The sequence below is a fragment of the Sturnus vulgaris genome, chromosome 4, assembly GCF_052056855.1.
Source record: "Sturnus vulgaris isolate bStuVul1 chromosome 4, bStuVul1.hap1, whole genome shotgun sequence".
Classification (NCBI taxonomy): Eukaryota; Metazoa; Chordata; class Aves; order Passeriformes; family Sturnidae; genus Sturnus; species Sturnus vulgaris.
This window is the reverse complement of record NC_142246.1, coordinates 44,530,158-44,818,515: the sequence shown is the minus strand read 5'-3', so window position 1 is coordinate 44,818,515 and position 288,358 is coordinate 44,530,158. Positions and strand designations below refer to the sequence as shown.

The window sequence follows — 288,358 nt, the reverse complement described above, 5'->3', positions numbered from 1 at the left end:
AGAACAGCCCCTACCTTCTCCTCAGATCCCTGAGTCCCCTACAGCTCCACCCCATGCCCCAACACCTGGATGCCATGCACAGATCCTGGATCCCTTCCTCACTAGATGCTTGGGTTCCTCACAGACACACCCCCCCAGACATTCTGGTGCCCTATGCACCCCTCACCTGCAGCTGTGCGGGCGCCTCAGTTTCCCTTATGGCCTCAGGGTCTCCAGGATCCCTCTCACTCCTCTGCACCTCTTTTATACTGGGCCCAGTTGTGCCCAATGGGCAAGGATCCAGGAGGAGGGGCAGGATAAAGAGCAAGGTCCAGTGGATGTCTCGGGGGAGCCAGATGTCCAGGAGGCCCTGCTCACCCTCATGGCCCTCAAGGTCATTAGGTAGTCATTAACAAACCACATGACTGTCTACGTGCGTCCCCTTGGGTGGCCCCTGCCCACTCTGGCCTTGGCCACCTGTCCCATGAAAGGCAAGATACCTGGGTCCTTTTGGGTGGCAGGGCAAGATACATGGCTCCCTGGTGGGGGGCAGGATGTCACCATCACCTCTGGGGCAGCTGGCAGATGTTCCTACAACTCTTGGAAAGATGTGATACATCCATGGCCCTTCTGCAGTGCTAAAGGACTAAGCTAAGTGCTATGTGTTCCTTTTCCCTGTGTCCCCTTGCAGGCAAATTCATACTCCCAGGAAGTGCCAGGATGCACTCTTCTTCACTGCGATCTCCCATACTCCAGCTGCTCCATTGATGCAGAGACAAGCAGAGAGCCTGAGCCCATCAAATACTCCTTTCCCTTGGCCATTGTAATGGAGCCCCAAGGAAAGCATGTCCTCTCCAGAAGGAGAGGCATGCAGTGCCCAGGAGAAGTTGTCATGAGTGGGTGCAAGTGGTCTCCATCCTCCTCTTCTAAGACATCAGAGAGACTCTGATGGGAAGTGGCAAAGAGGGAATAAGGTCCTGGGCAGCACTTTTCCCAAAAGAGTTGTAACACTTCCAAGATTGGCCACAGTGAAGGTGTAGAGGGTCCTGTCCAGGGCTCTGGTGGCTTTTCTACAGCCTCTGAAGAAATCTTCCTCAAAAGTACACAGTCTCTACATTGGAGCAGCTCAGGCACCTGGCTGAAATCTCGCAGACATGGAAGGTCAGCATATTGCTGACTCTCAGTATCCTTATCCTGGGCAGGGATGGAGGATGGGGACTCTCATCACAACCCCTTGGACACACTCTGGTTTCCAGTGTCCTGGTGTGGGTGAAAAAGAGATGGCACCCACAGGAGGAGGAACAAGGCTATATGTTTGGCGATGGGCTGTCTCTAGCTGGCATGGTGCAGGCACCTGTGCTGGATCCCATCCTACCTGGCAGAGCCTCAGGCATATCCTTGCCACAGGCTTCTGTGAGGCTCATTGGTGAACCACAGCCTGTGGTCACCTCTTGTCCCAGGTGAGTCGCTGAGCACCGCTGTCTTGGGCACCGCTTCTTCATGTCCCATCCCTGCCCACGCAGGGGGGCTGAGCGGAGCCTCCTCCTGCCCTGTGTGGTGGGGAGAGGAGCGATTGGCCGGGGCACTTGGGGCAGCTCAGACCACCAGCTTCTGGTTGTAGCCTTGGCGACCCAAGGCCTGGGAAAGCTGCCAATTTTAGGAACTCTCTAAACACGGGGTCTAGTTTAGAAAGGAGACATTGTTTATTCAGCGCGGGATGCAGGTGCAGGTTTGACAAATCAAACACACCATGGGGTAACAAGTTACATCTTTTATACAGTAAAATTTACATGAGCCCGCCTCTCTAATGCATATTCCTCTTCTATCGATGCATATTTATTTGTATGACGTACTCTTACGAGATGCTTGAAATACAAAGTTCTTCATTAACCAACTTCCACTGTAGAAAACACCAGATGACATCAGTTACGCTTACAAAAGGTGACAAGATTCAGCCTGGGGACAGATAATTCAGCTTGAAGACATCAGAATGAGCAGGAGGTGGCGCCTGCCTTTTGCCCGGGCACAATCGGTGCAGCAAACCCGGGCTGTGGCTCTGCCCGTACCACAGCGGCCCCCGCACTGGCATCCCCATTTCCGGCAGGGCCCGAACGCAGAGATCGGCCGTCCCGGGCCGAGCGCTCCGCAAGGCTCCAGGCGGGGGCGCTCACGGGCACGGGCTGTGCCGAGGCTCTCCCTGTCCCCCCTGTGCCGTTGGTTCCGTCCCGCCGTGGTACGTCCCGGGCGGGCCACCCCAACTCCCGGCGCTGGAGGCGGCCCCGTTCTCGCAGGTCTCGCGCGAGCGCCGGTCTCGTATAATCTCGCGGGAGCGCTCGCGCCCCGTCCTTTCCGCGGCGCGGGCCGGACGATGGCGGTCGGGAAGAACAAGCGCCTCACCAAGGGCGGCAAGAAGGGCGCCAAGAAGAAAGTGTGAGGGCCGCCGGGGCACGGGCGGGTGGTGTCTGGGGTCGCCGGGCGGGGCGCCGCGGCGGCGGATGCCAGGGATGTGGGGCAGATGGTGGCGGCGGCCCGGCCGGAGCAGAGACGATGCTGTCATGGCGTCCGCGGGCGTGGGCCCGGCGGGACGGGAGAAGCGGCGGGTATTCGGAGAGGAAGGTCTTAATGCAGCCCGTTGTGGCCTGAGAAAGTCGGTCAAAAAAATCTTTTTCATTTGATTTAAGGGTCGACCCTTTCTCCAAGAAGGACTGGTACGATGTCAAAGCACCGGCTATGTTCAATATCCGAAACATCGGGAAGACGCTTGTCACCAGGACTCAAGGAACTAGTGAGTAGTTGGGGTCGGTGCAGTACAGGGCATTGTGTTTGCTCCATGTGCTAGCTCCAGGCGTTTAAAGAACTTGGATAAAATGCTGAAAAATGCGTTTTTCTTGTACTGTTGCGAATTTGAAAGCTAAAAGAGTGGTGGTTTTGTTTTGTTTTGATTTTTTTGCTTTTTGGTGGTTTTTGAGTCGACTGAGTTGTTTGAATAAATGAGCTTAGTTGCAGGGACGTTCATACACTGGGCCTTTGTACAAGAATGCTAGATCATGGAAGGAAGGGCCTGAAGTTTCTAAATAAGTTCTTCTGACAAGTTGGGAAAAGTTCAAGAAGTAAGCAGTAGTTCTGATTGTCCCAGAGGGAGATGTGGGACAGTGCCACAGGAGACCTTTGTCCTAATAGGATCATAACGATTAGCACATCAAGACACTGAAATATCTGATATTTAAAAGTTTTGGGTAAACATTAGACCTGGAATTGCTGACTTAATGTGAGCACTGATGTATCACTGGAGGGTAGATTCGGTTTTATATTATCTGGCACACCTTAGGAAGAGGAGCTCTCTGTTACTAATGCGGAGGTATCTGGATAGAGGTAATCCTATTTTTGGAAGCTTAGCCATGCAGAAAGGCTAAATTGCTTTATGATACTCTGCTGGTTATACTCAGGATGATGATTGTTACTTGAACTGCAGCATGTGAAACATATAAAATGAGGGTCACTGCCAAACGAAATGTGAACCAGCCAGTGTTGTTAAAATGGTTCTTTGTTGGAGGAGGAGCTATGAAATGATTGTACTGGGCTGTTCATTGCTGCTTCATCTCTGTTGAACACTTGTGGCTTTTTATGTTTAGTTTTTTCATTACTGTTTATAATTTCCAAATACTTTGTAACCCCTTCCTGCTTGAAACCAACCAAATTATTACATGTGGTAGAATCTGCTGTATGTTGCTGTTCATATCCCACGCCTGATACTATTTCCTTAAAATGATTCCTCCCAAAGGGAGGAATTTCCAACTTTGCTGTGGCTCTGTGATCACCATTAGAAAACATCAGAGAACAGGATTCCAGTGGGAATTCAGTATCTGATTTGAAGAATGTGCTTCTAATGTTAATCTGTTTTATCCTGTTCATCACACAGAAATTGCCTCTGATGGGCTGAAGGGCCGTGTATTTGAAGTGAGCCTGGCTGATCTGCAGAATGATGAGGTTGCCTTTCGCAAATTTAAACTGATCACTGAGGACGTTCAGGGCAAAAATTGTCTGACCAATTTCCATGGGATGGACCTCACGCGGGACAAAATGTGCTCCATGGTCAAAAAATGGCAGGTGTGTAAGAAACAAGGTCTGCATCACTGCTGGTGCCTTCAGGGACGGAGAGAAGCGCTTCTGCCTGGCAAAGCTATATTTGAAGCGCCATCAGCATCAGACTGTCGGGCGAGTGGGGCTGGGCAGTTTGTCTGCTGTGTGGGTTGTAAATGTTCAGTGCTTCCTCTTTCAGACAATGATTGAAGCTCATGTGGATGTCAAAACTACGGATGGGTATCTGCTGCGCCTCTTTTGCGTGGGCTTCACCAAGAAGCGCAATAACCAAATTCGCAAGACCTCTTATGCCCAGCACCAGCAAGTTCGGCAGATCCGCAAGAAAATGATGGAAATCATGACCCGGGAGGTGCAGACCAATGACCTGAAGGAAGTTGTCAACAAGCTGTAAGCTTTGGCAGTGTTCTTTCCCCTACAGTTTAAATCATTGTTTGGGGATTGGTTGTTGCTGAATGCCTGGGGAGTGCTGGTGCATCCCGAGCAGTTTGTCAGAGACCAGGCAAGGAGCCCCTCGTGTAGAAAAGCCAATTGCTCTTTTCTGCAAATGGCTTCTCTTAGTCTCTGCATCCTATCTGAACCTCAATCCATTATCATATTTGCATAAATGTAAAACCACTCTTCCAGAAAATTTGTGGTTCACATTTCTACAGACTAAAGTTGTAATTCTGACACACTGGGGCTCTGAGCTCGTCTGTTACGAGAGTTTTTCAAAGTGTGCTGATTGCTTCCAAAAGTTTGCAGATTTGCTCTCAAAATGAGCACACTTGCAATACGTCCCTTCTAACATTGAAAGGGAGGTGTCTTAGAATCTAAATGTACTTGAAGAAAATTGTCAGTGATGTTGTAAACTTTTGTAGAATATTTCGTATTAAGGATTTTTTTAAGCCTGTGTTGCTGCTGCAGAAGCAGGCAGTGTTTTTAGCATTATTGTGCTCTGTCATTTCTCAGGATCCCAGACAGCATTGGCAAGGACATCGAGAAGGCCTGTCAGTCCATTTACCCTCTGCACGATGTCTATGTCCGTAAGGTGAAGATGCTCAAGAAGCCCAAGTTTGAATGTAAGTCACTGCCGACATTTGAAGGAGGGTGTGGAAAGGAGTTACTTTCAATGTATTTGCTTTTGGATAATAATGTTACAGCAGCATCAATGAGCTTAAGTAGTTGTAGAAGGGAAAACTGTGTGTCCTTGTCTCCATGTGTGTCTTCCAGGATGGAAAGCCAAGCAGTGAGTATTCAGTTTGGAGCTTGAATTCTCGCCTGGAACCGCTGCTGAAGGTTTAAAAGCTTTGCTTTGGGAATGAATGATGACAAAATGTTTCGGTCCCAGATGATGTGGAATGATTCTATTTCCCTTTTTTCTGACATTCCCATGTAAGGCAGCAGCAGTAGTTCTTGAGTCCAGCTCCTTTTAGAAGAAGGTGTTGTTTGTAGTTTCATTACATAGCCTTATTTCACTGCTTGTTTCTGTCTTGACTGTCACTGCAGCAGCATCTCTGTGCATGAGCTGTCTGCAACGGACTTAGTCCTACCTATAGAAAGTGTTCTGGTGATTTCATTTGTGTATGATGAGTAATTTTTTAAACAGGTCCATCTCTCACTGTTTCTGTCACTTCTTTTTAGTGGGAAAGCTGATGGAGCTGCATGGTGAAGGTGGTGGTGCTGGAAAGCCCTCTGGGGATGAGGCAGGCACTAAGGTAGAGCGAGCTGATGGATATGAGCCGCCCGTGCAAGAGTCTGTGTGAAAGTAAAAATTGGTGGAAAATAAAAGGTTTTAATATACAGAACTAATGCCTGGTTGCCTGTATTGTTTCTGGACAATATTTGTACTGGATGTGTGGATGAGTTTTCAATAAGGTAAACCTACGGCCTTGGTTAAAAAAAAAAAAAGTACTCATGTACTTCTCCAATTGTGTTGTGGAGATGGGTGGAAGAAGGTGAGTTGTCCTTTTTGGGAATTCTCTATGTTGATTTTACCCAGTAATTTTAGTCCTCACCAAAAATCCCTCGTGTATGTGTGCAGAGACTGTGTTGGTGACAGGTGCCTCAAAAAGTACAGGGAAACCTATGTCAGAATTTGATATTACTAGGAAGTCGTCTTACATTTATCCAGATTACTTGCTTCAGAATAATGTACCTATATTTAAATTTCTTGGTAATTTAATACAACATCTCATGGGAGAGATGTGGTCTCTAGTGGTCAGAAGGTGTTAAAGGTGTAATAATGATGATGGAAGCAGTATTACTTTCAGCCAGTGCAGAAAATTCAGCATGTGCTCAAGTAGTGGAGTTGGGTGTTGGATTTTGACCTGTCAGAACTGAGGGATGACTGTAATCATGGAGAACCTATGGACCATTGGGGGAAAAATTATGTAAAAAAGCAATGTTGTGTGTTCTGAAAACAAAGCACTTAAATGTTTTGCTGAGTAATTTAAAGGCTGTTTTTCATTATCTAACAGCATTTTTGTTTCTTGTTCAACTTATGCTGGCTTAAAAATGGAAGTGTTTTTTCTGGCTAAAATGAGTTTTGTGTGCTATCAGTGTGTTTTGTTTAGAATAGAGCAGAAAACCTAAACTTAGTCCTATTAAATTGTTGGTAAGTTAGTGATGTAAAACCTAAGTGCAAAATGCAGTTACGCTGAGGGTGGTGGCTCTTGCAATTGGTTGTCACAGAGCTTAGGACAAGAAATAAAGGAAAAGAGTGAAAATGTTACTGCTCCAACAAAGCTACAGGGGGGAAAAAGAGAATGGGCCCTGCTACCCATGAAGGCTGTACCATTCCCTGTCAGGGATTTTCACTTTTTCCTAGTTGACAATTCTGGTTTGGAGCAAGTAGTAGGCAAAATGAGAAGAATGGTTTTGAACTTAATTCAGAATGCTGCAAATGATGTGATTTTGTCTTGTGATTCTAAGTTACAGTTTTAATATGTTCTGGTTTTTCCATTTGGTGTACTGGAAGGAAGAGTAGTGAGTTCTCAACACTCAGAACCTTGGAACAGGGGGAAGGAATTGCTTTGCACTTCCCATCTGTACTGCTGAGGCAGGTGTCACCTGCCTCCAGGAATCTCAGTCAGCCACATTTTTGAAGCTGTAGTTTTTGTTACATGCATATCTGAAGACTCTGTGTTGCCAGAAGATTAGTCCTAGAGGATCTGGGGAAAGAACAAGAACTTGGGGTGTTTTCAGGCTTTTAAATGTATTGTTTGCAACAGTGCATTGCCATGTAGGCGTTCTGGGTCAATGTAGGCTTTGTAATGTGATTTCAGGTGGGGGAAAATCAGGAAGGAAAATACTGTGCATCTTCTGTATTCCCTCAGCAAATACCAGCTGAAAAATCATGGAGTATGAAAGCAGCAAGCAGCAGAACACACCTGAATTACATGCAGGGTCAGCCCATGTCTTCCTCACAACGTTGTCACAGTGAGAACCACTGTGCATGATACCCTGTGTTGACAGCTGCTTGCTGCAGGTAGCAAAATGCTATATATAGGTTCTGTAGGTGGTGAGCGTGAGGCATACCCATGTTCCAAGGCTTGAATAACCTGTTAAAATCATCCAGATTCTCTGAGGGGTTTGGACTACTTGTCTAGGGCTGGGGTGTTACTTTTCAGCTGGGCTAAATACAAGCGGAATCACATCCCTAAAACTGTCAAGTGGAAAGCTCAGTATGACAATTAAAATGCCCTCATGACTTAATTATAAATATTTTATTGGTTAAATACATTCTTAATTTACAGAGGTACCATAACAAACTTGTTGGACTTAACAAAGGTTTATTTAGGACACTGCTCATTGTACACAGAACAAAGACTTTTTCCTGAAGATATTTCCAGAGGATGGGTCAAAAAAGGTATTTCGGTAAGTGAGGCTTTTATTCTAATGCATGGAGATCTAGCTGGATTTCAAGGTTACAGCTGAAATTTGCTACTACATTGCGCTTAAGATCTGCACTCCACCTCGTTCTTGGCTTTTTTGTACATCTTAGGAATTTTATGTTGCGATCTGTATGCAGTCTCGCGGTGGTGTTGAACATTGTCTTAGGAAAATCCTATCCTGTGAAAGCAAAGCATCTCCATCGCTTCAGCATTCACACAGACAGCGTTTCAGCTGCCTTCAGCCATGCGAACAGTCCTTAGATGGCAATCGGTGCTCTGAGTAAAAGGCCTTGCTGCTGCTACTGCCCTGCCCCACAGGGAGATTACATACAGCAAAGTGGTTTTGTCAATGAACAGGCACTGACTTTAAACATTCAGTGAAGTTACAAAAACAACTGGTCAACTCACAGTTAGAAAAATGGGAAGGAGGAAATTGAAAAAAAAAAATCAGATCTACTTTTGAGACTTGTATCAAAACCTTAGAAAACTGCCAGACAAACAGTAAGTAAACATCATACACTTCAGCCTTATCTACCACCATACTGGTGTGGTATGTCTTTGAAGGACCTGGCTATTCCATGGATTTCTCTAGGAGATGACTATTTTTTTGGAATAAACAAGAACCTTTAGAATCTCCTAACAGGAAAACGGGAGAATGGGAAGGATTGTCCTTGACTGTGGACTTCCATGTTATTCCACAGGAGTTCGGACAAGCTTACTGGGGCTGCTAAAACTCAGTAACAGCTGTACCCCTTGTTGTGTTTCCAGCCTTCTGGAACAGCACATAATTCAGCATTTTGTTTATCACGTTAATCCCTAATGGAAGTAGAAGTCCAATTCCTCAGCTCATTAAAACTTTGTGTGGTCTTCATCCCCTGGTTATGTGAACAGTATTGTGTGTGAACACAATAGAACATAAAGTGGGAGGGCTCGACTAATAGTGACTGCTGAGTGAATGGTCCCTCAGGCTTGTTTCATGTAAGCTCCAGTCTCCCACTGGGACTGGATGCCCATTCCTTGCTGGGGGGAGGTCTGCAGTTCTGGCTCTGCCTATTCCTGCCTGCTGTGATGGTGACCAGAGCACAGTGCACAAGAGGGCAGGGCGACACTCCCCAGCCTACTTAGGCCCCAGTTCAGGTGCACCCCAATCTCACAGCAGCAGGCAGTTGTTGCTGTGGTGCTCAGCTCATACCAGTGAAGTTGTCAAGCAGGGATATGACTAAGTCAAAACTATCTTAAGGTCCATCTCAATGATTCTGGTTTCCAGTCCGTCCACCTCCAACTGTTGGCCCTTCTGCAACCTGAACTGCCAAGCCCATGAAGAAAAGTCTCGTTGAAGGTATCTTGATACCCAGTGACCTGCAGCTCTCTGGAGTAGTGACTCATCAGCCTACTGGTTCCTTTTTGTGATACAGGGTGGAATACTGGCAGCAGTGAAAGAACCAACTGCAACATAATTTCTTCTATTCCAGTCTGATGGAATTAGCAGTTAATCAGGATTCTATTTAACTGTTTTGTTAGAAGCCAAGTGTTACAAAAAGGAATTGACTACTAGAAGTTCCTATAATGTGAAAGTACCTCAATCACGTCCATCTTGGTCAGTCAAGCTACACTGCTGCTTTTTATTAAGTGCCTTGATTAAAGCCACTTGGAGTAAGCTCTTGCCAGGTATGTTATCCTTAAGGCCCTGACAGATCATTTAAAGGGATGCGCAGTATATTTGGTAAGTGGTAATAAACTGGAAACTAATTCCACGTCTGCTGAAAACTAAACCTAATGCTGTATAATATACTTAAGGTTAGGAATAGTGTGGAAGTATTTTCCAGTGCTTGACAAATAAGATGCAGACTGAGTGAACACTGGAATAATGCAGCTACTCCATGGCTGCGATCTGAGAAAGCTCAATTAACACTGTCCCTAACTTCAGCTGGGGAAGAAGGGTATGATGGTGCTCAAAGAACAGTGGGCAGTAGGAAAAAACTAAACCTGTACTTGCAAAGTATTTTGAGGAAAGCAAGGACGGTCTAAGATGATTCATACCAATTTAAACAGAATTCATTAAGAGGTAAAATACATAAAAATTATACTTCTGTGATCTTGCTGTATGAGCAGCTTGGGCTAAGAATAGAAGGATACCAGTAAGAGGGGAAATAAAAGATATAAATCCTTGTGTAGTATTAGATTGGATACCTTTCTACTATGAAATACCAGTTATTTTTCTTACCCTCTAAGTCATAAAACAAGTGGATTCTACTGCTAATGTGGAACTCAAGCAGTAATGAAACCCGACTATCAAACTCCATCTACATACTGAGTGCTGTAATTATGTATTAAAACATTTTTTAAAGTTTAGATCTTAAGAAGTTCAAAGAAGGCCAAAGAAGCTTATGTTATGCATGTTATTTATTATGCATCTTTCTGCATGATAAATGTAATACCAGAGAGTAAACTTACTTGAATGCTATATAAGTTAAAATGGTGTTGCACTACAGTATGTCTCTAGTCCAAAATGGCCAAAAAGCCTGCTTGTTTTACTCTCTGAGCATTCATGAAACGTGATTATATACACTGTCATAAAAGACTCGAATTTTCTTATCTGACTTCAAGATGACTGTCTAGAAAAAGCAGTGCAAAACACTGAAAATCAATACGCGTTGATTTCTTTGCTGTGCCTCTAGGGTAGAAAACATTCTCTCCCACACGAAGGGAGTAGTACAAAGGCAACACTTCATGGTGTTTTTAAGATCTGAACAAAGCTCTTGGGAAATATCCCAGACTTTCCTACTATCTCTCCACTCATCCAGTCCTCATCTACATATTCCAGCTCTGTTATCATGTCACCTGCCTGTAAGAGAAGAAGTAATATGAGTCAGTACAGCTTACTGTGTAATGTACCTGAGCAATGTTAATGCATGCAGACCTGATCCTATTTAGAAGCAATTAGTATCAAAGAGAAGAGGAGTAAGATCTGGCCAGTCCCTTCTGTTGGTTACATCACTTGGAGATTGTCAAAACCAGCTGAAGCTTCTCTTAGGCTGAATACTTGTCTATGCTGAAAAATCACCACTTTTGGAGGGAGAGAAGAGCACTGCTGGATAACCTCTCACATTGCTTTGGCTCTCCAGGTATGTTAAGAGCTGGCTCATGAGTCCCCTGCTTTACTGTTTGTGTGTGTTTCTAGGGTTTGTTTTCTTAAAACACTGGATTTTTAAAAAATGTTTTAAATTTAGTCACAGTATTTTCTACCACTTGGAAACTTTCCCAAACAAAGGAAAAGCAATCTAAGAGCTCAGTATGACCATTTAAATTGCAGCTCCTGTGTTTGGTCTTGGTTCTTGTTCTCACTGTGTCCCATGCCCTACCCTTCTATTCTCCTTTTCTGCTTTAAAGAATCATCTATCCTTTCAGCATTACAAGCCGCTAATGCTGAAACTATTTTGCTAGTTTTAGAAGAGAAAATACTGTGAAAATAGAAGAGGAGAAGTTTTAGAAGAGAAAATAATGTGTGTTTTGGCTCCTGTGGAAGTCTACTGTTTCTCATGAATTTGAATATCAAGTACAGTTTCTTGGTCATGCTTAACATGCTCTGGGTATCCAGCATGTATTTAATTTTTCCCCTTGTTCCCATAGCAACTCTGTATTGTGTTGCCAGTTCAAGATTTTGCTGTACTAGATTTCCCTTAGAAGCCTGGCTGCTATAGTATTGTCACTCTCGTTATTACTTCCTACTTAGTTTTCTTTCTAGTCCAAAGAGAATCTCCTTTAACCATATCAACCAGTCAGGAACTGAATGTACTGCAAAATAAGGTTTATCTTGTCATGTTAACTAGATCAGAGTAGTCGAGAATTCTGCCAACTCCTGACCTCTTTTCAGTGTCAATGAAGATTTTTGCTGTTAGGAAACAGGAGTTATAAAGGAAAAAATGTTTTTTAGAGAGACCACTTATCAAATGTGTTAATATCCGTGCAAATTAGTATCTATGCGCTTCATTCTTCTTGTCTAAAGCCTGTTTTCACAGTGGATGAACCTTATTTTTTAGCACTCCTTAGAAGCATGAGACCTCTTGGAAATTGGTCTAAGAGAGGTACTTACTTTGAAGGAAAGCTCATCTTCATTTTCTCCATGAAAAGCATAAAGAGCTTTGGCTATTCCTTTCTTCCCTCCTCCAGGCTGTGACAGCTCTACCCTAGCTACAGGACATGGACAAGAGAAGTTACTTCCATTGGAGTGAAATAAATCTCTGTTTCTGGAGAAGTTTCCTGTCATTCTCATGTTTTCTCCCTGCTATTGTGCTACAGGCTATCCAAATGTTATTGCTACTGCTGTAGCAAATTTACTGTTCTGCTTCTAAGCAGGCTAAATTTAAAACTCTCTTAACTTGAACTTCCCAATGGGGATACATAATAAATGCCGAGTTTCCTTCTTTTTGCTCTCAAATGATTCAGGATCAATAATCCTGAGTTATTCCTTAAAGGTGGCTCAACGGCCCTGTTTTGCCTATGCCCAAACCACACTTGAAAACATTCCAGAGTCTGTGTCACGTCACAGATTACTTACTGACTAGAACATTATATTGCCATTATTAGAGAAGTTGGTTCAAAAGTTAAGTTTAGCTTTAGAATACTAAAGACTCTGGTGGTGTGTGACTTGTTGATGCAGCTGATGCCATTGTGTTCTCCCACAGCTGTCATGACTGGCACAACCCAATGAATAATGAATTGCCATCTAGTAGGAGCACTGTACCTGAGCAGGTCTGAACAAAAACTGCTGGGAAAATTCCTTCCCTTCCATTCAGTCTTCCTCTACACCACTCCAAATCTACTTGTTCCAGTATTTGGATGTAGTCTCCCTTTTTGAAGGATAAATCATCTTTGGTTTCTGCTGTAAAATCATGAAGCGCTTCACACCACTCTACTGCATGCCTGTTGTTCTATTCAAGTTAACAGAAGAGATGCATTAATTTTAGAAGTGTGAATGGAGCCCAAAAACTGATGGATGCCGCTGAAAGCAGCTGTATAGCACATGGGTGTTCTGACACCCTCCCAATACAATAGTGCTACTGCAGATGTAGACTAGAATGGCATTTCAGCAAGTACCACCCCAGAATTTCATCTAGGCTCAACCACATTCCTTTTTATCTCTGGTGGCAGGGGAAAGGATTAATAAATTCAAAATTAGATAACTGCAGCAATATTTAAAATAGAGCTAACAAGAACTTCCTTCAGCACAAAGGATAAAAATTTACCAATGTTAATTTGTCAGAAGCTCTGAATTCAATCAGCTTAAGCCAAGTGTCAGAACTGAGGCTGTGACAATGCAGCATTATGTTCTGTGAGAGTGGTGTCAGGTTCTGTAGTTACTCTCACATTATAATAGTCTCTGTAAATCTATACATAAGTTCTGGCCCTCGCCTGTATTTTATTACCTGAGAAAGGGAAGACGAAACCTCTACTTTATTCTTCAGTGCTGTTTCTGTACCTACGTAAGTAAAGCACAAGTTAAGAATATGAGCAGTGTCGCTTCAGAATGTTACTAATGACAGATTTTAGATATTTGAAGTCATTATTAAGAATAGCTTCTTAAGAAGTCCTACTATCAATTATGAGGGTTTTTTTTAAATCGGTCTTCCCTCTTTTTACCTCCTTTCTGCAATCATTGTCCTTTTGGAATTTTTCCTATATGCTGCCTATTTGCATTAAGTACAAAACCATGCTCTAAAAGATTTTTGCAAACATATTCATACCTGTTCCAGGCAGATCCTCAATTACTTCCACAAAGTTCAAGGGGAAAATTCCAGACGTGTCTCTGAGCTCTCCTTTGGCCCACTCTTCATTTACATATTCTTTCAGGATAATAGTTTCACCTTCTGAAAAACTGAGCTCATCTTTCTGATCGCCAATGTATTCAAATCGTGCTACACATCTTGGACCTCTGCACAAACAAAAGAGAAAATTACTTTATTATTGCCATCCACTTAATAATAAGACAGCGTTGTGTACAATATATGGATTGATATTTTAATTAAAATGATAAAAAAGTGCTCTGAAGATAGAACAGGTGGAAAATCGTGGGCCAGCCCTGGTTCTCATCTCTGCTTTCTGAGGAGGTTGAGTACAGAGTCTGGAGGAACCAGATGCAATTTCTGCATCTCAGTTGCTGGCTGTTACAGTATTTTGCAAAAGACCCTACTTCCCTTCCAAGAAACAATAAATCTCCTGGTTTCTGGGTCACCTGTCCAATTTACTATCTTTGCCTATATCCAAGCAAGTGTCCTGATACACCTTTGTTAAGAGTTTGATTGTTTTTTGAGCTAGCATCCAGTTTAGATGCAATGAAACATGGGTGGGGGATGAGTGTTGTATATTTATCCCAAATACATGGAGGTTTCATAGGAAGAAGTCAGGTTTTATCTACTTTAAAATACTTTATTCTGTAAAATCCATCCCTATAATCTTATAGGGCAAAAAGTTTACCTAGCAAAGAAAGAAATATCGATGCATCTGATAAATTTTATATGCTTTGGTACAGTCCTGAAAAAAAACTAATTATTTTTCCCCCAACTTAAATCGATTTCATTATTTAAGAACCTAAAAAATTAAATTTAAGAAATTAACCTAAAAAAATGTTTGGTTTATCAGAAATGCTGTGCTGGAAAAAAGCAGTAATAGGCTTTAATTCTTTCATAGCACCCAAACAAAGTAAGAAGCTTGATTCCCACCCCTGTCCCCCACTCAGTATCTTTGCAAGGATGTGTCCGCCAGGACAGAGCTAGAACTTTCTGTTTCTTTCTTAGCTGCAGAAGCAGCTTGTTAAAATAAAATTTTGTTCCTGACAAACCACACTTCATCTAAAGAACAAGTGAATGATCCCACTGACACTAGTTGCTCCCGCCTCTGCCTGAATTTGCTTTAATTCCTGAAATTAATGATTATGAAATCCAATAAATATCACTGAGAAATAACTACCATGAAAAATCGTTTCTTGCCCACAAATATTAGTACAAGTTGTTTGAAAATCAGAAATGAAAGTGCTGGCAATTGATTTGATTATGTGGGGGGAACTTTAGATTTATTCATACAGCTGCACACCTTAAGGACAGACAGACTTCTCTGCTTAAAGTACTTCTATATTCTGCCCTGTTGTATCTTGTTCTTTCACATGAGTAGGAGCCCTACCATGTTCCATCTTGTGAGGACACTGGATGAAAGCAGCAAGGCCAGGAGCAAAGAGTAGAGTGTACAATGCTGCTGAAATTAATTAGATTGGTTCACAGTTTCTGGAACCAGTTTTCATGAAAATATGGTCTTAGGCTTTTTTATCTAAAGATGAGTCTTAACAAAACATCATAAACATTCAGGTTTTTAAAACATATAATTTAATTTTTACAACACATTTAGGTGAACAAATTGTTAACCCTATTAACCTCAGTGCAGAGAGCCACCGCTTCAAAGTTAATATTTCTTTTTCATTCCTCGTAAACCAACATGAGAAAGCAAATAAAATTCATCTGACTCACTTGATACATTGTGATGAAGAGGGTATTTTTTTCTTGTCGGTTTCTTCTGGAACATCAATCTAATAAGACCATACAATAAATTATATCTTCCATTACAAGCTCTTAACTTGTGGCAACTAACGACAATAAACTTGAAACTGGTTAAAATAATCTGTTCTTCAGATGTGTGACACTGAAATTGGCATGCTCTTATATATGACCACATTAATGTAAATTTATGCATGTTTTCTCATTTTTTGATCTTACGCAAACAAGGAGCAATATTTAATGTTTTGTTTTATGAAGCTGGTTTATTGTTTCTACTTGTGGCATGACTGATTGATAGAATATGTGACTACATGCTACTACATGTTGAATTTAGATCCAAATTCTCAACTGGTAATTGTTCTCAATTATTTACTAGCACAGTGTACCACAATAGACAGAACTACTGTTTGCACTTACCCCTTCTGTGCTTTGGTAGCCAACTGCTCTCCAAACAAAAACACATCTCACAAATCTCACTTGAATCAGAGAAATACAACTTAAAAAAAATCAATACACAGATACATCAAACAGACAACATTCAAGTCCTTTATCACAGGAGGACTTCAATTGTATTTCTGGTGAGACATGAAGGATGATCTGTGAGATGTACAGGACTACAAGCTAAGAGGCCTTGATGAAGAGTTTTGGATTACAGCTCACTATTGTATAAGCCAGTTCCCATAAAATCAACAGGAATGTTTCATTAGATTGTGTGAAGCACTGGGGAAATCACAATGCCTCTTAGGACAAATATTCTCTGCATTGCTCTTGCTGAAGGAGCTGGTATCTGTGGTGCTCTGAAGGTTCTATGGGAAGTCATAACTATGTATTATTGTCAGATATCCAGATCCAAGCTACTACCCAGCTCAATATTGTAAAACAGATTGTAGTGTATTGTATGGAGACCTTGTTGCAAGATGCAATCTGACATGAATTAACAGGAGAATTCACTCAAGTATAATTAACCTAATGTAAAAAACCAAATTCTAAACCAAAAGATTTTTGCTCTCAAAGGGTAATAATCTTTTACAACTAAAATAGAAATGCATCTTCCCTAGGTTTTATGAAGTTGTATCTGTCTGTATCAATGCTGAATTTGACCCCAAATACTCACTCCACTGCTTTAAACTTAAAACCTCTTCTCCATTAGCTATCAATAGAAGCAAGAGCTTTTAAATGAAATTATTGATCTGTGTAGAGGCAGCCAATCAATTTGGCTAACAAATCTTTTTTGTGAAAGTGAATCAAGCATGATTCCATTACTACTAACTAGGAGTTTAGTTTTTATTCTTCATCACTTCTCAGATCTTAAAATTCTTCTCTGATACCACCATTACAAGCTAAACAGACACCCTACCCTCTCTGATGTCTGCTAAATCCTTGGTATTGCCCATGCAGCAGCAGGGGTCACTCTGCCAGCTGTGCTGGCCCAGGAAGTGTCACCACAGACACTTCCTGTCTTTAGTGCCAAGCCACGCACCTTCCCAGCATCCTGGTGTCACTCTGGCATTCCTCAATGTCCACGTGGCTGATGTGGACCGCCCAATGCCCTTTCCACTGTCACAAAATGGACAACTCGGGCTTCCAATAGGTTTGACACAGCATTTTACTTCAGGGAACCATACTGTATCCCTTTTAAATTAATTATCATTGGGCCCCAAAAGAGCATCTGTCTCTTGCCTTCCACTCACTGTCTAGTGTCACATTCAGGAACAGGATTGCTTTAAGCTGCTTATTTGCAACAACACTATCTCCTTGCACTGTGCCAGCAGAACCATTTGTGCGGCCACTTAGAAAACCACTTAAGCAAATTCATCTTGTTAGAAAAAATAATATTCTAGGGAAAAAAAAATACAACAACATATTTTTTTGGGCCAAATTGCTACTCTGACATAGTCCATTACATGGCTAAAATAGTGGTGATTCCAGCAAAGTTCAAGGAATGAGAAAATAACAGAAGATGGGGACCTGGGGGGAGGCATAAAAATCAACCATCTTTTACCAAGTGTTGTTTCTGACATGCAGCTGTCAAAAAATAATCTGCTTTGAGGACCCTGAGAAACTAAGCACGTTTCTGAATAGAATCTGGTAAGGGCAGTTATTTTCTCACTTGGCTTTAAATTAACAGCAAATTATTCCCCATAACACAAGCTGGTTGTGCCAAATTCGGTATCTTTCTAATACCACACAAACAAGCTGATGAGTCTTCTGTGCTGCCAGTAGGGATTATCAAAGACATTATCAAAGAGATTATCGAAACATATAATGGAGTAAAACACACAGGAACGTTAGTAAAATAGAACCAGAAAACAAACACAACAGGATCTTGGTAGCAATATATACAAAGCCTACATACAACCACTTTAACAAAGTTGGCAGGAAATATCCCTGTGCGATTCCCACATTTTCCTCTATACCATTCGGTATCTATTTTCTCCAAAAGACAAACAGTGTCTCCAGAATGAAGGCCCAAGTCATCAGCATGCTCTGTAAGACATCATTTCAGTTATCAGTACTTGTCACACTCATTGATTTGCTCTATGTAAAACCTTAATACAAATACCACAGACAAAACCAGAGTCAGTTTTTAAAAAGTCTTAATTTTACCTGATAAATCTCAGCTTTCACTGAAAGACTGATCCATCTACAGCTAAATCCACTGATTTGAACAACTCTGTGCAGACCTTGCAGACTGAGCTTCTACACAATTTTTAAGCTCTAATTTCTAAGAAAGTTTCCGTTTGAAAATCTTGGAGTAAAACATGCTTCCAGAATATTCACATTTACTTACCTGCGGGAAAATCATGCAGGACTACAGCATGAGGTGCACTTGTGTCAGAAACTTTTGGAGGGTGGTTTGAATCCTGACAACAACAAATAAATCCAAGTAGTTTATAAATCATGGAAGATACTAACAGATTCTCTGTTATGTACTCCTTATTTAATTTTCTGACTTTGGACATGGAGTTGTTCTGATATTGCTGGAGGAAATGGTTATTGGTCACACAACTATGGGTCTGAATTTGGTATGCCTTTTGCCAGTATAAACAAGAATACATTTCACCAAAATCTACTTTTAAGCCAGTGAAAGGAAGGGAAGGCATGCAACTTTTCCAAGTATAGAAAAATCACAGCTATCTCTGTGGGCCAGAAATCTGTAGCACTGATAGCAACACTCATTGCAAGGGCGATGGACAAATTTGGCACTGGTGCTTGGTACTATGTGTCACCAGTCACTCTTCCTTGCTCGAGGGAACACTCAACCCAACTCTCCCCCAGCACATTCAGCAGCGACAGCACATATGCCAACAAATATTCCAAGAGGAGCAAGGAAGCCACTATGCCTTTGCTTATATGAAGGTAACACTGAGGGGAGCTGACAGTTTTGTTGTGGCATCTTCATAAATGGAAATTATATTCAAAATGCTGAGCCACCTTATCTTAGGAACTTTTAGGCTGTACAGTGATGACAACAATGGTGTGCGAATTACATTCAAAGTAATTCACTGTGCACAAAAACAAGCCCACCAACCAAAAAAGCCCAACGTAGATAAAGATAAGACCAGAGTACTATGAGTTACAACAGACAACAACATACTGCATAGAAATCTATTTCAGCTATGTAGGCTTCTGGTAATAGTCAAAAGGATGCTCATTGCTATAATTTTCACTAGCTATTTAATATTAATAGGGTCATGCCCTAAAACCAAGTCAGGAACTGTAGAAGCAGAGAGAAGAAAATACTTTCAAGTCCATATGTCAAAGCCAATTCGCTGACGTACAGCACTTCACAAAGTACTCACTTATCTTTTGCTCAATTCTCAGATACTCAGCCAAGGTAGTGATTATTTTCCTGTAAGATGGAGGAACTTCACTGGTTTTCTCTCCCTTCTGGCACTGCAAGGAATTTCTCTTGCTCTGTTCTATAAGCTGAATGTCCCTGTGCTATGAGGCAAATCACCATTACTGGGTTTTGTTTTGGCAGTTGTTTTGTTTTGGTTACAGAAACACAAGGATTTAATAAATCACTATTATATTTCTCAGTGTAACCTCTGAAGACTAAAACATTTGATATTTTACTGCAACAGGAGTCTTGTTCATTGAATATTTAAGCCAGCAGAAAAAGGCACCTTACCTTACAGGACAGTTCTCCAGTGTTCCCAGAAAGACAACCTTCCTTGGCAACTCCATGAGGCACAGGTAGCTTGAAGAGAAACAGAGGCAAATGGGAAAGTGTTTTTCACTTCTAAGCACCTCAGATTTTCACTCCAAGTGATAATAGTCAGACGATGGAACTATTCAAACCACTTACTACAGGTAATTAGGAGTCCAGTGCAAGAGGACAGGTTCCTTTGGAAGGCCTTCAGAACAGACTGCTGGTGATATGAACTGCCACTCTGCGAAACTCAGGTGGTGTCACCCCCTCTAAAAGTGTCTTAGGCAACTAACTGGTATCACACGATAAAGTACAAGATATTCAGAAAGACACTCTGATGCAGAAACGTACATGGAGGGCACTAGAAAAACATCCTGGGAGGAAATTTTCATTGACAGTAAGACTTTGGGGCAGGGAATTACTACTGATCTTCCACAGGAAAAAATCTCATACACAAAACTCTAAATATAAACATGAAAGATCAAAAAGGTGGCAACAGAAGGTTTTCCACTTTATGCTGATGGAATGTTGACGCTGTTCATTCTATGGCTGCGTGACTCCTTTTTTTGAAAACAGCACTGGTTCAAGCAGCCACCAGCTCTATCACTGACCAGTTTCAAGTTTCTGGGGAAAGGCCCCCTTGTTTTTATTTGTGGTGTTGATCCATTTGTATTTAAAATTCTCTAGTAACACATACAATACCAAAACCATTTTTATAATGAAAAGAGATTGCATCAACAGGATGAAAATGTAAGATTAGCAATGTCACATGCCTCACTCTTTGCAAGCTTGATTAAGTAAGGTCAACTACTTTAAAAGTTCCAATGCTTCTCCAATTTCCCTAAGCATTTTGATATGTATGGGTAAACCAATAAACAAATGCAATTATTCAGCATCATTTTACTGAAAAATAATTCAGAACCAGGGACTGCAAAAAGAATGCCCAAACCCCAAGAGCTATGCAGAAAGGTATAATAGTATAATTACATATATACACAAAAATACACCGCATAGATCTATACTTTACATATATTTATTGCTTTCTCTAATATTGTCTTACAGGACTTATTACTATTTATCTACTAGCATTTTCTAGGGAAGATTATGCTTATAGATGCACTTTGAAAGCCACATAATACTAACCTACTTTAGTAGGTTTAACTACCATTTTCTCTACTATATTAACCAGTACTGTTTTATAAAAATAATGTACTCAGAATATCTCAACTCTCACCATGTATTTATTGTAGAGAGGATGACCCGGTTTAGGTCGAGGAGGTAATGCTGGATCTGGATTTTTAAAGACTGCACTTTTTGCTCTCTTGGGTCCCAACCTGAACTTGCTGTTTTTTTTATCAGCAGCAATGTCAGAACTAGATTGCGAAAGAACATCCTTCTGGGAGGAGGTCTTGGCTGCAGAGAATTTTGGTGGAGGTGGCCTTCCAGGAACACTTTTAGGTGGGGGAGGTCGACCAGGTATAATTTTTCCATCCACAGGCCTAAAAATTGTGCAAACCATCAGAGAAATATGCATATTAATAAGCCTGCCGCGTCATCCTATATACAAAGTGTGCAGTAAGGAAACAAGATTTATGATGACCTGGGCTGTACAGTGTGCAGTAGCTGAAGCTTTCCAGGAATACATGAACTCTTCAGATACTGACTGGGACCAGATTATCATGTCCTCTGACAGATTGTTTGACTATGTATTTCCAAGTCTGCTCACCAACAGTCTGCTAGCCTTCTGGGGAGCCCACTAAATAAGCAGGATTTGTTTCAGCAATCCACCTCTACAAAGAGCTTTCTTTGTAGCTCCTGCAGGATGAAGTTCTGCTATTGGAGAACTTTTGTGAAAGCTGGTCTTTAGGAATCAATCTAGTCCATTCCTTGGGATGTCACTTATCTGAAGTGACTCTGATGAAACTCATAACATATCACATCACTTTGCACATTGCCATCAATAGCAGAATTTACCATTTTTATGCAACAGATGTCTACCGCACAAAGAAAACACTGGTGAAAATACTCAAGTTCTATGGCAATGCTGGAGGTCCCACACTCTTATTAGCCGACCAGCAGTTCAGAAATCAAAATCAGAGACTAGGAAGTGACAGTAGTAATGTTTACTAGCCATTAATATTACTAGTAATACTCCAAAAATACAGTATCATTTGATTGTTATTGGGCTATCTTCAACCAGGTACTGCAAGTTTCTGCTACAACTGTTTATCTTTTCTCATATAATGTAATTCAGCATAATTATTTGCTCATGTTCAATTTGCATGGGTCTGCAAAAATTACCAACCCCAAGTGTGCATTGCTGGATCTTTGAAGTATCATTCTAACACATTTTGTGTCACCCATCACTTGAGAAGGTACTAGTGCTCTACTAATGCTCCTGAAAAGAGTTCTCTATTACTAATTGAGTATGAAACAATTTTTAAATTTCAAAAAAAAATTCCACTTCTCTTCATCATCCACCTCTCCCTTTTCTTGGCCTCATCTTAAACAAGGCATTTTTAATATTGAAAAAAGAGGATATTCCAAGTTAAACTGCTTTAAATCTGTAAACAGACCAACTTACATATTTTTAAGCAACTCAACTAAACAAGAAGATCCCAACAAGCAATTCAGTGAATTATTACAGCTTACTTAAAAAAAATCCATTTGAGCAGAAGAGTGAAAAGACAAAATATTTACTGCAGTACCAGAGACCTTCATAAGAATCAGGAATGTTATGCTAAACTGAATATGGGGAAGGAACAAGCCAGTAAGGAACAATAATGAGGTGTTTCCTTGTAGCACATCCACATTCTTTCCTGTTAATCAATACTTACTATTATCGGTAGGCTCATTTCAATAACAGAAAGATTCTCTTGTCCTAACACAACATAGCAAACTCTTGTGTTTAAACTCACAGATTTGGAATGCAAGCACTGAGATACCCACAGTGGGCTGGCTAGTCAATGCCAGATCTCCATCCACTGTGTCTCTGGCATTGATGGACATGAGTTAAAGGCTGGTCCAGCAACTTCTGCCCTTGCTAAAGACGTTCTTTCTTTTTGGTTCACAAGATTAAAAAACCCCAAGGTTATCAGTGATCCTGCACCTGCATTTTAGGTCTGAAGTATATAAACTAGTCAGTGCTTCTAGGAAACTGCTGGCACAGCATCTGCCCTTTTCAGCGTGGCATTATCTGACCTCCATTCCTTCACCATCCAAATCCCACCACAAGTGCAAGTGCTGTGGGTGAAAAGGTTCAAGATTCAGAAAGGAATGACTGTCAGCAGCCACTGTACATTAGCTGAAAGGTCAAACAGCTGCTCTCCTATAATCTTGCTCACACCATAATGTACAAACAAATATTAAAGAGCTTTCAGCTTAGTTCTGCCTATTTATTAGTGAGCTTAGTGCCCAGCCAAGACTGCTGAGCTATGACTGGAGTCAGTAGTGTCTAGATTGAGACTAACCATACAAATTAATTCAGGAACACCACTTCAAAGTGAATCTGAAGAACAATACTCACCTTGGGGGTAGTAGAGGTTCTAGCTGAGGCACTCCACACTGTTCTGAGTGACTCAACTCCTACAACCATTCAAAAGAAAAATGACATTTCTTTAAGCCTAAGAAAAATAAAAAACCTTGTTTAAATGATATAATTCTTATATTAAATTATATTCTATGGACATGAAAAACAAGAGTTTCTAGAGGTCTGAGACTAAAGTAGTAAGTATAATGGTATGATTCTGCAATTTTAAAGTGTTGTTGAACATGGAGGGAAATATGGACAGTAAATAACCTGATTTAATACCTGAAACACAGCTTAAATTATGCATTAAGTATGACCCAGCCCCTCCTTTCCTACTACATGTCAGTAAGGACTTAAGAGCTAATTTCAGGACAGTCATACAAATGTACAATTACAATGTCTACAAGAATTTGCATTATCAACTTTGATACATGGAAAGCAGAAAACATGACATTAATGCGACTCGCACAGGACAGCATCTCTTGTAAATAACATTAGCTCCCATTAAAGAAGGCATCTAAATATGTTTGCTAGAGATCTAACAGACAAGACCCAGTGAATCTTGCTTTGGCATCACTCTTCCCAGCTGCCTATGCTGGCTCTGCCTGCGATTACCACCATACAGCAGTCAGAGAGGAAGATATATGCCATGTCTGAAGGGCTTGGACCACAGTGATGGATTAACGAGTGACCATCCTTACTGCCTCCCGCTGTTCGTTTTCATCCCAGTGCCAGAAAGTTCTGCCAGCTTTGCAGAACAAGCTCAGTTGCTTCTGGAACAGCATCATAAATTAAAGTACTGAATCTGGGTTCAAAAGAACCCTTTCTGAACCAGTACTTCTAAATATGTCTGAACAGTCTTGTTTACTTAATTAGGTTCTTGAATCTAATAAACAATTTCTGTGATTTTTCCCACCTAGAAAACACACAGATATATTTTGTGACAAAATCTGACCCTTGACTGAGCCCCCAAATTAACATTCTGATTAAATGACCCTACTAGAAAGAAAACAATCTGCCATTTTCAGATGAGGATGTTATCCTCGCATCAAAAATTTTCCTCTTCTGTGTGAAAAGAAAGAAATCTATGCCAACTGCTGCTTATGGTCAACCATTTTTGCTATTGCTGCTTAATCACTCCCATTGACAAACAATGTACTTTTAGAACACAGTTCTTACCTTTCCAAAGATAGGATTTCAATGTTCCAGTGGATTCAATATAATCTTTCTTTTAAAAACTTATCACAATAACCTGGATGACATTGCAAAAGTTTTGGAGTTCCACTGCATAAAATGTCACTTAATGACTTGTTTCATAAATTATTTTTTTCAGAATTATCCAGAAAAAGTGAGACATCTCTGAATAGCCTTTTCAATTACAACGTTTTAGTACCCTTTATCTTAATAGCAGAGGTAGCTACAAAGGCATTTCTTGGCAGGGTCCATCTAGTAAGGGCTTTTAATTTGATTTTACTTTTTACTGCCTGTGGTTTTCACAAGATTCTCTGCCATTCTTGCCATCAGAAAACTCAGTATTTGGAAATTTTACTTTCATTTTCTAGTTTATTTTAATTCCCTTTTGAAACTTTGTGTCAAATGTAATTTAGCTACAATGTCTACCATGACTAGGTACATGCTCTGGAGAAAGGAGCAGAGCCTTAATTCCCAAAATAGGTGGCTCAACTCAGCAGAAACAACCAGAAGGAAAGAGCCGAAAAAAAAAAGCAAGCTTCATTCTTCTACAGCAAAGTTTCCTCTGCCTTCAAATTAGCACAGACACCAAGAGGAATTGTGTGCGTGAAGGTAAAAAAATACATTTCTAAAGCACTTTGACAACATTTTACCATGTAAATCCCATTGGACTTTGAGCCACTTTGCAATGTTTTTGACACTAAGTTGTAGAATAGCCTGATTCCAGATGATGAATATAGAAAATTGAAGATAGATATGATCAAAGTTTAGTAAAATCACCAGAGTGCTTTTCAAAACTGACAGCAGTCTAAATTACCTACTAAATTAGAGAACAGAATTAAAAGAAAAAAGCTTTACATTTCTGAGCAGTTGTTTTCATCTTCTGTTCCCTCAAATAACTTACTTTACAAATGCTTGAGGATCACAAGAGATCTTTTAACCAAAGCAGACAAAGCTGTAATACAGGAAAATAGTTCTAACTTACCCCTTTTTTCACTAGGTCACCACTGTTGAGTTTTCCCACTGTGATATTGGATGTGTTCCCAATAGGCTTTTCAGCAGGAAGTGGTGGAGGGCCATGTGGGATGACATTTAAAGCTGTAAAAAGTCCAAAAAATCCCAAATAAAAGTCTAATTAATACCTTCCTTACGTGGATCAACAATAGGTAAAGGAATCCAGCTTGGTTTGAGGCATTTTTTTGTGTGAATGCAACTTCCTTCCTCAAAGCCAGAGCAGCCAAAGTAAAGAACCACTTAAAGAAAAGTGAAGAGAAAAGGAACATGAGGAGAACATTGTAACTCTGAGGTTGAATTAAGTACTTCCCATCCTGCATAATGGTCTTCACTTTACTCTCAGGACACCATCAAGTCATTTCAGAGTTTCAGGGTTTCAGCTGCAAAATTTGGTGATATATTATTAGACAAGTAGAAGAGTTTCTACCCCTTGGAATGTCAGATTCATTACTGGATACCCGGAAATGCCATCATCACATTTCTACCTGCTACAAAATTCAGGATGACAGAAAACAGAGATGGAAGTTCCCAGGTGGTCTTAAAGACTAAAAGCAAAGTAAGTTTAGGACAAGGAAGAGGAAACACTACAGACCTCACTAGGGAAGAGTGATGATGTCATCACGCTCAATAAAGAATAGGAAACCCTTCTAAATATATGACATTTGCTTTCAACGTCTCTGCCATTGAAACCCGGGAAGCATTTGGACAGGTTCTGTCAGCATATTTACTGAACATTTTGTCTTTATATATTGGAACCATGTAATCTATTTTACGATCTGTTTGTATATCAAGAAAATTAATTTCATAGAAAGAACTATAGACACTTAAGCCCTTCTGACCTCCAGCTGAACTTGGAGTTACATAAGAATATGTGTAGACAGCCTGGACATTTATAGACGGATGACAAAAGAAAAAAAAAGAGGAGAGATGCTATCTAAAACAAAACCTTCAGTTCCTCAATTCATGAAAATTATTCCCAACAAAGAAACAACACAAAGGAAGGAGAAGTGTTGTTTATTTTCAACACCTTTGTTGCATTACTATTATGTAAAACACTGCTGTGATGTTTAAAAATGGATCATTTCAATGGATCAGTTGAATTTTTAGGAGAAGCTCATAGTGTTGGCAGTGACTAGGCATGAGGGAAAAAGGTTAGGAAGTTCATAACTTTTCTAAGGTACTGTGATGGATGAAAAGTGAAAACAATACCTGGCAGTAATTCCAAAAGAAATCTCTTATCATGTCTTACTGATATAAAAAGCATAAGACATTTATTTACCACTTCAAATCTTGCTATATACACAAATGGCCTAATTTCCTCTCCCTTACTCTTTTTACGGTCAGAATTAAAGGAACTAGAGGAACAATTACAAAAAAATAAGCCCCAACTAGAAGGCAGGTGTTACTTTCAGTGATTTCTAAGTGTAATAACCGAAGTGAAATTTTAATGCTTCCTTTCTAACCACATCTCGACAAAAATGCTAATCCTAATTGAAAATTTCACTGGAGTTCAAATTCTTAAGCAGTTCTCTCTCCTGTCGTCTGTAGTGCTGGGTAGGCTGTTTTTGGGGGGTTTTAAAAATTTGTCTTATTTTGTTTTGTTTATTGGGGGTTTTCTTTCCCATTTTTGCTGGTTTCTGACGAAATTTATTTCCTCCATAAACAAGATGGCAAAAGACTCTGCTGTACTGAGATCATGCGGCCCATTTACAATGTAAATCCTACTATATCCATTTATGCCTCGGCTCAGTTGTACTGTTCTCCTCTTTTAACATTTAACAGGTTACATTTCTGCAGCAGCTTCTATGTGACAAAAGGCTACTCTGCTTTCTCAGAATCTGCTTCTGTTCTTCCCTATCCCATTAATCTTCCAACCACCGACTCCCATAAGGCAGGCAGTCCTTCACAATCTCCTGTTGTTTGTAGCCAAGTACAAGACTGGCAGTCCTTTGTGGAAACTTCAATTATCACTAGAGAGCAGCAAGGGACCAGTCATCTACACGTTCAAAAGGGAATACATCCAGAAAAAAAAAAAAAAAGGAAAAGAAAAAAATGTCAGGTAGTTGGTTGGCTTTTTGTTTCATTTTTAATTGTAGTTCAAATTTTCTTTATAGAGAAGAATTATGTCATAGCCTCTGTACAGTACTTCATACACATATTTTTCTAATTGAAAAAACCTTTTCTTTTTAATCAGGTATTAACAGAAAGACTTTTCCTCACAGCTTTATTTTCAGTCTTCTTTGCATTTTTAATCAATTCCACCACAATTCTCACATATATGGGGAAAAGAAAATTTAGTAGTTTAACAGTGGGTTGGTGGTGGAGGGAGATTGGAAATAATGAGTGAAGCTCTTAGGAGAAATACCACCGGGACATATGGTTACTACAAGTTGACTATACACTTCTACTAAATGTGGCAAAACATGATTTTGAAACATGACTTTAAGACATCTATCTTTTGACATTTTTCCCTAAGCTCTGAGGATCAAAGATAAGGCCAAACAGAATTCTGCAAATAGCACACTCCAGCATACAAAGGCCAACACAAAGACCTTGTGGTGCTCTGATAAATTTCCACTCTGAGATACTGTCAGTGTCATTTGTAAAGCTGTAGAGAATTAGAGGTGGCAGGCTTTAGGAATACAGTAACTCTCAGAAAACTATAGTCAAGACCCTGACATTAAATTGAACACATAAGGTTTTTGCATCCCAGTTCTCACAATTCTTTTTTTATTCCCTCAAATTGTTACCTAAACATTCTTGCTTAAATGGCACTTTTTGATTTAAATTATGAAAACTATGGTAAACAACACAACCAAGCTGTATTTGAAGAAAAGTTTAACACACTAAAGTTTTTATTTTGACAAGGAAGCTAGGGAGCAGCACTAAATCTCAGCAAAGGTCACCACCAAAGTCAATTCAGCCAAAGGTTCAACTCTGTTTAGCAGACAAAACAAGCTTGCTTCTGCCACAAGGGTCTCTTCCAAGTCTTCCTTTCTACCCTTTAGATCTGCCTCTTACATACAGTTTCACCTCTGATATGCATCAGCTCCATTAGGTTTGAGAGACATCAAACTCAAGAGAGGGAGCCCAATGAGGCAGCAGTGAGAGTGGAAGATGATGCTCATCTACCTCCCTCCCCGGCTCCTCTGTCTTGTCAAACTGTATCATGGGATTCCTTTGGCAGCTGATATTAGCTACTAAACAGGAAATCAATTACTAAATGTTAAGTCCCAATTGAAGCAGTTTTCTAACACATTTCTCAGACATATGGGAGAAGAACTTACATTTCCCAGGTTTAGCTGGGATTCGGATCACAGTGGGTTTCCGAGCTAGAGCTGGTTGAGCCATCTGTTTCTTGGCAGGTTCATTTTTGGTAAGGAACTGAAATGGATCTAAAAGGAGGAAAAAAAACAACATCTTTAATACTTATTTGTGGAACAGAAATCTTACCAAATATTAAGGATTTATTAAGGATATTAATATTTCATACCCAATACAGTAACAAAAAAGATAGATCAGACTGATGCAACTAGCATACCAGCTTTTTGTAACAGATCTTCTTCGTACATCTGCTTTCATAGCTGACTTAACATAAACATGCTCCAGATACATTCTGGGATTATATGAGCCACTGAACAAGAGGAGCTGCATTGCTTGGTAATAGGGACCTGAAATCAGAATGGCTTTAGGGAAATGTTTACAAAGCACTTGATCTAATGCATGGACATAGCTGTGAACACATTCACTGAGAAGTTTTAATCAACACCATCTTGCCAAAGCTAAACAATCAGCCCTGCAGCAGATAAAGTACCTACTGAAACATACAAAACATTTAAATACTACTGATTACAAAATGTCCTTGCTGTAGAACAACTAATCCTTTTGGAGATTCTACATCATTTTGCAGGTCATAAACCTGGTGACATGGAGGGAACTGGTTCAGACCGAGGTCTGGGAGTTGTGCCTGATTCTGCCCCTGCCTATTATCACTCATTCCTCTACAAGCCTGCCCAAACATTCCACTGGTAAGACAGAAGCAATGTTTCCCATGTTTCATTACCTTAAACACTGGTCTCTTATTAAAAGGCATGGGAACATAGATGCATGTAGAAGGCAGCTGTAATACTAGTACAAAAATAAAGACCAAATTAATGTGTTCTGTCTCAAGTACACCTTCATATCAAAGAGCAATACTTCTCTCTTCTTAACAATTGTGATTTCCTTCTCTATCAAATTCTGCAGTAAAATGGCAATGCTTAATAGTATCACAAAAGTGTACAGCAGAAACTGGAGAAGGACTCTGGATGATAAATCTGACACAGATTCATAGCTATGACAACAGAGTCTGATCTCTTCTGCTAGCCTTTGCAGATGCATAGGTCAATGAGATGTCATTTGTGGAGTGTTAAAATCTAAGAGAGGAAGTAACAGGGCATACCTTTGAATTCCTCATGACTTTAATAAAAGCATATCCTTATCCAAAACTACTGCCACACTTCCGGACAAAGCCAGAAAACTCTCTACTTGTTAAAATTTTATCTTCAACACTTAGAAAAAACAGTTATGTCATATGAAGTCATGATTTCTTATGGACAATTTTGAACAGTACAATCCAATTCAAGCAAGACACTATATATCTGTGCCTGGCAATTCACTTAAGATTTAAGAAAGTCCAGAAATGCAGTACTTATTTGTGAACAACTTCATGCCCTCCCACATGCACACGACACGGTGGCCACAGCTCCCCCTTGCCGGTGCATATGCCATCAGCCCCCTCTGGCAGAGTCCCCAGCTCCTGCTGCTAGTGTGCAGCTGTCACAACAGCAGGGATAACACGCCACAGGGTCCATGCATGTTCACCCTGCTCAGATGTCCACCTCCCACTAGCCCCTTGCTTAAGGTTTTCTTCACAGGCAGATCCATCCTGTACGGGTGTGTTGTGTGGATTTGTGCCATGGCCTCTCTTAAAGCCAACCTGCCTATAGGTTCCCCAGAAACTCACCTGGTTACCTTCAGATCACATTTTAATCAGGAATCAAGCAAATAAATTCCTTCTGTCAGGCTGCTTATACAACAGCTGTGAGTGTACATTTCAGGTTCAAAGGATCATGGCAGGTCAACAATTTGTCTACTGCTTAAGGTATACAGGCTACAGTTAAAAATAAACTCTGTTACCACTTAGACAAAAGATGACTCCATCACATTGTGTACAAAGATTTCTAGTGCATCCAGAAATTAGGTACAGGCAACCCACAATGCTTTCGAATGTAAGGATGAAAAAACATTTGTTCAAGTTATGGATTAGCACGAGAGTAGAGGGTTAAGGTCGCTTCAAATGACAGCTGCATCACTTGTAAGAGTTTTCGTAGAGGATCTGAAAACAGACCACAAGTGGGGTGGACGCATTCTGGAAGTAGAGGCATTACAAGAAATCAAAATCCCAGCATTGGAGCAAACCTGCAACATTCTTTTATTCTTTTATACCTCCACCTGCTAGCTGCAATGCTAACACTTGAACTGCATTAAAAACCCTGAAGATTTATCAAACCTTAACCTTTGTGCTGTTGTTCAGAGTGACTTTAAGTGCAGCTGAAAAAATAATCCCTGAAACTGCATTTTGTTCTCTCTTAGTTATCTGGCAACTCTACATCAGATTTGAACAGTGACCCTGGTGAGGCAAGCAAGGCCTCAAAGCTGTATTTACCTATTGGGAAGCTGGAGACACAGGATGAGCAAAGGTGAGCAGGGCTAAGTCATGGGTTCCTTGACACAGCACGACCATAATGAACACTAACACACAGAGCACCTCTCAGGGTAAGGTTCTGCAGAGCTGAAGGAAGTTCTGCATGAAAAATGAGGAAACAATTTTCCAAAGCCTCCATCTTACGAAAATATAGACATTGAGAGACTAACTGGAAATGCACTAAATACCCCAAACAATCACAGTTCTGTAGTCTTGTAAATTTAAGGGAGACTTAAAATTGTAAAAGATTGCTGTTTGCTAGCTGTTAATCTCTGCTATGCATAGAAAAAGTTTTCTTGACCATTTAGCAGTTGGCAGAGACACACTGTCTCTTTATCAATATATCTGACAATTTTAAAGTCTGAGACAGGCAATTTCTAAGTCTGAGAAACCATTTGATAAATGTTAGTTTTCCATTCATTATCTTATGTTCAATTATACTGTTGTCACCTGATAAATAGTTTAAAACTCATTACCTTGTTTGTGTTATTCCATTCCCCAGTGCTGGGCTTCAAGCAGAAATTAGTTGAGAAAGTGACTGTGCTGCTTTTTGCAATGGAACTGACAACATATCAGAATTTTATGTTGTTTAACAACAATTAATTATCGTTTGAGCATAATTCATGGAGGTGTGATAACAGAATTGTTAATGTACTTATTTAAGGCTTCTCAGCTCAAGGAGATTAATCTGCAAGTAATTTTTCATAAGACATACCAACAGACTTCTACTGATTTTTTAAAACTTAAGTTTTACAACAGTGCTAAAAGTCTGTGGCTTCCTTAGTCTCATTTTTCTAGAGCTTCTGTTTCAAAGGGTTATGCAATAACATATATTACTGTGCTTGTTTGCAGGAAAGACAAATGCAAGTCATGTATTCAAATAAACCATACATTATCTCCTTTCTTTTAACAGTTTTGGAGAAACAACCTTTTACCTCCCACTGAAATACACTACCCTTGTTTAAAACAAAAAATGAGGTTACAGAAGAAGCAGTAGGTTTTGCCCATGCAAGAAGGACAGATGGGTATCTTCCTGAAATATTTGTTGGTAGTCTTTAAGTGAGAGGTAATAAGACGGTAATAGATACCTCAACAGCAATAAGAGGACAACAAATAACTAAGCGGAAAGCTAAAAGCCCAGATAGTACTATCTGTTGTGAAGATGCTCAGTCCTGCAAGACGTACTCAGTACACATGAGAACAATGAAGTACAAAGATGGGGGTGCTGATATTACAACACTTGTCACTACAGAATTATGCAACTCTGTCTACTTTCAAGGTTTAATTAAAAAACCTAAATCAGCTGTTAAAGGCAAAACTCCCACATTCCCTTCACACAGAACAGTACTGTTACCAGAGTCTTCCAGGAACAGAGAACAGGAATAGACCTCATCAACAAATGCTTTTATTAAAACCTGGTCTCACGAAAGCACTCTTGTGTTTATGGAAGCATAATCAACCCATACTTGGGGGAAGATTCTCAACAACAGGTCCCTCCTAGTAATACAGCTAGAGATTCAACAGAAACCTGACAGGTAACATCTCAAAGAATGGGATTCATGCTCAAGGAACACTGTGAATTGTCACAATCAAAAATCTGATGTTCACTCAGACATTTTAAATCTCAATCTACTTACAATGATAAAAGAGATGTATTAGACAGGTATGGTATCTAAATTCCAGCATCAGTGATTTTACCGATCTGCTTTCCACAGTATGTTTCATCAAGAAAATTAACAGTTCACTGCTTTTAAAAATGGATTTCTGACATAGAGAGAATAATGTGAACTACACCACCTTGCACAAATATGCAATTTGCAACTCCCTCTGCACTGAAGATTGTCATGATCTGGTCATGCCTGTAACTTCTAAGAGACTAGAAAATAAACAAACAAACAAACAAACAAACAAATAATTTAAAAGAGAGGGAGACAATGAGACACAGGTTTCTTCAGCATCTGACCTATGCATCACTTGAAAGTAAGTTCAGGTAACACTCAAGCTTCTTGGTATTCTCTTAATGCTAGGAGACTACACCATTCAAATAAAAGGAATGCAGTATCATTTGGGAGGAGACTTACTACTGCTTCAGACTTAAAACTGCAGGAGAGGCAAGCAAATCTGCTTTGCAGAAAGAGCCTAGTCATCAGTGCGACAAAAGTGCACAAAGAGTTATACAGAGTTTTGTAATCTCTATAAAGTATAGAAAAAATTTGCCAAGACATGTCACAGAAGATTTGACTTAAATGTACTTGTTGAAAATGCAAGCTGTCTTTAACTGAGAATGAAATCTCATCCATGTAGTGAGAAAGCTGGAGAGCAGATAAAATAAAATCTACTAGAATAGCAAAACTTCTTGGACTTTTGTAACACCTAATGGCAATAAAAGCATTCATGGGGTAGAAAACTACACACATACTACTTGTACATATACAGAGATATAGGTGGACCTTTTCTGAGCTTTCAGTGCTTCTCTCTCAAAATGTGGGAATGCCCACACTTTGCACCTGTGTGTATCTAAAAGCATAACCACCTGGTTCATTGTTCATCTGTACTAGTAAAGGTGATGGAAATTACACTGCCTTTGGCACAAAAATACTGCTCATACCAGCATGAGCCACTATGGGAGAATTTGGAGGCTACTCCTCCATCACCAATTTAGTTTGCTATTCGAAGTAAGACTAGGATAGTTAAGATTGCAAGAGACTTCAGGAGGTCGCTGACCAAATGTCCTGCCTAGAACAGGTCAGCTGTGAGGGCATGTTGCTAGAAATTGGTTGCGTAACGTGGTCTGACTCTAGATGCCAGAGGGTATTTGGATATACAATGAGTGGCCAAGAAAATATACGCAGCTATGATTTAAAAACCTTACTTGTTTCCTGAGCCTAGATATAAGGCCCTATCCTGTGTAAACTTTCAGGTCCTTGAAAGCTCCAACCCATATCCACTAAGCAAGCATTTGTGGTGGCTGAAGAGTTAATGGATGCTTGTTGTCACTTTTCCTGGAAACTGAAAACCTTGCAGTAGAACCAACAGGACACAGCACAGCCCCCAGTCTCCAATAGCAGGATGTTCTCATGTAAAACTGTTTTTACAGGGGTTTATGCCAAAGAGCAGATTAAAATGGATGAGACACCTCATTCTTTTCTGGGGCGATAATTTGTCAGTAAGTAAAAAAGGAGACAGGTATCTTGAAAATAACCACATTAAGAGTAATTTGAAACACAGCTGAACCTTGAGAAAACCTACAGAATTTTGATGATATGTCTGCACTAATCTACCAGTCAGAAGGTATTTCCATCTTTTTCTTTTTTCTTTTTTTCTTTTCAGTCCTGAGGAAGCAATTATAAAGAAGCAGCTGGACAACATTCCCACAGCAGATAAATCTGGAGTTACTCAAGCAGCAGTTTTTCTGAATTGTCTATAATGTCACGCAAATGCCACCACTCATGCCACAAGAAGCAACAATACATATAAATGGATAGCAGCATTGCTTTGGTTGGACTTTTTTCTCAGCAGAAACAGAAATGAACCTTTATACTACGATAAAGTAGTTAAACAGACAGACAGATATATAAGACAATTAAGAAATGCAGTAGTCTACCTGAACTTAATGAAGATACCAAAATGTGACCTGTCTTCTGCTGGTAAGGTAAGGCACTCTCTGAACTACTTTTCAAAGCATCTGGTTTAAACTGAATTCTGCTATGTCAGGCACCGAGCAATCAATGAATTATATGCTGTTTCAGAGAGAAGGAAGAAGAGAGAAGAAGAGCTCCCCATATGGGAAAAGGAATTGCAGCAATATCACCTCCAAGTTTTAGTTGAAATACGTGCTATAAATGCACCATTACCTTATCTTCTTTGTCCAAAACATATTCTCATAATATTTAGCAAGCAGGCACACTACATGCTTTGACATAGCAACTAATACAAGTTACAGGTAAAATCATGGGTCTTCTGAAGCTGTGAAATTTACACAGTTAAACTTGCATTAGGATTTAATTTCCAAGCCTTTGTAAAAATGGCTAAGCGAGAATTGAGCCCACCCGATAGATTATCAAAACTTTTAACCACTTGCACCAAGGAATTGCACAAGTCCCTATTATCAGCCATAAAAGAAATGCAAAAGTAACCCAGATCATCCAAAACATCACAAAATCATCAAAAGCATTAGAACCAAAAGGTGGAGAGACCCAAACAAATGCCTCCACAATATTTAAATTATGACTTAAATAGAAGTAGTTTCATTAGGATACAAATGGCTTTAAACATTAGTCTTTTAGTCCAAAATCACAGCACTTAAAACTCTCTTGGCTGATGACAGCAGTTCCACAGATTTGTCATTCCTGACTTCTCCTTCCTGGCACTACCCTTGGGCCAGCATCATGAGTTGGCTGCAAGATACTGTCACAATACACCTCTGAATTTTGCAGCTTCCAAAGCTCCCATAGACTTCAACTCTCTGAGTGGATGCTGAAAACTTTAAAAGAAATCTCAGTATCCAGAGTCTTTATTTGCACCAGAATGATTTCCCTCCATACAAGTTAGACAAGAATAAAATTATTCATGTTTGGATAAGGGTAAATTCACTCAGCTAACAGCTGTGCTGCTGGAGATGCTGTCAAACACTGACAAAACTCAAGGGATTGCTTGAGGTAAACTTTAATTATTCAGCTAGTTTTGGTAGTTGAACTACCAGTTAAACACTGACATTTAGACTGGTGAAACTAAACTGGTTTGTTGCCAACACTGTTGATCTTAGCACATATAGAGTATACAAATATCTTTCACTTACTGGGGAGGTGGTAGACTTCTGGTAGAGGAAGCTGATGTCTTACATCAATCAACTAAATCACTGTAGAGACTCTGAACTTTGTTTTGCCTGTTTCACCTTTTCATTCATATGCTCACTTCAACTTCTGCCTTCTGCACCCTTCTTATCATCCACTGAATACTTTCCCTTCCTCCTTTCACAGGAGGAGTCATCAGCAGCAGGGATTGATCCCTCCAGTTCTGTTTACTTTGGCCTAATGCACCAGACAAAATGAAGCTCTGGTAACACTGTATGTGATGTAACACTGCTCTCTGACAAACAAGATGTTGGTGCTTGGTTTCCAATGCCACTGCATAAAAGCCGCCTTCTTTTCCTAGGGCTGCCCTAACAAAAAGCAGAGCACTGTCATTTTGCTAAGTAATGACAGTGACAAATATGTTAAAAATGCAAAGGTCTGGTGACCTGAGAGCAAGATTAGAGCTTCTCTTCCTGCCTTCACAAAACATTTTACCATGGGTTCACCTTGCAAATCCTAAGCCATTCTTATGGGAACGTGAGAAATAGCTAGTGTTAGTGCCCTGTGTTGCCTCATTTTCAGAAAGCCAGTGTTGCTCTTGTAGACGCTCTGTCAAGACATTGCACAGTATTAGTTATCCAGGGTACAGGATATGATCTTGAGATCAAAAATGCCAGCAAAAATCTCGAATTAGTCCTAATTTTACAGTGTAATAAAGCGGTAATGCTGCCATACCTTTTTCTCTTTAGTAGGCAAGAAGTGATTGCAGTGCAGATGATATTTTATTGAATGAAGAAAATCACAGGCAGGTGACTTAGGAAGTCAGGAAACTATTATATAAACAATTCCTCTGTTAACCATGAGGATGGAAAGCATTTTCTTCTTAATTTAATGTAGAATAACACCTGAGGCACCAACCAGAAAGAGTAAGAATGACACTTATCACTTCATCATGAAAGCTGTTTTTCTCAGGTGATTTTCATTTGTGATCACTTGACCTCTGATTTAATGGAAGAATTAATGTTATATAATTTTCTAGTTTGGAGGCAAGTCTGTCTTTTAGTGTACATAGCTAAAACATTATTTTCCTTTTTATGCATTTTCAAAATGTAAATATTCTATTTTCTTGCCTAGTACTTAGAACAGGTACATTTTCCTTCTATTTGTTACATTTATTAATCAAAATAAAATGAGTGAAACTACAGAAGTTTTACCCTAAATGGCTTTTCTTCTAAAACCATCCACATGTACAGTGCCTATTCCAGGACTCCAGTCTCCAGACTACAATGATCATGCCTCTCTTCCCACCTAGACACCATCAGCCATCATCATCCTTGATGTAAGTACAAAACACCTCTCAGTCACCCTGTACTCCTGCTTCCTTCCAGTTTTAGCGACATTTTTGCAGTGTTCCTGGAATCTGTCAGCCCAAGAAAAAATAGATTTTTATCCATGTTGAAATAATCACCTCTCCTGCAAGATCTTTTGTTGCCTTATTTTCACTGCTTTCATAAGCTCCCCTGAGAACTGTATGTCTGTATGTTCCAATCTTAGCAATTTAAAACTTTAAGGGAACTTTCTACATCTACCTTGGAGCTTTCATGACAATATAGAGGAGGTAACAAATTGGAACTTCATCTGACAGTATAATTCACGAACTGTGAAGAAATTTCATTTGTTAACCATCATTAATATTGATTTACCATGACAACTACACAGCATCTACATTTCTCTTTTGTGAAAGTTAAGATGATAAATGATGTGTGGTGGGTCAATTCTGGCTGGATGTCACATGCCCCCCAAAGCTACTCTATCACTCCACTCCAATGAAAAGGGAGAGAAAATGTAACAAAATGCTCTTAGGTACAGATAAGAGCAGAGAGAGACCATTCACCAGCTACCATCGTGACCAAACAGACTTAATTTGGAGAAACATTACTTGACTTTATCAGCAATCAAATCAGAGAAGGATAATGAGAAATAAACCCAAATCTTAAAGACACCTACTCTCACCTCTCCCTTCTTTCCAGTCTCAACTTCACTTGCAATTTTCTCACCTCCTGTGGATATTGAGGTAGACAGGGAGCTGGCTTCACCTGCAGATGCAGAGCTTCAGCTTCAAACCCTGGAAGACACCTAGCTAAGAGGAAGGACATCCTTACGTTGTGGTGAGAGAATAGAGAGAAGAGTTGTCTTATGGGAACTAATATGTTAATCAGTTTATTACAAATAAGCTGTTGTTCTTGGTTTTGATATATGGTTGGCTGGCTGCCAGCTACATATATGGTTCTGTTCCTTATCCTCATTATTGATTAGATCTTGTACCCTCCAACTCAGTGCTTTCCAAGTTTCAAGGTCTTTGAAGGTTGCCCTTGTACCATGCGGTTTCTACGTTTGTTATTTTTACATTAAAAGTTTTTGGTTTTTGGCAATTCCATCATTCCCACCTCTCTATATCTTCTACCACAGACTCCCTGGCTGGCCTGGTCCTGTTATACAGGCCATCCGCAGCAGCCATAACTCCTGCCTAAAGCAGCACAGGGGGATGAAATCAAGGGCTGTGGTCAGTTTATCACATACTGTCTCTGCTGCTCCCTCCTCATCAGGGGAGGACTTCCCACACTCTTCCCCTATTTTAACATGGGGTCCCTCCCACTCTGTCACACATGGGGCAATGTTCTGGCAGCTTCTCAGAAAAGCCACTCCCGTAGACCTCTCAATACCAAAACCTGGCCATGCAAACCCAATAGACGAGGTTTAAAAAAAAATGTAAATCAGAGCTAGTTCCTTAAACAACCATTTTGTATGACACACCCTCTGCTTTAAACGGAATTATTCCTGGATTGTAGTGGTGCTGGTGAACTAAACCAGACATACTGAATATTAAGAGGGCAAAACCTATGCTATAAAATTTAATGACAGCCCAACACCTACCTATGTCTTAAACTACCTAAAACAGTGCTAAAAAAATTGACCCCAAGTGCCTAATAGTATCAAATAAGGCTTATGAAAGGAATGTAGTTCTAGTAATTGATCTGTCCATATGAAATAATTATTTTCATTTATTAAGAAATCTCTGAAGCTGTAGGTATGTTACCAGAATGCAGACACATGACAACACAGGAAGACAAGAGACAGAAAAGAAGAAGGTATTGGTGAGATGGACCAACCACCCCAGTATGTTGGATCATGAGTGTTACTATATACCACAAACACTGCTCCTTCAGATGACTAGGTTTTCACTACAGAACTTAAGGCACGCAAATAAATTAGTCACATTAGATGGTGAGAGATAAGTTGTCCCAAGTTCCCAGACAGAACTGTGACACATTCTGGAGGTGACATCTAGCATATAACATCAAGTCCTTTATCATTATTTTAGTAATCATGTAATATATCCAGTAGACAAGTTCTGAGATTTATCTAGTCTTGAAACCTCCCAAGTCTCAAAATCTATGTCATTTCATAGTGATCTTGACTTAACAGAAAACCCAAAGTTTCTTGCACACATATAAACCCCAACAAAACAGGCAGATGTAATTCACACAGGATACACCTACAAAGAATAACCATAGTGACAGTTTAAAAAAACTTTCTTCTTACCTGCTGCAGCTTCAGAACTGATGTCATCTTTAACTACAGAAGCTGGACTTAGCAGCAGAACATCCTCATCAAAACTGATCAGATCTCCTTCCACATCTAGTTTATTTTGTAAAGCAGGTGCCGAGGAGTTGGCTGCAGGGGACAATTCCCCCTGAGACATTAAAACATTTTCTTGGGCAGACAGAGAAGGCCGTGGAGGAGCAGCAACTGGTTTTAGTGAGGCCAAAGAAAGGACAGGATCTTCTGAGTAACATGACTTTTTAGGAACAAGAGGTCTTGGAGCAGGAACAGGAAATCTCTTCTGTCCATCGCTGCTTTCTGCAACTGATCTACTCTTTGTATCAAGAAAATCACTACTGCTACTTTTAAGAAGTCCAGGCTTTGGCTTCTTTGGCAGTTCAGGTTTGGTTACAACACTGCTCCCAACTATTTCAGGCTGAGGCTGCAGTTCCTTGGAAGGTGTTGATTTGCTTTCAGTCCATGCTTCCCACTCTTCTGAAATTCTGCCTACCCCTGGCTTTGGAACAATCATTGATTTCTTTGCAGTAACAGGTCTTGGGACAAATGAACGAGGGGCAATTTCTGGCTTTTTGGATGATCCTGAGATATCATTAGTGCCTTGGGATTCAAAAACTTTGATCCTTGAAACAATACTATTTTGACTCCTTTCTGTACTCATGCTGTCCATCACCAAGTGATTGTCTAGTAAGCTGTCTTCATCTAGAAGAGGTGACTGCTGAATTGGAGGTTGATGCTGTTTTGCAGTAGACTGGTTCACTTCTTCAACACTGTCTATCTTACTTTCAGTACTTTTGACCACTGGTCTGAGATTGATTCTTGATCTCGGCTTTGGCACAGGACACATCACAGCACTGGGATTTTCTTGGCATCTCTGACCTTCATGATTTTCCAAGACTATTAAAGAATTCTCATATTCTGCAGGAGAGTTACTCAGAAGAGATGCAGGAGGCCTAGGAGGTTTAAGAGGACTCTGCCCTGCTAAAAGAAAATAAAAGCTTTTACTTATCTATTTCAGAACATTTAATTTGTGTTATTTTTTGACAGACATCAGGATGGTAAAAATTATGGCTTTCATTGAGAACTCTACTGGTGCTTGTAAAAATACAGTTCTGTCCCTAAAAAGATGAATGGAAAAATATATGAACTTCAGGAAAAAGCTGAAGATTGCTGAAATGCATGGTATCTACAAGTTGAGTTCAAAACCTCCTGTTAACTTGCAGCATTGAGGGGCATGCAAACAAACTCCAGACCAAAGAAGAGTACAGTAGCTTCCCCAGCTTGGTTTGCACGCTTTTCAGTCTGAATGTATGAAGTGCTGCTGTTTTGATAAGGTATCTGAGCTCCTCTGGTCCCAAAGTTCTGATTGTCATTTTGGCTGAGTTGAAAAAAACTTTCAAGATTCAATGATACTCTGAATGCAATAGTAGTTTTTCAGAAGAAAGGATTTTTACAGAAATTTACAGTAGTAATAATTCACAGAAATTTAACTGTTATTAATATTAAATCCTGCACAGGCCAACAATAAAGTGCATCCTCAGGAGACAAGAGTAAGGTTTTCATCACGGAGAAATCCAAAACAGCCTCACCTTGACAGCTTGATCCCCAGTATGTAGGCACACTAGTTTTTACATTACTTCCTGGCAAATGGCTGATTAGTTCCTCTGGAAAGTCAGTCTGTGTTGCAGAAGTAGTGGTTTGTCTAGAAGCAGCAGCATTATTGTTATTTGTTGTATTGACTTGCACTCGACTGATTTCTTTTATCACCTGCTCATACGATGGCGGAAGCTACAAAACAGACAGATAAACATTAAGGTACATCCAGATATGATGCTTTCAAAAAAAATGGCATATGAATTAAAAAAATACTAAATTAACATATACAGAGGAAAAGAACACTGTCATAGTCTTCTATTCAATGTGATGATAGTCCGAGCAAGCAAAAACTTTTTCTCTCTAACCTAATAAGCTTTTTACCTTTGTAAATCAATCAATGCCTCATGTAAATTCACACTCACCTCAGCTGGAAAATGCTCATTTCTCCTCCACTGAGCATGAGATGAAACAGAGGGGAATCCTAATCCTTGAGGAGTGACAGGACTTGCACCTGGAAACCAGGAGGATGGCCGGAGGGGTTCAGCAGCAACTATTGTAATTTCAGGACGCCTGGAGATGGAGGCAAAGGGGAATAATTACCTAAAACATTTAGGTAGTAAAAATAGTTCTTTTAAGTATAACAGACCAAGGTTTTCTTGGAACAGGAAGTAAAATTAGCTCAGGTTTTGATTTAACTAAAGGTGTCTTTCCATGACTTCAAAGCAACTTACCTGACCTTTCTAACAGACACTTAGGCTTCCATTCAAAGCCTCTAATTAAATCTCTTAGCCAAAAAGTAGGTTTATTTGCTTCAATGAAATAATTTAAATGTTCAAAGTACTTAAACATAAGTGTAACTCAATTAGATGGCAGAAGTCTTAGTCTTCACGAGATAATGAGAACTAATCATGTGTTTGCCCTTAGCCAGCTACAATATGAAAACAGTAGGGTAGTTAAAACTGCTTCTGGGACAGATACCTAAAAACTGGTGTATCCTCAGACCCAAAGGGAAACCTTCCAGGGTGCTAAAGTGGGACAGAGCAAGGCCTTTGGAACAGGGGCTATTTGCTTCAATCACAGTACTACAGAGACTTCCGTGAGAGTGAAGGACCCACAGGTAGCATCCCTGTTTTATCACTGCACCAGCTCTTTCAGAGCATCAGCTGCAGGGATGGCCCATGCTCCCAGGTCATGGTCCTGCAGCACCACTGATCCATCCAGAATGCCACAAAACTTTCACTTTGAAAAGGGACTTCTGTGAGTAGATAAACCATCTGCTTACAGAAGCTGCTGTCTGCTGACAGAAAAAAAAAAGCTGCAGAAGGATAAATTCTAACAGCATTTAAAAAACAATTTAAAAAAAGAAGGGTACAGTTCCTTCACATCTAAAATAATGGCAGACTCAGCTCACCAGCCATCCAGGTTAGTGACCTCCTTTCTCAAAACCCTTTAAGAAACTGAAAAGAGGCTTGAAAGTGTGCTTATTTTCATTGTGAAGGGATCCCACACATTCACGTCAACAAAACAAGACAGTTCTGCAGAGGCTTGATGGTTAGTTGCTTTCCCTTTTTGAGGACACATACAAAAGTTAATGAGAGAATTCCTCAATCTCTTAACCTATCATGCTTAAAAATCGAAGTACTTCTGTTTTTTTCCAAGTCTACTCTAAACATACTAAGGGTACAGAGAAGGAAAAAAGCAACCTAGAGGAGAAAGGCATAAAAAGCAATACTATGACACAATCTATCAAGTTTTACAGTAACACCTGAGTGCAATATAAATAACAGCATCATACCTTCTATCCCTCTGTTGATCACTATGGCTAGAGGTCCGAGAAGCTATTTAAAGAAAAGAAACAAAGTTTTCAAGAGGTTAAAATATACTGTCACAGCAATGTGAGGATAATAGTATAGCCCTTTACCAATCCAGTATCAACGAAATGCAGAAAATAGAGCCTCTGATCCTAAATCCCAGATTTTAAGATGGGCCAAATTTAAAAAAAGAACTATTTGTATTAAATATGAGAAGTCTTTTAAAATATTCAAAGTGGAGTTTCATAGTAATTTTAAGTCTCTCTATGTCCAAGTTACCACCAAGAGAGATAGCCCTATCCTCTGTCTTCTTCATTCTCACACCTTCCTATATTCTGCATTGTGGGGACCCTAGAGTTGAAACTTCTTTTCCTTCCTTTAAAATGATACATGAATTAAACAAAAAGAAATGTTAAACACATCAGGCTTTTCTTTTTGATGGATAATTTCTGAGATGTGTTCTTTAATGTGTAATTTAATATCTCTGTTTGTTTTATAGAAGGGAAAGGTACTAAGGCATAGAATCTAAAAAGATATTTCACCTTCTTTCATGTAAAAAAAAATAAATTAAATGTTCCCAGCTAGATACTTGCTAAAGTTTAAATTACTCATGGATTAAGAGTCAGAAACAATTTTATTTTCTAACCATGTGTTTTAAGTTACATAAAATAAGCAAATCTTCATTTTTCTGGTTTTGCCATATTTACATTAAAATAATTTTTTTCACTGGCCATATTGCATTTTCATTTGGATTTCTTTAGAGAGAAAAACAAATTATCCAAGGGATACATTTTTTGTATAGCAAGTGCAATTTAAGGAAATGGTAGCATCTTATTGTGCAACATCACAGCACCATTAGCTGAAATCAGCAAAGCATACTTGATTGAAGTGTTGTGTCAGACATACCTCTTCGACAGGGCATTTTGGATGTGCACTATTCATGAGTGCTAGAGGAGAAAAAGAAGGGGTTACAGAAGACAAAGAGGAGGTGAAAGAGAACAAACCAAAGCTTCAGAGTGCCAGAGGCCATGATCAAATGGGTTAGTCATGCAAAGGTAGTGCATATGCCACTGTTTTAAGGGGATAACTGCAATGTCTATTCACAATATAGTGTCCTAAAAAATGAAAATAAAAATACATTTTATTTCTAGTCGCATGCCAATTTTAACAGTAGCTATTTAGAAGTTTTCCTTGCAATAAATTAACCATGAAGAATATAACTGAACATGGAAATGTCCACTGAACAGCTCAGCAAGGAAACACAATGGGAATGAGGAGAGTGAAATCAAATCTCTTTGAATGCTTTTTCTATTTTAAAACTCTGGTTTATTTGGGTCCCTTTTTTCCCTTCCCAAAATAATAAATTACACTGAAAACTCCACACAGGTGCAAAGAAGTTGGGATCCCATAATTTATACTCTCACCTACCACAGATGTATGGGCAGGCAGGTTGATGCCAGCAAGAGGCATACCTCAAATGATTTCACATCTAAATCAGTTCTGTAAAAATTGTTTGACTAAGTAAACAAACACCTCGCCTTCACTTTCTTCTTCAGAGATTTCAACAAAGCACTGATCTAACACACATGTTAGAGGAAAAAAACCCCAAACCGACTCAAACCAATCAAATCCAAGATTACTTTTGCAAAGATGATGGAAAAAAGTGTTCTTTTAGTAAATTTAGTCAATACAACTGCTTGGGTTATAGCCCAATTCCAATGATAAAGGCAGGAGAAATAAAAGCTAATTAAGGAGGAACGTAAAACTGAATTGATAAACCTGTCACCTTACTTCACTATTTCTTGATTTCTGGATAAATTCTGCAAGTCTTTCTTCCTGTGAAACTCTAAATGTGCTTCTATTTATCAGAGTTATTAAACAGGAAAAACCTTTTTCCTTTCTTACCATAGGCAAAAAAAAAAATCCAGTGAGGTATCCATATAACCCATTAAGCTCCAAAATTCAAGTAAACAAATAAACTCTCTTGAAAACAACACATTTAAAATATTTATATAAAAATAACTTCACTAGTTTATCTATTTATACATATATATATATAAACATGCCTTCTTAAAAGGACTAATGCCCAAGCCATCATGTATATTTTCACAATGTACTCATTTTTCTGGAAAAAGTCTCTCTCAGGCATTAATGAAATCAAGTTACTTCCATGTATATAAACTATTAATATACACATTTCTTTTTTAATGACACTGACAAAGGTCTTCCCTTCTTCTGTCAAAATCTCCTCTACTTTTGCTGTCACATTATTTTACAACCACACTTTTAGAACATATTTTGTTTTGGAAGCTCTTAAGAGGTTTTAAATCCACAGTAGAAATAGAGATGAAAGCTACTGCATCTTCTGCTCTCAGGTATTCCACAAATGCTACAGAAAAGAAAATACAAACTTTCTAAGTAATCCTTGTCCCCAGACTTCCACAGCTTTTATTCCTTCACTATTTCAAATAAATTAATTTAAGTTTAAAAGTGCATGAAAGAAGACATGAACTGTTAAATATTGTACACACCTGACTTAAAAAAACACAGGAAAAAAACCTACTGCCATTTTTCTGGCCTTACAGTCTTTCGATACTTTAAGTCCATTCTTCTTTCCTTTTGTGGATTGTCTTGAAAAAACATAGTATTAACTTTTCCCTCAGATTTCAAATTATGACAGTTTTAAGATTTAAAAAACCTCTCTTCCATCAGGGGAGTCAATGGAAATGTATTTCAGTGCTAGTTGATACACTGACAACTAAAAACAGTTGGTTGCTCAACTTCAACAATAAGAAATGCTCAGGGTGAGAACCACTAACATTTCCAGAAGATTATGCTTAGGCGTATTGAAGTAAAACAAGCAAAGTAGCTTCAGAAGGGGAAAGAGAAGAAAATCTCAGTGTATAAAAACCTCACTTTTTCATCTTATAAGTTTATTGGTCTTGGGGGAGGGGGTGGAAATCAAATTAACTCATACCATTGTCACTACTTATTTCTGTTAGTGTCAATGAGGCACTTTACTAGCTAGTCAATGAGGCATCTCATTACTCATACTGTAAATAGAGGGCAGATCAGTGTCTTATAGATTCCTCTTTTGTACATATTTCTTAAAAGAACTATTTTCCAATTGGCTTTTTCCAATTACTTTTAAATGTGTGGAGGCAAAGGGTATTCTATTTGTACTGCATACTTATGTTTCAAATTTTTTCCTCTACTGTCTCTTCTCAGGGTCCTACTTTTCAAGAGTACTTAATATGTAATTTGTATTTGAAATACATATAGATTATGGTGCAGGGGGTATTTTAAGCTATGAGATCAAAACACCACATAAGTTGTGTAAGTACAACCACCATTATACCACAAACCCACAAACTTCAATGCTACAGACAAGCTGGTGGCAACGGAAGTCTGACATGCAGATTTGAGCCTTTGTAAAAGAGCTGGATTAGAAATTACAGTCTTTCAGGCAACCTTTTAAGGCAATACAAAGACAACTAAAGTTATCAAGGATCTGCTCAGAGAAAAGGTTCTGTTGTGAGCACTGAGTGCTTCCACAATGTACACACTGCATTAACAATATTTGTGTGCTTCCATTAACAAACCTGTATGAAATACTGAACAGTTTTGTCAGAGTGTTTTAAAAGCAAGTTTAATTTTGCATTAAAGATTGGAAAGACAGCCTCAAATAGGCCAAGCCTCTCTACAACAAGGACTTGTGCTAATATTTAAAAACACACCTTCTTTCAATGCTTTCTAAAACCAGGCAGGACATTTCTTTCAAATCTATGAAATATAGAGACCATTAGATTAAGAAGTTATTTGTTTCACTATATAGATGCCTAGGAATAAAGGTTATTCATTACCTCGAGGAAAGCCTCAAGGGTAGGCAAACACTCCCTCTCTTACCTATAAAGTAATGCAGTTTGAAGAACAGAAAGAATGTTCCCACGAAAGAGGCCACACTTGCAGTCTTTGAAATATCAAAGGTGTTACATGACTGCAGAGATCCTTCTTCAGGAACACTAAAAAAAAATCAGATAATCCTCAAGCCAACACTAGAAAAAAAAGCCTTGATTTCACCCAACATCTGATTAGACTATTTCTGTATGGAAAGGTTGTGAATAAAAGATGTGGATGCATCTCTGTTTGATCCCAAACTGCTTCTTGGCACAAGGGGGAGGTCTTGCTCCTTTTCTGGTTCTGTTTCCAGGCACCTTAGGGAAATACTAGATTGTCTGACATTGCAGCAAGGTTGATTAATGCCTAAATGTAGCTAAAGAGATGGTCATGACCAATTCCTCCTCCAAACAGATTTCTGATTCTCCTTAAATGAACATTAGCACTCATGTGACCCCTCAGTGAGTTCACAGTGATAAGAAAAAACACTCTCTGTACAGTTTTTGTCTCGCTTTACCTCCCTGGACCTGCTCACCTTGGGCTCTGATCACCAGCAGCACAGGGGAAGGAACATGCCACCCCCAACAGCAATCTCTTTCCTGCCTCTGTTTCCTGGCTCCAGTGCTTCTTTGTGCAACTTCAGAGAGGGAACTGATAAAAAACAACCTGGGGGGTAACAGGGATTCCTCTTCCCACTCCCAGGGTAGTCCTCTATACCCTTTTCACAGCTAATCTAACTGTTAGACACCACAGAGGCTGGCATTGCTGCTGAGTAAAATTTTCATAACTACACCCTTAGAGCAAGTCTGTAGTTTTACTCAAATTTGACAATCATGATTTATGAAGGCACTTCACTCCTTCCTACACCTTTCCTTGGGCTGTATGTTCCTGCCTCTGCACCATTCTTTGCATTATGCCAGCCCAAATGTTTGTGCAGAAGAGAATAAGGTCATGGAATTGATATGATTGGGAAAAAGTGGAAGCCAAAAGAACCTAGGAAGCCCCCAAGCAAAACAAACAAAATGAAAAACAAACAAAACGCATAGCCAAAATGGCTGCAAAACTGCCAAATGGAAAGCCACAGCTTCAGAGTGCATATAAGCTGTTATGCACCCTTCATTTAGCCATGTATTTACTTAGGACAGAATGAGAATAGAACAAGCCCACAGGTTCTTCCAACATTTTAGAATAACAGACTTGCTTCTGTAGCCCTGCTTCCTAACAACATCCTGGTCTGGAAGAGTGGAGAAGCAAGTGAAAACACTGTTCCCCTGTCTCACTGCTGCAGCATTTGACTTGCCTCCTTCTACTTTCTTTGGCATTTTTGTCCATGTTTTTTGTGCTGGCATCAATGGAAATAGTTTCACTGATTTCAGTGGCAGTTGGGTAAGAGGGTGTGTCCAGGCCTGACACCATCATTAAAGACCCTGGGGTAACTTTATAAAGTTGAGATCACAAGATTACTTGTGAGTAGATCTCATGTTCACATGCTTGCTTCCTTCAAGTTACGTTGGGCTCACTTTTCTGAACCCTATGGAGCAGTCAAAGAACTGAAAATGATACTGTCTTTCTATCTGGAGTTGTGGTCAGGGGGCCAAAGAAAAATAAACCCTCTTTCTCTCTGGCCACAAGAAATGGAAAGACTTATCAAAGCATTGTCCAAAGGTGGCTAAGTTGAAACCTTGTACATATGTACCATGTTTCTTGAAAATTTGAGAGTAAGAGCCCAAAGAATCAGAAACTAAGAAAGACAGATTTCTATCTCTGTTTAGAAAATACACTTGTCCAGAAAATATCATACTTTTTCCAGATTAATGGCAAGGGGAGTTAGGAATTATTCAGTGTCCATTGTAATACAGGTCCATCCTAACAGCACTGGGTATTGGTGTACAAAAATCTATAGTTTCATACACAATGCCTTGCTATGTACATGGATATTATCTGTCTAGCTTATTATCCGAATAATTCACATGGTACTTACATTTCATCATAGTTATTCATACGTTATAAGTAAATAACATGAAAAACAGCTTCTTGACTGCATTTTTATGTGATTATGCCTCAAAACAAAGAATCCCTTGCTACTACATTTTCAAAAACATAGATATCAAATGCTTAATGATCTCTTAGAAGATTTCTCAGTTTGGTAAGGTACTGGGGCTTAGGTGGTCTGAATCAATTTCTGACTCTATCCACAGAAGGCCTTCCACAATCTGGTGCTCACTGTTTTCCAGTTTCCATCTGTAGCAGCAACAGCACAAATAAAGTGCTGTATTTTAACAATAGCATTGTGAAGACTTGCTCTGAGTAAAGCTTTTATGATGCCCTTTCACTACCTCCAATCTAATCCATACTAGTGAGTCCCCGACTAATAGGTCCAGGAGAAACAAATCCTTACTACATACACTAATTTATTTTTCCCCATAGCAGAATCTTGAGGGTTGTTTCATTAATATGAAATTAAAGTCATGAACAGAAAGGAAATAAAACTGAAAAAGGGAATAAAGTAACAGCATAAAATACTTTGAAAGATGTATCTGAAGAAACTCTCTGCCTGGAAACATCATGAGCAGGGAAAGGGGAAAAGGACTTAAATGCTGAAACCAGGGAAGAAGAATTGGACTTTCATTCAAGCTTTACAAACAACTTTTTATTTTCCAAAACAAGCCCAGAACATGAGTCAAATTCTGTCCCCAGTATAGTGAATAAGCAGTTGCTGCAGATTTCTACTAAAATAAAACAATCTTCTATTTTGTCAAATGAACTAAAAATTGGGCACATCTAACCCAAGCTCTTCAGAGACGGATCACATTTGTGCACAGATGCATTAGTGCATAAATAAGAGAATGTTAGGAACTGGAAAGAAGGAACAAAAAGATGGTCTAAAAAGAAAGAAAGAAATCACAGCCCCTCAGCTTACTGCTCACTTACTTACAGCTACTTTGTTTTCTTACACCAAGTTAAACAGTTATTAAAATAAAGATGTAGCAGTCTTAAAACATTATAGTTCTCAAAAAGTAAAAGTAAACTTACATCTCTTGATTGCTGCTCTTATGGATGACAAAGGTCCTTGGCTTATTGAAGAAAAAAAATATTAAAACATGGTTAATGTCTCAAAGAGAAAACAATTAAGTAACATCATGCAAAAATTCCCCATATATTGTAAAGGGTTTGCCAAGCCTGTTTTTTCCCCTATGTTGTTATCCTACAGGAATTTGTCCAAAACTCCTGGACTACACAACCATACCCAACCCCTTTTAATGAAAACCAGGTTACAGCTTGGGTTCAAGACTTTGCAAAGATAGAAAGCCAATTATTAAATCCTTTATTTCTCTCAATTCTGTCTTGAAGTTCACATTCGGTCTCATCTGGGTGTGCATATTCACAGATTATAAGCCTTTAATGACTTAACATTCTCATAAATAAATAAAACTTACCCAGTGAAGTAAAAACCTACAACTCTTTTGTGAAATATTTTTAACAATTACTTAACAATTTGTCTTCCCTTACAGTTGAGATAATATTTTTCAGTAATAACTTGGTGAGTGGGGTTAGGAAGACAACATGACCAAATATTTGCTGATACACAAGGACAGAGAAATGTTTCCTTTTGACAAACTGGTTTCCATAGTAAGACTAAGGCTTCTGATGCCTCTCCTCTGAATATCCTATTTAACAGATACAGCAGTCCCTACTATTTCTGCAAATAAAAATCAAATAAAATTTGGGATTATAATTTTCAGAAATGTTGCAATTTGAAGAACATGGTATTAATATCTTTTCTTCCACTTTGTACTAAGCTACAGAGGAATTAAAACAACACAAACCAACCAGTTCAGAAAAGAAGCGTTTTTCCTCTTTTTTCTCGTTTAAATGCAAGAGATGAACAATATTTATTGATGAGAAGCCTCTGGAAGTGCTGAATGGACTTTTTAAAGGCTGAAAATAAACAGACTTTATCTGGTTCAAATTAATCCAGTATCTAAACAACAAAACAAAGGTATACTAATCAAGCCTTTTCCAGAAACCTTCCAGCACCAGACTTCATCAGCAAGAACGTTAGTACAGGGAGTGCATTAGCACTTTAAGTCTGCTGTAGCTCTGCTGGCATGCAGCACACCAACTCTGTCAGGGCTCACTTTAGTTCCACATGTACGTGCTGGCTGCAATTACTCCAGTGCAATGAAGAGTGGGGGGAATTTGAAGGAGAGAAGAAAGAGACAGTCAAAAAGGATGTAGATAAAAAAGTCCTCCCTCTACAGTCATTCTAGAAACTAATTAAGACTAGAAATGAATGTTGCTCTGACAGAACTGTTTTCTGAAACAGTTTGGCTAGTCTTGGATAAACAATGCCTATTTGTCTGGTTTCAGAAACAGTTCAAATGTGGCTTGGACCCAATCCACACTGCTCACAAAGCTGCTTTAGAAAACATTTCTACCAGTCATATTTCACTGTGCATTTTTAGCAGAAAAGGGTTCTAATTTTCCTTCAAAGTGTCCCATCATAATACAGCTTATCTTTAAGAAACACTTTTAGTTGTGTTCCTCACAGAGGTACCCCAGACTCTTTTCTTAGTTCCTCGTATCTCAAGTCTCTTTCTTTTGGATGTTCATTTTCCAAACTTTATTATTTTGCTTTCATTTCTCTGAATAACTACAATCTTTAGGATTTTAATCGTATTTATTATCAGACAGGGAGAGAAAGAAGACCAAAGTCTGGTAACATGAATCTGAAATCTTCTGGAGCAGCAATAACTTTCTATATGAAGATATCAAGATTTAAGTTTTGTAGGCAGAAATTAGAAAATCTATGAAGCATGCACATTCAAGCATCAGTAAGAGCAAAAAGGAACAAGTTCTTTCCTCCAATGGCAAAAGCCCTTTGACCCATTGCAATTTGCCTCAGAATCTGATAAACACTTTCATATAAAAGCAAGTACTTTTGGCTGGAAATCATAGGAGTTGTCATGTAGACATAAGTTCAAGCTTTCCATATGGCATGAGGGCCAAAAAGATAATTAGAAAGCATTTTTAAAGTCAAAATGCAGAGAACAAAGAAGTAAAACCTTTCATGAAACCAACCTAGTGAAGTTGAAAAATGGATATATTAAGGGCAGCAAGGCAGCTCAAATATGCTACTATCTGTAATTTAGAACCCAGGATAATATGGTTCTATTAGAAAACTTATGAGCTCATAGGCAAAACCAGCAGTAAAAAGAAAATTTTTCTTTTCCACTTTTCCAACAGGTCACTCAGTAAGTTCAGAGGGGATCTGTAAATTGCTGTGCCAGCTATGCTGAAAGCATACTTCCAAGTTGGCAGCAATATGAAAAGGGTCCCATGGGTCACCATTTATGAAAGATAAAGAACCTGTAGCGGTGTGTTTCAAGTTGTTAAACACCTACTCACTCTTGCTGGTAGGCTCTGCTCTGAGTTTCAAGGACAGGTTTTCTAAATATAAGTACTTCGAGAAAATGATTCAAAAGCATATTTTGGATCTGTACATTAGGCAAATAAAATTGCCACAAGGTAGACCAGGCAAAGAGCTGTAAACTGTTCAGTGGAATAAGTACACTTACTGTGCATAAACCATGGTTTCTCCCTCATCACGTGCTCTGCTTCAACACTTCCTTGACTGAGTATTGTCTCTCTTCAAAGATAATTTCATTGCAGCTACCAGGTTTCTCAAAAGGCTGCTCCTGCACCGTTGACTCCTGACCCAACAGAGCAACTGTATGAGCATCACTCACCTTGGCAGTCCCCACAGTGCAGAGAAGGGCAAGTGCTGTTGAAGTGGACTAAAGCTCAAATCACATAGCCATCTCCAAGGGAGCGGGCAGGGACCTGTGTCCGCCCACAGCAGAACAGCTACCTAAACCAAGAGGTCTGGAGGTTCTGGGCTATCTTTTCATCAACCCGGTCCTTTAGCTGGTTCAGGAGCAGCAGAATCTCCAGCCCAGCGGAGGGCACCTCATGGGCACATTCCCACAAGCTGGCTGATAGTGAGGCAGCTTGGCTGTTGAGTGCAAACAGGCAGAGGATTGATGGATTTTACTTACCTCTGGAGATCACAGGCAGGACTGGCTTGTGACTGTCCCCTTCCTGCATGTGAGCCTGCCCACAGCCATCTAGGGAGGGCCTCCCTTGGCTATTTACAGTCTTCTGCTCTACAGGCTGTGATACTGCTTGGGATAAAAAAGACATCCCAAGCTACTAGCCTTCTCATCATCTCTTCATCATCTACTTCTACATCCTCCTATTGGCTCGCATGGGATTCTCAGCAGGAATTGAGCAGACCTTCATATTTCCTGCTCCTTTTATCAGAACTAGGACCTTTAGTTTATTTACCTAAACTGACATAACAATGAATATTCTACAGAAAAACTGATTGCACTTTTTTCATACACCACTCTAAACATACATAAAAACCTAAAGGGGGAAAAAAAGCCAACAAAAATATTGAAAAAGAATAATCAATCGTTCTAAAAATTTAATATTCTGAACCACTTATTCCAAGGTCTCAAAATTTATCCTTTAAGTCAAGTTATATGAAGCTTTTCATAAAGTATCAGTCTTTAGGTTCACATATCCTTGTAAAAGTTAAATGTATGTCTAATTGTGATGGTTATTGACGCTACTTTATACTCAAACACAGAGCAAAAATAATTAAAATGTTGCTATTTTTAAAGTCTTGTGACTTCTTGGAATGTGGGCCAAGAATTTAAAATAGCTCATGCTGAAATTACTGTAAGACAAAACATTAGTTTAATAAAAAGCATCGTATATTCCTCTCAGTTACTTTAGAAATAACGCCATCTTTTTAACAGCCAGTGTACTACAGTGCAACATTCTAAAAACCTTATTAGAAGACATTACTTCAAGCACAAAATGTTTTAAATGTCACCTAAATTATTTCACTGCAGATTGAATTACATAAAGATGGTAATAACTTTATAGCTAAATTAGGGGTGGAGTAAATGATCAGATTTACCACCTCTGCAGGTCAAAGTCAGACATACTAGTTCTACCATAAACCTCCTAAAGCTGAAACAGAAGACTCATAGCTATCCCAAATTCACTATGTTGGCGCAGTAGACAGAACTGTATTAATCCTGTGGAAGTCAATTTGTACTGAAAATGCAGCCACAGTTGTCAGCTGCCTCAATGCCTCCATTGCTGAGGAGCCCCAGTCCTCTACTGATAGTGTAAATAAGCTGACACAGCACATGGAGGCCAGGTGCACTTTCCCCATCAGCGTCAGAGAAGCAGACAGTGCAGAGCCAGTACTCCTGGCTCACCATTTCCACCAGCTCTCTTGTGTTGCTGCTGGCATGGTCACAAGTCTGCTGGATTAGCCACATGATTTTGTTTACAACAAGGAATTCCATCCCAAATATCCTGACTAGTTTTCAGCCAGACAGCCCAACTGCTCCAGCTGGCTGCAGAGCCACATGAGCATCAGGATGGCACCGGAGAAGTGATGAGAGTGGATGGAGAGGCCAGCAGCAGTCCTTGAGGTAAGCAGCTCAGCCTCCTCTGACAAAACAAACCTTAAGTCCATGACTGCCACTAATCTGACAGTAAATCACCAAATGCTGGCTATACCTCATGTCAGCTGTTCTCATCCTTCAGTATCAGCTTATCCATGCTTCAGAAAAGCACCAAAAAAACACACAGTTGACAGCAGCCTGTCCCCACAGTCTTCCTGTAAAATGAACACTTGCATGTTCTCTGCTAGATCATGGGGTAGAGTCCTGGCCCTGTGGGTACAGGAGGCTAAAAAAGATCTAGCCACCTAAGAAATCACATGCTCAATAGTATCTATAGATCATCTAGAAATTAAGACTTATCCCTGCACAACTTTACTTCTCCCTTGGGTTCAGCCCCAAAAGCAAGAAATCCTGAACCAGCAATTAAGTCCAGTGACAATTCAATCCTCATCAATATGCTGAGGCTGTCTGCTTCTGCCTCACTTAATGAATGCCACAACAGTGACTTACCACTGTCTGAACAAGTGAAGATGTAGTTAAGCAGTAGCTAAAATCCATCTGCTCTGCTAATTAAAATAGCTCATGTTGATCAGCATAGGGAAATCCTTTCAGGAATTTCCTCTAGCTGTTTCTTCAACCACTTATTCCATATTCATGTGCTTGTCACTGTCATACTTTGGGATTGTATTTTAGCAATCAAATCTTCAATTTTAAGGCAGACCACAGGCAGGAAGTCAAACCAAATCATGGCAGCAGATGATAACATTTCATACTTCAATTCTCACAGCAGTCTACAAGTCATGAGGTTACAAAATCTTCCACATTTAATAATGTCCAGCTTAGACCCTGTCTTGGTTTAATTTTGAGTTTCCCGGCCAACGCACCAAATTAATGTCTTGAGTTTGAGTTGCCAATTTGAATAAACTTATTTTTTTGTTGTTGTTGTTGTGAGACAGAACCAGGAGCAAAAGAGCAAGGCAGGCTTAAAACTTGAGAGAATATAAAAGAAAATTTATTAACTACACAAACAAAAAGAGAGGGAAAAAAATTTCAGAATAAGATTTTCTTAGATCACTCCTTCCCTCCCTCTCCCAATCTTCATAACAACAAAACAAACATATAACAAATACTTCGGTCAGTCCCCAATTTAGTCTTTCTCAGTTCACTCCTGGAGAGAGAAGCTTCTTCTTGTTGAAGATGTAGGGATTTTTCCCACAAGAAGGAAAAAAACAGTTCTCTTGTGGTTTTATCTTTCATGATTTGCATCCGCCCGGGAACCTGCAACCGTGACGCTCCTCCCAACTCTACAGCCGTCCCAAAGCTGTAGATGTGGGCCACGTCTGCTCCATGAGGTATTACTTTTAAGAATGAAATGTTCAACCGCAAAGATTCTCTCTGTCTCCTTTTTCTCTGCTCAGGCTTCATTTTCAGAAAACCAAAATCCCCTTCTTTTCTCAGGACAGAAATTCTCAACACAGGTGCTCTTTAGTCAAATCATCTATTAAATGGAACATTTCCATCCCCCCATGTCTCTTTCCATGGTTTATAGGAATATTCAGTACATCAGTTCATTCCTACAATTTCACAAAAAGATTTTCAGCCATTTCAGCATCTTCTCATTCTCCTTCCATCTTAAAACCTTAGCTCTTACATCACTGACTTCAGAAATCTTCTTATTCCCTTTCATATTCAAAGGAAAGGCTGGAGGCTTTGCAAATCTTATCTGAGCACTAAAGAGTTAAAGTTAACACAACTACAAGAGTTGGGCCAGGCTCAGGCCGTGCTGGGGAGGGCAGCTGAGGTGTTAATCAGCCTTTCTGGGGCTGGGCTGCAGCCCCACACTGCTCATGGCCACCCGGGCAGGCCCGGCCTGTCCAACAGCAGCAAGAGTCGACCTCCCCCCACGCCAGAGCCGCAGGCCCGTGGAGGAGGAAGCTGTGAAGGTCTTATCACACAACTTTTTCTCCCTCCGGCCATCGGGTCCCCCTCGTTGGCAAACGGGGCCCAAGCGGCCTCCCGAGCCTCCCCCCCCGCATGGGGCAGGGGGAAGCTCGGGTTGATGTTACCTGCTCAGCCGCCGGAAGACAAAAAAAAGCCAGTTCCGGATTACCTTCCTCAAAATGTGTGTTCACGGAGCGAACTAACTTTCTCTAATTGGCTGTTGCAGGTATCCCAACCCCCACAGAGGAAATTCCCTTAGGAAGAATCTCTTCTGAGTTTCTTCTTCCTAAGTCAACCTATCACAGACCCTGAGGCTGAAACACCTCTCAATTTTTTTGTGAATCTGAGTCACTTAGCTTGTGTGCACCCTGAACTAACTCTTTCCTGATCCCGAGCTACAGACATTCCAGATAGATTTCCTACAGCATTTTCTTTCAGTCAACAACCCAAGCTGAACTGCCCATAACCCCAAGATGACTGTATAAACACAGCCATTCCAGAAAGGCAAATCCTCAGAGCATGATTCACTTCACTCTCAGTCTTCATTGCATATTGACTGATTTCAGCTCCCAATAAAATGTATGCTACAGGAAGACTTTGGCCCTCCTGTAACAGCTAAAAAGGCTACCACGCTATGTCATCTATCACACCTACTGTTATGATAAGCCTGCTAGTATGTTTTGATTAGAATCAGTAAATAGCATTTATGATTAACGGCAATTTAATCTTGGTAGTAAATAATTCTAGGAGTAGGAAACATCTATAATTTTAGTAATAGCATAATAGCAATACAGCATTGTAAATGTAAATGAAAGTATCACTGAATTATAATAGCGATAGCGACAGGATATTTGGACCCAGCCAGCACTATGTTCCGACACGAAAATAACTGTAAAAAACAGAAGGGAAGAACCAGCACTTTCAAATAGAACAATTTAGCTGTGAAGTGCAGCTTCTGCTGATGGAAATACTTTACCATTAAAGTCTACAGAGTTTCTGCATTTGCACATGGGGAAAGATGACAGTGCCCTACTTTTACAGTTAAAGAGTACAAAACAAAGCCTATTTCTGAAGAATGATTTTTTGATTCAACTATTTGCAGTTGCAGTTCAGTCAGTAAATCAAAGCCTTCTCTAGCCACTGATGGGACATTCTGCTTGCTTCATACATCTCTGTACATCAAATATAACCTGGTGGCTAAATGAGCTCCAGAACCTCTATAATTGACATCACAGATGAATAAAACCTAGTTTAATCATGAAGGATGAGCAGGACAAAGGCATAAAGAAAACCAGTAAATCTAGGTCCACAGGATTCAAGGTGTCTTTACAGGGTTTTAACTGTTATAAAGTATGAATATTAGATTTTCTTCAAATAGTTTCTGTATTTCATAGAAGATAACAAGTATAGTGGTAAGACTATCTTTAAAGTATTGTAAAGGGAAAAAGTGGTAAGCCAATGTTCTCATCTGACTAGAAACACTAATAATAACTGTAACAAAATAGATAACAATACTTTTATAGCAGTGAATATCTTAAATCCTTACTAAATCACTTATCTGCAGATCAGTAAGGAGAAAACAATAAAGCATGGGTGGGGAAATTACCCAAAGAACTTAAAAGATGGGTATATTTCAGCTGGACATTTGAAAACAGAGAAGTTTCAGAATAGAAATACAAGAGCATTGCTCCAGAGAAGAACAAGCAAGAACAAAAGGGTGTTGACTGCAAGGACAAGAACTCAGCAGGACCGAGATGATGCATATTCTAGAGGAGACAGTGGAGAAAGCTCAGGTGCTTGCAAGTATACAGATGTCAAAGACATCATAGCAGTAATCAGACGAAGGCAACATGCTATAGGTGTTTCTTATTTTGCCTAGATATATTTGTTTCCTGTGTAAAAATCTGTAAAATATATGCCCATTTGTTTTAATTACTGTGCATCCTTTGAGAGGAAACTAGAGTAATAAGGAAGGAGCTCCTGGGGAATCTTGAGGCAACTGAGGCCTCTGACAGGTGAATTATTGAGTCTCACTTCCCAGGAACACTACTAAATAGGTTCTACACTCAGCAGTTGAAATAGTACCTAGTCAAAGATTAGCAGCACGATTCCAGCACTGTAATAAAAAAGACAGATATTTGGTATCTAAAATGTTAAGTTCAACCTAACCCACAGAACTGGGATTGCAAGAAGCATTCAGTACTGGTGTGACCTCAGTGCCAAAAAATCAGTTGAGCACCTTTGAGAATTTCAAAGTACAATTGAAAATGCTTAGTTCTTTGACAAGTCCCATGCCATTGGATTTCTGTGCTACTTTGGCCTAATTCAACTTCTTTATAGGCCAGCCAACAAACAAGCAGCATGAAATATGCTGGAGTTTAACCTTTAGCTCAGTGAGGAAACAAAGGGAATTTCCTCATTGTTTTAATTATAGATATCTGTTGAGAACAAAGGCATTTGTTGTGAAGGGACAGCCTACATGACAGAAATATTAATCCATAAGCACCAAACATAGTGAAGCTTTAACTGTGTACTTAAAAATGAGAAACAAAAAACCAAAACCCCTTCTACAACATAAATGTAAACTAACAGCCAAAAGATGTGGTTAATACTACAAGGTTATGCATATAAAGAAACATACCGGTTTCAAAAAGGCCATTTATACTTATAAAGAAATAATTTAAAAAGCACCAGAAACACTAATTTTCAACCCTCTTACATTAAAATCTCGCAAAAGTAAAACCATCTTCATGCATGATCACATCTTGTTGCAATGTACTGCTGACTCACCCAGTTACACCCTACAGTATGTGAGATCCATGAACTTGTAACATGGTCCTTACAGAATGCACAGGGCACAGAAATTGCCAAATAAAATCTCCTACCCACACTCTTCTGGACCTGTCTTTCCAGAAGGTAACCTGCATGCAGTTCAGTCAGAGAAATGGCATGCTTTCCTGAACACTTTTCCCTTGCCCTTCTTGAAATGCTTCATTTTCTTCTATGTCATAGATGTTGACAAAGCTTTTGGTTGCAATATACAGAAAATGATTCACCAGAAATTTGCATTACATAACAACAAACCATACATTCACATTCTGTAGGTATGCAACGTTTACCTCTGAGTTTAAACACGACCTTAAACTTCAGTCCTTTTTATACATTTACAGTGATCCAGCAACTCTAAGATTAAGGTCAACCACTCCAAAAAAATATGCATCAAAGATTATTTTTCAAGTCTTTTAATTCTGATTCTATAAGAATGTTGGTAAGGTATAGTGTATAGGTAAAGTTAACACCTTTGCTAGCCCAGGCTGGGGAAAAGCATTCAAGTTTACACATACTCAAATTATTTTCTAAGAGTGAAATAGAAGCATTGACCCACAGAGCCAAAGAAATTTTTAAAATCAGTCCAATGCCTACAAACCTGTATCTATCCCACTATAAAATCCTGATAGGCGGGAACAGCACTGAATTTGCTCTGAGAACAAAATACCTACCTCAACAAACAAGAGAAGGCCTTTAACCTCCAGGGACATTTCTTCAGAGAGTTCATCTTTGAGCAAGCCACCATGCAAACATACTACAAGACAAAAGGAACTTCCTCCACCCTCAGTCATATATCCTGGCTGTCTTACAACATCATGGACCTCAAATTATATGACAAGTCAGTAAATACTACAGTCTCTAATGGATGATTACAACTTGGAAGAAATAATCACTATCATTTTTTGCCACTCAACCAAATTTAGCTTCAGAAACAAACACCTTGTAGAACAGATTGAACCGGACCTTGTAAGAGCAACAGCTGTAAGAAATACCTCTCCAAAACATTTCACAGCCACAGGTATCAATAGCCTTCCCTCACCAATAGCTTTATCACATGCTCCTGCACACACTTTAATCAATGTGCCACATGTCATCAGACAAATTAGGCGGAGGAAATTAAAGAGAGACACAAAGTATCAGCTTACTCCAGCAACTGAAAAAAAAAAAGAGAAAAACAAGAGACCAGTGGGTTACCCTTCTCTTATAACAACCATTTCATCTCTAACCCTTAATCAATAATTTTTACAGGGACAGACATAGAAAATAAATATTACCTGTTTTCAATCTCCAGTACAACTTAAAGGCCCTCGATTCAGATAACATAAGCAGGTAATTTCTCTCATCTCCACTCTCAGTGATGCCCTTAATTCTAAAGGCAGTAAATTGTTACCATTCTTTTTCTTGTATCAGTCAACCTTCTTGCCTCTTGCTAAAATGCCTCTAGGCCTCCAAAAATAATAGTGACCTTTTCCTTAAGACTACCTAATTGATTTACATGATCTATTTAAAAGCAGAACAACACCACTTTAACTTTCTCAAGAAGCAGCCAAGCTATAGGGAATGACAGCTCAGTCTCTTACATTACAGAACGTAGAAAGCATTATAGAAAACCAGCAGACATCAAGCTCAAAAGAGCCAGACTTTTCAATGTGCAACGTGAGGTTAAGCTTTGGTACTGATTGCCACAACACACTGTGTGTATGCCACTAGAAGTGTGCATGAATTTTAATAAACCCTAACGAAAACCCACTGTTGGCTAATAAATACGAAGTATCACTTCTCTCAGACATCAATGCCAGCAGGGCAAGGGAGGTGATCCTGCCCCTCTGCTCAACTCTGGTGAAGCACATCTGGAGTGCTGTGTCCAGTTCTGGGCTCCTCAGTGCTAGAGAGACATGGAGCTCCTGGAGCAGGGCCAGAGGAAGACAATGAAGATAATGATAAGACTGGAACATTTCCCTTAAAATAACAGGCTGAGAGTTGGCCTGTCAAGCCTCAAGAAAACTGAGAGTGAACCTCATCAATGTCTCTGCCGAGAGGGTGACAAGAAGATGGAGCCAGGCTCTGCTCAGTGGTGCCAAGCAACAGGACAAGAGGAAAGAGACAGAAACTGATGCACAGAAAGTTCCACCTGAACACGTGAAAGAACATTTTTACTGTGCTGGTGACTGTGCCAAATTATCCAGAGAGGTTCTGGAGTCTCTCTCACTGGAAATACTCAAGAACAGTGTGGACACAATCCCTGCAATGTGCTCTGTCATGACCCTGCTTGAGCAGGGTTCTTCACGTGGTCCATAACAACCCCAGGCATTGATACAGGCTGAGGGATGAGTGGTTGGAAAACTGCCTGGTGGTAAAGGGCCTGGGGATGCTGGTTGATAGTGTCTGAACATGAGCCATCGTATGTAAAGGTAGCCTTCCAGGCCTGTATCAGAAACAGTGTGGTCAGCAGAAAAAGCACAGTGATTGTCCCTATGTACTCGGCACTAGTGAGGCCATACCTTGGATGCTGTGTTTAGTTTTGGGTCCCTCACTACAAGATGCTAGGAGTGTCCAGAGAAAGGCAACACAACTGGTGAAGGGTCTGGTGCACAAATCTTGTGACAAGCAGCTGAAGGAGTTGTGGGTGTTTACCCTGAAGAAAAAGAGGTTCGTGCAAGGCCTTATTGCTCTCTACAACCATACGAAAATAGCTTGTATCAAGGTGAGGGTCTGTCTCTTCTGCCAAATAACAAGAAAAAGGACAAGAAGAAATGGCTTCAAGTTGCACCAGAGAGCTGTGCTGTCATTTCACATCTGTCTTTGGTGGAAAAAAAAAATGCCGTTATTAACAGAAAGCATTTCTAGTCAGTTCACACTGTAAAAAGTTCATTTAACAGAACTCATTTCCTTGGCAACAGCCTTGGAAGGAAGAAAATAGATTGAATAGTAAAGCAAATAATCTTTTGTCCTATACACCAGTAAGGTGTGGTGAGAAAGCCTCTTCTGCAGCTGTCATTAAAGTATTTGTCCCATCATATTGTTCTCTTTCCTCCTAGTTGCCCAGCCTTCACCTGTCAGGATCACTACACGCTTTTTGCTGTTCATGGACGTATTATTTTAGAAGGGGCTGTGGAAAAAAGGCAGTAAAACAACACAATGGTTTTAAAAGCAGTTGTCCAAAGAAACTGTGCTTTTGGGAGGAGAAAGAAACTTCCTGATCTGGTCTAATCTCAAAACGATATCAGGATTGTTTGAACTAATACTATATTCATAGAATCATAAAATCATCAAGGTTGGAAGAGACCTTTTAGATTAAGTTCCACTGTCAAGCCAGCACTACCATTGTAACTCCTGAACCACTAAACTATTAAACTGTATCACACAGCACCAGATCCAGACCTTTCTTGACCACCTCCAGGGATGGTGACTCCACTACCTCCCTGAGCAACCTATTCCAGTGCCTGACTACCGTAACAGTGAATTTATTTTTTTTTAATAATATCTAATCTGAATCTCCCCTGTCTCAACTTAAGGCCATTTCCTCTAGTCCTCTCACTTCTACAACCTCTTTTCAGGTATCTATTACTAGATACCAGTGTGTGAAGGGATGGTGAAGCACAAGTCCAATGACGTGAAATAGAAGAATTATAATAGTAAAACCAAAGCTGTTTCTTTTTACTAAGCATTTATTCCAAGCAAAAGTATTGCTTAATAAAAATGTAATCTCATTGAGGTACTTTTTTTGCTTCTACCAGATATTATGCTATAGATCAAAAGAGAGATTTAACAAATTAATTACTGCTTGTGGTTAGAACACCCTGTGATGGGTTGACTTAAGAAACTCAGAGAGAAGATCTCTCTAAGGGAACTTCCTCTGTGGGGATTGGGATACTTTCAACAGCCAATTAGAAAAAGTTAGTTTGCTCCATGAACACACATTTTGAAAGAGGTAATCCGGAACTGAGTCTCTTTGTCTTTCCGGCGGCTGAGCAGGTAACATCAACCCGACTTTTCCCCCCCATGCGGGGGGAGAGGCTCGGGAGACCGCTTGGGCCCCGTTTGCAAACGAGGGGGACCCGATGGCCTGGAAGAGGAGAGGCTCTTTGACAAGACCTTCACGGCTTCCTCCTTCACGGGCCTGCGGCTCTGGGGTGGGGGACACCCGCTGCTGTCGGAAGGGCGGGCCTGCCCAGCCCCCCCACGCGGACTGGGGGAGGCAGCCGGGCCCTGTCTGGGGAGCACGGGTGGCCATGAGCAGTGTGGGGCTGCAGCCCAGCCCCAGAAAGGCTGATTGACACCTCAACCGCCCCCCCACAGCGCAGCCTGAGCCTGGCCCAACTTTTGTAGTTGTGTTAAACTTTAACACTTTAGTGCTCAGATAAGATTTGCAAAACTTCCAGCATTTCCTTGAATATGAAAGGGAAGAAGAAGATTTCTGAAGTCAGCTAAATTTTTTAAATGAAAGGAGAATGAGGAAATGCTGAGATGGCTGAAAATCTTTTTGTAAAAATTGTAAGGATGAACTGATGTACTGAATATTCCTATAAGCAATGAAAAAAGACATGGGGGGATGGAGATGTTCCATTTGATAGATGGTTTGACCAAAAAACACCTGTGTTGAGAATCTTTGCCCTGAGGAAAGAAAGGAATTTCGGTTTTCTGAGGATGAAGCCTGAACAGAGAGAAAGGAAATGAAGAGAACCTTTGCTGTAAAACATTTCATTCTTAAAAGTAATACCCCATGAAACAGACATGGCCCACATCTGCAGCTTCGGGAAGGCTGTGAAGTTGGGAGGAGTGCCACGATTGCAGGTTCCTGGGCGGATGCAAATCGTGAAAAATGAAACCACGAGAAGACTGTCTTCTTCTTTCTTGTGGAAAAATCCCTACAGCTTTCAAAAAAAAGAGACTCCTCTCTCCAGAAGTGAACTGAAAAAGACTAAATTAGAGACTGACCGAAGTATTTGTTATATGTTTGTTTTGTTGTTATGAAAGTTAGGAGGGGGAAGGAAGGAAGGGTCTGAAAAAAAGTCTTATTCTGAATTTAGGTTTTTTTTCCCTTCTCTTTTGTTTGTGTAGTTAATAAATTTCTTTTTTTATACTCTCTCAAGTTTTAAGCCTGCCTTGCTTTTTGCTCCTGGTTCCGTCTCACAACAGAAAAATGAGTGTATTTAAATTGGCAAATCAAACAAAGACATAATCACCCCAAGACACACCCTGATTAGATTTGGACTTTCTCTTTAATTAGAAGTCAACCTTTGCCTCAAGTCTCAGGAGATGGCAATGTCCACCATAGTCAGATGACAAGCCTCTTGTAACAATGCTCCCAAGATTAAGATGCAGCTATGCATATTCATAAAGACCATACTACTATGAATACTTTCCACATTTAGGGTTGCATGGTCTAACTTCAATACTCTGTAGCAGGGGACCCTCCTGTGACATGAGATCTGCTGGTGACCTGCCATGACTGTCACCTCCAAGGGAACAGGCAACATGACTTTTTGTATCACTGGATATTAGTTCTCTTCTTGAAGCTGAAGCAGCTGGAACAGGTGAAAACCAGCTCATCCTTGTCTATACTAGGGGCTAATACTCGCTCAGCTGAGCCTGTGGTTTGTCACAAATGGCCAAAACTAGGACAACCTCAGTATACAAACATGACTTAAATTCAACTGGTGATGTCTGCGCTGAGCAAAATACCACTTTTAAACAGAGAAATTTTGTAGCAAAATCAGAAATGCAATCTCTCACAAACAACAGAATCAGAGTCTAAAGTACAGCTGGGCAAACTGCACATTATACTGTACATTATACTAAAATACAGTTAAGAGGAAGAAATTATCAATGTGCCAGGCCTCACCAGCAATAATTTAGTCCCATGATGTCGTAAGAATGCAATTGTAACATGCTTTAGAAGAGTACTTGAATAATCATCTCAATGTTCAACCTGCCATATCAGATGCTGCTACTTAAGGTAACTGATTCCCTATACCAGAATAAAGAACAAAGATATCAAAGAAATAACTTACAATGAAATTACAAAATAGGTGAGCAGTACAGAAAAAGAGAAAAAAAGAAAGAATGAAATAGCAATCTCTTCTCTTTTGTGCACATTAGAGTAAGAGGCCATGAAAATGAATATAATATAACTGCAAACTGAGCTCTCCCACTCAAATTCCAGAAGCAAAGGAAAATGTAGATATTGAGTCTAGACAGAAATCTACATAAATCCTTAGGGAAATAAACAAAAGCTCCCACACTTAAAAAATATCCACATGAAATTCTTTCAGAGACAACCTAATAGTTACTATTTCTGCATTTTAAGTTTACCATCTGCTGAGTCTGTCACCTGAGCCCTGACACATATTCTGTAGGTTCCCTTAGCAGCTCCTCCTCCTTTTCTGTTTTCTTTGAGAATATTACAAATACCTTTGGAAAGAATTCTCTCCCAGCCCTCCTTCTCAGCTACCACATAAATTTCATCTACTGTTCATCACTGAGATGTCTAGGGGAGAAAAAATAATTATAAAGAGGCAGAATTATAACCATGACTGATTAATTTGGCTTAAAACGTGCAATTGTGTCCTTCCTGAAACTACCTTTTTTAGAACTAATGTCTATAATGGTTGTTCATGCCCCAGAACATTCTCCTAATGCACGAGGAGTGTGGCCACATGTCTGGATGGTCCTCAGTACTTTATATAGGAGTCTATTCTGAAAGATGATGGGATGGTGAAACTTGCTCATGTACACAACATGCCTAAAGAAGCAGGGAAATTCTTTCAGTGAAGACAGAGTGTGAGCCTTTTTCTCTTTATTCTTTCAACAACCATCTCATTTGCAGTGTTATTTTCCATTTTGAATTGGAATAAGCACTGGAGAGCAGACAATGGAAGGAGTTGTGCAGGGCACCAGAACAAACAGTCCTTCGGAATTCCCTTTGCAGAAACCAGGAGCAGAGCATTCTTTTTATTAAAACAAATCCCTCTTCTCTGTTTAGGAGTAAGGGATCAAGGAGGCTGCCTAGGATACACCCTTCACAATAATTCTTTACTGCTATCTGTGAGAAGAATAGCCAAAAATCGCCAACACAACAGTTGTGAATTAGCAACATTAAAACAAACACCCCAAGGACCGGGCTCTAGATATTCTTGTGATCCCTAACTGCCAAAATGATGCTGAAGCCATCTGCCATTTATTCCTCGGCTCTACCTGTGATTCTTTTTTTCCTCACTTACAGGTAAGTATAAACTGAGCAGAGTAAAAATTAACATTGCAAATTAAAAATTAAGCAAAATGATTTCTTGTGGTAAAGAAGCAACCGAAGAAACATGCTGCACAAAATTGTTCCAGCTTATTCTACTCCCAGAAGCAACAGCGCCAATGTGAAAGCACGTGCTAATGACAAACATGTGATAAACAAAAGAATGACACATAAGTAGATTCCAATTCCAAACTGCACCAGTTTAAATCTCTAACCTGTGGGATTGCACTGAGTGAATGAGTCCAAAATTCACCTCTCAGAATGAAAAAAAAGGGGTCACATGACTCTACTTTTAAGATAACAACAAGAAAGTCAAAACTCAGAGCCCCTGCTTCCAGTTCTGTCATTGATTGATCGTGGAACTTGCAAGAAATCACTCTGCCCTCTTATGCTGAACTTGCTTCATCTGTGAGGTGGAGACACAGCTATCTTTTTTTCCCCTGGAGATCAGCCTTCTGATCCAACTAACTGCATGAGCACTGACAGCAGCCCAAAGGATAGAATGAGACCTTTCCTTCTTGGAGCAACACAGGCATAGCTCAGGGCAATTGAAACTGCACCCCAAAGATTTGGAAAGGAGACTAGATACTCTTTAGAACTGCCCCAACTTCTTACCTACTGGGAGGGTACAAAAGCAGGACATTTCTATTTTCACAGCCTAAAAGCATGCTTAGACCAAGAGTAACCTGATACTCCCTAGCCTTAAAAATTGCAAAAGCTAAATGTAACGAGTAAGAATATCCCAGTAAAATATCCCCCAACATTCATTCTTTCTTCTACACACAACTCTTCCCATTCAGATGGAGTGCCAGCAAGGTTCAAAGTCTCAGACTTCAGATCTCTATTACAGTCTGTAACACCGGCAGGATGGGCAAAAGCCTGAATTTTCCTGTGTAAAACAGAAGCATTGACAAGACTGTTCAGACATTGCTAGTAGACAACACAAGGGTTTTAAACAAATGATAAAAAACTGTACTTCAGGATGCTTGTGTGAACAATTTTGGTCCTCCTGGATATTAAGCAGTTCAGCTTAGACTGTTTCTTTTGGTAGTGTTTCCCACAGCACTTTCATTTGGAAATAAAGTTACTAAATGAGAGACAAGCAGCCTCTGAGTGGACTTAAAGTAAGAAGGCTCAATCTCTTGCTCCTGGGAGATTTTCAAATCTTGGCTCTAACAAAACATCATGGGCCTCATCTAGTATCAGCATCTTCCCACTATGAGCAATGCTTGATTACATGACCTGCATGACCTTCTCACCATTCTGTGATTTCTCAGTAAAGAAGCAGCAGAAGTCTCTCCACACTGCCCCTCTGATTAAGACAGAGCAATCATGAACAATATAAGTTTTAACAAATTCCAGATTCTACACCTCAGATAGGGCAACCATAGATGTAACACACAGGCAGGGGAACGAGAGGCTGGAGAGCAGTGCTGCAAAAAGGGAGCTGGGGGTCCTGGCAAGTTGAATGTGAGTCATTGTGCCCTGGCAGTCAGGAGGGCCAATCTTGTCCTGGGGGGCATCAGGCACAGTATCGCCAGCTGGGCAAAGGAGGGGGTTGTCCCGCTCTGCTCTGCACTGGGGTGGCCTCACCTCGAGTGCTGGGGGCAGTTCTGGGTGCCACAATATAAGAAAGACATTGGGCTGTTAGAGAGTGTCCAGAGGAGGGCAACAAGGATGGCAAAGGGCCTTGAGGGGAAGCTGTGTGAGCAGTGGCTGAGGTCACTTGGTCTGTTCAGCCTGGAGGAGACGGAGGGGAGACCTCATTGAAGACTACAACCTCCCTCATGAGGGGAAGAGGAGGAGCAGACACCGATCTCTGTGGTGACCAATGACAGGACCTGGGGGAATGGCCTGAAGCTCTGTCAGGGAAGGTTTAGGTTTGATATTAGGAAAAGGTTCTTCACACAGACGGTGGTTGGGCACCAGGCTGGGAACAGGCTCCCCAGGGAAGTGGTCACAGCACCAAGCCTGACAGAGTTCAAGCATCATTCGGATAATGCTCTCAGGCCCATGGTGTGACACTTGGGGATGGTTCTGTGCAGGGCCAGGGGCTGGATTTCAATGATCTTTGTAGATACTTTCCAACTCACATTCTATGATCCTGTGAAACTATTAAATGACTAAACTGTAATGGTTACAACATAGAAAACCTGTTACTGTCTTTTTTCTGAAGACCTCAAAAGCATATTGATTTGTAAAACCACCTCATTTTAATTATAAAGTAGGGACAGTTCCACCACATTCTCAAGCCAGTGCCTTAAGATTCCCTTCATGCTCTGTTAAACGCTTAAGATCTTCATTAAAGGATGTCTTTTCAGGCTTCACAGATGATTAAAATATAGTCAGACTGTTACTGCAGTAATTCTTAAACGCAATTTCACAAAATCAACATTATATAGCAGTGGAAATAGAAATGCAGAGAAGCTTTCACGAATGGAATTCTGCTACACTAAAAAAAAACCCAAACAACTAAAACAAAAGTCGGATACAAAATACCATTCATAAAAACGATCACTTGATTTACCAGAACTTCACTAAGGGGATCAGTAGCCCCTTTGATCAACCACTGCAAGTGCTTGTTTATAAAGGAACAAAAAACTCTTGTCTATTTGCATTGTTGACTTGATGAATTTTAAATAAAAAAAGCTTAGTTTACTGCAATCAAATGAAGGCAACCAGCTGTAAAAGAACTTAAGCACATTGCAGTCAGCAGGCAGACTATATGCAGTAAAACCTAGGATTTGTTTCTAGAAATGATTCTTTTCATTCCCCTCCCCATTTTTCACAGTAGACACTGATATTCTAAAAATTAAATTTTCTTACTTGACTTCAAGTGATTGATACCCTACTAAATCTCTCAATAAATTGCTGCAGCTGTTAGCTACCTTCATCCTCTCATCTCCAAGGTCAAGGGAACTACAATGACGTATCAAATTACAGGGCTGCATTAAAGGATTTTTTCATCCATAATCCTTAACCAAAAGAAGAAAAAAAAAATCCAGTTCCTTCTACAAGCTTTACTCATGTTCAGAGATTAACTGCAAATATGCAGATGCCTGAAATATTCTATTCTATTTCTATAATATAATTTTCAGTTTGAAAACATTTAGAGGAATAAAGATCTACTTTTCTTTTTTCTTTTGACCTAATTGACCTGTGTTACAGCAGTATATGACCTGAAGCTATCAGAGACAGCAGTACAAGAATGACCTGACAGTAAAATCAAGAATTATAATTACAGACCAATGTTACCAGCAGAGATATATTTTAATACTGTCTGAAATGTAACAACTGAAGGACGGCTATTAGCTCATAAAACTAAATGTTTCTTGATTAAAATTTAACATAGCAATAGGTTTTATTTCGATTCAGTGAACATTTGTTTTGATCTTACTAATGTGCTATATTTACCAAAAAAAATCAGTGCAGAGCAGTGCACAAAACAGATACACAGGCCCTGTTCTACTACTCCTTGCTTTCTCTAAACTCTCCTGAGTGTCAGATGGTTGATAATTGCCAAAAGAAGCTGAAGATAATATAATAATGCACATTTTGTAACTGTTACCTAGTGTCTGTTTCCTTCCCTTTAAATAATTATCTATGGTCTTTGGTTCATTCACTCTCCAGATTTCTTCCGCATTCTGTGCTAGATCCCTGTATCACCCTCAGAAAGTTCCCTCTTTCTGTAGCATGTCTCCCATGCGAAACATTTGATAGGCTAATAACCAAACCAGAATATTTGTCAGAGTTCCTGATACTGCTGTAAAAATTCTTCTAAATGGCATCATCCTATAATTAAGTAACTATGTTAATGACCATTTAGATACTGTTCTACCTAGAACAGGTTTTTTTATATATGTTCCATTGCAAATGTATTATGTCCAAGGTATGCTTTAAAACTGATCCTTGTCTCACTGTATATAAACTATTCATCCCTAATACTGCAAAGACTCAAACACAAGCTTGAAATACATCTAGAAACACACAGGCAGAGAAATATATAAAAATAGGAGGTTGGAAAGGTCAAGCTTTAGACCCTTGAAATCATAAGAAATATTGTTACGTTTTTATTATGATGATTATGTTCCAGACCAAAACCTAACCTTACAATGCATGATGAAGAGTTGGTGGTGGATATCTAGGCCTTTTTTTGTCCCTTCTTATCCCAGTGTTCCACATTTTTACTTAGACTTGACAGACTTCTGGGCAAGATCTCACCAGAGTTTTATATTCAACAATAAACTGCTTCTCTGGCTCTCTCCTGGAAACATCTACATCTGCTATTTCATCTTAGGTTATCTACCTTTCTTAAGGCTCACTACTTATTTCTTCATCTTGTCAGTTGGTCACCCCATGTCCACCTCCAGTATTTCAAAGGAATTCTAGTGCAGAAACTCTTGTTTCTAGACCTTGAGTTCAAGACCTGCAGTGTCATTTTTTTCCACTTGAGATCATGAGAGGGATAGTATCTTGTGTTTTTAAGATATGCATCCCTCAACATGCAGTGTAAGGAATAAGCAGCCAAGATGCCTGTCGACCACTGTATTGTCTTCTTCCCTTGTCATGAATTGCTCCCAGAGAGGATAGTGTACTAAATGAAGTAGCTCATCACAAAATGGCATAAAACCATCCCCAGTAGAATTCAAACAGCTCAGAAATGCTGCCCATGTTACAAGAGAAGTATGCTTTGCAGTTCAGTTTTAGTCTTGCATACTTCACAATTTAGTTTTCCCTCAGGTATTGTATTAAGGGGTTCTGGCCTTGATGCAACTGCAGGTCTTTTCCCTAGGCATGAAATGGCCAGACTCGGGATAAGAATCTCACCCAGCAGTTTGTCACCACAGAATAATGCTTCCAACTATAATGAGAGATTAACAAATGTGTGTAGTAATACCCATTAGCAGAGTACATCATTTAAGTAAGGCAGGCTGCTCCTGTTCCAGTCTGGAAACAGCAGTGAATCATGCACAAAACAACTCTACCCTTTAAATAGTGGCTTTTCTTCCTCAAAGCTCCTGAGACAATGGCCAGTGAGACTGAGAAGGGAGTAGAAGATGCATAGTTTTGGTCAAGAAGCACATGCACTAGTGACAAGAATGAAAGACTACTGAAAGCTGCATTTCTCTCAACATTATGAGCAAGCTACATTATACTGTTAATTATTCTGTGCTTTTTACATGAAAATTTGGAGACTGTAGTCCAGACAACTTAGGGCAGTGTTTTATTGCTAAAGCTGGTCCATATTTGACTTGCCAATTCCATGGAAAAAAATCTGGTGTTCTACTTTACTTTTTGTCCAAATTCAAACTTCTAAAACATACTCCAGAGCAAAAAGGTACTGGTGAGAGTGAACTAGAGAGAAGAAAGGGGAAGAGACTGAAGCTGTTTCAACCTTAAATTATACATTTTGATAAAATTGTATCTCTTTTTGATAATGGTTTGGATTTATTTGGCATTATTGCAATATAACATGATCTAATGGAAGTTCTAACATTTAGGCTGTAACCACATCATTTTAAGAAAAGAAAAAAGTTTAATATTTTTAAGTACTAAAGGAAGAAAGCACATGCAGTGATTGAGCTTTTAAGCAGATAAAAGGATTCAAAGAAAAAGGTAATACTCCCCTGCAACTTAAACACACTGCTGGAATCAACTATAGTGCTGTGGCAGATGGAAGAGAGAAGGGAAAAACATCCTCTCCCATCATATCACACAACTGATGCAATGCATCAAGTGTGCTGCAAGAAAATGCTACACTGTTCTTCCAGCTATAAATGCTAGCCCACTGTATCGTAAAAATGTACCAAAAAAAAAATTAGACTGTAAAAGTCAAATGAAAAGGTCAGGTCATGTCAAAAACCTGGACACCAGGAGTTATTTTTTGGAAAGACTTTTCACAAAGGAATGGGAGAGCCAGTGTTTGCTGGTCTGCTCTATCACTTTAGTTCATTAAAATTCTACTATCCACCACATGACATGGACAAAATCCTGTTTCCCAGTGAAGAATTGATAGAGAGAGAGTTTGAAAATGAGGCAATAGAGAAAAAGATTATTTAAAAATCAGAGGATAAGAATAACTACAGAATATTCAGAAGCTTAAGGAAAAACACAGCCTTGCAAATCAATAGCCTAGAAATTCATGGCAAGTCCTGATGGAAATTCTAAATAAACACAATGTGTGTGCACGAGTGTTTTGTTTAAAACACTTTCATCTGCTTCTTGGGAAACCTTAGGTGTGATGGGATCAGAGTTAATGGAATAAATAATAAAGTGTTGCTATTTTTGACTGAACTAAGAATTATTTTCCTTGCTATAGAAGCAAGCAGTTCAAAGTAGCAAATGAAGGGCTTCTTGTTTCAAACCACGGTTTTACCAAACAACCCTGTGCATGATACATAAACAAGCATTTGGAGTTTAAGTGTACACAATTACAATGTAGCAAGTCCTATTAATTTCTTGAAAAAAAAATTTGCCCATAAGGAATATAAAACAATTATTTTTAACACAAACTTATTTTGGTATTACATTCCTGTTATCAAAACAGAAGTAAAAGAATGACATTATTATATTTCTAGCCAATTTCCTAGTTCACCCAATAAAAGGAAAAAATAAGGAGGAAAAAAAATAATGAAAAGGGAAGAGTAAATGGAGAAATACAGTTCTTACCCTGAAGAGCGGCAGTCTGGTTTATTTCTTTCTGAGCGATCTGTGAGAAAGGAAGTATAATATCAGCACAGAAGTTGGATGTTCTTTAGCAATACTAGTACAGAAGTCTTAAGAGCACTGTGAAACCACATGACTAGCAAAATCAAAAGCTGATTCTGTTCTAAAACTGTTTTCCTACACTGGACTAGACTCCCTAAAACCAAGTAAAATTACTTAAGTTTAGTGCTTGTTACAACTCCTCCACCCAGAACCCAGTGTATTTAATGTTTTGTATTAATGCTTTAGAAGCTTCTCCTCCTTTTAGCTGGAATGAACACTGCTTTAGTTCAGGATAAAAATAAGGGAGAGGGAAGCGGAAAAAAGAAAAACCACAGATTACTCAGCGCAAAAAAATCGTTCCATGAATCATGACTGGCAGAGTTCCCTGACAGGATGGGAGAAAAATCAGCAGCTGGTTGCAGTAACATCTGCGAATAACTTGAATCCAGTGCAACCCCACCATTAACTCTTCAACTTCTGGGGGTTCCAAATATTGAATTTTTGTGTTTTTAGAAAGTGTTTTGTTTATCCTGTAAGTATTTCAAGTAGCTTATTTGGACTAATGAGACTGACCCACAAAAATCTACACAAAAGCTCCAGTACGCAATGAAAGTATAAAATACTTCTCCCAAGAGTTATGATTATCATACATGCATTACAAAATAACCACAGTGCTATGATATTAGAATTCATGTATTATTGTTCATATTTTAGGTCCAGAATATCTTTTACTGCATGACTTTTGAACTATCTGAAAAATGGAGACTTGTCCACCTAAAATGAATATATTCTAAAATTAGAGGGGAGATTAATCTTTTAATGTGGAAAGATCCACTACAAAAACACAAGGTAATTCCTACCGCTGCATATAATCTCCACTGATGATGGTAATTTTGCTTCTAATTTGATACTGTGTATTTTAAACAGAAAGCTATTTTTGTGTGTTAATAAACACTTTACTGAAAAGCTTGTCTATACAGAAAAGTCTTCCTAAAAAAATTTTCACTCTCACAGATTATATTTTCAATCTTAAAGCTCTGCATTTGAAATAAAATTTGTTCTGCTGACAGCACACATTTGTCTGTGCAGTTTTATCTCCTGTATAAAAGAAATATTTTCCTCTCCAAGCTTTATGTGCTCATTTGACTAAGTTTTCATTGAACTGGTAAAAAATTATCTCATGTCAAGGGTTCTTAAAAGTATGTAATGCTTTTTGCATCCATAGGTGGTCCTACTGAGCTGTCATAGCTACACAGTTATAATTTACTGTCTTCCTGACTCACAGCGATCTCCATTTCATCACACTGTGTGCAACTCTGCTACAGAAGTAGCATGCTATAGCTCTGGAATAGGTCAAATCAGAGTTGCAGCAGCAGTTCTTCAAACATACACTCCTCCCATCCTTACCATGTAACCTCCTTGCCTGTGAGCCCTGAAAAAATGAGACCAGACTTCCTACTGAAATCTGCTTGACATCTGTTGCTTGTTCAGTGCCTCCTGCTCTGTATGCAGCCACAATCTTAACAGTATTCAGACAAAGCCCTCCTACTGCTGAAACGATCAATCGTGTGAATAAAGTAGTGAGAAGGAAGAAATCGAGTCAGAGCACATGTAAGCACATCTGGGAGCTCTTCCATATAGCCCATGTCCAGCCAGCAGATCCACCACAGCCCTCCCATAGTGCTGCAACCTGCTTATTCAGAAAATCAGTGAGATTCTCTTTTCCCTTTTATTTTCATTCTTGTTTCAAGATTTCAGTATTACATTTGGTTTTGCACATTTTATTTTCTGATAAACTTAGTGAGAGAACACCATCCACATGCATACTGATCTTCCTGAAAAGAATGAATTGTAATCCAACATGCAAAGAGCCATTTTAAAATAGAACTAAAACCTCTACCTCACTAAGTTTGCTGTGACTTTAACCTCTTAAATTTGTTTTAGCTTCAAGTGTAACAAGAGACTCAAAGTGTTCAATCTTTCAGTTAGGTGCCTGGAGGCAATTAGGTCGTGAAGTAACTGTCCCAGGAAGTGTTTAAGGAAAGACTGGACATGGCCACTTGGTGCCATGGTATGATTGACAAGGTGGTGTGGTTGTAGGTTGGACTCAATCTCAGAAATCTTTTCGAACCTAATCGATTCTGTGATTCTGTAAATTTTGCAATATGAAATGCTGTTTTAGCATTAGGTACAAGCATCAATTCAAATAATGACACATCTCTAGAAACACTAGAATATGAAAGCAAGCCTAGAAAAAACAAGTTTTTTTTTTTAAACGCACACACACACACACCTTATCTCTTCATTCTGTAGGCAAATCCTTGACTTGAAAAAGCTGAGTCTCAAAAGTGCATGCCCACAACTAATCCTCTCTTCTCTATACATGTTACCACAACAGCAGAGAGATTTCTTTGTAATCTTTTCTAACAGAAATAAGCAAGAAGACGGCACAGTTACAAAGATCTGAAAATTAAATTCTGCACTACAGATTTTCCTCTATATCAAAGATATAAATTGCTATAAAAAATTACAGGACATGATACCCTTCTAGCAGAAAACTGAATATTCTTCAATTCTAAACTGTGGAAGCCAAAACTGTATGTCAGATCAGAGTAAACGTTGAATGCTGCTGGACTAGCACTTATAATGAACAAACAAGCCAGTTTGCACTCTGGCATGGAAAATGCACAGGAAAAAAAGCCACTTCCAGTGACAGATACTACCCTCCAGACACAAGACACCAGTACTGTCCTCCCTATCCTTCTGTTGATAAAAGTAATTAAATTCCTTACTGCGTATGTAGCTGTAGTAAAATATGCTAGGAGCTCATAAGCAGCTAGTACTTACAAGCTACAGAACGAGATTGGAGAATCCTAAATTTATTTTAGTCCATCAAATTCTTTCTGCCTGTCCTCCAGTCCACAATTTGCATAGTTAGAAATCTGCAGTCCCTCAATCTTCAAGAACTGACTATGCTCCAATCTCCTGCAGACCATACTTTAAGATTTTTCTCCACTTCATACTCACATCTATTGTTTACAAAACCTTTGCTGCTCTCATAAAATTACAGCAATACAAGAGAATATATTAGCCTTGTTCAGCAGCAGGAGAGAGTGCTAGAAGCCAAGTATCTAGCAGGTAGAGCAGATGAGGTGGAAGAAGTCAGAGACCCCTGGCTGAAGTTGGGAAGACTGTTGCCCAGATCTAAGCACAGCAGAAGAATCAAGGAAAACATTAAGGCACAAAGATCTGCTTTTGTTGGAGTCAGTAAAGCAGGAGTTTCTCAGAATCCTTCAGAGAGAGAGCAGAATGCAGGGATTGAATTAAAGCCATTTGATGGACTGAAGTATGTTAAGCCTCTCACACACAAAGCAGAGGTAAAGGTTTAGGTTGTAGCATAAGTGAGTAAGTAATTGAAATAAGTTTTAAGTGCTTTTAGTGAGTAAAAGGTGTTAGATGCCTGAGAAGTAGTACATGTTCTAGTGAAGGTTGAAAAACATACTAGTGTTTCCTTAGAGGCTCCAAGAACCTAGCTTCAGACATAACAGAGTTAGAGTTAAGAATATTGCTTACATTTTTCAGTTAGAATAAGACAGGCCATGTACGTAGTCTATACGTAGCCTGGCATGCTAAGAAACTAGAATTATAATAGGTTAAGAAGTAGTGGTCTGGGTTTGTGTCTTAGCTTGCTTCTAAGTTCCTATAAAAGAACATGCTCGGGAAGAGCCATTGCTTTTTGCCATTGCTTTTTATGCCATTGCTTTTGCTTTGCTTTTGTTTCTGCTCTCGCCGCTGTCATCAACACCCAAGAAGAAGATAGGAGCTGCCCAGCTCCTCTGGCCCTGCTGGAACCACAGGGAGTTTCTGCTTCTGTTTGGGACTCTAAGCTAGAACTTAGCATGGACTTTGTTGTCTGTGACTTTCGCTTTTGAGACTGATGTGCTTCTACAATAAATAACTTTATAGCAACTATTAGCTGCTTCGCTTTTTAAAGAAGAACATAACCTGACAATGTGGGTCCCCAAGAGGCACCCAGAGGTTTTCCAAAACCTCACATGCTCTTCATACCATAACTGTTTGGCAAATCTAGCATTTCTTTACAAAAATCACGCTCTGTATATTTCAGCAGCAGCAGGGACACCTTATGCCTTTTTTCAGCATTCAAAGGCTGAGTGACAGACAAAAATGCCATGTTCCAGTTGCTTTCAGAAAAAAAGGTGATTCTCTTACACTCCAAGTTTGGTAAAATTAGCTTCTTTTGTTGTTTGTTTTTAATATGATAGAACAGTTTTCCTTCTCAAGGAAAATACAAACATAACATCAGGAGAAAAATAACTATGTCAACATCATTACAGTTGCTCCACAAACCCGAAATAGCTACGTTTTCGCCAAAAAGACCACCAATGCAGAAAACATTATCTTTTAAGGCAATCACTCTTGTTTCTGGAAGACAAGCAAAGAAAAGGAAAAAGGCAACTCACACTAAGTAGAGCCATTACTGTCCTCTGTTTATTTTGCAAGCTTCTTCAAAGCATCTTGCTGCTAAGAGTTACTTCAACTGAAAAGTTTGCTCTCACTAGAAAAAAATTCAAGTATAAACATAAAATGTTGCTGAAAAATGAGTGGAAAGCTAACAAACATTCTGCCACTTCAAAACTGCAAAACTACCAGGGAACCTCCAACGCAATTACCTCCTCGAGGCTGGTAACTTCCCACTTTTAACTCCATTTCACAGCTTGATCTCTTAAAAGCTGAATTGGCTGAAGAGACGAAAGGGGGGCATACCATTCCCATTTCTGGGAAATATTGTATCTTCCAGTTTAATTATGCCTGTTGAATTGACCAGTCAGCAAAAGAGGCAGGACACTAACACTCTTCAGGAAAATAGGTAGTTAGAGCAACCAGTAGTCTCCATCCCAGCAGTTTTTAGCCCCAGACGGCCCAGCAGTGGTTTCACAAGGAAAGAAAGCATGACATGCTACTGTAACAATGGCAAACCTCCAGATAAACCAAGCAATGGGAAACATGGGCTTTTAAGCAGTGCCGGCAACACCAAAATGTAAAAGGAAGTGATGTTTTCAGGATAAACAAATTACTGGAAGAGGCTGTACAAGTTTCATCTGATGATGCATCTGAATGCATCAATGCATCAAACCCCAATGAGCTTTGAAGGCTGTCAGGCTTTAACAAACCCAGATGCTAAGACCAATACAGCAGGTTTAGAAAGTATCAGAAATGCGATGGTTCCTGCCACTATTTTAGTTATATACATCTAGACCCAGGTAATCATAGCTAAATGGTGCACTAGTCCCTGTCAGACAACTCCATCAAGAAACCCAAATTTTCATTTCTAATTGGCAGCATAGATGGGGCTCTCACTCTAACGAATTGCACATTTTCTGGGAAAGTGATCTGCATTTGTGTGGGATTTTCAACACTAATTGCTTTATTTGCACTGAGACAAGCAATAACTGATACTGCCAACTTTTTGCCTCTGTTTGTTAAGGCATATTGTGACTCAAAGCCACTCTTCCTTCTTTTCAGCACTTTCCTCAAGTAAGAAATCAGAACAATGTAAATCGATTCCACTGTGTAGTCTACTATAAATTTTGATCAATTTTGTTAGGAACAGCCATATAATAAAACTGAACATTTGTTTACGTATTTTAATATCTTAACAGCAGAGTCTCTTATCAGTTGTTTAAAAAGTAGAAGGCTCAAGAAGAGATTAATGAGATGCTTGGAAGAAACTTTTAAAATTTACTTTATGTATAGCTTTCCCTTTACTTCAAAAGCCTACAAAAATCAGGATGTGCTCAGAGTTTTTAATTGTAGAGGGAAACAGTTTTTATACTTACTTTAAATTCTACAGCATGCTGTTGACTTCCAGAGCAGTACAGTCCAGGAAGAATGTTGTTACATTGTAACACCCCCAGAATGAAATTATAGTAGTCTGTCAGTTTTAGTGGTAAACAGTAAATGAGTATGCAAGCACAAAGCATTCTTGCAGTTTTTTATATTTGGAGTAGAGGTTTTTTCCTCTCACTCTTAAACACAACTGATAGATGGCTAGGGATGTACCCTAACACATAGATGAGAACACAATGACCCTCTGCAGTCGAGTACTTACTTTTGAAACCTACTAACCACCATAAAGTGTGTAATTATCCAAAGACTTTAGGTTATAGTATCTTTACCTTGCTGAAAAGATTAAAAATAAACTATAACCACCTTTAACACCTTAGTGCACTTTAAAGTGCACAACATATTAGTGAAAAAAGGATTTTACTGGACAGCAGAGGCCACATCTGCCAATGCTACATTTGTTGTTGATTTGTTTTTGTGACTCTGAAGTTCCACCCACACATTCTTGCTCCTACATTTCTCCTGCACTGCAACAGCGAAAGTGTGTGTGCATCAATTGTGAGCATATGTGCCCGCAAAAGAGGGGGCTGACACAGAAAACAAAAGAGAAAGGAAACAGACTGTAAGCTCTCACCATTTCTCTAAACAGCTTGTGCTGTAAGAACCTAGACCAAACTCAGCACGGGGAACTAGTCTTGTTTTTAAGTCATAAATGATAAACAAAGTATAAAAGCAATGAAATACACCCACTACATACATATGTTACCACACTTTTGCCTTCTACCACAGTTGTTTAAGACTGAAATTTAGGATATAGCTGCTTCTAAAGCTCTTTTTTCAAAAAATCAGCAACTCCGAAAAGTATAAATCCCCACATCTTCATAAAAGACATCCCAGCTAATCAGTGTAATGTAGTTCTTAGATGACGCACTTCAGGTATAACTAGACAGAGGTATAACATCAGTATACCATCACAATCACAGTGGGAGCTACTCCAGATGAGCCCTACTACTTAATTTTTTTATATTTTCATAAAGAAAGTACCAATTGTCTCAACATTTTGATGAACAGAAGAATTACAACCACAAAATATGTTCCTCTCTAGGCATTTCAGAGAAATAATTCTCTGATGTTGCTAGCATTGCCATTAAAAGGAAATTATCTTTCAAGAGCACTGTACTACCTTTTTCTTCCCATATCAGAGATTTAGCATTCCTGCAGAGATTCTGCATATTCCTCATCTAGACCACAGAGCTCACTCAGTCCTACCTATGCCTGCCTGTCACAGGGTGCCAACACACACGCAGTACATGCCAATAGTTAGATTGTGAATAAATCTGTCCTTCTGACACTGTATTAACAGACCATCTTATAAACATTCATACACAATATGAAAGATCCAAATTTATTCCATTATTTCCCTCTTCAGGGTTTTGCCCTGCTTGAGAACCAGAACATCCCGCACCAAAAGCGCCTCTAGCTTTGAACACCTGTATGTAGGTACACTCACCTGTCACAATACACCGTTGAGATCGCAAACCTCAACAACAAAAGTCTCCAGCGTAATCTTATGGATTAAGCCCTTGGAAGCTGTCATATTCAATGTGGGCAAGACATAGATTCACAACCAAGTGCTGAACAGCAATTCAGAAGACACTCCCCTTTCTGAATATTAGGAAACTAATTTGGCTTTAAAATAAATAAGAAAATTTCTTTCTTGACTATTTCATCCTGTGAAGCCACTGACAGAATAAAGGTGACGTTACTTCCAATTTAGATATCAGACATGATAGTGAGTGCAAGTAAGTGCATAGGTCTGCACTGTGGGAGGAATCTGGAGACTGGGGAGATGAAATGACACGGAGAGAAATAAAATAATGTATGAAAATAAAGGACTGTAATATACTCAACTATTAAAATAAGCAGTATCTAAAAAAACAGAAAAAATGTACCAGGCAAATGAAAGTACTTATTTCTCTTAAGATACCACTGAAATACTCAGCAGCTTGTTCTTGGAATATTTTGTGGTCCTTTGTCACTATTTATGATTAAAGAATCCCTAATCTGTTTAGCCAGTTCAACTAACAAGAACAGGCTTAAATCTCACTGATTTTGTTACAAGTACTAATTTTCTAGGGAAGCGCGTTTGAAATTAGCCTATTAACAAAATACTTTCCCTCCGATAATATTGGTAATTCTGTCCAACACAGAAATAAGAAAGTCTGGGAAACTGAATGTAACAATTGCTTCTCACAATTGCACTGGATTCTTCTAAAGTACCATAAAATGGATTATTCCCAAAAAGGACTCTTGCATTTTATCATCAAACAAATATTACAAGACCTAGACACATCATAAAAGAGATTAATGTGAAGGTGCAAAAAATGGATTTATTTAATGATGGTGGCATATATGAATAAATTGTTGCATCCTGAGATAACCTTCATCCATCAGCTTTCAGCACATGCTTAAAAGTTGTGCAACTCTCTGCCACTATTCCACACTACAGAAAGCCCAGCACTTTGCTGTTATTAAAGCAAGTAATGCTTTAATGCATATTATTTAGTAACGTAGCGATTGGCATCCAATTTTTAAAGATGTGAATCACCTGGCATTCTGAAGACATTTTACTGAAGTGTGCACTGAATTTATCCACATCTACTCCAAGGTAAGAGTTAAACATCTAACAAATCCGTCTTAAGGTACCTCAGAGTCCTTACTGGCCTAATGTGTATATGTAAATGTACACACGTGTGCCCTTTGGTCCTGGAAGACCATCCTTACCAGTAGTCAGGATGTCAGGTGGACATCCAGTGACGTATCAGTCATTATGTACAGCTGGATTCCTTGCACTATGATATCGCCTTGTGCAGCTATTATAAAAGTAATTCTTTACCTTTTTCAACCCTCGACATGAGGCTACTGCATCTTGTTCTCAGTCTTCTAAAAGCGAATTTCATCCATTCAGTTGCTACTCATGGTAACACAAAGCAGTTCAATCAGAGGCTTCAAAAATCATATGACCAAGAAAAATGGTGGCAAAGTTATTAAGTATTCAGAAACCCTAAAACAAAGAATCCTGCACTTACCTCATATAAACAGTTTTCTGGACACTCTGATAATGCTGGCAGAAACAGTTCCAATTGTTTGGTACCTTGGAGGAAATAACTACCCTCTCATGTACTCCTAGACCTCTCCCCAGTTCTGTGCACTGAACAAAAAGCCTAGAGATCCTGTCAGAGGCATTCAGCATCTGTAAATACATTAATAAGTACCTCTACATTGCTATGGTGCCAAAATACCATTATGACACACTTCAAATAGTTCTTGATAATGGATCCACAAATATCAAGATAGTGGACAGCAGTAACAGAAATGAAATGTGCTTAATGTCATGGCAGCTGCTACTGTGCATTTCCCAGAGATTATATTGGTGATCTGGAGCAAGCTTTACACACTAGAAGGGAAAAAAATTTTTTTTTTAATAAAGTTAGGCTGATAAGCGCTGAATACATGAGGTCTACAGCATTATTCCACCTCATCATTTAGTGATACTTGTTCCACACTGGCAGTAACGCTCGTCCAAGCACAGACTTGACATGCTTAAACAACGGACGTGGTAAACTGTCCAGGTAGGACTTGGCAGGTACCCAACCTAAGGAACTCCATTCTCAGGTGAACTTCATCATCCCAGTGTGGAGTTCACTGGGTGTTGCAAAGAATGGAAAGCTTAAGACAAATGACAAAAGGTACAGCATTTGCCATCAGTTGAACTGTGGTGCCTGACAATGCTGTTCTTCAAGGACTAGGTAGAAGGAGAGAGACTTCTAAAAAAAAGCTAAAAGCTTCTAAAATAAAGCTTCTACTTTGATCCCAAGCCCCACATTTCTATTAGTTTTGTACCCTAAATTTACAGTGCAGCTTTAAAATGAATAAAGGACCCCAATGGAGTAATGTGAAAAAGTTACTGAAATTCTGAGCTTGTTTCCAGACAGCTACGTCACACCTCTCCAACAGGATGAACAAACAGTATTTTAATAACAAGTAAGATCACAACACACTGTACACTTAAAAATTCTTGTAAATGACTTAGCACAGAGGTATTCAACCTGAAACAACGTTCATGTATAGATCTGATCTTGAGCACTGAGGTTTTAATGCAAGAGGGAATTAATGATGAATACAAAGTTATCACCTTGAGAAAACAAACTATATTAATTTTAGCTTATCTCCTATAAAGAGAATCAAAATGCTTTACATGAAGAAGAAAAGTCAAACAGCTTCTTTTATACATACAATATTCCGTCTGGAAGGAAAATGGACCAGAGAACCTTTTTTAGCAAACACAATGATTAAAAATTTACCTAAGTTTTTAAGGAAGTAAATCACCATGATCAAGACCACATTAAAAAGCAAAATACATATAAGAAATTTATCATCATAATTCAAGAACTAGTGAATATCCAGCAGAAGTACCAACCAGTATATAAAAGGCAGTAACTGATTTCATATAATGAACGATCATGTTCCTTCCAACCATGTAAGATCTGAAGACTTGAAAGTTTAAGTGGATTCAAAAAAGCAATTGAAGGAGGTGTTTCTTGCATACTTTCCTGAAGACATTTGTTTTTTCAGTTTGCGTGCTGTGACACACAAGCTACTAGCATAGCTCTGAAAGGCTGACAGTGTGCCCACTATTAACCACAGGAGTAACAATGTCAATCATTTGAAATCTTTAGTATGTTTGGATCTAATCGTATTTTCTTCAAAAGCCTGAACAAGCTGGCTGAGGTAGCAAAACACACACAAAAAATAAATGCTATGACCTCTTTAAAAGCTTAGGGAAAAAAAAAAAAGAACGGTAAAATCTGTTGCATTCAGCTTCTACTCCAGTGTGAACCTCTTCAGTCTTGCTATCATCCAGCCCTTCAAGCTGGACCCAAATACAGCCATAGAAAGCATGAAAGCATAGGATAGATTTGTTTTGTAACACATACAAGAATTTCTAAACCAATTTGGTTCATCTTTGAAACATCTTATTTAGCATTCCATTAACTTCTGTCAGAAGACTCTAAATTGTCAAGTAGCAATGTCAAATTGATGCTTTTAGAATAATACATAAAATCCATATGAATTTCTACAGATTTAAAACACCACCTGAAGCAATTACTGTACCAGCAGTACATCAAGTGGTCAATGTAAAAATATTGATATATATAAGATCCTATGTCTTTCAAAATTTATATAATGTTGAGGGGAAAAATGGGAATTTTCCTTGGTATGTGCCATCAACCACTGAATCTATGCTTTCCCACAAAACTTATTTTTGTCCTTCTCTAAAGGAAAAGACGTTTGCCTAGCATAAACCACAGACCAACAGATGATATACCATGTTCTCAAATCTGCTGTTGGAATGCTTCAGTGCCTTTTGTGCACACTGTTTTTCAAGAGCAGAGTAAAAAATCTTGGCCACCAATGAAAACAACACTTCCACTACAATTTTTGTACAGTCTGAGGATCTGAATAAGCAAGGCAGGACTGTGCAATGAGAAGGCTGATGGGGCCAGACTCCTTTACAACAGAAAAGAGAAGGCAAAGAAGCCATTTAACTACAGCACATAGCTACTTGTAGGGTAGCAACAAAGATCACAAATGCAAACTCTTCCTGATGTTATTGGACAATACTGAATGGGGCAATGGTCACAAATGTAGCTTGGGAGGTTCAGGCTGTAAATCAGCAAAAGTTCTTCCATTAGGAAATAAGTAAAGCACTGAAACAGATTGCCTGCAGAGGCTGTAAATCTCTTTCGGGAGACTTCAAGACACTGGTAGACAAAGCCTTGGCTGGACTGATCTAGCTTTGGCAACAGGCCTGCTTCAAGAAAGAGGCTGGACTAGGTAACCCAGAATTCCCTTCCAAATAAAACTTCCATGGCCACAAACACTAAGTCAGCAAAGCAAAGAAACTAAAGAATGCTTAAAGCATTTTATTTCACTAGAGATAATTAGCATCAAGAAAAGAAGTTCATGGCAAGTTACTTTAATGCTATAGAAATAAAATTTCATATGGCACATATTGAGCGAGATGCTTATTGAAACAAAACACAGAACTATGTCAACTTTTAATGGAGAGCATCAACACCACTACACTGTTGTTTCCAGATCTTAAATCAAGGTGATGCACAGCTTCCAAAGAGATGAATTATATTTAATATCTCAGTAATTGCGGCTTAACATGCCTCAGTAACTGCAGCTTATAGAGAAAGAAAAAAAAAGGGAGAACTTCAGAGTATAAAATTTGAGAAACAGAATCACAACAGAATGCTGAACTGATAGACTGCAAGTACACTGGGTACAATGTCCAAGATAAAGCCGGCAGAAACCTGATTGGGTGGAATAAACTAAGCCAACTCATCAAATTAATGTACTAAATAGGTAAAAGGCAACTCTGGCAGGATAAGATCACAACCACTGACTCACAGCCACCAACTCAAGAAATCCATATACTCAAAAGAAGACTGAGCATGTGGACTGATTAGCAGAAGCAAGAAAGTAATTAGTTCTCTAATTCTGTTAGTTAAATTACTAGAGAACTGTATAAATTATAGCCAAAAAACATTAATGCCTTTGCTTGTCAAAATGTAAATAATGAAAACTTTTGATAATTGGTGTACTGCCCTTGTGAATTTGCCAGCAAGGACCCCTTTCTGAGCTGAACTACATAAATCAAATACTTCAACTCTGTGCGGATTGGCCTCTTGCACACAGGGTGAAGGAACCCATTTTGGAAAAACAAAGGCTATACCCTTAAAAGCAAATATTTACAAATTTATTTACAAATATTACATTTTTTTACATCTGTAAATAACAACCACTTTGGTAAAAGCTTCATGCAATGAGGTTATGACTCATTTTACACTTCGCTGATATCTACGTTCTTTATGCAATAACCCAGACTTATCATTTGTTGCCTTGACAGGAAATGATTGCTTACAACACAAGTAACAGCAAGGTCTTTGGGCAATCATAATTCTGTAGGTCATTCTCTGGCTACACACTCACCTCTCCTTAAACAATTATATATACTTCTGTGCCTTGCTTTGGCTCTAAACTAAATGAAGAAAGTCCATTTAATCACTTGATAATGATACTTATTTGTCCTTCCACAGTTTCCTTGGCTAAGAAATCACCCCATTGACTACCAGAAGTTATGTAATTATTTTCCTTAGACCAGCCTTCATTTTTAGAAGTGTTTCTTCAGAGGGCAAAACATTCTTTGGGGTTCAGTCTCCATTCCTGGCCAAATAACCACAAGTGGATCTTTTTCTTGCCACTAACTTGATTTTCAAGATATGTTGGAGAATTTCCATGTATAGGCTATATTATTTAACTTCCAGAAAAGCTTTAGTTAGTATTTATATTTACCTCAAGCAAGCTACAGCCAAAGACTATGAAATATAGTAGAAATGTGCGCAGTAACTTCAATGGGCTATGAAAAATGCCTAATCATGTAATCTTCCTAATACTTACAAGATACAACATAACAGCATCAGTCAGAGATGATTACAGGAGAATTGCATTATTTGTGCTCTTTGGATCTTAAGTGTTTTACTGTGGTGGTGCCTGAAGTAGTTATTAAAACTGAAACGCCTAAATCCGCATCGTGACTACCAAAACAAAACAGACGAAATCCCAGGGAAAAGAGGGAAGCGATGTTCAGCTGGCCATCAACTTCACAGCTTCTTGAATTTGTGAGCTAGCTGACTAAACAAAGAAATAAATAAAATAGTGGCATCCACTTTAAGGACTTCCTGTGTACACATGGGCAGACTAGCAGATCATATGTAAATTTACGAATTTATTTAAACAAGTGATAGACTTGATGGGGACTTCTTTTCTCTTCTCTTAATATGGACAAGCAGAACAATGTCTAGATTAGCACTGAATGACACAGGCATACAGGTAAAGAAGTTTCCAGATGAACAATTCTGACTATTCTTCTGCAAGATGCTGATCTTTCCACTTCTTAAATATAAGAGTCAGGCAACTAAGTCTTCGAATTACCCTTTTCCTAATCATGCTTCCTCCCAGCTCCAGGGTCGCTGGCACCTCTTGGGAAGGACTCAGCTTGAGCTGTTCTTGTTATGATTCAGTGAACCCTAAAGGACATCACCACCAAAACAGTCTCAGACTCCAGAATTCAATGAAGAATTTCAGACCATCTTATTCTTTACCTCTTAAGGCCAAATACATAGTTTTGCATTAACATGGGAACAACTGCTGAACATTGTTATATTAAATTCTTCATTTATCTGTAAAAACTCCATGATGCCTGCAAATTAAGGTACAGTGAAGTTCGTCAGACACACTACAGAAATGTATTCCCATAACCTCTCAGCATGTTGAGCAGTGAAATATTCAACCTTAATTTGATATATTGGATATAGCTCATTGTTCTCAGCTTCGAAAACAAGTGGGAGTTGTGGGAGTGTAATGAATTGATCCAACTCTGAACTAAATCTTGTTTTGGCATAAAAAACCCCAAAGCACTCAGTCAACCAACCAACCAAAAATAGATGATTTCATCCATAATCTAAAACTGCTCATCAGAGTTGAAAAAGTTTCAGGAAACATCTGAACTACTATAGAGAAACAGAAATAGAAGAAGGGGAAAAAGCCCCAACAAAACTCAACCCAGAGAAGTTTCAAGCAGCACAGCAAAACTCATGTGCAAAATTTACAACCATTGTACAAGAACAAACCACTGACAAGCATTTGTGAAAAGTAAAACAGAGTAATATTAAGTTAAACCAAAGCCTTGACCACCTGTACTTTTAACCACACATCAATGTAAAAGTCACATAAGTCTTCATTATCAACTCAAGTAACTTTCAATTCTGGCTTCCATATTTGGCAATTTCATTTTATTTTTAAGTAAGGAAATTTCTGCCACATCTATATCGGGCTATTGTTTCTGGAACACTGGCCAGAATTCAAAGTGAAATAATGCAGATACTGAATATGTTAAAAATTTTCAGTGTGCTTTAAATAATATCAGAATATTGTGGTACTCAGCCCTAATGTGACAGCAAGGACAGATAATCAACCAATGCAGTTCATAACTAAAATTTACTATATTCACTATGAACTTTCCTGCAAGTCCACTTTAGTCAGTGGTCACAGAATAAAAAGGTAGTAAAAACAGGAAAGCACACCAGATTAAGTCCCAGTTAGACTGGAGAGAACCTGTAAATATATGAAGAAATAGCATTTTAGTGAGATTGTTCTCATTTGTTTGGAATCTGCTTGCACAAAACAAACCAAGTAAAGATACTAACATTCTATAAAAAAAAAAAAAAAAGTCCAGTAAAGATCCTGTGGTATCTGTAACTTCCCAGAACAAAAATGCATGTGACAGAAGTAAGAAACAAGGGAGGTAGAAATCGATCACATTATTTATATTGCAGTAAAAAACCCCAGAAGTTTCAAACAAAAGTGGCTTCCTTTCCCAGAGTAGGTGACCAGATGATTCCATTTGAATGAACCTATGCAGCTACTTTAATCATTCTCAGTTTTTAAAGAATATGTTGTAATGACCTAAAAAAGCCTATATATATATATATATATAAATTCAACCAGCATTTTTGCAAACGGAAAATAATTTCTTTAGAAGAGTTTCTTCTAATATCTTCCCACAGGTTTTCCAGAACATGCCAGATAAAAACTTTCCTGAATTCAGAGAAAATGCCATGATATGGAATCACATGCAGTGTGGTAGACACAGGCAGTCAGACAAGTCACCTGAGCTATCTACAGCTACCCCATGGACACAAATGGTTCTGCCTATCTCATTCCTCCAAGTTTCCCCTGCTTCAACATCTGCTCTGGTAGTCAAGTGCTTAAGCAAGCATCTTCAGCTCATTAAACCAGAAAAAAAGCAAACAAATCAACCCTCCAGTGAATCACATTTATAAAAACCAAAAACACAAACAAAAATCCAAACAAACAAACCATGAGTATGAGTAACAGCTCTCAGGCTGCAGTTTCACAGCAATCTAAGCCAAACTAACTTCTGATTGGCATAGACTCTTAACTCCCTCTGGCTGCATGTTCCTACTCGTTCCCTTGTGCCATCTTACAACATTCACCCAAAACCAATTCAGTTAGCTGAATCAGAAAACTCCCAACCAATGAAGAGAACTGCTTCAACAATGCACCAGAACAGGTTGCTGCAGGTTCTAGCAAGCACAAGGGCTCCGAGTGAGGTTGCCACTCAGTGCATCAGCCCAGGCTATCACCAAACCACAGCTCCAGTGACTTCACCCACCAACAGGTTGGACAAGCAGCAGAGCTGACACACAAGAGACAGCAGAAGTGCACATCCCCAAAGGAGATCGCACCTCTAGAGCCGCAGCTCTAGCTCTGGTTGTTAGTTTAGTCTAGCTGGCTTCATCCTGCAGTACATGGCGCAGCACAAGTGCAACTTCAAGAGAAAATATCGCTTCTTCATTCCATAGCCTCCTGTGCTCTGCTTCTCCAATAAACCACTGTTAACTAAGTCTGAGCATTCAGTAAGTCAGAAGCAGTTGCAAACTTTCACCTTTCAGCTCCCACTTTGCACATATGCCTTGCACCAGCAGGACAAAGGTGATCAACTGCCCTAATGCACTCCTATGCACAGGCTGAACATAGCAGAAATAAGCTGCTGGCATTCACAGTAAGTTTAACAGACTGAAGTACTTAAATTGAAAGTCTGCTAAGGTGCCACTACATTTTTTAAACCCTACAACAAAATATCTCACACACTTCTTTAACCACTTTGGTAACCACACATTACATGCAAAAAAGACCCACTCATTTTCAATAGGTTTGTAAATATAAGTATGTAAATAAAGGTCAAGTATGGGAAAAGCAGCAAACTCATCTACTTTGGATGATACTTTTCACTGAGGCCTTAAGAATCCTCTGCTGAGAGTCTTACTGGCGTTTTCCGGCACAGAGATGTGCAAACAGATGGGAAGAAGTTGAGACAGCTCAAGCAGAATGCTATTCATTCACACATACACCAGTAAGGTAAACAAAGAGTGCTGGCCCCATTTCAAAGGGTGGCTGTCAGGAGAAAATACTAGTAAAAACTGAAGAAACACCTTTCATTAATGGTTAATAGCATTGTGTCAAAGACAAATTTTGAGAACAAGAAGGTGGCAAAGGTTATATACATATATATAAACTGTAAAACCAATTCTATGTTTTCTGCTAATAAAAACCTCTAGAAGAAACATCTTTAGAAAACAGGCATCATAACCAGCAGCATGAACATTTCGCTGTTGAGGAAACCATGCAGGAATCAACACTGGTTTTTTGTACTCTACCACAGACAAGGCAAAAAACCCAGCAGACATGCCAAACCACAGTGGTTTCAATAGGGTCCTGTTAAACCTGCACCTGCACAGCTATGCATTGACATAACTTGAGCCACTGAATGCAACCAGGCTTGCCTGTTGAAAGTTTTCCTCTAGGATCCCTCATGTTGCTGTGTTTTTGTCCACTACAAAGGGCTACTCAATTTCTTGTTGCTCAAATGGATGCAAACTCACATGAATTGCACAAGGTGCTATATTGTTACAGTTGTATCATACTTACTAAAAATCAGCATATTTGGAGTTCAACTATGCAGCATAGCCAACATTACCTGGAAACAGACCTCATGAAAATTACTAATTCTGGAAGGGATTTTACACTGACAGGAAAAGAAATGCCACATTCACACCCCAGCGCAGACTACAGGACAGTGACATGCAACTTTGACCCTCAATTAACAATGATATCTGAACCAAATAATTTCAGCTGCTGCCAGGGTCCACTCGAGTTCATAATTTCAAACAAGAGCTTGTTGTTGTCCAGGTCTCTCTACAAAGACACATCAATCTGCTCACTCCCTAGCTCCGTTCCTTCTCACATGCACTGGTTCTTGCCTGTTCACCAGGGCCTGCTGTCTATATGTACATAGAAATGGCTAAATGTGAACAATTTTGCTATCTATATGCTCCTCTACCTTGGTACTTTAAGGGCATTTATGCTCCTCTACCTTGGTACTTTAAGGGCATTTAATTTTCTGACAGGGCACCCCTATGTACCTGGGCATGTCTGTGCTGGTTCAGCACGTGCCCATGTTAGCTTCAGGGTGGTGAAACACTGGAACAGGTTGCCCACAGACGCTGTGGATACCCTATCCCCGGACGTGCTCAAGGACAGGCTGGATGGGACTCTGAGGAACCTGGTCTAGTTGAAGGCGTCCTTGCCCACAGCAGGGGGCTTGGAACCAGGTGATCCTTAATTCCCCTTCTAACTTAAACCACTGTATGACTATGATCAGCTCGGAGCAGGATCAGGCTCTGGGGGTGGCCCGCGGGCACACGACTACGGCTCGGATGCACCTGAGCTGAACCGAGCTGCTCTGGGGGGAGGCCGCCGGGCCTTGGGACGGCACCGCCCATGCCGTCCTGCCCCCGACAGGAATCCAGACATGGGAAGCTGGCCAGGGCCAGCCTAAAGGGAGCGACGCCACGGCTCGCCGCGCCCTCACCGCTCACCTGCTGCCGAGCTCAGCGCGACCCTCCGGTGCCTTCTGCCGAGCTCCCGCAGCTCCTCCTCGTCCTCCTCCAGCCTCCAGCCTTCGGCCATCGGCGGCGGAGGAGTGGCTGGTAGCATTCAAGAAACGGGAGCTGCCATAGCCGACGCACTCTCTTCGGCACGGCCGCCCGGCCCTCCCGGCCGCCGGGCCCGTCCCGCACCTGCGCCCTCTCCGCCGCGCTTCTTCCGGAGACCGCTCTGCGCTGCTGTCGGCGGCGCGAGGCGGGAGGAGAGGCGGCCTTTCCTGCCCATCCGCGGCTCTCCAGCGTCAGCCACAAAAGGGGGCGGAGGAGGCCTTGGCGGGGGGAGGTACCTGGCTGCCGCCGCTGAGCAACCGCGCTCTGCCGGGCAGCTCCCCTGGGCACCGCGTGGGGATGGGCCGGCGAGCGAGGCCCGGGGCGGCACCGCCCAGCAGCGAGCGGGTTGTGCGAACCCGGGCGGCCTCCTGCTAAAAGGGAGAAGGGGCTGGAATGAGAAGGTGCGAGGTCTGCCTCGCCTCGTGATGAGGGCAAGAAGCTGCCAAGAGGAGGATGGTGCCAGACCTTTTTCAGTGGTACCCAGAGACAGAGCAAGGAGCAATGATCATAAACTAAAACGCAAGAAGTTCCACCTCCACAAGAGGGAAAACATATTTACATTGAGGGTGGTGGAGCACTGGAACAGGTTGTCCAGGGAGGTCGTGGAGTCTCCCTCTCTGAAAGACAGGTGTCTGCTAGGGAAGGCAGGACCCTCCCTTAGACTGGAGAATGTAAATCCCTACCCGCCGAATTATTGTAATTTTGAAATTAAGGGGCTCTCAGGAAAAGAGATGAGGAGAGGAATAACAGTTCTTTACTAGTATGTATAACAAGCCAAGCAAAAACAATAACTACTGTAGAATTAATGTGAAAAACGAGGTCTAGTTTCCTGCTAGACTTTAAGTTTAATAAAAGATAATAAGAGATAATAAAGCAAAAGTTAAAACGGCCAGGTGCTTGGCATTCTGCCAAGAACACACCTTAACTCACAGAACACTTTGTTAAATGCAGCAACCTGTTGCATATTCATAGCCTTTCATGCATAATTCAAAATCACCCTCTCCAACCTGTAAATCAACATTTTTACTTTTTTTTTTTTCCTTGTGGCTCCTTCTTGTCGGTGCACTCTCTGATAACGGAGATCAATAAATCCTTTCACTGTCGTTCTGGTGTTCATCACCCCTGTCTTCATCCAGATAGGATAATCCAAGAATGTGAAGAATTTTCTGATTATCTTTTTACCATTCTCTGAGTCAGTTACATGAACAAAAGCTTTTTACATCACCATGTTATAGTCTAAGAAAAATATATTTATCACACTACTATTTCTAAGTTTTGTTAATAGCAGAGCTAAAAGAAACTATATTCATTCAGCAAAGTTTTCCAACATTATACATATAGCATTCCTTTTAATATTTGCGTAAAGCCAATAATATAATATGTTCTTGTAACATTAATAATAGAGCCAGGGACCCCGTGACAGCCTCCTCGGCCGAGACGGCGATGGAGGCAGGAGAGGCTTTTCTTCACAAAGCCCTGGGGCAGTCGATCCCGGTGCCCCTGCAGGACTCTGAAGAGCACTAAGATGGAACGGCAGAAATGAGCAAAAGATCCCGATCTGGTGGGAGAGATGTATCAGAAATTTTGCTGCAGTAGTTGGAACTGCTGGACGTCCCAGCAGGGCAGGGCGGTGTGGGGCTACAGCGCAGAGAAACCCAAAGCGGTGCGTGGGGTAGCGACGGCCGGCTCCGAGCAGGAGAGGGAGAGGTGGGCTCAGGATTCCCAGGTACTCGAACAGATGGTGATAGGTCCCTCTTTTAGTGAGTTAGGTGTTAATAAGGTCCCAGGTCAGTAGCTGCTCTCACGAGCAGAGGCTCACCTCACAGAAGCAACAGCAGCTCCGGGGTGGGGGGGGGGTGTTGGACTAGATGACTTCCTAACAATTCTGTGAGGTGAGAAGGGCTGTTGCTGTGCGTGGCTGGAAAGTCGGGAGCCCCGGTAGCACTGGGAATTGTAGATGCAGCAAATTGTGGTCCCGATATTGGCTGAGGGCTTGGGGCAGGCAGACTTTTAACCTGCAGCAGTTGTGGTTCACGGCTAGGAGGATATGTGTCTTGGCCTGAGTTCATTACCGTGGTTTGAACTAAAAAGTTGTCCTAGGACCTACTTGAAACCAGTGAGGTACACACTTAAAACTGCTGAAGTGATATGAAAAATATGGCTACATTTTAAGACACCTGTGTGGTTTTACGTCTAAATTTTTTTTTCTCCCCCCGGGCCTCAGTTGCCCATATCTAAATATAAATTATATTGCTTCTTCACTTCATATGGTAGCTGTAAAACCAAATCATAAATGTTTTTACATATTATTCCATTGTAGGTACTGCTAAAAAAGGATATAAGGAAGATAAATTCATCTTCAGAGTAAGTGACAGTAAACCAATAAAGTTTGAAGATATGTAAATATGACCACAAATTAGAGCAGGAAGATACAACTAAACAGTGAGTAATCCTAATGTTGAGCAATATCTGTGCTGACACACTGAGCACCTTCTATGCTCACAGTGATTAAAGCATATTGTACAGGTTGAAAAAAAAGCCGTCACAAAACTGAAAAATATATAATACATGAATATAAATCATGTGTGATTGTCTGTGCAATTTTTGTTTCAGTGCTTGCCTTTACAATCATTCTTCCTTAAAAGAGGATTTTTTCCACTGCAGGTCTTAGTGTTCAAGTGGCATAATAGTTATGCTTTGAAGGACATAAGGCTTTATACTGTAAAAAGATATAAGGCCAGGAATAAAATTCAATGTACAGCAGGACTGTAGAACAGACAAATGAAACCTTCCAATACAGGTATGTGTTCTCAAAAGCCTCATGCTTTGGATGACCTCTGCATGGATAGATTGCATGGTAGTCCAAGAAAATCACCTTACAAATTTCAGTGCAAGATCCACATGCCTTGTACGTGATCTAGAGTGGATACAAAATTCTTCAGTAGAGCACTGCTGTCATAGGTACATGCTGTTGGAATGTGCATATGTGAGAGACAGAAGAGACTCTCCCATGTAAAACAAATTGTGTATTGTTTGTATTCTGGTTCTCTAGTGTGAAGCCAAAATGCAGCACCTGTATTCAGCTCCTAAGCTCCACTTAACCACAAAAAACAAGGACTATCCACTTTCCACTTCCTGAATAGCTCCTTTTTATACTGCATGTTTCACTGCTGTTTGGCAGAAAGGAAACTTTGTATAATGTAAAATTACTAAGGAAGGAAAAAACAGAAATAAATCATAGAACATAACACAAATTCAAAGAGCCCTCAAAAACTGGATTAAACCTTCTTTTGTTGCTGTTGAGGAAATTGACACAGAGGCTTCCAACCACATAAAATTAAAAAATACATTTGGATGAAACTTCGGCCTAAGAAAATATTGCTGAAAAGAGTAGCTCCAACTATTACTAAGAAAATATTCCCTAAAATATCGCATAATACAATATAGAGGAATCATGAGTGTTTAACATTGACAATCATCCTTAGTGATCAGCATGAAAATCCAATTTAAAAATTGAAGTGCCATAACGAAATTATAGAAAGTGATAAAGTCCCTGAAGCAACCACTTGGCCAATGTATCAAGCTCTGCCAGCTGGAAATGGACAAGGGACAGTGACTGTATTTAGTGCTAGAAGAGCCATTCAAAAAATGCCTGTATCTGTTTGAAGATGGATTTCACCAGAAAGGAAACTAAACCACTATTCATATGTGAATACAGCATTCAGGTAGCAATAACCAACATATTCCTGTAAACAGTACTAGAAACAATTCACAATCAGTACTCTTGGAAACAAGAAAATGTCACAACATTTAAACAAATTAAATTCAAGGCAGCATTCGATGAAATACTTTAATCATATTTCTGATTTTTTTTCAAAAAATATTCAATAATGCTCAATCCCCCTAAAAGGAGGTTGCTTACTAAGAGATAGAATTTTTCAGGGTAACTATCTGTAGGCATGCTCTCACTGCCAGTGTACCAGTAATAGAACAAAAGAACAGTTCAGGTTAGAAGGGAGCTTAAAAATCATCCCATTTCAACCCAGATACCATGGACAAGTGCACCTTCATTTCCCCTGTTTTCTGGGCTGCAAGCACACATTGCTGAGATGTCAGACTTCTCATCCACTAACACACCCAAGTCCTTCTCCCAAGGGGTGGTCTTGATCTGTTCTCTGCCCATCCTCTACTTGGGCTTAGGATCGTCCCAACCCAGGTGTGAGACATCCCACTTGTCCTTGTTGAACTTCAGGAGGTTTTCACAGGCTCACCTCCCAAGTCTGTCCAGGTCCCTCTGGATGGCATCCCTGCCCTGCAGCTTGTCAATCACACCACAGAGCTTGGTGTCATTGCTAAACTCACTGGGTGCGCTCAGTGCCACTGTCCACATCAGCAATGTTAACCAGCAATATGGACCCCTGAGGAACAAGCATTCAAGTTTGGAAGTGGGTTTTAGGTTTTAAATGCCTCCATTTCTTTCAAGTAATTATTTCCTAGTGAGTCCCAAATGCATTCATCCATGCTCTGTCTGTGAGCTTCAACTCACTTCTAGTTTATGTTGGTATTTTCAAGTGATAAACAGCTCTAGGGTTTTTTTGTCAAATGCTATGTATCATTGGCTTGATACCTGATAAAGGTGTGTAAATAACAGACGCATCTAGGAAGGGACGTAGGCTTTAACAAGTCTGCAGGACGTAGATTGAGCAGCAATGGCATATCTACCTTAGTAGTCTTGGAACAGATCCTGATACATCCCTTTATCTGCTAAGCAGTTTCTGCAGGGAGAAGAGAGCCGTGCTTTTGTGTCTTTATACAAGCAACAAAACTAGCCGTTGAAATAATCAAGAGAGCCACAGTTGCTGGCAAGTCTAAGAAGAGCCCAGGCCAGACAGAGTAATTTGCGATCATTTGGCTCAGATCAGAATACACACACATACACACACACACAAAGACTTCTGCTGCTGGCTTGATGGGCCCACAGGAAGAAAGAAGGAAACAAAGAGGAGGGGAGAACTAATTGGACCCAGTGATTTGAAGTGCAGAAGGAATTAAAGCCATGTGGGAAATTCTCTTCAGAAAGTCAAGGAACCAAGCTCCTCTTTTACTTTTCAGCAAATAAACTGATAGAAATTATAAAAAGAAACAAAATGGGAAGAAAAACTACATACAGATGCAAGTTGCAGAAGTTGAATTTAGAAAAAAACAAAACTGAAAAAGAAGGAAAGCACTTGCTACAGTCTAAGGTGGTTGAGAGGAAAAGCATCAGCATGTGGCATATGTTGCTCTAAGGCACTTCATGAAGTAGAATGTATTTGTATCATACAAGAAGGATGAAGGAAAAATAATTGCATTCTTCTACTTCCGTAAGAATCTGCTGCATACATGTGCATTGGAATAAAAGTCTCTTGTATATTTTCATAGCTACACTTCTCCAGAAAAAGGAATTTTACTGCCTCAAAAAGTCTGCAGTTTGGTTGCTAAAATCTGTAAATGTCTCACTGAAATTTTACTTTATCATATGCATCTTTGCTCTAATGTGCATACTTGTAATTTCACAATGGTAGAGTAAAAGAAGCAAATAACTGGGTAAATGGATCTTTGTACTCTCTGCTGAATGCCAAATTAGTTGCCATGGCGGTTATTATTTTATAAATATTTTGTTCTGATTTGCATCTTTGGAATTACCACTTTGTTTTGCCCTGCAAAAAGACACTGTTTTTCAATAAAAAAGTCAGTTCTATAGAACTGCTTAATTGAAGTCACCCGTGTAGCTTCAATGTTGATTTAGCTGCAAAACAGCTGAAGCCTGGAATGAACCTATCAGCGTTTGGCTGATATACAGGAGCCTCAGACTATAAAAGAATGCAGACAAAAGATTTTTAAAAAATGCAAAGGATGAAAAATAATATCTTTAAAGGGGAAAATGTAGCCTTTGGACATGACAACATTATTTTGTTCTGAGTAAAAATAGCAAGGATCTCATTCAATAGAAGAATGACATTAACGATACAGCCGGTGTAGGAAGCTGACATTGGTGAGGGTCAATATCTGATAATTTGATCTCCATTTGTGTTCAGCTGATCCAATGAGTTCTAGTGTAGCTGGAGAATAATCTATCAGGAACCTGCAGGCTTCCTGAAATGTCTGCAGCTAAATGCAGGTTCTCCTTGCATTTTTACAACTACTTGTGGCTCCTAGGATATCAGCATGATCTAAAGGTAAGTGGTTTTGTGATGAATTAAGATAATTAAAATAGAAGAGTATTGCTTTCCATGAATAAGGATCTTTCCTACTGAAACCCTGGAAAATCACCTTGATGCAAAACTAGGATTTTTGAGACTGCTCTCAAAAAATGAGAAGGCTTTCTCTGCATGAAAGGAGCAAATCAAATAATTTCAAAAGACCAAAAATTGGCAGTCAAGGGGGGAAAACCTATTCAGAGAGAAATTCTTACAGTTTTCAGTTTTTAGTATTACTCTTACAGATTATTTTTGTTACTTTTGCTGTTTTCCAGATTTTGTGGGTTAAAAACATCCTTTCCTTTCCTGTCCTATTAACAAACATCTTTCTAAAGTATAATTCTCCTTTATTATTCTTATAATTTGTGGGGTAATAAATAAATTTGTTTCTACTGCCTTCATGATTAGAGAGACTAGTAAAAGAAGTAGAAAAAAAAAGAGAAAATATGTGAAGGAAAAGAGCTGGCTCAGAGGTCAATACTTCTTAGAATGAGAGGCTGTCGAAGCCAAATTGATTCATAGTTTGAGTGCTGACGTATGCTCATGTTTGCTCTGTAACCACAGAGTTATCAGAGGACAAAGCTGATGTTGGGCTAAGCGAGCTGGCAGCAGAATGATGTAAGAAGTATTACCACATTGGACACACATGAGTCTAATACCTAAGAATATACTATGCTAGCCCCAGGAGAGAGTTCAGCAGCTTTCCTGCTGCAGCTTGCACTTCAATGCAAAGAGCTGACAGGGAAAAACTTATGGAAGAGAGCAAACAGAGTCCTAAAAATTTTTCAAAAGGTGAAATGGGGTCATAAAATTGTTGTCTACAGTAAATTTAGGAGTTTCTTGCAGTACTGAAATGGACTAAAGTTATGAGTAGCTGATTTTGTTTTCTTCTGTTCTTCTGCCATTAAACGCATCTAAACTGCCTTTCACTGGAAATATACATGGCAGGTAGAGAAACTTTGCAGTTCAATACAAAAATTTACAGTCTTCTGGTTTTGGTTGTTTTTCTTTATTTGGATGTATGTGTGTTTAGTTGGTTGGGTTGGGGATTTTTTCCCCTCCACATACCACCTGTGAGTACTTAGGCATTCTCTCATGTTTTTTTAGTGCTGAACATTGACTGAATGTTGAATGCGACGGCGCAGTGTCTGAGACAGAAGACCCTACACTCTGTAATCCATGTGACAAAAAGCCTTTATTCATTTCCGACCTCACTTTATATACCCCTTTCAAATGTTCCCGGGTAAGTGTCTATGATTGGCTCACAGATCAGGCTGCTCAGCTCTCTGACCAATAGCTCTCTGCAGCCAGGGCTGGAACTCATTGGATTAAATCCTTGTCTGTCTCCAATTCTGTCCTATCTCTGTTCTTTGGGGACCTGCCTTTTAAGCCAGGCTGCTTCTCCTATCTGTGATCAGATTAACTGCCCAGCACAAGCCAGCTTGTCCTGTGACAACAGAATTCACGCTTAACAGAAGTGTTCACAAAGTGACATTAATAGACAGCAATAGAATAACTTTGCAATTAAATATTTGCATGATAATTACTAGTTCAGTGCTCAGAAGTTTGATATTAAGCTGTAAGAGTCTAGATGCATTAATGTGGGTTTACTAATGGAAAAATACTTTTCTAATGTGGAAGTTTAAAAACAATTCAAAATACACTATGAGAAATAGAATATTATGAGTTTCCAACTTTAAAAATAAGTTTCCAAGTTTAAAAATAAAAATAGTTTGATCTGATCCAGGCATTCTGTTTCAGTCATACATTCAACAACACACAACTTCTTATAACAATTTTGTTTTTTTAAAAGTTGAGTGAAAAAACAGTTTGACGGTGTTGATGAATACTTGGCTAGGACCCCTGACAACTTGTGGATGACACCTGCTTATTTTAAACCAGACTGACAAACATGATTGAGATATAACAGTATTTATTTTTTCAATTTCTTTGGTAAGAAGAAAAGATCTGCATACCTCAGTAGCAATTAAAGGGAAAAGAAAAATAATCCTACAAGATAGGGTCACTCCTGTGTTACTGTTGAGGCGGGCACGACATACGAATAGACACTCTACATTTCAGAAAGACAATATCCCGTTTATTACAACAATCTGCTGTCTTTTATATACTCTACAAAGTTTACAACTTGTTCGTTGGTTACAATAGATCAACATAACGTTGATTGGTGTAAAAGCTCTCCACCTCTGTTTTTCTCAAGACTTTTCTAAAAATACTTTTCCCAGCTGCAGGTTTTCTTACACGCTTATCTCCTTCTCCTTCTGCTCTTCTCAGTCTCCAGGCCAATGGCCATGATAGACTACCTTTCAGAAATAACCCTTATTCATTAACCCTCTCTGGCTTACAGGCCAGCTCTAAGCCTCTCCATAATTCCCCCTTTTTTAAATTTGAACCAAGAACGCAGCTGCTAAGGATTTTGCAGGGCCCCTGCAAAAATCCAAGCAGACAGCAGGAGGACAAAACAATACTTCAACTTACAAACAAAAACATTCAATTATTCTCATCTTCAAGCTTAAAATATTCCTGTAAACTGACCTATTGCGATCTAACAAGTCCTTACAATACATACTATCAAAATTCTGGTATCTATAACCATGTGCTAACTATAAAAAAGGTACATTAACAAGGCACATAAAAAAATGGATTTTCAAATATCATTACAGATTCTGCAATCCCTTGATGAAACATTTGTGGCAGAATGATACCCTCACTTTTAGTTAAATAAATTTTCCTCCACATAGTTACATTTTGTGGCCAAAAGACCAAGTCATCTGTTCAGTCACCAATTAGAACTAAGCAGCATCCACTTAACTTTACAACTGGCTGCTGCTATCATAATAGTCAAGCAACCTAGTTGCTTAAAGTGTGGACTTTCAGCTACTAATTCAACACCCTTATGCAAAAGCAATACCTCTCCCCTAGGTACATTAAATTCTTCTATTTTGGGGCAGTAAGTACTATGCAAAGGGAAATGGTACAAGACACATTACTCAGTACTGCCAACCTCTCTGTAGAGGAGAACGAAAACCCAAGGAAAAGGTAACATCCATCAATTTAAATTTGGGTTTTCAGCCTGACTCAATATCCCCATTCATTGTGCTCTAAGTGATCATCTTCACAGCGTGTTGTTTAAGAGCCCATGCTTCAATCCACCTGGTGGCTGGTGTCTCCCAGGCATTCTGCTTTGGTTGTGAGACCACCTATCCTGTTCCTTCCAGTGTGCTCCAGCAGCAACTCAACGAGGCCCATTCTCTGTCAAAACACAAACTTATTTCTCTTCCCCATGTTATTAATTCCACTGGGCCAGTCCACATTCCAGTAATTATATCCTTAACCCATACCTTAATATCCTTACGAAAATGTGGCTGTTTAGAATTTAGAGAAGAAAAATGATGAAATATAGGAGACAACTGTGAATCAGGTGAAGGGTGCAAGAAATTTACACATAAACAGCTTTCTCCAATCTCACTCGAGGTAGGTCCTCTTTACATTCCCCCTTTTTAATTTTTGAATTTGGCGCTTCAAAACACCATGAGCGTGTTCAATAATTGCTTGGCCTGTCAGGGTATAGGGGATACCGGTAGAATGTTCAACCCCCAAGGCACAAAAAACTGTTTGCAATTTCTGTGAAACATATTCTGGGTCATTATGCGTTTTATATGCAAGGGAACACCTAAAATAGAAAAAGCATGACAAAAATGATGAATAGCATCTCGAGCTGTTTCACCTGCAAATGCTGATGCAACTATATCATGAGAAAAAGTATCAACTGTAACATGAACATACTTTAAACGACCAAATTCAGGCATTTTTGTAACATCAGTTTGCCATTCTTGCAAAGGGAGTAAACCCCTAGGATTGGTAGCATAATATTGCGAAACGTGAGTCATATAAAAATCAAGACAAGAAGAAATAACTGACTTTGCTTCATTGTGTGATAAATTGTTGCTGTAATACCTGGGCACTTTGGTGAAAAAAGTTATGAGACAAAACTGCCTGTTGTAACACATTAGGTACCATTTTGACTGCTGTAGCAGCCACAAGGGAATCCACATAAACATTACCTTCAACAAAAAATCCAGGTAGTGATCTATGACTGCGAATATGCATAATAAAATAGAGATGCCTTCAATTACGAATAACAGTCCACAATTTCAATAACATGACAAATAATGGCTTCTCCCTCATGTTATACAACACAGCTTGATCTAAACGTTTAACTAAATTAGAAACAAAAACTGAATCAGATTGCCTGGATTTATCTTAGGCTTTACTTTTTGTTCATAATTGCCTGGGCCCTGCTGGAGCAATAGCATGATCTCTAAAGCCTTTCAGTCAGCTAACTGACTTCAAGTATTCTAAAATACACTATATTGTACCAGTTGAAACAAAATCATAGCAAAATATAGAATGAAACTATCTTATTAAATTTGTAAAGCAAAAGGCAAGCAAACAAGCAAAATTAACACAATATCGTTTGCCCGTGCTATGAAATTCCATGTACCAATTACAGCTAAGCTTCAAATAACTGTGGTAGATAAAATTCAAGGTTACAAAACCTAGATAATTACTCTGCAGTCTAAACTCGAAGATTAATTATTGCTCTATAAGCATGTAAGTAAAACATTTGCAAAGAAAGATTTCCAGAACTGAAGAGACATAAACATTATTCACCTATAAATATCGTTAAGTATATAAATTTCCAAATCATAACCTAGCAAAAAACACAGTACCAATTTAGCATAACTCTATATGGTAAATTTTATCATCATTCCTGTTAAAAAGAATAGATCTTGCCATATTACATACACACAGATAACTTTAAATCTCTCTAGTAAGTCCTGTTAAAATCACGAATCACTGAAAGGACAAAGTTAACTTTAACGAACACATTTCAATACAAACAGTCCAATAACAGTGCATCATAACTGCAGCAAACAGAGCTGGTCGGCTGCTCGCCAGCAAGCGCCAGTGGAGGGGAAGAAGAGGGGAAGGGAGGGGGGTAAGGCGGGGGGGGGGGGGGGGGGGGGGTCAGGGAGGTGAACTGCGCCGGGGGAAGCCGAACAGCGCAGGGCTCAGGGGGAGGCAGAAGAGTTCTAACAAGCTGGGGGGGGTCCTCCCAGCCTAGGGGACGAACACAGTTCTGTAGTTTGTTTTTTTCTGTTTTTCTTCTTTCTTCGTCCAGTAAACACCAGAAATCCGATCTTTTTTAGTTGTACCGGCAGTTTACTTTCTGTCAGATTGCGAACAGTCCTTCTCATTATAATGAGAAGTCAATGTTCGTAGGTAGAGGAAAAAGAAACGGTTTTGCGAAAACAGGTGATGTTAAGCGGTGAGCCTCTATTAGCTGATGGTAACAGCGGCAGCAGCCAGCTTTTAATTGCAGCAATAAATTTCAAAGTAGATACCATGTATTTAGCGATTCCGCGGTCTTCCTGTCTCCCCCTGCAGCTGCTGCCCATATCACTCAGCTACCTCCTCCCACGTTTCGACAAAAAAAGCAGTTTGTAGCAACCAAGTCTGCATGTCTATTTATCGTACCTTATCAAACTTCCCCAGCTCTTCTCCCGTTTAGGTATCACATTCCACAATTTTTTTTCAAAGTATTTCCAAGCAGTAAAGGCAGTGCTTGTCCGTATTTAAGTCACGCAACACAGCCCACACTAACATGCTATAGAGGGCATAGTAGCTCTTCTTTCCAATAAGGCTTTCCCTGTCGACAGGACAACACTTTCTTCACATGATACAATACTTCCCATTTTTTTTCCTGCAGCTCACCTGTGTTCCAAATGCCAATGTCGATTGGGTCCGGACCTACTACTGGTCCCGCCCCCCTGCAGGTCTCCTGCAGTCCAACTGCAAATCACGTCCAGAGTCACCAGATGTCGCTGTTGAGGCAGGCGCGACATATAAATAGATACACTACATTTCAGAAGGCCAATATCCCGTTTATTACAACAATTTTATACGCTCTACAAAGTTTACAACTTGTTCGTTGGTTACAATAGATCAACATAACGTTGATTGGTGTAAAAGCTCTCCACCTCTGTTTTTCTCAAGACTTTTCTAAAAATACTTTTCCCAGCTGCAGGTTTTCTTACACGCTTATCTCCTTCTCCTTCTGCTCTTCTCAGTCTCCAGGCCAATGGCCATGATAGACTACCTTTCAGAAATAACCCTTATTCATTAACCCTCTCTGGCTTACAGGCCAGCTCTAAGCCTCTCCACACTCCTGTCTTTTTAATTTTAAATCACAACTAACTTATTCTTATCACCACATGTCAGTAGAGGAATAGATGATGACAAACATCCTCATCATCAGGGCCTCCATAGTAGCTTTAAAGAGGCTTAAGATTTGACATCAACTAAGGGATTTATGTATTTCACATTCATGTTTGCAAGAAACTATTTTGCTAGGCTTTTAGCGGTCCTTCACTCCAGTTAAAAATACTTACTTAAACAATTGTAGTTTCTGAGCTGACAACTCCCAAAGGCATATACATACTATTTAGATAGATGAAAAACTGAGCTCCAGAACTATTCCTTTTTTTACAGTTTCATGTTATTCTTACATTGTTATTACAAAGCAATTTGGTGGTTTTGTTATCAATGACCTCTTGCTAAATTCTTCAATGTGGAGTTTTCTTAGCAGTATATCACGAAAGGAAGCCTTATCCTGTTTTTTTCTACCTCCTAATTACTTTGTATATTCATATGCACATTCACCAGGTTCAACATTTTTTCCATGTTCACCAAGTATGATCGTAGGATTGCATCATTCAAAAGAAAAGAGTTCATATGATTTAAAAAATACAGAGCTGAAGTTTATAATGTGATAGTAGGACAGCAATAAAAATTCCTGGTTTAGTCATGGAAGTGAATGATGCCAGACTCTTTTCAGTGGTAGCCAGTGACAGAACAAGGAGCAATGGCCAATAACTAAACCACAAGAAATTCCACCTCCACATGAGGAAAAATGTCTTTACATTGAGAGTGGCAGAGCACTGGAACAGGCTGCCCAGAGAGGCCATGGAATCTCCCTCTCCAGAGATATTCCAGACCCACCCGGAAATGTTCCTATATCACCTGTTCTAAGTGACCCGGCCTTAACAGGGGGTTTGGACTAGATAATGTCCAGAGGTCTCTTCTAATCCTTCTTTGATTCAGTGAAGTGAAATCCAAATATCTGCCAAATGTCTGGAGCTCCCAGTGAGGTTTGGACTATGTAGCAGCATTTTTTGCAAGATGGTATTGGCAAAATCCTGACAGGGATGGAAAATTTCTCACAGCAAACTCACACCTTGAATCAGAACTTCACAATAGCTGGTTTCTGGGTGAGATCTGTAGACAACAGTTCTCAACTGAAAACTGAAGCAACTTGGATTTTTCCTAAGGCATAATTTTCAAACTTTTTTAGCCTTCCCTCACATCTTTTCTGCAGCCTTTTATCTCTCTCCTACTCTTCCCCAATGTGCATATATCATAACTTCTCTAACCTGTATTGTATTCTGAAAGTCTGTGATGTGGTCATGCCTCAAATTTCTACCTAGACAAACAATTTCAGACTTCCTTTAAGTTGACAGAAAACAAGTGAGATGTTCTGATTGAACTGAACATATAATTAAAACACAGTGTTTGATCTAGAATTCAACTATGAAATCTAAACAGACCACCCTCTCTTTTGCTCAGTTTGGAAGGGGGCATATAAAGAAGGTAGGTTTGAGTTACTCTCTTGTCTGTATTTTATCTGTGCGGCAACATATGGAATTTTTTACTGTTGATAGGTGTGGCATACACTATTGGCAAAGTAATGATTTAAAACTGAGAAAAGAATGCAAAAAATTGCAAAAGGATAATGTAAAATATGAGATAAAACTTTGGTTCCATCTCACACAATTACAGTAAATACAGCCTTCCAAGGAGATTAATATGGGTTTATCATCCAGGCCCAGGGCAAAACACAGGAAATGTTCAAAGCAAAAAGAAAAATATATATTGGGAACTTCTGGAGTAAACTGTCTTGTTTTACTCTGGTGCTTACACTGGCTGAATGTTGATATACTCCTGCAGTACTAGGGCTCATCCATCTTTGGATTAGCACTAAAGAAAATGCCTTACTTTGACAGATGTAAGTGAGCTTTGTGCTTTTTCTTTTTTATTCACAACTGATTAAGTGTACAGCCTCATTAGTGAATGGTGGCAACTGAAGTCTAGTTATTAATTCTGCAGCTTGAAAGTTCTTAGCAACTGAAGTCAAATAATATTGACATAATCTTGGCTGAACCAGAGATTACTGAGTCTAGTAGGATTTTTATTTTTGTTTCTTGATGGAAAATATCTTGTTGGAAAAAAATGCAACTGCTTAGTGCTATACAGATTCACACCTGCCAACATTACAACACGTATGTTAAAAACAGGAAAAGTTACATGCCTAAATGTTTCTATTCTGAGTCTCTTATTTATTAACCTGATTACACTTCCTGTTCTCCTTGGAAGTGAATTTTTTCATGAGTGCAAAGGTTCTTGTTAGCTTAAAATATGAAAATATCTTGCTTTTGCAAGATGCAATCCTCATCTTAGATACTCTGAAGTACTTTAACATTCTTAGTCTTCTACCAGCAGACATATTGTATTCATTCTGCATCATTAGTTGGTCAAGACTTTCAGGAAACAACTATGAATTTTCATATTTTCCTAATGTATGACAAAATATATATTTTAATAGGGCATGAGAGATGGAAAATCATCACTGTTAAGATGTCTCTAATGTGCTCATGATCACAATACCCTGGCATGTTAATGAAACTAACTGAAGCCTAACTCAATTAATACACTTTTTTCATCCTTCTAATTACAATAGCATGACTTTTTTTGGTGTCTTTTGAATCTGTTTCTGTACACATAATTCATTCTTGTTTCTGTAATGAAGACATAACTTTTAGAAATAAGCTAAGATTGGTTTTTGTCCCTAGTAATGCAATTAAACCCCAAAACTAAATGAAATAAAAGATTATGTTGCATGACAGGACGGCAACTGTTTTCTCCTGTAGTTACTACTAAAATGTAAAGGGAATTTCGTTTGCTGTTTTCCCAATCTCTTCATTATCTTATGAATGCTATTCATATATATTTTCTTTTTTTAATCCTAAAATTTGACCTCTCCTTATCAAAAGTCTGTAAAGTTAGCATTGTGGCTTACCTTTCAATTCTTGGAAAATCCAGTGAAATGAATCTCTGACTGTTCATGGGTACACACGTTGCTTTTCTTGTTGCAGCTGTACTCTGACCTGTTGAGTTGAAGGAATATTGAAATGTCAGCATACTTCTTGCCTATAAATAAAGAACAGACATATAGAATGAGTGGTGTCAATAAGGGAATGAAAAATCATGTTCAGACATAACCCTATATTTCTTTAGTATAGCCCCCTTAGAGCTCTAATATGGATATACAATTTCTGCAGTGTAATCCAAATCACATTCAAAGGATGAACAATTTTTATTACCATTCATCTTTGTCAGGATCACTTGAACAGTTCATATAACTGAACTCTGCAAGAGGCAATCCTTTTCTGTGCAAAGTGTGTCTTGGTTTGAAAGACAGGTATTTGCTAAGGAAAGATGAGAACCCCTTTTTCTGAGATGCAGAGTGCAACCCCCTCCCTTCTAATTATTATCGTTTCAAATCAGAGGCTTTCAGGCAGAAGATATGGGGATAGGAATAACAGTTCTTTACTGATATCTAACAAGGCAAATAGCAGAAACAACAACAGCTATTAAAAATTGACAGCAAAACAGAACAGTATAACTCAGTTCCAGTCCTTTTTGGCCACAGGCTCCCTCTCCCTGCGCTCAGTTACCGGTGCTGTGGGCAGGGCAGGGCCCTCACAGTCGAAGAGGGCTGGGTGATGGTGGCAGCGGCCCAGGGGTGAGAGGGATGGAGGAGTGATTCCCCTCTCATGGTGTCGGTCGTGGTGCTCGGCAGAGTGCCCAGAGGTAGTAGGATGAGGCAGGAAAGCAGCACTGCTATGTCCGATGGCAGGGAACGTGGATCCCGGCGTTTGGATTGCGGGGAGGACGCTAGGTAGGAGCCCTGGCCGTCTTCCTTCGACTCCACGAGCGAGCAAGCGAGCGAGAGCCCAGGCCCCTGTCCCACCTTTCCTTTTCAGGTATTCCCCCTGTTCCCCACCCCTCTGTGAGAGAAAACTCTTACTACTAAGGTGTAGCCACAAATACTTAGCATAACAATGGGGAAAATTCCACAGAAAGAAAAAGGGAACAATTCAACCCCCAACAAAGTGATATCAGAATACAAACAGTGAGCCAAGAAGAAACAAGAAAAACAAGAGAAACAAGAAAAACGTTGCTTTTTTTGTCGTTGTGGTTTTGTTGTTTTACTTTTTTTTTGTTGAGTACACTAAAAAGTTGTGTTTGTGTATTTGTTCTTTGTATAATAATTATTCTTGCACATTTATGATGAACCCACATGGTCCACAATAACCCAGACCCTTATCACAAGAAGCTCTGGGTAGGTTTCACAAGAAGCTCTGTGTAGTTTTCACCACAGCCTCATGTCACATTTTCTCCATTTCTCCTGTTACTCTTGGGAGCAAGTTCAGTGATAAACAGGCACAGTGTGACAACAGAGATATATCAGCACAGTGCTTCCAGGTGAGTGAGCTCACTGAAATACTTTAGGGCATTGCAATAGTATTGCTGTAGTTCTGCACTTTAAATGTCTTCACTTTATGCTCATTAAGATAGCTGGAGTGTTCTGCAATGGGATGAGTCCTTCTTGGTGGTGGTATAAGGAATATAAAGGCTGTCTATGCAAAGGCCTCTTGCAGAATATAGCAAACAAGAGCCGCCAGAGCCAGAATCTCAGCACCAGTCGGAAGCCAGTTCAGACTGCAGAGCAACCCAGAATCCAAGGAGTACACAGATGATTTAAAGGCACTCTTGCTTATCCTCCCCTAAGGCTGTGAATTCAGTTCTTCTACATATGCAGTGTAAAATTTCTCCTGTAGCCCTGCTACATTGCTTACTTAATTTGTCAGGCTCCTTTCTACATCAGGATTGGGTTTCCTCACTTAAAAAAATAGTACAAATAAGAATGCTTTCCCTGTGTTGTAAACAGACACAGAAGCCTGGCACAGGTGTTTCTGTACACCTATTTTAATCTCTGTCAGAGAGCAGAAGAGGACACATACTCTAAAGAGTCACAATCAGTCTTTCTACAAATTTCAGTTGTTTTTGGGTCAGGCATGTAAATCCTCACATTATCCACAAAACATATACAATGTAGAAGTAACTCAATGGAAAACTACATATTTTCTAGACCTGCATATTGATTTGATGTGATCACAGTTTTAGGGCAACAGGGCCATTCTATTTCAGTCCTTTGCCTCTCTTCTAGCAAACAACAGGGCTGCCAATTTCTGCCAGCTGTGGGAAATTCTGAGATATGAATATTTATCCATTGGGATATGAAATTAGAATAATAACAGGTGATGTTTTTAAAAAGCTGTATTTTGAAGGGATAAAAAAGAAGACCTGCATAATTTTGTGGCAAGTTGTTAAATATAAGACTGAAGAAAAGTCAATCTAGCTTCTTGAAGCTGGCACTGAGGAAGTGGCTAGCTTTTTGAGCCTTATATTTAATACACTGCTCACAGAATTTATCACATCCAATTATTTTATGACAGTCAGTATAATGCAAACAGTACAGATAACTAAACAAAGCAGGGGAATCAGGACAGATGATTATTTCAATGCAAAACTTGATCTGAGGTGAGAGGGAGCAGAGCACTGGCTAGCTCAAGGGGATATGACCTTCAGGATCTCTTAGAGTTGTGTTCTTGATTGGATGGACCATGACTTCCATTTTGCAAGGGTGGTAGCAGGTATCCAACATGCTCATTTTAATCTGCTCATCCCCACTAAAACAGAGTATTAGTGAGGAGGAAGTGCTGTGAGGAACTATGTCTAGTGAAATAAAGCTAGCTGAAGAATTTTTTAGTGTGATTATACTGACACAAAGAGCTTCCAACTCATATTGGAGAGTTTAGATGCACTGTTCCTACACTGAATAGCTTATTATCCAAACAAATATGTAAAAAAGACCAACAAAATCCTAAGCAACAACACCAAAAAGCAAACAAACAAATAAACAAACAAATGAGAAAAAGAAAAAAAGACAAGAGGAGGGAAATATAATGGATGAGGAGAGAGAAATACAGAAAAGTGAAACAGCATTTCATCAGGAATGGGAGAAGCCGATAATTAACTCAGCCTCTCTAAGGCTCTATCCCTTGTTATTTCAATGATGCTACCCAACATCTTCAGCGGCAAAGGTCAGGAAGACTTGGAAATCTGCTTTTAGGTCCTCTGCGCACTTTCTGTGTTGCCACAACAGGATTCTGGAATATAACTAAATCACCTGGACACTATGATAAATACACTGAATCTGTTTAACTGACTAATTTCTAGTAAACAGAACAAGAAAAAATAAGTGTAAGGTAAAAGCTGTTATTTATATTTCATTTTCTCATTTTGATTAATTTAAATGTACAGGGAAGAGAAGGTTCCTTTCTAAGACATTTTTACATTTCCAAAATATTGAAGGCATATTATTTTGTTTTCAAAAACATAAGAGTTTGAGCCACCTATGGCCTCAGAAGCAGAGCCAAACCAGACACGTGAAAAATATGCAATTAAATACAGGTTTGTTATGTCACTAAAACCAAAGAAACAGTGGCATTCTGAGAATAGCCATGGCTCATATTTGGAATTCAGCAGAATAAATAATTTCCTATAGAGTCCTGTTGCAGCCCTATTGCAGCCATATCTGGAATATGGTGCACTGGCATTTCCAACCACTTAGGAATAATGCAGGAGAAAAATTATGGTAAATAGTGACAAAGTTTTCCAACAGTTTCAGGGGAAAAAATACAACACTTTGTACAAAATGGATACTTTTAGGAACTCCATGTGCAAGAAATAGCTCAGTTTATTACAGCAACTCAAAACCAGTGTTGACTGTTCCAGGACCAGGTTTGGTTTCCAGTTCAATTCACCTTCATGAACCAATAATTAAATTATCTGTTGCAAATGACAGCTTTTGCTAGCTCTGCTAGCACTGACTTCTGTAGAAATACTTTAGAAAATGAGATAATATTTTATCTCCTTTTATACTGATTTATTTCCTATACCAAAGGTATTTCTTGTCCAACTTCTTTCTGAGCTCCTAATTTATATTTTTTAATTATCTCCCCTTCTTTCTTAATCTCCTGTTCATAGTAAAATTTTCTGTGGAATTGAGAGTTTGGATTATTAGCACATAGGCACTATTATCTTCTTGGCAGAACTAATTAGCACTTTTAACAGCTGGCTTTGTTTAGAAACCAAAGTTGCCTTATGGCTGAAGATTCTGGAAAATACCATTCTAAGAAGATTTGTCCCTTCTTATAATATTAACTTACTTAACAAAATATATTAAAATGCTGAAGAGAGTGTCTGGAACAATGTTACTAACATGGCCAAAGGTCAGCACCTGTTTTAGTTCAAATCAATGAAAACTCTTCAATGGATTTTTATTTTAGTAAGAGCAAGCTGTTTAATTTTTAACAATCCTTCTTCCTCTCTGCTCTCCATCAAATCTAGGAGTGCATACAGGAGAATATTCAAAGCAAAACACATATTGAAACTTCTGAGCTTCTTTTCCACCTACTGGGCTTCTCTGGCCAATAAGACCTCTTTTATTCACTTGAATGAATGAATTTTCTTTGGACTCAGTTTTTCAGATCACTTTCAATATTATATAATATATTTCTATATTATTTATACAGAAAATAGTATAATTTTGAAGCCCTTAAAATATTTTAGGTAGTAACTGATGGTCACTGACAAGTCACAACCAGGGACTGTGTTCTTTAGAAATTAACATCTCCAAGAAATTAGATCTCCATCAGCCTTGGAGTTTTCCTCTTAACTTGGGTGTGCTAAAAATAAAGGCAGGAACACATCTCCAGTTTCCTTTTGTTCCATTTTCTGAATGGAAATACGCAAAATTGCCCAAGGGTAAGGAATAATAGTACACACATATAGAGTGCCACTCCCACGCTCTTGTAAATTACTTTTGGCTATGAAAGGTCTTGACACTGGTAGGACTCAAGGAAAAGTACTCACAGGCAGACAAATCTACAACTTCCTCACAGTACTCTAAAAGGCAGATTTGCTAAATTTCAATCCTCTCCATTTTGAGATGCAGATATGAAAACAGTGACTTATATAATAACTTACTAGGCAGCATATTCTAACCTTGTGTAAGTGAAAAAATACTTAAGAAAAGTTGAGTACCGCTTTAGCCCGTTTATAAACCACTGTGTATGGCTACATATAAATGTCTACTCTTAAAACATTTGATTCACTTCTATGGCTTAGTTATTGCACAGATTCAAAATCATCAAAACTTTATACTTATGAAGGAAACCAGGCATGCATTAGTCTAAGTGTTTACTTGATTTCTTGGTCAGAGTATGTTGAAAGGATTATCCTTTTGCTTTCCTTTGAAGATCTAGCTCAAATTAGCATTATTTTAGACAGCCAGGACAAGCAGGGTCTATATTAGGACACTACAGTATGCACATTATTAATGATCAAAAAATTCTCTGTAACATATTTAAGATACCAGTTTGGTAGATGCCTGCACATGATATGGTAGATTTTTCTTTTGTCCTCTTTTAAGCTATTCATACTCATGCTGAAGAACATGAAGCCTGGATGCTCTCTCACATATTCCTAGAATCTCCTCCAGTACAACTTACCCAGTGGAACTAAAGCTGTAGTTTATATGCAGGGCCATAGAATGGCAGCCTAGTAACAAAAAATAATGCACTTGATGTTACAAGGAGTGGGTGTTTCCTAAGGGTTTAACATTTCAGAGGAGTTTCTAAACACTAGAGAGAAAAATGCAGGAGGCATGACTACTCCCTGGAGGGGAGAGTAGTGGGGAAGGGGAGGGGAAAATCTAGCCATGACAAAAGCTCAATACTAAGGAGAGGGAGGGGAAAGAGGTTGAAAATTGGATGACAAAGGGGGTGAGATTACGTGCCATATAAGCAAAGCTGATCAAAGAGTAAAAAATGAAGTATTTGATTTATGTCTTAAAAATCAAATGCTTTTTCTTCCCTTTGATACAGGCAGTTAAGCACTTCTATCATCTGTGGAAACTAGTGGACAAGCTAACACTAACGCAAGCTAATTTTTAGTTAAGCAATTTCACAGACTTTTCACTGATAAAAATACAGCTCAAAAAGCCTCTGAATGTTCACCCAGCATTGCAAATCTAAAATGTCAAAGAACAGTATTTCATTGTTCTGTTGTGTGCCATAGAGATTTATGTGTGAAATAAGAACAATTAGATCTCCCTGCATTAAGCTTTATTTTTATGTGGAATTAAATGGTTTAGCAATTTCAAGTACCCTTGAAACAGTAAAAAAATCACTGAGGCTGAGCTTTCTTTGTAAATTTATGTAAATGAAAATTACGATTAACTCCATTAATGCTGGTGGAGTTTCAACAGCATGAAATTAGTGTGAGAAAGGCATTAGCCACAGCAACTTTTTAAGAAGTTAGTTCCCAGTGCTACTAAATTATACAGCTCATTATCCTTAAAACCAAAATTTTTTATATGAACCATTTATAATTTTACTTCAAATAGCTGCAATTCTCAAATTAATTATTACACTATAGATATATTCATGCTGCAATTCCTGATATTTGTATCTGTGGTGTCCACACATATTACTTATGTCCTTTGGAAACCAGACATAATACAAAATTGAGAAAAGTGGAGAGATAAATGCCATCCAATTAGTAATCAAACATTGGCTGCACTATACTTTAAAGTTAGCAACTTTGACTTCAGTAAGACTGAAGATTACTTAGCAGACTGAGACAGAAATTGAAAACTAAAGAGTACCCTCACACAAAGCTGAGGAAGCCTTTGCTGGCAAACTCATGTTCCTTCAAATTACCACATATCCCTTTTACCCACACACATCCATCTGATTTACTTGGCTGACATTTAATGATTAAAGTTCAGAGAACTGGTAAATACAATACCCCCCAGAACTGTAACAGTTACTTGCAATAAATTGATGTTTCTAAAGAATTAAAAAGATAGTGGGAACCTCCAACCTTGTCAACATTCTCCTGGTTATCAAAACAAAGCCAACATTTTCTTTTCTCCACCTTCTACATCACTACCTCTTAGCCTGTTGATACTTTCATGTTTTTAATGCGAAAATAGATGAAAGTCAAGTAAGCAATAATGGCTCACAAAGTGAGCCACAGATAGGTCTGTCCAGCTGGATGTCCCATTCTGCAATAGCAAATAGTCCATACTTCCAGGAAAAGTATGGAAATACCTTGAGTAACCTCTCTCTTCAGCACCAAGGTGTTCAGAAACTTTCTGAGTGTCAGAAATACTTTTTTTCCATATCAATTATAATCAGTGAGACTTATCCTCCATTTTATTTACTATCCTTTGATCTTGATCTAGTTACTAGGCTTCATTAACTATCCATCATACTACCACTACCTGCTGCTTACTCACTTGCTTTAAACCTGCAACCAGATCTCTTCATTGGCAGCATCCTAGTGCTTATGTTATGATAGTAATGGTGCCACAGACTTCAGTGACTGAAATTAAGAGAATAAACATCCAAAGGCCTCAGGAAACTATCTAGCATCAATGGTATAAAATCCAGATAGCTGACACTTACTAGCAGGGCCTTCAGGTAGAGTTGATTACTAGGGTCAAGATGATGGGATGGATTGTATGTATAGCATGTTTTTAAGTGACACCAAACTGGAAGGGTGTTGGGAGTTGAATTGTTCCCTTTTCTTTCTGTGGAATTTTTCCCATTGTTATGCTAAGTATTTGTGGCCACACCTTAGTAGCAATAGTTTTCTCTCGAAGCGGGGGTGGGGGATAGGAGGAGACTGGGAAAGGAAAGGTGGGACAGGGACCTGGGCTCTCTGGCTCTTCTTCTCTCGCTTGCTGGTGGAGTGGAAGGAAGACGGCTGGGGCTCCTATCTAGCATCCTGCCGCCATCCCAGCACCAGGAGCCACGTTCCCTGCCATTGGACATCGCTCTGCTGCTTTCCTGCCTCATCCTACTACCTCTGGGCACTCTGCCGAGCACCACGACCGACACCGTGAGGAGGGAGTCGCCCCTCCGTCCCTCTCACACCTAGGCCACCGCCATCACTCCTGCCCTCTTCGACTGCATGGGACCTGCCCTGCCCACAGCACCGGTAACTGAGCGCAGGGAGAGAGGGCTTGTGGCCAAAAGGGACTGGAACTGAGTTATACTGTTCTGTTTTGCTGTCAATTTTTAATAGCTGTTGTTGTTTCTGCTATTTGCCTTGTTAGATATCAGTAAAGAACTGTTATTCCTATCCCCATATCTTCTGCCTGAAAGCCTCTGATTTGAAATGATAATAATTAGAAGGGAGGGGGTTGCACTCTGCATCTCAGAAAAAGGGGTTCTCACCTTTCCTTAGCAAATACCTGTCTTTCAAACCAAGAGAGAGGGTATGGCTAGAGAGCAGGGCTGCTATTCCGAAGTACCTCAGTATCCTGGATGAATGGGCTAATGGTGACTTTATAAAGTTTAACTAGGGCAAATGCAAAGTCCTGTGTCAGGGGTGGAACAACTTCATGCAATAGGACAGGCTAGAAGCCAGATAGGAAAAGAGCAGCTCTGCATAAAAGGATTTGGAGATACTGGTGGAGTTTGCTTGAAATTGAGTTGAATGTGAGCTGGCAGCATCCCCTTATCTCTTATTGAAGATGCTGAGTGATAGGGAAAGGGGCAATGTGAGCAAGTTGGAAACAGAAATTCCCATGAGCTATCAGAAACAACTTTGTTACCATGAGAGCTGTCCAATACTGGAACAATAGCCCAGAGAGGTTGTGGAATCTCCAACCTTAGAAACTTGTGAAGCATTTGAATCTGGGCTGGAAAAAGCCCTGAGCAACCTGGTTTAATAGGTCCTGCTCTGAGCAAGGTCTTGACCAAGGTGGCTTCCAGAGATCTCTTCCAACATGAATGATTCTGTGTTTCTGAGTCTCTGGTTGTTACAATTGAACCAGAAAAAGGTGAGGAATAAGGTGGGGAACACAAGAAAGATGTAGGTGGATGTGTTGGAGCGAGTCCAGAGGAGTGCCATAGAATGATCAAATGACTGGAGCACTACTCCTAGAAGAAAGGCTGAGAGAGTTTGGGTTCTTTGACCTGAGAAGAGAAGGCTCCATGGAGACTTTTTATAGCATCATTCCAGTAACTAAGGAAGGCCTGCAAGAAAGCTGGAGAGGAACTTTTTATATGGGCATTTATAGGACAAGGAGAAAAGGCTTTAAAATGAGAGAAGGTAGATTGAGATTAGATTAGATTAGATTAGATTAGATTAGATTAGATTAGATTAGATTAGATTAGATATTAGGAAGAAATTCTTTACTGTGAGGGTGGTGAGGCACTGGAACAGATGGCCCAGAGCAGCTGTGGCTGTGCCCTCCCTGGAAGTGTTCAAGACCATTGGATGGGGCTTTGAGCAACCTGGTCTAGTGGAAGGTGTCCCTGCCCACGGCAGGGGGGTTGGAACTGGATGACTTTTAAGGTCTCTTATAGCACAAACCATTCTATAGTTCTGTGATTCCCAGAAGAGAGCAATTTCTATCAAAAGAAGCCCACTTCTGAGTTCCAGCTAGGAACAGGTTAATTACCAGAAATAATTTTCTGAAGTCCTTAGGATTCAGTACAGAATTAATTTCAAAAAAATCTGGTTTTGCCTTTAGAAATAACCATGCACTATACAACTATAGCCCTTCAGCAGCCCAATCACCTTCAGAAGAAGTCTATAAACTTCAGTTCTGTTTTATTTCTATTTTATGTATTCCTGGATACAGTTGCAAACCCAGTAAGCAACTTCCATTTGACTTTCCAGATTACAATCAAAAAGTAAAACATTCTAGTTCATTCTGCCACTTTTTTCCTACAGCTATATACAACATTCCCAGATTATTTTCATGAAATTGTCAAGTTACACATGTCCAGCTGATGAAGAAATTATTTTGCATCTTTCTGAAAATTGTATCAGAGCTTTGATTACTTTATCATGTAGGAATACCAGCACAGGAATACTTGCAGATGAATACCTATTTTGTCTGCTCTCTCAGATTTATTAAGATATTAATGGAATTGGAATTCTGAGGCATTATTAGGTTGCCTTTTCTTGCTTTTTGTGCCTGACAACTATCCAGTGCACTCAAACACAAAAAAAATATGTGTATAGTCATATATATATAGACACACATGCTCACACATTTATAGTCTTCTTACACATATATGGAGTAAGATATCCTGGATCCAATAGTAATGAACTAAAAGAAAAAACTTACAGGCTTAGGTTCTCAAATAAGCCACAGATTTTCCTTTTAATAAGATACAGACTGAGACTGTGCTAGCTCTTTGAATATAATGGGATTTCTACTCGAATGAATAATGCAGAATAGATGCTAGAGGATTTCAAACTTTAACACTAGTTACCATCATCATTTGGCAAGTGAGATATTTCTCACATGTTACACAATTCTACATCCTTATTCCTACTGATTTCACTAATCTCTGCTCTGGAAAGCCAAGCTCCTCTACTAGAGCGTCTCCTCCTACCTGATGCAGGTAACTCCAGCAATAAGCATCTAGTGACTGGAATAGATATTTCTATTTATTTAATTTATTTATTTTACTAATACACAGCTGCCATGGCCAATAAATTTAAAAAACCCACTGAATTCCATCAGGATTGCAATTTCCAGTGACTACCTCTGAAAGGACAGAGTCCCTAAAATTGTTATTTTTTTTAAATAAGGGTGTCAAGTTTGAACTTAAATAATTATTTTGACAAAGAATCTCAAGATACTAGTATCTGGCAGCTTACATTCTAAATATACGAGTTCTTGGTCATGCAAACTGATGTCTCAGAGACAAGTGTCTAAAAATCATGCTGTACATTTAGGGCACATTTCTTGATCCAAGTTCAAAATGAATAACATCTTAATATATCATCCAAATTATTTAGGATAGTAACTTGTTTTTATTTTTATTGGTAAATGGCAACAATATGCAAGTTTCCCTTAATGCAAGTAAAATACTACAGAATCTCATTTTGGGGAGAAAAAAAAAGGAAAAACAGCAAAAGAAAAAATAAATCAACTTAAATAACTGTCCTGGGGTACAATGCAAAAATGTGTATTCTATCACCATCTGTTAAAATGTAGGAGGGGTGGTGATCCTTATCTCTGTGGGAGATATCCTCTGCTGATGTGCCATCTGATAAAATCAGGGGGATGATCATCGTTATCTATTCACAACCCATCCTTCCTCCAGAAGATATATTCTGTTAATGGGCCATTAAGTCCTATTGTGTGACTGATAAGATTACATCATCCCATTGGGAGATGCCCCAACCAGGGGCAGGAGCCAAGCCTTTCCTACCTAGATAAAAAAACTGGGGTTTGGGACCCGAAGACAGACCTTTCTACTGGATCCCAGAGGAAAGTCGGACCTTTTCCACATCATCGCTGGATCTTCGGAGGAAAACTGCACCTTCTACAGGAGCACTGCTTCAACAGAACCACATCTGTCATCCAGGAGGACTGCAGCCACCATTTATACGGACTGCTACCAACACCCTGACTGACAGGGTGTCAGGTTGTATTTCTGACTGTGTTGGTGGTTGTTTCTTTTATATTATTGCATGTATTTTATTTTTTCTCTTTTCTCCTATTAAATTGTATTACTGACTTGAAGTCTCGCACTGGTTTTACTTTCAAACCAACACAATAACCAAAAAGGCAGCTGAAAGACAAATTGCTTTGAATTCTGAGTATTTCTGGTTCTCTATTTTGTCTTCAACAAGACAATTAATGGCCAGATTTCTACCAGCAGTGGCAGTACCTAACTTTCAGGTGCTGGAGTGAAATTCATCCCTGAGTTACGTGTCCCTCATGGAGTGCATGGAGAGAACCAGGCTCCTACACAGGCCATCCAACAAGTGCCACTGAGTATGGAGCTGCTCTGGCCCAGCTAAAGGGCTGTGTCATACAGAGCAGTGTAACTGCAGTTCTGCACTCCCTGGAGATTAAAGGTACGAATTAGGGCTGCAAATGAAGATTTTTTAGTTAGAGAGCACCCAGAGTCTAGAAGCTGCTCTCAGAAGGATCAAAACAGAGCTTCCTTCAGAATATATCTGCTGAGGAGTTGCTGCTGGCTCTTGATATAGTGCATTAATAGATCATTTGCCTGCAATACAAAAGATCAGGACTTAATTTTAACTCAGCCAAAAAAATTAAAACTCACCTTCGCTTCCTTGCATCAATATTTCTTACCCATCAATTTATGCAAAGTGGGAAATCAGGGAGTCTTTTGGAGCTGGAGTACTATGCTGCAAAGAGTACAAGCCTGGAAGAGCCAGCAAGAGGAGGATTGTACCAGCTGGAAGCTAGGAACTAATTCTCAAAGGGTGAGAAAGAGACTTGGAGGTCAGTCTTTGAATTTTATCCAATGATTTTAAAATGCAAAGGGTGAGTACTTCTCACCTGCTAAATGCTCTTGAAAAAATCACAATAGGATTTTATTTCAAGCAATTTAGGCATCTACCAACACAGATATTTGACCCCCAGATTTCCAACAGCCATTGACCTCTAATTCAGCAAATTTACAGGAATTTCAGTAAAACTTCTTCTGGAGGTTTTGTCTCTCTTCAGCTGTCTACTCTGAGAGTTTGAAGTATTTAATTGCACACAAAGATCATCTTTTCTCTTGAACTATTTATTCGGCATAAATCAAATTATTGGCAAAAAAGTTAAAAAAATTTTTCAAAAAATTAAGTAAAAACTTCTATCAGTTAAGTACTTTATACTTAAGACTCTTAGCAGTCACCCACAAACTCTGAAGAGAAGTTAAACCACAATTCAAAACATTAAAACCAACTCAGTTTCCAAGAAATAAACTTTTATTTTCTGTGGAAAAATCCTATGGAAGAAATCCCATGGAAGAAATCCTATGGAAGAAATGCAAAGCAAAGCTTTCTTCCTTGGCAAGTCTTACTTCTGTCTCTTATATTCTCTGTAGAAAGTAGCAGCTACCGGCCATGCAAAGTATCTGAAAATTATGAAGAATCAATTCATTCCAGACCAAAGCAAGGAATAAAAAAGTTCTTGCAGAGAAACAAAACATTACAAACAACTACTCTCTGATTTTTAGATTTTTTTTGCCTTGCAGCTGAATGGTTCATCTCCTGTATAGCATTAGCCTATTCTTAGAGAAAATCAGCATTCATGTACTCACACAAGAAGGCTAGTTAATAATATTTCATTATATTTCAAGTAATGTAAGAGAGACATGCCAGCTTATATGAACTTCCATTGCCTGTTTGTGTCTGCATCGTCCCAGGCACACAGCTGCACAGTCGTATTCAGAAAGCAGGGGGCTTGTAAGACATTTTATTTTTTATTTTTCCTTCCCTCAGTTTCCAGCAGATGAAAATTTATATTAGCTCGGGGAAAAAAAATTATATAAAATATTTTAAAAATTTTCAAAATTCGAGTATGTCTGATTTCACATTTGGTAGACAGGCTTTGTGTAACTCAGACTGAGGGATTTGGGATTTTTCCATGTCACAGGTAGCCCATTATCAGTAGCTCAGTGATTAGAGTCTACCAAAAGGTCAATCAGGAGGACAAAGCAAAAGGTTTTATGAAAACAGATAGGTGTGACTTTAAAAGGGCAATTATAATGGTGAATACCAAGGGAGATGTTATGGAAGCAGAGAATACTGTGTAGGCATTAATAACCAAGTGCTTCTCTAGGGAATCTCCATAGATTGCATCATAATTAGCTAGGAAGAGGCCTTGTATTTGACCCACTGTGCAGCACTGCCTTTGTGGTTTCCTAAAATTTTCCCTGCTGGTGAACCATCAACATTCTTTTCTTTTTACAAATCTGAAACAATTACGTTATGAAATTCAGGTTTTCAGAGATAACTTTTAAGAGGGTAGTGTTAGAAAACATGGATGTTTTTCACTATTATGATGTGACACAGATGGTTGTCGCTGGTGGGGTTTTTGGGGTCCCTTTGGGATCCCTAAAACTGCTTCTGCAGCCTTCAGCAATGGAGTAAGTTCCCGAGCCTTGCCCAGATAGAATTTTGGCTCGCAGCGAGCTCTCAGACCAGCGGGGTGAAGAGACTGGAATATGTAGAAAGGCACAAATCCATAGTTTATTCTATGAAGGCATCCAATCTAGCATATACAACAGTTAGGGTTTTACTGGGGTTTTTATATCTTTTGAGGGTTTTGCAGTTTGCACCAATTACCAAGGGAATTCTACATTCTAACCAATCCCCGAGCGATTTTACATTGAAAGTTAGCCTATGGATACTAAAAGAAAATGAGCCACTAATATTAAAGATAGATAAGAGGGTCTACTAAGAGGGGGAAGCTGGATTCCTTTTTGTATTCATCATTTAACAAGCCATTTCTTATTCTTTAAGCTGTGGTTTTCCAAGGGGCTTGTTCTGATGATGTAGAGGGACTTTCTTCTTTATGAATGTTTTCTGCTCCCTCCACAGATAGTCATAGAGAAGTAGCTTTGGGCTCTATTTGCTCAAGTACCATGTTTGCTATAATCACAGTTTTTTAACCAGAACAGCAGAGTAATGCTGATAACCTAAGTTTCACTAAGAAATATGTTACGTAGTTCTTTGATAAATCTCCCACTGGACCTTGGAGTACAATTTGTAAGTAGAAAAGGAGGACTGAGCCTTTATAGGTCTACTGCTACTCAGGCTATAGGGATATATTTTTGTTAAATATCCTCCAGCTGTATTCTTAAGGTAAGGGATTTGCTATGGTCCAGACATAAATCTTCTCTGGCAATGATGGTTTAGCAAATCTGAAAGAAATTTATAAGAGATAGAAAAATTTTCTATCCTGCAAAACTAGCAGCCTATGGAGAAGGAAGGAGGTCTTGTCTTGTTTCTACAAGAAGGAGAGATTTTTTTCCTAAGTTGTCAGATGCTTTCCTCCTCCCCAAAGACATGGCTCGAAGGATTTACAGCACAAGTCCAGGGTTCAGCTCTGTGTCTTAAAAACACAACGAGAAAAGGTGAGCACCTAAAGAGGACATAGGCAAGTTCTCAGATAATGGACTGGCAATATTGTATCATGTGCTTTGGGCACATAATCTCAAACAAACAAAAAAAAACAACCTCACAAGCAATAGAATAGATTAGATTGTTTAGATTAGATTAGAATAGAATAGATTGTTTCTGCCTAACTGTTAAAAGCCGTTTTTAAAATCATACTTTCAGCTTCATGTGTTCTCTGTGCTAATTTATGGTGCCCCAATTAATTCTTGCCCTCATGCGACTCCCTCTCTTGTGCCAGAGTAAGGATTTATGTGGTGGCAGGTGAAGCAGATTAAAAAGCTGATCCATGTTAAATTTAAGGAATAAAAACGGGGGAGGTTAATTTTAATCTGGATCGTGGAACTGATTTCATTAATTAAACAGCTGTATAGATCAAGGAAAATGGAAATGTAAGGAGGAACAGAATGAGTGGAGGAAAACTAGATTACTTCTTTTGATATCAGTGCTGACCTGTGACATTTTACAGTGCATGAGAAATTACAAACTATGAGTGGACTGCCTTTTGGAGCACAGTGAAGCAACATACTGTCAAAATTACTGTCAGGCCCTTACAATGTATCATAGATAACCAAATCTGGTTTTAAATAGGAAAAATAATTTTATTAAAGGGGCAGTGAACTTATTTTGGTTTCTCTCATAAATCACTAACTGATAATAATCATAGGTAAATCCCTTCAACTAAATCCTGTTACATAACTTTTAAAACAAATTCTCCTTTATTTAAAGAGTTTTCTTGAAACGGTAAATCAATATATAACAATTAAGATAGATTATAAAATCTTTAATATTTTTTCTGTTCATCAAAGTACAAACACTTGAGGGTAATTTAGTCATTTCCAATCTATATACATATTTGCATTAGTTACCAGTCCAGCCAAGTGCCTGGATTCTATCCATGTAAATGCAACATTTATCTTTCCTGTACTAATGATTTTAGAATAGTACTGCATTGCAAATTGTGTGTTGCGGCAAAATATCTGCAAAAATATATGTAAAAAAAAAGCTTGGTGACATCTTTTAACATTAAGAGATGAATGTAGCTTATACCATTCAGATGAAATATGATTTGGGTAGAAGTAACCAAAGGTTTTTGAAAGGTATTTAGAGTGCTTTCATTTCTTAGTATGAAGGTTTTAAGACATGTGTAGAGAAAATTCTGAAGTACCTTTCTGAAGATTTAAAGCAAACAGTTTTTTTTCCTGTTGCTGTGAGAAGATAAGGAACAATGGCTGTAGCAAAGCATATAACATGACTTGGGAAATGCCTGTATTTCTCTTCATTCTTAAACAGGAAATATTTATCTTCCTGTAAATCAGATCTCTTGCTAAGAAGCAAATTTAGTATAGGTTTATTTTACTGAGGTGGTATCTAGATCAAATCTAAGAAAAATCTGTGATACATGGGTCAGTTCAGGGGTCACTTAATTTACAGTGAGCATTCTAGTTTGTTGACAGTAACTTGGGTTTCTTTAAATGAAACTATTTCTATCTTAGGGATTTTCTCTTTGTAGTACACCTGTGACTAGCAATTGGAGAGTTTAATTCAATTCTTTGCATAAAGTACACTTCTTTATGGACAAATGGATAAAATATGTAACATGAAAAAATGGCATAGAAATCTACTGTACAAGAGCTCTTCTAAAAGCTGTCTGGTTTACCTACGTAGATACATTTGGTCACTTTTTGTCTGCAACAGTAAATATATTTCTGATGCTGCAGGCATGTCCTGGGTCACAGAAAGAAGAAACTTTCTGGAATTTCATTAGAAAGGCTGAGGTTTCTGTGGAGTAAAAAACTGGTGACCAAAAGTATGAGCATACATGCTGTTGTGTTCTCTAACTACTGTAAATACAAAGTTAGTTGTAATTATTAGTAACTTCACTAGAGGTACTGCACAATTGTATCAATTACACAACATTCAAGACCGGCAAGTGCTGGTCATGAAATCTCATGTTACCTTTACTACTTGCAATTATGCTGTCAGTCAGTTGTGTTTGGGTTCACGTGTTATGCCTCTAACTCTTACACTTGGGTGAAGTATTTCTCAGTAGCTCAGAATGCCTTCAGAACAAAGAGGGTGAGGAGGAGAATTCGTGTGAGCTTGTGATAAGAAATCTTTACACTTCCATTTCTTCTAACTCCATGTGATAGAACAGCTTATCAAATGATTAAAAGATAGCCATCATTTTACATCCCTGTCTTGGATTCAACCTAATTATCACAGCAAAAATAACCATGGAGTGCTTTTAAAATGCTTAAAGCAGCAACAGAAAGAAGGAAAATAGATTCTATCAGCATCTGCAAGAGGCAGTGCTTGAGGCTCACTCCTTAACTGAGTGATCTGATTATGATGAGAGGTTTCACATACATCTTTCCACTGCGTGCTGGCTGATGGATCCCATGCTTCTGAGACCAAAAGATTTAAACAGAAGTATCCCCTCAGTTTCTCCTAAAGTTCTCTAGACAATTCTACCAAATTCCTAAGCTGGCTTCTGCTCTGCTGTCCTAGACAGCAGCCAAATGCCATCCATCTCCACATCCAGGCTCAATAGCAGCACTTGGAAGCCGCACTTTGAATTTATTTAAATGAAATACCAGATCTAACACTGGAAAACAGCTTTCCAAAGAGACATGCATGCTCAGACATCTAGGCAATAAATTCTGGATTCAGTCTATGAAATTATGTTACTGGCTCTGCTGAGCACCAAGCACCTCTGCCGTAACATTTTCAATAAAGAATTATATGGCCTTACTATTTCATCTTGCCGTTTAAAAACCAGTAAACAACAGCATGTGAGGGAGGAATTATAGTGCCTAGAAATGGCAGTACTCCCTGTCCTTAAAGTTTAGATTTAGTTTCAACGTGTGCCAAGATATAGTACAAGAACCAATGATTCGTCCAGCCTTCCTAAGTGGAGGAGTGGAGGAACCTCAGTTATGTTATATCAGTTTTATTTCTTAGTGGATTTTTGGATGATGGTTTTATCTTGGGTTGGGAAACCTTAACTCTGGCATACCTAGGTGTGAGTTAGTTTGTGTGAGTCTAGTTAGTTAAAAATCACAGTAAATTATCTTTTAATTACATAGAGCTTTGGAAAGAATGCTTCCTGAACTGAGAGACAACACTATTACACTTGGTAATTATACTATACTATATATTTCTTTAAATGAGCTGTTACCCTAATAGGCCAGCATCTATTCCTATTTAGAGTCTTTAATGAAACCATAATAAGAACACTTACAGTCTAATTAATTTATCTGAAGCCTTAAAAAAAAAAAGGGAAAACAAAGTGGCATATTGAACTATGCTTAGCTATTTGCCACAGTCTATCACAGTTACAGTGAGGTATTTAAAAATAAGAACTATATAGTATCACTGAATCACAGAGCGGTTTTGTGGACACACACATTTAGAGAGCTAGGGAATAACAGCTTGAAAATTCTTTTTTCAGGCCTGAAATTCTCCTGACTCTCAGGTCCATTCCCAGGCTGATAAGCTGACTATGGCTTCAGTTAGGGAAGAAGTCTCCCAAGGTGATAATATGGTGAAAACCAGAATGGAATTCATAATAAAGATTAACACCTGGTACAGTCTCATGGATGTTTTTCCCAATTGTCCAATGAGCTACTGTCCTGTCCTAGCTCCATGTAATATGCTTTAAATACGGGCTGTCTATTCAATAAAGTTGGCCTTTTTTCCCTAAAGAGGTCCATGTGTGTTGCTGTCCTTGCTTTCTCTCTCTCTCTTTTTTCTAGCTCAGTAACCACATGGTTTGTGTTGGAAGAGACCTTAAAGATTATCCAGTTCCAGCCTCTTGCCATAGGTAGGGCTGTGACCCATTAGACCAGGTTGATCAAAGCCACATCTACCTTAGCCTTGAACATTTCCATGAATGGAACATCCAGAGCTGAAAAACCTGTTGCAGTGCCTTACCACCCTCTGAATATGGAATTTTTCCTAACATCTCCTCTAAAGAGCTCTTCTTATAGTTTAAAACTATTACCACTTGTCCTATCACTATGTGCCCATGCCAAAAGTCCCTCTTGCTCTTTGTTATGAGCCTACTTCAAGTATTACAGAATTTATAGGGTTGGAAGGAGCCTCTGGAGATCATCTAGTCCAACTCTCCTGTCAAGGCAGGTTCACCTCCATCAGATGATGCAGGAACATTTCCAGATGGGTTTTGAAGGCCTCCCGAGATGGAGACTGTATTGACCTCTGTTCCAGTGCTATGTCACTGTCAGCATAAAGAAGTTCTTTCTCATGCTGAAGTGAAACTTCTTGTGTTTTAGTTTATGCCCGTTGCTCCTCGTCCTGTTGCTGTGCACCACTGAAAAGAGTCTGGCACCATCCCCTTGGCACCTGCCTTTGTCATATTTGTATGCGTTAATGAGATTTTCTCCCAGTCTTTTCTTCTCTGGACTAAACAGGCCCAGCTCCTGCAGTCTCTCCTCATGAGAGATGCTCCCAAGTACTGGAAGACCAAAACAAAGTCTTCCCAGAGTCTTTTCTTCTCCAGGCTGAACAACCTCAGCTCTCAGCATCCCTTCAGAAGAAAGGTGCTCCGGGCCACTGATCATCTCGCAGCTTGTATAATTGGGGAACTACCTCTAATTTTCATTTGTAAGATCGGGATAGATTTAAAATGGTACTTCTAGCTTGCGAGTTTTCCATGTAGGCAGGCAGAGATGGCAGGAAACTTTCTTAATTGTAAAGTTTCTGAAGTCGGGCTCTATCCCCCCCACTCCACGTCTGGGCGCGCGCCCGCCCGGCTTGGGCCGGGCTTCCCTCGGCAGGTCGCGGCTCCTCCCCGCCACTGTGACTCACGGCCCGGCCCCATTTAGACGAACTCGGCAGCCCGTGCCGAGCTGGGGCCGCCCGCTGTGAAGGAGCAAGGGGGAGACGCGGCACGGGGCAAAATGCTCACCCTGAGGGGACGGAGCCTTCGGGGCGGGCAGGCGTGAGGGAGCATCCCTCCTCCGAGAGATTAACGACGGCCTCGCTATCCCGTCCCGGACGGCGATTTACCTGGGTGGCCACCTCCCTTCCCCCTTCCTTTCTTCCTTCCTTCCCGGAGTTGTTGGTTTCGGCAGAGAGGGCGTGGAGCCCGCCTGGCCCCTCCTCGGAGAAACTTTCTGCCGCCACCCGCGCCAGGTAGGGGCTGCTCCCACTGCTGTGGGAGCCGTGAGGGGACGGTGGCGGCGGCTGGGCCGTGACCCGCACTGAGTTTCTGGGGTGTCGCACCGCCGCTCGGCTTCATCGGCGGGCAGGGTGGACTGTCAGGCTGGTGTCACCCCCGGCCGAGCAGCTGCCGTCTGCCTCAAGGCCGCCGCGGGCTGGGGGCAGTATGTAGGTCAGTCTAAGTAATGCCCGCCTAATCCCCTTTGTCTTTTTGGCTTGGCTTTTCCGTTGCTGGTTTTTAGGGTGAACTTGGGCACCGTTGGTCGCAAATTTCTGAGAGAGAGAGAACGTAGGCTTCGCGCAGGGCTGTGTGAGTGGTCGAGTGCCGAGGTGAGAGCATGGGATACGCGCTTTTATGTTCCGCAAGGCTTTTCCTCCCAAGTGTGCCAGATATTCCTGCGTAGGGCTGTCAACCCCGTAACCCTGTGCATATGCGCTTAGTTCGGGTTCCGACTTCTGTTTTGACGGGTTAATTAACACTGATTATTTCTTTCTCTTTACGTCACTCACCGAATCACTGTAGGCTGTTTTGGCGTTTGCTTTGAATGCCAAAGGAGAGGTCTCGGCAACTTCGGGGCCTGGATAACGGGAGAAGGCAGTGTGCCCTGACAAAGTGATTGCTGTATTGCTTTCTCTGGTCTTTGAGGAACTATTCGCAAGGTCATGTCAACCTTTCTGTTGCACAAGGCTGTTGGTAGCAACTTGGCAGGATTGAATTGCTCCATGTGGACAAATACATAGGTGCTGACAGGTGCCCGGTGTCTGTTGGGACATCGTGTGTAAGGCCAGCCAGCCAGTATAGGAGTTTGCCACGTTGAGGCATATGGTTTCTTGTAACTGAGAAAGGCTAAGGCATACTTGATGGTATTTGGAAATTTTTATTTCAGTCTGATTTTTCTCTTCCCTGGGCTGTGTGGTTGGTTTTGTGATTAGCATTAACATATCTCATACAATGATGATAAGAAGAAAAAATGCATAAAATGATTGTGTAATTTTGTATGCCTCCCTATTACTTGTGATTGAACTGAATGTGACTTAAGAATCTACCAGTGCCCTCTCTGCCTATGTATTTTCTGTTGATCAGTATGAAACTGATGCAAGAGTTTATAGTTGCATTTTCCTTTAGTAAAACAGTGTTTTCTCCCATATAGCAGTAAGAAGGATCTGGGGCCTCATCTCAGTGGGGAAGCATGAGGTTTTAATTTTGTTTAAATTTTCAGAGAGAAGAGGTAGTGATAATAAACTGTCCATTCAAAGAGATCTCTCATACACCAATAAGGTAGTAGTGTTAGGTCATGCAGAATAGGCCCATGTCTTTGCTCTGTGCTGGTTTTATATCATAATTTCTAGAAGTAAACCTTTTAGAAAAAATGTTGATTGAAAGAGTTTGTAATACCTGAAGGAGCGATGTCAAATTGCGGTTTTCACATTATCTGTGGTGCTTTACTTCTGCTGGGCTGTGTGTGTACAAGAATCCACCTGATCTGAAACTAATCTAAGAATTAGGACCTAATGCTGTAATTTGTTTCTCCCTTTCTGGCTCTGCTTTAACGAACGTGGAAGGTCAAAGGGAGAAGGGAAAGACAGAAAAGCTCACAATTCATAAGGTGAAGTACAAATAATTGTGTAGGGCAAGATTATATCCATGAGATATTGATGTGAGGATGGCGCTGGTGAAACTCGTGGAACATCCAAATGCCTTTTCCTCTTATCTGTTTCAATCAAAACAAGTGTTTTCCATCGACTTTTGCTAACAGCTGCTTTAGTTTGTTTATTGACCCATGGTGATTGATGATACGTGCTTTGAGAAAGAAGTGAATCCTGTTAGAATGATGAAACAAAGCCCGTGGAATAAAGTTAGTTTTATATAGATAGTTTCCTTTATTTCTTCTTTAAAGTTTACTGTGTCTAGACTATATGATGGTGCTTGTAAAAACTGTATTGGCCTCTGTAAGGGTTTTGGTTTTGAGTTGTTTTTCTTGCTTTATTTCTGGGGTTTTATTCCCCTAAATGGGATACAAATCTTCATAGAATCTGAAGCCAAGAGAACCAAAATTGGAGAAACTGCTGCAATTGTGTTTTTATTTGATCCTGGCATGAAATTGAGTTTTAGAAATCTATAGCTATGTTTTCTCTTCAAAAAGATTATAATGATGCATTGATGCCTGTCAAGCTTGAGTCTTCAGATTTACAGACTCTCAGTACCATCTGAAGCATCAATTTCTCTGTTAAAATACACATTGAAGGATTAATAAGATTACTTTGATATACATGCTTTTAAGACTTCTTTTTAACAAATAATTTATTCACAAGCGCTGCTGTTCCTCCCTTTCCTTATCTTCATTTGTTATATATAGATGCTGCTTTTTGATGCCTACAAAGGGTTTCATTCCAAAGGATCTCCAAATTTTAGTTAGTCTGATGGGAATCTTGTTTAGCTCTATAATGGTTGAGTGGCATACTTGATTTTTTAAAGATGCAGTTCTCCACATCCTGACGTTACTGTTAGCAGTAGTTTCCCTCAGACATGGGAGAGATATGTTCTCTCCCTTTCTTCCATGGCATATTTAGTGTAGTTGGTATGTTTGTGGAGTTTGTTATGTGCTGCTGAGAACAAGGCTTTTTTGACCTCTTACTCAGTCATCATTTTTGGTAACAATTTTATAACGATATTTTGGTTTACAGACAAACTCTCAGACTCTTCTACTGAGACATGCTGGCTTGGCATTGTTACCTTAGTTATGGTTTTTTCTCAGCCTAATGAGATAGGTCAGTTTTATACTAAATAGCTGTCACCTCAAAAAAATAGTCATGTGCTGTATCCTCATCAGAATAAGCACCAGGAAAGAGGGCATCAGGGAAGGCTCTTAGCAGAATACTGATTTTTGTGACCTGCTTTTGGGTGTCTTTCAGGTAATGCAGTACACAACAGCAGATACCTATACTTTTGATATGTTATGGTTGCACTTTTAATGTTCTGATAGTATTGAGTAAAGACAGACGACCTTGGGGTGCTTGCAGAAGAGACTACAAAGGTCTGCACTGGTCAAAAGTTGGGGTATGAGTGACCTAGAAATTCTGAATTTTTTTTCAGTCCTTTTTGCAATGCAGTATAGTGGCCAAATAAAGACTTGTAAGTAGATGCTGGTATGGCTGCTCTATAAGAACGTCTGTATGTTTAAAAACTCACGCAAACAGCTTACCAGAAACAGTGCCTTTTCCTGATCTGATTAATTTATTTGGAAAGTAGAGCTAGGCCCTCATTGTGTCATGAGTAGCAGGTCAGTTAGACCTGGATCAAGTTGCTGAGGTTGCACCTTAAGTCCTGGGTCCAGTTCTGGGCCCCTCACAAGAAGGACATTGGGGTTCTGGAGCATGTCCAGAGGAGGACAGTTAAGCTGTTGAATGGTTTAGAGAGTGAGTCCTGTGAGGGATCTAGGGTCGTGTAGCCTGGAGAAAAGGAGACTCAAGGAGGACCTTACCACCCTCTACAACTGCCTGAAAGGAGCTTGTAGCCAGGTGGATATTGGTCTCTTTTCCAAGGCAGCCAACAACAGAGGAAATGGCCTCAAATTGTGCCAGGGGAAGTTCAGGCTGGACATAAGAGGAGTTTCTTCACTGAAGTGGTGGTTGAGCATTGGCATGGGCTGCCCAGGGAAGGGGTGGAGTCAACATCTCTGGGAGTGTTCAGGAAATGACTGGATGTGGCACTTGGTGCTATGGATTAGTTGATATGGTGCTCAGTCACAGGTTGGACTTGCTGATCTTGAAGGTCTTTTCCAGCCTTAATAATTCTTTGATTCTAGTGAATTACAAAAACAGTTTTGAATGCACTTATTAATGTGTACAATAAGTGCTTCTGGCTTAATATCACTCCATTATAATACATATGTACATACACCAGTACATTTTAAAAGAGTCAGCTTTAACTGTGAAAGTGCCGTGATGGTAAGGAAGCATTCACCAGCTGAAAGTTAGTATTATGAAGACTGATGAGCTTTGGGAATGCAGCTTCCCTTACTTTTTGTTGTAGGCATTGATCATAAGACTTCCTATTAGTACACATAGGTATCTCTCAGTCAAGGACTCAGTGATGGTATGATAAGAATGCTTTGATGTTAAACCGTGTGGACAAAAAATTCTTATCTAAGGTGATCCTGAAGAGCATGTCCAGATGAGGCAGCTCCATGTGTTTGAATTGAAACACAGCAGATAAGAACTAGTGAGAGTGGTGATACAGGCTCAAGGCATGTAAAGACAATCTAAGAATGTATTACCTATGGTATCAAGTGGGATTACCTTTAATTAGCAGAGGAAAGTTTAGAAACAAGACACAAGCATGGCTATTTGCATGCAGGAGGCCCAGCATATAGTTGGGATTTTGACTCAGATTATCTCTGAACGAAATGTAGCACCTTTTCCTAGCAGTTGGAAAATTTGCCCTAAAATTTATTCTGTTTCAAACTGTGGTGGCTTCTCATGGGTGGTGAGTTATTGGGAAATCAGTGATGTCATTATCTTTTTATTTTCCTTAAAAAAAGGTCAATTTTTGATGCAATACTGAATTGCCTATGTGTACAGTAATGTTAGACCATGACAGTTAATTCTGATCTAAACGTAATGAGCATGGTATTATCTACTTTTTGTATGGGAACATACATAGCATAGCTAGAGTAGTGCTAAAACTATGAGGCAAATTCTTATAATGTTGTTTTTGCCATTTAGCTTTAGAAGCACAGTCAAATGTTTTCTCCCCTTGTACCTCTAGTATAGTCTTGAAGCATATGAGAGACACGGTTTTGTTTATTTAAACAGTTGCATGCCTTAGAAGAACTTGTCTTTTTTTTTTTTTAAAAGACAGCAAAGCTGTGTGGCAATAAAAACATGCTACATTGTTTGTATCAGTAACTGTTACTGAAAGACAGTTGTGCCCATTATCCTTCTGATTCTAGCACATTTTTGCAAGTTGCCTGTATTGTATATTGGTGAAGGGCAGGATTTCTTTCTGAAAATTTTTATATAGAAAGACTGTTTTAGTAGTAGTGGAGTTTGCCTGTGGAACTGATCAAATGATGCCCTCAAACAAGCTCACAATTGGAAGGATTTCCTAGTGCATGTGAAAAAAATAAAACTTTTAAAGTACTGACAGTCTTTATATTCCAGTAAACCTTTGGATTGTAACTTAAATTTAGCTGTTGCCTAAGAATTGTTGTTGAAGAATTAAACTGCTGAAGAATCAATCCCACTTGCATTCACAAAATCTTGTGTAAAACCTCAGATACCCCTGAGCAGGAGGAAAGAGAATATGATGCTTTTGAGTTAGTTTTATTAACAGTTAATATAATTGTAATAACTAAATTATTTTCAGATGTTTAGGTTTTTTACACACTAGTCAGAGAGCTGTGGTTAAAAAATTGCTGTTATGCAGCCAAGTCCAAAAAGTAGTATGGGTTGTTATTGAATTGTGTTAACTCATTTTACTGCATCAGGCTTCTGCCTTAATGCAGCAAACCTGAGAGGCAGAGATAACTTGGCTTTCTGCTTCATCACTGTGCTGGCATTACACTGAGTAGTCCTTCTGTAAGTATGTATATCTTAGACATACAAGGGAAGAAGGAAGCCTGAATAGGGTGATGTGCCTTTCATAATTGCAAGGTGAAGGGGGAACATCAGTAAGTTACTGCACTGGACCCATGGCTCATAGTAAAGAGAACTGTGCTGCTTCCTTTTCGCACGTTTGTGGCATTTTTACACTTCACTTATGTCATAAATATGCTTAAGTTCAATGTTATAAATTCTGTACTCCTGTTAGAAAACCTATGGAGGTCAAAAATTTATCTCCCTTTTTGAGGAACTCATTGATTTCCAATGCTGGACTTTGCAAGAATTGCACACACCCAACCACAGCATGATGTTGATTTGTTTTGGAAGTGAGAGCTCTGTTTCTCTCTGTGAGTGGAATTAGAATTGTGCTGGTTTCTCTGCCTTGTGTGCCTTCCCAAGGTCAAGTGACAACAGGTGCTAAGCAGCCAAAAATTTTACTGCAAACCATAAAGATCTTCAGAAAAGTGTGTGCTCCTCCTATTTTTTTTGGCTCCGATGTTGTTCTCAAATAACCCAGTGTCCTTGGAATGCCTTTGGTATGGATTGGTATTATTTTTCTTTTTTTTTTCCCCGTTTAATTGGCCATTTTGCCATTCAGTACATGGAAGCGGAGAGCACATAAGAGCACATAGTCAGCAATAGGTGTAACAGGATAATTTCCTTTCTGAATTGCTGACTTACATTAAGATTAATTATGCTTGTCTGGTTGGAGCGGTTCCAGGTAAACAATTAGAAAGTTCTTTATCAGCTTCTTGAAACATACTCATAGGATGAGAAGCCTGTGAAGTGAGAGTACATTTTGAATGGAGGAAAATCATGGAGAGCAGGAACTGATTTGCCTTTGCCATGATTCTTAATATTGTGGTCCCAGTAGTGTGAACAACGCTAAAAGCTATTTCCATAAACTTGCTGCCAGATAACACAGAGGTTTTTATGGCTGTCAGTGGTTGCATCTGCTTTCAGCATATTTTGTGGGCATGATTTTTACAGAGGTGATATTTGGCAGCAACAGCCCAGTGCTTATAGGTTCCTGACTTACTAATTTTGATAAAGTGGAAACACACAGTAGTATTGAGATTCTTTTGAATAATTCCCTTTGGCTAGATAGGGCTAGGTTTGTTTTGCTTGGATGCCAGTGGAATCCTTGGGCTTGGAGACCTTTTTTTTCTTCTCACAAGAACCTTTATTGTTAGAAAAAATAAAATTAAATTTTTAGAGAGCAATAACTAAGGCAGTTTAGCAAAGAATGTATTTACAATGTATGCTTATTTGCAAATTATACCTTTTGCTAGTAGTATTTTTAGCAAGTTACATTCAATAGCTGAAATATTACTGTTTTGTTTTAAAGTAACAGCAAGTGAGGGGGACAAAATTTTGTTGTATTGGCAGCAAGGCATATTCTCTACTAGTGTACATTTGTTTTGCAAACATTTAAAGTAACAGCAGTTTAGATTTAAAAGAGGCGCCAAGTCAACAGCAACATTTCAGGAGCACTTGGCATTGGACTTGGTGTCAGGAGACAATGTGGTCTAATCAGTCATAATTCAAAGTGCATTTAAATATTCTGAGATAAAAATATGTTTTTTTCAGAAGCAAGATATTGGAATCTGTGGCAAATGCTAATGCAGAAATTGAAACTAGTCTTCCACAGAGGAAAATATGAAAAGTAGTGAGAGGCTGGCTTGGCTACTAGTGGGCTCTTCAACATAAGACACAAGGAGGGAAAGGAATTCCCAGCTGGATTGCCAAGGACAAGTGTAGGAAATACTGCGTGTGGACGGTCGGGACAAACTCAGACGCTCTCTGTATTCTGGTCTTGAAGTTTGCAGTTTATTTCGTAGGGCGTGGGTATATATAAGGCCCTGCTAGGATCTGCAGCCGCAGCTCAGAGCAGGACGGAGAGAGAGGGATAGAGCAAGAGTAAGAGAAGAGAGCGTAAGAGAGTGAGAGAGCCTAAGAAAGTAAGAACAAAGAGTGTAGAGAGAAGAGAGTAAGAGCGAAGAGCGAGTTTGTCCCGTTTACAATACATTAAATCTTCTTCTTTGTTGAATATTCTAATTTCCACTAGCCAATCTAATACAAGATACAAATTCTCTAACATTTGCATGCAACCTATAGGAATCAGTATATTACCATGTTTTACTGCTTTTCTTATATCTAAATTTTATCTGGGACCCTTTCTGCCATGCCTAGGGAGTATGTCTGCTTGCTTTTTGGTATTTGCAGCATCTAACATTATCTAAACAAAGGGGCCTTCAGGCATTCAGTTGCTTTCAGCCACACAGTCGAAAATTGCTATCATTTCTATTTCGCTTATATTTTCCATTTTCTGAAAGTCTTTTGCTAGGCACTCGTAAATTTATAAGGTTTCCCTAATTCATCCTTCCCAACAGACAAGTGTAAAAATAAACCACACATATGTATAATTCAGAATGGCCAACTCAAAAAGAGTAATGAGAAATCATTATAGAAATAGGAAGTTAGTAAAAAGAAAGTCAGAAGAGGTTTGCTCCTGTTTGCCGAGTGGAGCTGTGGACAGATAATGAAAAGCAGGCTGAGTCTTTTTCTATTTGTTTCTTCACCTCAGGTCTAATAAAAGATACTAGGACTTGGAGGTGAACATGATGTCCAAGGCAAGTGTTAAAACCCTAAGCTGGTGTGGGGAAAGAGTTTTAGAGCAGTTAGGTAAGTTTAAGTTTGAAGTGTTTACAAAAACACTGTTGAAAGAGTAAGGGCTGGCTGATGTAATCCTTGAGTTGCTGCAGTTACTTAACTCATGAAGGGTATGTTTAATACTGTGCCACTGAGAAGAGGAATTGTAGTATCTGTCTGTACAGGTGTCGGGGCAAGGGGCAAGTGGAAATGAGCAACTGTAGACTCAGTTGTTTATCTTTATTTGTTGTAGTATTTTTTTGGGAATTAAACCCTCCCAAAGCAATAGAATATGACAAAGAAATAAAATAAGCAGTAGCCCATATGATTTTATTTTTAAGATTAAACCATTAGACTAATAGAATTTCTCTTTCCAAAATGCTAACAGAAAAGGAGCAGTAGGTCTCGGGTAGCTTGACTCTATGATAGAAACTTTCAAAATTTGATTCTTATTAAAGAATGTCTGGAGGAATTGACTGTGGGCAAGTGCTAAACTGCTTATAAAACATTGTTTTCCCTAGAAATGGACTCATGAGATAGTGTTTTTGTTTAGGGGTGAGAGGTTTATTTTAGATATATGCATGAAGGATTTATATATTTTAGTAGACAACAAGAATAACAGGAGTCGACCTTGCTATAGAATTGGGAAATTAGAGAATATCATACCAAGATACTGTCAAAATATTATTGAATTCTACTCTTAGAAGATTTTGGGTTTTCTTAAATAGAGCTGGTTATTACTTTGGGACTGAAATTTGTATTGCAAAACTCTATAGCACAGTTCTTTATTTCAAACACAGCAAGGCTTCTTTGAAGTAATTTCTGCCTCCTGGTTGATGGGAGCAATTGGAGAAGGCTAGAAGGAGCAAATGCTTCTCCCTGAGGCTTGCTTCGGTTTAATCTTAAGGTTCTTATTGTGGGATCCCATGTCTGCATCACACATGTGTAAATAGAATTATGTTCTTCAAGTTAAATGAAGTAATCTTTCCAGCCAATATTGATATAGTGTCATGTTTTGAAGGTGAAATTAATTAAAAAATAATTTAGAAGGAAAAAAGGTATATGAACCTGTTGGAGGGAGTCTGGAGAAGAGCAGTAAGAATACCTGGCTGTCTGGAGAAATTACTAAGTGAACTGGGAGCTGTTATTTTAGCTTCAAAGAAGTGAAGAAGATAGTGGAGAAATGAGAAGGTGAGGGTTTGTCTAAGTGTATGAGATAAACATGTTTTTCACATTGATCTGTTGTCTTTCCTTGCTTGGTAAGACATTGTTGCATTGGCATATATTACCAGAAAAAGTTGTGTATGATTTTAAGAACAGGTAATAAAAGCAACTGTGAGTTGTGACAGAAACATGATGTGTGTTACAATGACATGGGGGAAGGGCTGGATGACTTTTTTTATTTTTTATCCTTTAAGTGCAAAAAGGAGATGGTTACTGTGTTGCAGCACTATGTGTAAAATCCAGGGAGAGCACAGTACTGAGAATTTATTTTCTTGATACCTCTACTCTTATATTTCAGCTGACAAGGAGGATCCAGAAGCTATCAAAACATTATACCTCTTTCTCTGTTGGATTTTTTTTTCCCTTTTCACCTGCATGGAGTAGATGAGGGAGACTTGTAACTTAGCAGTGCTCTGGCTGTTGAAAAGTAGCTAGAACTCCTTGTTAGAGATAACAACATGAGGGAATGACTGTGGGCATGGCTATACCCACACTGGCTCTGCAGGAGCAAATCCTAGAACAGGGAGTGCAAGAAAATGTGGTCTGAAGATGCCTGGATTAGCTTTGAAAACAATTTTGTCATATTTGTGTGGTGTTGCATCCAAGCCACTGGGATTTTACTGTTTCCAGACCTGTGTGAGCCTGTTCTCTGCTGTGCCAACTTAAGCAACTTGTGCTAGTGAAAATTTGGAAGACTCTTTCATGTAATCTGCTGTATGTTGTAAACAATCCTCTATTGTGCTGCCCTTGCAGCCTGTGTTTATTTGAATACACTAATTCTTTAATTATTTGTCCAGTAACAGTCCAAAACAGAAGGTGCTCTTCACTGCAAGATATCTCTTGTCCAAATGATAGGGATAACAACAGTGACATTAAACAAAGGTTTTAATTTCAGCTGCATGTTATTGGGCAAAACTGAATAGCAGAAGGAAAACAAAGATTTGAAGAAGTTCTGCAGTGTCAACTGGTCTTTAAGTCAAAAGCAAATAAGCACATTTTAATGTAAAATTAGCAGTTTAAAAGATTTCTGGTTTGTTATTCACGGAGGGAGATCTCTATGATGTCTTTGTTATCTTAATTCATGCATGTATGAAACCAGAATGTACTTCCCTCTTAATATTTTAAAGTCCACCTACTCTTTTGAATGGCATCTGTTGATATTGGGAGTGTTTGTATTGATTCATATATCTGTGGGCTGTGGCTTCTAGGATTAATTTATTGGGCTTTCAAGTGAAGGGAAAAGATAAGGAAAGCAATTTGAATTTCCCAAACCACAAAGCTATGCATCTTTCATAATATCCAGCTTGGGTAGTGGTATAGGTTAAGATGTATGGGATGCGATATGGTCTCTAAGGTCAACTTCCCTCTCAAATAAAATGCAGTATAACCCTGAGCTCAAAATTAATTGAGCTCAAAAAAAAAAAAAAAAAAAAGAAAAAAAAGAGGGGGAGGGAGAGAGAAAGAGAGAATGTATGCATCCTTGAAAAGGGTTTTGCCATTCTGAGAATGTCCTGGTAACCTGCCTGTTAAAAGAAAGTTTGACAGTCTGCTCTGCTGTGGACTGAAGAAACATTGAAAACTACCGTCTGTTACGATTTGATGAATCTCAAGATACAAAGTAGAGCATCTTCATTCATGAAGGGTACTACTAAGAATTTATTATGTTCTAAAGCTTTTTAATATGCATGCTTCACCACACCCATTTTAGGACAGAATTTCAGCAATGTGAGCTGAGATATATATTTTTTCTGATATTCCTATAGTTATGAATCATATGATTCGTATGAATACTGTGATCCAGAAAATATATAAAATTCATATCAGTTTATGAGACAGCAAATATGAGATAAAATATAACATTTTTGTATCTGGTTCAAGGTTTTTGAGCAGTTCTTCTACCATTTCATGTGTTCCTCGCCTGTCTCGGTTTTCAGAAATGAGAAGGCAGAACCTTTTTTATCTCTTCTCTTTCCCTCTGTTCCCCCTCTTTACCATTCAGGATATAGAATGCAGACGTGTATTATTTTTAAATACACATTATTTTTAAGTACACCTGGTGCCTGATGTTGCCTGCTTTTAAAAAGCTATGTGTTTGATGCAAAAGCAAAATATTTGCTCTTCCAAGAATGTTACATAAGGCAAGACTGTGCTTGGCTATAATCGTTTGTCAGTGCCTACAAAGAGATCCCAGTGTCAGTGCTCTCTGGAGATAAGGATGTATTATTTCCTATCTGGCAATACTGAATTGATGATATGTGTGATTAATATGACTCTCCTGGGCCACAACTACAGGAAGTTCTCTGTTCAATTATACCCATGCTACTTTAATTTAATTACAGCTTTAAAAAATAATATTAAAAAGTATTATTAAAAATTGGAACTTGCTAAATTATTCAAATTTTTGTTCTTTCGTATACTTGACCAAGTCTTCTTTTGCAATCTAACCTAAGGGGTGTCTGTGTGGGTTTGGTTTTATGTGAATTTTTGGAGGTTTTTTCCCAAATTATTTGGGAAGCTAAAGGCACTGAGGTTCTGGACATTTTTCGTATCTTGGTGCTAAGGTTTCAGATTTTTTTTACCTGTGTTTGATCAGGGAATTATTCCATGTTCTGAATGCCTTCTCTCTAAAACCTGCACATTAACTGCATATCAGAGAAATCTTTTGTAGCCTACAAAAGATTTGTGATTTTCTTTACTGCCTTGGTAGTAGTAAGAAAGATTCATTGAGTCAGTCTTGCAGGACTTTGAAGCTGAAACAGTGACTGTTTGGATAATATGGCAGCACTGAGTAATTTTTTATTGAGCATATATTTGAAAATATGTACTAGCCATGTCAGAAAAGGGATTGTCCCTCATATGACTGTTCTTCATTGGCTCTGTTTTCAGTCTCTTGTACCGATTTTCAATTTCAGGATTGTGGTTCTAGATAAAAGATGATATTCAGATGGAAGCATGCTGGGATCTTTAAAACAAATGTGCTGAGAGGTTTTGCCCTCCCCCAATGCCCCCTTAATTCTGTTCACTTGAAGCCCCTCTACAGATGCTTACTGCATGCTCCTTTCCCACATCTGCTAGAAGGAACGATTTCTAGAGAGGCTGTGGGTTACCTTTAGAATTTTAGTTTGGACTCTGGATAGGGGCAATTTCTCCTTTAATATTTTTCCCTGTTCCTCTTTTCTGTTCCCTGTGATGGATTATTTAATGTGTAGTAAAAGGAAATAAAAATACCAGGCTGATCAACTTGCAGACCTCAAACATGAGGCTGTCATTAGACTATACCTATTTTGTTATATGTTTGACAATCGTTTTTAAGCAATGCTGCAAATTAAAGAAGATAATCCAAGGGAGAAAATAATTGTTTAAGCTAAAAGACCATCTGGTCAAGAACATCATAGGCTCCACTTGAAAATTTACTCAGATAAATGATACAGCAAAACAAAAATAGAGAGAAAGTATTTAACAAATTAAAGTTGGAACCTTATTTTTATGGCCAGATGCAATGGATGTATGAAGCAGATAGGAGAGAAGTTAGTATTAATTACAAGTTATGGAGAAATCTCCTTCCTTTAGGGCCCTCACTTGCAATTATTTTGAGTATTTTGAGTAATAAGAAAATACATTAAAAATAGCATGGTTTAGTGAGATAGAATTTTGTGAATAGTATTTTACTACAGGAAACATTTTAGAGATGATCTGGAGGATAGAGAGATTGATCTTGTTACCATGTCACTTGGAAACTGGCTAATTTTTAGGACTACCCCTTTGTTGTAATTGAGGGGGAAAATGATGCTAAAAATGTCTTACGAAATTTCTGGTTACATCTGTGGAGGAACCTGGTATAATCATCCCTGAAATTCAGGAACATGAAATGACAAGGGATCTCTGGAGTCATCTAGTCTAGCATGTACTGAAACCATGTTATATTTACAATATAAAAGGTGTCTTTTTATAAGCCCTTAATTTTTGGCTGTTTTGCTCATGCTCCCCTAATGGGAAAAAACCTGTTTTAAGATGTGAGTTCTTGGTCAAAAATTATGTTTATTGAAAAAAAAAAAATCTTGATGTTTGTACTTTTTAAACTTTTGCAGGATTCCTTTCAGCAGTTTTTGGAGTTTCACCTCCCTGCTTGTAAGACACAGAAAAATTACAGTCTCCTTATTTTGAATTAATTTGTGTAGTCTGGAGGAATTTCTGTCAGGTTAGCAGGATGGCTGTAAAATCAATTTTGAATGCTGAGTGCTATGTAAATGAATAGACATGCTTTTCATACTGTGCTAGCTTTACCTTGTAAAAAATGGACTCAGAGTTTTTTCTCTATGAGAAAACTTTGTGAGTTGCTGGGACCAATTGAAGGCTGGCTTGGTTATCGACAGCCTGAAAAACCAATTGAAGAAAGTTTGCTCCGTGAACACACATTTTGAAGGAGGTAACGTAGGAAAAAAAGCTCTTTTTTTATTTGCGGTGGCTGACCAGGTAACACCGGCCTGGGCTCCCTCCCATGCGGAGGGGCCCCTGGAGGCCGCTTGGGCCTCGTTTGCAAACCAAGGGACCCGATGGCTGGGGGGGAAGAAAAGCTCGTTGATAAGATCTTAGCCCTGCTTCCTCCCCCGTGGGCCCACGGCTCGGGAGGGGGGGCTGCTCCTGCTGTTGGCTCGGAGCAGCTTCGGAGGGGCTGAGCCCGCCCAGCCCCTGCACGGCCTGGCGGGGAGGCAGCCGGGCCCTGTCTGGGAAGCAGGGGTGACCACGTGCAGGGTGGGTGCTGCAGCCAAGCCCCAGAAAGGCTGATTGACATTTCAGCTGCCTCTCAGCCCGCAGGCCCAGGCCTGGCCCAACTCTTGCCGCTTCTGTGTGAAACTTTAACTTTCTAGTGCTCAGATAAAATTTTGCAGACCTCCGACTTTTCTTTGAATATGAGAGGGGAAAAATGAGATACTTTGAAGTCAGTGAAGCAAAAGCTAAGTTTTTTTAAATGGAAGGAGAATGCTGTAAAAGCTGTCTGAAAAATATTTTTGTGAAGTTGTTGGAATAGATTGATATCGCACTGCAAATTCCTATTAATTGTGGAGAAAAGACATGGAGGGGTTGGAGTGTTCTATTTGATAAATCATGTAACTAAAAGTACCTGTGTTGAGAATCTTTGCCCCAAGAAAAGAAGGAGATCTCGGTTTTCTGAGGATGAAGCATGAACAGAAAAAAAAGAAATGAAGAGAACTTTTGCTTTAAAACAATTCCTTCTTGAAAGTAATACCCCATGAGTTTAACATGGCCCATAAGCACAGCTTTGGGAAAGCTGTGAAGATGGGAGGAGCTTCACGACTTCGCAAGTTTTTTTTCCAGGCAGATGCAAGTCGTGAAAATGAAACCGCGAGAGGACTGTTTTCTTCCTCCTTGTGGAAAAATCCCTATAGCCTGAGGAAATTTCTCTCTCCAAAGTAAACTGAAAAAAAAGGACTATTTAAGTTGGGAACTGACTGGAGTAGTTTTTTGTATGTTTGTTTTGTTGTTATGAAAGTTAGGAGAGGGAAGGAAAAAATAGTCTAAAAATATTATTCTGAATTTGTTTTTTCCTTCTTTGTGTAGTTAATAAATTTCTTTTTATACCTTTTTAAGTTTTAGGCCTGCCTTGCTTCTGCTCCTAGTTCTGTCTCACAACAAAAAATGAGTATATTTAAATTATCAAATCAAAATTATGACATTATTTAGTGCATTGGCCGGGAAATTCAAATTAAACCAAAACATATTTTAGGAAAATTAAATTAAACCAAGCCACATACTTGCATTTTTCTGCAGCCTTGTTACGTGTCAAATACAAATTTAATATGAACTACTTCAGTGTTGACAGAAAGGTGTGGGTTTCTCCTTCTCCCTTGTATGTGTTTAGCTTTTTTAACAAGATGCTGTTATGATGCATTTCTTGTCTGAAAAGTGAGTTTTGTAATAAGTTTTTTTGGCAGTGTAGCCAGCTTTAGTATTCAGTGTAATACCACTTTTTTCTGCTTCTGTGTTTTATTTTTTTTCCCCCAGTGGTTACTTTTTAGCCAGAACAATTTGTTAATTGATTCAGACTTACTCCGTGTGTTATACATGATTGTTTTTGGGTTGCAGCATGGATGCAAATGTTTCTGGGTTGCAGCAGTGAACAGAAGGCAGCAAGGAAGGATTGCTTCTGCTATGGCGTGGGCTCTTAGCTGATGATGCCCTTGGTGTTTTCAATTCTCACTGAGGTATTGGTGAAAGGCCTGGAAGCTCTGACCTTGTCTGTGTGGACGTGTCTCATGCTGTGAAATATGCTGTTACTGCTACTCCTGTGTATTTGAGAATTTATTATCATGTTCTCTTTAAGATGGAGGTTTTCTCCTTCTCAATTTTAAAACTGACAGATCTCTGTTAATAGAGAATGATAATTTTTACTTTTCCACTTTCTCTGCCTTTCCTTGTCCGTAGTAGAAAGCTAAATGCTGCTGAAAGCTGAAGAAACTTTAAGTCTAGATTCTTCACCAAATGGAAGAGCTGCCAGAGCCAATCTTTCCTTGCTGACCTGTTGACATGCTTTAGTTGTAGGTAAGATAAGTGTGTGTCTGTGTGTGTAATATATACAGGTAGTTCAGAAGGTAGTTCAGATAGGTAGTTCAGAAGAGAAGTCTGAGCTATGAGCTTTCTGTTTGGAGTACTGAATGTCACAATCAGTTTTTGTGGTATGGACGTCTATCTTATGAAAAGTGAGCTTGAGACTTCAGTCTTATTTCAGATTCCTGATAGAATCTCCCGTAGCACTCAGCTGTGTTTAGACACTGTAGTCTCTGGAGCGTCCTGTCAATGTTACATGTTTCAATTCTGTTTGTGTTCACACCTGTACAGTGCAACTATTGTGCAATATTCCTTTGGCAGTCACAGTAATTACTTACATGTGAAACTAATATACCGCAATTATCAAAGGTGCTTTAGCTGTCTTTTAGTGCCCTGTAACTTCTGGAGAACATTAAATATATGGTGACCTACATACCCTGTAAGTCAGAGGTACGTTATTACCAGTGGCACACTGGTGAGAACCCAATAGCCAGTACACTGGTAGCCGGTACACTGGGATTTTCTTGAGTTGGCACGGCTCCTTTTTTTTTTTTTTTTTTTTCCCCCCCCAGGATATCTCCATGTTATTTAGCTTATGGGATATGAAATAATTGAAATGCTTGTCATCTGAAGAATGCAAGTTTTCTTTTTTTCTCCTGACTCTAACAGGTACAGTGTAGGATACAAAGAGAATTGAAGAAGGAAACACTAGTATTCTTGATCTTAGCTTAAAAATTCATCACAGAAACTTCAGAGAACCTTATACAACAAAGGCTGAATAAGGAACAGAGGTCCTAGACTTTGGCTTGTCATTGGATCATCTTACATTATCTTACTCTGTAGTGAAACTAGTTAGCTGACAGAAAATTCAGTTAAGTCTTTTCCCCAGCCTGATCTATGAGCATGAATATAGTTTGGTTCTTGATGCAACATTGTACATGTGCTTTGTTTTATTAGATAAGGCTGTTTTACAACATGAAAAGAGCTGAACACTTATGAGTCACCTCCCCAAGAGATGTCTATTCTCAGTTTGCAAAAGGGGTGGATAAAAGAGCATGAAAGGAGGGTGTGGTTTTCATAGCCTGAATGTTTCATAGAAGAGTTGACATCATTTGGGGAGGAGATGTGGCTGTTAATTGCAAGATTGTCATAAGGAAGCTGTGTACAGAAGGGAAGCCCAAGCTAGCTCGGGAGGGAGCCTAATGTGTGGGTGTGGAATGAGACTGGGGTTAGTATAGGCAAGCTTGAAATCACAGGAAACCTGACAGTGTGTTTCGTTTCCCGAGCTGTGTTTGTTGTATCGGGCGGAGCATTTTTCCCAGTCAAATAACATTAGAAAAGAGAAGAAATATGAAATTATGCTTCATAATAACCACTAGTTCCTGGTTTTTATATACCCACGTTTTCTTTCAAATTGATTAGAAAAAGTACAAATAGCTGATAGATTATAATTAAATATTAACTTTCTGGTAAACTCTTGTGCCTTGTTTGTTATTTTTTTACCACCAAACACTTGCATTATGAAAATGAACACCATCGCTCAGCAGCCTTTCATGTAGCATGTGTCTGGTCCTATTCTCCCCTGTAGTGCTTCCACCTCTTTTGATGCAATTCTTGATGGGAGACTGTTTTATCAAGTGGAAAGCAAGGATCTTGTTCTTCTCATTCTAACCTGCGCTGCTCTCTAAGGATTGGGGAGGTGTCAGGTTTCTCTGTAATAGCTTATAAATGGTCCCAAACTATCATATCCAAGTATCTTTAGGAAACTGAAGGGTTGTAGATAGTCTGATGCTTACAAATATCCAGTATGATATTGTTTCCACTCTCTGAATGAATTGGCAGCTCTGACAATGTTGCAAACCTGTTTTGTTAAACACAGGTCATTAGAATGTTTCGGAATATCAAACCTTTTTTAAAAGCTCACCTAGCAGGGTATTTGGAAAGACTGCATATTCCCAAGACTAATGGCACCTTATCCAAAATTTATTGAGAATAAGGTTTTACATGTACTAACCTACAGCTAATCCATGATTCTGTGGCTGTATGGAAGCTGCTTTGGTTGGCAAAGTGACTATTTGTCAATCAGTTGCTGTAGGTAAGAGTTCTTCAGATGGTTTATAGCATTAGAATACAGTATCTTGCACAATAAAGAGAAGTCTATTTCCTTCTCCAGAGAGAAAACTAAAGAACAACAATTGTTAATTTAAACTAGGGTCCCGTCTTACTCTATAACTTTATTTCTAGCAGTGTAAAGCTTCCAGTTGGCTGTTTCTTCTTTCCCTGACTTAAAATCTAGTTATGCTAATGGAAAGGCAATACAATCACCAAGGTCAGGAAGTGATATGAACCAACCAAATGATGTGGAGTCTTTCTCTAGTTCTCATTTCTTCCTATTCTGTGTTTGTGTAACTCCTCAATTTTACTAGTATGTTTGAATTCCTGTTGGTTTAGCTGACAGCAGTAATGAAAAAAAAAATCCTAATTCTTTAACGCAAGAGCTTTAGTATCTCATCTAAGATTGTTAAGTATCTGTGATTACTAACTCCAGTCCCAACTGCTATTAAATCCTTAGTGTTTTTTGTTTTTTATTGGAAAATATTAATGCATCTGTGTCGCTGTAGCTGTAGGAGTGGCGAAGAAATCACAGCGGCATAGCTTCCTCTCAGAGGTAGAAGAAGCACTTTATTGTAGAAATACACACATTTTATAGAATACTTCGCTGACCCAAGAACAGAGTCAGCTTATTGGTCCAAGGAAAGCAACACCTCTTACAAACGCGCTTTTACCAAAACATCACATCTCACACATGCAATGTCACCAACAGCAGGTGCAACTTTTATTATTAATTCTTTCCTTTCTGTTTTCCTTCAAATGCCTGGGAAAACTCTTGTTTTCCCAGGCTCCCACATCTACAAGTGTCCCTTCTTTATTAAAAGAAAGGGAAAAAGGAGAAATGTTTGTAGTTCCTTGGAGGACTCTTGCAAGGGAGAACAAACACAGCTCCAGAGATCTAAGGATACCTCGAGTACTCAGGAAATTTCCACATCTGTTGCTCTTCCCTGGAAGAAGTTGCAGAATAGAATTTCTAATACAATTTTATAGGATTAAAATCTGTTACTGTCTCTAATACATCAATAAAATCTGTCTATCTAAAAATCTCTCTCTCACGAATTCCAAAACAGTTCAAACATCAGCAGGTGAATCTGGTTGTTGATTGGTATGTAGATCAACATTTGAAGGTTGTGCACTGACCACATTCTGTTTCTGGTGTTGCAGGTCAGGGCGGACACACTTTGCAGGCAGCCAGTGTACCCCAGTATCCGTTGAAATGCAAGCGTACATGCAACCCCAAACGATAAGTTTATGCGGACCCTCCCACTTATTCATAGTTAGGTCATGTACAAGGACCTTTGCTCAAGGCAGGCGTGTACCATCTGAAACCTGTAACAAGGCAAAATTATTCACAACAACAGGATTGTTTGAGTCTTGTGGCACTGTAAGGTGACTGATGGTGCACAAGGCCTTTTCCAATCAGCTGGGTGGTGTTTCTCCAGCCATTCCCCTTCTCTGTGTGACCCAAGCATGCTTCAGAGTACCCTGAGCGTGTTCAACAATGGCTCGACCTGTTGGAGAATGTGGAGCGCCAAATTTATGCGAGACTCTCCACATCTACAAAAACTGCCTCGTCTTCTGTGAGACGTAAGCAGGGCCATTGCTGGTTTTCACAACAGAAGGTGTGGCCCAGAATCACAAAATCCATTCTCTGATGGGCAATCACCCTGCGACCTTTTTCCCTAATATGAGCAGATGCCCATATAGAAGAAGAAAAGGTGGCAATAGACACATGCACGTATCTAAATCTGCCAAATTCCGTGATGTGAGTAATATCTGGCTACCAAAGCTGCAGGGCCTTTAGACCTCTAGGGTCCACCCCCGCTGGCAAAAATGCTGCAAGCCCATGACAGTCAACCCAAGAGTTGACAATGTAATGAGCCTCGGTTGCAGTTAAATGAAATCACTTTTGCAGAGTACATGCATTCTGATAGAAAAGGACATGTAATGCTCTGGTTTGTGCAATCTTGTTAGGCTGAGGTGCCACCCACGCAGGATTAGCCAACTTATCAGCCCTGATATTACCTTCCATTAGAAAACCTGGTAAGTTCGAGTGACTCTGTATGTGCAGGATATAATACAGATGAACTTGGGCTTGAATTGTGCAACGCAAGGCCTCCGACAGCCTAAGTGGGCAATCTAAACACTTGAGTTATGCCTGCAACAGAAGCAGAGTTAGTGATCACATTCAAGGATACCTGAGAAAACCTTTAGAATGCCGTGGTGACAGCCTTCAACTCAAAAATCTGAGCAGAGCCTCTCTCATGACCTTCCAACCATTGCCAACCAGACTTATCCTTCCAGATAACAATGGCTTTCCTTGTTTCGCCTGGCCCATCAGTGAAGACGGAGGGCCTTGCACTGGCAATTGACTACTTTGGGGTCTCAACGGCAGCTTGACCATTTGCAATAGCTTATGACTGGGCAGATGATAAGCAATCTGTCTTGTAAGGTCTGGCAGCACGCTCTGCAAGGGAACACTATTAACAAGGCTCCCCTCAAAGACTTCCTGCTCTACAGGAAGAATAATTTTTGCATGATGTGCTGCCATCAATTGCAAACATCGCTGACAGCATTTGACTATTTCAAACACCGTAGCTACCGTCGTCTTGAACAGATGTGGCAGAAAGACCCATTCTGAAATGTGCAAGGGACCAGACCATTTGACATTCCTCTGGCCAGTGATACCTGTAGGATGTAAATCTGGATTGGTGGTAAAGGTCAGTCTCCAGGGTGAATCCAGCCGAGAGTCCCCTTTCAAAATGGTGAAGAGTGGGAACAATCATGCTGCACAAGTTTGACTGACAGAGATATGGTATATGCAATAAACACTAGCAACTGCAAATAAAAAAAATTTTCTGGAACATGGAAGAGCAGGCTCCCCAGCCCTTCACTGCTGTGACTTCTGCTCAATCTTGCCCTCATCTTTCTGTTGCCCTGTATTAGGGACAGTTGTAAACACGGGAACAACTCGAACTTCTCGTCGCATCTGGATGTCATTACTACAGTTTTGTGGCAACTTCCCTCCAGAGATTGGGCCAAGCTCTCAAGCATCCGCCTGCACACCCTTATCGACCCTCTCTGTATGGGAGACACCACCCCCGGCCACCCCCTTGTGTCTCACGGCAACTGAACACGGGGAAGTGTCCAGAGATGGCTCCGGGAAGAAACCTCTGGACCGTCACGGCGCCGGCTCTTCAAAGTGAAGGCATGCCTCGGGGCTGGGGGATGCTGCCCATCGGCGGCGTCACCACAGGATGGAAGCGATGAAGGCGGCGGCTGCCCCTCGGAAGATGGCACAGCTACCGGAGGCATCGATGAGATAGGCCCGCTCGCTGGCGCCCGGGCAGGGACATCTTCTTTGGCCGGCGAGGCGGGATGTAGCACCGGAGACGCGGGGGGGGGGGGGGGGGGGGGGGGTGCAGCACCGTCCCCAGTGAAGCCAGGGGAGAGGCTGTTGCTTCCGGGTGGGCAGGCCGTGATGCTGGGGGTAAAACAGAAGGCAGCCCTGCCCCTGCGAGAGCAGAGGCGGACTGGCCAAGCTCTGACAACAGGGACGAAGGAGGAACCGACACCACCCCTGCAGGAGCAGAGGGCGGCGCCCGCAGCCCTGGCTTGGTGGGCGGGCTGAGCTCTGACAGTAGCGACAAGGGAGGAGGGGACACCGCCCCTGGCGGAGCAGAGGAGGGTGGCGCCCGCAGCTGCGACCTGGCAAGCGGGCTAAGCACAGCCGGCGGACACGGCGGGCTCACAGTTGCCGGCAGTGGAGACACACCACTGCCGTGGGCTGGCCGGAGTAAACAGATGCTACCGCCGTCGTTGCGGTGTGCACTGCAGCCACTGCCTGCTCTGCTGCTGCCACAGCTCTATGTGCATCCGCTGCAATGCGGGCGGCAGTATCCATAGAGAAAAACAGGGCATGCGCAGCCTCCGCAGGTGGCAGAGGAGCAGTGGGAGTTATGTCAACGGCGCCTGGGCCTGCGCGGATAGACCGAATGCAGACGCCCTCTGAGGCACAAATGGGGGAAGAGGGGCGACGCCACTATCTGTGATTGGCCGCCTCATTGCTGCTGGCGAGGGATAAATTGGTTTGGTATAATCTTTTAGGGAAGGATATACGAGCGGGACTCTGGGTGAAGGGCAGAACGCACGGGAGCCGGCCGGACTCGGCAGTATCCAGGGGAAGTCACAGAGCTAGCCACCCCCATGCCGCCCTGTATGTTGCCAGACTGGAGGGCAGACCCTTCCTCATCCCGCGCCTCGCTATTTTGTGGGGTTCTGCCTGTTATATTCCTGTTAATGATTGCCCACGTACTTATCAGAGAGGAATCTGAGACGTTTCCCCTCCGCGTAGCGTTCCATAAGTGGTTTCCAAGCGTCCCCCACGCTGCCGGAGTAAATGCCACATCCGTGTCATCCGAGAAGCCCCTATCTCTCGCCCAAGCTAACAAGGCACGCAGGGCTTCATCGCAGACCTGCTACATTTCTCCAAGCGGAGATTACCGTCTATTGTTTTTTTCGGCTCCCCCTCTTTAAGGAGAGCTCTGTTCCCGTAGCAACCAAACCAGAGGACTCGCCGCTCCGAACTAAGCCAATAGGCTCCTGAGCTATTACGCTCATGTTCCAATAACATTGATCTTCTCAAGGGGGGACAGAAACATAGTACCTCCTTCTACGAGGGAGAAAACAGTCCGACGTCCCCTGAACCTCTTATCCTACTGCGTCCTGGGGGAGGATCCACTGCTTTCCAGTTGGCTCTAGCTCTGGCGGATTCGTCACAGCGTTACAGTGTCACTTTAGCTGTAGAAGCGGCGAAGAAATCACAGCGGCACGGCTTCCTCTCCGGGGTAGAAAAAGCACTTTATTGTAGAAATACAAATACACACATTTTACAGAATACTTCTCTGACTCAAGAATAGAGTCTGCTTATTGGTCCAAGGAAAGCAACACCTCTTACAAACGTGCGTTTACCAAAACACATCTCACACGCATGCAATGTCACCAACAGCAGGTGCAACTTTTATTATTAATTCTTTCCTTTCTGTTTTCCTTCAAATGATTTCCTCCCATATCTACACATCTGGAACAAATGTGTTCCCATATATTTTTGTTTTCAATTAAACTTTTTAAAGTACGATTTTAATAGATTCAAGTTGGAATTTTAGAATGACAGTAGACACAAGGTGAAAAAATCCCATTAGTTGGTATGCAGTACCTTAGGATCATGCTTTCTTTCAGCTGTATTCTTCCTGAGTTGTGGTGTGGAGGTGGGTTGTTTGTGGTTTTTGGTTGCTTTTTTTTCTCCTGGTGTCAGTTTGTAGAGTTTTGAGTTTGTTCTCATTATAAAAATTGTGAAGGCTCAGACTTGTTGGGAGGAAAATGTCTTTTTCATTCAGCAGTGAATTTGATCTTAGGAGCAAGCCAGTAAAAACTTCGTTACTGACAGTTACCTGAAATGCATATTATAGAGGAAGATGCTGTTTTACAGATGTAGATAATTTTTAAACTGTCTTGAATTTCAGAATAGAAAATAGCTATTACATGATTTTACTCTTTCATAGGATTCCTTGAGCCAGTTGCAGGCTACTTTGCATGTCCTTCTTGAGGAATCAGTGATGTTCTAGAAATAATTTAAATAGTTCTGATTTCTAATATTCCATCACTATACACTAGCATACAAATTTCTCTCCTTGTGATGCTGAGGGAGAGGTCTATAAAGGACACATCCACCTGGCAATTCACAGAATATAAAGATGTATATATGGCTTTCATAATGGATAGGGTGCTTTTTCTTTCTCAGCTCAAGATAAACAAGGAAGAAACTTGTGTATGTATCACACAATGTGAGCTGTTCATTGTAAAGTTCCAGGGTATGCCATAAAGAATGTTTTGTCCAACCATCTTGTCGTTGCTTGAGTTTAATTAGTTAAGTGTGTATTTTGCCCTGAAGAACTAAGCACAGTGCAGGGAAGTTAGCAGTGTGCAGTGGTGCTTAGAGGCCACTGGCATGAGGAAATGGGAAGGTTTTCGGATCAGAGTGACAACTGTTTTTCTTAACTTTGGTCTCATGGAAATAAACCTGGTAAGTAGGTCTTGTTCCAAAACTGGCTGCACCTTAGTACTAAATCAGTGTAAACTGTCCTTGGTAATATTTCCCAAGGAGATACGTAACCATTCTGAATAAAGGACATTTGGTTAATGTGATGTTAGAAATTCAGAGATTTTATGATAGGAGTAAAGAAACCACAAAAAGCAAACCAGGAAAAAAAGTAGTCGTCTTTTTCATAATAAAACTGATTATTATCAACATAGTGGTTTTACATTTAATTTGGAAGAAAAGCCCACCATTGTGGTGACAGCTATCTTAGAAGGAAAAAGAGTAATACAAAATAAGATTGTAGAACAAAATCTTGAAGGATCAAATTCTCAGTTGACACATGCTTTCCTGTGCATCATTGGTTCTTTAGATCCCAATAATTTTTACAACAAAGAGAGTTTTCAGGTAAAGCTAGTGTGGATTAGTTCAATTGTTTTAAAGTATGCATTATTATTTCAAAATATGAACTTTGAATAAATGAAAGAGAAGAAGAGTAAGATACGCTTGATATATAGGCCTTCAAGAACAGATTGAATTGGAAGACTAAATGTTCATTAGATTTTGATTTTGCAGTGCTAGAGTCTGTTGGGTTGAACAGAAACATATCTTAGAAACCTCTCTAGAGCTGTTGTCAGACGAGCTACTTATTCATGAGCCAAGCAATGGAGATGTTCAATGTATTTTTTTGTATATGGAGCAATGGGGATTACTGAGAGTTTTGAAGTTGAGCTGTCCTTAGAGTAGGAATGGATGGGAGAGAAGGGGACAGGAGAACATGTCCATAATCCAAGCATATGGCAGTGTCCTTGGCCATGTACAGTCCATGGTCTTATTTAGTAGTCTTTCCATTCTATAAATTCAGTGGGTTTTGTCTTTTTCTTTCAAAATTATTTTAAAAATTATCAATGCTTTTGGTAACTCTTATGGCCTGTAATAATAGCCGTATTTTGTCACAAATTATCAATTGTGTGGAAACAAAGATGGGAAGTAGAGCTATCCAGTGGGAGGAGAATGCAAGATCCAAGTTCTGAGTGTCTAAATCATGTATCATATATTAATTCTCATTTTTTAAGGACCCTGTGTATTTTAGATTTCAGAGCTACGAAAATATATTGTCATTCAACTTTCTGGATTCACAGGAATTTTTTTAAACTCTGGTTTGCTTCAAATAGAATTGGATTAATGAAAAACGAATCTGTCACCTACTGCAGGTGTACTGTTGGGCTTTTTAAAGCAGTGTTTGTGGCCTTTGTTTTATATTAAGTTCAATGTTTTGAAATGCACATTGAGAATTTTTGTTGTAAGTCTTTTAAAACAAGGATTTGTACACTAAGTGTAACATTATTGAAGAAGAAATTTGGATAAACCTTTTTGCTATCCAGATTAGATTAATGGGATTTTCTGGCAGTGCTTGAGATTTAAAGTGAAGAAATTGGGTGGGAGTAAAGTAATTGATTCCATTGCCATATACATGCTCAAGTTTGCAAAATACAAACTAAGCAGAATACTTATTTCATCCTAGTTTGTGGCTCTATTAACTAACATAAACTGTAGCTTATCTTAACCAACAAAAAGTATAAATTATTTTTAAAATACAAAGCATTCCTGAAGGACATTGCTAATTGAAACTAACATGTAGTTTGCAATATGATTTATTCTAGTATTCTTTTTATGCCCATTCAATTTAAAAGCTTCCCCTTTGTTCCATGGAAGTGCTACAGTGCATTTTACACACAGACTGTTCTGTTGTAGGCTGTTTCATGTATTGTGAAGGTGTGCAGCTGACTACTAGTCTCATTGGAAGATTTTTTTTTTTTTTTTTGCAGCTTGCACAGAAACTGCTTTATGAAACACATGTTTTTTTCCCTCTCTCCTAGTAGGAACATAATATTCAAAATGAAGGAAAAGTCTCTCTCTGTATTCTAGGTGTGGCACAGAGTCGGTATGTGACAGTGTGTGAATGTGTTTGCTTGAATCTTTTGCTAAGGGGAAATCTTTGGTGACTACCCTACCACAGAAGGAGGCTAACCTGAAATGATACTGAAACTTTGACCATTCTTTGACTATTCTTCTCGATACAGTTCCTGAAACTCATTGACTTGATTGGCACTACTCTGGGGTTTACTTTATCAACATCAATATTTTGTTTCAGTGAAGAGCTGTTGGTGTTAGTTAGTTTAATCACTATATTGATTAAAATCTGAGTGTTTTCTGAATCAATTTGTGATCCTTCAGATATAAAATCAGATACTAGAAATTAACTTGTTCTAAGTACTGCTTAATATTGATTTTGTTCATTGGCATTTTTTTTGCTTTATAGCTGTTGTTCACACTTATGGCTACCCACTTATACTGAAATATAATTATATTATACATAATATAATAACATAAAATAATTATATTATACATAATTTAGAAAAACCCTACCCCTCAAACCCATCTCAGGATATAGATATTTAATCAGTTTTGCTGTTTGTTTTTATGTCCTAATGAGCTTTGCTTGAGTTGAGAGTTCGTTCTCTCTGTGTTGAAATTACATTGCTGATCTGTGAAATGTTGTGGATTCTCAAGTGACTTATGTAAAATATACTTTCTACACACCAGCAGTGGAGTATTACTGTTGTAGGAAGTGCTGGAGAGAGGGATCTTCATTTCAGCCTCATGATATAATTGTTCAGGTACACCTTTGAGTAGCCAGTTGGAACTGAAAAGGTGAATTTTTAAAAGAGGCTTTAGTAGTGAAGTTTTTACATGTGAATTCAATAACTTTAACATTTAAGTTGCAGTAGAGTCATTAAAGATCAAATTACTTACCTTCTAATTTAAAAAATAGACACTTAAAACACTGACTATGATCTCATTCTATGGGTGCTTCTAATGAAAGGCTACAATGTGATATTGGACAAAAAGTGTGTGGACTAATAGTTCTTTGGAATTATCTTCAGTGAATGCAAGAGAATGTTAAAAAGCTGGAGCCTCATCAATTTATGAAGGATTATAAATTATGATAACAGATGAGAGGGACTTGATAACCAAGGAAATCTTTCAGTTCCAAGGTAATGAAGGTCACAACACAGGGAAAATGTTTCAAAAGCTGAAGTAGTTGAAGTATTAATTTTTACTATTTATGAATGTCAAGACAGAAACTTCATTTTGCTGTGATTAAGGAAGTAATGCTAGGCGTCATTCCAGGAGCAAGTCAGAGAATGCCTTAGAGGAACAACTTACTTTCCTGCTCTTCCCCTTATTTTAAGGCTGCAACATTATCAGTGTGTTTTCTTTTTCAAAACTGTGTCAGCTGTACACTAAAGTGCATTTTAAGGTGAGAACTAGTCTCTTTACTGATGCCATAGTAGATGTATTTTGGAATTGGTTCCCTTTGTGTCAAGGACCTTTGGGGGGGGATAGAATAGATAAGAAATTGTTTTTTCCATAATTATTTTTCTTTTTGGCCAGGTAGAGGGTGAAGCACAGGTCTACTTTTAGCTCCTGAGGTGGATGAGATGCAAGAAGATCTTCTGGCCTCTGAGGGTCATGTTTAACTTGGAATTGGCTCAGTGCAGAGTTGAAGGTTTGATTTTGGAGAAGTAAAACAGTAAAGCAATCTTTGAGAAACCAGAACACTTTAAATTCCAGAGGAAAGGATGTGAAAACTTTACTCTAGAAAAATCAGGAGTTTTTACTGATTTATTTGCAAAAAGAGATTAGTCTCTGGGAATGTTTTCCTTAGTGGTCATATTCAGTATATCAAATGAATTTGTGTCCAGTTCTGCAAGTGTTTTGTATAATGTTTCCTTACATATCCTTTATCAGTTTGTGTCCCTTACCAGAGGTGCAGTGGCTACTAGGGCAGAGAATATTGCTCTTGCATTAGTCATTTCAGAATTAGATGAGACCTAGAGTCTGGTAGTTCTAGTGACGTGTTGAACATGTTTGCTGCTAGTAAGTTTTAATTATTCTAATATTATTTCAGAAGAACTAACACAGCATTAATTACTGTCTCTAAGTCTTCATAATCTGGCTTGCTGACTCCAAATATTCAGTTATGGTAATAAAAATCAGGGAATAATTCTAGGAGCAGCAAAGCTGATGAAGTCTCTGTCCAGGGTGGAAGCTGCACAGCCTCCCCAGCCTCTGTTCCCAGTTTGCAGTGATGTGGGCTTACTCCCTTCTGTTTCACTATTCCTGGAGCTGCTACTGAACTGACTTGTTTGTGAACTGAGCAGGAGCTACACGTGAGTGTGCCAGGGATGTGGGACATGGGATAGGACTCGTGTGAATCATGAACTGTTCTGCTGCTTCACCACAGCTTTTGAAGCTTTTAGTAAAAAACCTATCAGGGATTCGCTAGATACCCGTTTTGTCCTAGAAAGATACAACTGAAACTAAGATGAATTGCTAATCTGTGAGTATTAAAATTCATAGCCTAGAAAGCTTTGTTGCCTCTTAAAGTTTAAGACCATGCAACTGCATTCTGTTTTCCTTTCATTGGTGTAAATATACCTTCATTTCACTGAAAATCAGCCTAGCATGCAGCTGGAAAGAAAAATTCAGGCTATTTAATGAGATGCAGTTGAAGAAATCCAGTGAGACAAACTAGGATGAAAGAACATGGGGGAAGCAACTGCAGTCAAATATGCTGCATTTTGAGAAATACAAACAAGCAGGAGGGAAGGAATAAAGTGCTTGCACAGAGTAAACCAGTTGCCTAGAGCTGGCTATCCAACAATAGTTAATTTGGGAGATGAAGTTACTGTCCCATTGCACTGCTTTCATAAAAGAAATGAGGTAAAACTGGTCTGGCACTTTTGAAAAGCAAGGCAGCAGCTGAATCAGTATCATCAATGACCCTGTTCATAACTCGTGGCTATTCCTGAAACTCTTCCTGAATGTGGAGGGGGGAACAAAACAAAAAACCTCAACCAAATAGTAAAAAAATCCCTCAAACAAACAAAAAGCAAAACCAAACCAAAACCAATGAATCCGGAGCAGAATTACTTATGCTCTTTTATGAATGTTTTGGTTTTTTCTATTATTATGGAAATTTTTTTAGTGTTTGCAGGATTATCTTACAAATATGTACTCCAGAAAAACATCTGAACTGCTATAGGGCAGTGTATCTTACATCTGTGTCTTGTAAAATGCAAAGTGGGGAAGTTGTGTAGATGCAGTTTTTAAAGTCTGTGGTGTTCTTTTTGTATTGCCTGGCACGTTACTAATAATAAGACAATGTGCTCTTTCAGCATGTTTCATTTGCCATGTTGCTATTAGCTTCCACAGAAGTTCTTAAGTGTTCTGAAACAATATGGGCCTTGAATCTAACTGAGACAAGCCTAGTCTGGAGGGCATAGATCCCATTCCCCTTCTGGCAAGTTAGAGAATTAGTGTTGGATGGGGTTTTTTACATCTTACTTTTTAAACCTATATGATATATTGTCACTGGTGGGGTTTCGGGGTCCCTTTGGGATCCCTGAGACTGCTTTCGCAGCCCTCAGCGACGGAGCAAATTCCCGCGCCTTGCCCAGATAGAATTGTGGCTTGTGGTGAGCTCTCAGACCAGCGGGGTAAAGAGACCAGCATATGCAGAGAGGCACAGATCCATAGTTTATTCTATGAAGGCATCCAATCTAGCATATACCAACGGCTATTGTTTTGCAGGGGTTTTTATATCTTTTGAGGATTTTACAATTTGCACCAATTACCAAGGGAATTCTACTTTCTGACCAATCCCTGAGGGATTTTGCATTCAAAGCTGGCCTATAGATACTAAAAGAAAATGAACCACTAATATTGAAGATAGATAAGAGGGTCTTCCAAAGGGGGGGAGCTAGATTCCTTTTGTATTCGTCATACCACAATCCATTTATTATCTCTGAGCTATGATTTTCCAAGGAGCTTGTTCTGAGGATGCAGGGAAACTTTCTTCTGTGTTTTCTGCTCCCTCCACAATATATCATCTTAGTTGAGTCTCTTAATAAAATTTACTGTAGTAGCATACAAAGGCAGTAAACATCTCATGATGTAGAATTATTGTCTTTAAATTATGTATAGGGAACAACTGATCCCTGCAAGTGGAATTCCCACTTGTACTACATTCTTCATATACTACATTACATTACTTACATTCATCAGGTAAATGCATGTCTGTTGTGATTTTAGTTGCCACAAGTTGACTCTGCATCCTTTCCAGACCCTGATTCCTGCATAGTTATTAGCATGAGGGTTTTCATAGAAAAGGAATCTGTTTACAGGGCTGTGCTGTGTTTGTCTGTAGAATATAGGTAATTATTTTCTTGCTCATACACTTACGTTTATACTCAAAGTACTCTTTAAGCTGCTTATACTCCTAAGTGTCACTTAGGAGTATCACCATTCTAGTTCCATTCACTTACCACCATTTATCTTCATGATGCATAATATAGATAGATGACAAAAAGATTGAAAATCTGTCTTGGGTTTATAAGAAGAAGAAATTATGTTTTTCATTTTGATAAAAATACCACTGACTTACTGTGCTTATACTAGTATCACTCTATATTTCGATTTTTATTTTGGTTTCTTGCTTATTAGCTTTGGTGAGAATCACTCACAGCTCATCCTATCTGTATCTGGTATTCAAGGACTTAGGCACTTTTATTAAACTGCATACATGATTTTGACTTGTGGATGATAGAAAATGAAAGGTAAATGAAATGGCTGCAGAGTTTTTAGAACTGAATAATTCCCCTACCAAATTATGCAGATGCTTCAAGTGAAAAATTAACAACCTACTGTGCTTGGAATTTTAATGTGTAGTAAGCTAGTCCCATGTCTGGGGGGGTTGTTTGTTTATTTGCTTTTTATTCTAATGGGGAATTTGATGGATTTCTCTTTTTAATGTTTTGGCACATAAAGAATCAAGGACATTTATGGCATAAGGTTTATTTAATGCATATGTAATTCTTAAATTTTTTTTCGTAGAAAGATGTCTACATCTCAAACTGAAGTTTTTATGTTCAAGTTTTAGATATGGAGTACTTGATACCCATTTTAGGTATGGCACTTACGGGGTTGGAACATGAATTTAGAAATACCTGCTCAGTACATCTGCCTCTGTATTAAGTACGAAGCAGCTCAACTCCTGACAGCAACATGCATTGGATTGGGTGTGTATTGTTGTGTGTATGAGGGTGATCATAGGGGTTTTAACCCTGCTGTACAGTACAGAAGAGGCTGATTAGTGTGTTAATCACAGTAAGTCATATAAATCTTTCTTCCCGTTACTTTTTGCCTGGGGAAAAAAAAAGGTTATTTTTGTTTTCTACATTAATGTTTGCCAAGTCTGGATGGGAAATTTTTATCAGAGGACACAGCAATTACAACTTCTTCATTGCAGAGGCTGGAGGGAAGGGGAAAAGGATATCTTTCATTCCAGTAGGGAGTTGTTTGAGTTGTTGGGGTTTGCAAAGTGGGAAGAGACTATTCCTTATAAAGTCCTGAGCTTGAGAGAGTAATACTTAGCTTTGCTCTACCTTTTCAGTCTCCCTGCTGTGTATAAAAGCAGTTGCCAGTGAGAGAGGCTGCTGGCTGAGCTAACTCTGCCAAAGGTTTCCATTCTCATCCTGGCTGAGAAGGAGAAGAGAAAGTGGAAGTAGTTTCTTTGGGTTTCTAGTAAAAATAAAAACAGGTCTCTGTCCCCAGTTATGGTTAGAGTCTTTACTCTGATTGTTGCCTGTGGATTTTGAGGAGTCATTTGAACACATGGGATGTTCTTACACGTTGTATTTACCCAGTGTGTTGGTTTGAAAGTAAAACCAGTGCGAGACTCCAAGTGAGTAATACAATTTAATAGGAGAAAAGAGAAAAAATAAAATACATGCAATAATATAAAAGAAAAACCACCAACACAGTCAGAAATACAACCTGACACCCTGTCAGTCAGGGTGTTGGTAGCAGTCCATATAAATGGTGGCTGCAGTCCTCTTGGATGACAGATGTGATTCAGTTGAAGTAGTGCTCCTGTAGAAGGTGTAGTTTTCCCTCAAAGATCCAGTGATGATGTGGAAAAGGTCCAACTTCTCTCTGGGATCCAGTGGAAAGGACTGCCTTCGCGTCCCAAACTCTAGTTTTTTTATCTGTGTAGGAAAGGCATGTCTCTTCCCCCTGGAAGCATGCTGGAGCATCTCCCAATGGGATGATGTAATCTTATCAGTCACACAATAGGACTTAATGGCCCATTAACCGAATATATCTTCTGGAGGAAGGATGGGTTGTGAAAAGATAAGGATGATCATCCCCCTGATTTTATCAGATGGCACATCAGCAGAGGATATCTCCCACAGAGATAAGGATCACCACCCTTCCCACATTTTAACAGATGCTGATAGAATACACATTTTTGCATTGCACCCCAGGACATAATCCACCCCTTATTCTATTACCATCTACATCATACCCAAACCAATACCCTCTTACAGATATATAATACAAAATGAAACCTTACATACAGTTCTCACTAAAAATTAGGTCTCCTTGCGGTACACAACGGGTTTCCCCATCTTTGCATTACCCGCCAAGTGCAACCAGGTCCTTGAGCAAAAACAATCCCACGGATTGGTTTGCCTTTGCTTGTGGTGGGATTAATCCAAACAGTCTTTCCTAAAATACCTTTCATGTGTACCACAGGGACCTTGTCCCCATCCACTGTGTGCAGGGGTTCAGAGTGGGCAGGACCGGCTTGATTGATGAACCCTCGGGTGTTAACCATCCAGGTGGCTTTGGCCAAGTTCATTTCTTAATTTCTGAAGGTTCCACCACCAAGTGCTTTCAAAGTAGTCTTAAGGAGTCCATTACACCGTTTAACCTTCCCAGCAGCTGGTGCATGGTAAGGGATATGATATATCCATTCAATACCATGTTCTTTGGCCTAGGTGTTGATAAGGCCGTTCTTGAAATGGGTTCTGTTGTCTGATTCAATTCTTTCAGGGGTACCATGCCTCCAAAGGACTTGTTTTTCTAGGCCCAAGATGGTGTTCTGGGCAGTGGCATGAGGCACAGGGTAGGTCTCTAACCATCCTGTAGTTGCTTCCACCATGGTCAGTACGTAGCGTTTGCCCTGGCGGGTTTGGGGAAGGGTGATGCAGTCAATTTGCCAGGCTTCCCCATACCTGTACTTCGACCATCGTCCACCGTACCACAGAGGCTTCACTCGCTTGGCCTGTTTGATTGCGGCACAGGTCTCGCAGTCGTGGATGACTTGTGAGATGCTGTCCATGGTAAGGTCCACCCCTCAGTCACAGGCCCATTGGTATGTTGCATCTCTCCTCTGATGACAAGAGGCATCATGGGCCTCAACGAGCTAGGAATGATTCTCCCTTGTGCTGCCAGTCTAGATCCACCTGTGATATTTTCACTTTGGCAGCTCGGGCTACCTGCTCATTGTTGTGATGTTCTTCATTAGCCTGGTTTTTGGGTACATGTGCATCCACGTGTCGAACCTTTATGGCCAATTTCTCTACTCGGGCAGCAATGTCCTTCCAAATTTTAGCTGCCCATATGGGTTTCCCTCTGCGCTGCCAGTTGGCCTTTTCCAGCAATCCCCACAGAGCATTAGCTGCCATCCATGAGTCAGTGTAGAGATAGAGCCTTGGCCACTTCTCTCATTCAGCAATATCCAAAGCCAACTGGACAGCTTTTAGCTCTGTGACCTGACTCGATCCACCTTGTCCCTCGGTAGCTTGTGCAACTTGTCGTGTGGGGCTCCATACTGCAGCTTTCCATTTCCAGTGAGTGCCTACAATTCGGCAGGAACCATCAGTGAAGAGGGCATAGCGTCTTTCAGTCTCCGGTAGCTCATTATATGGTGGGGCTTCCTCAGCACGTTCCACTTGCTCCTCTTCTTCTTCAGAAGACAATCTAAAAGTCTCACTTTCAGGCCAGTTTGTAATTATTTCTAGAATCTCAGGGTGATTTGGATTCCTAATATGGTCGCACTGAGTGATGAGGACAATCCACTCGCTTTATCTGGTGTCAGTGGCGTGATGTGTGGAAGGCACCTTTCCCTTGAACATCTAGCCCAGCACTGGTAGTTGGGGTGCCAGGAGGTGTTGTGGTTTTGTGCCAATCACTTCTGAGGCAGCTTGAACTCCTTCATAGGCAGCCAAGATTTCCTTCTCTGTGGGAGTGTAGTTGGCTTCAGATCCTTTGTAGTTTTTGCTCCAGAATCCCAGTGGTCGACCCCAAGTCTTACCAGGCACCTTTTGCCAAAGGCTTCAGGACAGACCATGGTTCCCGGCTGCAGAGTAGAGCACGTTCTTCACATCTGGTCCCATCCTGACTGGGCCAAGGGCTACTGCATGAGCAATCTCCTGCTTGATGTGGGCGAAGGCTTGCTGCTGCTCAGGGCCCCAGTGGAAGTCATTCCTCTTGCGGGTAACTAGGTAGAGAGGGCTCACAATCTGGCTGTACTTAGGAATGTGCATTCTCCAAAAGCCTATGGCACCTAGGAAGGCTTGTGTTTCCTTCTTGTTGGTAGGTGGAGACATAGCGGTGATCTTATTAATTACCTCTGTTGGGATCTGACGACGTCCATCTTGCCACTTGACTCCTAGAAACTGAATTTCCTGAGCTGGTCCCTTAACTTTACTTCGCATAATGGCAAAACCAGCTTTCAGCAGAATCTGGATAATCTTTTTTCCTTTTTTGAAGACTTCCCCTGCTGTGCTGCCTTATACAATGATGTCATCGATATACTGTAGATGTTCAGGGGCTTCACCCTTTTCCAGTGCAGCCTGGATCAATCCATGACAGATGGTGGGACTGTGCTTCCACCCCTGGGGCAGACGATTCTAGGTGTACTGCACGCCCCTCCAGGTGAAAGCAAACTGAGGCCTGCATTCTGCTGCCAGAGGAATGGAGAAAAACGCATTGGCAATATCGATAGTGACGTACCACTTTGTTGCCTTGGACTCCAGCTCGTACTGGAGTTCCAGCATGTCTGGCACAGCAGCGCTCAGCGGTGGAGTCACTTCATTTAATGCACGATAGTCTATGGTCAATCTCCATTCTCCTTCAGATTTATGCACAGGCCAGATGGGGCTGTTGAAGGGTGAGTGGGTTTTGCTGATCACCCCTTGGCTCTCCAGTTTACGGATCATTTCATGGATGGGAATCACCGAGTCTCTGTCAGTACGGTATTGCCGACGGTGTACTGTTGTTCTGGTGATTGGAACCTGTTGCTCTTCCACTCTTAGTAGTCCCACAGCAGAGGGGTCATCTGCAAGACCAGGCAAGGTGCTCAGTTTTCTAATGTCGTCTGTCTCTACAGCAGCTATCCCGAAAGCCCAGCGATATCCTTTTGGGTCTTTGAAATATCCATTTCTAAGATAGTCTATGCCAAGGATGCATGGGGCCTCTGGGCCAGTCATGATGGGGTGTTTCTACCACCTTGTCTTGGTTTGAAAGACAGGTATGGTCTAAGGAAAGGCAAGAGCCCCCTTCCCAAGATGCGGAATGTAACCCCCTCCCTTTTAATTATTTTAGGTCCAAATCAGAAGCCTTCAGGCAGGAGGTGTGGGGATAAGGTTAACAGTTCTTTACTGATATCCAACAAGGCAGAAAAAAAAACAACAACAGGTATAAAAATTGGCAACAGAACAGTATAGCTCAGCTCCAGTTCCTTTTGGCCGCAGGCCGTCTCCCTGCGCTCAGTTACCGGTGCTGTGGGGGCAGGGCAGGTCCCGCGCAGTCGAAGAGGGCTGGGTGATGGAGGCGGCCCAGGGGTGAGAGGGGATGGGGAAAGTGACTCCCCCTCACGGTGTCGGTCATGGTGCTCAGCAGAGTGTCCAGAGATAGTAGGGTGAGGTGGGAGAGCAGCAGAGCGATGTCCAAGGGCAGGGAGTGTGGATCTCAGTGCTGGGATGGCAGGGGAGATGCCAGATCAGAGCCCGGGCTGTCCTCCCACTCCACGAGCCAAGCGAGAGAGAGAGTCCCCCACTCCAGACCCCCCGTCCACTTTTCCTTTTCTGGTTCCCCCCCCTCCCCCTGCACCCACTCCACTTTTCCTTTTCCGGTTCCTCCCCCTCCCCCTGCACCCACCCCCTACGAGAGAACATTATCTGTCGTCGTTTTAAGGTGTAGCCACAATTACTTAGCATAACAATGGGAGAAAATTCCACAGAAATAAAAGGGAACAATTCAACCTCCAATACACCTGTTCCCAGTTAAACTCACTTTGGCCTTCACTACAGTCAGCTGTTGGGATTCTCCTGTTACCCCAGAAATAGAGATGGATTCTTTTTCTACATATTTTGATGGCATCAGAGTACATTGGGCGCTGGTGTTAACCAAAGCCTTATGTTTTTGTGGGTCGGATGTATCGGATCCACAGAGTCCAATAGATCCGATTATCCCTCTCCTCTACCTGCCTAGAGGCAGGGCTCCTCTATTTCTGATTTTGGTACACGTTGCTCTCTTCTTGTAAATAGGTTCTTGAGGTCTCTTCAAGAGGATCAGTCATAACATCATTTTGATACTGTCTGGAGTTTTGTACACGAGAGACTGGAGCAGCATTGACTCTAGATGAGCTTCTTGTGGTAGGTGTCCCTCTTTTCAGCTCACATACCCAGGCTGCTAAAGAGGAGGTGGGTTTACTAACAAACCTCTGACATGCACCACTGGGACTTTATCTCCATCTACTGTACAGAAGGACTCAGACTGGGCAGAGCCTGCTCAGTTGGTGGAGCCTCGGGTATTAACTAACCTGGTGGCCTTTGCTAGATGCTGCTCCCAATTCTTGAAAGATCCCCCACCAATGCTTTGAAGGTGGTTTTTAACAGTCCATTGTACTACCTCTCCACTTTCCCTGCAGCTGGTGCATGGTAGTGGATATGGTACACCCACTCAATGCCATGTTCTCTAGCCCAGGTGTTGATAAGGCCATTCTTGAAATGTGTCCCATTGTCTGGCTCAATTCTCTCAGGGGTAACATGTTTCCAAAGGACTTGCTTTTCAAGGCCTAGGATGGTGTTCCGGGCAATGGCATAAGGCATAGAGTAGGTCTCCAACCATCCAGTGGTGGCTTCTACCATTGTGAGCACGTAGCACTTACCTTGGCGTGTCTGAGGCAGTATGATGTAGTCAATCTGCCAGGCGTTCCCGTACTTATATTTGGACCACCGCCCCCCATACCACCCACTTCAGAGGCTTCACCCACTTGGATTGCTTGATTGCAGCACATGTCTCACTGTCATGGATAACTTGAGAAGTACTATTCATGGTTAAATCCACCCCTTGGGCTTGTGCCAACTTATAGGTGGCATTTCTGCCCTGATGACCTGAGGCATCATGGGCCCATCGAGCTAGAAATAACTCTCCCTTGTGTTGCCAATCTAAATCTATCTTTGACACCTCTATCTGTGCAGCCTGATCTACCTGCTAGTTGTTTTGGTGCTCCTCATTAGCTCTACTTTTAGGGACATGGGCATCTACATGATGGACTTTCACAGGTAGCTTCTCTACCCTAGTGTCAATGTCTTTCCACTCTTCTGCAGCCCAGATTGGTTTTCTTTTATGCTGCCAATTAGCCTTTTTCCACCTTTCCAGCCAACCCCACAGAGCATTGGCTACCATCCATGAATCAGTGTAGAGGTAGAGCTTTGGCCGCTTCTCTCTTTTCTCTCGCAGCAATGTCCAGGGCCAGTTGAACAGCTTTGAGTTCCACAAGTTGACTTGATCCACCTTCTCCTTCAGTAGCTTGTGCAACCTGTCGTGTGGGGCTCCATACAGCTGCTTTCCACTTCCAGTTCATCCCTACAATGCGGAAGAACCGTCAGTAAAAAGTCCGTAGTGTGTTTCACCTGCTGGCAGTTGGTTGTATGGTGGGGCTTCTTCAGCACGTGCCACTTGTTCTTCTCTTCATCAGTGAGACCAAAGTTTTCACCTTTGGGCCAATTTGTAATTATTTCCAAAATTCCGGGGCGATTCAGTTTTGCAATATGGGCGCACTGCATGATGAGGGCAATCCATTTGCTCCATGTGGCATGGGTGGCATGGTGGGTAGAGGGAACCTTTGCTTTAAACATCCAGCCCAGCACTAGTAGTCGAGGTGCCAAGAGGAGTTGTGTTTCAGTGTCAGTTAGCTCTGAGGCAGCATGAACTCCTTCATAGGCGGCCAAGATTTCCTTTTCTGTGGGAGTGCAGTTGGCTTTGGACCCTCTGTAGCTTCAACTCCAAAATCCCAATGGCTGACCTCGAGTCTCACCAGGCACCTTCTGCCAAAGGCTCCAGGACAGACTATGGCTCCCGGCGGTAGAGTAGAGCACATCCTTCACCTCTGGTCCCATTCTGACTGGGCCAAGTGCTACTGCCTGAGCAATCTCCTGTTTGATCTGGGCAAAAGCTTGCTGCTGTTCAGGGCCCCAGTGGAAATTGGTCTTGTGGGCAACCAGGTAGAGAGGGCTCACAATCTGGCTGTACTCAGGAATGTGCATTCTCCAAAAGCCTATGGCACCTAGGAAAGCTTGTGTCTCCTTCTTGCTGGTTGGTGGAGACATTGCGGCGATCCTGTTGATGACATCAGTGGGAATCTGGTGCTGTCCATCTCGCCACTTTACTCGTAGGAACTGGATCTCTCAGGCAGGTCCTTTGACTTTGCTTTTCTTGATGGCAGAACCAGCTTTCAGGAGAATCTGGATGATTTTCACTCCTTTCTCAAATACTTCTGCTACCGTGTTCCCCCCACACAATGATATCATCGATGTACTGCAGATGTTCTGGAGCCTCACCCTTTTCTAGGTGTGGCCTGATCGGTCCATGGCAGATAGTGGGACTGTGCTTCCACCCCTGGGGCAGTCAGTTCTAGGTGTACTGCATGCCCCTGCAGGTGAAAGCAAACTGAGACCTGCACTCTGCTGCCAGAGGAATGGAGAAAATGTGGTGGCATACCTCTTTGCTGCCTTGGGCTCCAGCTCATACTGGAGTTCCAGCATGTCCAGCATGGCAGTGCTCAGCGGTGGAGTCACTTCATTCAATGCACGATACTCCACAGTCAATCTCCATTCTCCATCAGACTTGCAGACAGGCCAGATGGGGCTCTTGAAGGGTGAGTGGGCCTTACTGACCACCCCTTGGCTCTCCAAGCTCATAGATCATCTTGTGGATGGGGATCACAGGATCTCGAGTTGTTCTGTACTGTCGGCGGTGCATCTCAAGGTGGCAATTGGCACTTGTTGCTCTTCTGCCTTTAGGAGTCACACTGCAAATGGGTTCTCTGACAGTCCAAGCAAGGTGTTCAATCATTTAATGCCCTCTGCCTCTACGGCAGCTATTCCAAAAGGCAACCTGAGGCCCATTGGGTCTTCGTAATAACTGTTCTGGAGGAAGTCTATGCCCAAAATGTGTGGGGCCTCTGGGCCAGTCACAATAGGGTATTTCTTCCACTCATTTCCAGTCAGGCTCACCTGAGCTTCCACCAAACTAAAATCCTCTGATCCCCCTGTCATGCCAGCAATAGAAACAGATTCTGTCCCCACGTCTTGATGGGACTAGTGTGCACTGCGAATCTGTGTTGACCAAGGCCTCAAACGCCCAAGGCCTCAAATTTTTGTGGTTCTGATATGCCAGGCCAACGAATCCACACAGTCCATAAAACCACGTTTTTTCCCCAGCCTCTACCTGGCTAGAGGCAGGGCCTCTCTAAACCTGGTTATTCTTCTTTACCTGGGCATATGTCTTGGAGGTTCCTTCAAGGGGATTGGACGTGTCATCATCATCACCATCATCATCATCATCATCATCATCATGTAGTTTGGCTACAGGCTACTGGAGCTGCTTCATTTTTGGTGGAACTACCTCTCTGCATCTCGCTGTCCTGCAATTCAAGCACCCCTTTTGCCAGAGCAACAGTAGATTTTCCATCCCACTTCTTCATATTTTCTCCAGAATCATACAGGAAAAACCACAGCTTAGCTCGTGGGATGTATCTTCTCTCCCCCCATCTTGGGAACGTCTGTGTTTGGGGCCAGAACTTTTGATCTGTACAGCCGAGATTTGGAGAAAGCCCTCTTTCATCTTATCCCTGAGTTTTCTGTGATTTGCCTCTATCTTATCTTCTAATTTCTGCAGACGAGTTTCCACAGCTGCAATTCTGGCATGTGTTGGGCCATGCATGGCATCTGCATATGCTCAGAGCTTCTTTGCCGTAGCAAACACGGTCTCCTCCCTGTCATCCCACTTCATTATTGCGAAAGCAGAAGCGTATTCTTGTGGCTCGAGTCATACAACTTTTCACCACATCACGGATGTACATGGTACCAAGTCTGGATTCTTAGTTGTTAGGTCATCTGAAAAGATAGTCTCTGTGTTGGGGGTTGAGTTTTTTGGGGTTTTTTCCTCCCTTTTCTCTCTGTGGAATTTTTCCCATTGTAATGCTAAGAAGTCTCTTGCTGCACCTAATAAGTTTCTCTCGCAGGCGGTGGGGGAGGTGGGGGGGAGGGAAGAGGGAAAACACCGTGCTATCCAGGCAGCAAGTAAAGGAGAGGTTTGGGAGTCACTGGCTCTCTTGCTCATTTGGCTCGGAAAAGGACGGTTGCTAGGAAAAACCTTCGCCCTGCCATGCCAACACCAGGAGCTGCCTTCCTTGGCTGTGGGATCCTGCAACCTCCCTGCTCAGATGTTCTCCTGCATCTTCTGCTGACTTGGGACATCCTGTTGGAGCATTGGGATCCGTGAGCAGCGTCTCCCCTCCGCTCTTGCCATCTGGGACACAGACGCCATCACCACAGCACCTCTGCAGCCACGTTCAATCACCGCATCTCTTCCCTGCTCACCTGGAGCTGGCCTGCACTACCTGCCAGCTGGGATGGTAACTGCATCACAAGGGAAAGATGTCCACAACCAAGAGAACTGTTTACTGTGTTTTCTGCTCTGTTGTTGTTAATCTTGTAGTTATTGTTGTTGTGTTTTGTTTGCTTTGTTCTTTATCTATATCTATATATCTATATCTATATCTATATCTATATCTATATCTATATCTATCTAGATATATATATATCTATATATATCAGTAAAGAACTGTTATTCCTACCCCCCATATCTTTGCCTGAGAGCCCCTTAATTTCAAAATTGTAGTAAAGTGAAGGGAGGGGGGTTTATACTCTACCTTTCAAAGAGAGGCTCCTGTCTCTTTTAGCAAATACCTGTCTTTCAAACCAAGACACTCTGCCACTGCCATTTCTCTCAAATGTTAAATCCCTTTTTCTATGGTCTTCCATTGGATTTGCTGCATATAGAGATCATCTGCACACAGATATCTTTGTGCCACACTTCCCAGGACTTCGTACCCAGAGATTGTGAGGGTTAGCACCCCCCATCATTCCTTGGTCGATAACTGGATCACGACAGGGATCCCAAATGCCTCACTTCAGTACCAGCCAGAATTACAGCCTTGCCTGCAGCATCCCAAAGACAGACTAGCCAGCTAATTATAGATTCATCAGGTCATCAGGTGTAATCTTTTTTTAGGCCACAAAGGTCTTTCAGGGAAAAGAACTCAATAGCGACTTCTGATCTTGTGTCAGTTGCTCTGACTTCTGATTTTGTATCAGAAGCCTGCTTTGAGGATCCTTTCCCCAGATCATCATTATCCACTGACCCATCAGTTTTTCTTGTATGCTTCTTTCCTGCAGCGACTGCCAGTGGCATAGGCTCACTGTCTGATTTAGCTGCTGGCTTAGGCTCACCGTTTGGTTTAGCTATAACCTGAGTAGCTGGGGTGTTGGGAGATTTATCTCCCTGCCCCCAGCGTCTGTTTGCTGCCCTACAGTGTCTAGCAGTGTGCAATAAGCATATGCCAGGGCCCAGCTTATTGCAATGAGCTTTTTCTCATTAGAATCATCATGGCACTTCTCTTCGAGATATTTCCCCACCTCATCCGGGTTGCGAATTTGTTCACATGAAAATTCCCAGGCTGGGGAATCAGAAAATTCCCATTCTCTCCCATTCCCCTCACCACTCAGAATTTTTCCATGCCTGGGCCTACTCCTAGGTCAGGGATCTCATCAGCTCCTCTGGACATCTCAGCCCTCATTCTAGAGAGGCTGCAGATCGTATAGAAATATCAGGAAGGTGGTATCCTTGACATTCAGGGGAAACTGAGCACTCTCAAAAAATGACTTAACAGATTCAAAGGAGAATTAGGAAAGGAGAGGCTGAAAAGTCTCATCCCCTGCTCCTCCTCTAACAAACTGGGTGCAATTACTAATAAACCCCCAAAGCATGCTATTGGAACTGGGATGCAGGGTAGGACGAAGAAACCATAAACCATACATACCTGGAACTCTAGTACCATTATAAACTTTCTATAAATCATTATCAGCAAGCCCAGCACAATAGCTATTCTAATCCATGCCCCTCTAGTGTAGAAACTACATGTTAGGGACACTACTGGAGCTATCTCCGGATAAGAAAATAAACCTAGGGATCAGAAAGGTATTAAAACCTCAAAAAAGCCTAGGGACCAGAGACACATGAAGGCCTCCCCCTCAAGAGACATTATGAATTCAAGCAACATGGCTACTGATTGCTTTACCCCAATACAGAGTAATTACAATCAAAATGCAGTCAGGATAGGTGTTTTTCCACTTTCTCTAGCCTCACATTGGGCACCAATTGTATATTTGTCCTAGTTTAGGGCAAATTTAGGGAGAAAACCTCTGAATGGGGTCTCTTTAGGAAACAGATTCAAGCAGTCCCTCCCCTAACTGGTTCGGGGAAATATTTCCTCGGAGAGAAGTGGGGAAAAAACTGTTTCTTTAACAGGCAAAGCACTTCCCAGCACAAAAATGAACAATACTAAGCAACAAAACCTCCTAAAGCTGCTCTGAAGAGATGACAAATTCAGAAGAGTCCCTTTCGTAGGTTGCAGCCTGGCTCACTCGATTTGTTCTCAGTCCCTCTGGTGCTGGGAAATGCTGCAGCCCAGGCCAGGCCCCAGTGGGTCATGGGTGCAAGCTCTTGGTGCTCCTCTGTGTTTTCAGTCCAGAGCAGGTTTGAACAATTCCAAGAAAAAGGAAAGAAAACCACAGTCCAGGGAGCTTCTCTGCCTCAGCTAGCCAGAAACTAACCAGGAACAAAGTAGAGCTCTCTCCTGCTGTCCACTGCAGACAACACAGTCTGTGTGAAGGATGCTGGAGAGTAAGTGCAGTCTCTGATAACAAGCTCTGCACCTCTTCTCTCGCCCTTCACTCCTGGAACCAGTCTTAAAGTGGCAGAACTCCGTATTCAACACCAAGAGTACAGACAGGCATTATAAAGTCATTCTAAGACAGTGTCCAACCAAATAAGGGGCTATAGCTGTTTGTTTCTTAAATAGATTTTTAGATTTTTTTAAGTCCATTTCCAGGAAAATTAACTATCTTCTGCAAAATTTTCTCTTTATTGCCAACTTATTCCTGATTGTACAAACTATTCTTTGTTATGATCTGCTAGCACCTTTGAGGCAACAAATAGAAGTGGAAAAATAATTAGATCACAGTTGATAGTCTATGTAAAAGCTCAATCACTTCAAGCCATGAACACTGAATATACACTGGTAGTATTTGTAACATTTTATGAACTCTTTGAAACCTCAGTGTATTAAACTACTGAGCTTAAGATCAATTTTAAAAAGAAGATTTGTCAGGAATATGCTGCCCTTTTCCTGTGTTTAGAATTGTCCCCACCATTCCTGCCAAACATCTGTAATGCAGAAAAAGAAAGCATGGTAAGTATCTGTCCTGGTTTAGGGGATATAGGCATCATACAGTCACCCCAAGACAGCAGCAAACAATGTCTTTAATTATTTATGGAGTGGATTATACTGGAGATTTCTGTGTGCTGCTGTCTGACATCAGTGCTCAGCATCTATCTATGTTTGGGCCATTGTCTGTCAAAGACGGAAATAATTAAAAAAACAGTAGTAGCCAAGCAAAGACTTCTGGTTTCTTCAAATTTCACAGAAGAGATTTTGCTGGACTTTTATAAGTGTTCTTTACCTTTTCTATCTCTGAGATGATAAAGCTTTCACAGACAGTACTTGCATGTAAGGCAAAGCTCCTTACTGGACAAGAATACAAACTAGAGTTGTTAGTTGCCTTTCCATAGCATTGATGCTCACAAACGCTAGTCTGGAACTCAAGTTAACCTAGGAAAATTAATTATTTATTACATATCTTTTCCTGAAAAGCCTGCCCGCGGGAATACTGTGCTGTTGGCTGTCTCTTCTTTAAAAATGCAGTATCCTTTAGGTGTATCTGTTGATGATGGATGCAGAGAAGTATTGAAACATTTAGATTCAGAATGCCTTTATTGAAATAGTAATTGGAGGAGCTTCTGTGATTATGCTTTTAGTAAACAAACCATACTCATAAAATGTCTTGGGAAAAGCCACATCCAACACAATGTACTGGAGGAAAAAGAGTGTGGGGCACTTTCTACTTTGTGGGAAGAGACTGTGTTGAGAGAGAGTTGCTCCTGTGGAATCAGGATGGCCGGGTTTTCCCTTAGGGAAAGATGGTTCTGTGTTTTCGAAGACACAAGTACCATTTTCAGGATACATTTCTGTGAGGGGTACTTTAAGCCCTCAACAAACACTCTTTTCTAGGTTTGGCTTCAGGACCTCATGTGTGCCATAGGACCCAAATAAAGAGCATGGCAGAGTGGGAGAGAGGGCACAGGGTGTGCGATCTCTTGGTGTAATTCATACTAAAGGGCTCTGATGGAGGCTCAGCTGGCTTGGTCAGCTTGTGGCACCTAGAATCTACCACTGCTTTTTTTTTTTTTTTTTTTTTTTCCCAGCTGCAGCACAGGCTTGGGGATGCTGGGCAGTACTCACGTCTTCCTGCAAGCAAGAGTGCAGTGGAATGCTCCACAGAAAGCCATATACCAAATCTTGTCTTTGTAACCTCCACAGCATTTCTTTGCTCCTACTGCTGAAATATGGCATGCCTGTATTTTAAAGCTGGGCTGAAGAAAGTGAAATGGATCGTGCTACAAGCTAAGTGTTTAAATCGGGTGATAAACTGAAAGAAACAAAAGTGTGTTCAAAAGAGTAGTTGCATTTAATGTTTCACACATTATTTGCTCAGCTAGTTTCTTTTACTGTCATGGTGCAAATGCCTTTTCACTTTTCCCCACAGAAGAAAAAAATCTAATTGTTCTGCAGTGCCTTTTTTGCATGTGTAATGAATGTCTGCTTTTGAGTATTACCTTACAAATAAAAAGTGGATATTTTATCGGTAGTGTTTTTATGCTTTTTGTTGTCATTCTTTATATTCTACTTTGAAAAGGTAATGATGGCTGTTGTAGTGTCCTGTATATGATTTCCCTAGAGGAAGGAGAGCTGGCACCACTCTTGTGTTGGGATGGGAAGATCCCAGAGGAACTGTGTATCTCAATCTTGTGCTGACTGCAAATTGGTTTTGGACTGGCACATGTAACTCCTCACACTGGGTTTGATGTTGATCCATGGATAGCTGGCACTTAGTTATCCCATCTCATCTTCTTTCCGTTGCTGTCACAGAACCACAAATCTCCACAAATACACTTCCTTTTCTTTCACAGTGACAACATACAGAAAATCAATCAGTCAGTTTGCCATCTTTTATTAAAAAAGTCTTTCACTAATTCACTTGGGAGAGGAGACTTCTCTCTTCAGTCTATGGAGATTTCTACACAAGAAAATAGTTTTCTTGTGGTTTCGATGTCATGGTGATCAGTCGCCCAGGAGAATGGAAATCTGATCACTATGTAAAAATCCCTTCTTCGACTAACAGTTTTCTCACAACCATTATTGAGGACTATATCAACTTATGGGGCACACTTTAATGATTATAGCAGTTTAAACAAAAAGCTCTCTTCATCTTTGAAAACAAAGATTTTTCTTCTTCCCTGGGGAGCAGCAGGGATCTTCTCACCTAGAGGATCACAACCATTTTAATATCTACTTACTCTAACACCAATGCCTCTGCTTATATCTACAGTTAAAATATTCAATCCATCTCATAATATATCTTTATGTGTTATAGGGAAACAAGAGTCTTTTCTCCATAGCATAAAAAAAAGAGAAATTTCAGTCCACAACTTTCCTCCTTCCGTCATCTGGGATTTGACTCTTCCTTTTGTCTGATCTCAGTGTTTTCATGCTGTTTCTGTGTGTATTATCATCCTGGTTCTTTTCTGTCACTCTGGAAAGAGAGCAAAGTGTTTGTGAGTCCCATTCTGGGCAGTGAAAGAGTTAATACCTTGCCTGGGCAGTGGATGGTCCTGTGATTTCTACCGAGTGGCTGGCTGGAGAGTCTTTCAAGGCCACGCAGGGGCTGGGTGAGGATTGTAAGGCCCCAGCCAGAAAGTGGTGATGAGTTTCCTGGCTCCACGTCTGTTTTCTGGCATTTGCTGCGTTCAATTCCAGCTGCGGACTGGTGGTCTTCCCTCCAACCTGCCTAGCAGGCAAGGGTCAGGGGAAGATCTTGCCGGGATGAGGCCCAGCTGTCTCTCCCCCAGCCCACATGGGTGGTGGAGTGGGACCGGCTGTCCAGAGCCTCTCCGGGCTGGCAGCAGGGCAGGGTTCTGCCGAGCTGCAGGCTCTCTGGCCGAGCCGGGGGTGGGGAGACTACAATCTTAGCAACAGGCCTCCCTTTCCCTTTTCTATTGGAGCCATAGTTGAAAATGGGGCCTGGTGGGCTTCTCGAGCCCTGCGTCAGAGCCAGCCCAGCCCAGCCCAGGCTGAGCAGATGGAGCCTGGGCCAGTGTTACATTCTGAGAGGCCGGAATGGAAAGAGAGCTTTCTCGGGGTCTTTTGTCTACACACGTGTTCCACAAAGATGTGGAAAACTTTCTCACTGGTGTAACAATGTGTCAGTATCAAAAATCCGACACTGATTGGTCCTTGTCAGGTACCAGGGAGGCTGCCCAGGTCTCAACAGGTAAAAATTTCGGGAAATCTTTACAAACCACTATATTCATGCATTAAGGGAGAAACTGACCTGAGTGATTTGCCTCAGGCCCATGTAAAATGGAAGAGAATTGGAGGAGAAAGTAAGGTCTTGTGGCTTGAGCTTTTATATGCAAGCAGTTACCATTGCAGCTCGTGATGACGATTGAAATGAATAATGGCAAGGAGACCAGCTCCCATTTTAATGCCTTTATTGAGAAATCAGCTCTGGGTGGGAGCCTGACGGGTCACGTGCACCACCGCTGCTCCCAATGGATGATCCAGAGGAGAAAGAATTCAGCTTTTCTGTCCTCACAGGAGTCCCACAGAAGACACCGGTTGGCTCATAGTCCAGGGGTGTCATGTCGATCGGGTGCTGTTCATGTCGATCGGGTGCTGTTCAAGTCATGGTGACAAGGCAGGAGGGTGCTGGTTGGTGATTTAATCTTCTTCACTGTTTTTCTTACTTGGGAGTATCATTTTTGGTTTTCGATGTTATATTGGCCTGTTGTTTTTAGGGGTTTTTTATTACTGAGTTGTGTCCCATAAGCACTTGTGGTCTTCTCATTTGCTAGGCATAATTTTTGGGAGCAGTGAAGGCGTTACTGACGGGGAGGGAAAGGGCACAATGGCAAGACAATTCCAGGGAGTGGGAATCAGAACAGAACAACAGCAACAATTAACATAAAAACAGGGTGTTTTTCACAGTTAACAGAACATTAACAGAACAAACTGGAGCTTGTTCATAACAATTCCCCCCTCTATTTCTTTGATCAAGCCTCAGCCTGCATCAACCTATGATTTTAGTTTCTTGGACAGATAATTTCTTTAGTTTTTGATATTGCTCATATATTTCTTTGGCACCTTTTGTTTTTGTTTTTGACTTCCTTGTTCTTGGCTCTCTATTAACATAATTTTGGTTTGTTTTTGGTTAGTCAGTTCTGGGAGTTGTATACTGGCTTGGATAGTGGAGGTTACTACCTGGATTAGGCAGGGAAGTAGGCATGGCAAAAATAATAGTCCCGTGATTGCACATATTATTATTATAAACACAGCCTTCTTCCACCATGTTCCTTTGAAGGACCAAAAGTTGTCCCACCAGCTAGTATCCATTAGAGGTGTCCACCCTTGGGCACCCACTTATGCTAATTTTCGAATTTCTTTGGAAATGTTTTTAATTACTGAACTTTTATCATCAATTTCCAGGCAGCACTCAGAGGAATTGAATTTCCCACATATCCATCCTTCATCTGCTAATAGGTAGTCTACAGCTAATCTAATTTGGTCTATCACTGCTCTTGTTTGAGTTAATTGGTCACTGTTATGGTCAAATGCAAGGGCTGTCCGGTTGGAGATTACTCGAGTAGTGCTTGGAGCCTGATAATTCGGTTCAGCATATAAATTGGGGTACGCTATCCCCATGATCCATCTTGGGCCCACGTAGCTGGCCCATAAGTTTTAATAATTTCTTCTGGGGTCCGTACTTTTCCATTCCACTTTTGGTTACTTCCTATATCGATTATACTCCTTTTTTTTCTGCTTGTTTTCTTTAAATCGCCATACACTGGGACTCCTAAGTGTGCTCCTGACCCTTTTGGCAATTGGAAGAAGGCTGGTTTAATAATCCCTATAGTGCAACTCCCTGCCCAATCTCCAGGAAGTTTGGTGTATGCTGTATTACCATAGATCCAAAATAAAAATTGTGGAGCTTCCCAAAATGCATCCCCTATTTCGGCTGGGGATTCCCAAAACTTTGACAATTCCCTTATGCCCCAAAATGGGTTAACTCCTTTCTCTGTACATTCATGTAACTCATATTTCTCATGGTAAATCCACCCTCTTTCCTTTCTTTCAACAGACCAGTATCTATTTGGCTCTCTGGGGATCCACTTTGTGCCTAGATCTTTTATTATTAGATATCTTTTACATGCCATTTTCCCTATGGGAGTATTATATCTCTTCCCTGTTCTCATGATGCATTCTTCCCCAATTACCCTGGACTTTAAATCCCATTGTTCTCGTCCCCTTGCTCCTACAACTTGTGGTTCTTGTGTAATTTGGGTCCATCTCAGTATTTCTAATGGGCTTAAACTTATTCCTTCCCATGGCCAGATTTCAGTCATTTGGGTACTTCCACAAATCCAGCAGTCTGTCAAGTTTAATTCTTTACTTATTCTTTCAACTAGATCTATAAATAAATTTTTCCCCACAGGAATATCTAAATCATTTTTTCTTGTGTTGTTAGTTGTTTTTCTTTTGCCAGGTCTACCAATCCGTCTCGATTTGTTTCATACTTGAAGCAAAGCCAGGTATCTCCTACAGGGCATTCCCCAAGTAGGCATTGCTTATAAGAAGCAGTATTTTTTACAAGCCAGTAGACTTTCCTATCTTCTTGACAGGTGTTTAATTGGGAGTTATTGAAGCATTTGTGATTTAGGTTGGTATGAACCTTCAAGAGAGACTTCAGATTTTCTCCATGATAGACAGGGTGGTAGCATTTGGTACAAGCATCCTCTTCACTCCCTCTGGTGTTACCTATGAATAGGATTAACACTATTCTTCCCAAGAGTCTAGTATGAGCCATTTCTCTCTTGACCTCACCTGGTCTTGCCTCTTGGGGAACAAGGAGACTTCCTGGATGTGTATTAGAGTCTTTCTTAGCAGCCGCCTCCTTCTACTCCCACTTCCCTACTAATTTAGTCACCCTTGGAGAGTGCTCTGTAGGAGATTTATTGTGCTAAGCGTTGAAACCTTCCTGGGGTGGAATTGCGGTTTGCAGGAAGTGCTCGTTTGAAAGTCGAAGTTAATGAAGAACCATGTGTAGTATGTAAGCTATACCTTAAAAGCTCAGAAGAGTGTATGAGCCCTCCAACATTCTAGTCAATTATCAGGGGAAGCATACAAACAGTAACTTTTAACTTTGCCAACTCTGACTACTTTGACCTTCCAACCATGCAAGCAACAGCAACAGTATCAGAACGGGTAGAACATGAGTACAAACATGACTTCAGGTAACTTCTGAAAAATGTTACAGAACCCTTATTAGAACATAATACTAACTTGTACACAAAAAAAAAAAAAAAAAAAAATATATATATATATATATATATATATATATATATCCAGTTAATTTTTTGCAGGAGTTCTTCAACTGTTTTTTGGTTTTCTTTTTAATGTCAATTTGAGGTTTTTTGGGTCTTGGATAGCAGTCCACTCAGGGGCATCTGTCGATGGTGTGACTGGATCTGGGTCACTACCAGGGGATGATACTGGTCCTTTAACTCAAGAGATGTGTGTCCAGCCACGTTCCTGGGTCCACGCTGTGATGTGTGTAGTGAGTAACACTTGGAATGGGCCTTCAAACCTAGGGGTTAATGGTATGTTATTCCAGGATTTTATTAACACCCAATCTCCAGGACGGATCTGGTGTACATCCGCATCAAGGGGAGAAGTCTGGGGGAGGCACCCCTTTTTTCTAAGATTTCCCAATGTCCTCCCAATTGCCTTATTTTTGGGTTGCTGTTTACCCTTCCAAGTACTTCCCTGTACTGAACGGCATGATAAGGAAAGGAGGCCCGAACATTGTTTCATAGGGGGAAACCCCTATGTCTGACCAGGGTCTGGTTCTTATCCGCAAAAGGGCAAGAGGTAGGCACTTAAGCCAATTCATTTGTGTTTCAGAAATTAATTTTGTTAACACGGTTTTGAGAGTTTTATTCATTCTCTCTACTCTCCCTGAACTCTGGAGATGCCACGGGGTATGTAACCTCCATTTCATTCCCAGAGCCTTAATTACTTCATGTAAAGCTTGGGCAATGAAATGTGGACCTCGATCTGAATCAATATTATTCACTAGTCCATACCGTGGAACTATTTCTTCTAAAATTATCTTTGCAACTACCTCTGCCATTTCCTTCCTGGTGGGGAATGCTCCCACACAGCGGGTGAGATGGTCTACCATTACTAATAGATGTTTATATCCTTGTATGGGGGGCATTTCAGTGAAGTCCACTTGTATATTTTGAAATGATCTTAAAGTTAACTCTCTTCCTCCAGGTGTTATTTTTCTCATAACCTTTTGGTCTACTTTTTGGCAGATGACACACCCTTTTGTAACTGCTTTTGCTAGATTATATACCCCGATACATATGTTCTCTCTTAAGAAGTGGTCACATAACCCTTGGATTCCCCAATGGGTTAATTCATGCATTTCTGATAATATTTTTCATGCTAAAGCCCTGTTTAGGAACATACGCCCATCAGATGTCAACCATTCCCCTTGTTCCCCCTGATGTAATCCTAGTTCTTTTATTTCCTTTAACTCCTTCTCACTAAATGTTGGTTTCTTTTCTTCTTCCCCTTTACTTGGTGTTTCCTCTAGTCTCAAGATTTTTATTGGCTCTTTCAGTTCTAAAGCTACTTCTTTAGCCATCTGGTCTGCTAATTGATTCCCTTTTATTTCTAAAGTTTCTCCCTTCTGATGTCCTTTTAAATGCACTACTGCTATTTCTGCTGGTTTATATAGGGATTCGAGTCTTAATTTTATCAACTCCTTATGTACCAAGTCCTTTCCTTTTGAATTTAAGTATCCCCATTCCCAAATTTTACCAACTGTATGAACAATCCCAAATGCATATTGTGAATCTGTGTAGATAGTTCCTTTATCTTTCTCTAACAAATCTAACCCTCTTTTCAGTGCGTAGATTTCACAACACTGAGCTGACCAGTTTGATGGCAACTTCCCCCTTTCTGCAACCTTCATGTCTGTCCCTTCTATAATTGCATATCCTGACACCCTTTTCCCCTCTATTACTCTTGAGGACCCATCAGTGAACAAAATCCTTCTATATGGCAAAGGTGTATCTTCCAGATCTTCTCTTATTTTGGTTTGTAGGTTTATTAATTCAATACAATTATGTTCCAAATCAGTTAGGGGTTCCCCAGATAGGAATTGTGTGGGGTTTAGACTTTTGGAGGTATTCAATTCTAAATTGTCATTGTTCATTAGGATAATCTCATATTTTAATATTCAGGAATCCATTAGCCACTGTTGGGCTCTGTGACTTAAGACTGTTTTAAGGTCATGTGGTGTGTGTATTCTGATTTTTCCTTGCAAGGTTAACTTTTGGGCTTCTTCTAATAGGATAGCTGTAGCAGCAATTGCTTGTAGGCAAGTTGGCCAACTTTTAGCTACTGGGTCTAGCAGTTTTGATAAAAATGCAAAGGGCTTTTTACTTCCTCCCCATTCTTGGGTCAACACCCCATACACTATTCCTTTCTCTGTGTTTACAAATAGCTCAAAGCCCTTCTTAAGGTCAGGCAGGCTTAGCACAGGTGCTGAGGATAATTTGTTTTTTAAATCTTGTAATTGTTCTTCATCTTCTGCTGTCCACTTTACTGGCTCAGGGTTGACTAATTTGTCATAGAGAAATTTAACACTTTGGATGTATTGATCTAACCACAATTTACAATGTCTGAACTGCTGTTCTGAAACAGCTGGGAAGGGCTTTATTACTGCAGTGGCTGTGGCATGAATTACTGTGCAAGTGTAATATTATCTGTGGGGCAAGGTGAAGATGAAACAGAATGGAGATAACGGCGTTATGTGGCGACAGTAGAAATACTTTAAGTTTCGTTTTAGCAGAGGGATAGCTGTTGAATGATGTAACAGTTTTGCATATTTTAAGGTACTTTCAAAAGTACCTTTTAATGCATCAAAACAAAAAATTGGTTTCACATTTGCTTTCTACAATTCAGAGACTGGAAAAATAATCATAATTTTTTAAATTCAGTGTCAAGAGCCACGTCCTCAGGAATAAAGTTGGAGGTCTCGCTTCCAGCATGCTGTGGTTACAGCTGACAGCTGTTCAAGGTCTGTGCATACAGACTGACTTTTTTGTGCTCCTTTGAACTGCGTCTGTCTTCAGCTTGGGAGCTGTCTGAGGACTGGTGTGTCACATCTGACTGTGGGATACTGTACCTTCTGCAGCTCTGACAGCCTTTACACAGAAGCACAGAAATGGAGGTGAGAAGCTGCAGAGTTCCTCAGGACATACACAGACACTCCCCTCTTTCAGAGCTGTGCAGGCAGGAATGAACAACTTGGTGATGGGTGGAACCTGTGCTTTCCCATGCTAGTGGAAGCCTCCAGAGGTGTTACAAAATTAGATGGGAGAGGCTATGGTTTGGATTTTGGTTATCTATGCCGAGAAGCATTCCTGCCGGGGAATCCAACAACTCTCTTATTTACTAGGCTTTCAGTATTGGTCATTCCAAGTGTTAAAAAGTTTAAATAGTAACTAGATTTTATTTTTACTTGAATCTGAACCTTGCTTCGCCTTTTTGTAAATACATTTGTGAGATTCTGTGTTTTTCAGAGCACTCCTTTTATAAGATGAATAGTTTTCATTTGCAATTTGTTAGGTTATTTGCCTTCTTTTACTCTCCAGGGTGTGACAGTTGCTAGTTTATCTGAATTCCTTCCTGGACTAGAAAGACACCTGTATTTCTGCTCATGTTTTCTCAAAGGTTCAAAGGCAAGAGTGAAAAAAAATTATATAGAATTGCTATCAAAGTGTCAGATTACCTCGACGATTTTTTTTTAAATTCTTCCTCTGATTGTTTACCAGTTCCTTTTATTTGCATGCTGGCTACATGTCTGAGACAGGTGTTGTATAGCTGTATATGTTTCATTTTTGGCCAATGCATTCATATGTTTCATTATCCAGGCAAAGGCATTCACAGGAATGGGAGATGCTATAATGATATTCAGTTTTCAGTTGCAGAAGACTAGGTGATGTAAGAGTGTAAAATATTTTCATAGCAGAGTAGCCTTATGTTAAGAGATCAGGGATGCAGAATTAATTTGCATTCTGCGTAACGAAAAGCTTAGCACTAATTACATGACACAATCTTATTCCTAGGAAAGATGGAGAAGCTTCAAGGGAAAAAACCTCTGCCACCTGTATAAAATGCAATGTAACTAAATAGAAGTGGAAAGATAAATGACACATAGATTTTTCTTTGATCTGTTTTTTTATGCACTAAACATCATAAAAATGCCAACACTCAATTTTGGATTTTCTTGTTTACTACCATATGTATTAGAAGCAAAAAAATTAACCTACATATAGAAAACTATGGTCTGCCAAAGTCCACCCAACATGCAAATCTGTACTAATACTTTAAAATAAGAGTGTCACTACAGGGAGTGAGGTTGTTTTTCCATGAAACTGTGCTCACAGATGTTATTTTATTGAAGTTCTTGACTTCATTATAGGAATTAATATAACATGAATCTTCAAGTTCTGCTTATCTTCTCTGAGTTGAAATAGAAAGGGAGAAGGAGAGCAGTGTTTCTGTGCAGTTTCCTATGACATGAATACCTGGGGTTTTGTGCATTGGGAATGGGGGACTGGAGAGGTAGGATACGATTTTGTAAGGAAGTGTTTGTTTTGCCATTCCTCCCCTCTTCCCTCTCTCTTTTATTCCTCCACCCTGTTTTTCTTCAGTGTACAGTGAGATATAATGATTTGTGTGTCTCATCTTAAACATGAATGTTTATTCTGTGGTTTTGCCCAAATTTGACTATTGCAAATCATAAAAAGAATGTTGCAAGGGGCTTTCTCTTTGTCCAACTAGAACATAATTTAGGACAAAGGAAGTTCACTAGCTTCTGGAGCTTTCTCCAAGCTAAACTGGAAATGTCTGATGCAAACAATACTCGTTCACAGAATTCTGTTGTTTCAATCTTTTAATTCTTTTAAAGAAGGAAAGAAATCCGACAAAAATACATTTATGTTTAGAAGTATCAATCCACTAAGTATAACTTTTTGCCACAAGGCCTACCTAATATGAAGCAATAGATGTACATAGGGCGAGGTAAGAAAATAACCTTTCAGATTTTAGTAGTTCATTAAGTTGACTAAGTTTGAGGAGTAATTTGTAATGGGCTTCTGCCATCCTACAGTGCACAGAAACTGTTGTCCTGAAGCTTTGTAACAAGATGCTTTTGCTCATTCTCTTTGTTCATTAGTTCATCATGTCACTAACATGCTATCATTTCAGAGTGTAGGAAATAATGTTGACTTGGTGAATAAGTAGCTTGGAGTGGTAATTATCTCTAAAATGAGTAGTTTCAGTAGCTGTGTACAAAAGAGAAATGACAGATTAAAGTTAACTAGTCAATTATTATAGTCCATGTACTATAATGAACATATAGAGAGATATATGAGGGTTTTACTGTGATATAGCTACTTAAATTCAGATAGAGGTATAAACTGATGTTCTCCAGGAGAAAGAGAACTTTGTATTGTGAATGAAGTTTTGGGAGGAGAAATAAATATGCTTATAGATTAAGTATTATGTTAACAAGTATGCAATAACCATTTTATACATAACATACATACATAATTTTATGGAATACTCTGTCCTTTTCTCATGCTTTTAGTTTGAAAGAGAAAAATAAAGAGAAGTATCATGTGCATGTGAACAAGAGAGCAATTCCATCTGCAGAGTGGAAATTCTTTTCTCAGTGTAAACTTGGCAGCAATCCTCTTGGGAAGCTCGTTGCTTGGTTTCTTTGTTTATTGGTCAAATAACCAAGGTAGTCTTAATGGTGTTTTACTGCTGATTCTTGTGTTTGAACTATATTTAGAACACAGAATCAATTCAGAGTGTGGAAATTAAAAAAAAAGTTTGTGGCTTCTCTGTCATGAAAAACAGAATGTTTAGAATATATGTGTGTTTACATTTTGTCGTAGTTAGTGCTGAAAGCACACACGTCTTCTTTAATGTCACTTTGTACACTTGAGAACATTATTCTTGGACTTCTTATGCTTATTATAATGAATAATTTCACATGTTGTATACAAATCACTTCAAAAATCGTCTTATATATTATTGCTGTGGCCATAAAATATATAGCTTAATCTTGTTTTCTGTAATCTGCATATGATAATTACATGTATATTGATAACATTTTTCTAGGCAGTCTTTCTCTTGGGAAGGTAGGATTTCCTGTTCAGTATGCTAGTGTTCTGAAAATAGTTTAAAATCTTCACAGTATAGAGTCTTCTACTGCTTTGCTGGTCTCATTCATCTTCCTGTCAGAAAGGCTTTCTAGAAAGGCAACTTAATAATTTCCTGTAAATTTATTTTACGCTTTCAGCTACAGAAGCTGTTTTAGTTTTCTCAAAACCGATCTAAACAACAAAAAAATGTTCCATCACTTCAGCACCACAACTTCAGGAAGCAAGTGATTTCTCTAAATTATGAGCATGTTGGGGCCAGGTTTGTGTGTCACACAGGTGTCAGAATTATCTTGGAAAGCAAAATCAATGCACAGAGTGCACACGTCACTTTGATTTCTTTCTTCCACTAGCATAATCAGAACATAAGGTAGATGTTGTCAAATGTTTGCTTTCTGATGTGTTGTTCACTCCCAGATAGTGATGAATTTTGAAATAAACCCTGTACAGATTCTCGGTAAAGATAAGGACTTTGGCAACAACTTTTTAAGAGTAATTCACCTCAATTATGGCAAAAAATTACTAGTCTAGACATAGCATGGGATATTTTTAATTCACTATATATGAAGTAATGCAAAGTAGATTCTTTCACTCCAGAACCTGTGCTATGCCCGCTGGGATTGTTTTGTTTCTCTTTGAAACTTGATATGGAAACATTTGCAGTACAAAGTTTTAAACAGAGGTTTGTTTTACATGTAATGTCTGTTTCACACAGTACGACACCAAATGCTTTGGTCTGTAGGCCTTGGTCATTTTTATGACTTGGTTTCCTGTGGAAGTAGTCTTTTCTGGGGTAATCAATTTTGTTGGTGATGTGGAAATGAACCAGCAAAGCTAAAGCCTTTGACCTTATTTCAGTTCAATGACATCTGCATTCTTTAGTGTGTAGGTAGAAAAGAGCTTTTCTGATCTGCTGTTTTTAAGACCTTATTTTAAAGTTCAGTTTTAATATTCTTTTCTCTAGTAGCAGACTAGACATCTCAGTCATACTGTGCCAGAATGCTATTGAGGAGAGAGAAGTATCTATCTTGGATTTAAAGAACCCTAGCTGCTATCTTATTTTTATGGTTTTAACCAATGTAATCTGTGTTTTAACCACTAATTGTTATTGAATTGCTGCCTTTCTGTAGTAGGCTAAATGTGAGGATATAAAATACAACAGGGAAACAGGTTTATTACATTCCTTATTTCTCGTAAAAAGGATCAAGTCATACCATTAGAATAACACCCGTATTTTTTTTGTTTCTGTACCTTCAGAATTGTGACCTAAGGATATGAATATGTAGTTCTTTCCTCCTGGGACTTTGGAAACATAGCTTCAGTATTTGTATGCTCTCAAGTTCCAGTGAAATTGCCTATGTGCAAATGAGTGTGGTAGATGAACATACCCTGTGGTGAAACAGGTAAATTGGGCCTTTCCTGAGCAGGTCAAAGTCTCTGTCAAGTATTCCATGTTGCTTAATTCGTGTTTTCTTGAGCAGTCAGTGCCATTTCTCTACTTTGGTAATGTGACCTTTGATGGACCATCTTTGCTGGTTAGCTGTTTACCTTCCTGGGTATACTGTGTGTAATTTTAGCCTAACCAATCAATGTATTTTGGACCATACTACCTAATTGGTATCTCTGTTCTTTCATTTTGGCTGACCCATGCAGCAGGAGTCTCTGAGGGTCTGGGATGTGGCTTAGCCTGTGTCACAGTGCATAGGCTAGCAGCAGGAGTTGATCCTGTTTCTTGCCCTCGAAGCAAGCCTGTTAATGCCAGTGTAGCACTGCTGGGTTGGGGCTGTCAGCTGGGCCTTGGGGTGTCACTGCTGCTTGCTTGTTGTGAGGGAATTGCCTGTTCATGTGTCTGGAGAACCATGGAGTTATTTAATGCTGGAACCTGGACCTTCTAATGTATAATACCGTAGGATTATACACATCACATGAAGAGCTTAGTGGTAGGCTGGTTGAGTTAATGTGAATCTACAATAAATATGTTGGTAGTGTAGCTCCCCAGACACTTGATAGAAGATGAATTGTGGTTTTTAACTGAAGCCAGCTGACTGTAGATGGGATAGGAATATTTTTTGTTTCATTCTAAAACATACCGTGTGTAGTTTCTCTCATGAGAGAGATCATTAGGCAGTCTCTCTGGGAACAAGTTCATGTTACCAGATTGGATTAAATTGTGCTTGATGAGAACAGATTGATACTTAGATTAACTACATTGCTTTAAAATTTTTGGTGACTCATTCTCTGTTAGGCTTTTAAGCAGATAGCTTTATCAGTGTAAAATGTACCTTGTACCACCTACACAATGGAAGGCTTATCATCTTTGCAAATACTGGATAGAAAATCTGAATTGAAGAAAGCTGCCTAAACATGAAATGCTTGCTTGAGGTAGACAAAGGACGGGAGAAATTGGGACTGCAGCACTTTAATATGAGAAGGAAGATAATTGTTCCCATCATTTAAATGATTCCTCTAGGAATCTGCTTCAGCTTTCTTGCTAGTAAGGCTTCTGAAGGTGAGTAGGACTTAATGAAAATGAGGATTCCTTGATGCAGTGACTTTTAACCACTGACAGTTTCACAGTTGCCTACAATGTTCACACCAGTGAACAATGTGTAATCCTTCTGCACTCTTGTGGTGATTGTATAGGATCATTAAGGTTGGGGATGTGACTGTTCTTCCTTCATTGGCTTTGCTTTTGCAGCAAAATTTTGCCATAAGCACTATGAATAATTTTCTTTGAAACCTTCCTTTGAAATACTTGTTAATAAGATTTAAATTTAAATTTAAACCCTCTCCCTGATCATAGTCCCTAAAGAAAATCTGACAAATTCATGCAGAAGGCTTTCTTTTCAATCAAAAGTAAACAAATCCTGAACAAGGACTCTTTAAAGTTGAAACAGAGTTGAGGCATGCTAAAATTTGCCACCCATTTTTCTCCTTCCTTCCCTCATCAACTATCAGACTGCATAGGTGTAATTCCATAGCTATGAGCAAGACTGTGTAATTTCCCTCTGCTTTTTTGAAGTGGTCTAATTTCAAGCCCCTTTATGCTATACTGATCCATGAAAAAGTTTTCATATGGGCTGTTCCTTTCACTTCCATCGAGGATTCTCTGTTGCCTCTTGTGTACCTGGACTGACAGGGTGAAAAGCTTTAGCCTGTAGAGAGCAAAAGTGTGCAGTATCTGATAACAGAGATTCGCTTGTGTTTGAATCGTTGACCATGGCATCTTAAAGTCTCAACAGAAGACAACCTTGATAAACTGCACAGCCTTGTTGCATATTTTATGCCTTCGTTACTGTGTTACTGTATTAGGCTGCGTATCTTTTGTTATGCATTGCCTGGGAAACCCCAATCCTGCAAACTTTTCTGCTGGTTTGTTTGGGTTTTTTAATGCAAAAGTGAAATTTTTGAGAAGAGGCACTCCATTGTGAGAAGACTTCACAAGAGATTCTCTGCTAGGCTATTCTTCCTAGTGTACTTTGCAGAAAAAATTACTTCTTTTGATTGAGGTTTTAAGCCCGTAATCAGCTGTGTGAAAAGAGCTGATGGCTTCCAGGCTTTTGAAGGAAAACGGAATGCAGATATCCTCCCATGAGCCCAATGACTGAGTCTTGTGGACTGCTGCTTTTCTTCAACTGGAACTAGGCCAAGTTGTACTAAAGCTTTCTGAAATAGCTCTAAGAGCGTATGTGAGTGGGCTTGACCTTGTGATAACAGACAACTGATAGATAAGATAGGAAAGATTTACCTGCTAAGAAAGTTCTGTTACTATATGGCTGAGTCAAAGTATTAAACTGAGCAGTAAGCTGTTAGCAGGGCAGGACTTGAATGTCCAGTGCCATAGTGATGGTCATAAATTCTTACACAAACATTGGTAACTAAACAGCGCTGTTGTGGAAAGTGAGCTTTCCTACTGGCCACGCATAACAGTGGCTCTGTCACTGGACCTCTTGGCATCTTGGTGGATTTTGAATGGGTATCAAGATATGTACCATTTCTGTTCACTCGGATTCTTTTCATAGCTGCAGAGAAGCAGGCGGTATTTCAGGAATCGGAAGCACCAATATGGAACTATCCCAAAGCAGTATGTATAGAGAGCTAAAAGATAGGGTAGAGTCTCTCTGGCGGTGAGGGAAAGAATCCTGTGTTGGTGTTTGTGGAGTAGCATCTGAGGCTGGAATAGGAAAGATGCATGAAGAAAAAAGATGAAGAAGACAGAAAATAGCAAAGGCTAGGGAGGACAGAGAATTAAAACAGATAAGAGTAGAAGAGAAGGTAATGGGTTAGATAGATTTGGGTTGCCTGTGTGTGGTAGTGTGGTAGTGAGCTTTGCACGCATCCGGACTGTCTTATATCACTGATTTTAGTCTCCCTTACCTTAAGATTTTAAGTACTGGAGACTGCTCTGAAGTTTCCGATTTTGTGCTACTAACGGAATTTGTCATGTGATAGGTCCATGCATAATATCAGTTTCTTTCAGTTAAATTGTTAAACAACATGCAATGGCCACATTGAAACAATCTCTAAGTTGTCAAGTGAAAGAACTCATAAATTCCAGAATGGAGCTTGCCTCTGCTTTGTTAATTAAGTTCTCTTAGTGCACCTTCTGATACTATCCTTAATTACATGATCATATTAGTTTTTCCAAAGCTGCTTGCTTCATGCACAGGAGAGATCTGCTAAAAGGATGAATTAGGGTTATAAAGTGAAGGACACTTATGCCTGGAGGAGTCTGCTGAACTTCTACCAGCATGAAGAGATTTCTGTTTGCAGGAGAGTGCTGGCAAAGAGGACCAAGCAGGAAGTGGGCAGGTGATCTGAAGTATATGTCAGCTAAATATTCCTTGGATTATTAGCCATGGTATTAGGCCAAGTACTTAGAGCAGACTTTTTCTAAATGGTATGTAAGCATGCATCGTGTTTTTCCAGTGTTTCTTGGTAGAAGTGTTGAGTGCTCAGAGTTGCAAACACATTGCTAGAAGCTATGCATTTAAGGTGTAGTGGTATCTACTTAAGTAAGTAAAGATAAAAGCACCCAGATCCTGGTTGTCAAATCCACTTGCTACTCTGATCTCTGATTATTTTTGTGTGAGGGTTGTGGTTTTTCGTTTTGTTTTGTTTTATTTTGTTTTGATTTTTTCCTCTGCAGGAACATCAGTAATGTAGAAATAGTATATACAGTTCATTTTCACAGGACTGTTTAAGAAGTAGCAGTGTACTGGCAAGGTGTCTTCAAGTAAATGAGCACATGAGTTAGTTCTTACTGATTGTGCACAATCCTTTCCACTACATCTGGTTCCAGGTGGTTTATAATCTGGAGAGTAATTTGTATGGAGTGCCAGCTTCATTCTGGAAGTGGTGTCACCCAAACAGATAGTGTGCAGGGTTTATGCTGGTTATGCTGGCTTCTCCACACATGGAATATGTTTATCTGCCTAAAAGATGGGCTAGATTGTGTTACTTGTATTGCATGAGAGTGCTTAGCAAATGTGTAGGAAATGCCTCAGAAATCTTAACAGTTATACCGGCATATTTTTGGGGTCTTTTAAAATGGCAAAAGTCACTGCTACTTTTGAAACAGGCTAGATGTTTTCCTGTGCTATCAGTTTCAAGAATATAAACAGAACACGCCTACAGGGAGAAGAGATGTCCCCTACAGATAAAAGATTCTCATATTTTAAGATATGCTCAGAGAAATGCCTTCTATACTGGCAAAGAATTGCTGTATGGGATTGGCTGCTTATGCCTCAATAAGTTGTTTGTTGTTGGGCACTTTTGGTTGGGTGTTTTTTCACTATGGTCCCAAACTGAAATAAATTAAATGTCTAGTTGGTTTGCAAAAAAGAAGGATATAAATGTAAACTTTATCAAAAGAAAAAGGAGTGGAGGAGCTGTATTACTTAGATATTGGTGCATGAGGGAATAATATATTCTGTTGAGCCTCTCAAATATCTGCAAGATATCAATCTTTGTTTCGTTTTAACTTTCCATTGCAAGTGTGCAACTACTTTGATGCTCAGATATCTAGGATATTAAATAATGGATGAAAGGAATGTTTCAATGTTTGATCCTATACTCATAGTCCTTTAATATGACAATTTATTTGGCTTTGGATACATGAAGGTTTTATGTTGTTTGGTTTGGTTTACTTTGGTATTGATAGAGATGCACCCTTCTATGTGAATATGGTGCTCTATAGATGTTTTCAGCTGTTTATGGTATGGTTTCTGGCAGAACACTTCCAAGAATTTGCTATTATATCTGTTACTGGAAGATTAAAAAAAAAAGAGATAAATAACCTCTACTTTTTTTTAACCTGTTCAGTCTATGCAACATTAGTTACTAAGCAACTCTGAAGAGATGAATGCCAGATGGCAAAAGCATCATAATGAGAAACAAAAAATGCAGTGATATGCATAAAATGTTTATTTCATAAGCTTCTGTTTGGCTTGTTTATTTCAGTAGCACCTTATTTCAGTCACTGATCTCAAAGGTTTGAGCATTATAAGCTGTTATCATGAGCAAAAGTCTAAGATGATCCCATATAACATGCTTTGAAAAAGTCTATCCTCAAACTGAATTAAAAGAAGAAAAGTTTGTGTTCTCATTAAGTATGTTATTTTCTTTTAGACACTATAATTTGATGTGCACTGTTATATGTGTGTTTCTTTTTGGTTTTGTTTTCTTTTTAACAGATTTCTGTGGGTACCAAAGCTCAGGACACAGTATCAATCTCATCATGATACTTGAACATCTGTAGCTCACTGGAGGATTTAAAAAAGAAATTCAGTATGACCTAGTTGGCTTGATATGTGGAAATTTTATAATGTCTTCTGGAACAAGTATCAGCAAAAATAGGCAGGCTCCCAGCCTGCAGGGTGTTGACCCAGAAACATGCATGATAGTGTTTAGAACACACTGGGCACAGGTAATGTTAATTGGTTTTATTGATTGAAATAAGCTGCATTAATACAAATTTGCTTCATTCTTTCTTTTGATACAATCCTGAATTGTGCAGGAAGAAATGTCTTTCCTGCAGAATGCAGTAGATGACGCTGAACTATTTTTAAAATGCAAAGGTAATTGACCTTTCAAGGTATGGTTAACCTTTACTAATCACACTTGGAACTCTGGATTTGTATTTAAGTGGGAAGTGGTAGGACATGGTAATATCTTATTGAAGGCCTAGATCTTCTTACTGGCTTTCCTATTGATTCATTGTGACTTGCACCCTGTTGCAGACTTTTGCCCTTCTTTTCCTTATGCTGGGTAAGTCTTGCCTATCTTTTATAAAGTAAATCAGATGCACAGTGTTAAAAAGCTGTATGCAAAATGCAAAGCTGTAAGCTTTCTTATTTATTATGGATAGATGTAGATTATACACTTCAGCATATTCTAAAAATTGTTTGCATGTCATTAGGATTGTAATTGCTTTTAAGCAAAGATGTTTTGCTGTAAGCACCATAATATAAGGTCTTGTTTGCTGTAGTAATATGAATAACCTAACAATTTAGATAAAATTGATTTCTGTGCTGCTGTTCTTGTTGTTCTTTGGCTCTCCCAAGAAACTAGCCAAATAGTCGTGTTTCTGAGATATTTCTAGAGTCAGAGGAGTCGTCATTCTAGAGTTACCTTTTCTCACCTAACTAGTGATGTGTCATGTTAAGGGAGACAATGTTCCTTTATGGTTTTGTGGCAATTATCCTCCACAAAAAGGCTAAAGACAATTTTTTAAATTTTTTTTTCCCCCCAGAAAATGAGCTTTATTGTTTGCATGCATAACAGAATGTAATTCAGGGTTAGAAGTGCTGGTATGACTATTATTTCTACATTGAAAGTTGTAAGAGTAAGTAAGTGGGCATCAGTGACCATTTGGTATCATATACAAGGTATTAAGCAAAGAATAGCACTGTGGGCTGCTACTACTCTTATTACTGCAAATCAGCCCATGATATTGATATTCCTGAGCACAGTTACTCTGACTGGAGAACAGGCCTTTGGATTTCAGTTCTCTGTGATAATCTTGTTTCAAACATCATGGAAACTCAATTTTTGAACACCAAGGAAACCTAGTTTATCCCTATTTGAGACAACCCCTGGAATAGGAATAGGGTAAATGACAAATTTAGGTGCTTATTAAAAAAGGTGAACAACAGCAGTATATTTTTGCCTTGTACATGCCAAATGTAAAATTTCAGGGTTTGTCTGTCAAACTTCCTAAATCTGAAAACATAAAAAAGCTTCATGCTTTTTGTGTTAAAGAATTTTGATATTTTTCCTTGTATTGATAGGTGCATGCTTTTTATGATGCATTCAAATGCATTAAAACTGATATATCTTTGTTTCTCTTTAGGTTCTGAAAATCTTAGAGAAGCATGATCCTTTGAAAAATATTCAGGCAAAGTATGGGGCAATCTCACTTGATGAGGCCAGCACTGTGCAGAATTACGTGGAGCACATGCTTTTCTTACTAATTGAGGAGCAAGCAAATGATGCCTCAATGGGGCCTATTCTGGAGTTTGTGGTCTCAGAAAACATCATGGAGAAGCTTTTCCTTTGGAGCCTAAGGCAAGACTTCACTGATGAGACAAAAATTGAGCAACTCAAAATGTACGAAATGCTCGTAACCCAGTCTCATCAGCCTTTGCTGCATCACAAGCCCATTTTGAAGCCTTTGATGATGTTGCTGAGTTCCTGCTCAGGAACAACCACTCCAATAGTGGAAACAGAGTTGGTTGTCCTCTTGAGTCAGCTCTGCTCTATAATAGCCAAAGATCCCTCCATTTTAGAACTGTTTTTCCACACTAGTGAGGACCAAGGAGCTGCCAATTTCCTCATTTTTTCCCTGCTGATCCCCTTCATCCATCGAGAAGGAACAGTAGGTCAACAGGCCCGGGATGCACTGCTTTTCATAATGTCTCTGTCTGCAGAAAACAACCTTGTTGCAAACCACATAGCAGAAAACACGTATTTTTGCCCAGTAAGTTGTTCTTATTTTACATGGTCTTCAGTGCTAAACTAACTGTCTTTCCTGCATTCTTTCCTCCTTTACTGTCATTTTTGGTAAAGAAGTGTTGTAACACATTTGTTTTTGCTAACATCTATTTCACAAATGATAATGCTGCTTAAACCATCCCCAATGCCAAACGCAATCTTGCTTCCTGTTTCCATACCAGTGTCTTCTGCTTTTGGGCCAGCTCAAGTGTTTTTGCAGTCACACAGTGAATTGGATTGGAAAACCGATGGAAGTTATAGCAGAACACAGTGGGAGGGAAATCTGTTCTGTCTCACTGAGAGGCACCTCTGAGATTCTGGGGCTAAGGGGAGTGAGATGTCCTGAGGTGGTTTCAGGTGGCAGCACAAGATTAAGCTGGCAGTGCTTCCCACTGAGTTCAACAGTTCAAAAAAAAAGTGTGAGAATAGTGAGAGAGTTACAAAAATGGTAACATTTTTGGAAGATAAAAGGGAGATTTGCTCATTGTCACAAAATTGGATGTTTCTATAGCTGTCTCAGGCTAACCACCATCTTGCTATGTTGTTCTCCATTACAAAACTTTTAAAAAACAGCACCATTGCATTGTTACACCTGGCAAATTGATCTTACTACATGAAAACCTTTACTTACCTTGCTGTAAGTAAGTAATCTGATTTAACTAACAAAGCTGTGCTAATGCAGTTTTAAACCTAAAGCAGACTGGAATAACAACACCTACTTCTTCATGCCTTATCACAGTCTGAGATCTCCAGTGGGTGTATTTAAACCCAAGTATCATTCTGTACAGAAGTTGCTCTTACGGGTCAGGTTTTGGATGGATTCTTTTATATTCTGCATGGCTTGGATTTTAATTTAATAAATCCTGGGAAAATGAAGTGGAGGAGAGTCTTTCATGGCTACTAAAGCAGAGAGCTGTAGAAGGGAGAGTACTAGAATCCCTGCCACTGCTTGACAACCTTTGGTTTCCATTTATTCTGAGATTGCTTTGAGCAGTAGAGCAGAGCCACATTTGCAGGGTAGGTGAGACCTGCTTTGAGCAGTAGGGCAGAGCCACATTTGCAGGGTAGGTGAGACTAAAAATTCCACAACAAAACTTCTAAATGGTTTCTTCTGTCAGTTGTAAATACTGCATCAATTTGAGACTCCAGTTGACCTCGAGGTCTCCTCAAGAGGAGAGAGATACTGCCAAAGAATATGATATTGATTCTCAAGCTGTCTCCAAGACAGATACCATTATTGGATCCATGCTATAACTTCCATAATTACATTTTGTTATTAGTTAAAAACACCTCAAACAAACAAACAAACAAAAATGCCAGCCTTACTACACTGAAGGTAAATGCCAGCTTTCAACAGCAGGGAGCCATGGCAATCATTCCAATTAGAAATGCTTCTTGTCAAAATGTGCTAAAATCACACTTTCCTCAACAGTAATGAGGTTGATCTAAGTATATAATAAGACTTTAATGTATTGCCATATATTTAGTTTACTAGCACAATATCTTTTTTAAATTTGAGTTGTGATGAGCTGAAAAACAGATTTTGTTCTGATGGAGGATTTTGTAGGTGTTGGTGACATTGCTGTGTCTCACTGAAATCAGTGCAAATGTTGCCTCAGGTAACTCGGCAAAACAGTTAAAGCAGTCCTGTATTGATAGCAGAAACATTCTGGGTGGCACTGTGTTGATATTATCTGTTGTTTCTGGGGACAGGTTGGCATGCTGTGTTTTCTTTACCATGTCTTTTTGCATAATAAAGGCATCCTCTGGCGTGGGGTCTGGCCATAAATCTCTGCTGCCTCATGTACCCAGATCAGTGTTAGATCTGTGCCAACGTGAACCTGAAAGTTTTCTTGATACTGTTTTTTGACATAGCTTTGGTTAACAGCTTTTTAAAAACTGAATTGTCTGTAGATCCACAGTATTCAAAACTGTAGGTAAAAAAACTAGAAGGAAGGAAGGAAGGAGACAATTTGCAGTGGGATACATCACTAACAAATGTTTTTAACATGGAATGTGTGGGTACACTATTCAGTAAAGTCTTCTGATTTTACACCAAATAATTTTTATCATGTTTTGACATGAAAGTTTTCTGGATATGATTGAAGATATTATCTGTTCAGCATTATAATAAGAAAAAAATGTTTCTAAAGAATTTTGAGTATAGTAACATCTCAAAGTCCCTCACAAAATTTTGTGAATGCCTTGCAGCTTAGGAAAGCAACTTTTATAGCAGGAGGAGAGATGGCTCTGCAGTGCCCTTGAAAAGTTGTGGATGCAAAGAGATGGAAAGACTACGGATGTGGGAGGAGAGAGAATTATTACACAAAGTAATTGTCCAGATAGTGATTGTTTGTGCATTAACAACACATTAGAATCAAATAATATGCCTGGGATTACAAATCACGTAGTCATGATTCACTTCTGTGAGTTAAGAGAAAGTAAATAAATCAAAGAAACTGGTTTATAGAGAGACTCATGACTCAATGGTGGGGAAAAAACTGCTAGAGATGCTTGTAAAAGTAGATGAGCATGTAGGGCTGACATGAGAAATGCTGGAAGAAGTTTAAAAGGACACTGCTTTTGTAAAACAAAAAATGAAACCAGTCTTGCTTTTTCAGGATGTAAATGCTTTCTTTTCCTTCCCTTTCAGATTCATTTTTTCATTAATGTTTCATTACTGATTAAAAAATCTGTTCTGTTGGTAATTTCAGATGGTAGCTCTATTTATACCATATACTTCATTTTAAAATATTTTCTATCTAAAGAGATGAAATTACTTCCTGTGGCTACTCTGTCTCAGTGCTTAACAAACATAATTCCATAGAGCCATTTGTGTTGTATTTCATAGCAAAAATAAGAGCTTCCTAAACATTACAGATTTTAGCAGCTGCATCTGCTACTTCTTACTTCAGTAAGTCTGACAAACTAACGAATTCAAGACACTGACTGATTGTGAGTTCACTGTTCCTATTAGTGGAGAGCTGTATGTTTTGTTCAAGGTCAGCTTCTTGTGCTTGAGGGCTAATACCCATATAAAGGAGAAACATGGATGGGACACAGCTCTGAGAATCAGATTGCATACTGAGAAGGTGTGTTTGTGTTTATGAATAGTAATTAAATTTTAAGCAGACAATGGAAAATCAAGTGTGCATTAATTCAAAGTTCACAGGACAAACAAATGCCGAATTCTCTCATCGTTGGAAGCCTGGGTTTGTGAGAGTAAGTGTTTGCATGGATTATGTATAGGTAATTCTGTAAGAGCTTTTTTCTGAGCTCTTCTACTGTGAGAAAGAAAAGCCCCCAAAGAAATTCTGGTTGTAGAAGAATGAGATTTTACAAATAAAGTTTTGCTCAATAGCTTTAGCTTCTCAATCTTTTAACATATGTCCAGCATTGTCCTTTATCTCTCTGTATATATAAAACTGTGTCTATATCACTGTACAAAAGCAGTCGATTTCCACAGTATTCTCCCCTCCCCTTTAATATTTGGCTTACTTACCTATGCCAGAATAAATCCATCTTCAAAATTATGTGAATTAGTAATAAAAAGTATTCAGAAAGACAACCTTTGTCTTTTATGGATTTTGCCTTGTATGGATTAACAGTTACAATTGTTTGTGCTTGTGTACGATCGAAACCTGATCACCTTCTGTGAACCCTTGGCCTTTGATCTGGATATTTTAAACTGTTTGTTTTCCAGTGTTTTCTAGTAGATATGAGCTGTGTTTCATCTGAGCTTTAACAGTCTAGCCCTGTAGATGCCAAGTAGCCTTTTGTAAGAGAAAGTATTCTTAGAAGGGTCTGTTGAATGAAAAAGATTGCCATCATGCCAATTGATGCTGTTCCCATTAAAATGAGAATCATCTTTAAAAACTATCATGAAGTTGTATGAAATCATCTCAGAAAGATAAGAGTACTAAGTAATATTTAGAAAGTTTCTGGCTTCAAATAACTTTAATAATTAAAATCTGCATCTGAAAATACCATACTCTAGATACATTCTGCAAAATTTAAAAACCATTTTGGAAAAATGCTTTCTAAATTGTAACTAAAAATGCTCTCTTGTTCTTCAGTGATGTATTCTACATAAATTACCTGTAAGGCTTAATGTTACTGGAAAAACTGTTTGAATAATAACTGGATTATTAAAATAATTCTTCAAATAAATAAGAAAAAAAGAAAATTATGAACAGTTAAATTTACTATTTTTTAAAGTTAATTCAGCTGAATTTAAGTACCTGGCAATCAAAGTCAACATATATTTGTGATCTAAGGGGGGCTGAACTTCATTTTTGTTGATGGGGCACTTTCCCCCTCCGTTTCTGATGTTTCATGTTTCTGAGTGACATGACTTCATATGTTTGAGCAGTGGCGTTTGAATCACCAGCAAAGACAAGCTGTAGATAATGGCACTGCTCGCTGTTTCTAAAAAGGACTGAAGGAAGTGAAAAATAAGTTTAGAAAAATATAAAAATAAATTATAATTTAGGATTAAAAAAACACAAGATAACCTGATTTTCTCCATCACTTTCTCCTAAATACCAGATCTTGAAAGAAGCATATTATATGGAAGGCTCTTTAAATATTTATTTTTCTGCCACAGGACTTTTTTGAAAGGAAATTAAATTAATCTCAACACTCTCTTATGTTACTGAAACTAATAGGAGAAACCATTTGTGGTCCTGTCATTTAAGCAGATAGACAGTTGGAAAATTAGCTTATTTCCTTTTCTGTTTTTGAAATACAGGTGCTAGCAACAGGACTAAGTGGCCTCTATTCATCTTTGCCTACAAAGCTGGAAGAAAAAGGAGAAGAATGGCACTGTCTGATGAAAGATGACTGGCTTTTGTCACCAGCCCTTGTACAATTCATGAATTCCCTTGAATTTTGCAATGCTGTGATACAGGTGACTGAACGGAGTTAGCTTGTTCTTTAGAAGTAGTAGTAAGTTATATCTTCTTCAGAAGTTTGTAAATTAAAGAATTTATTTATTTTTGTTAATGTCACGGACTATTAAAGTTACACTAAAGCAAGCTGCTTAAAAAATTAATGCCTTGTGCCATCTATCCTGGTTATAGGGATGACCTAATATATTTGTGGTTTTCAAGTGCCAAATGTTTCAAATGAAAACTTGATATTACCTTATGTAATTGGGAGCATTTTCTGTTAAAAGAAAAAACAAATATTTATTGCATTTTAATAGCACTGTTAATCCTAGAAGTAAATTGAATGCCTTTACATGTTGGAAAACGTTGGGTTTATATGTGTATTTGTTTAAGCTCTCATAACAGCATACAAAAGAAAATAGTCTGTTTTGCCTGTTGGTGAGTACAACATAAAGAAAGCCTTCCAAGCAGAATTAATTAGATCTCCTCCTAGAAGTTTAATTTAATTTTAAGATTGGCCTATTTTGAATCTATTCTGTTCTTCCAGGTTTCTTTTTCAGTGCTTTGCTCCCTTACTGTTTCTTTCCAATTTAAATGTAAAATTAAATTCTTGACTTTATATATTGTTTTTAAGGTTTGAATACTCAATAGAACCCAAATCCGGTATTCTATTAAAACAGGATATGAATTCTACAGAAACTGTGTATTTGTGTTATTTGAAGAAATGTGCTGGATAGGATTGAAAATTTAGTCACATTTACTGTTAAATAAAATATATGTTTCTGTGCAGTGTGTGCGAAGTACAGTAAAGGAACTGATTGACTATTAAAGCCTTGAACATGCAAAAATAATAGTGTCATTGTTCAAATGCACTATACAAGATTCTTAGCATGCATGTTTGAATATGAAGAGGAGACAGTATTAATTTTGGTGTCTAACCAGAACTGTTCTACAGATCTACATTTGCAGGAGATCGTATCTGATACCTTTATTGTAAAAAGATTATATGAAGAGCATTACAGAAAAATTTTAAAATTAATCATTTTAAAAACGCTATTCAAGTAGATGCAAAATGTTTAAGGATATCAGCTGACATGCAGAAAGAGCAGTTTCTGACTCCTGCTTGATTGCATCTGTATAGCCTTCAGCTGACTTGAAAGCTCAGTTACTGTAGGAATTTTTGCTTTGCACATGGACTGGTCTGTGTTCACCCAAAAACTTTGACCAGAGATTAAAAACAAACAGGGTAGCCAAGACCTCTTGCCATTTACTACTTTTTCCCTGGACCACAACATAGAAAAGGCCACTCTTCTTACCAAATTAAGAGTTACAAGTTAAAGAAAGTCTGGTGAGAATTGCAGGTTGGAGAATCTATTGGAGGCCACATATAGGCTGTGACACTCCATTCTTTGTGAACTTCAAACGTAATATACTGGCAATATACTATTGAAAGCTTCTGAATGGAATTTTATTTTGCTTTTAAATACATTAATTGATGTGTTTTCATTGCAAAGACAAAATGAATGTTTAATTATAAAAGTAAATTTTTGGCTTCTGATAATATTTTTGGGGGTTTTGCTTGTTTGTTTTAAAGCTCTTAACCTTCCTTTTGAATTAATTATGCTGGTTTTGTTGTAATTTCTGTTTGTTTTACAGTGGCTTGGAGAAGGGAATGTGAACAGTGTATTCTTTCCCCATAGCTAGAGAGTACTTTGGTTTATCTACTCTTGAACTATAGGAAAGCAGCTGTTCTGCTTTTCTGTGTTGTAGAAGGACAAGTAACAATGGCAAATCCACCTTCAAGTGACCCCAACAATGTTGCAGGAGCTGAATTTAGAATTTCAGATCTTGCTTTCATACATGGCTATATAGACTTTTCTATCCATCCATTCATCTTTGTCAGAATGCAGGAAGATGGAAAAGCCATGTCTCTAGGTTTGGCAGATTTACTGTAATTAAAGCTGGTGTGTGTATTTCTTTGTAGAAGAAATAGTTGTTAAGAACCCGAATCATATCAAATGCTGGTGAGAAGGAATAACAAATGTCTTATTAAATGGGAAAGCGTTTTGGTAGTGAATAATAGCATTCTGTGCCCTGTCTTTTAAATACCACTAGAACTGTTCTGTGTCTTTCTCTCCCCTACCCTCTTAGGTGGCACATCCCTTGATACGCAACCAGCTTGTGAATTACATTTACAATGGATTTTTGGTGCCAGTAATGGCTCCTGCACTCCATAAGGTCAGTGACATCTGCAAGCATGGCACAAAAGAATAACAAGAAGAATTTATGGAAGATCTCTGTATAAAGATACTATCAGATGTATTGTCAGTAGTGACTTCCATGCAATTCAATACATTTCTAGACTAACTTGCCATCTTTTCATTCTATATACTTTCTTAAGCAATGTATAGATATTTCTGAAAATGTTTAAAATTAAGTGTAATGAAGAACCAAAATGTTTGTGTTGTTCTAGACTCACATATCATCAAAAAAGCAGTGACATTTTAGACATTTCATTATGGCAGACATGTTTCCATGAGCATTTTTTTTCTAAATGACTTTTTTTCTACAGGAAGATGCCTAGAAGGAAAATGTTTAGTCAAGAAATATTATGCTAGTCTTAGCAAAGTTGCTATTACTTTGTAGCTCCTTATCATATTGCGTAGAGTTATTTTCCTAAAGTAGAGTTTGCTATCAGTTTTCAAATGTACTAGAGTGCAATTTATGTTACTTTGAAGAAAAAATCAATTTTTTCTTTGAATTTTAGGGTTTATCCTTTGCAAAATATGTCACCAATGTTAGGGAAATATGTATTTAGGTTTTTTTGGTTAGGCTGCAAAAAGCTACATTTCCAACTGTTGTAGAATATGTTAATTATGCCAATTCCCCATCCCTGGAAGTGTTCAAGGCCAGTTTGGATGGGACTTTGAGCAACCCGGTGTAGTAGAATGTGTCTCTGCCATTGGCAAGTGAGTTGGAACTAGATGATCTTTAAGGTCCCTTACAACCCAGGTCATCATATGGTTCTGTGATTTTATGATTAACAGTTTTCATTTCCCTGTAAAAGAACACCTCTTTTGAGAAGAAAATGTAGGAACAGCTGAGAGTAAAAATCCACAAGAAACTTTCAGAAGCAAACTAAAAAATTATTTTTATAAGGTCTCCTAAGTCTCACAAAGCCAACCAAGCACAAAGCATTGCAGCTGTTCCATTTTCTGGAACTGAAATATCATACCCTGCTTTCTTGTTCACAACTTGTTCTGGTAGCACACACCGTTCTTCATGGTAAATAGTCACCAAGAAAGTCATAAGCAATGTAGAGTCTTTTTCAATGATTTGGCAGACCTTGAACACTTGGGAATTGGGTGAGGGTTGAAGTATAATTTGGCTGTGATCCAGATCGAGGCTGTAGTCTGTCCTGAGGTAGTTAACCTCCTTAGCTGGCAATAATCTTTTCTATTTCTGTATCTGGACTTAATCGCTTACCAAGACTGGGAATTAGAAGTGAAAAGTCTAACCAGTTTTAGGTCAAGGTTATGGATAATGAGGGAGATGGCAGAATGGATTCTAGTCTTAGTGAGTACTGTTTTATTTCTGAAGTATTTGAGACTAATCTTTGATTGTTTTGAATACTACCATGCCTCTAAAAGGCATTCTTATCAGTCAGTAAATCTCCTGACCTCCTATTGTGTTGATTACTTGCCTGTTGATGTTAAATAATTTAAAGATGGCTGTTGTGATTACTTTTCCTTTGGTGAAAATTCTGTTTATATACTCTGAAAGTGGGTGAAATCATTTCTCTTGAAAACGAGAATGTTGGCTGCTAACATAGGTGACTTTCAAAGCCTAGATCTTTCTCGAACCTTGATATTCTGTGCCTTGGTTTGAAAGACAGGTATTTGCTAAGGAAAGGTGAGAACCCCTTTTTCTGAGATGCAGAGTGCAACCCCCTCCCTTCTAATTATTATCGTTTCAAATCAGAGGCTTTCAGGCAGAAGATATGGGGATAGGAATAACAGTTCTTTACTAATATATCTAACAAGGCAAACAGCAGAAACAATAACAGCTATAAAAACTGACAACAAAACAGAACAGTATAGCTCAGTTCCAGTCCCTTTTGGCCACAGGCCGTCTCTCCCTGCGCTCAGTTACCGGTGCTGTGGGCAGGGCAGGTCCCATGCAGTCGAAGAGGGCTGGGTGATGGCGGCAGCCCAGGGGTGAGAGGGATGGAGGAGAGACTCCCCCCTCACAGTGTCAGTCGTGGTGCTTGGCAGAGTGCCCAGAGGTAGTAGGATGAGGCAGGAAAGCAGCACTGCTATGTCCGATGGCAGGGAACGTGGCTCCCGGCATTTGGATTGCGGGGAGGACGCTAGGTAGGAGCCCTGGCCGTCTTCCTTCGACTCCACAAGCGAGCAAGCGAGCGAGAACCCAGGCCCCTGTCCCACCTTTCCTTTTCTGGTATTCCCCCTGTTCCCCACCCCTCTGTGAGAGAAAACTCTTACTACTAAGGTGTAGCCACAAATACTTAGCATAACAATGGGAAAAATTCCACAGAAAGAAAAGGGAACAATTCAACCCCCAACATTCTGCTTGGTGCCTTGTTCTTCCAGTAATAAACCTTTCCTTGATTAGCATTAAAATTGACTTCTTTCTCATTAAAAACTAACTTCTTGCTTATAAACTTCAAATTCTTTTAATGGAGAAGATGGATTGCACCACCTAGTGGATCAGATACAAGGCTCTTACATCTATGAGACCAAAACTCTATGGCAAAAGTAATTAAGTAAGTTGAGGCATATTTGACCTCTTCAGTCTTTCTGTCCTGTGCTCCATGTTAATAACGGAAGATAAATATTTTGCCTTCTTGCTTTTGGGACATATGTCTATGCACGATGATAATTATGCTGCAACAACACTTTCATACATTCAAATAATTTCTAATTGCCATTGAAAACATTAATGCTAAGGGGAAGAGTGGACTTTGAAAACTGTATCTCCCATTTGAGGACTTCGTATTGTAATTAACCTTGAGGTTAATAAAAAATTGGAAAGGGCCAAGATGAGAGGCCAGATGTATCATGACAGTTTTAAAAACAGAAGTTCTTTCATTTAGCACAATACTAAATGGATCTTGATTTTTTTCTTTTAAACTCACTGAGGTTGGTTTGGTGTTGTAAAGTCTACTTGTGGCTGAAAATTTTAGTTTTAGTTCAGTCATTCAGTTTGGATTGTTCTGATTCATTCTGGCTTGAGTTCAATTACAGTGTATAATGCAGCATGGATAAATACCTGATTAGGAAGACAGATCAGTGCAAGGTTAAAGGGTGGTAAGACGAGATGATGATAATTACTGGTACATCTTCCTAAGGTGTTTCTATAAATTTTATTACCAAAATTTAACTGGTGTGGAGCAGCTGCTTCTGATAATTCTTGGTGATGGAAAGAAGGAAGGAAGACCTCTTGGGGCATACTGGTCTTAACATCCCACATCCAATCTGGCACTCATGGTTCAATCTTAGTGTAAAAATTGGAAGGGAGATGAGGCTCTGGCTCTGCTTTTGAATGGCTTGGGGAGGCAGACTACTATAAACGTCATCTTTCTGTACGATATTCTGTTTTTTCTACAAGAAGTATGTTCTGAGGAAAAAATGGCTCTCCAGCAAGACACAGACTAGCATGAATTGGTTTTGTAAAGACATTTCCAGTCAAGAAGGGGATTGGATGAGGTATCTCCGGAGGTTTCTTTCAACCCTAGCTATACTGTGATTCTGTGATTGATTACTGTGATGTCTTTAATGTATTTTGTCACTAGGTCCCCATCCCCATTCAGCAGTGAGCAAGCATTTTTTACAATCTTTTGCTCTTGAAGCTCTTCTTCAGCTCCAGCTGGACTTTGGCCTTCCTCATCCTTTCTCTGCATACTCAGGCACTTTTTCCATATTCCTCTTGGGTCACCTTCCTATGCTTCTGTCTCTTCATGTTTCAGACTTTTTAGGAGCTCTTAATTCATCCACACAGACCTCTTACCTTCTTTCCTCGATTTCCTTCTCTTCTTCCAATTTGAAACATCTGACTATCAAACAAGACTTTCAGTAAAAATAGCATTAAAATTTCACTTAAAATTGTTTAGAGTTTCAATATGTGATTCAAAAAAATAGGCTTATGTGTGATCATGAAATGTTTGTAGCATTTATAGAACCATGTAGTAAGCTCTGCCTTTTAAAATTTTTTGCAGATTATCTCTCTATAAATACTTGCTAATACTTACTACGTTTCATTCACTGTGTGAATGAAACAATACAAGACTGTTGAGCATGGAGAGGAGTTTCTATGAAAAAGTCAGGGTGTGGGGAGACCAATATATTTTTCTTGGTGTCATTTTTCTGGTTTTATCTCGGGAAACTAGTATGCAGTTGAAAAAAAGAGTTCACTAGTTCAGGTTTTTTCCAGTTAAAGAAGTTTCAAATTGATTGGGCAAGCTAGCTAGCTAGCTTGAAATAACTTGTTTTTCACAGTGAACTCTGTGAAGGTTATTTTTGTAGTAGATTAGCTGTGATGTGCTTAAATAATCCAAACATTCTCAAGCTTATGACTCCCTAACTTCATTTCTCAAAGATAAGTATCCTAAATATAGCATGTTCTTGTTGCCTAATTTACAAATTTTCTGTCCTAGTCTTGTCACTTTGTATGGGTTATCCCACTGTCTTCGTTTTGAGTTGACAATTTAAATAAACTTATTTTTCCTGTTGTGAGACAGAACCAGGAGCAAAAGAGCAAGGCAGGCCTAAAACTTGTGAGAGTATAAAAGAAAATTTATTAACTACACAAACAAAGAAAAGGGAAGAGAAAAAAAAATTCAGAATAAGATTTTCAGATCACTCCTTCCCTCCCTCTCCCAATTTTCATAACAACAAAACAAACATATAACAAATACTTCGGTCAGTCCCCAATTTAGTCTTTCTCAGTTCACTTCTGGAGAGAGAAGCCTCTTCTTGGTGAAGTTCTCGGAATTTTTCCCACAAGAAGGAAAAAAAAAAAAGACACTTCTCTTGTGGTTTTATCTTTCACGATTTGCATCCGCCCAGGAACCTGCAACCGTGACGCTTCTCCCAACTCTACAGCCGTCCCAAAGTTGTAGATGTGGGCCATGTCTGTCTCATGGGGTATTGCTTTTAAGAATGAAATGTTCGACAGCAAAGATTCTCTCTGTCTCCCTTTTCTCTGCTCAGGCTTCATCTTCAGAAACCGAAATTCCCTTCTTTTCTCAGGGCAAAAATTCTCAACACGGGTGCTCTTTAGTCAAATCATCTATTAAATGGAACATTTCCATCCCCCCCATGTCTCTTTCCATGGTTTATAGGAATATTCAGTACATTAGTTCATCCCTACAATTTTACAGAAAGATTTTTCAGCCATTTCAGCATCTTCTCATTCTCCTTCCATCTTAAAAACTTAGCTCTTATGTCACTGACTTCAGAAATCTTCTTATTCCCTTTCATATTCAAAGGAAAGGCTGGAGGCTTTGCAAATCTTATCTGAGCACTAAAGAGTTAAAGTTTAACACAACTACTAAAGTTGGGCCAGGCTCAGGCCGTGCTGGGGAGGGCGGCTGAGGTGTTAATCAGCCTTTCTGGGGCTGGGCTGCAGCCCCACACTGCTCATGGCCACCCGGGCAGGCCCGGCCTGTCCAACAGCATCAAGAGTCGACCTCCCCCCCACGCCAGAGCCGCAGACCCGTGGAGGAGGAAGCTGTGAAGGTCTTATCACACAACTTTTTCTCCCCCGGGCCATCGGGTCCCCCTTGTTATAAATGAGAGACAAAAGTCTCGATATTCAGTAAAATTTTGGGTTGCTTTATTTGATATAGAAAGAGCAAGCAGCGCGCTAGGGAACGCGAGGGGTCACCGCCCACTCCACGCTCCACCGAACCTTGGTTTGCAGTCTCTTCTTATACTGTGGGTTCTCATTGTAATCAATAATTTTGGGGTTTTTTTTGCTGTCATAATTTTGCCAGGTAAGCAGTGGTGGTTGAATAAACATCCTTACACAAATTTACAAAGCCTCCGGGCGATAATCAGTCACAGATAGTCATCTGGTCCTTGTAGATAACCGCCAGAGAAGTTCTGGAAGTCTGGTCCTTGAGATAGGCAGCATTGATCAGACAAAGGCAGGAAGGGCTTTTTGGGAAGTCCGATTTCGCAAGCTGGTAGCCGATACAACTTATTTGAAAAACATAACATAATATAGCATAATGTAATGTAACATAATACAACATAATATAACATAACAAGATGATTTTAAACAGAATTATTTATTCATATCATTTCCTTTATCTAGTGTCCATGCTTCACTTCAGAGCTTAGTATTCTGGTTTATGCAAACCCCAATGCTTTTGTGATTAACACGAATCTTTTATCAATTGTCACACCCTCGTTGGCAAACGGGGCCCAAGCGGCCCCCTGAGCCTTCCCCCCCCCGCATGGGGGAGGGGGAAGCTCGGGTTGATGTTACCTGCTCAGCCGCAGGAAAGACAAAGAGACCCAGTTCCGGATTACCTCCTTCAAAATGTGTGTGCACGGAGCGAACTAACTTTCTCTAATTGGCTGTTGCAGGTATCCCAACCCCCACAGAGAAAATTCCCTTAGGAAGAACCTCTTCTGAGTTTCTTCTTCCTAAGTCAACCTATCACACCCACCTACACATGTAATGAGTGATTATGTGTTCCTATCTCCAAAGCTGCACATTGCTGAATGGGTAGTCAGAGCCCAGATTTGTATTATATAGCTGGGCATGTGCATTAACTGGCTGTGATAGAGAGCCCTGCCTTGTCCTTTGGTTATCTGGATGTTATTGTACTTTTTACAGAAGAGTTACCTCCCTTACTTCTGACACAGGAGTTGCTTGAGACAAAAAAAGTGATTCAATGAAATTGTTTGCAGAGCAGAGGGGAAGGCATGTCTTTGTGCAAGTTCACAAATTCATTTGAAAACAGAGGAATAAAGTGGTTTGTCTGTAAAGATACAGAGCTGAAGAAAATGTTTATTTAGTAGGGTTTTTTCCATTGTTTAAATTTTTACCCAAACAGTCTTTTATTCTTTCTAGTATAAGGGTCTGGGATGTAGAAAAACTAAGACTACCTGACAGAAACTCTTCTTAAATTAAGACTGATAACTTCTGATAGCATGTCAGTTACAACTTGAAACCATGCAGCTCTGTATGTTCTTTCCTATATTTTGATATGTAGGAAAAAGAATACTCATGAGAAGGTATAGTTCTGTTCAGATAATGATGAAAGGCCATACTGTTGGATTCTGTGACATATTTCACTGGCTATTTCCTGCTGCACTTTCAAAACTAACATCAAGCTCTATCAATAAAATACAAGGTCTTCCAGGGCCAGATTATGCAAGGGTCTAAGTAATCGAATATGACTAATTTTCTCCTCAGTTGAAACCTCATTGAAATCCCAGAGTGAATCCAGAATAACCCTACTGAAGTAATTTTTACTGGTTCTGTTAGAGGCTGTATCACCTTATTTTGGTCTATATATGTTAGTAGACTGTGTTTATTTGCCTTATTCTTTTAGGTAGGTACAGCACTTCTGTAGAAATATAAGTGAAATCCTTTTCAGAAGGTCTTGCATGTCTATATATTTTGCAGTCAAAACCATGTGCTAGATAATTAGGAGCCACTCTTTGGTATTTATAATTATTCTGTTTCCTTTGATAAAATTCAGTTACATTATATGCATCCTTTCACTGTAAACGCATGTGATTTCATTTTAGTTTGACATTCAGAGAATTTGGTTGACAAAGGCAGCTACTCAAATCATCTTGAATGTTTATGTAATTTCTGGTACTTCAGTTTATTGAAGAAAGCACTAAAATCTGACAAATTATATGATAAAAGCAAATTTTTAATGTCAGTATTTACTGCTCTACTGCATGACATTTAATTGCTAGCTATGATCTAATTATTTTTATACTTGCAAGGTTTGTTTTAATCTGAATAGGCTTGGTTTAGTCTGAATAATGGAAAATTGTACCAGCTTTTTAGTGTAAAGCATTGCTGCTGGCTAAGTGAAAAGAATTGCTCTGCAGAGGTGCTGGCATGGTCCTATCAAATAAGCTCAGTCAAATGGACCTTAACTCTACTGCACACTAACCCATCCAAAAAAAATCACTGACATGGTGTGCTACTGTGATTATTCCTTAATACTTGCATGATGGTTATAGAGCTAAGCTAGAGGAAAATGACCTGTAAATTATACTCTACTGATTAGAAGGAGCATCTTTATAAATATACTACAAGACTGTCAGTTGCCATTTAGGAATAATACCATCTTTCACCTTACTGAAAAACGTTTAGACAGCTGCTGTAAAAACATACAAACCAAATGTCACTGGAAAATTTGAATAGCCTTTGCAGAAGCCCATTAACAACTGCAAAACTTAATTTTACCAGCCATGGTGTGGATATTTGTAAAGATGCCTCTCTCTTCTTGCTTCAGCCAAGCAATTCAATTGAATTTTAAACTGGTGTAAATTGAAGCAGTTTATAAACGTAAGCCAAAGGAAGCTGGAACAGTTTGGGTTTTCTGGTTCCCCTAGTGGGGAATCTCTGTCCCTGATCCTGTTTCTCCCTCTCTTTTGCCAGGACAGCTATTCATACTTGAAACTGATTAAGACTCACCTTTATGTCTGATAGTTTTAATCTGAATCAATTTCATGATCCAATTCATTGTGCAGCATGAACCCTTTCTGCCTGCCCTGTATAAGCAGGGGGACAAGAAGTTGAAAATTAATAGAAGACACTGGAAATGGTTGGATTTTTTTTTTATCAGTGAGGTGAACTTATTCAGGTTAAAACTGCTTGTGGGCAGATCTAGAGGATAAATTAAAATAAGAACATTTGTGGTCTTTTTATGGGCAATATGATGTCCATGTAAGAAGGGATAAGTGATGGAAAGGAGGAATTGTGCAGACTTATTCCTGTAAGTGAGCATGAAACTGTAAATTAGAAAATATATTGTGTGATTCCCAAGGGAAAATGGCCAGTAGTAAAGAATCCATGTTATTGATTTAAGACAGTGAGTGTTAAAAACTGAACTTGCAATGACAGGAATTTCTAGCTCTTTGTTATTACTTAGCAGAGTAACTTGTAAAAGCTGGATCACTTTACAGTGTTCTGCCTCACCAGCTAATCAGTCATCAGAGGAGGCGAGAAAAGACTTGCTGAAAATGATTGCATAATTATAGAAGGGTGTTACATGGCTAAAAGTGGTCTTCTTTTTTCAATAATCTCCAGTAAAGTATGTGTCTGACCATGAAGACTCTCAGCTAGTCCTTTTTGTTGCACTTTACATCTCAAAAAAAGATCTGTAACAGCTGATTTTGTATAGAAAAACATATGGATGAGGCTTTTAAAATGGTATTCTTAGATAGACACTTTATATATTTTTTGAAAAAGAATCCAGCAACTTTTAATTGTTACATTTGTGGGTAATCAAAATAAAAATGGTAGAGTAGTGGTCTGATTAATGCAATAGCCATGATTTTTGTTGTTGTTTTTATTTTTAATCCTATGGTTTTATTTTGAGAGCAAAGATACCCCTGGTCTCTGCCATTAGCAAAAAGGATCTAATGCAAGGCATGCTACTGGTGGGTTTCTATTTTTGCTGTTCAGGAAGTGGTGAATTTTAGTATTGCTGAAATACCCTTATCAAAAAAGTATTATCAGAACATAGCTTGAAATTTAATCAAATTTTAATAAAAAAATTTTGCAAAAACAAACTTGAAATTTAATTACTTGTAAAGGGTTTTTCTTGAAAACTACCATGTCTTGATTTTATTAGTCTCCCTTTTTTTACAGCATTTTTCTTAACATTTGAATTATCAAAGGTGAAGAATTTTCAAATTAAATATCAGATTTTTGTAAGGTTTGGCTTGCTATTTATCACCTTTTCAAAGATTTTCAATTCTGAGGATTAGTAGCTAAAAGCTTATTTGGATAAATAATACTGTAATCAATACAAATAATTTTACAATGTATTTTATATTTGCAATAATGGTTTTTTGTATTACTGCCTCAGAATTTGACTGTAGTGGACATACTTGACATGGGTAGCACCTGTTTAGTTCTCTGTATCTGAGTACTGATTTGAATTTATTAGAAATTATTTTCCTCTTCCCCCAAATCTGTCTCATGAGACATTTGTTTAAGAAGAGACTGCCAGCAGGTAGTCTGAATGAAGCTTAATAGCATAGCTTTGGTATCGTAGAAAACAGATTTTCAAAAATAACTGCACAAACGGAACCAGTTTCACTTTCAACACTCCATGTTTTATGTATGATACTGTCTGAAGAGAAGGTGTGCAGAGTTAAAAGGACTTTTGCCAGGGCTGGGTGTAGCCTTGTCTAACTGATTTCTCTAGCATCCTTCTCTAGTTAATTGCAAAAAGAGTCAGTTCTCCAGAGGCTCAGTTAGAGCAGACTAGCATATCCCATGGAGTAAAAGGAAAATTAGCCTCATGGAGTTAAAACTGGCTTTCTTGAATACTTCTCTAGGTGCCTTGAATCTTCAGAAGTTATACTCATCATCAGATATGCTAAAAGGGAGAAGCAAACACAGAATGCAAGGTAGCAAAATATAATACAGTAATTGTAAAAGCAGAGGCATCTGCTTCCAGGTTAATGGATCTTTTTCCTAAGCAGCATACCTGGCATGCATTTAAGTCCCCAACAGCAATATTTTTTGTTTGATTTGCCCTGGCAAGGAAGCAGAAGCTTAGTCTCCTTGCTGGTTTGTAGGGACAAGATGCACACAAAGGCAGATTGAGAGAACACTAGAACTTCTAGAACACGATAGCATAAAAATCATTGGTGCAACTTTAACATGCCTGCTTTGAGTGTTGCACAGTGACCCTGCAAAATAGACCCTAGGTTCACTTATTGAGGAAATTTGAAGGAGTGTTGTGGATAAGGCAGCGTGTTTTCACTGAAAATTGAAAAGGATTCTGATAAATCCATTTAAATCTTGACCAGTCATCTTGTCTCTTTATTGGAAAATGGTTAATCAGATTCACCAACTTTTTTCTGAAGAAGAAATAAAAAATTAAGTGTTATGTGGCACCCTTCACAAAACCTCCTCATTTCAAAAGCGTAGGATTTAACAAGATTACAAGTAGCTCCTTTGTGAACTATTAGGGCTTCATTAATCATTGGATGGTTCTTCTAGCTCTGCTTAGTGGTATCAGTGAAGTGTTGGCTATTAAACATGATCTCGTTTTTCTCTGGTGCTCAAGCTGTTAAGAGCACTGAGCACGCTCTCAGAATGTAACATTTCTAAGCTGCTCTCCAGCTGACTTTCTTCTGCTGCTACTCTTTGTTTCATTCATGATATGCACGTTGAAAAGCATGTGGGTTTTTCTCACTGATAGAAATTGTAGGAGGAGTTGTCCAAAGAGTGTTTTAGAAAAAGGTCACTGCCCTTGTGAATATTCTGGTTTTTCTTGCTTTCATGTACAGCTACAGTATTTGATACATGTACATTCTGTCAACAAGCGTTGGTGAAACTGGCAGTCCAGAACATGCTTCCTTTTCCCCATCAGTGACATGGAGATGTAACGATGTATTACTTCTGTCTGGCCTTTCCTTGGCAGAGAGTTTAAACTTGTCCATGAACTGTATGGTGTCATAATGATGTCACATGAAGGATTTCTTGGGCCAAGAAAAGACAAAAGACAGTTCTTAGGACAACAGACACTAACTTTCACCAGAAAGCTATTCCTTTTTACACCACAAGTCCCCAGACCTATTCCAAGAAGAAAAAGTTTCTGATTGGAGCTGGACTGCTTCTATTTCCTGATGAAAAATTTTTGCTACTTCACTGGTGCTTTGTTTCTAATAGCAAAATGAGCTAGTATCCCACTGCATTAATGATGGTGTAGCTGAGTATTAGAATAATACTAAGACTGAGAGTGATTCAATGTCCTTAGCTAGAGCTTCTCTGTCCATAAGGTCTGCAGGCTGCGTACTCCATTCCCATGTTCTATGTGACCACCCAGAAGCAGCTTGTGATCTTAAATGCTTTAAAGAGAATGTTTGCATCATGACATTACTGTGTACACGGCTAACATGCAGCACAATGGAACAGGGATTATAATATTTACAACATGTTATTTAAATGTTGCCCTTCTGAGTATTTTCTAAAGCCTCTTAGGTCTTAAGTGACAGTTTTGATTTTTTCAAAGATAAAATTCATTTATCCAGCTAAGTTTGGTAAACAAAAGATGTTTAATACTTCCTTTCATACAGACAGATACTTGTATTTAAGGGTTTATCTTTGTGCACTTAAGCTTATTAGATTCCTGGGTAACTATTTTAAAAATGCTAACTTTGCGAGAGCAGAGGTTGTGTGGAGGTGGGCTTTGGAATTTTCTGTGCTTTGTCAGTGTGGTAAATAGATAATCTCGAAGGGATTGCAATAAGCAGAGCAGTGTGGGTTATGGTATGCAAATGTGACATGGATCGCGAATTCTATTTTGATCAACTAATAGTAGTGAAGATTTTGGGTTGGACTTTATGTGTGAATATATTTGTATATATACTCCTTTTAAAAATTGAATAAAATGAGAAACTGTTCTGTGGCAAAATAAAAAGAAGGAAAATCATGACAAAATTCTGGACATCTATGGGAATTTTCTCTTTAAAGCTTCATGACCATGGCTTTGTACTGTGCTTTGATTCTGATCTGACATTTATTTTTAACTAAGTAGTAGATGCAGGCATTCACAGCATCTAAAAATGCTTCTGAAGGACAACAGAATTGTGATGCAAAGGAGATGACATGGACAGAAAGGTGTTGGGGTTCTTCTAGCATAATTTGGACCTTAGATTTTCACTATGTGTGAGACCTGGAGTGTCATTTTGGGATGTTTTTTCCTGGGGATGCAAGACAGGTAAGAAATGTGTTCAAAATGCTTGTGAGGCAAATTTAAGAATGAAGACTCAGTGTTTTTGTGGCAGTGTTATGGATGGAGAGCTTTGCTGGATATACTATTGCAGGGGATGGATGGGTGGATATTTTGTTTGTGCAGTGTGTTTGTGTTTGCAGTATTTACATTACCTTTGCTTACAGGGGACTGTGGAGGAAGTGATGACTACGACTGCGTACCTGGATCTTTTCTTGCGCAGTGTTTCAGAGCCAGCCCTCCTCAAGATTTTCCTCCACTTTATTTTGCTGCACCAACACGAGAATGTTCATATCCTGGATACACTTACCAGCAGAATCAACACACCATTCCGGGTAAGACAAGCAGAAAGGAAGTCCAGGTACTCAGTATGGATGTAGGTTCAATGTTTAAGTGGGAGATTTCGTATATTACAGTTGTGTACTTGTTTAACTAGCAATTTTCTCCCATTCACTCTTTCAATTTTGTGCATGTGTTTTGACATTTAGCAACCACTATACAAAGCTAATAAACCTGTGAAGTGATTTCACATATGTAGGAAATGGAATAGAGGTAATGAGAGCTTCTGGAAGTCTGAATCTGTTGGAAAATAAAAAGTAAATTTGGAAGCATTTTTATTCTGAACAGTGCTGGATTAGTGCTATCATAGATAACTCTCCCTGGGACTTACAAATATATTTGTGGTGAGGAGCATTTTTGATCTTTGGAGTTTCGCCATGCAACAAGCATTTTCAAATAGTTCATCTGGGGAAACAATGGGACTTCTCTAAGTATGTCTCCAAATGGATCCCAGTTGTCAACTGCGATCTCACTGATGTATTTCTCAGGAATCTGTATTCTGTATTACTGTAGCAGATTTACTTAACTAAGAAGTTGCCTACTTTATTTGATTAAAAGAACACACTTTCTTGCTCAAGTGATGAGGTTACTGCTTCCTTCTCTTTGCTTTCACGACCTTGTGTGATAAGGTTTATCTCAGTTTTGTGCTGAGCCCCTTCTCAGCCTAGGCACAGTGCAGCACGGTGGCTGGAGAGCTGCCTGCCAGAGAGAGTACCTTTGTACCTTTGCCAACAGTTGAATCTTCTGGATGACGGAATGACTACTTGTCACACTGGAAGACTTGAGTGAGCCTTGCTTGACTGGCAGCCTTGGCTGACTCTTGGGTGATGCAGAGCTTCATGGATGAAATCAACAATACTGTTTTAGTGCAAGAGAAGCCAGAACACCAGCATGCACATTAAATTTGTGTATTAGGTAGTAGCTTCATCTGAAAATTGTTTTGAAATATACGTGCATGCACATATCAATATATGCTGCTGTTAGTGCATCTCTAAGATGAATTAACTCTGAAACTTGGAACAGTTCTGTCAACAAAAATGCAAATGCTGTTGTCTCTGCTAGTCATTAATTACTGTTCCACAGGCAAACAAGGTGGGAATTGTAAAGAATTCTGCAGCCCTGAACAACTCAGGATCTCAGCCGAAGTGATTCTGTCTGTGATACTAAAGGAGTTTTCTGCCAAGTAGCTCAGCCAAGTGCAAACATAGCAGAAAAGCAGTGTATATTACTATTGATGAAAATACTGATTAATAATTCACAGAGTTATACTTATTTAGAGACAGGTGCCTGAAAGGACTTGTAGAAATACTACCCTCTTTTTTCTTGAGTGTATTTTAAATGTTATCTTTTCACACAGTACATACAATATTTAAGACTGCTTTTTTTAAAAATAGCTTATTTGAAGGAAAATTCTGTTTGTATTTTGTTAAAATGTAACATTACATGTACAGCTTTAGACAACTTGAAAAAAGAAATCTCATGGGGTGCTGACTGAATGAAATACCATTCTAAAAGTGTCTTAAAAATCATGGTGTTCTGGCAGAGCCTTTTTGTAATGTAGTATGCAGGAAGATTGGAAAGATACAATTTCCAGATCAAAAGCTGACAATGTTTATAATTTTCCAGCTCTGTGTGGTCTCCTTGGCATTGTTCAGAACGCTCATTGGCTTGCATTGTGAAGATGTGATGTTACAGCTAGTTTTAAGGTAAAGCCAAAATTCTTTTTCCCATTCTTCTTCCTAACTCTGCAACGTATGGTCTCTGTCTGTGGATGCAGAGCTGGGTGAGAGTTCTCCAAGAGAGCAGAAATCCAAGTAGCTACAGAGATAAGAATATTTATGGTCCTGACAAAAGTCAACCAGACCTGATGAAGTTTGATTCACATCCTGAGATCTCCAGAGCAAGAGATTTTTCTTGTGATTTATTTCTAGAAAAGTGAGAGAAGCTAAGAATATATTTATGACCTCCAAAGTCCATTTTCCCTGCTTCTAAATGCATAATTCTTCCCTTCTGCATGTTTTCCCTAGTGCATTATGCAATGTGATACGGACCTATCTGCTGTTTGCAGCTTCCACCCTTTTTGTTATTTTTTACCTCTTTGATTCCTCACTCAATGAGAATACTTCAGGTTCCTGCACTATTGTAGGTAGATTAAGTGATGTACTAAATGCAGTGATAATTTTTGTTCTTAATTTGTGATTCTATTTTGCTTCAAAATACTTATAATTTGGGTATGTTTATTAGATGAGAACTGGTTATGTATTTGGAAATACTGGTGTAATTGACTTGAGCTTTTAGCATGGCGGATCTCATGAATATTCCAGATACTGTCTGTCCCTCCACACACAGGCATTAAGGTGAAATTCTCTATAGATCTGGCAGTGGTGTCTGGCAATAGTGCTAGGACCTCTGTCAACACAAGTACGTCACCAGTCTAGCATTAGAGTGCTGTGGTTGATATTTCTGTTTATTTAGGGAATCCTTTAGAATTTATTTGCATTTTAAATGGCGGATTATTGGTGCAGTTAACACTGAGACTCTTACGGAAGTGCTTTTAAAAACTATAACAAAAGTGCTCTGAAGAAGTTCAACATGAGACTTCTTTCTCTGTTCCTTAATTTCTTCCCTCCTCTGCCTAAGAGCTCAGTCTTGATCTACTGCAGTAAAACTCTTGGATGACCCTTCCCTCCTCTTTTTTCTGGCTGTTTGCCTGACAAACTGCCTCTCTCTGGATTTCCCTGGAAACCAAATAAATTGAGGATTCTGAGACAGAATGCATTGATAGTCAGACCAAACCATTCTTCTGGCCTTTGACATCTGTCAATCCCACATTCCCTCCATACTTTCTTACAACAATTTTGCTCTGATGTGCAAAGGATTCCCTGTTCTGATGCTCATGTCTCCTATCTCTACTCATCTGGAAAGCTCCTCATTAAACCAAGTATCATAATATAGAGAGTCATGGTTTCATGCTCTTGTGTTTTAGAAAATGGATCACTATAAATATTATTATTGCTGGTTTTTTTTCATCTGAGAAGACAGGGAGGTGGGAAGGGAATTCTGTGTGTTGTTGCTTTCTCTAACGTGAAAGGATGATAAGTGATGCTGGGCACTGCTGTTTCAGGTATCTGATCCCATGCAACCACATGATGCTGAGCCAGCGGCGAGCTGTGAAAGAGAGAGACTGTTACTCTGTATCTGCTGCAAAACTGCTGGCCCTGACCCCTCTGTGCTGTTCCACCGGAATCACTTTGACACTTGATAGCCAAGGAAAAAACTATATTCTCTGGACAAAACCAGCACAAACTAAAGGTGCTCTGGGGAAGACCAAGTCATTAACTGAGTTTGATCTTGTAGCACCTTATGGAAGGAATTGGAAAAGAATAGAAGGGGAAGGAAATGTGGTGGGAAACAATAAACTGGGCAAGCTGGGACTAGAAAGTTTGTTTAAATCCTTCCATATGTCCAGGTCTATCGAAACCTAATTTTAACAGCTATCCAGCTTGAATACTCATTCATGACAGTAGTGTACTGTACAGCAACTCTGGCTGCTTCAGAGTGGTTGCTGCATTAGGATTTGAATGCAGGCTGCTCTCAGAGAAATCTTGAGTTACAGCTCTGTCCTTGTGATATCAAAAAGTCGTGTGTTTATGAGCAAATCTCAGTTGTTGTGCTTTGTTCTTTCTGCCTTATTGGATAGTTAGGGTTAAAGACTCTCCCTGTAATGTCTTAGTGGGTGCCTTGCTGGAGAAAATTTGATATACTACTCTTGATATGTGTCGTCTTCTTTACTTCCAGATACTGGTAGGTGCTCTTCTGAATCTGCTTGCATTGTGGAATATGGAAGGGCTGTGGACATCAGCTACTTGCAGTACCTGGGGGAAGCTCAAGAAGCCATCATGCAGTGCATGAAAGACTGTGAGGTTTGGTCTGCCTTGTATGATGGAGTAAATCCTGATCCAGACACCTTTATCCGGACGCTTGCCGAGGAGAGCACTACAGATGTGGAACACCCCATGTTTCGGCTCCAGCAAAGGACACTTAGTATATGTAGCTCTGTGCAAGCAACTCGGTTCAATGAGAAGATGCAGCTGGAGCTAGAATGGGATGATAGCTATGACACAGGGATTTCTCCTGGTTCTAATATGAGCTCACCACAACCGTATGATGATCTGGGAAGCACAGAAATGCAGCCACCTGCAGAGCCGCCAAAACACATTCAAGAAATGAAAAAAAATGCCATTATGGTTATCAAAGGCTCTTACATAGAGGAGTCAGACTTTCAGGATGATGTTATAGTTTACAGGTTATGTGCCCAGAGGGATACTCAAGATGATGACAGCTCCAAGGAGAAATCTTTAAATGTACCCAGAGAAGACAAGGTGCAGAGCCAGACTATAGTCAATGGGTCTTTTGCAAAGACCCGTCTGGAAATGGACTTGGCTGAGCACAGTAAGAGAAATTCAAGCTCAGCTAAAGATGTAATTAGAGAACAGATAAACCAGAAAATGACTGAGATTGATCCACAGCCATACTTAAAGATTTCTTCTCAGGAGGCAGATTGTAACTTAAATGTAAAACTGCTGAGCACAGATAGTGAGGATTTCATTGCACAGTATGACAGAATTATTAAGGAACTGGATCTAAACAGTGTAAACTTGGAGGAGCAGAAGCTGGATGCTCCTGATCTTGTCCCTCCAGCAGAAAAAGAGGAGGACTTCGAGAATTTCTCAGCAGATACCTCTTCTTCAGAGAGCATATCATCTCCCTTTGGACCAAAGGAGGATGTCTCTCCAAAGCACTCTCCAAGGAGCCAGAGTGCACCATTTACAGGTGGAATGTCCTGTTAATTACATGAATAACAAATCTAAGAAGGCATGGTGATTAATAGTGGCCAAATGAGATCACACTGTGTGGCACACAATACAAGCATAGAGCAAGGAAGAGTCCTGGCACTAAATAGGGTATAGCTTAAATAGCTGAAACCACTCCAAGGAGAGTGAGAGATACAGTGTGAAAATACAGCAGAATCATCAGTGTGGTGAAAGCAAATGGTAGAGTTTTGGGGGATTTTTTCTTGGTAATTGTTTAAAACATTGAGCAGGGGTTATGTTGTTTGTTATGGGAGAGCTCTGTCATGCCAGAGGAAGCTTTTTCAGTTGAAAGGTGTTCTGAGTAGCTGTTTTAATATACAGAGCCTGGGTAAATAATTTGTTTTTCTGGCAACTTTAATCTCGGATGGGATGGAGGCAACATCACAGTACCATTTTTCCTCTCTCTGCTATTCCATATTGTAGCAGAAGGTGTCAGCAGTGGTGCCATGTCTGTATGTGCCTGTCTCTCTGCTCTGGCCTGGCATCCTGTTCTCCAGTGTCAGGTCTGTCCTCACTGTTGGCATGCTTCTCTGTCTACTGCCAGGCAGCAATTTAAGACTGCTATCTGCTGACTGTGCAAGCTATTCAGGAATGACATTACTAGGTCAGAGTGGACTTTTGATTTGTATTTGTGCAGATCCTTGCACTGCAGGCTCCTGGTCTTTAATTAGGTCTCCTAGATACCACAGTAATGCAAATATATTAAAAAAAATCAAGTACTAGGTTTCTTCACTCAACATAAAACCTCTGTAAGATGGCTTCTCATTCATTTGGAGTGGGAAAATGTGTATTCATTGAAAAGCAGCCCTTTCCGGACAGCTGTGGACAGAATCCTTGGCAGTGTTTCTTAATTGAAAAATCCAGTTTGTTTTTCAACTAATTTGCTATTTTTGCTGTGGTGGCAATTTCCTTGTACCAGAAGCTAATTGTATCCAAATCTCTTTTTTTCATTATCTGCTGTCAAATATAGCTCAAAAATGTTCTCTCTCATTCTTCATCTAGTCCCTCTCTCCATTTGTTAATTTTCAAAAGTCCACCCCTCACCCCAACCCACAAAAACCTCAAAACTGAGGAAAATTAAGATAAAAAGCTAAAAACAGTAAGCCTAGATATTTACTACCATTTACAGTGTGTTTTACTCTCAGATGTCAGCCATGTGCAAGGTGAGGGGAGCTGGAATGATGTTGGCTTATGGCCACCTGCTTCACCCTAGAAATGCCCATGGCATGCATCTTTTGCCAGGTTTGAGGGTGGAATAATCAAAGATAGCAGTGCTAATCATCCAGGGATTCTTCTGCATGGTTTTCCTAGCTCTTATGCAACTGGAATAGTGTGGTGGGACTGTGGGTGGAGCAAGGGACATTTCTAAGACTTTACTTGTGAGTAGGTCCCTTGTACTGGCTGCCTCAGGCATCTCCCCAGCTGTGTGGTCTAACAGGATAATATTTGAGTGAAGTCATTCTCATCATTGCAAAGGTTTCTTAAGCTTGAGCACTAAGGGTTTATGTACTTCATGGTAAATGCTTCTGAATTTCATTGGCTGTCCTTCAGCATGAATACACAGACTGAAGCTGTTATTTATTGGTGACATTCATATGATAATGCCTATGTCTGTCTACAGCAGTTATGCCTATAAATCTATTTTAATGTCTTCCCTGCTTTGTGTGACTGTTTGGTGTACTGAAGATACCTTTTCTTGTGATGGGAACTATCACAGTTTGATTTTTATGTTTAGAATAGCATTTTCATATTTTCTTCAGAACATTAGTTTTTTGATAGAACAAGAAAGCTAGCAATAATTCACTTTGCCCAATCCTTACATAGAAATAAGGCACAGGAAGAGTAAAAAGAGCAGATTCTATTTGCATTAAAACTAGTAGTACCCTTCCAATTTATTCAAAGGGAATAGAGTGGTAGACTGTAATGTCCTAGGATAAATCTGTATTGGTACATGCAAGTGGAATAGTCATGCATGTTAAGTATGCCATTAATGTAAACTGATTGGCTACGTAGCAAATGTGCTGCTAACCACAAAAGCTTTCAACACCTCTGTTAAGTCTGCTTTCTCTGTTCAGCTACAGTTTGGGTTTTCTCCCTGCTGTCTTTAAGTAGTGTGTGGGAGGGCTAATTTGCTTGGTTATGATGATCAAAATTTCCTTTAAATGCCTTTTTCCTGGATCTTAGGGTTTTTCCTCTGTGAAAACAAAAGCATTGATTCCTTCTTATTTTCTTGCAGGACCATTCATCAGCGTAGTATTGTCGAAGCTGGAGAACATGTTGGAGAATTCCTTGCATGTAAATTTGCTGCTTATTGGAATTATTACTCAACTGGCAAGTTATCCACAGCCACTTCTTCGCTCCTTTCTGCTCAACACCAACATGGTGTTTCAGCCTAGTGTGCGCTCACTCTATCAGGTATTTACCACAGGTGTTAGCCTTACCTACTGGAGCAGTGTCTTTCGTATCGCTTTAGACCTTACATTAGCTCCTTTCAGTTTCACATGTAGCTTTCCTACCTGTCTGAGAGCTTCTTATTTCATTTCCATGTTTTAATTACATTTGTGCAAAGAACTGGAAACTCTGTTTAACCATAGGTTTTGTCAGAACTCTATTTTAATGCAGGTAGAGAAAGCCTGAATATTCAGTCTCTGGCTGCACTGGGAGCAAAGCAGAAAGAAGTAATTGTTACTGTTGTTTTGGTAGGTGCTGGCATCTGTGAAAAATAAGATTGAACATTTTGCTTCCATTGAAAAAGACTTCCCAGGTCTTCTCCTGGAGGCTCAACAGTACTTGCTTTTTCGTGTAGACATGTCTGATGCTGCAGAAGAATTGCTCACCAAAGGTAAATGATAACCACGCTCAGGAGGGCTGGGTGGAATGACTTGCCAGTTACCCCTGTCCTTTTTTCCAGATGATTAAAAGGTGTGGTGTATTGTGAATGTCATTAGCTAGCTGTATCCTTCTGACTTTAAAGTGATGATGCTCAGTAGACCACAGTGTATGTATATCTAGTTGGATATTCTGTGCTGTTTAGAAATTTTTATTTGGTATATAGAACGTCTGTATAAAGAAGTAACAAAATCAGTTTTTGGCTTGCTGTCAGTAAACAAACTCACTTTCAAAGCATGAGGTGAGATGGCATATGTGTATGATTTCATTTTATTTTTAGCCTGACCTTCAGCTAGTCATTGGTTCTTTTTTGATAAATGTTAGAGAGGACAGAAGTCCAGGATGAATTGGTTTCTACAACAGTTGAATAAGGCTTGGTATTATGGTTTGGGCTACCACTGAAGGAGATAAGACTCTGAAAGTTTTCTGGCTAGTATCTTTCTTGTATGACAAAAAAAGCAAAGCAAACAGAAAAAAAAAAAAAAAAAAGGTGTGTTTCTAAGAGCAGTGGGGAATTAGACAGGTATCATCCCACCAGCCCAGCTTTGCAGGGGACTCTGTAACATCTGCTGCCTCTCAAGCACAGTGCACACTGCACCTGTCTTTACAGTTACCTGTACTTATTTGTACCACTATGGGGAAAGCTAGTAAAAAGAAATAAAATAAAGTCTTAGCTGCCAAATAAGAACCTTCCAGACACGGCAGGCAACGGGTAGAGCTGAAGCCCTGCCCTGAAGATGTTCTTGTTCTCAGCTTGCTGCTGAGTGGGCAATGTTGGATGCAGGCTTCTCTTTAAAGCCAATTTGCCACAAGATGACAATGTGTCAAATTTGGTGAGTCATGAAGAGCTGACTCTGCAAGAGAGTTCAAGAGAGGCTGCATGTACACGTGTGTGCTTACTCGTCTTTGAGAGTCATTAATAATCACCCACTCGGTCCACACTTCTGTGAAGATGTTGAGGCTTTTCTTAGCTTTCCAGAGGTGTGGAAATCAGGACTCTTTATATGCCATTTCCATTGTGTTTTCATTTTCAAGGCTCTGAAGAATAATATACCTAGTTTGTAGTCAGCATAGTATGTGTTTCTAAGGTTTGCAGTACATCTAGTCTGTGAAACTATGGTCTTGCTAAGGCTGCTTCCTGTAGCTGTTGGTTAGGGTATTTAACCCTTTAGATGCGGCGGAAATAAGACACACAGCTACATGGTCCCTCTCAGGATAGGAAAGAGAGACTTTATTCAGAAACACACTTTAAGTAGAACAACTCACAACTCCAAGGACAGAATAGAGATGATTGGTCCAGAGAAATTGACACCTCTTTCCCAGGCCTGGTCGTGCACCAAAACACGTGCTAATCTAATGTTAATTCAATTCTATTTTAACCCAGTTATCATCCTGGGAGAAAATCTCCCTAACTGAAGCTGAATATGCTATCAGCCTGGGAACAGAGCTGAGAGAGCAGGAGAAGCTCCAGCCTGAGAGTGGTTTTCCAGGCTGTAATTTTCCTAGCTCTCTAACAATGTGTCCACAGATCCCCCTTCCAAAGTATATTAAAAAAGGAAGAAACAAGTATTTGTGCTCCCCAGCAAGGCCATGCCAGGAAGAAAAAATACAACCCATAAAACCTGTGGATACTTGAGTGCCAAGGGCTTGGTGTCTTTTCTCTGCAGGAATCCCATTGGCAGGTTAAGTATTCTTAATACAACAGCAGAAAATTCACCACTAAGTGAATTAGTATACTAATACAATCCTGAAAATTGCAACCATTCACCAAAACACATGTCAACAGTTCAATGAACAGATGAATGTCCGTTCCCCACATGCAGAGGGATCATCCTGTCGGTGTTTGGTATGTTGGCCAGCATGCAAGCTGAACAGAGACCACATTCTGCTTCTGCTGCTACAGGACAGGGTGGACAGCACTGCAGGTCACCAGCAACGATCTCTGCGTGAGACAGGCATGTCTCGTCTGAAACCTGCAACAAGGCAATATGATTCACAAGAACAGGATTATTTAGATCTCTTTTTTCTCTTTTTCCAATTTCCCTGTTCTGCCTTGGAGACCGCAACAGAATATCGCTGTTCTGCATTTGAGACAGCAACCGAGATAGGGAAAGCCTGAGCTGCTTCCCAAAGAATTGGTCTGTGGAAGGTGTCTGCTCTAAAAAAGCTGTGTACTGCACATGTCGGTAGCATTTTAGGCTCTGCATTTTGGTGCCATAGAATAGAAAGCTTTACAATTAGATGGCATTGTAGCTAGCCTGTGGGAGATGAGATTAGTAGGCAACATTCAGAGGTTTTTTTCTCAGGTGCTGGCAATAAGAACTTTTATATAATGCATTCCCAATGACATTTTTTATACTTCCTATATTATGTCAGTTTTCTTCTGTGGGCTTCAGAATTTGCCAGATTGACTCATGCTGGTCATTATTCAGGAATTTGAAACAAGGCTGCTTGGTCACCCTGTTAGTACACTTTTTTCTGTATAGTGGTAACTCCTGCGAAGAAGGCTTGTCTTGACAAATAGGTGAAGAGTAAGTAAATGTCTGGATAACTGCAGACTTGGTTCCCTGCAGGACTGGTGATGCAAGTCATCAAACTGTAATCCTGGCAGAGAGTTGGCTCAGTAGCCCATCAACCAGTAGTTCATTATATTGATTAAGAAGTGCAAGGTAGGAACTGCTACAATAATGGTAAATGAAGAAACAAACAAACAAACAAAACCAAACAACAGGTTAGGAACTCCCCATGGACTTCTTTGCATTAGCTTGAACACCACCTCTGACTATCAGACATACTGGTTGCTCTCTGAGGGATTTTTCTCTGCAGGTCTGAGCATAGCCAGCTTCCTACAGAATTCACATATAGAAATCTGAAGCCAGAGTTAGTAGGGAAGACAAATGTAAAACCAAAACATTATAGAGCATTTTCTCTCTTTTTACAGGGTTGGTCTCTGAAAGTATTTGAACAGAAATGGTTTGTTCTTTTTTGCTTAGAGTAGTGTGTGGTTTCTTCCACAGCAGCTTGGGCTCTGGTTACATATCTAGAGCTGTCACAGTGTAGTTTCATGTGCAAGTTTCCTCTCTTTCAGTGTGTTGGTAACAATCTTCAGACTACTCATTTACTCAGTTTTCAATTGTATGACTCAGATTGCATCCTGGCCCTAGAGAGACGTGAACAATCCTGATCAAAGCAAAAAAAGCCAAATCTCTAGTTCCTAGATCAGCTTTCTGTGCTTATCTGGTATTTTGGGGTGTTTTTTTCCAAATAAGCAGTTGAAGCTTAACCAAAATTATTTTTAGATATGTATCTATTTTAATTCTTTTTGAAAGGAAGAGTATAAACAAAAGCACAGCTTTGGCAGTATACTAGCATTCTGGTTATATTGCCTAAACTTCTTAAAAAACTTAAAATATTAGTAATGAAACATTTTGACATTAGAAAATCTGACAAAAAATCTTCAGGGGAAGCTTAAAACTTTATCTTTTCATTGTAATCTATAATTCGGTTTGTTTTTCCCTCACGGTCAGATTTTCCCGCATAATAGAAATTCCTGTGCTCTCTTTGTAGTAGGTAGAAATTAGGAGAATAACAACATGAATGATTGATAAATCTGGAATTGGAAAGTGTTTTAAACTCAAGAAAAGTACAACTCTGTTAAACGATTGAGATGTGTTTGGAAGTGTTTGGAAGAGTAGAGTAATTCCACAGTGCCTAAGGTGAAGTACAGACAAGGAACAAAAGTGCAGAGCTGTTGAACAGAGGGATTGCTGTGCAGCACTGAGTGAGGCCTTCATCTACAGCTCTGCCTGTTCACTACTTGGAGGGGTTTCAGAGCAAGGCTGACATCACTTGAGCCTTTTACTTAAACATAAACTGTGTGCACTGTAAGGGAAGCCCCTTCTGAAGGCAGCAATGCAATGTTGGGCTTGTCTGCAGTATGTGAGTTAACAGCCCTTTTATTTCTTTGTAATGATTTATTATACATCTCAGGAGAACATCCCACTTGTAAATTAGACAGGATTTTCTCTGTCTCCACTGTTGGCCTCAATACCTTGTAGCAGTGAGTTCTACAGGTTAATTTTTCTTTGTAGTGTATTTATTTCCATCAGCATTAAATTTTGCCACCTTTTTAATTTCACTAAATTAATTATCATCTAATTAAAGGGCAGTTCTGCTTCAGGTTGAAACAAGGAGCAATTGATTGAAATTTAAGTGCTGCTGTCACTGTAATTCTATGCATTTGAGCTCTGATACTCTGAACTCTGGCAGCAGAGATCATATAGCAGAACACACAGTGGCTTTCACTTGCTCTCTTTTTAATGGTTAGTTGCTTTACAGGAAAGTGAGTATAGTTAGTGGGGCCTATAGCTGCAGAAAAATCCAATTTTTTTTCCTTTAGTTTCTAACTTGATTCAAACTCGTGGTGATGTGATAGCTCGGCCTTGAACCCATTGACATGGTGATTCACAGGGAGAGGATAAAGAGCAGTAAAATCAAAACAACAGTTTGATGGGGGAGGGATAGAGCATAATATTATTGAAATGGAGACAACCATGCTGGCTGTAGATGGGTAGATATTATCTGCTATTTCAGAAGGTAAATCCATATTACTCTTTCCCTTGACTCCTCTTCTGCCCACCTATTTCTCTCATCAGAGCTGGAACTGAATGATATATAACCTGGGGAAAGATAGGTAATAAAAAATGCAATAGAACCAGGCCACATAGAACTTTAAAATGCTGGATTAGTGGAGTATCACCTTGCACAATCTGGGTACTGCAAATTACAGCTCTGAACACAATCCTTATAAACCAGATTTGGACACTGTACAAATACTCTGTGTGCTTAATATACAGAGCCTTTTTTCTTTCCTCTCCCTCTCCTCCTGTCTTTAGGTAATGTCCAGCACAGCAGCAACACAGGGAAAGGAAAGAATCTTCCCGAAACTCAGCCTGCTGTACTGCAGCCTTTCCTGGGACAGAAAGGAAAGAAAGGCCTCGCTCATCCCAGCCTTCCTGCGCACGTGAGGAACACTGTGCTTGCAGCTGCCCTTTTCCCAGAGTTCCTGAAGGAGCTGGCAGCTCTAGCCCAGGAACATTCCATTTTAGATTACAAAATATTGGGGGATTTTGAAGATTATTAGTGGCTTTTAAAAATGTGTTTTAAAAAAGCTTTTGGAGTTGGAGTTTAATTTTTAATGCAAAGCTGCTTTCAAACGAAGTTTGTACCTCAATATTTCCTGAAAATACTTGATTTGGAGGGGGAAGAAGGAAGCAAAATATTATTCCAGTTAGGCCTTATAATTTTCCTCTGTGCTACATAACTTATTTGAGGTTTCTGATAGTGCTCATACTGCAACTTCCTTCTTCATCCCTTCCTCTTTACAGAGCCACCCTTCTTCAGTGTCACTAATTCCTGTTGAATTTCTACAAGAGCCACTTGTTGGCTGGCTAAGAGACACAAACACATTAGCTTTTTCTGTTCCAGAAATACTCTCCTGAATAACTTGTTAGGAGACAAGTTTGCTTGAAAAAACATTGCCCCATTGGAAAAGTTCACAGTATAAAAAGACATGCAAAATCTGCACAAAACCCCTTTATGTGAAGGGCTGTGCTTCTTGATGTCACTGTCCTCTTTTACTCTTCCATTGCTTCACCCTGAAGCCAAGTTCGCACCAATCCACATCCAAAACACCTGGCTATAACTACTGGCTCAAGTTTTATGAATTCAAGTGATCTTACGTGTAGTAAACCCATGTGTAGCTGAAAGCAGGTGCTGGGCCCTGCACATACCATATTGCCTTATGTTGCAGACAGATCTGCGCCTATCAGCTGTTGGGCTTTGAAGTCCAATGAAGTGTCCAATGTAAGTGGATGTGGATTGCAGACTGCCTGGAATTTTCCTTGCGGTTCCTCAGCATTCCTCAATACTTCTTGCATTGCTACCTAAGCCCATAAGCATGCCTTATTTAGTAAGATTTGCACAAAGTACAAAACAAAATGTTTCTATGCAAGCTGTTATTAGTGTCCAGTTTATTTGTATGCTTGTTATAATAAGCTAAAGAAAGATACTCAGTATCTTTCTGTAGTGTTAAATGGACAGCAGACTGTTAAATTCTTTGTCTATTTTTTATTAAACAAAAAATGTTGGCTTGCTCATGAAAGGTGTACTGTTTTACTGTTAATTTATTTTGGTTAAGGGAAGTTAGGTACTGTGTGTTTACTTTTAATTTAGGTGTTGACTTTTCCTAAGATTGCACTTCTGGAATGGTGAGGGAAGGACCAGGCTATTCACCAGCTGCAGAAAAGGAAGGAGTAATGGGGAAAGCTGTCTGCTGGTGACTAACTGCTTGAGAAAATTCTCTTGTGTGAGTAATGGGCTTCATTAGAAGAACCCAAACATGATGAATTGGTGCGTCACCACTGCATTTTGTCTTATCTTAGCTGCATAATTGTGCTTCCAGTGTGTTCTAGCTCACTACATAAAGAAGGGCCTAATTCAAGAAAGACATAAAACCTTTTGTCCAGGATAAAAACTAACAGTGACTCCAAAAAATGTGAAGAAATAGAAATCAGAAATAACACTTCCATACATTAGTTCTCATGTTCATTGTAATTCCATTATGTGGAATTCCAGTTAATCACATCCTGATTTTGAAACACACTTTCTCAGAGATTTCAAGGAAAAAAACAGTTCAAAAACAAAAACCTAAGATGCTCCAGAACAGTCTAATTAATTGTAGGTCAAGCTCCTCTGGAGTATGCAGTGCATTTTAAGCTCCTGAATCCTTTAGATAATTCTGAAAAGTTCTGCCTTTAATTTACAAGGTATAGATTAAAGTGTCTGCATTTATTGTGTCAGCCTGCTGTAGGCTATTCTAAAAAAAAGACAAAAAAAAATCCCAAAGTCTACCTCCAACAAAATCACCACCAGAACTTCTCTGGGTCCATCTTTACTTGTTTGCTGCACAGTCTTCACTTCCATGATGGCTGGGAGTCCTGTTGCCTCCTAACTGACTCTCTCTGGTTTGCTTTCATTTGTGACTTTAGTTTTTCAGGTGTCACTGCATCACCATTCTGTAAATCACCTACTGACCTCCACATCTTTTACCTCACCAGCTTTTTTGGAAGCTGAAGCCAAAGCTGTGGAGTTTTTCCTTAAGTATTATTTATCCAGGTCGAAGAGAGCTCTTTCTTCTTCATTCCCCCCACTCCTGCATAGTTGTAAATGGGTAATGAGATTGATGGATTTCTTTTTTTAAAAAAAAAAAATTTAAACTTGTCCTGGGGCACTATGGGTCCTTTCTCCACTCCCGCATTTCTGCTGCTTTCCATGCTGTACTCACAGGCTTGGCCTGAGGGGGTTCAGTATTTGTGTTGGAAGTGTTTTAGCATTATGGTTGTAGGGTCAGTGCTTGCTCTGCTTCTCATCTCTTCTGCAAGAGCTGTATGTGAGCCAAAGGAAAGTTTGATCAGCTGACTTTCAGTGGTTCAGAAACATGTGCTAAAATGCAGAAGGAATCTAATAATTTTTGAGGACTTTTTAAAAAGGAATTAGAAATATTATTTCACTTTTTAAAAATAAAGAACTCTGCAGACCAGCACTCAATGGAGTAAATTACTACTTGAACACTCCCTTCCCTGTTTGTATTCTAAACTAAGAATCCTTATTTGCTAGGTAGAAGGGATTTCTTTTGAGATTGTTAATTTTAACTGGTGTTTTCAACAAATGTACAAAATCACTGCAGTTTGATCCCAGTAGGTCTGTTAAGCTACATGAGGATTTTAAAATGTGGACTGCTCATAAAAGCGTATGTAAATTTGAGGAAGGAGAGGATTTTCTTCATAAGTTTTAGTAGAGTTTATGTTCTACATCCAGTAGGATAAAGTCAGCCAATCTGGAGTTGTGTTGAAGGCTTCTTGCTGAAAGATCAGAGCTGTGTTTGTGTACAGTGTCCCCTCACAAACAGGAACTGTCTGTCAGCTCCCCAAAAGGAAGAGGTGAATGAGTGCAGTGCCCTGGCTTAGAAGTTAAAATGCAGATCATATATGTACCTTTGCATTGCTTGTGGGATCAGACTTGCAGTTGTGTCTCAGATGTAATAGCAGTATAATGTCTGGCAGCTAGCACAAAAAGCTATTGGTGGGAATTGCTTCTTCCTGTCTTCAAAATGCAGAACCTGTGATTTAGCTTGAAAATGCTGATCTTTTGAGACTGTCTGTGTGCAGCTCTTCAGCCAAATGCTTCTCTAATAAGCTTCTTCCCTCCAGTTAGATAATGTGTAATCCTGCCTCTCAAAAGATACATCCTTTCCCAAAAAAACCCTGTGCGTGTGGTCCAAGCTGTGGCCCTGTATGTAGGTCCCTGGAGGACAACAGCCTTATGCTGCTCTTTCCAAGAACAAGGAAGTGCTTTGTGATCTGGTTTTCTCCACACTCAGGTGGATGTGCGACTGGAGCAGTCCCTCTTTAGTACATTGGCTCAGCATCAGTCGCAAATGAAGTGCCTTGGCAGATCTATTCCAAAGACTGCAAGCGGTGGCTCAGTGATACCAAAGTGAATTTCCAGTCTCCTACTAGATATTTCAAACTGTGAATGCCACATTTCCAATTATGTAGCCTTGGAGTGTGTTTTTAAACTATTCTGCTATAGCCAGGAATCTTTCCAGCATTTTCAACATGTGTATTTTTTGTTTGGGTTTTGTTTGTTTTGTTTTTGCAACCTACCTATTAAGTGAGCACTTTTTCTTCAAAAATTTGTAGTCATTCTCTTTTACCTTTGGCCATTTTTGGATGCTTTCTGGGTTAGTCTCTGTAAACACACATGTTTTTTACTAATTGGACTAAAGCACTCAGTGTGCTTTTACACTTGTGCTGATCTTTGTACATGAATAGTTAGGTGCAGTTCATGTGTTGCTGGCTGTGCTTACTGCCTTTATTATTGTATTCTCGGCATTTTTCTTAAATTTGATCTTTTCCATGTGTGCCCTAAAGAATATTGTGATATTTCAAATGAGATCAAGTTGTTCGTGTTGCAGTTCTGGGTGTAAAAAATGTATTGTCGTTTTTTGTCCAACTTCTGACCTTGGTTTGGAAAAACAGAAAAGAGAACTTCTATTTTCAGCTATATTCCATAGAGATGAGAAAATTCCAGTATCAAGCATGGACTCTCCCTCCCACCAGCAGGCCCAGGTACATGCTTCCAAGCATCCAGTTGATAATTACTTGTTTCCTCTTTCTCTGGGGTGCACAAGGTCTGAATTCAGTGGTGTCATGCTGTAGTACAGAGCACTTGCCTTTCAGGTGTGATTTGGTATTTTTAGTAATATTGGTAAATTTCCTAGGATGGGAGAAAACAAAGTGCGATTGAGGTGGACCTTGGATATCAGCAGGAGGCCATGCTTTGGAATGGGAACAGGACTGGATAGACAGGAAGCCTGAGCAGCATTCCTGCCACCAATGCCGCTCTTTGGCCTGTGCACAAAGCCCAAGTGGTGTATTCAGTCCTTCAGAGAAAAACATTTGCAAGCTTGCAGCATCCTACAGAGTCCAAGGGTTTAAGTTCAAGAGGTTAAGTTCTATTTACCAAGAGAAGTTCACCATCCAGCACAGTGTACACACTCACTACCTTTTTGTGCACTCTACTTAAGCTTCTCAGAAGGTTTCGTGCTTCAGGAAGGTTTTCTAGCTCTCCTAAAATGCTCTAAAATCTCAGGGTTGAAAAGAAAAGGATAGAAGCAGTGTGATTTGTTGAGTTTAATTATGTCATTGTATCATTCGAATTTGTAGGCACAGCTCCTGTTTGAGGATGGCTTGATTTAATAAGCAATTTACTCTGCTGTATTTACTGAAATTGCTATGTCATGCCTGCAGCTCTTAAGACAGCTCCCATTACATTCGTAACATTTAAATTGCATCTGTGTTTATGAGTAAAATATTGGGATTTTCCTCTTCTCTTTTAACTCAGATACCTCTGGCACTGTACAGTAACGATACTGCTGTGTCCAGATCCGATTTAGATAATTACAGTATGTTCCTCCTTGAGCTTTTTGAGCTTTATCAGCAGAAATGGAGGATGCATGGCACTTAGGCTGCTTACATTAATGAGCAAACCAAAGGTAAAATGCCAGAGATTAGCAGAGGGCACTTTCCTCTGTGTGAAATGCAGAATTTACCTTTGTGTTTCTCTGATTTATCAGAAAAAAAATCTCGAACTTGAAGAATTAATATGACCTACATATATATGTATATGTGTATATGCATATATACATATATGTGTCCTACAGTACCTGTCCAAGTGGACAGCAGTGCTGTATGATGTTTTGGGACAGAAATGTGCAAAGGAGGGTAAAAATTGCTCCTTGTAAAGGTGATATAAATAGGTGCATAAAGAGGTACTTGGGTAAGATGATGGTGGTGCCAGATGTCTGACAGCAGCCACAGAATGCAGCACTATTTCTGTGACTTTGTTGGTGGTCAAAGTCCTGCTCTGACTAAATGCACTTTCTTTTTTAGTGGCCCCCAGCTTTTCTAAACATGTTGTGCCCCAGCAGCAATGTACTTCATTTGTTACACACTCGAAAGCCTCTTATTTATGAAAGCATTACTTGGATTCTCAAACATGTAGGTGCATTAAGTGACATTTTGTTGCTGACTGTGCAACTCTTCTTTTTGTTCATTGATTATAATTGTTCTTGTGTGGCGCTGGATTAAATTAAGACTGAAGTCTCTGGGCTAAAAGCCCTGATAGAACTTTCATGCAAAGGCTGCATTTCTCAACTTTGGCACTTCAGCAGACTGCTCGCCTACAATTATGTACTGTGGATTAAATACCTGCAAACCCATGTCTCTGATGAAGCCAATTCTACAGCAGCTGTGTTTTATTGCAGCCTATTTTAAAAATAATTAGCTTGGGTTTTGACCAAAAAATAACATGGACCAGTCAAATCCGAGACAACTAAACTGTGTCAAGCTCAGTGCTGCTGTGTCAGTTTGGCCAGAGCTCAGACAAAATTCCAGCTCATCCTCAAAGGAGAGGGATTGGCTCTGGGTCTCAGTATACCTTGCTGCAGCTTGAGCCAACAACTTGTGTCTCTTGGTGTCCAAGCATAGCTTGGTGTTTAGAAAGACTGATTAGTGTCTTTTGTAAATCTCCGGGGTCATAACAGTGGTTTCTGAGCTTCAGTGTGAAAAAATCTAGCAGCCTCTAAGACCAGCCTGAAAGTGCAGCCTCTTGAGCAGCTAAAATACAACTTACTGATGGTTATGCCTGCTTAGTGGGTTAGACAATTACAGCTGTGGCTGATGCAACCATACATTGGGAGAACTTCTGCTTTGTGCTTACACAAAAGACTGTTCATGGAAGGAACATTCCCTACAGTAAAGAATCACTGCAGCTCCAAGTACTGGACTCATATGGAGGCCTTTCTCCAACAGTCTGCAATGACAAGACAGGGAACGTTGCATGAGTTATTTTGCTGCCTGTGTATGAGGTGGAATAACATGGGATCTGGCACAACTGTCACCAAACTTTTTCTCGGGCAAAGCCAGCAGGCAAGATGGGAATCATTCGCCGGGTATTGAATTGGACCTCCCCACACAGATAAAGAGGAGAAACCAAAGGTCAGGATCCCTCACCACTTATTTCTGCAGCTGGTCAGCAAATGCTGGAGACATTTGTGAAATGACTGTATGCCCTACAGGAGATCTTAAGGATCTGGGACTAGGATGATCCTAGAGGGAAGGCTCAGTTCCCCTGGGAGTATGCGCAGCTGTGTTGCTCACTAAACTACCTTTTTTCTGCAGTTTTATTCCCTCATGGGGGCATCTGAGCATTTCTGCAGTTTGCTTTATTGTAGTTAAAATTCAGGCTGTCTAGCCTAATGTGGGATATGGGCTGGAGTACAGTCAGGAGAGAAGTGGTTCCCAGTGGTTTTGTATTTCCACTGCAGTCATCCCTAGTTACTGATGTGGCTTGGCCCAGGGGCTCTTGAAGATGGAGTCTAAATTTGCCATCACAATGGGCAGAAAAATGCACAGCAAATTACAGGTCATGACAACTTGGGATTTTGTATTTTACTGGATTCCTCACACTGTTTAGCAATAGAATCCTCTCTGTCTGTGTATTACCTGCATGTTTGTGCCTTCTGAGGGGATAGAGGACAACTTGCACTTGAAGCCAACCCAATGCAGGGAAACTTCTGAACACTTAGGTTGACAAATGTAGACCTCCTGTTTGCTGTAACTTGGTTTCAAGTGGCCATTGCCTGATTCAGAATCCAATGTGTGTGTATGAGTATGTGTAAATAGCATTTTAAGAAGTTGCTGGCAACAAGCGCAAGCTAACCAGGAGTGTGCTATTCCTTCTTCTCTTGCGCACAGTTTGAGAACAGAGAGCTGACTGAAAACTCAATTTGTTTTTCTTTTTGTGAAAAAACAAACACTTTCCAGGTTGAGCATGCACACAAGGCCATAAACCCCTGGGAAGGGGCTGCTGAGGTCAGTGGTTGTGTAAGTGTAGATAGAGGGTGCTCAAAAAAGACATGAGAGCATCCCAGAACCCCAATGCCACATTACAAAACACGGTGGAAAAGGGCCACTCTGAAATCACAGCTGAATGATCTGCTGCTATTTTTTAGTTAAGGTTCCTATTGTGTGCTTCTGTTTTTACCACTGTTAAAATTAAATTCTGCAGCCAAGGCTGAGCACTAGAAATTCTTTCTTCGCTACTTAAAGCATCTTTTTAGAACAACTTTCTTCTGCAGCCTCAGATACAGGATACTTCAGCTACATGGGATAGTAAGTATCAGTTCTCCTCCCTCAGGCCTGACCTTCTAAAAGACTTCCAGCAATGACTAGATGAGATGGTCATGACAGTGTCTGGTGTCAGCTTTTAGTCTGTGAGCATTTTCCTTAGTGCTCTGTTCATGGATAGTAACTGCTGAAAATCTGCATGAAACTGTCCTTAATTCACCCTGCTTGATGCTGCTGCACAGATGGCATCTACAATCATTAGATCAGAGAGCACTGGAGTAGCTAAATGAGACTTCCAAGTTGGGGTCAAAGCCTCAGTCTTCATTCCGGAGGTCCAGCCTTGATACAATCACACTTGGAATAGCCTCCTGGTCTGCAGGATTTTCTACATCCAAAACTTCAGAGTCAGGCTCTGCCTTCTAATCTGAAGACCCACCTGTCCTGTAGGATTGTTTTATTTGTCTTTACAATAGCAGACACTGAGGCTTCCTTGAGGAAGCTGCTGCTTCTGCCTTTTTATGTGCTCATCAACTACTGCTAAGCAGATATAAACCAAAGCTGTTTGTTTTGCTCGGTACAGTGCTCCACTTGTAGAATATTTAGAAGTTGCCTTGAGCTCCATTTAGGGGAATGGGAAGGCGGTGGTTGTATTTAGGCTGCTGTATAAGGGCCTTGGCAGACAAAAAGGATCCTATGTTTTGGTTGTATTGGTTCAGTCAAAAGGGTGTGAGGTGACTGATGAGCCCCTTAATGCAGGCTGGGACAGTGGAAGCAATGTGAGATGGCTCTACTGAGCCTTCCCATTGCTAGGTCTAAGCACTGCCAGCTACCACTGCTTTGAAGTTGGTAGCTGATATCTCCACAAATGTTAAAAAGCTTCATTATCTTGGTCTCAATTGACTCAAGCCACTTTTTTTTCTATCAAAAAGAAATTTACACTTTATGTGTGTCTGCAGACGAGTTCTTTAAAGTTTTCAGAAATGACGATTTCATAATATAGTGCAAAATTTATGGATGGTGGCTGCTCTTTACCTTCCCTGGAAGGAAAGAATATTTAAATTATCCCTTTTTAATCTTTTTTGTTATCCATTGTCTCTGGCAGGTGGAGGTGAAAATAGATTGAGACATAACAGTAAATCACAGAATGGTTGGAAGGGACCTTAATCTAATTCTAACACCCTCACCATGGGCAGGAACACCTTCCACTAGACCAGGTTGATAAAGCTCCATGCAAGCCTTGAACGCTTCTAGTGATGAGGCATCTACAGCTTTTATGGGCAACCTGTTCCAGTGCTTCACAGTAGAGACTTTTTTCCTAATATGCAGTCTAAGCCTGCCCTCTCTCATGATGCAGAAACAAAGACTCAAAGTAGTTAAAGTTAAAAAGTGGTATGTTTATTACTACGTCGGGCACACCCAGGAGAAATCTCCCACAGTCATGTGCAAAATACATGAGGCTCTTGCCTTCTTTTGATGCCTTTAGTTTTAAGTTTTCCTATTCTCCTTGGATGTGCTTTTCTGTGCTAGACCATCACCGGTCTTGGTTTAATTTTGATTTCCTGGCCAATGCACCAAATTAATGTTTCCGTTTTGAGTTGCCAATTTAAATAAACTTATTTTTCCTGTTGTGAGACAGAACCAGGAGCAAAAGAGCAAGGCAGGCCTACAACTTGGGAGAGTATAAAAGAAAATTTATTAACTACACAAACAAAGAGAAAGGAAAAGAAAAAAATTCAGAATAAGATTTTTCAGATCACTCCTTCCCTCCCTCTCCCAATTTTCATAACAACAAAACAAACATATAACAAATACTTCGGTCAGTCCCCAATTTAGTCTTTCTCAGTTCACTTCTGGAGAGAGAAGCCTCTTCTTGGTGAAGTTCTCGGAATTTTTCCCACAAGAAGGAAAAAGACACTTCTCTTGTGGTTTTATCTTTCACGATTTGCATCCGCCCAGGAACCTGCAACCGTGATGCTCCTCCCAACTCTACAGCCGTCCCAAAGTTGTAGATGTGGGCCATGTCTGTCTCATGGGGTATTACTTTTAAGAATGAAATGTTCGACAGCAAAGATTCTTTCTGTCTCCCTTTTCTCTGCTCAGGCTTCATCTTCAGAAACCGAAATTCCCTTCTTTTCTCAGGGCAAAAATTCTCAACACGGGTGCTCTTTAGTCAAATCATCTATTAAATGGAACATTTCCATCCCCCCCATGTCTCTTTCCATGGTTTATAGGAATATTCAGTACATTAGTTCATCCCTACAATTTTACAAAAAGATTTTTCAGCCATTTCAGCATCTTCTCATTCTCCTTCCATCTTAAAAACTTAGCTCTTATGTCACTGACTTCAGAAATCTTCTTATTCCCTTTCATATTCAAAGGAAAGGCTGGAGGCTTTGCAAATCTTATCTGAGCACTAAAGAGTTAAAGTTTAACACAACTACTAAAGTTGGGCCAGGCTCAGGCCGTGCTGGGGAGGGCGGCTGAGGTGTTAATCAGCCTTTCTGGGGCTGGGCTGCAGCCCCACACTGCTCATGGCCACCCGGGCAGGCCCGGCCTGTCCAACAGCAGCAAGAGTCGGCCTCCCCCCCACGCCAGAGCCGCAGACCCGTGGAGGAGGAAGCTGTGAAGGTCTTATCACACAACTTTTTCTCCCCCCGGCCATCGGGTCCCCCTCGTTGGCAAACGGGGCCCATGCGGCCCCCTGAGCCTTCCCCCCCCCCGCATGGGGGAGGGGGAAGCTCGGCTTGATGTTACCTGCTCAGCCGCCGGAAAGACAAAGAGACCCAGTTCCGGATTACCTCCTTCAAAATGTGTGTGCACGGAGCGAACTAACTTTCTCTAATTGGCTGTTGAAGGTATCCCAACCCCCACAGAGGAAATTCTTTTAGAGAAAACCTCTCTCTGAGTTTCTTCTTCCCAAGTCAACCTATCACAGTGATGAAGGCAAAACAGTCCTATTCTAGTTAAGAACTCAAGGACAGTTTCTCCATTATCTAGTTCATATGTTGGCCAGATTTTCTCCGAGAGTCTGATAAGTTTACGTTTTGAAAAGTATAGACTCTTCCCTGATTAGATTAGCCCCCTTTTTCAGTATTAACCCCAAGGGGCTATCCCTTGGAATACTACCATTATTATGTTCACCAGAAATACACAACCCATTCTGATGCCCAAAATAAAGAGTAAGAGACACAAACAGAGACTCAGGGTAGAACTCACAACTCTCAGTCACAGCACAAATGCTACGCCACCTTCTGGCTCTAGATGCTGCAATTTAAACCTGCTCTTTAAGAAGAGGGATAAAGAGCAAAACAATTCTACTTGGAACTCAAAGGTTCCCCAAGCAAATTTACAATTTACAAAACTATAATCCACAAACCCTCCTAGCAGCTAACCCAGATGCTGAACAGAATACCCTTTTATTCAGTCACTCATGTGCCTCTGTCCCCAGGGTTCTTGGCTCTGATACCTCTGGACCTCTGCTGGGCCTTTTCAGGGCTGCTGGCAGAACTTCAGTCCAGGGGTTTTCCAGATGCCTTCACTGTCCCATCTGGGTCGCCAGCTCTGATGCCTTGAGGAGCTGGAACAGAGGCTACACACAGAGTTAAGGAGGAGAAAATGGGTATTTATTGTGAGGCCTCCGAAAGGCCTACAAAAGCCACACCCTAGTGGTGCCTGCCTGGATGGCTCCAAGATGGAAGGAAAGGAGGGGGTTGGTCACAAAATCTTACACGTTTATAGGTTCTGGTTAATTTGCATGAACCCACCCTCCACCTTTCCACGTAGTTTGTACTTAGGGCCTGAAGTTTGGAGACACTGTCCTAGAGTTCTTAACTAGAATAGGACTGTTTTGTCTTCATCACCCTAGCACATCAGAAAAGCACATCCAAGGAGAATAGGAAGACTTAAAACTAAAGGCATCGCTTTTATCCACCAAAATCTTACATATTCATATAGTTACCCAATATGCCTATACATAGGCATTACCTAACCCTGCCTGCCCCGGCTTTGTATTAAAATTAGCTCAAAGTCCTTTTACACTTGCCCAGTTCTTTCCTTCAAATGGGTGGGTGGATTTTTGAAATGGATCAGTGGTCTTCCTAGAATGAAGTCAGGGAGTCTTTCTCGCTTTCAGCTTTTCACCTTTGTCCTGTTGGCAGGTTCTCTTGGCCCTTTGGCCATAGTTCAAGCTCCCCAACGTGGTTCTGCCTGGTTTCACAGCCCAGGTGCAGTTATGGTTTCTTCCTTTAACAATACCCCATCTCCATGTCCTGACACAACAAAGCCAAGTGAGTGATATATTGTCTTAGCTCTACTGGCCCAGCTGCTAATAATTAACTTTCTACATTGCTTCTACTCTAACCATTATATGTGTAGCTTCTATACCTCAGTTAAGCTCTTAACCCTTTAATTCTTGCTTAATTTCCCCCCTTTTTCTATAGGGTTAGTAAATTCTTCTACTAATACACAAATTCTTCCTCGTCCAATCAAGTCATATGGTAAGTATCCCTCAGGACTGTGCTATATGCTCTTGATAAGGAGGTCAGGGCGGCTACTCATTGTAGCATCTTCCAATTCCAAATGAGTATTGCAATAGTTAAAACCAAACTTATTCTGGCTAAAATAAGCAAATCAATGATTGGGTGAACTAGGGCATTAAATATACCAGTTGCCTTCGGTGACCATCCAGAGTGCATCCCACCAGTGATGACTTGCCTCTTGTTTCATTCTTTGCAAAACTTTGCTAATCTCTTTTGCATCATGATGGACAGTTACTAAACCTTTTCTCCGTTCTCTTTGATTTCCTTTAAGATTTTGTCTAGATCTGGATTGTAGAAATACAGTTGGAGAGCAGGGCTCAGAGCACTGCTCAACTCATGACTGAAGTGGATGTACTAAGTTTGGTAGGCCACAAGCCCTGGCAAGCCAAGTCAGAACCCTGAATGGAGAAGCAAAAGGTGTGCTTGATGTGCTTTGTTTAAGATAAATCATGCAAGACTGTACGTGCCTATGCTGGTCTGTACAGGTCCGTGCAGAGCTCTGATTAAGTAATGATACTTAGAAACACCAATCATGTGATTGTGCTATATTTAGCTATAGCTGAAAAGGTGTATATATTGATGTGTGAAATTGATAAATCGTCTTCATGCTTGCATCAAACGGGAGTCTCGTCTCTTTGTTACCGCAAGTGTGGGTCCAATCTCTTTGCTGATCACCATCAAATGGTGCCCTCAGTGTGAGGAGGTGACCACCTTACTGTGTGTCCAGGTGGCCGGGCCCACAGAACTTAAGTAATGCTAAAAGGAAGCAGGAAAGCTGGCCGGCAACTTCACTAGCCCTCCAGATTAAGGAGGTGAGTGTCACGGGGGACAATATGGGTCAGGGGATGTCTGACCAAGAAAGAGATGTATTTGAACAACTAAACTGCTCTAGCAGCATGACAAATCTTTGCCTTCCCATGACTTAAAAGTCTTATTAAAATGGGCATCTGTTAAGTTACCAGGAGCCACAGAGTCCACAGTCTTTACAACAGATCTGTGGGACAAGGTGGGAGTTAAACTGTGGAATTTGCAACAAAGGGAGACAAAGCGGCTGCAGAAATGCTCCCTTCTTGGCAGGTGGTTTTTGAAGTCCTGAAAGTCCAAGAAAAATCCCATTCTAAAGATAAAGTGGATACCTGTCCTCCCTCCACAGCAAAGCCTCAGTGCACTTTAAAGTTTAAAGAAACTGCCTCTCCCTCACTGCAGCCCAGGGCCCCCCCTCCTCTTATGAGTAAAAGAGATCCGCTGCAATCTGTAGGGGCATTTGCCGCTGCCTACTGCCCAGAGGACAGTGAGAAAGATGAGGAAGAAGACCCCCTTGACACCGGATTTATCAACCCTCTAAAAGAGCCAAACTTATATCCCTCCATCCCGCACAACAACTGGGTTCGGTTAAATCAGCAGACATTAAGGGAGGGGGAATTGGTCATTGCTGGAAGAATTGTGGCTCTTCTAATATGCTTAGGAACACAAAAGCAAAGTTCCCAATGAGAGCAATTGTCCTTTTCAGTGATTAAAGAGCTTCTGCTCTTTAACAGTCACAGAGCATGGAATCAGCTCTCTGTATTTTGCAAGCTTGCTAGATTCTGTTATAATGACATATAATGACACCGCATGATTTAATATCATTGGCTCAGCTATTGTTAACTCCTACCCATTATACCTTATGGGAAAAGGAGTGGGGAAAAGGACTGCAGAACATGCTTATATCTTTTATGAGTCATCCTAATCAAAACCTAACAAATCTTACAGCTAGACAACTTATGGGAACGGGGCCGTATACAGATCCTGCTGGCCAAGCTCAAGACTGCCCAAGATAGGCTCTTGATGGGGCCCAATAAGCAGCTCGGCTGTCATTTCTTAAGGTCTCTGATGCACAAAAACCACAAAAGACTTTCATATCCATCACTCAAGAAGCAAAAGAGCCATATATGCAGTTTGTTGACTGCCTTAAGCAAGCACTCAAGCATTAAATTGATAATCCAGATGCTTGGGAAATTTTGCTTTTAAAATTTGCTGTTGAAAATACAAACACAGACTGTAAAAAACTTCTTAAGCCCTTGCCAAAACAAAATCTGACCTTTATTGAAATTATTGAAGTGTGTAACTGCATTGGGGCAATAGAACATCAATATGAAGCCATGGTGGCAGCCTTTGCAGCCATCAAAAGTCCCTCTGGGAGTCCAGGAGTTTGTTTTAACTGTGGCAGACCTGGCCACGTTAAAAAAGACTGCTTAGCTCCAAAAGGAGATAAACCTAAACCTTCTGCTTTGTGTCCACAGTGTCATAAGGACCGCCATTTCACCATGCAGTGTCACTCTAGGTATGATTCTGAAGGTCGCCTGATCCAGGAAAACTGGAATCGCAGTGCGGGCCAGCGTTGCACTTAGACACAAATGCCTCAGCCATCACTGCAGATGATACCTTCACAGGTGCCACCTTTGCAGATACTGCCTTCACAGATGTCCAGTGAAGGGTCTCCACAAGTCTTCACCCAGCAACTACAGGCAATGCTGGACTGGACCTGGCAACCTCAGACACAGTAACTTTACTTGATTCTTTTATTCTTTACTCCCTACAGGAATTTTTGGAATACCAGAGCCCAGAAAAAGTGCTCTACTAATAGGGAGATACTTAACCTCTTTTTTTGGACTTTTTGTTATTCCAGGAATTATAGACTCAGACTTTTTTGGGGAAATTAAAATTATGGCTTGGACTCCTTTTCCACCCTGAACTGTCCCTCAGGGGATCCGTATTGCACAGTTGATTCCCTTTTCAAATGATCTGACACCTATTGCAGGGGAACACAAAGAGGGAGTGGGAGGATCTAGTTCTACGGGGACCCCACAAATATTATGGGTACAGACAATTTCTAATAAATGTCCCACTTGCACCCTGTTGTTACAGGGACAACAGATAACACTCACTGGTGTTCTAGATACTGGATCAGATGTGACTGTTACCTCTCTAGGCCAAATGTCTCCCCACTTGGAACCTCACAGAGGTACCCCAAGCCCTCACTGGGATTGGGGGGAGAAGTCACAGCACACACACATACAGCTTGGATTGTGATGGTAACACTGAGTCCTGGAACATCAGAGCTTGAATGTTTGCCTCAATTATCCCATTCATTGGCATAGCACATGCATTAAAAACCCTGAATAACCTTGACTGTTGGCTTGCAAAGAAAACTAATGCTACTAGCTCTGCTTTAACAGGCTTATTAACAGACCTTGACAGCATGAGACATGCTGTGCTGCAGAATAGAGCTGCTGTTGATTTTTTGCTTTTGGTGCATGGGCATGGTTGTGAGGACTTTGAAGGCTTGTGCTGCATGAACCTTTCTGATCCCTCTCAATATATCCACGCTAGCATACATGCCCTTCAAGACAGTGTAGTGTTGTAGACGATAGCGACTGGCTTGGACACATACTTAGGGGATGGGGCTTACTCAAGAACTTAGAGAAAACAGGAATTTATGTTTTAGCTGTACTATTGCTTTTGATTATTTTCTTGCCATGTATTTTGCAATGTGTTCAGAAATTGATAAACAAATCTATCGAGAGGATTTTACTATTAGAAAATCAAGGGGGAGATGTAGAAATACAGCTGGAGAGCAGGGCTCAGAGCACTGCTCAACTCATGACTGAAGTGGATGTACTAAGTTTGGTAGGCCACAAGCCCTGGCAAGCCAAGTCAGAACCCTGAATGGAGAAGCAAAAGGTGTGCTTGATGTGCTTTGTTTAAGATAAATCATGCAAGACTGTACGTGCCTATGCTGGTCTGTACAGGTCCGTGCAGAGCTCTGATTAAGTAATGATACTTAGAAACACCAATCATGTGATTGTGCTATATTTAGCTATAGCTGAAAAGGTGTATATATTGATGTGTGAAATCAATAAATCGTCTTCATGCTTGCATCAAACGGGAGTCTCATCTCTTTTTTATGCAAGTGTGGGTCCCATCTCTTTGTTGATCGCTGTCATGAATGTTTTATCAACTGTTTCACCAATGTAAGATTCATGCCAATGGGTGTGGGTGTTAGATGATGGTATGTAGTATAGTTGGCCTTTATTAACTGGTGGGACATAAGTGGACCGAATATGTTAAATCACACCCAACAATATTAACGAAATTGCAAATACAAAAATTGGAGTAGTTTTTAACAGGCAAATATCTGTTTTCATTGTCTACTCTCACTGAAGCTTAGGCAGTTCTTAAACACACACAACCTTGGCCAGTATATATGAGCACTGTCTTTTGACCAATGTCTGGATGAATCTCAAAGTGACAATACACCTTGTTCAGTATCTAGGCATATGTCCTGGGTATCAATAGTATTACTTTCACAGAGGAATCCCTGTTGTTCTTGGGTGACACAAGATTCCACATTTACAGTCTGCCATTTCTTGTCTACCATCCCGGCCCAGGCTCTATGTTCAATAGGGTAGAATACTGTCTCTTCGTGGTTTAATCCTAATGCGATAATAGGATGGATAACATAAATTGTGGCATTATGTACATAAATACAAAGGCAGTGGCCACATTAGTGACAAGATCATAAGTGAAATTTAACACAGTCCACCAGGACTGGAGTCTCCTTTCCAAATTTGTGGCATTATCCCATATGGCTTTTCGGATTTCAATTGGAAAAGTGCCTTCACTTTCTTCTCTTATGACTAAAGCGATTGTTGACTGCATCCACAACTGTGCCTGTATACATTTAAGAGCTAAAGACACATTATCCTGAGCTACACCAAGTGCTTTTATTATTAATTTGTCATCTCAGTCTTCAGCTTCTCTCAAATTTGGCAATACCTTTGAAACCTGCCGCTGATTGGTTCATAATGCTAACAAACATGATTACAAATGCTGCCTTATTTTTGCCATATCACTAGTTGCAGTGGCCAGTTTGCTCATAAATATTGTTGAGTCAATTCCATTTAAGACTCCTAATCCCGTACCCATTATTCCAGTCACATCTCTTCATGTTCTGCCTTTAAAGTGAGGCTGCTTCCTCAGTCATGCTGCCCAATCTTGAAAGGATGTTTTCAGAAAAGAAGAGCAGGCTGGCTGAATCTTTGAAATGTTGATCTGCATTAGCAGTTCAACACACTTGAGAGACCATTCTGGGTTAAACAACAATTGTTGCTGTCCCATGTTTCTTACTATATATGGTCCAATTTCATAAATATTTGGTTCAAGCTTAAGTGGCATGGTTAGGGCTCAGATGGTCTGGATTTTTAGTCTGTGTTGGTGAGGTTGGATCATTCCAAGGTTTAACACAGACTTGAGTTATATTGTAATCAACTTTAAAAGTCTCAGCTTCACACGCCTCTATTTTAAGCCTGAATTCAGAGCAGTTAGTTAAGCATGCGTCACAACATTCCATACCAATTCGGATGGGTTTTATAGGATCTTGACGGAATCCGTCCTGAACAAATGCAAATTTACAACACCAGACATCTTCCCCCATCTAGACAGTTACGTTTGTGATTTGTAATGCCTGCCACAGAGACTTAACGAGAGTCAAAGTCAGAAGCTTTTCCCTGATACATATAAATGCCAGTCACATCGTATATGGGACATTTTATACTGACGTCTGCTGTAGCCATAATCATGACTATGATCGTGAAAGCCACAGCTTTCCAGGTTACACCTGCTCAATGATGACTATGAGTGCTTTTCTGGATTGTTACAAGCAAAACCAACATTTTCACCCACAATCCATTTATTTTTCCTGAGTAAGCTTTAGCTTTAGCTCATTATCACCCAGTGTTGCTTTCAAAGGGCCTTCTGGAGCCTTTTTCACTTGCATATAGTGAATCTAGGCATTTTGTTCCTTGATCTTGATTGCAGTAAAAGTTATGAGAAGCACCTGAAATGGGCCTTCCCACTGTGGCTCCAGAGTTTTCTCTGCAAGAGACTTAACATGCACATAATCTCCAGGCTGTATGTCATGTACTGGCCCATCTAGTTCTCTGCTTCAAGCCCCAGCCACATGTTTTTCAATTTCTCCGAGTTTTTTGTTTAGGGCCACCATGTATCTGTGTAGGGTTTCTTCCCCTACTTGTGTTGGTATTCCATCCTGTACCCCATATGGTCTCCCATATAGTATCTCAAAAGGACTTAATTTCTCTTTTGTTCTTGGTTTAGTCCAAATTTGCAGTAATGCCAAAAGAAGAGCCTGGGGCCAGGGTAATTTTGCTTCTTGTCCGAGCCTTATAATTTTTTGCTTGATCAAGTAGTTCATTTTCTCCTCTTGGCTACTTGACTGAGGGTGACATGGGGTGTGAAGTTCCCAATCTATGCCTAATTGGTAGCTAATTTGCTGTACAATTTTTGAAATAAGGTGTGGTCCTCTATCTGAGGATATTGTGGCTGGAACTTCAAAGTGTGACATTATTTCTTTTAACAATACTTTGGTTACCTCTCGTGCTTTGGCAGTTCTGGTAGGTAAGGCTTCTGGCCACCCTTTAAAGATATCTGTTAATACCAGTATATATCAATATCGCCCTTTCCTGGGAAGATCTGAGAAATCAATTTGCCACTGTTGTCCAGGCCCATAGCCTTTTCCAATTCGTCCAAACTTTGGTTTGGGGATATTTTTGGGCTTAGTTTGGAGGCAAATACTGCATTGTTGGGTCACCTGAATGACCATACCATGTAAATTTCTGGCCTTAATTCTGTCCTTTAAATAATTGTACAAAGGATCTACTCCCCAGTATGTTTTCTGATGTTCCTCTTTTGCTAGTGGCCATAACAAATAGGAGGGGATGACAAGCTTTCCTTTCCCTTCCTCTGTAACAGCCCACCTCTCCTGATTATAACTTCCCTTCTCATGCCTAATAAGCTTCTTATCTTTTTTATTATACTTTGGCTTACCTTTTAGGGAAATTTTTCCATCTGGGACTAAAGCTGCCTCAATGGGTACCTCACCTTTGGCCACTTCTTTTGCCTCTCTGTCCACGAGCTCATTCCCTTCCTCCAATTCAGAGCTCACTTTCTGGTGTGCCTTGATATGCATAATAACTACCTTCTCAGGTATTTGGACTGCTTCCAACACTTTTATTATCTCCTGTGCGTGCTTGATGCTTTTCCCTTGTAAATTCAACAGTCCTCTTTCTTTCCAGATGGCTCCATGCACATGCACCAGTCCAAAATGCATTCCTTGAGTCTGTATAAATGTTGATTTCTTTTCCTTTTGCCAACTCTAAAGCACAAGTTAAGGCAATTATTTCAGCCTTTTGTGCAAAGATGTTTGTCAGCAACAGTCCAGACTCTGTTACCTCTCTTCAAGTAGTAACCACATACCAAACATGTCTCTTTCTGCTGAAAATAAAGCTGCTTCCATCAGTAAACCAGGTCTCAGTGTCATCAAGAAGCGAGTCCTTCAGATCCTGGTGACTGGCCTCCATAGTTTCCAGGCAATCATGGATCACTGGTTCTTCTGTATTCCCACTGAGGAAGGAAGTTGGGTTCACAAGGTTAATGACTACAATCTCCACATCATCCTGCCCTACCATTATGACTTGATATTTCAGGAATCTCTGTGGAGAAAGCCAGTGTCCATCTTTTACCTCCAGCACTGCAGACACTGTGTAGGAAACTAGCACAGTCATCTTCTGGCCCAGGATGAATTTGTGTGCTTCCTGGATATTCAGCACCACTGAAGCAACAGCTCTGAGACACCCAGGTCATCCTTTTGCTGCTGCATCCAGCTGCTTGGAAAAGTAAGCAACTGCTCTTTCGAGATGGGCCCAAGTCTTGTGCCAGTATCCCCAAGACAATCCAGTTTCTCATAAAAAAACAGAAAGAATTGTTTGCTTACTGTCCTGGAGTCTGAGAGTGGGGGCCAACATGAGGGCTTTCTTTAACTCTCGAAGGCTCGTGTAGCTTCTTTTGTCCATTGGAGATCTCTGTTCCCTTCCATAATCAGGGCATACAGGGGCTGAACCAACAGTCCATCATTATAAATCCACAATCTACACTATTCCATCATTCCAAAAAAGGTTTGCAGTTAAGGAACTGGCATATTGCTTCTTTGAGGTCTTGCCCCAGAGTCCTTTGTCCAGCACTTATCTCATAACCCAGGTAGGTAACTGTTTGTTTTACTACTTGAGCTTTTTTTCTGAGATAATTCTGTACCCTTGCAAACCTAAAAACTTCAGGAGGTTTACCATCCAGGCTATACATGCCTCTTGTGTTCAAGTGGCTATCAGGAGGTTGTCTACGTACTGCAACAGCTGTTCTTCTGATGGGGCTTCCCAGGATTCCACATCTCTTCCAAGTTGTTCTCCAAATATTGTGGGAATGTTTTTAAACCCTTGAGTCAGAACATCCACGTGAGCTGAGTCTTACACCCCCTCTGAGGGTTTTCCATTCAAATGCAAAAATTTTCTGGCTGACTTCATGGAGAGGGAGGCAAAAGAAAGCATCTTTCAAGTCTAAAATGGTAAACCAGCTTAGTTGAGGCATTAAGCATGTTAGCAAGGTGTATGGGTTTGCTACCATTGGGCGTAGGTCCCCAGTTATTTTATTAACAGCTCACAGGTCCTATATATGACCCATCAGGCTTCTTAATGGGCAAAATAGGAGTGTTAAAATCAGGCTGGCACTCTTTCAATAGCCCTAGCTTCGATTACTGGGCTAATCCCTTCTCTATCTTCCATTTTTAAGGGATACTGTTTAAGCCCGACTGGTTGCTTTCCTTCTTTAAGTTTGACTTACCGGAAGTAAATTCTTTGCTCTCCCTGATATGTTAGAAGCCCATACCCCAGGAAGCACCTGATCCATTACTTTTTTATTAATTTCTTCTTCATCCTCAGTTTTGGTCTCACTAATTGTTAATATTAAACTTAGCATTTCCACATATTGTTGATCCTTTCCCTACAAACTAATTTCCCCATTCTTAAATGTAGTTTTTGCATCCAACTGTTCCAACAAATCTCTGTCCAAAAGTGCCTATGGAGCATTGGGCATGTAAAAACTTTATGAATTCCCCATTGTTTCCCAAGTTTATATTTTAGTGGTTTGCAAAAATATGCTCTTTCAGATTGGCCAGTTGTTCCACTTACCATTACATAATCATCTGTTATAGGCATTAAAGCTTTATTTAACACAGAGTGTGTTACTCCTTTATCTACCAAAAATTCCATTTTCTTTTCCTTGTCCCTAACTTAATTATAACCAGAAGGTCTGTTAGGGAAAGACTCTCCGGTCCTCCTCAGTCTTCCTTAACATGTGCAACCACTCCATCCCCTCTTCAATCTCCCCTTCTCTGGTCGTCGCCTTTTCTCTGTTCTAGGCACTGGTTTTTCCAGTGTCCAGTTTTCTTGCAAGATGCACATTGGTCTTTTTCCCAATCGAGATGGACCTTGCCTTGGTGCTCCTTGTTCACATTTCCCTTTTTCCTCTTCTTTTACTAATTTTCTCATTCTGTAGGGAACATACTGAGAAAGTAAGAAAATTACAGACTGAAAAATACTCCAGACTGGAGCTTTTCAGCTCTGTTCCCAGCCAATAAGCTGGCCCAGCTCAAGGCTAGGGAGAATTTCTCCCAGGGTGATAATTTGGTCAAAATAAAAAGGAATTAATAACAAGATAGAACACCTGTTGTGGTGCGTTACCAGGCCCTGGGAATGGGGTGCCTTCTCTCTGAACTAATAATCTTTTCTCTACTCTTGGAATTGCGAGTCATGCTATAAAACCAAGTGTGTTTCTGAATACATTTGTCTCTTTCTTCCTGTGATGAACGACGACCATGTAGCTGTGCATCTTATTTCTGCCACACTTAAAGGGTTAAACCCCTTTCCACGGCTACATCATTCCTTGTTGGTATCCCTCCTCTCCATTGCTGAAAACCCTCCATGCCTCACCTAGTAAAGTTTCTAAATTTTGCCCCATTGGTCATCGAATTTTCTGAAGTTTACGTCTAATGTCTGCTGTGGACTGTCCCAAAAATAGACTTACTAATTGTTGTATCCCTTCCTTGGATTCAAGATCTAAAGATGTATAGCAACGCATTGCATCTTGCAAATGGTCTAAAAATGTAGAAGGGGATTCAGAGGGATTCTGTTTCACTGTATGTAGAGCAGACCAATTTATGGTTTTAGGAATTGCTTTTTCCATTCCTTTTATTATAAAGTCTTGCTAATTTTCTAATTTTTTCATCTCCTCTTAGTCATTCAGATCCCATTGTGGATCCTGGTGAGGAAAAAATTCTTTAACATCCTCTTGTCTTGTTTTATGGAAGGTTTCCGCTAGATCTCCTGATATTTTCAAAATTGTCAGCCCAATCATGTCTATGTTGTCTAATTTTAAATCTTAATTGTTTAGCAGTGCCTATGGGATCACTTCAGTAGTTCTTAGCTACTCTTTCCCATGCTTCCAAATCAATAGTAGAAAAGGGTACTTTAACTAGCACCCTCCCTCCCCAGGTCCTACTGCCTCCGGTAAAGGTGCTTGTATTATTTATCTTGTTTGTTTTCTGGTCCAGGATGCTATGGGACCATTTGGAGAAGACTCCTCATCTTCACTACTTTCACTATCACTGTTAGACAATGGGGGATATAATTTGGAAGTAAGTGGGGGAGTAGATGGCTCAGCTTGTTTCTTTCTTGAGGGAGCTGGAGTAGGGGTGAGTAACAATTCCTGAATCTTCTTCTCCCTCTGGCTTTTTAGGGGTGGTCTAAACAGGTCTATTAACTCCTGTTCTTGTGCTTCTGTGTGATAAACCTTATCAGGACAGGTACAACGCTGGTTTATTGAGCAGGCACTACATCATCGCTTAGGCTTCTCTCTATTAGCCTTACTGTCCTTTTCAAGGGTCAATACCAAGGGATCAGAGTGGGGTCTGGTGCCACAGTCTCTCTGCCACTCTGGATGATTTCTGAGAGAGAAAAACTTATCTGTGTATATCACCTCCTGCCATTTCTGTTCTCTCCTTAAAAATAGCATCAGCTGCAATAAAATCTCATAGTCTAAGGTTCCGGCCGGTGGCCATCTGAGACATTCTCACAGCTTATAAAGTGGCCACTATTGGGTGCAGAATTTAATTAAACTTCGCTTATTTTCAGTGCCCCCATATCCTACTCTTTCCAGTGTGTCAAAATACAGCCTAAGGGACTAGCCTTGCTCTGACCCATTACCTCCACCTTCTTGTCTTATCCCATTTCCACCCAAATCTCTCTCCACAGTCTTACAGTCTTTTCCCAATCTTCTTCCCACATGCACGCCCAAGTTGCAGGTATTAAATGTGATTTTCTGCACAAAAACTTTAGAATCTTAGGTTCAAAATTAGCTTGGTTAGGATGCCCTAATTTACACTGAGGGTATAGACTTTGCTGTCTCTCAGAGGAACAATACCAATGTTTTTTACAAGTTTTACACTGTAACAGCAACCACAGAGAGTGCCAGCCTCTAGAAGCCCCAAAAGCCTCGTAACACCTGCAAATGCAAGCTATTCTACTTCTTCTCTCACAAATGTCCAGACTCTCTTATGCAAGCTGTTTCCTATCCAAAGCTACCAACCTTCTGCTGAAGTTCTATATATTCCTTCCAGATAAACTCGATAATTTCCTATTTCTATCCAGTAGTTCACCAGATTCATAAATTCCCAAGGATCCAGCCCAAACCACTGAGGAAGGGGGATCCCTTCTATTTGTCTAGCCATGGTTTAAAATATACTCAAACCACCACACTATAATCACTGCAATAAGTTTCACAGAAAAGCTGTCCATGTTGCAGCTTTAACTTCTAACAAACCACAAGTGAGCAGACTACAACAAAGAAGCCAACAACAACACAGCCTGAGTAACAACACAGGCAACACAAGGCAAGAATTTGTTGCAATTATAACTTTCGTCGAAAGATGGCATTCTTGCTCTAAAATACACACTGACCACAGGGGAAAGGGGGACTGGTGAAACCCAAACACCAAGTATTGCAGAGAATACCGTCCCCCAAAACCAGGAAGTCCCTACACCCTACCCAAATCCCAAAGTCAAAATCCCTGTGGGGAAGGATATCTCTTTATTAAGGGACAAAGTATTCACCTCTTTTCAACAGACACACAGTGTACAGCAATTTTAAGCATTCACCCCACTCATGTTCCCCCATCATGTTCCCCATGGTCATTTTGGTCACCCGAGAACAGAATTGCAAATGGGGGCTGCCACTCGCCTTGTACTAACTACGTCTCACCAGTCACACACACAGTCAGGACACAATCAAAATAACAACAGTAAAAATGCACCCAAAAAATAGCAGCAATAAACCAGGATTTGTCCAGTTCACCCCCAGAACTGCTAGCTGCCCCCCCGACACAACAAATCCTTTTGCCAGCCACTACACTCTTCTGATGCTTGCAAGCAAAACTGCACAGACTAGTGCTGAGTGCAAAACATCTTCTCCAACTTATCAGCTGCCTTTTAGCCGTGCATATGCTATGCCTTACATAATTTTAAAACCTATAATTTTAAAAACATACCGTTTTGTCTACAGTCCAGCAACAGGTCTTGTCTGTCCCTGCGATAAGCAGCTGAGGAGCAGAGGTCCCCTCCAGGAAGGTCCTGGCAACCTGCCAGAAATGTCCACAGCCCGGGCTGCCTTTGCAGTCAAACACACATTTCCTGCCTGGCTCACCAACATGCAGAAACAAAGACTCTCAAAGTAGTTAAAGTTAGAAAGTGGTATGTTTATTATGATGCACTCCCGGGAGAAATCTCCCACAGGCATGTGCAAAATGCATGAGGCTCTTGCCTTCTTTTATCCACCAAAGTCTTACATATTCATATAATTACCCAATATGCCTATACATAGGCATTACCTAACCCTGCCTGCCCCGGCTTTGTATTAAAATTAGCTCAAAGTCCTTTTACACTTGCCCAGTTCTTTCCTTCAAATGGGTGGGTGGATTTTTGAAATGGATCAGTGGTCTTCCTAGAATGAAGTCAGGGAGTCTTTCTCGCTTTCAGCTTTTCACCTTTGTCCTGTTGGCAGGTTCTCTTGGCCCCTTGGCCATAGTTCAAGCTCCCCAACGTGGTTCTGCCTGGTTTCACAGCCCAGGTGCAGTTATGGTTTCTTCCTTTAACAATACCCCATCTCCATGTCCTGACACAACAAAGCCAAGTGAGTGATATATTGTCTTAGCTCTACTGGCCCAGCTGCTAATAATTAACTTTCTACATTGCTTCTACTCTAACCATGATACGTATAGCTTCTATCCCTTAGTTACGCTCTTAACCCTTTAATTCTTGCTTCACTCATCTTAAAGCCATTCCCTCTCCTCCTACCACTACATGCCCTTGTCCTTCTCCAGCTCCCTTGTTGGCCCCCTTGAGGTACTGGAAGTCTCTCCAGAGCCTTCTCTTCTCCAGACTGAACAGCCCCAACTGTCTCAGCCTGTCCTGAGGTGACAGGTGTAATGTTCCAGCCCTGTGATCATCTTCATGGTCTCTTCTGGACTTGTTCCAACAGGTCCCCATCCTTCCTATGCTGGAACCCCAGAGCAGGATGCAGCACTGCAGGTGCAGTCTCAACAGAGCAGAGCAGAGGGGCAGAATCCTGTCCCTTGCCCTGCTGCCCAGAGCGCTTTGGATGCAGCCCGGGACATATTTTGCTTTCTGGGCTGCCAGTGCACATTGCCAATTCATGTTAAGTTTGTCATCCCCCAGCACCCCCGAGTCCCACTTTTTTGCACAGCTCCACTTATCAAGCCTGTCCAGATCCCTCTGGATGGTATCCCTGCCCTGCAGTGTCAACCATGCCATACAGCTTGTTGCCATCAGAGAACCTGCTGATGAATAAGGGAGCACTCAATCCCACTGTGCATGTCATCAGCAAAGATGTGAAACAGGGCCAGGCCCAGTGACGAACCCCAGACAACAACACTCGCCACTGGCCTCCACCTCAAGATATTGATTGCAGGTCTTTGAGTGCAACCAGTCAGCCAATTTCTTATCCCCTGAGTGGTCCACCCATCAAATCCATGCCTCTCCAATTTAGACATAAGGATGCCATGCAGGACAGTGTCTTTGCAGAGGCCCAGGTGCATGATAGACTGACATAGACTCTACTCAGAGAGAACCTGGCTGATGATTTTTAACAGGTTTTGCACTGTATTAGCAAAGTATAATTCTATAGTAAGAAAGTGGCTAAGAAGGAGTAGCCCATAGAGAGAATTAACAGCAGTAGCCTTGCTACATTCATTGAGATACTTCCTTCTTTTAAATCACCTTACTTATTGTTGTTTTGATTTATCTTTTTAAAAGGCACCCACTGCAGCAGTGAGGAACTCAGCACAGCAGCATCCATCTGTGCCACAACAAACACTAACATGGAAGGACCACCTCTGGGAAACGATTGTGTTTTTCTAAACTGAGGAATATCTCTAAGACTCAAGATTTCATGCAGAAATCCTTGTGCCTTCTTGTTTCTTGCTTCCATGGCAAGAGTTGAACAGAATTCCAATAGTTTATTGTATAATCTAAACCTTTATTGACTGAACACTTACCTGAAAAGTCATACCACTCTTAAGTAAAATTGGTAGGTTCTGCTCATGATGTCAAAAGTGATAGTAAAAGTCTTACATGTGAAGGTCAAATTACATTAAAATCCTGGGCATGATCTGACATGGGGAGTTTTTGGAGGTTTAGGCTTTTTATTTGGTTGAGTGATTTTTGAAGGGCCACAGTTTTTGACTGCAATCATGTTACTGCTTTTTGTAAGCTGTATGATGATGACGTTTGAATTGTAAAGGTACCTTTTTTTGTGAATAATGGGCATACATTTTATTCATTAAATGTATTGAAAACCAAATTTTTTTTTAATTCAAATGAAGGAGCTTCCAATTGAACCTCAGCCAGTTTGTACAGCAATGTCCGCAAGACTTAACACCTGAGCTGCCACTCAGGAAGAGGAACTGCCGTCAGCCTGCTTTGAACTAGTGTGTTGTAATTCAATGCTCTAGGTTTTATTTTATGGTTTTTCCCTAAAACTCCCCTTTGTGGTTTGTCTTATGGTGTGGTCCCTTCCCTCTGACCTCTCCTGGTTGGCTAGAGTCCAATCCCTCCCCCCCGGCCGAGTTTTGAATACCCCCGCGTTTCCTGTGTTCTGTCTCTTGCTCCCCTGGAATTCTTCCAGAATAAACCTTGGAACATATTCCTGAGAGGAAGAGCCTCTTTTGATCATTTTCCTCGTTCATGCAGGGATCCAGAGGCTTTCTCCTGGTTCTGAGCTAGCCTGGGAGCAGGAGGTCTCAGGATACCACTGCAGTTGTGTCAGGAAAATTAATCCACAAACACCAGAGGTTTATGTCCAAAAAGGAGACAGAGGAGTCCTTTTTGCTTTATTCGAATAAAGGGAGAGGCCATGGGACATTCCCCTGGGATCTCTCAAATTTTCGGAGGACGCAGCCTCCTTTTTATCCTATTTTCCCGGCCGCATTTCCCTCTCTCTTTCCCCATTGGCTGAGGTACTTGAGAGGCACAGACTTCCCGGAACGCCTGATACCTGAAATTCCCCTCTAATGTATAACCCTCCCTTTTAATTTTTAATTCTTACAGAATTCATAGTTTTCCCCCCCCGTTGCTTCTTTCATCTTTCGATATCCAATTTCATTTATCAGCAGCCCTACAGTTTGTTTGTAAAGGCAAATATCTCTTTCCATTCATCAATCAGTCGAATCCATCCCATTGTTTCTTTTATCTCTCAGTGCTAGCCTTATCTATAGGCTGATCCACAACTCATTTGTAAAGACAAATTCAACATTCCTCTCAGTTGGCTTCCCAAAGTGAGGCTTTCACAAAAGTTAGCCCCACGAGTGGCTGGGAGTCCTATTTCAGGGATTCAGTAAGCCTTTGGGACTGTCCAACTAGCTTAAATCACTCTGAGCTGCTTTTTGTGCAGCTAGGAAGCTTAAGGACGAAATCGGTAGCTCACTTCCAGCGCTGGGTGAGTCGACTTCCAAACGAGGATCCTATGCAGCTTCACAGACAGCCGAGTTCCACAGGAGAGGAGTAAGATACCTTCATGTTAGGCAGGGACCCCAAAAAAGAGTCCCCAGTTACAATGAGGAGGGTCCCCGGACACACCACATGGAGGGAGACGTGCAGCTACCCCAACGGGGAGAGTCACACGTGGTCATGCGCGTGGCTGCGGCGGCGCATGGGCGCACAGTGGAGCTGCTTGGTGGGTGCAGCTCCGCTTGCGAAAGAGGTGGTGGCAGAGCGTGGCTTTTGCCAACAGAAGCGGCAACCAGGAAAAAGTGACACAAGCGATTTGCAGTGACGCAGCCCAGTGGCATGTGCCGGTCAGGGGTTGGAAATATGAATGGGCACTTTTGTCTGCGTTCTAACTGTGGATTGGGGTAGATAAACTGTGCAGATTGGTTTTAAACATAATGGGCGCACAGCTTTCTGCTCAGCAAAAGAGTTTATTTTCCCAGCTTAGGGAAATGTTGAGTGCTGGTGATGGTATAGTCTCTAAGAAACAGTTGGAACACTTTGTCTGCTGGCTATGTGCTGAAATTTCGGATTTTAACATGCAAAATATGAATTCAGTTTTATTTTGGAATAAAATAGGGGCTCTACTAACATTAAAAGTGGAAAATGGGGATGAAATAGCCTCTCTGTTCATCCCGATATTCTTGCAAATTCGGCAACGATTACTTCAGACAGAATATAACAGACAGCAGCAGCAAAGCCCCTGGATTCCCCTTCCCTTTCTCCAAACCCCTCTACCCTGAAACTGGGGGAGACCCGTGGGTCACCCCGGGAAACGCAGAGCACCCGGCTTGCCCGTAGTTGCTCTGGGCCCCTGAGCCCTCCCCAGTACCTTGGTCCTAGCAATTTTGGGCCGGTTGTCAGAGAAAACTTCTCTATACCCCTGTCTCCCGACTGTCTTCCCTCAAGAACACTGCTCAGAAAGCTCTAAAAGTGACTTCCTTTCACCTCAGGGCACCAGCCATATGGCTAAGCCTGAGGAGGCCATGGGCCAGATTCACGAGGGCGCTGGCCATGTGGCTTGTCCCCTGGGAGGGTTTCAATATGCCGGCGGCCACGTGTTGGCTCCTTCATCCCACAATCCCTTTTACGCTCTCGTGCCTGCCCCCAACCCATTCTCCTTCCATAACCCATTCTTGCCTTTGGCCGCCCTGCCCCCTCCCTCCTCCAAGTGCCTGCCCTGCATGACATCACCCTGCAATCCAGCCCCCATGTGTTGCAATCCTGGTTGCCCCTCCCACCCGAGCATCCCCTACCCCTCTCCTACTCCAGTTTCACATGCCTGTCCCCATGGTTGCTGCGGAAACGAGGGCGGGGAAGAAGGAGCCCACGCTCCAAGATGCCACAGCTGCAGGGAAGAGGGTGGGGATGGGGGTGGGGAAGGCCCAGCTCACAGCCCCCATGGAGAAGACAGTATTCTCGCGGCAGGGGAGGGTGAACAGCCCCCCGGGTCTGGCGGGGGGCGGGGGGAAGGGGCCCCAGTCTCTCCCAGAACCCCAGGGAGGAGGGGGAGCCCAGCCTCTCCGAGAACCCCAGGGAGAGGGGGGGGCTCAAAACCAGAAAGAAGAAAACATACCCTTAGCTGCTCCTGTTATTTATCTTAGTAGGAAAAATGGCAAAATAAGTTAACAGCCTTTGTCCTATCAAGATAAAAAGGAAATTTGTAATGTACGAAGAGAATTTTGCAGAAACAGTGAATTTTTTAAAGACATTATGAGAGCCACTTTTAATTCAAATAAGCTAATACCAAATGATATCAAGGATCTTTTCCGATGTCTGTTAACTCCCTCAGAGTATGATCTGTGGGAAAGCATGTGAAAAAGATCTTTGAGGGTGCTTCTGCAAGAGCTTCAACAAAGCTCTGAGGATGCAAAAGATGCTGATGATAATGATATTACACACGAACACTTATGTGGTGAAGGGAATTGGCATTGCGCCGAGAAACAAACTCGAGTGTTATCCAAGTCTGTTTTGGATAAAATCTGCAATGTTGCAGAAAAGGCTGTTAACCAATTACCAACGGTTGAAATCAAGGATAGTTACGTTAATATTAAACAGTTTGCCTCAGAGAATTTCTTGCAGTTTGTTGATCATCTTCGCGTGCAAGTGGAAAAGCAGGTGCAAGACCCAGCAGTACAAGCCAAATTGATTAAGGAGATGGCTCAGAGGAATGCTAATGAAACCTGCCACAGGGTTATACTTAGTCTTCCCCTTGAGCCAGCACCTAGCTTAGCACAGATGATAGAAGTCTGTGCCAGGAAAGCAGAACTGTTCAGTGCACACAAGAGAAATCAAGGACTGGCACAGCCAAAGACTACGGCAGCTGTAACACCAGGAGCAAGGAAGCAAACAATGTCACCAAAGCAGCTGCAGCATATCATCTGCTTCCAGTGCAAAAAGCCAGGACACTTCGCCAGACACTGTCCACAAAGCCAGAAACAGAAGAAGATCAACAAACAAAAAAACTGAGTCTAGAGCACGTACCCACCAGTAATACAATCATGCGCAAAGATATAAATTCAGGGGTCCCCACACTGGCAAAAACCTCTCTCTTAAAAAAAGGGGGAGGATGGGATATGGGGTGTGGTGATGCAGGATAAGAAAAATGACAAATGTTCAATTAACAGGGTTTGGCAGCCTTGTGGCTGTTTTAGGCTCGTGACTACCAAAGGCTTTCATTTCAGGTCTACTGACTGGATAGTCATTACAGTGGACGTGCCAAACAACTTACTGGACGTGACCATAAACTACATGGAATTGGACAGTGAGTATTTTGTTGTTGGGGACACGCCCCTGGAGATTGAGGTGGCTCCCATGACCATCAAGGGAGGCATAACTCACCTCATTCTCCTGGCACACTGCCCTCAACCACCATTCTACCTGGTCGAGGGGCGAATCCTCACCCAGGCTATTCTTATTCCAGCAAAGGTTCGAGTAGATGGAAAATCACCTGAAGTCTACTGGACAGAAGTGGTGGGTGAGGAAAAACCCTCTCTGGCATGCAACCTAGCCCATGGATCAGACCACCTCCATGTGGAAGGGGTGCTGGACACAGGGGCAGATGTGACGATCATACCTGAGAGGATGCGGCTGTCACATTGGGAATTGCAACCCGTGGCTGCCAAAATCCAAGGTGTAGGAGGGGTCAAATTGGCAAAGATATCAAAAAGCATTGTGCAAATTGAGGGGCCAGATGGAAAACTGGCTAGTGTCCGTCCATTTGTTACAGACTATAAGTGCCCTCTGTGGGGGAGAGACACAGTCCCAGTGAGGAGTCAAAATGATTATCCCTAAGACCACCCAGGATTTTTAAAGGCAGCCACTGTGGAGGGCCCTACCCAAAAATGAGCCTGGCTGGATGACACCCCTATATGGGTAGTAGAGTGGCCATTGAGTAAGGAGAAACTTAAGGAGCTTGAGGAGCTTGTAGAGGAGCAATTGGCTAGAGGCCACATAGAAGAGACTACAAACCCTTGGAATTCCCCAGTATTTGTAATAAAGAAACCAGGGAAGGATAAGTGGAGGTTGCTCCATGACCTCCAGGAAATAAACAAAGTGACTGGGAACATGGCATCGCTCCAACCTGGGATGCCTTCCCCAACAATGCTTCCCCGAAACTGGCAATTGGCTGTCCTGCACATCAAGGACTGTTTCTTTCAAATTCCCTTACACCCAGAGGATGCTCCACGGTTTACCTTCTCAGTTCCTAATATCAATCAAGAAGCCCCAGTGAAGCACTACCACTGGAGAGTTCTCCTGCAGGGGATGAAGTGTAGTCCTTCCATCTACCAGTGGTATGTGGCTTCATTGCTGTCTCCTGTGCACACTCAAAGAAGGGAGTCCATCATCTTATATTACATGGATGATGTGCTGGTGTGTGCCCCCAATGACTCTGTACTCCAACACACACTTGGCCTACTGGTTAAAGTTTTAACCTCTGCTGGATTTCAATTGCAAGACGACAAAGTCCAAAGGATGCCACCTTGGAAGTACCTGGGCTTGGAAATCACTGCACAAACCATTGTTCCATAGAAATTGGAAATTAATTGTAATCCTAAAATCCTAGCAGATCTCCATTCCTTATGTGGGTCCTTGAACTGGGTCAGGCCCTGGCTAGGCCTCACCAACAAGGACCTAGACCCCATCTTCAATTTATTGAACGGGGAGAGAGAGCTGGTTTCTCCCTGGGAACTGACCCCAGAGGCAAAGGCTGCAATCGAAAAGGTACAGAAGGCTTTAGCAGAGAGGCAAGCTCATCGTTACCAGTCTGAGCTGCCTTTCAAATTCATTTTCTTGGGAAAACTGCAACACCTGCATGGTTTGATAATCCAATGGATCGGGGGGCAGAGAGATTCACTCTTAATCATATAGTGGGTCTTCCTCTCCCACCAAAGATGCAAGACCATCACCAAGCCACAAGAGCTGATAGCTCAGCTGATTTGGAAAGCAAGGATGAGACTGTGTGAACTGGCTGGTTGTGACTTTACATGTATTTACCTCCCAGTCAAACTTTCTGAGGAGGGAAGGAACTCTCCTGAGAGGTTGACCAAAGAGATGTTTGAGCATTTGCTCCAGAGCAATGCCAGTCTCCAGTTATCTCTGGACAGCTACAGTGGACAAATATCAGTCCATGCCCGGTCTCACAAACTGTTTAATGAGGAATTCCACCTCATTCCTCGTGAGGAGTCGGAGACCACTCAAAGTTCTCACAGTGTTCAACGGATGCATCTGGGGCTTCCCACAAGTCGGTGATGACTTGGAGAAATCCCCAGACCCAGCACTGGGAAGCTGATGTTGAGTTTGTGGAGGGATCGCCCCAGGTCGCTGAACTGGCAGCAGTCGTGAGAGCCTTTGAGAAGTTCTTGGAGCCAATTAATTTGGTAACCAATTCAGCCTATGTAGCAGGGGTAGTGTCCATGGCAGAGCAGGCAGTGCTCAAAGACATCAAGAATGAGATCTCTTCAGGTTGCTTTCAAAACTAATTTATTTAGTTTCCCATAGAGAGCATCCATTCTATGTGATGCATGTGAGGTCACATACCAATTTGTCAGGTGAAATTGCAGAAGAGAATCGTAAGGCAGACTCCCTTGCTACCCCAGCTGAAAAAGCACGCCTCCCTGACATCTTCCAACAGGCAAAGCTGAGCCACCAACAATACCATCAGAATGTGCCAGCTCTGATCCGTCAGTTCCAGCTAACACGGAGTTAGGCTCGGGCCATTGTAGCCACCTGTTCCAGCTGCCAGCTCCAGACTATGCTATCACTGGGCATGGGGTTAACCCCTGGGGCCTTGGCAGCTGTGAAGTGTGGCAGATACACATCACACACATTCCCAGTTTTGTCACCTCAAATATGTTCATGTAAGCATTGACACATATTCAGATGCAGTTTATGCCTCTGCCCATGCAGAAGAAATGACTGTGCATGCCAAACAACACATAGTGCAAGCCTTTTCAGTGTTGGGTATCCCTAAGAAAATCAAAACTGATAATGGCCCAGCATATGTGTCCAAGGAATTCCTGGAATTTGTCCAGCAGTGGGGAGTGGAACATAAAACTGGCATCTCCCACTCCCCCACAGGCCAAGCTGTGATTGAGCGTGCCCATCAGATGCTCAAGCAGGTCCTGGCTAGACAGAGCAGTTTGACTGTGTGGATGTCTCCACAGCAGAAGCTCTGCAAAGCTATGTTTACTATCAGTTTTCTGAATTGTTCATTTGAAAATGAGTCCACCTGTGGTACATCACTTTAACAGTGGTAAACAGTTCAAGTTGTCCCAACATCCAGCAGTCTTGATTAGGGACCCAGAAACCTGGGAAACCAAAGGTCCCTATGAGCTCGTTACCTGGGGACGTGTTTATGCGTGCATATCCACCCCCTCAGGCCCTTGGTGGATTCCCCAAAAGTGGGTGAAACCTTTTGTCCCCAGACATCCAGCTCTAGCTGAAGGGGATGAGAAGCAAGTGGCTGTTGCTTCTAAAAGAAGATGCAGCCAGAAAGAGGAAAGAAAATCTTCCTAGAGAGAACTGCATTCCAGCAGACACAGAGACTTTAACATGCTTTAAAAATGTTTGTTTTTCCTTTTAGAGAAAACCTACCTCCCCTTCAATTCCATGATGAACCCCATCCAAGTTGTCTTCTTGTTAACACTGAACAGTCTGGCTGCTGCATGGATCATCCCTCAGCCAAGTCAAAACATCTGGGTGGCCCTGGCCCAGACGCTCCAACAGGAAAACATATGTGTAGCTGTGAAAAGGGGTTTTAACCCTTTAAATACAGCAGAAATAAGATGCACAGCTACATGGTCGTCTTTCATGATAGAAAGAGACAAGTTTATTCAGAAACACACTTGGTTTTATAGCATGACTCGCAATTCCAAGAGTAGAGAAAAGGTGATTGGTTCAGAGAGAAGGCACCCCATTCCCAGGGCCTGGTAATGCACCATAACAGGTGTTCTATCTTGTCATTAGTTCCTCTTTATTTTGGTCAAGATATAACCCTGGGAGAAATTCTCCCTAGCCTTGAGCTGGACCAGCTTATCGGCTGGGAACAGAGCTGAAAAGCTCCAGCCTGGAATATTTTTCAGGCTGTAATTTTCTTACTTTCTCAATATGTGTCCTACACATATGCCTGTCCACTGCAGCAGCAAAAGACCCTATGTCCACCTGCCTGGTTGGAATCCCACTGAAGGCTGGAGAATATCCAGCCAGCTTTGGCACACATATGCCCAACCAAATTCTCGAGTCACACAGAATTCCACCACACAAAAATCGTCAGCAGCGAGCTTTAATGATTAAGAACCCCATAGAGGAGTGGCTGCCAAATTTGCCCAAAGCAGCTCAGGAGCTCCAAGAGTTAGAGCTATTGGGTTCTTCCCCAGCACAATACTGCATTCATTTTCTCATCATCCCAAAACCTTCTAGCACCAAAGAGTTCCACAACATACAGCAATATCGGCAGGAATTCATGGCCAAAAGGTGGTGTGATATTCTAAGCCATGTTGCAGCAGACAACCCGTCTCAATCAAATCCCAAAAGCCTCCCTAAGGAATTATTCTTGATTTGTGGAGATTGGGTATGGGCAGGGATCCATTCTCGGCTATTAGGAGGGCCATGTACCTTTGGCCAGTTGTCCCTGTTGTTACTCAACCAAACCTTAATTAGCGATTGGATTCACAAAAATAAATCGGCCAACAAAATCCAAAAGAGGAGTGCTGACAATTTGGACTCAAACTGTGATGCTGAAATTTTTCATAGGGCCAAGTCAAAAAGAATTGCTGTGTCCCTGTTCCTTCCATGGGTCACAGCAGCCAAAGCTCTGGGTGAATTGGGCCACCCAGAGCGGGTAGTCAAACAGGCAATTTCCACCACCATCAGCTCCCTCCTGGAAGACGAGGAAATTACTAGGCAGGCCACACTCCAAAATTGTGCTGCTATAAACTTCCTCATGCTGCTGCATGGACATGAGTGCCAGGAATTTGAAGGACTTTGCTGCATGAACCTGACCTGGAAAGCTCCTAACATCCACGCTGCCCACCAAAATATGAACAGCTTGATCGGACAAGTGAAGTAAGAGTCCAAAGATTGGTTCAATTAACTGTTCAAAGGCTGGGGACTCACGGGGTGGTGGACTTCCATAGTTAAAACAATTTTGTTATTTTTGGTTGTTCTTTTTCTTGTAATAATGGCGTTCAGGATCCTACGTTGCTTGATATTCAAAGCTATTAATGGTCTCATCCCTTCTACTTCAGTAGTCAACCACATAGAGTTGAAAAACCTAAAACAGTCTAACTTTCCCGCAAACTGTAAGTGGTGGGCAAATTCATATTCCAAATAAAAATGAACCCAATACCTTTCTTTCAACTTTGAATTACAACATCTCCCCATTTTTTGTTTAACAATGCTCTAGGTTTTATTTTATGGTTTTTTCCCTAAACCCCCCTTTGTGGTTTGTCTTATGGTGTGGTCCCTTCCTTCCCCTTTGCCCTCTGACCTCTCCTGGTTGGCTAGAGTCCAATCCCTCCTCCCCTGGCCGAGGTTTGAATATCCCCATGTTTGCTGTGTTCTGTTTCTTGCTCCCCTGGAATTCTTCCAGAATAAACCTTGGAACATATTCCTGAGAGGAAGAGCCTCTTTTGATCATTTTCCTCGTTCATGCAGGGATCCAGGGGTTTTCTCCTGGTTCTGAGCTAGCCTGGGAGCAGGAGAAGGTCCCAGGATACCACTGCACTAGTGTTGCAAGCACCACATTTGCCAAAGGTGACTGAAGTACCAGGGCCACACCTGCTGCAGTCCTGTGACAACGTCTGCCCTGCAGGTGCATCCTAAAGAGCAATTCTGAAGAAGTAGCTGTGAGGCCTGAGGTAGGTGTGATCTTTAAAAAGTATGGCTTAGCAGTCTTTAGGAGGGATTTAAGAACTTCAACCAACTGGTACTAAATGGGATTTATCTTGCTACTACATGAAAATTTGACAGGCTTCTTCTAGTTGCATTTCCTATTAATGACTCAGTCAGCTGAAGTTAGTTGGGATGGGGAAGTTTATTCTAGATCCCTGCATTTCAGTGAGTATTGAAAGCCAGGAACTGAAAAAAAAATTAAAAAACACAAAATAAAAACTACCAACACAAAATACCCCTTATGATTAAGTAGTGGAGAAGGACTGAACTTCAGCTGAATCCAGCTCAGTTTTAGTAAGCCAACTGCATGTTCTATTCCCTCTCCAAAGCAGTGCAGTTCCAGGTGACAGCAGCAGTGCTGTTCCAGGTGACAGCAGAAAACCACATTCCAGAGAAGAAGCAGCCCTGGCCATTGGGAATTTGTAACATGGAGCCAAGTTCTTGCCTGCAGAGAAAAAAAACAACAAACTGGGGCTGGGGATGTCCTATGCAGGGGCAGGAGCTGAATTCCAATGATCCTTGTGGGTACCTTCCAGCTCCAGCTGTTCTATGATTCTACCTGTTCTGCTGCAGATTGTACAGGGCTGGCAGAAGCACATCTGCTGTTCTGAACCTCTGAGATCAGAACGGGGTGTGACCCTCACAAGGGCACACGAACACACCCCTCAGGCACTCCACAGAACTGAGAGCAGGCACAGCAGGTATGTAGGTGCAGAAATGGGAGAAGGCAAGCAAGCATTATGACACGGTGAGATGCTGGCACTTCTGTCTTTGGCACTACCCTTAGGCACAGAGTTAAGCAGCTCGTGGCTTCATCCTTTCCTTTCCTCAGAAACCAGAAAGAATGATAGCAGTGAACTTTTTACCCTTCTGTTAGGCATTGAGACACACGTGGTCTCCTCAATTACCTCTGGGTGTTTTCATCATTGTTACTGTTGTGCTCACACTAACAGTGAGTTACAGTGTGCATGCCCAGACTGAATATTTGAGATTGTGAATCTCCCTTCTCACAAACAGGCAGACAGAAAAGCTGAGTTTGTACCCACTTTATAAGAAAACTAACCTCTGTAGTTTCAGTTCTCTGCACACTTACAGACACCCCTGGAAGCTTGTTTCAAAGAGCTATGTGGAAATCACATTTCTGAGTGCCTCATCAAAGCACGGGAGATGCAAATGACTGTGTCCTGTTTTTCTCTGGCCCATCTGCCTTTGGCTGATGCATCTAAGGAAGGCTGGGACTTCAAGCTGCTTGAAGTATAACCAACAAGCACGATAATGCACAAGGAGCCACCAAAGTTCATTTGCAGACAGAACAAATCACATGCTTCTTTAGTTGCTTGTGTGCTTTTTCTCTTGTGGCTATTATGTTAGCTTCTCTAATAATTGCTTCACCAGAACAGGATTGGACTCTCCTTGTGTTTTCCTTTGTACCAGACCAATTAACTTATTTAGAACTTTTTGATTTCCTGCCTTTATCACCATAACCTTTAAAGAGGAAAAAATGCAACAGACACTATCTTCCCTCAATCAAGGTATAAATATATTTGTTCTTTGCACTATTGTGATAAAAGGCTGCATTTTGGGCTAAAGTGTTATTTATAAAAACTGCCTTCAGCCTTGCAATAAGCTCCCACTCTGCTCCCATGAGAGAACAGCAAGTCCCTACAGCAGCATGACCTTACAACTAAATAGAAATAACTCCTCTTATTGAAAGAGTCGGAAAAACACTTTTGGGTTTTACAGTGTCTGCAACTTGAACAGCAACTTCCTGGAAAAGAGCCAAAGTGAGATGGACTTTCCTTGCTAATAGGATTTATCATTTTACTGAATATAATGCCATGTTCTAACAGGTAATTTGAATCTAATTAAAATATATTTGGAAATATTGATGAGGTGCTTCAAGCACAGACATAGGTGGTTTTTGTCTCCTTCAAGTGCGTATCCTTTGCAACATGATGATTAATTAACTGGTCAAATATGATCTCCTATCAGACAGCCTTTGATGCACAATCACCAGCTACATTGCAAGGGCCATATTTAAAAGCTGAAAAGGTCAGAAATGTCTCCTTTGGGCTTTCCTAAAGGAGACGCTACTGCTGCAAGACAAGCATTTGGCCTGCCTACTGTTTGTATGTCAGGGAAGGCATTCTCTACCTTGTCAGAGTTACTGAGAAGAACACAATAAATGCGAAGAAACAGGATGACATATTTGCAGATATTCAGGGAAGGATTGCAAACAGAGGAAACATACATGGTGCCAATACTAAATTCAGACGCAAAAACTGCTTCTCATTATGTAATCTGAATTATTGCCAGTCTAAACTCTTCTCTGTTATGTTCCACAATGGAAAGGGTGCATTAGTCAGGATCTCTTAGAAATTACCTATGCGAGGCAGAGTGTAGTACAGTCCCGGTGCTACACTGTTATACAGTGTTCGGTGTTGGCTTCAGCAGCTGCTTAGAAGCAATTTAATTCTGAAAAAAGTTGCTCTGTAAACACATTAAACTGGGAGGACAGATATGGACTTTCAACTCCTCCACTTCCCAGACAGTTCCGAAATTTGCTCCCTTCCTGCCCGAGCTTTCATACCAGTCTGGAAATACAGCAGCACTTTTATCAGCTACTACAAATGAGTCAAGTCAGATGGAGACAAGAGTGAATTATTGCAAGGGATTTTTCTGGACCATTCCACAGCGTGACAGCTAGCTAGGTAGTTTGGACTCAGAGAAAGACAGCATGATTGCACGTAGAGCAGAGAAAAATTCGACAGCAAAAGTGCTGCAAAGACAAACCTCGTATCTACACCTCAGTACAGTCCGGACCGCAGAAGGCGAAGAAGAAAGCCACGAAGCAGCAGGTTTCCGAGCGCAGTGCAACCCATAACAGACTAGTGACCACCAAAAACCTCCTTCACAATCCCTTTCACTTCTCAGTGCTCTTGCTGCTTGGAAAAGCAGCACACAGCCGTTGCACGCCAGGGCAAAAGCTGCGGCAGTGCCCGTCCTCACTCCTTCGCTGTGCTGTACTCCATGCAGCTAGAGCGAAGCGAGAACGACGCGAGGAAGAAAAAGGCGTTCTTAAAGTAGCCCCCTGGCAGCAGCCCTGAAAGGGCGCGTAACACACGGCGTCTCGCCAGCCCTCCGTTCTACATACTCGCGGATCCGGTTGCCGACATGCAAAAGTTGCTACCAGAGCAGAGGCGGCCAGATTGAAGAGGCAGTGCCTAGGTTCACCTTCTCCTTACTGCACGTAAGCCACGTCCAGCTCCTCGCTGCACTCTGGATTTCCCTTCTCCGAGGCACTTACCGTGGTGCTGTGTGCAACTCGGCGCCTAGAAGCGACCGCCAATGCTTTCACAGCGGGCTGCAAGGGAACCAAGGAGCAGCACAAGCAGCAGTGCTTCAGCTTGCTCCTTCCGACTGCTAAGGGCACTTGGGAAGGCAAGCGAGAGTCAACCACCTTCCTCTCCTAGTAGCCTGTAACGTGGTGCACACAAGCACGGGACGAGTGCTGCTTCGTTCACCGCCCTCGCCCACGCCTGGCGCTGCTTTCACTTGCCGGCGGCCAGAAGCCGCTGAAGCAGAGCCACAGAGTGAGCAGTATGCCGGCAGCCAAGCGCTCTTCAATCTGGCCGCCTCTGCTCTGGTAGCAACTTTTGCAATTCGGCAAAGGGAGCCGCGAGTATGTAGAACGGAGGGCAGCGAGACGCCGTGTGTTATGCGCCCTTTCAGGGCTGCTGCCAGGTTGCTACTTTAAGAACGCCTTTTTCTTCCTCGCGTCGTTCTCGCTTCGCTCTAGCTGCATGGAGTACAGCACAGCGAAGGAGTGAGGACGGGCACTGCCGCAGCTTTTGCCCTGGCGTGCAACGGCTGTGTGCTGCTTTTCCAAGCAGCAAGAGCACTGAGAAGTGAAAGCGATTGTGAAGGAGCTCTGTGGCTGCTCGTGTGCTCTTCGCTGCACTGCGCCGCTCGCAAGCGGCTTCGTTCTTCGCCTTCTGCCGTCCGGAGAGAGCTGAACTCCAGCGGTCAGTTGCAGCTCTGCCCAACAGCGTGTTCTCAGTTCTGCGGGCAAGCACGCCCTCTTGCCTTGGCCCCGAGTGCAAAGTCCCGAGCGAGCACTCGACTCAGTGCAATGCACCCAGAAAGACGCTCTCGCTCGTCTTTCAAGGAGCGATTCCTAACAGCAGAAGCAGCAGAGGCACAAACTGCATGACGAGAAGGGACAACGTAGAACACGTCTCTGTCCTGGCACATTTTCCTGTGCGATACTTCCCTCCGGGTCTTCGGTCCTTGCGAAGCTCTGTGTACTGCGAGCGCTGCTACTCGCAGCTGAGAAGGACCGTGGAGCTAGCGGCGAATTCGGAGAGCTCTTCGCTGCACTGCGCCGCTCGCAAGCGGCTTCGTTCTTCGCCTTCTGCCGTCCGGCGAGAGCTGAACTCCAGCGGTCAGTTGCAGCTCTGCCCAACAGCGTGTTCTCAGTTCTGCGGGCAAGCACGCCCTCTTGCCTTGGCCCCGAGAGCAAAGTCCCGAGCGAGCACTCGACTCAGTGCAATGCACCCGGAAGGACGCTCTCGCTCGCCTTTCAAGGAGCGATTCCTAACAGCAGAAGCAGCAGAGGCACAAACTGCATGACGAGAAGGGACAACGTAGAACACGTCTCTGTCCTGGCACATTTTCGTGTGCGATACTTCCCTCCGGGTCTTCGGTCCTTGCGAAGCTCCGTGTACTGCGAGCGCTGCTACTTGCAGCTGAGAAGGACCGTGGAGCTAGCGGCGAATTCGGAGAGCGCTAAGCACGAAGTCAAGAAGCGAGATGTGTCCCTGCAACGCGGTGCTAATAGCAGCTTCCTCGCGGCGGGGGCGAGCTCCGGCCAGAAGAAATTCTCGTCCTGGCAACGGATCTCTGTGAAGGGCGTAGGGGAAAAGCTTTCGTTTTCCATTCGAACTGCAAGAGAGGCAGACTGTTGCACGGAGCTGTGAGAAGAAAGGTGCACGCCCTAGGCGGGCTTGGGCAGAAGCAGCGTTCTCTAGCTCTTGGCTGCCGGCACAATGCTGGCTGTGTGGTGCCCCTGCAGCGGCTTCTGGCCGCCGGCAAGTGAAAGCAGCGCAAGGCGTGGGCGAGGGCAGTGAACGAAGCGGCACTCGTCCCGTGCTTGTGTGCACCACGTTACAGGCTACTAGGAGAGGAAGGTGGTTGACTCTCGCTTGCCTTCCCAAGTGCCCTTAGCAATCGGAAGGAGCAAGCTGAAGCACTGCTGCTTGTGCTGCTCCTTGGTTCCCTTGCAGCCCGCTGTGAAAGCATTGGCGGTCACTTCTAGGCGCCGAGTTGCACACAACACCACGGTAAGTGCCTCGGAGAAGGGAAATCCAGAGTGCAGCGAGGAGCTGGACGTGGCTTACGTGCAGTAAGGAGAAGGTGAACCTAGGCACTGCCTCTTCAATCTGGCCGCCTCTGCTCTGGTAGCAACTTTTGCAAGTCGGCAGAGGGAGCTGCGAGTATGTAGAACGGAGGGCAGCGAGACGCCGTGTGTTATGCACCCTTTCAGGGCTGCTGCCAGGGTGCTACTTTAAGAACGCCTTCTTCTTCCTCGCGTCCTTCCTCCACTATAGTCTCCTGGATTCACCTGAGACTCTTCCTAGGCATCTCCCTGATCCTTTTTGCAATGAGTCTCACATCATTCTCCTGAAGAAACTGTCTGCTTATGGTTTGCATGGGTGGGCTGTTTGCTGGGTGACAAACTGGGTGATGGCCAGGCCCACAGAGTGGTGGGAAATAGAGTTCATCCCGCTGGTCCCCAAGGCTCAGTCTTGGGCCCAGTCCTGTTTAATATCTTGCTCAGTGATCTGGACAAAGGGATAGAGTACACGCCCAGGAAGTTCACAGATGATGCAAAGTTGGCTGGTAGTGTTTTTTTCTTCTGGAGGACAGCAGGCTCTGCTTCTTCTTCCTCCTGTTCTGAGGTCGCTGCTCCCTCTTCATCCCTCATTAAGTGTGCTGATTTTGTCACTTGGATGAGAAAACAAACAATTTTAGCAACAATACTAGTGGCAGGGTACAAGAAAGGAAGAGTTCACACGAATCCCCCCCCAACAACAGAAAATACCTGATGGCTCCTCTGCCCAGCTTACTGACTACACCGGAACCCATTGTCCCCCAAAGATACTCCCTTCTCCCTGCCCCCAGCCATGATGTGAGATGGAATAGAATAACTAAGATTAAGATTCTCCCTATGGAACTCCATCATACTTCGATTCTGGGAAAAAAAATTTCTTGAAGTTCTATCATTTCAGATCATTTGAATTTGAATTTGCATACTAAAAAGTCTAGCCAGAAACTCATGACAATATTAATAGCCCATTCTAGAATGTCCGAGATGATAGACACTTCTTTCAAGAGAATGTGATACCTCACGTGACTTCTCCAGAATTTAAATGAACAGCGGGAGTAGTCTACAAGATTCTTGCTGCCATCTGGATTTCCTGGTATTTGGCTGGTCTATGTAAACCAACCAGCTATTCAGCAGAGGGAATATTAGTGTGATACTTGATGGTATGTGAGATGGAACACAGTAATTTATGGCTTTTTGCATAGTGATGAAGCTGTAAAGAAAGCTCCGTAATGCTCAGACAAGGAGGCTGCTGGACTTCAAGCAGCAAAGGCCCAAAACGAACCAGTGAAAAGGTGTCATTGAAAAAAAAAAAAAAAGCCAGGTGGGGAGGAAAGTGATACTTAAGGGCAGTTTACTAAAAGAGGGAATCTAGTGAAAAAAAAAGTCCAAGAGTGAAGGAATAACAGAGAAAATGAAACTAAGGAAGGAAATCAATCTCAGCTAATCATTTCAGAAGCTAACAAGTTGTCATTGCAATGATGCATAAAGTGAGAAAAAATAAATATGTCTGCGCCAAAATCTGAAATATGAACTTTACTGCATTCTGTCTTCCACGGAATCATACAACAGTCTGTGATTAAAGATCATGTAGTCCAACTTCCTTGCCAGGTAGATCTTACAGTAGATCAAATTGCTCAAGACTAGCCAAACTGATAAGGAGCACTCTCAATGATGGGGCATCCACAACTTCTCTGGAACACCCGTTTGAGTGTCTCACCAGCTTCATTGTAGAAAAGTTTTTCCTTTTAGCCAATCTAAACCTAGTCTCAGTTTGAAAGCATGGCCCCTTATCCTGTCTCTGCAAACTTTCCTAAAAAGTCTTTCTCCATTTGTCTTATACCCTCTTTACATATTCAAAGGCCACAATACTGTCTCTCCAGAAACCTCTCTTCTCCAGGCTAAAAGATCCTACTTTTCACAAGAACCAGGTCATAAACTGAGATGGAAGACATCTCAGGAGATCAGATCATCCAACAGCTCAGCGTAAGAATAGCTCTGAAGTCAGATCAACTAGCTTAGGGCTGTGTCTGTTTGAATTTTGAAAATTAGCAGGACTTGAAATGCTTCAAGGAAGAGAACTCTGGGTGGCTCCAGAAACAGCCTGAGAAACTCGAGCAAACTCGAAACCTCAGAAACTACCACTGCTTTCTCTCCCTCAGCCCAAGCAGTCCCAAAGAAGAAGTGTTCCCAGCAGGCTGGGATAGCACACATATACACTACATATACGTGACAGGCATCGCCAGCAGCCACATCCTGCTCCTTTCTGTGGCTGGCAAGAGTGAGACTGGATGTTTACATGTGGGCAACCTGGGTCCCTCCAGCAGCTCACACACTCAGCCTGCCCAGTGACCCCACTGAATTCCAGTATTAGCAGTGTGCCAAGGCCACAGCACTATTCTGCTTGCTGGCACAGACCATCACACGCCTCCTAAATCAGTCAGGACTCCCCTGGTCCCATAGCCAGCACCCCACTTGCCCTCCGCCAGGCCACTGCCATTGTTCACCAACTTCTCCACTTTGATCTTTGCTGGTGCTCTCAACACTGGCACACCCAGATGTTCTGCAGCTGTTGTCTCCTGGTGGAAAGGACTTGTAAAGCCATGTTTCCTAACAGGACTTCCACAACCTTTCAAAGCAACCTTTACTGGGGTATGAACAATCTCATTCAAATGTCAACATTTCTTTTCCCGTATGTGAAATCAGAATTTCCTTCTTCCGGGCATGCCCAAAACAAGGCACAAACTACATTGTGCCTTCTGTTTCACATGCTGACTCGTTTGTAAACAATGCTAGGAGAATACCTGTTTTGATCCAAGCTAATCTCTGGCCCTTATAGTGCTTTCGGTAGTTAGTTTTGCTTTGTTATTTACTTGATGTCCCATTGAATTGTTGAATCATAAACAGACTACCTGTCTGTATAGCAGCATAGCAGTGATGAATAAATGCAAGAGAAGGAGCAAGGTGATTGTTTGCTAGACTCTTCCTAGAAACTGAGAAATCTGTTACTTAATGCTGACCACAGCAGATGGAGGAAGCATCCTACATGATGTCAAAGCAATGAAGCTGTAATCACTTTTATGATTACAGTCAAGGCACTGCTTTTGCCACCATAAGTGGAGTGCAGGGAATCTTAAAAGACGACACTCTAACTGTTGTCCATGCTCACTGAGAAAATAATGCAGCAGAGCAGGTCTCACCGCAGCTAAATCATGGCTTCAACTGTACACCGCCTTCAAAAAAGCCCACAAAAACACAAATGAAAGGACTTGGAACCCAAGGGAATCTCGGATTGTGACATCAGCTCACTCTGGATTCTTTCCAAATTCTCAATTCCATTTTCTTCCGAGCCAATTATCCCACCTAACTTGAGATGTAATTTATGGATTTCCAACACATCTAGTTACCTTAGAATTAGATTGCCACTAGCCAAAAAGACAGAAACAAGCAGTTAAGTGAAGACTGAAACCATGGGTGTTTAGAACAGCAAAACTTGGGCGAAACTATTCTTAAGAAAACCAAAACTTTTAGGACTTACCCATGTATTTTTGGAGGTGGAAAAAGTTTTACATCGAAAAGTCCCTAGGGAACTCTCTTCAGTGCCTGGAGAGCCGCTGTCGCTCGCCTTTCAAGGACCTATTCGTCACAGCAGAGGCAGCAGAGCACAAGATGGCCGACGAGAAGGGGCAGTGTAGAACTCTCTGTCTGTCTGTGTCTCTACTCAGTGTAGAACGTCTCTGTCCTGGCACATTTTCGTGTGCGATACTTCCCTCCGGGTCTTCGGTCCTTGCGAAGCTCTATGTACTGTGAGCGCTGCTACTTGCAGCTCAGAAAGACCGTGGAGCTAGCGGCGAATTCGGAGAGCGCTGAGCACGTAGTCAAGAAGCGAGACGTGTCCCTGCAACGCGGTGCTAATAGCAGCTTCCTCGCGGCGGGGGCGAGCTCCGGCCAGAAGAAATTCTCGTCCTGGCAACGGATCTCTGTGAAGGGCGTAGGCGAAAAGCTTTCGTTTTCCATTCGAACTGCAAGAGAGGCAGACTGTTGCACGGAGCTGTGAGAAGAAAGGTGCACGCCCTAGGCGGGCTTGGGCAGAAGCAGCGTTCTCTAGCTCTTGGCTGCCGGCGCACTTGTGGTTGTGTGGCGCCCTTGCAGCGGCTTCTGGCCGCCGGCAAGTGAAAGCAGCGCCAGGCGTGGGCGAGGGCGGTGAACGAAGCAGCACTCGTCCCGTGCTTGTGTGCACCACGTTACAGGCTACTAGGAGAGGAAGGTGGTTGACTCTCGCTTGCCTTCCCAAGTGCCCTTAGCAGTCGGAAGGAGCAAGCTGAAGCACTGCTGCTTGTGCTGCTCCTTGGTTCCCTTGCAGCCCGCTGTGAAAGCATTGGCGGTCGCTTCTAGGCGCCGAGTTGCACACAGCACCACGGTAAGTGCCTCGGAGAAGGGAAATCCAGAGTGCAGCGAGGAGCTGGACGTGGCTTACGTGCAGTAAGGAGAAGGTGAACCTAGGCACTGCCTCTTCAATCTGGCCGCCTCTGCTCTGGTAGCAACTTTTGCAAGTCGGCAGAGGGAGCTGCGAGTATGTAGAACGGAGGGCAGCGAGACGCCGTGTGTTATGCACCCTTTCAGGGCTGCTGCCAGGGTGCTACTTTAAGAACGCCTTTTTCTTCCTCGCGTCCTTCTCGCTTCTCTCTAGCTGCATGGAGTACAGCACAGCGAAGGTGTGAGGAAGGGCTCTGCCCCAGCTTTTGCCCCGGCCTGCCTGTGCTGCGCCTTTAGCTGCAGACGAGAACAACGGCCTTTCTTACCCGCAAGGTAAAAAAGGCTTTAGTGTAGCCTTAGGTATGGCAAGTGCCTAGGCATTAATTTGAGCGACCACGTATGAGGGAGTCTTTAGAGGTTTCCTCCCCCATGGCGCAGGTGTATTCTCATTCTCGTGCTGAACTGAAAAGTCCGGGCATGGCAAGACTGGCCTGCCTTGTGCAGAGACGAACACAAATGTGGGGCTATGATCCTCTGTGGTTCGGAGCTCTGCTTCCGGGTGTGTGGGCCGCCATGAGCCCGCAGCAGCCGCCGAGGACAGTGTGGATTGTGGATGAGTCTGGGCTGGCCCCCCGCCCCCCCGTTGGTCTGACAGCGGCAGAAGTGGCGTAGGAGCGGCATCGCCTGAGGGCCCCATGGGGGGCGGGAAGAGAGCCGGGAGTGACTCCGAGCGACACCGGAAGCGATATCCGTAGGGCCCGGAAGGCCAGCGTTGCCATCGAGTTTGGCCGGTAGGAGGTGTCTAAGGTGCTTTGAAAGGTGGAGCTTCTTTGCTCTAGGACAGTCTGGGAGAGCTGAGGGTGTCCAATCTGGAGAACAGAAGGCTCCAGGGAGATCTTCGAGCCCCTTGCAGTGCCTGCTGGGGCTCCAAGATAGCTGGGGAGGGACTTTGGAAAAGGGTCTGGACTCGCAGGACAAGGGGGAATAGCTTCAAACTGCCAGAGGGCTGGGATAGATGGGATATTGGAAAGGAATTCTTCCTTGGGTGGGTGCTGAGGCACATGTTGCTCAAAGAGGCTGTGTAGGAGCCCCATGGCAGGAAGCGTCCAGGGCCAGGCTGGAGCGGACATGGAGCAACCTGGACTAGTGGAAAAGTGTCCCTGCCCGTGTCAGGATGTGGGAAGAAGATAATTTGTCTCTAAGGTCGCTTCCAGTCCAAACCATTCTGGGATTCTAGGATTCATGGAAGGCCCTTTTCCAAGTGAAGTGTTGTATCTCTTGGCTCCCAGCTTGTAGTTGCCAGTTCTTCTGGAAGCAGGCGTGGCGAAGCAGCTGTGATGAGCCATGGGTTCTCAATAGGACGAGTGTGATATATTTGCAGAGAGGAAGGCTGCAGACAGATCTTCAAGGTCCAGGTAAAACAAGCAAAGGATTGAATAGAAGCCAAAGATTGGTTGTGTTAGTCAGTTTGCTGGCTGTTGAAATGGCCCCAGGTAATTTTCAACATTTCTAATTTGGATTTGTTTGAGTAAAAAATGAATGTGTTACCTCCAGCGTAGGCTCTCCAATGCATCTCCATGTGCTCCCATCTCTTTGTTGTATATCGGGTTCTATTAACTGAAGACAGAATCATAACACAGTAGTAAAACATTTAGAGGTGTAGTTAGCCAGCTTCAGGAGTTTTCAACTCAGCTGTTGACTTTTCTGGTAACTGTAGGCAAGGCAACACAATCCAGTTACTCCACTTTTCCTCTCTGAGGAAAAGATGATTTTTTTTTTTTTTTTTTTCTCATTTTGAAAATAGCCTTGAATGAAGAGAGTTATGCACGTGGCATGTAGGATTCATTATTTTACCTTTCTCTTCTGTTGTCTTTCGCGTACTAGTCTTTTTAAAATTTTTTTGTCGCTGTTCTCCATTCAGTAGGTTTGAAAGAATTCTAATTGTTGAGATGATGGTTCTTTGAAGGCTCACTTAGCCCACCTTTTGGGTGAAGGAAAGAAGAAGACAAGGTCCTCTAGGAAGAGTAAAAAGCATACTTTCAAGAGACATTCAGAGATGTCTGCTGATGCCACGCAATTACCGTGTAATCAGCAGAAATGTGTTGGAAAAACACCCATCAGTGACTTCACAAGAAAGCCACACTCAAGACAGGTAAAGAACAGAAGCATAAAACCCCAAAGGTATGAAATGGACAGATTTTCCTTGGGAATGAGCAACTCCTGAATTCTTGGTTCTAGAACTAGGGGCTTGTAATAAATAGACTGTCTCCTTGCCAAACGTAAACTTGGTGTCATGAACTGCTCACTGCCCGTTGAAGTGCAGGGCTAGTAGACTAATATTTGCCATGGCAGGCATATTGTATGGCTTTCCTGTTAAAAAGAAATTGGTTTTGCTCATAGCAATCTAGATATGTACCCAGTCTGACACCTATTTTTTAGGCTATATTTCCAAGTAAATGGCTTCCATGATGATGCAGTAAGTTTATGTCATGAACAGGAATGAAGTGATTGCATGCATCCTTTTTTACCCTAAGCCAGCTGCTGAGTAATGAGACAGAGACTCTCACTGACGCCAAGGAGTGCCCGTGCTTTTGGGAAAAGCACTGGGCAGATAAAGCCTATTTCCACATTTCTTGCTAGCGTCTCCTTCAAAGTTCATGGGTTTGTGCATCTTTTAGAGCTGTTCTAGATGTTCTTTGTAGTTTACATGTACTAAATGTAGCAGGTATTGCTTTCATGCCGTCCTACTAGATTTGAAGTTGGGATCTACTCAGGCTTCAATGTCTCAGAAGAAGCAACGTCGATTCTTTGAATTCTACTCTTGAACGTGAGAATGCTACTTATGTAGTTAATGAATTAATTAAATCGAATTCACTTGAATGGAAAAATTGTCTTGTTCATGTAGATTTTAACTTGGGAAATTGATATTTGAGTTCTACTTTTCATTGTTGTTGCTTTTCTGTATTCTTTGATTGCACAGATAGCAGATGTACTGACCAAGTATTGTGTGAAACTGGAGGAAATGTCCTTCCTCTTGGCAGCTGATGTTCACAAGCTCATTAACGCTAAGGCCATGGTAAATGTTTTACCTGGGGCAAGATAGCAGTCTGAATATTCCTAGAATGTCTTTCTTTCCCCAGATGAAATTCATTTTTTCTGCCTATCAATCACTGAAATATAGAAGAAATTTCTACTTGACGGGGTATTGGTTATCATTTGTGTTCTTTTCTCCCCTCATTTTCTGTAGAAGAGACAATTTTTGGTTTGTTTTTGCATGTTGTATGCTGCTTCTGCTTCTGGTTTTGTTTTTTAATACACAGAATATAAACGGAGCACTGCTGGATAATGAGAGGGCAACTGCCAAGCTACTCTTGAATCGAATGAAATCAGAGCTTGAGAAAGAAAAATGGCATCAACTGAAATGGCAAGGGACTGGAAGCTCATGCAAAAGAAGTGTGGAGTTCAGAGTTTCAGGTCAGAAATTTGGCAGTCTTCTTTTGGACAATGAGCAACACCAAGAGGCTAGTGTTCACTTTTGGTTTCTGTTAAAGTAATACTTGATCATTTTTTCTTTCTACGTGATACCACGTATGATATCACATATATCATGTGATTCCATTCTACATATCTACTTTCCATCCTGCAGAGAATTTATGGCAAGTGAAGAAATACAGAATCCCCCAACTGTGAATATGGAAATGGAAAAGTTGATAAAGGAGCAGATGGTACTCAGTGAAGAGAGACTGAAGGTTTTGCAATATATCGGGTATGGCAAAAGAGGGTATAGCATAAAGGAAAACAATTGTTGCTGGAGTTAATGAAGGACTTGGCTACAAAATGCACTTTGCTTCCTGTCAATGTGTGATTGCTAAATGCAGCAGTAAGGCAGGGTCTACATCTATTTCTGTACAGCTCTTTTGAATGGAAAAAATGCATTCTTGATTTTCAGTGCCCCAGCTACACTTAATAGGTGGCGATCAGGCTCTAAAAATGGAGGAATGCAGAAGTAAATCTCGAAACATAGCAGAAATGGGCAAAGAGGGGTGGAGAGCTAGAACTTGGTGTTTTTGTCAAGGCATTTTTTTCTCCATGGCGTGGGATTTTATTTGCGGAATAAATGAAGAGAGGAGTCTGGATAGAAATCTAACGTTGCTACGTTTGAATATCCATCCTGAACACAAGACACATTGGTGTGGGTGCAATGCATTACGATCTTTACAGGGAGGTTTTTTACGGTGGATGTAGGAACCAGGTAGATGACAGTTAGTTCCTTATCGGGCAGTAAACAGTTGGCCTTGAACAACAACAATCTCAGGTTTATTTTCATTGCCAAGATGGCTGTAAATAAAAGAACGCCCAGTAGTATGGATATTCGGATTCATAATTTTATATTTGAAGTACTGACTGGTTTGTATTTTAGGATACCTGACTCTTGTTTCCTGCTTTGATAGCACCCTGTTGCCTCCAACACGTGCCAAATCTGATGGAAACGAATGGTGCAGAACTCTGGAGAATTGAAACAAAAGTCTAGGTAGGTCGGGAAATCCTAAGAACAGTCTGGAATTCAAGCAATATTTTCTTTTCTCCTGGGCAACGATGAGGCAGACGGTTGCTTTGAGAGTGCATGTTTGCTCTATTCTTTGTTCCGTGTGTTGCCACATACCTTCTCAGTTGCTTGGAGGTGGCAGTAAGAGCCAAAGAAGCTGCCTGTGGCATGGCTTTCCTTTGGCCAGTACAAACACCTGTGCATGGGGAGATCTAGCAGGAACTGGCTCGGTTAGAATGAATCTGGGGGAAATCAAATGTTAATTTTGACGTGGATCCCTTCTCAGTCATACAAAAATACTCCTTTTTAACTCCTGGAGAAGAAGAGGGGAAGTATGAGAAGAAGAGGGGAAGTATTGGAGATACTTCCTTTCTCTGTGTCCTTGCAGCATGCCTTCCCGCTCTGTGTCTGCCTTCTCTTGCTCCAGAGCACATCCAGTTGGGATGTTTGTAGCCTGTATGGTAGCAAAGAAGTTGGTAGCGATTGTTAAGTACCTTGCTACTTTGAAGCGTAATGATAAACAGCTGTGTATGAAAATGTCTTGATTTCTTTGGCTGGTAATGTCTGGTGTCTGTAGGCACTGCTGGCATCTGTTCCGTGTGCTGAGATTCAGCACATGGCCTCTGTCATGTTTCCATGTCACACTGCACTGTGAAAGATGGGAATTTTGACTGTGGTCTGTTCCGTATCATTCAGACAGCCCTAATGTGGAGTGCGTGGAGAAAATGAGCATCCAGTATGAGCTGGTCGAGGGCAAATGTCAGGAGAAAGGGCAGATGTGCAAGTTGAGTGCCACAGCTTTTGGCTGTGATAGCCGTGGTCCAATGTGTCATTAAGAGTAAAGTGCGTCTGAGGATGCACCAGACAGTGAGATAACAAGTGGAATTCCTTTTTAACCTCCTCCTTACTCTGTTCAAAAAGTAAGCCATCCGTTTGGTTTCACAGTAGTAGTCGGTATTTGTGCTTGAAATGTGGAAAAGCCGTAACAAATGCCAGTAATGAAGGGAGTGCTGTCCTACATGAATGTGGAAGATGCAAGGAGCCTCAGCCCTTGTGCTAAATCTGTCTTATCTTGGGAAAGAAATTCCACCTCTGCCTCAATTTCTCCCTTTGTGTCCAACCAGATGGTATTGTTTAGTAATCTAATATGGCATGTGGGAGGCTGAATCTATCTCTGTCCATCACAAGAAAAGAAACACTACGTTTAGCCAGGCTCTCTGAAAGCCACACAGTATTTCTTCTGTGCATGTCAATAATTTGTTCTTCTTCAGATGACCCTGTTGGATGTGAACATTTGCACAGCAGAAGATGCTGAAGTTGTGCACTCCAACATGCTTCAGATGACTGAGAAACGAAAATGTAGGTTTGAAGAAGAAGTGGAGCACGTGGATGTACGTTTCTTTTATTTGATGACATATATCTTCATCACTCCTTGGGATTAGTCTGTTCTTCCTGTGCTCCCACCTGCAATGCCTTCTGCGTGGTAGGCTATTGATGTCACCTTAGAAAGAGGTCCATAGTGTGACAAAACACTCCAGAGAAACAGTTTGGTGTGGAAGAGTTTCATGTGGAAGTGTTCATAATTCTTGTGTTTATTATTTGTAATAGAAATAGATTGTATTTTTATGATCATTTCTATCTGAAATACATAGGATAGCGATGAATGACGTATGGCCCAGTCTGCTTAAGATCAGACTTCAGGAAGAGCTGGAAATGATCTCCCAAATGTCTTCCAATCTTTTCTATACATAAAAAAAGTCGGGCAGTTGTTTCTAAAGGGATAAATTATAGAATGTGATTTGGTGCTTTATGGTGCCAGAATAAACAGAAGTTTTGAGAATCCGCATTCTTACCAGTTTACTTGGAGACTGATTTTTTTTTACTCTCCAGATAGAAGACGCCATGTTGGATACCAGTCGTAAAATTCCAGGCAGCCTTTTATCATGTTACATATCCTCTTACTCATTCATTTCACCTTCCAGCAGTTTAGAAAGAACTTGTTCACTTGAATGTTCTTCTTTGGAGTGATTTGAAGGAGACGGCTAAATGGCCATAATCCAGGTAGAAACATAAAAACAAGGGTGTGCTATAAAGACAGGACTTCTTAATGCAAAGAGCCCTCTGAAATTCAAAATACCTGCTATAAAATTAAAAATGTAATCTTTGACTTTTAGATGGGAAATTCTCCTCTTCAGTTTCATTCTGTCAGGTGCATTTTTGCTAACTGCTTGATTCACGCTGAATGGACAGTCCTGTCTTATTGTTGGTGTGGCAACAGCGATAGAGATCACTGCTGCTTTCTGTAGAAAGTGGCTGCAAGTTGCTATGACGAGATCTTGTGCAGGTCTAGAGTCTGATTGGATGTGAGGTTCTCATTGTTTCAGAACACCAACTTGGGGTGGCAGTGTCAGAGGTGTTCATTATCTAGGAAGATTTTCATAGGCGATGAGTTTTGCTGAGGTAGCTTTCTCTTCTGGGTGTAGAAGATATGTGCATAATTAACTTCCTTGAATCCTAAAGAGCTGGGGAGATTTTAGTATCTACGAAACCATTTTTACTAGCTTTTTTATGTGGCCTTAGATGATGAAAGTGATCTGGATACAATCTTAGAAAAAAGGCAAACGGTGAGCTGTGAGGAAGAGCTGAAGGAGTATTTGGAGAACACCCTTTCTTCTTGAGATCAACTTAGAACAAGGTATGAATTTGGTATGTTTTGTAAACTTAAAAGGTAGAGCATCTTTGAACATTGGTTGTACTACTTAGGCCTTGTTTTAATGCTGTTGTGTGAAGGTATGGAAAAAGAGTGCTTTTCACTTCATGTAAGAATATAGAATAATGTCCCTACTGAACAAGGTTAAGGCAAATAATGCCCACGGTTTAGGAATGGGACAAAGGAAGACTGCTATCATTCAAAAACCATAGCACATCAGTATTACTGTGCATACCATCACATCCATGCCTTATTCAGAAGGTAAAAGTAGTAGTGCAGATTCTTGGATCACCGGAATCAGAAGTTGGTCTGCACCATCATCTCTTCACTCATAGATTTGATCTCATTCAAAGTTCTAGGAACTCAGACGTTTAAGACAGCCAAGCACCGGCAACTTTAAAAACCATCTAAAAATGGGTACAATACCGCTCTCCTTCCTGAAGATCTTAGCAGCAGCTCTGAAGCCGTAGAGGAAGCAGCACTGTTCACACACCCAGGAGGTCTTTCCTACCTGCTCGATCAGAGGCACATTAGAAGAGCAGTGTGGACCTGAGGGGCAGATGCACATACCTTCACACACCTCGCAGTGGGACTGTGGTTAGAGCTGGAGGTTTGATACTCTTCCTAATAATTTGAGCCGTTAAAACAAAGCCAGAGGTAACAGACCAAGTGAAAATACAATGCCAGGTTGCGGAAAGAGAATGTTACCTATCTGAACTCGTACAAAAATTCCCCATCATTCTCTTTGTTTAGGAGACCAAGCCAATGTCCGTGTAAATGAAAACAAGTGTGAATATTGATTTTTCTTGAATCAAGACTCAGCTTTATGTCCAAGTCAAAGGCAAATAAACCAGAAAGGCTCCGCTGAGCACAGTGCAGAACTAACATGGAAGACAGTCATTTGACCTCTTATGTAAGCAGTGTTGGTGTGGTTCCCCATCCAAAAGGAAGGATGTCAAATGCTTCTTTGGAAATATTTTAACTTCTCTGCGTTTCTTTCTTTGTAATGAACTAATCTCTAACAAGCCAGGACGTGATTGTGTTCAGTAGAAACAGATCAATGGCAACATTTAGCCTAAAGGTTTTATGAGATTGATCAGGAAGTTCGATTTAGATTTAAAGGCACTGTAGTCATATTTAATTTTATTTCTCTCCGCACTTGAGTCTCTTAAACAGGGACCTTCAATTGGACAGGAACGGGACACTGAAGCAAATTGTAATGGATGACGTAATGGCTTACCCAGAAGCATTTTGTGGGAATTGATTTCTTCTAGGTATCCATCAGCCAGCATTTTAGTGTGAAGGGGATCTTCAAACAGGTAAAACAAAAATTCCCGTTGGTTTCAAACCTGACTGCTATATTAATTTTTCACTTTGGAGAAAATTTTCATGACCTTTAAAATTCAGACTGTATCAAGTATTGTTTCAGCCATTGAAGAAAGTGCTTTTGATGGAGATAGGAGAGGGAAACCAAAACATTTCTCAGAGCCACACTTTGAGCTCTGTCCTTGTTACAAACGGCACTTGAGCAAATGCATTTGCCTTTGGAACAGAAAACGACAAGGTAACAGGCTTATCATTACGGATTTGAGTGTTCCAGGTTCTTTAGGTAGTAAGTGATCTATTCAAGATGATCTCTTCCTGAAATAGATCCATTTTGAGAAGGGATATGGATTTCTTAGAAGAAGGCAAATCCCTATGTTAAAACGGTGTGGTGGGTGTTTTTTGTTGTTGTTGTTTTGCTTTTAGAACTTGCAAGGCACAATCGACTTCATAGCTGGAGATGCAGATAAGACCACGACATTCCAAACAGATGTTTCTTTTTGGTTGTTTTTCAATCTGTCTATCTTTGGATTGTAACCAGTAGAACTGTGCTTGAACTGGAAAGAAGTAGCGGAGGTTTCAGAAGTGGAGCATGCGGTGGAACAGTAAGCTGAGAGCATTGTGCAAGGAGAGGAAAGAGGGGAAAATGGTAAGAGTTTCCTGAGTCGGAAGGGACCCCTAGGGATCGTCAAAGTCCAACTCCTGGCCCTGCACAGACACTCCAACAGTCCCACCCTCTGCATCCCTGAGAGCATTGGCCAAACGCTCCTGGATCTCTGGCAGCCTTGGGGCTGTGCCCATTGCCTGGAGAACCTATTCAGTGCCCGACCAGCCTCTGAGGAAAAAAACCTTTCCCTGATAGCCAGCCTAATCGTCCCCTGACACAGCTCCTGGCATTCCCTTGGCTCCTGTCCCTGGTTGCAGAGAGCAGAGAGCAAAGCTGTCCCTGTGCTGCCCTTGGGAGGAGCTGAGAGGTCCCAAGTGAGGTGTGAGCTCAGTGTCCTCTCTGCAGCTGAACCAAATGCCCTGAGCCACTCTTTGTATGGCTTTCCCTCCAGCCTCTTCGCTATCCCTGTGTCCCTCCTTTGGACATTTCTCCAATAGCCTGAGGTCTTTCTGACGCTGTGGCATCCAAAATTGCCCCCAGGGCTTGAAGAGAGCGCAGTCCCAGCCCAGAGCAGAGCGGGACAATCGCCTCTCTCGAGCGAGCGGTGCCAGAAGATAGGGACAGTTGTCAAAAAATCAGCTGGAGAAAGAAATCTAACAGAGAAACAGGTGATCTTGGCACAGGAAATGGAAGAAGCAGAGGAAGAAGAAGATGAGGAGAGGATTCCTTGTAAAAGTGAAGAAAATGAGCATGCAGAACAGGGACTAAGCATTATGCAGGTAAGTGAGCAAGAGAATAAGTTTGAAAGTGAAGGCAGTTTTGTCCAAAAGAAGGAGGAATAGGAAGTCTTTTTGCTGAGAATGAATAGAAAGTTTTTTTGCATTTAGTTTGTATACGAAGCGCACAGGGCTCTAGATCCTTTTGTGGGAAAATGGAGTGTGTAAAGTTGCCAATCATTTTGGAGCGAATTTGGAGGTTTTTGGGGTCCCAGGTGAATTTTGGGTTGAATTCTGGGGATTTGGGAGTGCCCAGGTGAATTGGGGGGGGTGGGGGGTGGGGGGGGGCGGGGCGGGGATCTGGGGAGATCCAGGTGAGTTTTGAGGGGTCCCAGGTTGATTTTGGGGGAGAATTTGTGGAATTTTGGGGGATCCCGGGTAGCGAGGTTTGGGGTGAATTTGTGGAATGTGGGGAGTCCCAGTTGAATTTTAGGGGGAATTTGTGGAATTCTAGGGATCTCAGGGGAATTTTGGGGTGAATTTGGTGAATTTTAGGGTATACGTGTGAATTTTAGGGTTCTCAGGTGAGTTTTGGGAATGCCAGGCGTATTTTGGGGTGAATTCTGTCGATTTTGGGGTATCCAGGTGAGCATTTGGAAGTCGTGGGAGAATTTTGGGATGAATTTGGGGGGATGCAGGTGGATTTTCCGGGGAATTTTGGTGATTTTTGGGAGTCCCAGATGGGTCTGGGAGTGAATTTGGTGGATTTGGGGGTATCTGGGAGGGTTTTGAGGGGAATTGGAGACATTTTGGAGTGAATTTGGGAGGTGTTGGGGGGACTGGGTCTTGGGGGTGATTTCAGGGGTTTTGGGGGTTGCAGGTGGGATTTTGGGGTGAAGCCCTGGGATTTGGCGGTCCCCCGTGAATTTTGGGGTGAATTTGTGGGCTTTTGGGAGTTGCCAGGTGAGTGCTGAGCGTCCCAGGGGGGACTTCGGGGTGAATTTTGGGGATTTGGGGTTTCCCAGGTGAATTTCTGAGGTGGAAAGGTTCAAAAAGGGTTTTTTTTGAAAACAAGTTAAAGCCAGAAGGTTATTGAAAATTAATAGATGTGATGCAAGTAGGTAATATGCAGACAATACACAGCGAGACAAATCATGGGAAAAATACAGTGGTAACACATGAGTGTGTGAGGATGGGATCAGTATAGCTAAGGCTCAGTTGAAGCTGAATTTGGAAAAGCATGCCAAAACTAAGAATAATAAAGGCACCTACGGGTATTTCAGTGGGAAAAGGAAGATGAAAAGAAACCTATCACACCTCCCCTATTCCCCCCCACCCCCACCCCCATAAGCCAGACAGGACTAGTGACAACAGACAAGGAGAAGGCTGAGGTACTCAACAAGTGTTGGTCTCAATTTTTACTGCCAGTCACTATTTCCACATCTCTCAGGTTATTGGACTGGTGGACTTGATTCTAACCCATAGTAGCAGGTCTGCTTTCAGACCACTTGAGGAACCTGAGCATGCAAGACCATGGGACCCACCCAGAGGCATGTCAGGGCCCTGAGAGAACTGGCAGCTGTAGTTGCTAAGGTGCTTTCTCCATCATATTTGAGAAATCAAGGTAACCAGCTGAAGTCTCCAGACACTGTGTTGTATTGACTCCAGTCCTCTTGGTCTTTTTTTGTAAATCTTAGAGCTCTGAGTCAATTTCTGCAGAGGATTCCCAATGCAGTTTCAAAAATGAAATCTTTGTTACTGGTCCTCATGTTGATCTTGGATATTTCCATTTTCTGCACTCCTTTATTTTCGAAACATTTGTAATGACTGAAAAGAAAGCTGAGATGAGGCATTATGCTCTTTCCAGTGATAGAAATGGACCAGTATTCTTTTCAGACAAATATATTTTTGCTGTGTCTAAGCACATGTGCATACCTGTGTTTGATTTATGTGTCCAGGTTTTGGCAATGGGGCAGCCACAGGGCCGTCCTGAGACAATGGCCCAGGTGCTGCCCTGTCCCGCTTTCTTCCAACTGGCTCCACTTCAGGATGTCCTCCCTGCTGAGAGAAGAGGCTGGGACAGCACCTTTAGAAATGTGACTTTCTGGGGTTTTTTTTGTTTTGTTTTGTTTTGTTATTTTTAAAGTTACTAAAAACCTTCACCCTGATTTTTTGTGTTGGGTTTGGGGTTTTTTTTCAGTTTTGGGTGGGTTTTTTGGTGGGCTTTTTTGGGGGCTTTTTTTGTCTCTTTGGGGATTATTGGTTGGGGGGTTTTGTGTGTTTGTTTGGTCTGCTTTTTTTGTTTGTTTGTTTGTTTGTTTGTTTGTTTGTTTATTATGGTTTTGTAGAGTTTTTTAAGCAAATTGATTGGAAAACTGAATAGTCTTCCACTATAGTCTCCTGGATTCACCTGAGACTCTTCCTAGGCATCTCCCTGATCCTTTTTGCAATGAGTCTCACATCATTCTCCTGAAGAAACTGTCTGCTTATGGTTTGCATGGGTGGGCTGTTTGCTGGGTGACAAACTGGGTGATGGCCAGGCCCACAGAGTGGTGGGAAATAGAGTTCATCCCGCTGGTCCCCAAGGCTCAGTCTTGGGCCCAGTCCTGTTTAATATCTTGCTCAGTGATCTGGACAAAGGGATAGAGTACACACCCAGGAAGTTCACAGATGATGCAAAGTTGGCTGGTAGTGTTTTTTTCTTCTGGAGGACAGCAGGCTCTGCTTCTTCTTCCTCCTGTTCTGAGGTCGCTGCTCCCTCTTCATCCCTCATTAAGTGTGCTGATTTTGTCACTTGGATGAGAAAACAAACAATTTTAGCAACAATACTAGTGGCAGGGTACAAGAAAGGAAGAGTTCACACGAATCCCCCCCCCCCCCCAACAACAGAAAATACCTGATGGCTCCTCTGCCCAGCTTACTGACTACACCGGAACCCATTGTCCCCCAAAGATACTCCCTTCTCCCTGCCCCCAGCCATGATGTGAGATGGAATAGAATAACTAAGATTAAGATTCTCCCTATGGAACTCCATCATACTTCGATTCTGGGAAAAAAAATTTCTTGAAGTTCTATCATTTCAGATCATTTGAATTTGAATTTGCATACTAAAAAGTCTAGCCAGAAACTCATGACAATATTAATAGCCCATTCTAGAATGTCCGAGATGATAGACACTTCTTTCAAGAGAATGTGATACCTCACGTGACTTCTCCAGAATTTAAATGAACAGCGGGAGTAGTCTACAAGATTCTTGCTGCCATCTGGATTTCCTGGTATTTGGCTGGTCTATGTAAACCAACCAGCTATTCAGCAGAGGGAATATTAGTGTGATACTTGATGGTATGTGAGATGGAACACAGTAATTTATGGCTTTTTGCATAGTGATGAAGCTGTAAAGAAAGCTCCGTAATGCTCAGACAAGGAGGCTGCTGGACTTCAAGCAGCAAAGGCCCAAAACGAACCAGTGAAAAGGTGTCATTGAAAAAAAAAAAAAAAGCCAGGTGGGGAGGAAAGTGATACTTAAGGGCAGTTTACTAAAAGAGGGAATCTAGTGAAAAAAAAAGTCCAAGAGTGAAGGAATAACAGAGAAAATGAAACTAAGGAAGGAAATCAATCTCAGCTAATCATTTCAGAAGCTAACAAGTTGTCATTGCAATGATGCATAAAGTGAGAAAAAATAAATATGTCTGCGCCAAAATCTGAAATATGAACTTTACTGCATTCTGTCTTCCACGGAATCATACAACAGTCTGTGATTAAAGATTATGTAGTCCAACTTCCTTGCCAGGTAGATCTTACAGTAGATCAAATTGCTCAAGACTAGCCAAACTGATAAGGAGCACTCTCAATGATGGGGCATCCACAACTTCTCTGGAACACCCGTTTGAGTGTCTCACCAGCTTCATTGTAGAAAAGTTTTTCCTTTTAGCCAATCTAAACCTAGTCTCAGTTTGAAAGCATGGCCCCTTATCCTGTCTCTGCAAACTTTCCTAAAAAGTCTTTCTCCATTTGTCTTATACCCTCTTTACATATTCAAAGGCCACAATACTGTCTCTCCAGAAACCTCTCTTCTCCAGGCTAAAAGATCCTACTTTTCACAAGAACCAGGTCATAAACTGAGATGGAAGACATCTCAGGAGATCAGATCATCCAACAGCTCAGCGTAAGAATAGCTCTGAAGTCAGATCAACTAGCTTAGGGCTGTGTCTGTTTGAATTTTGAAAATTAGCAGGACTTGAAATGCTTCAAGGAAGAGAACTCTGGGTGGCTCCAGAAACAGCCTGAGAAACTCGAGCAAACTCGAAACCTCAGAAACTACCACTGCTTTCTCTCCCTCAGCCCAAGCAGTCCCAAAGAAGAAGTGTTCCCAGCAGGCTGGGATAGCACACATATACACTACATATACGTGACAGGCATCGCCAGCAGCCACATCCTGCTCCTTTCTGTGGCTGGCAAGAGTGAGACTGGATGTTTACATGTGGGCAACCTGGGTCCCTCCAGCAGCTCACACACTCAGCCTGCCCAGTGACCCCACTGAATTCCAGTATTAGCAGTGTGCCAAGGCCACAGCACTATTCTGCTTGCTGGCACAGACCATCACACGCCTCCTAAATCAGTCAGGACTCCCCTGGTCCCATAGCCAGCACCCCACTTGCCCTCCGCCAGGCCACTGCCATTGTTCACCAACTTCTCCACTTTGATCTTTGCTGGTGCTCTCAACACTGGCACACCCAGATGTTCTGCAGCTGTTGTCTCCTGGTGGAAAGGACTTGTAAAGCCATGTTTCCTAACAGGACTTCCACAACCTTTCAAAGCAACCTTTACTGGGGTATGAACAATCTCATTCAAATGTCAACATTTCTTTTCCCGTATGTGAAATCAGAATTTCCTTCTTCCGGGCATGCCCAAAACAAGGCACAAACTACATTGTGCCTTCTGTTTCACATGCTGACTCGTTTGTAAACAATGCTAGGAGAATACCTGTTTTGATCCAAGCTAATCTCTGGCCCTTATAGTGCTTTCGGTAGTTAGTTTTGCTTTGTTATTTACTTGATGTCCCATTGAATTGTTGAATCATAAACAGACTACCTGTCTGTATAGCAGCATAGCAGTGATGAATAAATGCAAGAGAAGGAGCAAGGTGATTGTTTGCTAGACTCTTCCTAGAAACTGAGAAATCTGTTACTTAATGCTGACCACAGCAGATGGAGGAAGCATCCTACATGATGTCAAAGCAATGAAGCTGTAATCACTTTTATGATTACAGTCAAGGCACTGCTTTTGCCACCATAAGTGGAGTGCAGGGAATCTTAAAAGACGACACTCTAACTGTTGTCCATGCTCACTGAGAAAATAATGCAGCAGAGCAGGTCTCACCGCAGCTAAATCATGGCTTCAACTGTACACCGCCTTCAAAAAAGCCCACAAAAACACAAATGAAAGGACTTGGAACCCAAGGGAATCTCGGATTGTGACATCAGCTCACTCTGGATTCTTTCCAAATTCTCAATTCCATTTTCTTCCGAGCCAATTATCCCACCTAACTTGAGATGTAATTTATGGATTTCCAACACATCTAGTTACCTTAGAATTAGATTGCCACTAGCCAAAAAGACAGAAACAAGCAGTTAAGTGAAGACTGAAACCATGGGTGTTCAGAACAGCAAAACTTGGGCGAAACTATTCTTAAGAAAACCAAAACTTTTAGGACTTACCCATGTATTTTTGGAGGTGGAAAAAGTTTTACATCGAAAAGTCCCTAGGGAACTCTCTTCAGTGCCTGGAGAGCCGCTATCGCTCGCCTTTCAAGGACCTATTCGTCACAGCAGAGGCAGCAGAGCACAAGATGGCCGACGAGAAGGGGCAGTGTAGAACTCTCTGTCTGTCTGTGTCTCTACTCAGTGTAGAACGTCTCTGTCCTGGCACATTTTCGTGTGCGATACTTCCCTCCGGGTCTTCGGTCCTTGCAAAGCTCTGTGTACTGCGAGCGCTGCTACTTGCAGCTCAGAAAGACCGTGGAGCTAGCGGCGAATTCGGAGAGCGCTGAGCACGTAGTCAAGAAGCGAGACGTGTCCCTGCAACGCGGTGCTAATAGCAGCTTCCTCGCGGCGGGGGCGAGCTCCGGCCACAAGACATTCTCGTCCTGGCAACGGATCTCTGTGAAGGGCGTAGGCGAAAAGCTTTCGTTTTCCATTCGAACTGCGAGAGAGGCAGACTGTTGCAAGGAGCTCTGAGAACAAAGGTGCACGCCCTAGGCGGGCTTGGGCAGAAGCAGCGTTCTCTAGCTCTTGGCTGCCGGCGCACTTGTGGTTGTGTGGCGCCCTTGCAGCGGCTTCTGGCCGCCGGCAAGTGAAAGCGGCTC

General features: G+C 40.8%; 4 protein-coding genes, 1 long non-coding RNA gene and 1 other non-coding gene across 19 annotated transcripts in view; 5 read left to right on the top strand and 1 right to left on the bottom strand.

Annotated features, from left to right (window-relative positions):
* PRAG1 (PEAK1 related, kinase-activating pseudokinase 1) overlaps positions 1-220 on the top strand; it is a 35,275-nt gene extending 35,055 nt beyond the window's left edge. For all 4 annotated transcript variants that reach the window (XM_014888277.2, XM_088163764.1, XM_088163763.1 and 1 more), the window contains one exon: positions 1-220. This exon is cut by the window's left edge and continues 8,223 nt beyond it. The gene's annotated coding sequence lies outside the window, so the exon portion shown is untranslated.
* Positions 221-2,294: 2,074 nt separating this feature from the next.
* On the top strand, positions 2,295-5,864 carry RPS3A (ribosomal protein S3A). The gene is made up of 6 exons (XM_014888240.2): positions 2,295-2,409; positions 2,661-2,764; positions 3,899-4,086; positions 4,259-4,467; positions 5,029-5,138; positions 5,701-5,864. Exons 1-6 carry the CDS (start codon positions 2,348-2,350, stop codon positions 5,820-5,822), a joined length of 795 nt encoding a protein of 264 aa, XP_014743726.1. The 5' UTR covers positions 2,295-2,347; the 3' UTR covers positions 5,823-5,864.
* On the top strand, positions 5,377-5,446 carry LOC148223990 (small nucleolar RNA SNORD73). Its single transcript, XR_015803601.1, has one exon. It is a non-coding gene; the product is annotated as a small nucleolar RNA SNORD73 (small nucleolar RNA).
* Positions 5,865-7,769: 1,905 nt separating the features above from the next.
* SH3D19 (SH3 domain containing 19) lies at positions 7,770-91,847 on the bottom strand. 7 transcript variants are annotated; one of them, XM_088163769.1, is made up of 22 exons: positions 91,526-91,847; positions 73,029-73,068; positions 49,884-49,924; positions 46,860-46,975; positions 43,860-43,900; positions 42,938-42,980; positions 41,565-41,712; positions 41,136-41,334; positions 39,529-40,524; positions 28,674-28,781; positions 25,358-25,470; positions 23,179-23,237; positions 20,887-21,151; positions 19,632-19,700; positions 18,288-18,360; positions 17,853-17,983; positions 15,470-15,528; positions 13,697-13,884; positions 13,379-13,431; positions 12,697-12,883; positions 12,046-12,143; positions 7,770-10,797 (listed from the first exon to the last, which is right to left on the bottom strand). In XM_088163769.1, exons 5-22 carry the CDS (start codon positions 43,873-43,875, stop codon positions 10,681-10,683), a joined length of 2,922 nt encoding a protein of 973 aa, XP_088019895.1. In that variant the 5' UTR covers positions 43,876-43,900; positions 46,860-46,975; positions 49,884-49,924; positions 73,029-73,068; positions 91,526-91,847; the 3' UTR covers positions 7,770-10,680. The 7 variants fall into 7 exon arrangements, with proteins under 7 accessions (XP_088019895.1, XP_088019894.1, XP_088019892.1 ...); XM_088163768.1 differs by having other exon boundaries at positions 39,529-40,527; positions 91,526-91,836; XM_088163766.1 differs by lacking the exons at positions 43,860-43,900; positions 46,860-46,975 and adding an exon at positions 52,430-52,564 and having other exon boundaries at positions 91,526-91,745.
* LOC148223989 (uncharacterized) lies at positions 34,478-38,164 on the top strand. Its single transcript, XR_015803237.1, has 3 exons — positions 34,478-34,784; positions 37,179-37,264; positions 37,956-38,164. It is a non-coding gene; the product is annotated as an uncharacterized LOC148223989 (long non-coding RNA).
* A 35,166-nt stretch (positions 91,848-127,013) lies between the features above and the next one.
* On the top strand, positions 127,014-253,621 carry LOC106860428 (FHF complex subunit HOOK-interacting protein 1A-like). 5 transcript variants are annotated; one of them, XM_088163760.1, is made up of 13 exons: positions 127,018-127,329; positions 190,282-190,514; positions 191,940-192,566; positions 197,331-197,489; positions 199,621-199,707; positions 212,608-212,775; positions 214,406-214,485; positions 215,904-216,091; positions 216,578-217,612; positions 219,890-220,068; positions 220,357-220,495; positions 225,438-225,565; positions 240,115-241,752. In XM_088163760.1, the coding sequence occupies exons 2-13, from the start codon at positions 190,413-190,415 to the stop codon at positions 240,220-240,222; spliced, it is 3,000 nt and encodes a 999-aa protein (XP_088019886.1). In that variant the 5' UTR covers positions 127,018-127,329; positions 190,282-190,412; the 3' UTR covers positions 240,223-241,752. The 5 variants fall into 5 exon arrangements, with proteins under 5 accessions (XP_088019883.1, XP_088019886.1, XP_088019887.1 ...); XM_088163757.1 differs by lacking the exon at positions 240,115-241,752 and having other exon boundaries at positions 127,014-127,329; positions 225,438-226,705; XM_088163761.1 differs by lacking the exons at positions 225,438-225,565; positions 240,115-241,752 and adding an exon at positions 252,106-253,621.
* The last annotated feature ends 34,737 nt before the right edge of the window (positions 253,622-288,358 follow it).

Coding starts and splice junctions, on each gene's coding strand:
- RPS3A (XM_014888240.2), top strand. CDS start 2,348: ATGGCGGTCGGGAAGAACAAGCGCCTCACCAAGGGCGGCAAGAAGGGC. Junction 2,765..3,898: donor CACCAGGACTCAAGGAACTA/GTGAGTAGTTGG, acceptor TTCATCACACAG/AAATTGCCTCTGATGGGCTG. Junction 5,139..5,700: donor CAAGAAGCCCAAGTTTGAAT/GTAAGTCACTGC, acceptor ACTTCTTTTTAG/TGGGAAAGCTGATGGAGCTG.
- SH3D19 (XM_014888241.2), bottom strand. CDS start 91,643: ATGCTACCAGCCACTCCTCCGCCGCCGATGGCCGAAGGCTGGAGGCTG. Junction 23,238..25,357: donor GTGACCTAGTGAAAAAAGGG/GTAAGTTAGAAC, acceptor GAATGGTTGTAG/GAGTTGAGTCACTCAGAACA. Junction 12,144..12,696: donor TTTTGTTCAGACCTGCTCAG/GTACAGTGCTCC, acceptor CATGTCCTGTAG/CTAGGGTAGAGCTGTCACAG.
- LOC106860428 (XM_088163757.1), top strand. CDS start 190,413: ATGTCTTCTGGAACAAGTATCAGCAAAAATAGGCAGGCTCCCAGCCTG. Junction 212,776..214,405: donor GAATCAACACACCATTCCGG/GTAAGACAAGCA, acceptor ATAATTTTCCAG/CTCTGTGTGGTCTCCTTGGC. Junction 216,092..216,577: donor AAAACCAGCACAAACTAAAG/GTGCTCTGGGGA, acceptor CTTTACTTCCAG/ATACTGGTAGGTGCTCTTCT.